Genomic DNA, 266,735 nt, shown 5'->3' on the forward strand with positions numbered 1-266,735 from the left:
ACGATCAACAACAAAACAATCAATTCATCACGAAGACAGTCGAAAGCGCAAAAACAGTACGACTAAAAATCAAGTCCGAGTCATGCCGAGTCAGAAGCCAAAAGAATAGAAATGAGTTTTGAGACGAGTTTTAAAGATGGCCATCGAGGGGGCTTGCTGAATGTTCAGTGTGAGGTCATTCCAAAGGCTCGATCCCCTCTGAGCCTGCGCTTAGTTCTTGGTACCTCTAATAATGTCTGGTCCGCAGACCCGAGGCTCCAAAGTCATGTATTGTTCACGAAAATACCATCATCTCTATAATTTAGGTGCCTGAAGCATTTATTCATTTTGTGTTTGTATAAATCATAAATAAAGGCTTATTCATCCCCTCTGGCAGCTTTATTTTTAATTATCCATGAATTTTCAGTTGGGACTTTTTTTTCTTTATTACGATGTGTCATATTATCGTTGTGTCGTATTGATTCATTTGTCAAGTCTCCAAAAAAAAAAAAATGAAAGAGAAATAATTTAAATCTAAAGAATAATCATGCTTAACAGCCCTGCAACGTGCCGGGATAGTTTCTCCAGATTGGTCTCATCAATTTGTTAAAATGTTTTTTTGCGAAATGGCCACATGATGAACAAAATGTGTACAATCATGTGTTCTTGAGCACAGTTGATGGAAACCGATGATATGTGTTGATATAGCCCTTGCCAATGAATCACCGTTAATTAATAGAAATGAGCCGTCCTCCTTTTTTTTCCCCCCCTGACAGCATTCTTCTTCCCCTCTCTCTCTCTCTCTCTCTCTCTCGATGGTTTCGATAGAACAGAAAGTGCGAGCAATAAATCATGTGTGTCATACAAAAACATAAAAGCCTCACAGCTCAGGGCTACTCAAAATGGAGACGTCGGGAACGCCGCGTGCTGCCCCTTTTAAAATCTTTCAAAAATGATCGATTCCCTTAATCGAGCTGACTTCTTGTTTTGCTCACCTTCCTTCCGTACACATCGTCTACAAAGTCTTTCTTTTTTTCATCCTGACGCAATAAAAAGTCTCCTTCCTCTCTAAACCGACGTCTCGGTTAATAAATAAGACGTCTAATAATGAAGGACACAACAGCATTAGGGGGCGGCACGGTGAGCGACTGGTTAGCATGTCCCTGAGAAAGAATACAGAAGCGTAATACCACCCACTGCCCTTGCACTTGGAATATCGCGCAACCCTACCCCAGTTTGGGATTTCTTGCTCGAGCATTCTTTTAAACTTCCTCGCTTTTGATTTGGAGGGTACACTCGGTGGCTCTTGTTCAGCTTGGATAATAGATTTATAAAACTCCGACAAAACCACTTGGGGTGTTCTTTGAATGGTGGGGGGTGGGGGGGGGACAAGATCAAAGCAGAAGCCGCGTTGGCATCCTTTGACCAGAAGCACTGAGAGCTTCATCTGCCCTCCAAATAATATGACCACAGCAGCCAATTAATGCATCAAAGCAATTCCACTGGATTGCAGCCAACCTCTCTGAAACTGTTTTTCGCTTATATTTACGGGCTCTCCTGGAAGGAAAAAAAAAAAAGTCCTAATTGGGTGAGTCAAGGTACACCAAGAGAGGCAATGTTGTCATTCTAATAAGTCTACTTTTAGCCAGCCACCAATTAAAACTCCCCAAAGAAGCCAACGTGTCTCTGAAGACGGTGCCCACAAGGAAATGATTCAGTCCCTGCTGAGAAGCTTTCGGTGTTCTCGCATGGGGCGAAAATGCATGCTTGTCATTTGTTGGCTTCTTATCGGTTCATAAGGAATGTGGGTTTTTTTTGTTTTTTTCTCCTAATTTTTTAGCATTGAGGAATATGCATGCATGGGATGCCCTGACAATTATCGGGGTCTCTTCTAGCAGCCCCTTATCGCGATCGCATGTCAATCAAAGTACAAATCAGTCAGACTCCATGTTGATCTGGTGATTGTTGGATGGATGCTGGCAGGGCAGTCATCAGATGTGAGCAGCTATCTTTAGCAGAGCTGACATGTTTTTATTTTGTTTTTTGATGATATATCTACTTGGGCGCTCACCTCTTTAACTCATTCAGTACCAGCCAAGTCTAGACCAAGTTTGAAAAGACATTTAAAAACGTCTTTGGGAGTGAATGAGTTAAGCTCCTTGATCTCATCAGCACATTTTGACACTGTCCGCACATGAAGCGACTGTCCTCGCTTTCAGAAAACTACATTGGCGACAACCTATCGCCGTGTCAGCTTTATTTGTAACGTCCGCCATTTTTGTGGCGAGCACTGATATAAGTAGGGGGAAAAGAGGAAAATAATATTCAGCAGAGAGTAGATTGGTGCTGATTTTCACCCAATGCAGATGGGTCTGGGATGTTGCCCTAGCGAACGAGTTTTATATTTCTGTTAAAATTGCAGCCTGAGGAGAATCCGTCAGCCACGAGCGACAGTAAACGCGGTTATTGGGGGGGGCCCTCATCAACGCCTCTTTGGATTGATATTGACACCCTTGGTTACATGAACAGCTGAGGATCAGCAAATGTTCATCTGGCGCAGGCACGGTCACGCCGACCCTGGAGCAGATCCAAGCAGCCGAGGGAAACGCACGTCAATAAGAGTCGGCCAATTAAAATCAGTCTTCATTTAAATCCTGATCTCTATCGATCTGCCTTTCACTCCTCATCTGCTACACTAGTCGACTGCTTCGAAGGCTCCCCGGGATGCGTTGATGTCTGAGTCGCACTCCGGCAGAGGCCTTTCAATAGAAACTGGTGGGCGGTTCCGCTCTCTGTTTTATAGAGTGGGAGAGAAGTAGACTTCATTTGCATAAGGATTATAAATTGTAAGCACGAACCTGCATGATGATGATTTGGCTGCTCGTGTTCGAATTCGGCAGGCAGGCGGGCAGGCACATCTCATTTCAAAGAGACTCCTATCACTAATCCAGCATTAATTTGATCTGGTTTTACTTCCAATGTCATTATTTTGCGGCCAACAAAAACTAATTGAATAAATTATCCTAACCCTAAATTCAATACATCCAAAAAAACCCCCCCACAACTTTGAGATCTGATGTCAATCGTTGTTTTCCATTAAAACAAAAAAGTGACCCTCTCATCAAACCCAAAACCAGCTACTGAATCCAGCTTCAGTGTCTTTGCTTTTCCATCAAAAATGGACCCTTTAGCTCCTAACACACGAACCTGAACCGAAACGCTAACCGTACGCTCAACACCTTTTTAATTTACCTTACCCCCATGCTGATGTTTGAAATTTATTTTTACTTCCAGTCTTATTTTTCCCAATATAAAGTGACCGCAGAGCCTCGCAATTTTGATTGATTTACGATTTGCGACCAAAAGTATTTGTGAAAATAGCTCAAAACAATTCAAATATTAACCTTTGAAACAATTGAGGCATACATAAAAGGTGGAGAGCTATGAAGTTGCGCTGGTCCAAATTAGGATTGTTCAAGCCTTGGGGGAGGTCCGTTTCCCAGACTTTCTTTGCAGCGTGACGGCTCAAACGTGTCCATCGAAATCAAAGAGGCTCCTATCAACGATCTGCACCGTGTGAAGGTCAAACAGGGGAAAGGCATTAGCCCATCGGCACCGTTTTTCTTCTTCTTCTCACAATCTTTCTCTCCCTCCTTTTGCAAAAAGGCAGAGTGGGGGGGGGGGTGGTTGTGACTTGACATGAATTGTAAATGAGCGGATTAAAAAAAAAAGGGTGGACGTGAGCGTCCATCTACGCAACGCTGCTGAAAAGCTCCCATTTTTCTCCCCCGCTTCTTCTGTTTTTTTGCTTACTTTGATTTAATAGTGACTGGTAAGCACGTCTAAATATGAATAATTCCAGCGCTTGCAGATACATTTCTCCAGTCTTGCAGACTCAAAGGCCTTGAACTGACACCATCTTCCCCAGCGAGCGCACGCAGTTAGTGCACCGCTTCAACTTTCTGCTTCAGCAGCTTTGAGAATAATCTGACCTCGCTTGTGCGTCAGTCTTGGGGAAGTTTCGGCGCGGCATCCCAAAGCCTGTGAGCCCCTCCCCACTCACCTCTTGCCTTTAGAAAATAATAAAATAAAATTCTCGCAAAGGTTATTTGGAAACAACAAACCTCCTCCGATGTTATCTTTGACAGGTTCATCCTGGAGTGCAGCCATGTTTTTGTGTTCCGCCGCCCTCCACAAATCCCCTCAGTTCACATTAAAAGCTGGCTCCAGATGCCACCTCTGCTCTCATCATCATCCGCTGATAAAGAGCACCGTGTTAAAAGGTCATTTTGACAAGGTGAAAAGCTGCAAACATGAACACAAACACACACACACACTCACACACAAAAGGGACTCATTCGTCTGATACATCCAAATATACCATCCTCTTTACCTGATATTCATTTGTCTTGCAATATTAATTCTGAGATTGTTGATGTTGCCAGAGTAGGGAGTAAGCTTTATGCTTTCAGGCTACGCGTTCATCTGCACGATAAAAATCCCAAAACACACATTTTATTTATTTATTTTGTTGCGCAGCTGTTTGCTTGTTCATGAATAAAGCGGTGTTTGGGATGGTCCAAACATCAACGGACATCTTTACGTACTCCGAGGGAAGCAAAGTACAGTACTTGCATTCGCTATAAAATAATGCTCTGCTGTTGTGAGGCAAAATGCGAGCATTGGCCTTCAAAAGGTAGACTCTTATACAAGGTTAGTGTGTGACTTGTGTGACGTTTATTACAGGATGAAGAAAAAAAAAAAAGATACGTGAGGTGACTTTTCCAAACACAGGCTAATTATACTTTGCTGTTAGCTTGTTATTGGTTAAAACTGTGCACTGTCGTCAACGTAGTCAGTTCAATCCCTTAAAAATCAACAGGGACACCTTTGTCTGATCCAAGGTTAGCCGACTTGTATTATCACTAAATAACAGTATACTGATTTTGGCTTGCTAATGGATGAAGCTCGGCGGTAATCGCATAAATTCAAGTGACAATACACTTTAGCCAATTGCTTAAAATCAAAAGAGATGATTAGCCACCTTGTTTACTGCCTGGCAAATAAATGTCATTTACTTATTTTGGTTTTTGTTTTACATCTAGTTTGGGATTAAGAGCATTTGGCCTAAATACTTTTTTTTTCCCCGCTGTGCCAGTGATTGAGTCTGGTCGGTTTTCGCATCAAGCGCATTTCTGAAGCGGGACAAATGTGAGCAAAGAGACAGTTTGAAGGAACCAATTAGGGAAGAGCTGAGGTGACTTCATAAAAGGCAAAAAAAAAAAAATCTGTTCATCCTGAACCGTGAATATGCAGGGTTCGCTGTACATCAATACAATTCGGAAACAGTAATGTTGTATTAATACTACAACACCGGCTGTTAGTTCTTAGATGTGTCATTTCGCAAGTGTGTGTACGCTTGACAAATAGATTATCTGTACTCCAAGTCTTAATACCGTATTTTCACGACTATAAGGCGCCATTAAAAGTCTAAAATTTTCTCCAAAATGGACAGGACGCCTTATGATGCGGAGCGTCTTGTCTATGCGCTGAGTTCCAAAACCTGACTGACAGCCGACACGCTGTTTATATAGAGAAAAGGCGGAAGTGACTGTGGACAGGCATGCGGCAAAGAAGTCGGCCAATCAGTGAAGGGTGGGCGTGTATATATACACATATGGAGAGCGAGAGAGAGAAAAGGCAGACGTGAGTGACAGGCATGCGGGGAAGGAGTCCGCCAATGGGTGAAGGGTGGGCGTGTAAGTGGACGCTAAAGGTACGCCCCAAGCAGGTACCAACACCTGTATAGAGTGTGGCTATGTGCATTGTTGCAAAACAACTTCGGTTTTGGTTTCTAAGAACCCCCGAAAATAAATTCTTCAAAGAGACACGCCTACGAAGCTCAGTTCAAACTTCAAGCCATCGGTTATGCTTTTGGCATGCGTGCCCATTTCACAGCAGCGGTGAAAAACCAAGTCAAGCAAATGAACTCTGAGCTTGCCGTTATTCCCGGAGGCTTGACTAAATAACTCCAACCGCTGGACATCGGCATCAACCGGGCGTTCAAAGTAAAGTTGCGAACGGCATGGGAACAATGAATGATCGATGGCAAACACAACTTTACAAAGAGTGAGAGGCTGCGCCGGGCGAGTTACGCCACAATTTGCGAATGGATTGTGGCTGCTTGGACGAACGTGTCTGCTTGCACTGTTGTTCGAGTTTTTGGCAAAGCCGGCATCATTTCTGTGGAGCCACATGGCAATGAGAGTGACTGACAACGAGAGGGAACACGGCGTTTTTGATGGATTACCGGTACTTGCACAATTGTTCAATTCTGATACAGAGGATGAGGACTTTGATGGATTTCTGGGTGATGATTGATCGAAAAACGTGAGTACATTGTACGATGGCTAAATAAAATACAACGGAACTCAGTTTTCTGTTGCCTTTTTAAAAACGTGTTTTTAGCTTGTATCTGTATGTCTTGGCATGCTACCGTATGCTTCAAGCTAACGTGTTTTTAGCGTGCGCGCATGCATGCCGTATGTTTAAGCTGGCGTATGTTTTACCACTTTAAAATTGCGCCCAATAATACAGTGCGTTTTGTCTATGTGTAAAATACAGAAATAGCACCCATTAATGAGACTGCGCCCAACCATATGGTGCGTCGAATGGTCGTGAAAATACGGTACACCTTGTACTTGTTGGCCACATCTGGCTTCCTGTCAGCCCTCATTTCTCTTTACAGGCCCATGTCCCCATCAGGAAGACCAACTGCTCTGACACAATGGTTCAGAGTAAATAGTATTCACTTTCATTCCAAGATGGACCGAAGATGTTCATTCAGACTTGGACAATCCTTAATTAAAGCACTGGTAAGGAATCATCAGGGATATTTGAGCCAGGGCACCCCCTACAGGTGTGGAGTTAAAATGTACTTTCAAGCTACTGTGCCATTTTCTCAATGCTAGCAACAATGCTAGTGCTAACGCAAGATCAGAGGTGTCCAGGAAGGTCTACTGAAATTAGCGACAAGTTATGATACAGGGGCACTTCAGCCATATTAAACAAAGCAGCTGGGACAGAGACACGTGCATGTGACTTCTATTTCAGTTCGATGCTGTTTTTATCTTAGCCAACCTTTCGGTTAATCTGTAGATCTTTGTGTCAAACCTTTGTTCCTGTGAGGAGCCATTTCAGCCGTAATAAAGTCTTCCGGGGGCAAGTCCCCTTTGATGACATTTAAAGTCAGATATCATCAAATATTGACCAAAATGAGAAGGCTGTGCTCACTTTGGAAGGTGGGAATGTAAGATAGAGATCGCAGTGACATGAACGTTGAACCGCCACAGAATGGCGGAACAATGTACATTGCAGCTGAAATGTCAATATCGGAGTCGTTGCCTCACCATGGCAACAGTTTACCCATCACCCCGTGGCATGCGGCAAGTGCCGATGTTCCAGGCGCCACCTTGTTTGGTCAATGATTAATTACCGCACTGATGAGATGCGAAGGCGGTGAAAATGTCACGGGGGGCCCACATCACGTCGAGACGCGCGCCGGGTACCAAGCACCAGCTGCTCGCTGCCTTTTTATGGAGCCAATGTGCCTTGGCAACATGATTCTGCATGTCGCAACGAAGAGCTAACCTGTTTAGCTTAGCTTGCTCGTGCCACAGATAGCGACTACGGCCTAATTATAGTCGAATAAAGTTAGCGTTTTGGTTGATGAGGTCACAACAGCATTAGTGTACGGACATTACCAAGTACAGTCATACCCCGGTTTTTGACCATAATCCGTTCCAGAAGGCTGTTTGAAAAGCAATTTGTTTTATTAGCCCATGATTAAGGGTTATGCAGAAATAACAAAAAGACAGCAATCCGAAAATATGCCTTGGAGTTCAATGGAGCGTTGCGCTGTGACTGGCCAGTAAGACTTTTTGGGGTGTGGCTTAGTAATATTGGTCAGTCAGTACCAGGAAAAAAATATATATATATTCCAGCAAACTCAACAATCGATACGAACTTGCAACGAGTGAGCAGTAAACAACTGTCAATTATCACACAGCCTCATTAACACTGCAAGCGCAAACATCCGCAGCATCCATTTGCAATCATAGAAGACGAGGAAAAGAGAGATATGACTTGATGAAAAACACAAATGACAAACCAAATTCCCCCGATAAATTGCTCCATTTAGTGAAATAAATGGAATTGAGGCAAAGGATGCCCAGTGGGACAGAAAACAGTTAAGCTAAGGATGGAGCTGCGGCTTATTTGAATTAATCGTAAGACGTGCAACGATGTGCTGACAGCCGCCTCATCCTGATTTTATTAGACTAAGTGATGTTTTCTTTCTGGATTCTTTCTCTAATTAGCTTGGGACAAAGACAGGAACAAATGCAATTATTCAAATGAACAAATATGATTTCTCTTTTTGGATATATGTGCCATGTGTGTTGTTTGGGGATATTTTAACACATCTCAGCGTATAAAACTGAGTTGGCCAAATCAACAAGAAGAAAGAGCCCACCAAAATATGGTCATTTAAACTGCAGGCAATTTGATTTTGAATGTGTTTGAATATTTTTGAAACAAAATCGAAGATATTTTGTTCCATTTTAAAATTTATATTGTCTAAAAGCACTTTTTAAAAAAATTCCCACTGTTTTTCGACTTCACCACGTTTTAAAAATTAAGTATTTTAAAAGGTACACGAAGCATAATATATATTTTTGATTCACTTTAATTATACATAAACTCGTGAATGTAATTCTTGTAATCAAATACAAATTTTAAATCTGAATGACATACTATTAAATGTTTTTATTCACTTGTTAATCAAAATATATAATTTTAGTTTTTTATTTTTTTGGGGGGGGGGGGGGGTGGATATCTCAACTGCTTCTAAGTATTAAAATTTAACATTTTGCTCAAAACAAATAGGCTAACTGGCCGCTACGGTAATCTCTCTCTCTCTCTCTGATACCACAGATGCCAATTTGGGGGTCCTCAAAGTGACTTTTAAAGGTTTTCCTTGTGCCATGTTTGGATCATTAGCAGCAGATTGTGCAACACGTTGGCCGCAAATCAACCCAGATTTATCTCTTATGTGACATATGGCTAACCACGTTGGCTGTGTGAGCAAATGTTATTGGCTCATGGCAGGGTTCCCACTATTAAAAGATGAGCGGCAATCAGAGTGTTTCCTTATTGTGTGTTGAATTAATTCACCTTTTTGTGGCCGACGATCTTGCTGGCTTCTAAAACATACATACAGTACAGGAGGTGCATGTTAAAACTCATGACCGATAGTTTCCCTTTTGAAGGAACTATGTAAATATTTTCAGCCATAATGGAATGTGTAACGAAAACCAAAACAACCTGTACAGTATATCATCAGGAAAAGATGAACATCATTGTTTGTCTTGACAGTACAGCCAAGTCTGTTCTTGATCAATTAGCATAGCAGCTATATCGGCTACCATTTGCCCACTCCGCTATTAGGCTTCATGAATTGTTTTTGGTCTAGATTAGAGAATAGCAACATTCATTAGTTTGACAATGTCACCCAAAACAAACTTTCCTTTTGTGAACACACACAGAGTTTGCCACCTGTGAGCTAACATATGGCGGGAATTTTTACCTGGCATCATGCTAATGTACCGTTTTGAGTGTGGTACCACTCAAAGGTCCACAACTAGCCTCCGTTAATAGTCATCGTACCCAAAAAGCATTGAGTAAACGTATTTGAGCCTTGTTGAATGCTCTGTTTATATGGGTTGCCGCTCCTTGTGTGTTAAAGTAGCGCTCATTTCAAGGTTTATAATAACTGTAACATTAACACTAATTATCATTCGGGGTTGGCGTCATATGATAGCATTAAGCTAGCGGAGTTTAGTTCGAGAATGCTGATTGGTTTGGTTGAACATTTTGGTGTTTAAATACTGTATGTGATCCCTAATCCTGTAATTTTTATAGTATGCTTCAAGTGGGAGTGATAAATGAACAGCTTCAAGCTAGCACACTTTGCCTCATATGTCGAGAGCTGCGCGAATGATGACTGAGAACAGTTAGCTGGGAATTCAGTACTTTAGAAAGTGTTTTTATATCGTTTGAAGTTGTGGCTTTCGGCACGTCCCATTAGTGTGTGTTTTAAATGAGAACTATCGGCATTTTTTTAATTGGTTCTCGATATCACGGATTTTTACCTGTCTGGTGGTTGTGAAACGCAATCCATGCTGATCAACGGCGGTTGACTGTATTGCAACTTTTGATGCATAATAATTCACACCAATGCACGCTTGTTGGAAATATGCAAACAACAGCCGCACACTTGGCTGAATAAAGCAAAGCCGGCTGACTTTCCTTGCGGTTCACACTCGGCTAGGGAGACACACACACACACACACACACACACACACACACACACACACACACACACACACACACACACACACACACGCGCACACACGCGCACACACGCACACACGCACACACGCACACACGCACACACACACGCACACACACACACACACACACACACGTGAAATGTAAAGAAGCAGCACAATAAGGATTTAGCTGCTGATTGGGGCTGCAGGGAAGCAAAAGAGGGTTCGCTGCCCCAGTGGCTCGAGCTTACTTGGGGATCACTGGTCATTAATCTTGGCAGAGAGTCTCTGACTGCACTTTTTTGCAAGGAAAAGGATTGCTGATCCAAAAATATAAGATGTCTGTCTGCGAGGAGCAGGGAACTTTGTCAGACTACTTCTCTTCTCGTCGAGAGCTCAAGACAGAGTATTGCAATCGTTGGTAGCCCCTGTGTTGTTTGCATGCACCGATTATAAATTTACAAGTCAGATAGATGATTGTCCAAACAAGATTCAAATGTAACCATTGAACGATTGTTTTGACTGACACTTCTTTTTAAATTGCATCGTAAGTAAACCTTGATATTACATTCAATGTTCTTATTAAGACTTAGTGTATTGTAAATTTTAGTTAAATAAGTCCTTAATGTAATGAAAGGCTGGGCTTTTCCTGCTTAAGCTGCTGCCCGTGTGACCCAGAGAAGTAGCTAAAAGCTGAACAGTTAAACAGATGGAAATGTCTAAATTGTAAACTGAATGAATTTTTTTTTTTTTTTTTACTTGCATGTTTTAGATCTCAGTGTAATTTCTGTGCTCCGTGGAGGTATTGAAATAGCATTGACAATACAGTATGCCAATAATTTTGATAATCGTATGCAGAACTACATCATATTAAAATGTTACCGTGTACATTAGGACACCAATAAACCAAACGTATCATTCCACCAAATCTCATAAAATGTAAAATCCCCCCCAAGACAATTGCCACAAAACCAACTGAGAAGCAAGGAAAGAGACTTCCCCAACTGCTGTGAGCCATGGAGCATAATGACTTCACTGTGTGCAGAGTACGTTTAAGGAATCTGCACATGTAATAATAATAATAATACTAATTATCCTTGTATGTGACACCTACGCGAGAAAACAACAGGAAGAGTTACAGGCCGTATTCGAAACTACATGCCATTCTCACACCAATAGCAGTCAGGCGTAACAAAGACAACTATGAGACACAAAAAGACTACTAATGGTAAGGTGCAGCAAAAATATCCCAGTGGACAAGTGGGAAATGAAAAATTATGATTACAAGCTAATCTTTTTTTATTTCCATCCCTTGGTCAATATTATGAGGAAAGGCCAACAAGCAAATATTTTATACAGTGGACTCATTCATCACCAAGTGTAATTAACGGTAGACTGGAAATAAGGAAAGTGCCTTTTCTGCCTGCAGACATGCAGGGGTTTTTTTTAATACTCAATAACTTTATGTTCATCACTCTTTTTTTATCATGCAAAACAGAACGCTTTATATCTTTGGTGAAAACGGGAACATTAACTTATACAGGAAAATGAGGTGAAAAAAAAAGCTCCTTTAGAAAATACTGCAATAAATTAAATGCATCCTCACAAACAAAATAATGCATACCATAAAATAAGTATGAAATAATAAAGATATATTTTCATTTGAGGAAAATGTAACATAAAAATTTGCGATGAATAGTTTGTCCTCCTATTTTAAGAAAGAGACAGGTACAAAAAAATAAACCAAGATGGCCTTTCTTGGTACTTCGACTCGATCTCAATAACCTGGAAGAAAGTCTCTTTAAATGGAGCTAAAAGTTACATTGGCAATATGCATATTGTGAGAGTGTGACCGAATTGGCTGCATATGCGACTTGTTTTCCCCCCAGCTTGTGCGAGAAAGAATTTCATCTGTTCGCATTTGGGTAAGTGCATACATTTGAAAGTTTCCATCAACACCATATTGGACGTGATTAAAAGTCACCCTCATTTTCAGTCTTTGAGAGTTTCCACATCGTGTGTACACCAACCGCTTTGGAAAAACTGCAAGTGTTCCATTCATAAAACATTTCAGAGCATTGGTATTGCATTCAACGCATGAACACTGGACCATGCTTACTGGTCGAGTTTTTTAGAAAACAAGTATCTGCGCTGTTACTTAACTAACGAGTGTCAGTACTTTTGCCATCATTGGGGAGCAGGTACCCCCCCCCCCCCATACCATGTGAATGAATGGATGGTTTGATAGATGGACATATTCGTGACAGTATCTTGATTCAAAAATAAATGAATGATTTGATGTGGGGTTTGGGGGGAATGCTGTATTATTTTTTCTTTCAGAAAAAAACAAATGCAATCTACACTCGTGCATGCGGACTGGCCAATAAATCACAGCGCTATATTGTCGCCGTTTTCACACATGCAGCAACAACCAACACATCTTGCGCGGCTGCGGGTAAACCTAATTAACCTTAACCATATTGTGTTGTTCCATCATTTAAAACAAAAAACAAAAAATCATCATCCACAATAAAATCCCTCATTCAGTTCGTTTGAATAATTTTCACACAGCGGAGAGAGAAAAAATAATGAAGTGCATATGGATACTCAGTAAGTCATCAGTCTTAAGAGAATTCATTTAAAGTAAATGAACTTTTCAATTAGAGTGTGACACTTTTTCGAAGCACAAATAATCATAAAAAGACAATTAAGGCAGATGGGGAATTTTGGTTATTACAACCACATGACTGTGTGTTTCTTTGAATAATTCAAACCCACGAATGCATCTTAACCCTCAATCCGTGGAGTCTATATTAAGACGTTGCTCACATCTTATGAATGTTTTTAACGTAAGGCCGTTTAAGGAGACCCATCGCGACAGATCTCATCTGTGGACCCATGAAAGACCTCAGCTGGATGTGACTTGAGCGCAACGTGCCAAATCGTCTCATTACTTCCATACATAGTCGCGCTCCAAAATCAGGAGCGCTACAAATGTTCCCGCTAATACTCCGCAAATTGCACACATTCTGTTCTTTATTCTGTGACGTGTCGCGATAATGAATTTTGATAAATACATATCTTGAACTTCGCATGATCCCCCCGCCGCACGGTGCGAATTTGTATCGTGAGCGGGAATTAGCATCTCAGTCTTGCTGTATACAATAGAGGTGATTTATTGTCAGCATTGTGTCGCATGCACATCATTTGCCCCCGTCATTTCAGTCCCTCAGCAGGCCTGGGAATACCATTAAAAAACTTTCAACATCCCTTTTGCGCTAATGTTGACGTGCTCTAAAACTCCAGACAGGCGGTAATTGGGCTCCGGCTGACTTTTTCTTTCTTTTTTGGGTGGAGTGTGTCAAATAGAGGTAGGTGTCAAATAATACGAGAAAATAAACCTGTGGAGAATGTTCCTTATGCCCCCCCATTTCCATAAAATAATGTAAAATGCATGCTTTGTGAGACTGATTTACCACACTAAAGTAGTTGTGGGAGCTAGCTACGGATGTGGATCTAAATGTTTTAAAATACTGACACACATACTCAAATAAATGCTTCACACAGAGTAATTACACGCCTGGATCACAAGAAAATAAATGACAATGAAAGCCAGTCAACAAATGCTATCTGTGGCGGATCGGGAGGGACCAAGCCCGGCCGCAAAGAGCAAAAACCCAAGAGTAATTGTCACTGTCAAAATGGTGTGTTACAGTGTCATGCCTTCAAACGTCTGTTCAGTGAGAATCAAAGGATCGACCCAAGGGTGGGCTACATTTTTGTTACCGTTTCCCTTAGAGGGCCGTTATGACTGAAACCAAATACAAAAAGTCAATAATAACAGTTTATTCAACTATTGTTTAAGTTACTGTAATGAAGGGTTTGGTTACAATAAAATGCTTGCAAGATGTCTCTTAGTTATTACAGATGAGAATTTTGGTAGAGATTTTTAGCAAGCATCATGGAAGTTGATTTGTTTCACGAGCCACATAAAATGATGTGGCGGGCCAGATCTGGCCCCCGAGCCTTGAGTTTCACACCTGCAGGATAGACTCTACAGGTACTTTTTATTTGTATTTTTGCCGAGAGTATATACCTTAAATGGCATGAAGTAAGCGGATAAAAAAAGAATCATTTTCAATGACAACATTCAAACCGATCTGACGTATTGAAAACCACACCATCAATTCAACTTTAATTAATTTTGAACACAATCATTAACCTTTTCTATCCTTTCTGAAAAAGTTCCTGATGGAACTGGATGATTGAGGCCAATGGGAATCCATCCAAACAAATCAAGATGAGCTGCACGCGTTCATTAGCTGACGCTTACCGGTAAACTTCAAGCTCTATTATTGTTACGGTGACATTTGACTCCGCGCTCTGAATATTCATAAGCACTTTGTTTTTGCAAATGATTGGAGGCCACGGTCACATCCACAATCTTAGGAACTGAGTGGAAGAATAAGGTCTAGTTTTCACCAAGAGGGTGTCCCAAGAGACAAACTGTCTGGGAAAACAGAGACGATACGTGACGAAAGAAATCAAACTAAACAATGAATGTCCTTGAGTAAGAAGCTATCCTGTTCGCTCAACAAAATCACCTGATATCATCACATTTCCTTTGTGGGTGAATTGGGCCCGTTGTGATTTGCTGTAACCGCGTTTCTCATTTCTGTGATCGATTTGATCTCACACATGACTAAAATAAGCACACAGAAGCTAAAAAAAACAGAGGCTAATACGCGGATAAGTGCTAGTAGAAGGTGATACCGCTACGAAATGCTAATTGCAAACAGAGGTTAATATACGACTAACAGAGGCTAATAGATTTTTAACACAGTCATAAACATGACTAAAAGAAATAATGAAGCCTTTAACGGGCTAAAACTGATAAACCTCTGAAAGAGGTTAAGAGATGACAATTTAGCACATACTAGAATAAATGGACTAAGGTAAGACTCACAGATTTAACACAAGCTAGCAAAACAGGCTAACCCCCAGTTAAAGTCAGTCAATAAACACCTTTGAAGGGTTATCTAGCCAAAGGCTACATAAGTGTTTTCATGGTTTAGAAATATCAACAGAGCCTAGCTTATGGCCACGTAGCATGTTGCGCAAGTCCAAATAAAAAAATGTCAAATTTTAAAACTTGACGAGGTTGGATTCAGTGCTTCTTCAACCAGGAGAATAGTTAATTAGATTAATATTTATTTGAGAGCCTGGCATCACAAAAGCTTGTGTCAACTTTTTCTTCCTAATCCGAATTGATCGCCCTCAGTATTGTGCCGGCTGACTGCAAAGTCTTACTTTGGGAGATTTCTGTCTGAGCCTCAGTTTACTATACTGTGCTGGGGCTTACATACATAAAGCTCTGTTCAAGGTATGCTAATACCATCGGTGAAGTATTCTCCCTGGGACTATATATATATGTATACACACACACACACACACACACACACACACACACACACACACACACACACACACATTTAAAAAAATAGGTCGTCGTTTAGCGCGATAGTTTCTGGGAAAATATATCATCGAAAAATGTGTTATCGTGGCAGGCCTATCGGTTGGCTTTTCACACTAGCCCCAAGCTAGCATGCTACCCATTCACAGGCCAGCTGCAAAAATAAGCAAATCTTTTCGAGACGAACAGGCTAACACAAAACAAATGTGCCTGGAGAAGCGAACCTAATGTTAACAGAGACTTGGCATAGCTAATAGTGGCTAACATACATCCAAATAATACAAACACTGGAAAAAAAAAACACGGAAAGGTTCATTTTACTTTGAAAATCAACTAAATTGAAGTTTGACCAGGATCACAGAACGGATTGTGTCTGACCTTCAAGGTACCACTGTAGTAGTGTGCATGAAAAGCAAGCTAAAGATGTGATCACGTGAGAAATCCATGCAAGGCTGATGACCAGAATGATCATGGGTAAGCTCAGCAGAAAAAGTTTTTGCTCTTCCACTGCTTTTTATTATTTTTTCCTCTCAATTTGATTTGTACCCAGAGGAGAGCGATGGCTGGGTGCTCCCTGGCCGGATGATTAAGGTGAGGTAGAGTCAAGGGTTTCGGGCGAGGGGGAAAAAGAAAAAAAAAATCCAGCTGACCAGGAGCAAGTTATATTCACTCAGTGCACTTGAATCAGTTCGGCCGCCGATGTTCATGTAAGCTGAATGTGCATTTGCACGTTCCTGCTGTTTGAATCATCTCTGCTACCAACATGCCGCATTATTTTCCAATAGCGTGACACAACCATAAGTCTAGGTTTAGGATGCATTTACATTGCAGGCCTACTGGGTTATACACATCGTGGTTTCAGTGATACAATTCAGATTTTTATTCTTAAATTGCACAATTGGGATATGCATCGTGTCAGTATAAAGACATAAAAAAAATTTGAGTTACTCTCAGGTCGGAATCAAGCCTCTTCTAAGTATGGAGGAAAAAAATCTGGCAATCGTTGACGTATAATGAAGTGTCTTCCCAAACAACCAGGTGCCAAGGAAATAAGTAGAAGTGAGTTGAGGAGATTCATCTAGAAACAAGTAGTCCTTTGTCATCAGCAATTTTTCCACAACAGATGCAGAAGATTTTTTTTCCTTAGTCAAAATTATCAATGTATTGTGCACGAGGGAACCTTGTTGAAAGCTTCGCATACTGTAGTAACAGATGGCTTCCTTAATGAGCCGATCAATACCTGGTTGGCTCCCCATCCCCTATTTGTTGTTGATTAATGGACAACGGGTGGATTATAAATGAATCACAATCAAGTGGCCAATAGCAATTATGCAACACTAATGTACTTCCCTCGTAAAAGATACATCACTGGCAAGCTGATCCCACGGAGGCTTTTCAAAGCGGTCGACTCTTAACAAACAAATACGAAAACACACAACAATGTTGAGTAAGAGGTTAAATTGATCTTTTTTTTTTTTTTTGCACTTGCAAATCAGGGGTGAAAGGGAAATTCTGAGCTTCAACACAGAATGTCATTTTTAGTGTTTTTTAAATTTATTTTTATGCTTGTTAAAAGGGATTACACGACTTTTACCAGAAACGCTGGAGTCACACTTGAATAAGCCCCAAAATCGCCTGGCAGCTTTATTGCTTATAGCTTCGACCGGGCTTCCAGCACCTTCATCTGGCTGGAACAACGAGGTGTGCCATGTGTGTGTGAGGCAGATTCAGGATGTTTTGACAGCCTTTTCGATTTAGGAGAGGAAAGAATGACGAAAGGAGACACACACTGCCCTCTACTGGAAGGTACTGATAGGACAAATCCCGTTACCATTGAAATATGCATTCATTTGTATTTTGGGTGCTGATTTATTCGATCCTATACATTCTATATTCTATATCTGATAACTGATCACTGACTCCCGACACAAATATTTAAGCAGCAGCATGATATTATAGGTTCTGGGGGGTTTTCTCTCTTTGCACCTCTCTTCTATTATTTTATCTTTGTCAGCTGCCGACATCTAGCTGGCACTGAAGCAAGTGCACATTGACACAAGCTTCACTACCTATCCTGGCCACCAACAGATGGAGGCAGTGATTCCTAAAGGGCAAATTAATCATTTCAATGTGTGAACAGAATGGGATTTATGAGCCCGTTTTCAGAGTTTGGAAGTGGAGTCATGCTGTGCTAAAATAGAGGGGAGGCTTGGGGTTGGCGGGGGGGATCTGTCATTTTAAATCTCTGCAGTACCCAAACATTGTCCTCAACAAGTCACTTTTACAATGCCTGGAAAGCATTTTTTTTTTTTTTTTGGAATATGTTATTTTGTTAATTTGAAACACTTTCCTTCATTTTACTGTCAGCAGTTTACAATGTACAGTGAGTACATTGGCAGAAAAATGATGAGGATGGAGCTGCCTATCCTTTATCCTCTTTTTTTAATCCCCATTTGCACACTTTAAAAAAAAATCTAACGTGATGTTTGGTTTCAATCATTTTAATCTAATTATTTGAGATGATTTTATCATGGATTTTTGCAATGTCTTAACAATATTTTGTTTCTCTTTCCCTAATGCTCTTCATGTTTTCTGTAAAGCATTTTGCATCGTCTTGAAATATGAAATGTGCGATGCAAATAAACTTGCCTAGCCCAGTAAAGAGCTCAAGGAAACTCGATAGATGCAGTAAGTGATGACATAAGGGCAGTTGCTGTTGGAGAGGAGGATGCTGAAGACAGGCTTGGATGGAAAACAACAGGTCAACTCCAAAGTCAAAGATGAAGAAGAAGAAGAAGACTATTTACTGAGTCAAAAACATAATAAAATGGTCAAATAAATGTTAAAAAAAGAACTACATCTTAAATTGTCCTTAATGTTAAATACAACTGAAAGGTTCAAATACAAAAGGGCCATTTCTCCCAAATTGTTGCTATTCCCCATGGGGAATTTGGTATTTTGCATATAGCGAGGGTCCACTCCACCACCATGCGACTCACTTCAGTTGTGCAACGCTCGCAATTAACGATGATGAATTATCCGTGGATACAAAGGGAGGCACTACATTAACCGCTCGGCCTGCCATGTTCTCGGCCCAAGTTAATAGAATAATCGTCCCCTCTCATCTCGTCACCGGTGGCAAATGAGCAGAGGCATGAAAATCGCCCACTCCAAAAGGTCGTGTTTCATTTTCTTCTCTTCCCGGGGTGATTATGAGGTCATGATCGTCACCTGAGGCTCATTAAAAAAAAATGGCTCCCATGCTGGTGACACATTGATTGTTTGCACTAATGACAATCTCAATGATACTTGGTGCTCATTAATGCTTGCGAATTCTCATTTAACCTCGCTGTTAACTTGGGAAATGACTTTTTAATGTTGTTTGGACATCGGCACGTTGGTCTCTAGTTTGTTGAACAGATTCATATTCTTCTAGTGCATGTTAGCCGCTGGTATAGCGGGCAAATAAATCCGCATCAGGGCTGTAATGCAAGATACGACATTGTACCAACTCTGCCTTTTACACAGAACTGGTAATGGCGGGATACTTAGGTGACTGTGCACCCTTTCACACAGCAACACAGCAGCAGGGGTGTGTTAAGGGGGTGGGCCAATGGGGCGGAGGCCCGGATGCCCACAGCGCCCTATTGCCGCAGCTTTTTCAGGGCATATTTGATTGTCAATGAAGAGAGTGAGACGATGAGACGAGGCTGTGATCGATGGGCTGTAAGTCAGGAAAAGTTCAGCCCGCGCCCAATACGGGAAAACTGAAAGGGCATCAAAATTGATCGAGGGACTGAAAATAAAGCCTTTGATTCCATTGGATTTACTTAAATCGGTCTGAACATGTTGGATTGATTATTTTTAGTCATCATACATTCGCTTATGCCTGACATGATAAATTGACTATGCCTGCAATGAAGAACGCTTCTGCTTTTAATAAAGATACATTCTTTATTATGTACTCACATTTTATCCATTATATACTCACTTTTATAATCAAGAATGTTTGGTGCACTGTGTGGAAGTTTAGGGACGCAACCACCTTTCCGAGGACGTGGTTGGGACGAGATAAGTGTTAAGACTAAACAGTGAGCAAGGGTGAACAGTGAATGGAGCCATCAACACCAGCTGCGGCGTGATGTTTTTGTGACAATTGCACACATGTACGTAATTTGCACTCACATACACACACATAGTCAAACAAGTTCAGTGTGTGTTCAACAGCCCCCACCCTTTAGGTTGGACACACCTATGTAGTAGCTTTCCCAATAAATGAGGAGGTGAAGGGGGAGATCGTTAGGGTTACGTGCGGAGAACTGAAACCGAATGCTTCTCCTCGTTCCCTCCTGGTACCAGAATCGAGTCTCCTGTCTCCTCCTTTTGTTTATTCCTGAGTGTCAAATTGGATAAACCTGACAGAACATAACCTTGGACATAATTAAAATATGTTAACGGAACGCATGCCATTTGAATAATTTGGATGAAAAGAAAATGATGCCATTTGTCCCCATTTGAACCCTTTCATGCACCCTGTAACCTGATAACATGGTAAGTTGTCCACTGTAGTAACCGCTTAATCATGTGCAATTGAAAGTTTTTTCACTGTGTGTGCATAAGCTTTCCTTGCATTCCTGGACCTAAAAGTGCTTCTTTTTTTTTTAAAAGCAGATTGAAAATGTTTCGTTTACACCACAGCCGCAGACCTGACAAAGCGACAAAAGGGTTTTTTTTTGCTATTTTGGGTGGTGCCCTTAATGGTTGCGTGACAGGTTTCCTGACGCTGCCTGACCTTAAAGTGCTTTATAGAAACTTTGTGAGAACCACAACCCCCTTTCCTGCCTACAAATTCACAACACCGCACATAGAAGCTCAAAAGCAAATTACGTAGCTCACAAAACGTCGGTGAATGTCAGCTCAGGCAGATTTTGGGTCGGCCGGAAACTTGAAGGTACGAGTGTAAACGGGTTTAGCAAAGCCGGGCATGTTCACGCACGCACACAGGTTGGGAAGACGAGTTAACAACGGCGTGCTGGGACACACCAACGCGGGCGCACTCATTCGCCGCCGAGTTTCATGCACGGCTGCAGCCGACATGAGAAATGCATAGCAGATCGCGGGCCCACCGCGATAAAAGCCAGAGTGGCAACACGGGGGCACGCAAGCGACAGCCTCTCTAGCCAGCCGCCTGCATCTTTGTCATATTAAAAATGAAGCCGTTACAGCTTGTCACAAGGCGCACTGCCTCTCCGTTTCCTGTTTTTTTTTTTTTTTTACTGTCTTTGCCACTTAGGAGGAAGCCGAAGGAGGAAAAAAGAAAAACAACAACCTCAAGTTGTGGAACTGGCACACCTCCCTCCCCTCACACAGAGGGTTGATAGCGAGACAAGCGCTAAATTGATGACACTTCATCCGGATTAATAAATGAGAAGACCAACGTTGTACTGGAATACATTTACATTTAGATGAGAATACGGCCCTGACACACAAACTCATTAGCGGATTCCTCTGCCTCCTTGTCCTACTTGGCTCAGATGAAAAACAATACCAGGTGCGTCAGAAAAAATCCAGGACTGGCGTCACTGGAGACCCAACCTCTAGTTTTTCCCCTTGAACGTGGCATAAACAATCAAACCCTGTTTGGTTCGTTCAGTGCGTGAGAAGAGGCAAAGCTGTAATATCACCAGGAATTTTTTTTTTACATATCATATCTTTTAAAAATCTACTATGGCCTTCGCACGTGAAGGTTTGCTCGCCCCGGCTCCAACAGCTACCGAAGACAGCCCGAGACAACAAAAAAAAAACCCAACTGAAAAGGGCAACCGACTCAAGAGCGGGAGCCCATCAACACCTGTCATCTCGCTTCGAACCCTCCAGATGTTCCCCCCCAAATGCCTCATGACGCTCATCCATCACTCAGCCAAAAGTCATAACCTTCTGCTTGGCGCTTCCTCGCACGGCGTCAGCAAGGGGGGGGGGGGGGGGGGCGAAAGTGCACACGGCGGAAGCGAGAGGCGAAAAGGTTAAGCTCTGACAACATGGGAGGGGATGGTGGCTATCGACTAGACGCATAGAAAAGGCAGCGAAATTGAAGCGTATATTTTGCATCGTGTCATGGCTCTGTGCCATAAATGTCTAAATATTGTGTTTTGACAATTACTCAAGCTTCTAAATCAAATGTGACTTTTCGCAAATGACCTTGAGACGGTCGGGAGCTGTTCATCAAGCTTAACAGACACACTCATGCACGCACACGCTCCTCCGGCTAAGTAATAAAATCAAGAAAAATGGACTTGTACTAAAAAACAAACAAAACCCCCCCCCAGCATATTACATCTACTGTTTTGATCTGCTCCGATGAATCAATCACCTGTCGTCCTTGAGCGCAATTTGTGGCCCACCTCAGACCTGGGAGGGCAGCCATTTTGAATTCCTATAGGCCACGAAGGATGCTCATAAGCTTGTTGTTGACGCACACACACACACACGCTTAAGAGTCAAGACACATGGCAACAAAGTCAGCAAAGTGTAAAATGAGAATTATACAGCGGCGCCGAGGCCATTCAGTCAGTCAGTTAGTTTGATTTGGAGAGCGTTGGCAAGCAAAAACAAAACAAAAAGATGTCAGGGAACAACCTCTGTCAGATGGCTGACAGTTTTTGTTGGCTTTTTGGGGAGAAATAACAGCCACACTTTGAGATCATGAACACATCCATTCATCGCCAGTCACCGCTTGGCTTTATTGATGACGGCACAAAAGGCAAAAAGCCCCGCGATATGTTCCACATCAGTAAAAGGTCGCATTGTTGTTGTCGTTCATTTGTCTCGCCGCATTCTGTTCTTGTCCAAATCGCCTTTCTTTTCCTTACGTCCGCAGTGATGGGGCTGTCTGACATAAAAACGCATGCACAGGTAGCTCCAGATTTAGCAAATTATTTGGACATTTTTATTTTAATCCAAGACTTTTTAATTCTGAGTCAGAATCTACGGGATCTGGTCATGAGGTGCATGCAGCTGTAACATCGTCAAAACAAGTTGACTGTGGTGTTACCTCAAGTTGCAGACTTTTTTTCCCAATATCTTTAAATATGGTTTCAGATTTTTTTTGGGGGGGGGGGTCAGTTTATCTGTGTTTTTTGAAGGATTTTTTGGGGGTTAAAATTTATAATTTTTTCTACACATTTCAATGGCCCTCAATGATACGTGAATTTTTGCTCTTGGCAAGCCAGCCTGCTCCCTAACCCGAATAATTGTATAAAATTCACTCAGTATTCATATTACCAAAAAAAAATAAAAAATAAAAAAAAACCTGCTTTGCCGCGGTACATTAGTGTGCCACCAGAACGTATCCAATTTCCCCTAATGGATCTGAAAATAAAGATTTATTTACAGTCACATGTGGTGTACCTGTTCGTCTTTCTTGGGCAGCAACGTAAAAGGCGGAGGCAGAACAATTCAAACATCGTCCACCAAATGGCAGAAGGTCCAATTAATACAACTGTTGTGACTTATATAAAAGAATATGTTTGTATTCAACTAAACTTGAACTAAAAAAGTCAATTTCTGAGTCACCGGATGCAAGATTTTGGCGGTGTGTCGTGAGATTATTTTTTTTTTTCAGGATCTCAATAACGGTTGGGAAAGTGGTCAAGACAATCTCTGCTGTCAATCTGATATCAATAAATTCTTTTGCGGGTTTAAATATTTTTTTTTTTATGATTATTAGCACTTTTGCCTAAAGTCATGCTTAAAATTCATCAGCTTCATTTAATAAGATAAGATATCCTTTATTTGTCCCACACTGGGGAAATTTACAGCCTCCAGCAGCAAGAATGTAGGCAGAAAGAAGAAGAAAAAACAAACAAACACCGTTCAATTAAGTGCAATATAAATACAAAATGGATAAATCGCAGTGCTATTTACAGTTGTTTTCCATATCATTTAATTATTATTAATATTATTGTTGCTATTTTTTATTCAGCAGCCTGACAGCAGTTGGTAGGAGCGTCGTCGAACCAATTACGTCGTCGTAATGCCAGACTGGTGGCGTCCTCACCCCGGGGGAAATCATATGACACAGCAAAAGTCATTTCCTTTTTTTTTTTTTGTGCTTGGCCCTCTTCCCGCAACCTCCGCGCGCTCCGTCCCATTGTAATTTAGGGCCACTCGCTCTTCCAAAATCCGCTCGTATGATCGGCCCCGAGTGGTTTCAGGGTGTGTCTGTCTGTGAGACTCATTCATCTCGCTCTGGGCTCATCCCCGTGTCACCTTCGAAATGGGAGTGACTTTCAGGTGTCCTCTTTGGCACAAGGGTGCAAATATGTCGGCCGGTAATGTATTCAAATTGAAGTGCGCCTAAACAAACTTTTCGAAATGCTCCGGTTGCATTCGCACACCGACGCAGCGTGGAACGCAGCCACGCTGCCAGTGTGTGCCAAAGCTGTAATATCACCAGGAAAAAAAAATGTCTGATGTTAAACCAGTCAGTGTCAAAAACCAGCCTCCAATTTTAATGGGGTCATTCGCATCAATTTATGAATGGTCATTTCTGGTGTCATTACTGCCCTCCTAAAAGCATGTTGTTGTTCTTTTTCTTGTAGTGTGCATATTTGGCTCTCATAAAAGTACCGGTACATCTTGTTCAAAAAAAAAACTAAACAAAAGCATTTTTATCCTTCACAGTGGGAGGCCAATTTGCCTTGTGCTGCCACTGGGGGGACTGGGGGGCCTCAGGGGTCAGCTCCTGGGTTTGGTCATGTGACGATTGCAAGCCGAGCCCGTAAGTTCAAGTTCAAGTCAATTTTATTGTCAAATGTGCTACATGTGCAACATACAGCACAGATGAAATTACTTTCCTCTCAACCCCAGGAGAGCACTGTGATGTCATTTTCAGTTGGAATTTTTTACACGACTTTAAGTGGTACCGGTAGTATTGAAATTGATTTTTTTTTATGGCCCAGACACCCGTAGCGGCTCTTGTTGTATGTTGTCTGTTTAAGAAGAAGGAAATTTCATCTGTGATGTATGTGTAACATACAGCACATTTGACAATTAAGTTGTACTTGACTTGACTTGATATATCTATGTATTTTTATACATATGTATATATATTGTGTCAAACTCAAGGCCCGGGGGCCAAAATCGGTCCACCAGGTCATTTTATGTCGCCCGCGAAAGCAAATCATGTGTGTCAACTTGCTAAAATCTGTACCGAAAGGCCAAATTGTCATGCAATAAATAGCGTTGAGATTTGGCAAGAATGTTGCTATCCTGTTTACACTCACTTGAACAAACCATTATAATTGACTTGACTGATTTCAAAACTAGAAATTTATTAATTTGTTGTATCAAAGAAATAATTTTGTGGTATCACTGTCATAATGCCCTTCCGAGGGAAGACCTAACTCCGAATTGGCCCACGACTAAAATGAGTTTGACTTCCCTGTTTTAATGGATTAAATATATATTTTAGTGTTGGAACAAATGATGTTCTTCATCGCATCATCGAGCTGTCACATGGGGGTAAAATTAGAGTGAACGGCCCTCCATCATAAGGTGAACAATCTTTTGGTGCGATCTTTTTGTTCGATTTCCAAACAGTTAAACCGTACACGCAAGCGCTCCATATTCCTAAAAATAAATATAAGTGCATCAAAGCACACAAATAGCTAGCTCGTGGCCTAATATGCGCCCAGATGACAGAGCACATCAGTCACACTGCAGGCAGTTGAGAGGTTGAGTCCAGGCAGACCGACGAGGTGGCATGACATTATTCCAACTCATTAGCATCAACCTGGAAAATTCCAACATGACAAGATCCCTTATTATTCATCTATTTTTACCGATTGGAGGTGGGTGGGGGGTGTGGGTCTAAATGCTCTGTGGCCACAACAACCCCCAACAACAACAACACCCTCTAAAATGGCTGCAGGAGATGAAGAATACATGTATTGAGTGCAGAACAATGTGGGTGTCACGGATAAGGCATGTTCATGAAATAGAAGGAATGGGAGATTAGTTTTTAAAAACTACACGTAAAGCAGTGAAAGCTGCAATACTGCCCACTCAGCAGAAAAAGCATTAAAAAATGAGAATGAGAAAAGGATCGGAAATGCTGATGTAAACTGGTGCTTCTTCCATCTCGCTAGTAAAACGCAAACTTGCAGAGTCAACATTAATATTTGTACGACTGTTTTTGAGCTTGAAAGTAAATCTTAGGTCATTATTTGTACTCATGTATTTTTAGAATAATGTGAAACAAGGGCACAGGTATACAACAAACGCCCCTGCGTCACAGATTCCCAGTTCGCGGTTCCGCTATTTCACAGATTTTTTTTTTTCCGGTTACAATTCTATTTTGTTGCGGGGTCATTAATTGTGAGTGTAATTCCACTGTTGGCCACTAAATGGTGTCACACAATTGTTTAAAACAGTGTAATATTTGAAAGAATATGATTGATAGCAGAAAGTAGGCCTAAAGGAGTATTTCCTTGTTTGTGATGGGAATTATTCAATGTAAAATCCTCTGTAGTCCTGCTTTTTACACCGACAGAAAGCCACTGGTGTAGATAAATGAATACTGTACATCTTTGGGCATGATAAGAAAGAAAACCTTTATTAGTCTCACAATGGAGAAATTCCCAATTGATGGATATTTTAAAATGGTAAGTGAAGTTTGTTAGTTTGCTATTTATAAACAGATGGAGCAGCACATTGGAACACACTGTTTGTGCAATGTGTTTGCCTTATCAATTGCTCTCTCTTTCAATATGTTCCATCGCTGGTGACACGCTCTGAAATGTCCTGTCAAAATTGGGAAAATGTCATATTTTTTTCCCCCAAATCTATATACTGTTAGACAGTTAAAACTGTAGGTGAAGTCAAGCAAAATTAAATGGCTTCTAAATTTGACGCACCACATAGAGTGTTGTGAAAAACTTTGCTGAATTTAATAATAATAATAAAAATCGGCCCATTTTGAATGCTTAAAAAAATCAAATCAAATCAAGCTTTTCTCTCCATTCTGCCATCTGCTGGCATCTACTGTAGAGGCCATTCAAAACCTTTTTGAGTGTCACTTGTGAATTTTCACTCTTCACGACAAGGTTGGATCCCAATTCCCCTACGAATTGCGGGGCTATAATGCACGTGTGTTAGAGTCGAGCGGTTTCGACGGTTCAATTATTTGACTCGCAGACCCCTTGGGAGTCTGCAACCCACATCATAGCACTTGATACTATAAATGTGAAACTATTTTTGGGAGGCAAAAGTGCTTGGTCTTAAATAAAAAAACAAAAACAAAACGTTGACGGAATCAGGCCATTGCATTCAAATGTTCTGATGTGATTCTGAACTCATTTGCATATTTTCTAGCTGGAAATGCTCAATTTTGCCTGACCTAGACACAGAGGAGAGCGAGCGAGTATGGAGAGAGAGAGAGAGAGACTATTATGTGTCAGGGCGTCTGGCTAGAATCTCCTTCACATCCTCTCGCGCTGGCTCTTGCATCCACATCTCTGCCTCCCTCCGCTGCCTCTCTTCCTCCCTCTTGTTTTTTTTTTTTGCACCCCTCCTCCTCCGCCTCCATCCTCATGCCCATGCGAAACGTGCGACGCCACTTGCGCGAGTACGTGTGGGCGCGCGCTTCCAAACGGGGGAACAGATTAAAAACAAAAGCGGGGGCACATGCTCAATGAGGAGGTGAAGGAGGAGAAGAAGAAGAAGAAGAGGAGGAAAAGGAGGAGGAGGGTGGAAGGCGCGCGCAGTCTTTTTTCATTGAGTGCCTTCGCCCTGAGCCGAGCAACAGCATGGATCTCTCCTTCATGGCCGCGCAGGTGAGTCGTCATATTGTAACTTTTCATCTGAAGAGTGTTCTGATGGCCGTGCGTGAAATATAAAAAGCATTAATCTTCCTAAGCGGCAACTACATTGCATGGCCCAAACTACTTGAAGCCACTTGAACTGTGACGTTCAATACATCCGCCTTTGATGTAGTTTGTTTGCCAGCACAATAGCCGGAGTGAATCAGAAATTGGGGTGACAGTAACCAGTAGAGGGGATTAGAAATGCTGTCTTGAATTTACAATGCACGCTCCAATGGCTTCCCTCCCATATTCCAAAAACATGCAGGTTCGATTCATTGGACACTCTGATTTGTCTATATGTGTTGTGCAGTTGGTTGGCAACCAATCCCTACAACCCCCAAAGTCAGCCGGGCTAGATAATCAATCGATGTGATGTGCTGTAAAATAACACATTTTATGACTATATTGAACATGACAAGGCAGTTTTATTTCTATCGCACATTGAATGCACGAGGCAACTCAATGTGCTTCACAACACCTAAAAGTCTTTACAAACAGCTGTGGACAATCAAAGGCCGAGCAAACAAAACCAAAGTAGCTTACTTATTATTATTAAAAGAACGTACCGTGACAACATTTAAATGCATTGACAAACAAAAGATTTAAATGCATTTCAAAGCAAACGAAAGAATTGAAAAGTCCTTTTCTGAAATGACTGACTGTGAAATTGATTTGAAATGCTTAAAAGTCCTTAATCAAAGGTATTTAATCTGAATTTAAAAACAGTGACATCACATTTGTTGGACGCTTATACGACTTGCGTGCAGCGCAACAGCCAAATGCCACTTCACCGTGTTTGCTTTGAAAGATGGGCTCCACTAAACATCCGAGCCCGCAGACGTCAAAGTCGCTCTGGGTTTATATGCAATTAGCATTTCTTGAATGTATTCGGGGCCCAAACCATTCAGTGATTTACAGATCAGGAGCAGAATTTTTAAAACGTCTTCTTCATAGTGCATGAGGACAAGCGAGATGGACAACAGCAAGGACGTATAGGGCCCATTTGCTAAGCAAAGCAGCAGCCCCTACAAAGTAATGTCGACAATCGTGAAAATATGTCGTCAAACCGTGTTGTAATGTGACAGGGGCGTCGCTAGTCATTTGGGTGCCCGCGGTATCTCACTTATTAATCGCTCCGCCCACATCCATACACTGCACTGGCAAAATTGTTATTTTCAGATCAGCAGAAGATCTTTTGAACTCTGCTACAATAACATGATGGCTTAAGTTACAAGTTTTTAAAATATCTATATTTGATCCATTTTTGTACAACATGTTGAACTCAGTCAAAGTCTGTCGCTCTCCCAAAGAGCAGCACCTCTCAAGACACATAAATGGTCCCTCAGATGAATTAGTGTTGAGTCTTCTAGCATGTTGGAAACGCAGCATGAATAATGATCTTTAATTTGGAAGTAGTAAGACAAGAGCAAAACTTTTCAGTGCTGAAATTTATTTGTCTGTGCAGAGTGGTGATATTTAATTATTTTCCTCCTTTTCCGTATTTTAAACAAAACCAGTCCCTCAACCTGACAAAACGTGCCGACCCCATCTGCAGTTGAGTAAATAAACGTCTCCCAGCCTCTATGAGGATATACAGTCGCAAAACGAGTGACGCTCAATTTCGGTAATTAAATGTGACTTGCCGTCATGTCATCCGTACTGCAGGTCATGTTGTAATAGGTGACGCGCGATTGATTTTACTGTGCGATATCACGGCTGCCGTGTCGGCGCGGCGTCCGAATGCTGACACTTAGTTTCGCCAGTCTTAGAGATGTGATCTCCCAACAAGCGGGACCTCCTACCTTCCCGATATAGAAATGCCTTCCTCACAATATGACGTGACGAGCGCCTTCCATTCGCTAATTGTGCAAACTCTCCGTGAGTGGAAATATCAAAAGCGGTAAATTATTCACCTCATGAAGGCGCGCGCACACACACACACCAAAAATGTCACCGAGCTGCTCGGCTTTTTAAAAAGCAAGAATAGCAAGAGCGGCGGCTGGCAGCGGTCTCGGGAGCAGAATGACCGAGGGGCATTTCTTATAATCATATTCATAACTGGTGGACGGTTGCGCATCACCGTGCGCAGTCGTTGGTCCGGAACCGCGGATCGCTACCTTCTTCATTGCAGGCACACGCACACACTGTTTGGGCCCATGGAGTGTGTTGCTTTCGGAACATTGAGAAACAAATGCGAGGCCTGAAAGTGCTCGCCGCTTAACCCTTTGAGGGACAGCGTTTACTACAGTGGGCAGATTATCATGTTATCAGGTTACAAGGTAATTGAAAGGGTCAAATAGGTCATGGAGTAAAGACGTCCATTGCAAAATTTGCTCCGTCAACTCTTGATTCTTATCAGTGAATCTAACGAACAGATTAAGGGAACACACACACTCCAAAAAAGGGTTGGTGATTGGTCATCCATCACTGTTCCATTTGACGGGGATGATTACATCAGTTTACAACGCTGCGGCGTTTGTGCGCCCCAGTGGTCTGCGCCGTCAAGGAGATAGCGGTAATTGTGGTTTAAAAAGACTTATGCATGTCCTTTGGGGAGTTGGGTGTTGTTAAACGCAAGCCTGTGATACAAGCGCTGGTGCATTTTTTTTTCTTCATGATATCCATTCATCTCATTAGAGCCTATCCCAGCAGACTTCCGGGCGAGAGGTGGGGTGATAGGTGCGGTAAATGCGAATCAAACAACCACTATGGATGATTAAGAGTTTTCCATGAACCAAACGTCCATTTTTTTGGAATGGTGGAGAGAAAATAGAGAACTTATAGATTTGCGTCCAGGACTCTGCAGCAGACATGCTGACCACGAGTTGACCATTTCCATGATGAAAATGGAATTTGCTTTTCGTGCTCGCGGATTCACATATTCCGATTTTTTTTTCCCATTTTATTTTGGAATATTTGAAAGAATTTTTTGGAGTTGAACTTACCTCAGGTGGGGCGACATTGAACCCTCGGATCTCCGACATTGTTTTATCTCTTAAAGATGACAGAATCTGTCATAACTGTCCTCCGCCTTGGACAGATTCAGCCATTGAAGAGCGTCATTTGAGAAGCTGCAAGGAGGAAGTGACCATTAGGACTGCAGACTGTGACAACGCGTGATGTTCATTAGTTAGAGGAAGAAAGTCATCCCTCAAAGGCTAACAAAATAAAAGTCAAGAATACCGCTTCAAGCCGGGAGCGTAATTAGGCCTTGTGTCACCACATTCTTCACTTCCTTGTCACAGTCATATGGTCACACGAACGGGCTCATAAGAAAACAAAAATTTCACACTTGATCATCATGATCATAAAATGGTTCATGACTCGGATTAGAGTACCGTATTTTCCGCGCTATAAGGCGCTTCGAAGTGTAAGGTGCACCTTCAATGAATGGCCAATTTAAAACTACGATTCGATATGGCACAGCTGTTTTCATGTTTACGAATGTGCTTCATCATGTACAACTTGTACAAGTGCTCCAAAAGGACAAACTATTTCAGTCCACGAAATTCAAACAAACAACACGTCATTAACAACGTCAAACCGATTTCTACCCATTCACACGTGGTGCGCATCTCTCATAAAAGACGATTCCATACGTATCTCGATGTACGGCGTATATACGGTACCTCCCCCTTCCGCTTGCCTTCGGTTTAACGTTAGACACGCCTCCTCCCAAATTTTCACTGTTTGCCGTCGACTCAACATTAGACTTGTATGTGTTTTATTGTGCTTACCGTTTTTATGATATTGATTTACTGTTTTAACCGTCTTCGTTTTAATCCAGCATGTCGGATTTTTTAAAGGTTGTTTTTAAAGTGCTCTACAAATAAAGTTGAGTTGAATAGTGACGCACTAACCTTGGGTTGAGACCGCACGTGTGTTTTAGTCAAGTGCGACTTGGTTCCTGGGCAGGCAGCAGGTCGGAGAGTGTCAAACACCTCAGGGCTCTCGGTCAAGTGCACGATAACCCATCAGTGTCAACCTCGTGCTCATTTTTTTCCCCTCCTGTTGCTTTCTTTGGCTTTCCAAACGTGTTCGTTGAGCTTGGCGTCGGAATCGGTTGTGGAAATCGCAACGTTGTGCATTCTGGCCTCAGGTGTTTTGTCTCCGTCGAGTGACAGCATCTCTCATGATATCACCTTCTTTGGAGAAGCAGCCGCGGCCGAGATGTTCTGTCTGACGGGGGTTGCAAACAGATGAGAGAGAGAGAGGATGGATAATAGACTCAGAATAAATCTTTGACCACATTCAGACAGATGACGACTATCTACTCGGATAATGAGACAATCACGATTCCCGCACGCAGATGGAAGTTTGGCGTTTTGGTCACGAGCACAATGGCAGCTGCCACGCGATCCAGACGGAGAGCACCTTGGTTCTCGGGCGGCATCACAATTCGATTCGACGATCATTGTTATGAAAGAGCACAGCCCCCGGTCGCTAAAATTGAAGCTCATTTCAAGGATGTAATAAGGTGTTTAACTGGAGGTGTCTTCCCCTTTTTCCTGCGATTGGTTTTCCGTGAAGCCGCCTGTCTTGTGATAAATAGATAACTGGAGTGGCACTCCATTGCGACCCACGCCAAAACATTCTTGATGGGGTTCAGCACTAACTTAGCCTCTCGCAAACGACATTAAGAATCATACGGCGTTGGCAGAGAAACTGGGAAGGGGGTAAAATTGGGTAAAAAAAACGGATGAGGTTCTTTTAAGCGATTCAATTGCCTTGATGGAGGCTGCAAAGGTAAATTTAATTAAGTTTTCTGTTTCGCTCTCTTCTACACAAATCTTTGTGGAAATCAGATCAGTGGTTTTTGTGTATTTGCAACAAAACATCATTATAAATAAATACTCCCGAAATATCATTTCCTAATAATAAAATTCGCTAAGAAATGGAATAAAATTAAAAAGGTTTTCTGACACATGCTGAAGCCGGCATCCTTGCTAAGCCCTCAGTGGAAGATTTTCATTTTTTTTCTTTTTCTTTATTCATTGATGGGTTGAAGGATAGGTCAGCCTCAGCCTCTTCACAGCTCACTTTCACACGATTCAGTCATCATGTTTCCCGATCGCATTTGAGGATTCCAGAATGCACACCATCCATCTAAAATTTTGTTGACAGAGATAGATAGATGACAACCGCATTTATTTGTTTACTTTGCTAACACGCTCCAACAGATGTGAACTTTCAGCTATAGCCTTTCTGTTCATTTACAGGTTGCAAAAAAAATGTGATTATATTATTCTTTAAGAAGTCAAGACCTGAGTTAAGATTCATAAATTCATGAAAAAGAAAGCCAACAAAATTCACAAACTATTTGCTTCGGTGGCAAAGCTAGCAACTTGACTTCTCGCTGCAGTATTTCTGCTGGCTAAATGACGTGTATCCTAGCTAGTTTCATACAATGTACGATTTTGAAATCACAAATTGGTAAATGAAGACATTATTGTCAACTGTTCGCAGTCTAGCTATAATGAGAGTGACTCTTGATAAACTGCGAAGTATGTGGCAATGACATCTTTCCCTAATAGACTGATCTCTGACTCTATAATGCTTCCTGTTCTCAGAAACGGTGCCTTTGGTAATACTGAAGTATGAATTATGCATCCCTGAATAATTGATCTATGAACACTCATCATGAGATTATTTCCAAAACATTGCCTTGTATTGATATGTCCTGGAATAAACTAGATCTATGATTCGGGACGAAATAATGACAAACATCCTTATAATGCAGCTCCGTACTCATTCATGGGCCATTAAAATGCATCATCAAATGCAAAGATGAAATGAGAGCGCGAGTGGAAAAAGAAACACAAATGAGAGTTTGATAAGTGGGCGGAAAGCGGCGGCTGATTAAAACGAGATTTGACCCAGGCGACACAGATGAAATATGATTGTGGGTAACCGTCAGTCTGGCTGCTTAAAATATTATCATTACACATTTGAGAAGCAGTAGGATGTAAAACACGGATACATAAAAGTTCACCGGCGCAAATGCTTGTTGGAAAGCTTAAAACCGAAAGAACAGAACAGCCTTGTGGACCTTAGGCATACCTGTCAACTCATACGGTTTAGCCATAGTTCATACGGATTTTGTGGTGAATCTTACGTATATGGCCGTATCGCACAAATCATACGGATTCTGAAAATTTCTGCCCCCCCTAACGGGTAGTTCCGTTTGCTTTTGCCCAGAATGGTGCTAGTCTACTCGAATGCTTTCATTTCCGGTAACTTTCCTGTGTTTTCAATATTTGGAGTCGGTGAAAAAAGTAACGCAGGAATACAACTCTGAATACAGTAATGGCACTAAGTAGAATGATGATTAGACATTAACCAGACATTGTATTATGGAGATCTACAATAAATATCATTGAAAATTTCGTGGGTTTTTTTCTGCCGTTATTTTGACATATAAAATGCTTTGGTATGTTATAAGGATTTTTTGCTCTTTATAAGGATTTTTTTGGTAGTTTATACAGGTTGGCGCTCCGAAAAGTTGACAGGTATGCTTAGGGAAGGGATTTTTGTCGAAACTTCTTCAAGTCAACTGAAAAACTGGTAGTTAGTAAAGATGACTATAATTGGTATGTTTGGATCTTCTGTTTCAATGCCAGCATAGTTATGTTGTTTAAACTAGTGGAGACCGAATCAAGAATGTCTCATTTCAAACCAGTTCTTATTGCATTATTGCCAAATGTTCCCATTGTTGCAATTTAAAAATGAAAATTGTCAAAAGTGAAATACTGTGTATCCTTAAATAGCGGCGTCCGTGCATTGTCAAAGAGAGCTCTTTTTTTTCATATTTTGACCTCAAACGAGTTCTGCGCCAGTGCCTCCCAAATAAGTTTATTTTCCCACTTACTCCACAAAATGCAATTTTAGGCAAGCATCAGTGTGAACAAACTGCGCCTGGACGTTTATGTGCTAATTATGGTCATGTCAAGTTTTCGGACCACTTCCGACTTCCTTAACGCGGATCTATACTATTCAGTTATTATTTTACATCACGCCTCATACATTACCTCTCCATTATTTCAGCCCGACAGCTCATTTGTGAGTTACAAATGGTCTCGTTACCCTCCTTCTCAGAAAATGTCAATTATATCCCACGTGTTGCTTTGGAATGAGGAGATTTATACAAGTTATTTTCCATCATGCTCATCAAGCTGCTGGGCCCTTGGCTAATGGTTTATATAAAGCACACATGACGGGGGCCCGTCTCATTTCGGATACATGCAACTTTAATAGCGAGGCGATGAATCAGGCACTTACAGTACAGCGAGTTGTATTACATCCAGACACGATTCTGGATGCACACTGCCGGCATGCTTGAGTGCTGGTGAAGTACACTAACTTTGATTTTCCTGAAAATGTTTAATTTTTCATGGTGACGTTCCCCCTTACTCTCCCCAACCCACCACCTCCCCCCAGTGCTTTCTTGGCCAGGGCTATTTTGCTGAGCTAAAAGTCTGAAATGTGCATTCTTGGGTTTTGGCTTCAAATATGGAGCACTCTAAAGAATAGTACAGTGTCACCGAGTCCTTTTGAGTCTTACGTACCATGCCACTCTGGAAAAGAAAAAAAGATCAGAGCTAAATGATTGTCGATCTGATTTTGAAGAAATTAAAATGTAAAAAAAATCAAGGAGGAAGTCAAACAAGATGAGACACCTGACACTTGAAAAGAGTACGTAGAGGTATGGTATAAGCGGAGCGTGTGTTGCGGTGCGTAGTATACAATGTGTTTCCCAACCGTAATAAAAGGACAAATAAATAAATAGCGCAAAATGAGGAACGCTACTGAAAAAACCCCCCGCAATGACGTTCAAAGCAGCACGCAGCATCTTGCCTTCTCTTTCTTGTTCATTCTACTCTTGATAACTATCCATACATCTATTTTCCGATCCGCTTTATCCTCACAAGGGTCGCTGGCGTCGGAGGTGGGTGATGGAGCCTATCCCAGCTGTCTTCAGGCAATAGGCGGGGGACACCCTGAACCGATCGCCAATCAATTGCGGGGCAGTCAGAGACGAACACTCACACCTAGGGACAATTTAGAGTGTCCAATCATCCTGATCTGCATGTTTTTGGAATGTGGGAGGAAATTGGAGTACCCAGAGAAAACCCACGCAAGCACGGGGAGAAAATACAAACTCCACACGGGATTCAAACCTCTGCAATATGAGGTCGACGTGCTAACCACTGGACCACCTTGCCGCCTCCTGATAACTAAAGAAAGGAAAATGCCGGAAACATTTTGTTGTTCGGGTGACAGAAGAGTCCGGTGTGATATTTTGTCATGACAAAGTATTCTGCGGATTTCGAGAAATCTGTCCTATTGCTGTAAAATGACTGGGGATACGTGGAACTCGCTTTTAAAAACGTCCGTCAGGCAATTCTAAACAGTCAATATAGCGGGGGATAACTGCGAAGCTCAAATGATGGCGCGAGGCTTTTGCTTTGTCTTTATTGACGGTCCATGCAAGGTAATGGATTCTTCATGCCTCGTGCTTGCACTTTACTCACTGCAACATTCATAATCACTCAAGATCGAGGGCATGCCTCTGAAGTGTTGCGCTATGTGAAACACTGTATCTAGGCCAACATGGTGCACATGTGACAAACTCCAAACACATAGCCGCCGCCCCCCCCAACACCCACCACCCGCCCCCACTCTTGCGGCTCATCTACCCGCAGGGAAATATGTGCAGCAATCATTCACAAACGCCGAAGCCCACCTGCCGCAAATACACACGGTGCTATCGCAGCTACGCCCACGCGCTAATTTCATTTTACAGCTGTTGTGTTGGCAGGCTGCCGGCTATTTGCCACGACGGGAACACAAAGTGTCATGTAATATAATGTTTTGAGGAAAAGCCGGTTGACTGGCACAACATTGTGGTGCGACCACATGTTGGATTCTAACGGATTGTGAAATGCCCCAAAAATAAATAAATAAATAAATAAATAAATAAATAAATGTCAGAAAGGACTATTATGGAGAGATGCAAAAGGGAACTGCAAGAGCAGAGTCTGTGGAACTCATAGTGTGAATCCCACCCATTAGTTTTCGTGAACTACAATAACCTTGGTCGCAACCTTACTGGGAAAAAAAAAAAAGTTTTTGATGGATTTACACATATTTCATTTTTGGTCAGTGGTTGCAGAAAATAAATTCAAGTTCATTTTTCCACAATCGTCTCTTTTCATTTAGTTTTAAAATCCAATTTCATTTGACAAAGATAATATTGTACGACAATATTTTTCCCCAAAATGGCTCCTCCCCCTTCATATTCAGCTAACCCGGCTCCTATTTATGGATACAGCTTATGCATCTTTACATATAAATGCATCAAACTATTCAATAATATACACAGTATATGAATAATAAATGCAGTCCTCTGCTCGTGACCGATATTAATGTGACACGTATGACGTTGCAGCCCGATGAGTACAGTTTTCCGTGTCCTTACTCAAGTCTGACACCAGGAAAAAGTGAACAGAACCTCGGCGGCATCATCCATAAGCGCACGTTGGCATGAGTGCAAGTAGGACAATTAAGTGGAGCAATACCTCGTTTTTCATTTTAGAACGAGACCAACTGCAGACCGATTCACAGAGTGACACGTTTGTAATATTTAGTATCAGCCAATGTGGCGTACAGCTCGTGTGTCTGTAAGAATTAGCAAGCTTTCGAAAGTTTGTTCAAGTTTCACTGCGATGGAAAAAAGGCGACCGGGCTGCATAATTTATTCAAATGTAATTCCACCAGAAGGCCGCCTGTTTGCGTCGGGTCTTTTGTCAATGTGTCCAGATCGACGTGTTGAATGACCCTTCTGAAATTATGGGAATAATTATGGGGCAGTTTGACCTTGAAAATGTCAAAGCTTAAAATGTCCATTATTTCCGATGAGGAACGTTTTTTCTAAAAGAATACAAAACCAAACACAAAAATCAACCATCTTGTCGGACCAGCTTGATTCAAATTTTCATCTCCCCCAGTCCCCAAAGTATTTTTGTTGTTTTTCAAGATTTTATTTTTTGAATGGGGGCTCAATGACCACAATATAAGGTGCACTTACAGGCATTCAATGTTCTCAAAAGTCGACAGTGCACCTTATAATCTGCTGCTTTTAAATGTTATGTCAAGCACTTTGTTACAGCTGCAGCAGTTGTGAAAGCTCTATGTAAAAAGAGCTGTTTTGTATTATATTGTATTTCCTTTAGCGTAGCTCCATCTAGTAGATGCATAATGCAACCACAGCCAATATTGTAGCTTCTATTCTATGCGCCTTATAATGCGGTGAGCCCCAAATATAAAATACGACATTCATTGGGGTGCGCCTTATACTCCTTATAGTGCGGAAAATACGGTACGTTTTTTTGCTATTCGCCGTATGGCTCGGTCATCCTCGCGAAATGATAAAGCATGTTAAGGTGGAGTGAGTTCCCGCATGAAGAATGACTTCAGAGCCGAGTTAAATGAGAAACAAGGAGCCGAGCGGCCTGATGACGCTTCGCACGCGACATATTGCGCTCCCGCCGAGTACGATTCACGCAGCCGCAATTTGACGATTTGCAGTGTCGACAGAAAGTGGACGGGCATTTTGTAAATGTCGGGCCAGGCCAATTTTAACATTTATTTGCCGTGATTCCAAGTTCCATGACCTTTATTTAGTTTTGTTGCCATGCAAAAACATGACCTGGAGGCTTGGCGAGATTTGGGTTTACGAGAGGAGGTGCGATCGTTCTTGAGGAGGTGTGTTACCATGGCGCGTGATGAACAGCGAGCGTCGCGCAGCCCTCGGGTGCCGGGCGGGGAAATGATCGCAAAGTAATCATGACAAGGTCGCAGCGGCCGGCTGAAGCTGCGAGTGGGGTTCGTCGCTGAGCGTAACCCGGACGGCTTGTTGGGAAGTTGTTGTTCCGCACCGTGCGAGAGACAATTGACGTGTGTTGAGCGTGAAGAGGTCGAAGTCAAGGCAACCTGCAAAGTCATGTCGATAAATAGAGCACAATGTTCCCTGGCCATTGTGTTGCACAGTCTGGCGGGACCATGTTTTATTTGGAGGTTTTCGCACCAGCGCAGCTCCAAGGCGTTGCTGGCGTCCCTTGAGTCAACGACGTAAATGTGTTATATCCATATTTGTTTTGAACTTCTGCTAGGGAGGTCAGAGAATGATCGCTCATTTACGCAGGAGTTACATTCCAGGAATTATAGAAAGAATATAAAACAGCCCCCCCCCCCAATCACACTTAAACTTGTAAAAACATACTTTTCAAGTGTGGTTGAACACCCAAAAAATTGCAAGCATAAAAAAAAAAACTCCTTATTACCCCTCCACATGTTTTAATCCCATTGAAAAATACCCCCCCCCCAAAAAATATACATATACATAATATTTTGGGGAAAATAATATATGTAAAAAAATTAAATAATTGTCTTAGTTTAATCCCCAGCACACACGCTGTCATCACATTAAGACGTGCACTGTAACAAATTTCTGTACATTTGCAATCATGTCTTTTTGATGTTTGTAAAATGCTGTTAAATATTCACCCCAGTCATACAGTGGTATCATGTTAAAACAACAGGAGATGTGAATTGGAATGAATAAACCGAAAGGATTTTATTTATTTTTTTTAGCATTTGCTGATTTATGGTTAAAAATCTGATCGAGATGGCGTCGCAACATTTTTGATGGCCGTCACATCCCGAACATCATTTATGAATGGCAACGTTCTAAAGGGATGTAAAAGGAAACCAAAAAAAAAAAGGTGATGTTTCTGCATCTCGTCACCCTCTGCTATGCACTTGAAAGTGAATTCGAGTCGCTGTGCCATGTTATTTTAGTGGTAGGGAGTTGAAACCCCCCCCCCCCCCCCACCCACCACCATCAACTCACTCCGGACCGAAGTCTTACATGAGTGGAGATCCAATTAAGGGCCTCCATCTCAATGCCTTGAATGTGTCTGCACTGCAGATGTGGAAGTGCTGGTTGAAGTCTTTTTTTTTTTTTACTTGTGCTAGGACTTGAGGCTTAGTTTTCAACTAATCACATTTTAATCATCACATAAAAATAGTTGACACGATAAACAATGTCAGATATGTTAGACGCAAGAACCGCTGGTACCACTATACGATACTAAAACACAATATATGCATACCGCTAGAATGAATTTGCACGGCTTGGCGGCAGCTGGCTGTGTCTCGCTATCTTAAAATCGGAATTAGATTTCTTTATTTTTGAGTGTGCGAAAGCTCGTGCATTTTGGTTTGCCGTTACATCGGCGACACCGTTCAACAGCGATTACATTAGTTTTGAATCACAGGAAAACCAGTGGCCAACTGTTGACCATTGATGACCACTCGTTGCGAACCGCGTACCCTGCCACGAGCACACTGTTGCCGACTGTCAAAAGAAATCAAGAAACAAAAGGCTTTTCCGGTCTTTTCACTAGGACTGTTAATGCAAAAAAAATAATGCTAACGACAAAATGATGTGCTTTAAATAGACATGAAAAGCGATCAGGGTATCGGGACTGACCAAATTTCTTCAAGTCTTTCACCATGCTCGTTCTGGAGAGGCACGGACGTTAGCTCTGGTGTCTCGGCTCTCTGCAATATATATTTTGCGTAATGATTTTTACATCTTCAAGACACGGCGTCTTTTCTGTAGGTGTGCTGATGTGCTCATATGACAACTTTACTTGTTAACTACTATTAGTTGCCATCTTCCATAAGGAGCAAATGCAAGAACGCTTTTAGCGGAATGCTAGGATGTGCATTGGATGCTAACAAGCAACAGCAGCTGGACCCTTCAAAAAAAAAAAAAAAAAAGAATGAAGAACAAAAGTGCTCAGCGGGAAGGTGCGGCGCAGAAGGGAAGTCTAACACAATCAAGTGACGAGGATTAGAAAGGACTGAACAAAAAATATATAAATAAAATAAACTCAGACGTGACACAGCTGGGTAGAATGTGCAGAAGGGAAAGCAACTTGACGGCCTGACGAGATCGCGCGCATCCCACAACGGAGTCCAGTTGAAAAATTCATCATCGTTTTTCCATTGTGTATGTTCTTAAATGCCACCAAATGTTTGGCCCAAATCCTGTCTAAACTGAAACTCGTGTCAAGAAACTTTGTTGAAATGGTGCATTTTGACGGAGGAACAAGCTTTACATGCGCGTGCAATAAACAGAGTGTGTTGTTCTGCAGAAGAATGCAAAAGCGTCAGTAATTATTGCTGTGCTCGTATTCATGCAAAAGGGAAGAAGCACAAAGCAAACGAGAGAAGAAACATCCTGGACAAAATGCCACGGGGTCAGGATCAAGTGCTTGATCATCATTCTTTTTTTTTTGTCTGACCGTGACTGTCGCCTTTTATTTTGTCCACAAAAAACAGCCAACGTGTGCACAAATCCACATTTTCTCATTCATATTCTCAGGATTATACTGAGTTCCGTTTAAAGTACATAAATGACAATAAAAATAATTTCATGCTCATTATCTTGTAGGTTTTCAAAAAAAGGTTTTGTCATATTTTGTTTTGTTACTTCAGTAAAAGTGAATGATTTTTAATTAATATAAATGAGAGAATAAAGCACCGAGGGCAAAACAATGCTGCCTTAAATTTTCCTATCACAAAAAAAAACCCATTTTATATGACATAAATTATCAATAAGAAATACATGATTCTATTTTCCATTTTGTTAACAGTATTTTAGTTTTTAATTTTAATTAATAGGCAATAAAAAGAAATATTTTAAAATGTATCCCAATAATTTAAAATTATTCTATTAAAATACACATTTTCTGTACTGCGGTAACATTAATTTTATTTGAAAAATAAACAACTCGAAATGTCAAAATAAACAATAAAATGTAATTTATTCACGTTTATTTTATAAACATCACTTTTACTCAAAATAAGTCACTTTTATGTCTAAAAGGGAATCCGTGATTAAATTAAACACATTTGATCATTTCTGGTAAGATGGTGGCTACTTTAGTTTCTGCAGTACTTTCATGGAACTGAATCTTTGTTTAAAAGAAAGAAAGAAAGGAAGAAAGAAAGAAAGGAAATGAGTTGGTAATGTTTAATGCAGCAAGTCCTGCCCCGGGCACTGTCCTCCATCTATATGTAGCAGCAGCCAGCCAGAGAGAGGTGGCATGTGACTTTGCTGTTGAAACAGCATCACAATGCAAGATGCATGAGTGGGCTTTGTGTCTAGATTTTAAAGCGGTGTGCGATATCGCACCGCAAGAAATGCGGTTCCTGCACCATGATATGGTTCTATGGTGTAAAGTGTAGCATAAAACACATTACGCGCATAGCCCGACGGGATGCATATTTAAAATATGTGCTTTGATGAAAGATTCATGGCCTTTGGCTTTGGGGGAGAAAATGTGGGATATGAGTCATGGATACTACTGACATAAATACGTATATTTGCTTCACTTGACATTTTAGCAACAATTTGTAATAATTTGACTTGGAACTCTATAAATTGAATTTACTGCTACAATGGCTTGTTATAAAGAGAATGTTTTTATTACAGCCATAGTGACCCCGATTACTTTTAATAGCGGCTGATAATATAGGTGTAGACTGGACACTCGCTCATGTTTTATGATAGCACTAGCATTAGCGCTAACTTCACTTTTCAGACCGACCAAACTTGTCAGACGCCGTTATAAAGAAAAATAGAGCCAACTGTAGGAGTCCTTGGGCAAAAAAGGCTTTTAACATTAATACACTTTCATATTTATTTAATTTTAGCTCGTACTTTTGTCACACAATAGGTTAGCATTATTTATTGTAGCCTACTTTTATCGGAGTTGCGTGCAGTGTTACAAACTTTCAAGATATGAGGTTATAATATGTGGTTTATTTACCTTAGCTTTATACTTGCGACCTAAAAACCAAGCTAAAAAAAAATATGGATACTGAACCGTAAACATGGTATTATTGCATGTTAAATGATGCCTTCATTTAGATTTCATCGAAGCAAGCTTTCATTGTCCCTAATTACATACACGTTTTTTTGTTGTTGTTGACTAAATTGTGTCTTATTAAGAAAAATAATATCCCAAAGGCATACAGTACATCACACTACTTTGTCAATAAATATGAAAAATGTCCTTTGTAATATTCAGAGTTTTGTGCTTTAGCAATAAGAGGCAATAAATCTAATAGATGATAATGTGTTTTCCTTGCCACACGACCTCCATGAAGGTGAATGTAATAAAATCTTATTCAATAAGCGCTCTTCACACCAGAACATAAAAGAGCCTCTGTATCACAAATATTATTCCGACAGGAGACCGTTCAAATTAAATTTAAGAAAATGACTTTCGTCTAGTTTGAGCCAAGTACTGAGGGAGTCATCGACCCAAATTCTGAAGGAGGAAGCTAAAGACATATTCAGACATGACCATTCCAACCATGCTTGGGCCCACTTGACACTTTGAATCACGTACGATTGGCTCGGGTGGGTGCTCTGATGCGCGCTCAAGTTCCGTACACTTCCCCTCCTCTGGAAAGATTTGCTCTTTGCTCAAAAAAGATTTGCTCGTTTTGCTCTTGGAAAGAGCAAAACGACGACGAGAAATATTTAGAAGTAATACAAAGATATCGTAGTTTCTTGAGTATAAAACACCCCCACGTATAATACGTCACCCCAAAACCACCCTTTTAAAAAAACGGGGGGCGGGGGGGGGTTCTCTTGTGTATCATACGGGCCGCCGACTTGCTGTTATCCTTTCTCATCCGAGTGACTAATATGAATGACAAGGCTGCGAGGCAGACGAGCTCACCACTAGTCCACGGTGTTGCTATCATTGACAGTAACATACTAAATTTCACCTTGATCCAAATAAAATTGTGTGCTGTGTTCCACACAAGGGCAGACAGGCCCACAGTTAACTCGAAATCCAATGCCTCCCACTGGGATTCCCCCAAAGTCATACAATATACATGCTTTCACACATTGCACCGTAGTTCCCATCTGGGGAGAACAAGAAATCAGTTTTTGTTTGTGGGATGTGGCGGGGGGTGATTCTCGAGTTTCATAATTGATGCACTCGGTCGCATCTCATACTTGCAAGTTGTCGTGCGACTGCAAATTAGCGGCGTGTATTAGCGAGCGATGAGCCCAGATGCGAACATGCACCCACTCCCTCCTCTCTCACGTTTCGTAAAAAGCACTTGCTCCTCACACACCATCTTTGTTTTGTTGGTACCGTGCCTCCACCATGCATGGTGATTCAAGAAATTATTTGAGCATTATTCCTTCTGTACAACTAGCTTTCTGCATTCAGAAATAGAGATATCAAGAGGAAGACAGATAGTCCCCCAGCCACTTCATGCAGCTCTTCCGAGGGGATTCAGAGGTTATGCTAGGCTGTCCTGAACACGTAAAATCAGATCACCAGCCTGTCCTGGCTTCCATCCTGTGGGACGTGCCTGGAGAACCTCACTAGGGGTTTGTTCTAACCAGGTGCCTGAGCCGCTTCATTTGGGTTCTCTTGATGCGGAGGAGCAGGAGCTGAACTCTGAGCTCCTCCCTGATGACAGGGCTTCTCACTTCTAAGGGAGATCCCAGACACTGTGGAGGAAAGCCATTTCGGTTTCTTGTATTTGTGATCTTGTCGTTTTGGTTACGGCCCACAACTCGTGGCCAAAGGTAATGGAGGGGGTGCGGGGTAATTGTACCTTGACTGGTAAACTGTGAGCTTCAGCCCAGCGCCTTCTTTACCATGACAGAACAACATTGCACCGGTGTGCCTGACGAGCTTCTGCTCCATTCTTCTTTCACTCGTGAAGAGAAGCACTAACTCCTCCACTACAACCAAGATCTTACCCAGGACTCGGAAAGGGGCACTTCGGCTTTTTTCTGACTGATGATCATGAGCTCAGATTCAGAGATACTGATTCTCATACCAAGCACTTCACACCCGGCCGGCCACGAACCGTTCCAGTAGAAATTGAATAAGGCTCGAGGAAGATTGCAGAGATGTGCATCCCATTTTATAACATCCCATTGTACACTGAAATGCCTGCTTAGTTCCCCATGTAGTACATGTAGTATTCTAACAGTGAAACATGTATCGGCGGCACGAACAACTACAGCGAAATCTGAGAGAGATAAAAGTCCCAACGTTTTGTCAAAGGAAGGTTTAGCATTCCGTGTATCGGTGCCGCCTCTCACGTGTTCACAAACAGGCCCGGGTGTCAAGTGAAGATCACGTCACACTTGTTCGACCGAGTTCCAAGAGTGATGAAAAAAGGGGAGAGACGAACCAGCAGAGGTGGGGTGGGGTGTAAGAAAAATCAATGAGAAGCCATGCTGTAAATCTGAGCAGCAGGGACCAGGCTTGAAAGTCTTAAAACGACTGAGAGGGTGAACAAGCTTCCTTAAAAACCGCCCAACAAATCTCCCGGCAGATTTACGGCCAGACGTATCGGCGATTTACTACAGACCAATGCTGTACAGATTGTACGTGTCCTTTTGTTTCCGTGAAGCATTGGTGGTCTTGAACAAAAAGAGCTGCTGGTCTCTCTATCTAAAACCTATAGCAATGATTTCCAACCAGTGTGCCGGGGCACATTAACCCTTTCGGGGACAGCGGTTACTACAGTGGAAAGCTTATCATGTCATCAGGTTACAGTGTGCCGCGAAGGCTCAAATGGTGTGCCGTGGGAACTTAATTGGCGAGAAAATGATTTATGAATAACAAATAATCAATTTTTGGGTTGTGTGCCATTTTTCAAACTTAAAAAATGTGCCTTGGCTCATTAAAGGTTAGGAATCACCGACCTCCAAGTATGCATGTGTACATTTTAGTGCGGACGCATGTTCATGTCATTTGTACGTGACCCATTTATTAGTTGTAATGTTGTAAAATAAAAATAAAAAAACTTTAAAAAGATTTATGTTGCAGGGTCTTTGCACCGCAGAGCTCGTGTTGGTAGTAACTTCAAAACAAATCTCGCGTGATCCGCCGTGAGAACAAAACTTGTCTTGCAGGTACAAAGAGTAGATGCGGTTCTATCCGACAGCTGCCGCGTGCTGTCATGAACAACAACAGTCTATTCTTCACACCACAAGGGTCCACCCCAGTGGCTGCTTTGCTCGCCCACCTCCTTCCGCCGAACAGCTTGTTTCCTGACGAGGACAGAAGCCTCCCCCCTTTGAGAGTCTTTTCATAAAATCATCGCCGCAGGCAGCAACAAAGTCACACGAGAGAAAGAGTCTCTTGTGGATTTTCGGGTTCCTTCTATCGCGTTACATTTACATACCCGCGTTGTTTACGGCTATATTGTGAAGTCAGTTGAGCAAGGGCTGAACTGGTGGTGGAGGCAATTACAGCTCATTCGAGTTCACATTTACCCGCGCTCATCCATGTGCGTTAATGTTGGAGGGGGGAAAAAAAAAACAGAATGGACAAAAAAATTTTTGGGATGATGGGGACAGAGCCGTCTTGGGCTGTCTATTCTCCAAAAAGACCGTGAAGTAACGTTTTTGTTGAATGACAGCACATTGCTTCTCAGCTACTAGCCAAGTGCGCATGTTTACTCCCATCAAATATGCGCGACTCTAGCCAATCAGAGTCGCCCTTCTAATCGTGCTTTGCAAGTTGAAATTAAACAGTATCCGCCAATAAATAAAAGAAGAAGCGGTAAACAGAAATGAATAGGAGCAAATTGAACACATGGCTAAACGCGCAGCTGACGGGCAAGCCATGACTTCCGAAAAGGAAGCTCTTTTGACAAGTCACCCCCCCCCCCCTGCAGTATCTCCAGAGCGACGTGGAGGAGGAAGCTGTTGTCAAAAACAAGGCGATACTCGAAACCTATTGATCTATTAGTTGAACAAGTAGCACCCAAGTGATCGAGTAGAAAGCATGACAATGCGAGCTTGCACAGCCTGACCACGTTAAAAACTAGCAGTTTAGAGGCTAATAACTAGCCGACAACCGCCGGATGAAAGCAGCAAGTCAAACGTGTCATCTTTTCATCGGTCACATTTTGCAAGTAGCAATGATGCTAATGCCGTAGGACCATAACTTATGAGGCGTAATTATTATTCCCGATCGGTCCATTTCTGAGTAGTGCTCTGTGTGATTAAATGTTATTTGCTGTACAGTCGAATAGCACTGTTTAAAGCAAATGAAAAAAACCCAGTTAATAAAGTGTTTCATGACTCTATAATCATCGTTGTTGTCATTAGCAGTGCTTTATCCCTTTCAGGGACAGCGGTTACGACTGTGGACAGTTTATGTTATCAGGTTACAGGCTGCATGAAAGGTTGGGGACCACTGATATAGATGACCTAAGATGAAATATCTTTTTTTTCCGGTAACAACGAGGACCTACTGAATGTTCATGGGGACATGTCCATTCTGTGGGAATTTGACAGATGGGTTAATTTCACGTTGTAAACGGGGGAGAACATAATGTGACAGTAGCAGCTGCCAGGACTCATTCCCCTCACTGCCGATCACAAATAGTAAACCATCTGGCTGAAGATCACAAGAAACCTACCCAAGGTAGGCATGCAGCTATCGCGCTGAAAACAACAGCGGCCCGATATTTTAGCGAGCCGTGTCCGTCGGTAGGAATTTTAAAAGGTGCGTCACTCCTTTTGGATATCATACGTGGGGGTAACGGGATCTGACAGGAGCGTTTCTCGCTGTCAGCGCGAGTTCCTTCCGCAAGAACGGACAAATTTGGGATATCCGGTTGGAGATTGCAGGACGTTTCAGTTTAAGGGAAACGGACGCAGAGTGTGTATGCCAGCGCTTTTAGCCACTTATCTTGAACACGACCTGACAGCGTTACTCCCAGAATGCATTGCCACTGTGATGACGAGCAATTTTGGGGTGACGCGAAATGCCTATTAGGTTTATGGAATATCGATATGGAGAAATAAACAATCATGCTGTTTTCAAGGACTGCTCTGAAGTCACAAATGTTTCGACTCCACTCTACGCGTGCCAAAACAGATCCCCGACAATATACTTTCTCGTGGCTCCTTTTTAGTATGAAACGGAAATGGCATTTGATGTGAATTGTTTAAAATTCCACTTTCAACTTGCCACTCTGCTTCACAGGTTAAGCTTTATCTTTTGGAGGGCCATCGCCGACACTGCCACCGAGGCCACTGATCCATGAAATGTCAATAAGCACGAGTTCACTGCCAGTAATGCATGGAGGGACGACCTTCTTCGAGCCACTTAAGAGCTAAGATACTTCGGAAATGCCCGAGTCTCGGCTGTAGTTCCCTCTGTTCCATGAGCGATTAGCCTCTTGTTGCATTTATGTCTTGCGTCACATGCTCATGGGATTTCCGACAGTAGGAACGTATAGATACTCATAGATATATTTAGGCCCCGCGGCCATTTAAAAAAAACGTAAACCCCAACAATGAAATATTTAGAAGCGTGCAACGTCGACCGGAATGTCTTCGCGCTTCATTTTATTCAGTGCACTTCCCAATTTATGCAAACAGCTCGCTTCTGTGGACAATGAGTTACTGAATAAAACATCGATATAGAGAATGTAGACAGGGTGGAGAGCTTCCGTTCGCATCAGACCAAATGTTGGAGACGGTCGGCATAACAGACGCTCACTCTAACCAATTCAAATCAACAAAAATGTCAATGTGGCCTGAAACGATTACGATTATTATTTTTGTTTTTTTACACTCAAGAAGACTTTTTTTCCCCCAGTCATTTTTTGTTTGCTTGGGTCAAAAATGTTTTACTGAAGAGTACGGATTCAAAATTATTTTAGAGGGGAAAAAATGTCATTTAGCATATTCTTTAATGTTTCTGTCCATCCGGTGACATTTTACACATCACAGGTGTCAAACTCAAGGCCCGGGGGCCAGATCTGGCCCGTCCCATCATTTTATGTGGCCCGCGAAAGCAATTCAAAGATGGCAACGTTCAGGATGCCTGCTAAAATCTCTATCAAAATGTCAAATTCTCATTTTTAATGAATAAGAGTGACACTGTAAGCATTTCCTTGTTACCAAACTTCTGAACTTAACAATAGGTGAATAAACCGTTATTCTTGACTTCTTTATATGGTTTCACTCATAACGGCCCCGCAAGGAAAACGTTAACTATAATGTGGCCCGTGACAAATATGAGTTTGACACCTCTGTTTTACATGATACTGTATTTCCAAACCAAGAACACAAAGCACTTTGAAACAATACTGTGCATACAATTTGCAGTTCAACCCCAAGTTACAGAAAAACATACAGAATACTGTAAGTCGATTTACACATGCACCCCCCACACCCACACACACACACACACACAATGTGGGGATAATATAAAAAAATATATATATTTTAATGGATGACAGTTACAGAACAGACAAACTAAAGATTGCATTGACTGTCTCTGTGAGCGTGTGAATGTGTGCGCGCGCGCGGGTGTGCATGTCTGTAAGGGAGATTTTGTGGGTGGGGGGGCTAGTGCGCAGGTTTGCTAGACGCTCTGCACGCCTGTCTGCCTCCATCACGCTCATGTTCACAGCGGGCGCTCCACGGGATGTGTCTTGTAATTATTCACCACCAGGGGCCAACGAAGGGAGCGGAAGGAGAGAGCTTTCCAAACAGTGTTCCCCGGCCCGTGTGCCAGGGAAGACCTGAAGCGTGTGAGCGCGCGTGCGTGTGTGTTAGAGAGAGTGAGTGAGAGCGAGAAGGTGAGCAAATGAGGAAGCATGAATTTCTGTGTATGCCAGAGTGCAACATGCCTCCAAGGTATTTTTAGCGTTGTTTTTCAACAGTTTTCCAGATGAACCCGGTTACACAAATGTCTCGATCACACACATACTTACACGCACACACACTCCATCAATGCAGGAAAGCACACTGGACAAATATACACCCACACTCAACAGAAAGTTCCTTCTGCTCAAATGATTGAGTCTACAATTGTCCAAAGCAATGCGCCACTTTCACTTGCCACGTGTGGTAATATTAATTTCATGTTAATCAAGCGCGGCTTGCTAAATGTATGCACATGCCCGCGCCCGTGTGAGAGTGGGAAAGCCTTTCGCAATGTGGTAACGTTGTGTGACTCACCTAACACTTGTGAGCTTCTTCTCAAGATCATCACGACAAAGAGGATTTTAGCTTTCCCCTGCTTTTCACCGCGAGCTGTTGCTGTGGTTGCAAGGCACAAAGATCGTCGTCGCTTCCGAAAATCATTACAAACCAGGGATTTGGCGCCCACCCAGAAGAAAAGCGACCGACAAAGACAACTTTAGCTGTTCACCTTTTTCCTTCGTCAAGACATGGGGTTCTTACTATCAGAAGGCTGCCCATAATACAACGTCTAGCGCAAAGCACAGTCTAACTGTGCACCTGGTGGGGGGGTTTCTCTTTTTTGGTATTTTCTTAGATGAGCGCATGTAGAAGTGGGCATTTGCGCCGCTGTGGGAGAGAACGCAACCAACTCCATGTCATTCCAAGTAGCTCCCAGTATTCCCTTTAAATTCAGCGCCGAGAGAACCACGTGGTCTACATGGCAAAGTACATTTAAAAGGAACTGCAAGATATCCACTTGCGGATGATAAGTTGGGCACGTGGAGACTGCCTTCTCCCTCTTGTCGAATTTGATTAGGTTCAAATTAAAACCAATTTTTCCAATTAAAACCATTTTTTTGTTCCACCCCTACTTGTCAGCGATCAATCAGTTTTTGTTTCAGGGCATTTGACCAGTTTTATTCTTGATGTTCTTGATATTCTTTATGCTTTCAGATCCCAGTTATGACGGGAGCCTTCATGGACTCGTCGCCAAACGACGACTACAGCGGCGAGCACTCGCTCTTCAACTCATCCGCCAGCGTCCACGCCGCTGCCTCGGCGGCCTCGGTGCACGGCCAGCCGGACGAATCGCAGTCCATGTCCAGTGATGCCATCTGGCTTTGGATCGCCATTGTGGCCACTATCGGAAACATTGTGGTGGTGGGCGTGGTCTACGCCTGCACCTTCTGAGGAACCGTCCGCCACCACAGACAAAATTCATTGAGCAATTCAAAATTTTTGGATCCGCCTGCTCTTTCGAGAGTGAGTACGCCCCCGCGACGGAATCGTAAACGTCGACAACATGAGTGCAAAAGACTCCTGCTTTTGTTGGATTCTATGATCTGAGGATAATGCACTGTCGCTAAAAAGAGGAAGCCTGTTCACTCCGCTAAGAATCAGAGGAATGTTGCTCCCTCCTAAGTTTCTTTCCATGTCTCCCCTGAAGAACACGCTCTCACTTGCCATGCGGAGATGCGAATGGAGGTGAAATGGGGCTTGAGATTTGGGTTGATCCGGGGACGTCGTAAGCCTCCGTTCGCCGCAAAGCAATTTAGGGCAACGCTCTTTAATTATGCCCTGGAACACGGATGCCGAATGTTAAAACATTTAGAAAGCAGCGGGATTATTTTCATCCGAAACAGCCCCGAGGCCCGTTGCCATTAGGGCACACATAAGGAGACTCCGTGGAGCAGACCTGGCATGGACGCACCAATGACTTAATCATCAGTGCAATTCACTTACCGCACATTGAAAAAAAAAAGAATCACATGAATATCAAATCGTACTGCATACATTAACAAGGCAATAATTCACTTCAACCCCAAACTTTTTGGCTTTGCAATCTGCTTGCTGTGACATTGAGGTGTTCTTTCTACGGGTTTAGGGCAAGCGTTAGCAGTAGAATCAGTTGTAATCATTTTATTTTGCTTCGTCCAAAAAAGGTACATAAATCGTTGTTTTAGTGGATCATGTCATGGTGAGTACAGTAAAAAGTCTACCTGGACAACAATTCAATGAGATCCAAACACAAGGGCTTTTTTTTTTTATTAACTCAAATACAGTCAAAGCTCGGTTTTCGAATATTTCTGTTCTCAACCAAATCGATTTTCGACCAAAAATTTCCATTTTTTTAAGCCTCGGATTACCAAATCGTTTCTCGACCAAACTGAGCGCACTTGAATGCGCCACTTGACTCCTCTCCACTTCCACGTCTACCCGAGGAAGCGTCACTTCCTCGGGTAGCGTTCCATTGTGAGCAGACATTTTTTTAAAGTGTGTGGTTTCGATTTTCGAACAAATCGGTTTTCGAACAGCCTTCTGGAACGGATTATGGTCGAAAACCGAGGTATGAAAGCAAAATATTGACGGTGGCTCTGGCTAGGATGCAAATGGAGCTTTTTGCATTGGATCACATTAACTTGTTGTGGTGATGCCAAATGTTGTTCGGCAGTCCGTAAAAAAAATTATGGCTGGACATTACACGACATTTTCCTGATTCCGCGACGGGGAAAACGAACGATCGATTAATCGATTGTTACTTTTTACTCTGGATGGCAGATGGTGTGGTATAACCACCCTGATTTATTTATTTGATAAGTTTCCTCTTATAAAACGCAAAGTGGGCATCCCAATGCTTTCATCCGGGAATTCAATTACTAATTCCGTTTTAACTCAATTGCTTCTAGACGTGGTAATTGACAATCCTGCGTAATTGACAACATCCCGGAATAGAATGGGGTAAAAATCAGCAGAACATCAGATGCGTGAATCTGCTACGACGAGAATTGAATTGTGTTAAGTTGTTTAAAAACAACATAGGTAAAAGCTTGTGTGTCACTCTCATCTCCAGGAGGGGGGCGGCGTAGCCAATGCATCCATTTCACGCCTTTGATTGTGACGAAGGGTATTCCGCAATGCCGTAATCTGATTATTGAGATGCGGGATGCTGTGTCGCTGTGTGAAACCGCACACGGTTGGTTCAGTATCCTTTCACTGGGCTGGGTGTAAAAGGCAAAAGGTGGATAAATGTTACTGACCTGCGATTTGTTGGCTTCATTTTCCGTTCGCATCCGACCCCTAATAAAGACGGGATGACGCCCGTGTGCAAGGAGATTTCACTTCCCCCTTTCCAGTTATGTCGAAAGCAATGCTCATGCCACAATGCAGTCATGATCGAATCGGGGGGGGGGGGGGGGGGGGGGGTTGTTTGTTTGTTTTTAGCAATATGCTCCGTCACCGTTGTTCATTCGTGGCTCCGACGCAGCAATTTTGCGGAATCTCCGTGCGAAAAAAAAAAGGCTTTCGATTGCCGCAGACCAAATGTAACCATATATTAATCTCCCAGCCAAAGATGCCGTTTTATTCTTACGTACACTTCACTCACACAAATATGCGAGCTTGTCGCCTTTGCTCGAGTCCACTTATTGATGTTTGCGCTTTTACAGTTTGTCTTTTTCACCGTGTGAACTTGGAAGTGACGACCTCGTTCGAGTTCCGTAAGCCTACTTGGTATTCCTCACCACATGTTACGATGATATGAATATACAATAGCCTACACTGTTCTGATGTTTTGTAGCAACTTATAATGGTGTACTCGCTAAATGCTCCTAAGGGGACTTTTCGGGCCTGCTTTTTAACAACTGGTTGATGTATAGGACTCTTTAGACGTCGTTGTAAACCACAGACACGATACTCCTTTTGTAAAGACGTATGCTTTTAGAATCAATGCAGCATACCGTTTTTTTTTCCCCTCTGCCGACACAAAGCTACAGTGTAATCGATCCAGATGGGATTTCCGAGAAGAGCCGTGGTGAAGTTTTGACGGCGGCTATTTTGACACGGGTTGTTTGAAAGTCGTATTCTTGTGCACCCCACCACATCTGTAACCATCCGAAGACGGACGGGGCACGCAACGTTTTCAGCGGTAAAGCAATGTAACATGATCTTGTGTTCTAGTAAAAAAAACTTGATTTCTGAGCCGTCTGACTCTCTTGATTTGTTTTTCCGATAAATCAGCGGAGGGCCAAGTATGGCACAGACTACACAATCTTTTCTTTGGCCTACAAAGTATATAAAACATATCGCTGTTCATATTGGGGTTGTGGGTGCGCTGGCGCCCGTCCCAGCGGACTTTTGCCGAGCTGCGGCGCACACCCCAGACTGGTTGCCAGCCAATCCCAAGACAAACAAGCATTCTCACATTCACACATATGGGCGATGGAAAATCTTGAACCGAACCAAACACGGGCAGGGAGAACATACAAACTTCACACAGGAAGGCCGCAGCTGAGATTCAAACCAGGAATCGGAAAACTTGTGAGACATGTGTTTTAACCACAAGAGCTGATCGAGAAACTTGTCAAAAGATAAAAAAAAATCCAATTTTAGAAATGCTACCATAGGACAATTTGTAGCCTTGACCACAAAAATGTCACGTTGTTGGTTTTAAAACAAAAAGTTGTATCATTTGTCTTCAAATTATCAGGAAAAACCTTGCCCCTGAAACAAACAGAATCCGAGAAGAGGTAGTACATCTCATGCTGTTAAAACCGCACCACAAAGACAATGAGTCACTCACGCGGGGCTGCAAATCCCTGCGCCCCCCTCGAGGAGGAGGAAGTCATGTCTGAGAGATTTACAGATCGCATTTGTAAATGCACTTGTCAACCGACACGCCACCTTGCAGACTGAACGAGTAGCCGAGCTAGCCCCCCTGTAAACCCCACCACCCCAACCCCCCCTCCACTCCCCAAACTGATACGGCGGCTTGATTCGATCCGCTCCCTCCTCACGTTCACCGCGGGGCCTTTTCCATTCCCTCTCGATTGTTAGAGACGAAGGTTGTTTTGTCGTTACTTTCTGCTGCTTGTTGACTGGAAAAGATGTGACTCCTGGAGGCGGCGTTAGATTAAATGGATGATCGCAGGGTCTCGCGAGCGCTAATGTATGATAATGCATGGAGGGTTATTAGACTCTCGGGTGGGAAATCTATCGCGGCTAACTAAGACTTTGCCCAGACAAGGCCGGCTCTGGACGGTGACTAATAGACACAGATGAAAGTGATTCATTGGTCTGGTGCGGTGATGAAAGGAGAGGAAGAGGCCGCTTTCACGCTGCCTGCAAAACCATCCTATTTTATTTATTTAGTTTTGCTTGTAACTGTATAAACGACATAGAATGAGGAAAGTCAATTCTAAGGATAGTATTGGGTTAATATTTCCTATGAAACCCAGGATGTCAAAGGTTTCGTTATATATTACATGTGCATATATTCTTTATCAGCCTTTCTCTACCTACATTTTTCAAAGTATTTATCCTTGAAAAAAAAAAAACGTTGGAAATGTCACCTCTTCCTCCAAGTAATCCTGCTTATCATCCTAGATCAATACGTCCGCCAACAGCAAGAGCATGCGGCTAGTGCAGGGGTGTCAAACTCATTTTTGTCGCGAATTACGTCTTCCCTCGGAGGGCCGTTACGAGAGTGACACTGAATAAATGTTGAATCAACAAATTGTAATATTACTTGTACACAACAAATTGATGGATTACTAGTTTGTTCAATTTGTTGTTTGTTCAATTATTGTTCAAGTGAATGGGAACGGGGTAACAAATTTCTTGCAAAATCTCAATGTTACTGCACATGACAATTTGCTGACATTTCGCTACAGATTTGAGCAAGGATCATTGAAGTTGACACGCATGATTTGCTTTCGCGGGCCACATAAAACTACGTGGCGGGCCGGATATGGCCCACGAGCCTTGAGTTTGACAAGGCGAGAGTGAACACTGATTAGCGACCGCCATTGGTGGTCTTAGAAAATTAGGCACAAGGTCTTTTGACGATCGCGCCTGCTGCCGTCAAACGTACAGTGGAAAACACGGAGTCACTCCGTGGTCACAACCGGTTGTTGACAATTATTTGGAACATGGCGTTCAAAAATAACATTGAGCAATGAGCCACATCTGCTTCGCTATGTAGGAGTCGATTACGTTTTCATTTGATTGTCACGGTCTAAAAGTGTTTTTCATGCAAATAATTCATTTAATGTAATTCTGATGATGTACAATGCCGCCCGACCCTCCATATGGACGTGAAGTCTGACCTCTGTCTGGTAAAATGCGACAGGCTGGGTCAGGAGTTTGCCGGCTATGCTAATGTTTGCCAAGCTGCTTAGACACGCATCCTGTCAAACTGTCACTCGGAAGACAGCTGAAACGTACGCTACTTTAATCGCTCTCCCGTTTTGTCTGTACGCGTTTTTCAGAATGAAAGCAGGAAACGATTTCTCTTTACCACCATTTGGTTACCAGGAAATGTTTGTTTGCCGATTGCTGAAATCAAACTACTACAGGAGAGAAGAAGGCTAAAATCATCATTCTAGGACGCGCATGTGATGTCATGATTGAAAGGTCGATCATTTTAACTTTAATTTTTCTTCCTCGATTTTCGCATGGTTAACGACAGTGCCACAGCGCCCCCGATGGGAGGCCGGTTCAATCACCACATCGAGCATTGATCAAACTTCTTTTTTTTTTTTTAAATATATAGGGAAAAACGTTCACGTACGAGCGCTCGTATATCCGGCTACCATTTAACAACAGTGAACTCCCCAGAGGACCCCGCATGAGTCTTTTTACACCACAATTACAGATATCTCCTTGACTGCGGTGACCACTGGGGCACACAAACACAGCAGCGTTGTAAACTGATGTAATCATCGCACCAGTGGCAGACTTGCCCCCCCACCCCCAACCCAAAAGGAACAGTGGGATTTGTTCTTGATAACATTAGCGGGAAGAGCAGCTTGGCGAGAAAAGGATTTGAGGTCATCTGCTGCCATGGCAACAGCAGTCGATGAGAATGGATTTGGGTTGCATCTTGGCTCGTGGCTGACATTTCTGGAACTCACTTTTGTTTGTTTCTGGCTCTTTTGTTTTTGACTCACAAAAACAGCCTTTTTTTTTTTTAATAGGGCCTCATTACTGATCCTTGTCAATACAGCTAATTATCTTCTGGGGCGAGACCGACAGCCCAATGTTTCTATTGTATGATGGGATCAGCATTAGCTCTCATTTATGTCGTTTGGATGCATTCTAAGGATGCTACGACAGACGGGGCATGGAGGAGCCCCCCCCCCCCCCACCACCACCACACACACACACAGGTTATTTCTAAAGAAAAAAAAGAAAAGAAAACAATTCCCAGTCTGGGAAACTAAGTCAGCATCAACTATTTCAAAATGGATTTTAAAGACTCTCCAGTGCACAGTAAAGCAACAGGGGGCGCTATTGAACTTGAATAACATTGGGCAAAAAAACAAAAACAAAACCAAAAAACTGTCTTTTTTTTTCTTCTCCGGATTCCACTGGTTAGCCATCATGGGACTTGCCATCAGATTGGACTTATTTAATTTATATCAAATACACGGGAACACTGACCTTAATCAGAATCTGCATGTTATCAAAAGGTCAAAACTGCATATAAGCTATACATTTACAACATTGCCTTACAGTGTCGTGATCGACCTTTTTATGCTTTTGCATAAAGTCGCCTGCAGACATTAAAGATGATAATGAAACATAACTACCACTAGCGCACATACAAATGCGAGCAGAGTTGAACTCAAATAACCTCTCAACATTCTTCCATCATTCTATGAATTTAACTTCAACCCAATCTGCTCTCGTGTCATTACGACGTTTCATCTCGTGCCTGTCACGCGGCGACGTGTAGCCGAGTTAATGGTGATGACTGTGAGCTCAACAAGACGTAATGAGGCAGCAATCAGCATGCGCAACATGTAGCCTGTCACCGCAAAGACTGAGGGGAATCGCCCATCACTCATTGGCAGACGTCAGCCAAACCTCGCTTAAACGTTTGCGATGCAAAATGGAAGTAGAAAAGTACTCTACTCTGGAAGGTCAATGGAAGAAGCAGCAGCAGCAACAACAACAACAACGACGACGAGAATGAACGTTTCCTTTTTAGGAAAATATCAAAAGGACAGTTGCAGTTCTTGGTTTGATAATAGCCTGATAGAGAAAGGAACTTACTGACACATATACAAAAGGGTCTGGATGCTCAGTATAATACAAGCAATGTGATTCATTTTGCAGCGCACTCATGTCAATACAAAAGTGCCTTGAGGTCATGTCAGGGATGTGCCGCCCCCTGCTGGCCGTTTTCGGCAGTCGTGAACGTTACAGCTCGTCACTTATGTTAACATACGCTTGCCACTCATCTGTTTTATCCACCTCTCCAAAAATAACATTTTTGTGACCACAGTTGTCAGTTAATTAATTAATCAACAACTAATTCAATAGAGTATTGAGGGACATTGTTCCAAACGTCCAAATCGTTCCGCTTTTAGCCTCTCATCAGTACCGTAATTATTCACGAACTTCGACATGAAAACCAACCGATTAGCTTTTGTGTCCTGCTTTTACTTTGAAAAAGGGTGGCGAGTACAACATTAGTCTCTTTCCAATTATTAATGTAATTAATCGAATACTTGATCGAAAAATCAATTCAAAAAAATTATGTGACGTCCCAGCCCTATTTGTAACACGCATCAAGAAAAATTTGCAGTTGTATCGTACTTTAACGATGGGAATTTAGTACTCCTTCACAATTTAATAAGTCCAAATAAAAGCTGTATCAACCTATTGATTGCGGTGCTTGTAGTTTTCAGTGGTGTGGAACTCCACTGACTCATACAAGTGCGAGCTGTTTCTCATCCTTGGTTGACCTTATGGCGCTCTTGTGAAGAGTAGTAAAATGTCATCGCATCCAGCATTTTTCCTGCACTCTTATTTTTTGGAGTCGAAGAGACGCTCTAGTGACGACGACGACGAAGACAGCGGCGGCTGCGAGGAGGAGTCCCGTCAAGAGACACTCAGTGGCCCGCTCTCTTCGAGTGTCGCCATGTTGTCAAAAGTCATCCCGTCAGTCGTCAAGAAGTCGGCCGTCTGATGCTGACTATGTCGGCTGTCAGTTCGCATCACACGCAGCAAAACAAAAGCGAAAAACTGACAGTGTTTAATGTAATTGTGTGCTTCAAGTAAAACGTTTCTACCGTAAGATAGACCCCATATTTGGGGTTGACTATTCACAAATTCAGCAATAATTTTTTTAAATTTGGAATGTAGCCTCAACTACTTGCTTAAAAATATAAATAATAAACAACTCTCCTATACAGATTAGTGCGCTTTCTTGGATGCAAGATGCTAAAAAAAATAATTAAAAAGTACATACAGTTTAAAGTGCTCGAGCTCTGTCACAAATAGTACAATTCCTCAAGTAATTGACAACCACCCAAAAAGGTTTAGAAGTGCAGACAGGTGCCACAAGATGGTCGCAAAGCATTACTTTCATTGAACCAAAGCTTCTCAACTCACTGCAACATAGTTCCTGGGCTGTAAATTGCCACAGTTTAGCACTGCCTCAGCTATAACATGCTCACTATGAATTGATGTGATACATGATGACCAAGCGAAACATGTCAGGGAGGAGCTAGATTTAACCTGGGTTGTTAGTGGAAATTACGGAGAGTCGTCGTAGTGTGCAAAAAAATCATTTTAAAGCAATTTATTTTTCAGCATAATGCTGCGAAATGAGTTTTAAATCGTCTAAAATGGTTTTGTAATCGTTGTCTGCGGTATATTTACAGGTCAAATTCATAACATTGGCGATTACAAACATTTTTAGGGGGGGAGCAAGCTGTATTATCTCTCTGAAATGGTCATATTTTCAATCAACTATCTGACTCACGATAAAATGTCAAATGCAATTTCAGCTTGCTACCGGAAGGAAACATAGATAACTGACTCACAGAGGCAAAAACAGAGGAGGAACTGAACAGTGAGCCATTTAAAAAAAAAAAAACATTTAAAAAGTACTTTTTTATAATCCACCACCCACACTGAAATTTCCTGATCCCATTAGTATTGTGATTTGACATCAAAAAAACAGAATGACAAAAAAATGTGGGACTCCCAGATTATAAAGAATTTTTGTATAAGTCATGAAGAGAGTTTGCGTTTGCTGCAAACATTATTTGCATAATTTTAGAACAGTATAACCTTTCTAACCTCATCACGTTTGATTTTTAGATTTTTAGCTCCATTTTGCAAAACCTCAAGTGCATCTATTGTTTTGTGAATCGATCCCCACAATATGACAAATCAAGAAATAATAAATTATATGTAAGGCTTCATGATTGATATTGCTTTCGTTTTGGAAATTGTACATTTTATGTGACAGATATATTGTTTCCATTTTAATCTCTCATCTCCCATCACACCAAGGATTTAAGATTCAAAACTCATTCAATCCTGACATGATGCATTTTTCGCATGATATCCCCACTTTTAATTTTTTCTGATTCCCCAAAAGCTTCAATTTGATTTTCTTGACGTTAAGAGACGATGAATTTAGAATTTCTAATTGCCTACCACACTTATTTTTACCCGAACAAAGAACATTTGTGTCATCCACAAAAAAAGACAAAAAAAAACCCCCAAAAACCTAACACTGCACATTTCATGCATGTGTAGTATAAAAGGTTTTGGACCAATCACAATTGTGAATTTGGCCATTCAGTTCCTTGTTGGAAAACAACAAGCTATGGGGAAATTTATTGAACAGTTTTGATGATTTGCCGTCATCATTGGGCCTGCGCTCAAAGACTGTATCTCCATTCAAGTCAAGCCAAGATGATAGTTTACATCTCACTCTCTAAACTATGAACGCCCTCGGCCAGAAACATCAGCCCTCAGCTTGAGCATAAACACCTTTATTTATCGTTCCAGTCCAAGTTTTTGCGTTTCGTTATGTCCTGTAAGAACGTAGCAGACACCGAAACCCAAGTCGAGGGAAAGTACCCGAATGGAGACAAGTAGCCTATCCAACCGGTTGTATGGATCCCCCTCATTATGGTTTTTATATGGAGCTGTAAATATAAAATGAGCGGGTGGTCTTTGTGGTTTCTGCCACTTTGCTCAGCATCCAAAGCATTCGGGTGAGCCTTACTCAAGAACGTATGCAGGATGTTTCGGTGACAGCCATTAGCGGCATCTCACGCTGTCAAGTTTGCATCGAGGTTGCTTTTCGAGCCCCAAGTTGGCTCGAGCTCTGTCTCGCCTCCAAGGCCCAACCCCTGGCAGACAGTTGTAAAAACAGCCAGGGCAGGCTGCCTGTCTCGAAAGAGAGAGGAGTTATGAAACATGCCGCAGGGACGGGAGCGGCTCCGAGTAATCGAGCCGAGCGCCTGCGAGGCATGTTAAACGACTATACGGGCGAAACGGGCAGAGAGTGTTTTGGAAGAGAAGCGCGGGGCCTGACCGCCCCCTCAGCCACATGTCGTGGTGCTGCATTACGGCCCATTACACACCAGTGAGACATGGCGCTGCAACTGCTTCCATAATTAGTCAAGGAACTTTCAGGTTGTCATAAAACGTATCCAGTATGTACTAAAATCATTATTTCTTGTAATGATTTCTAGGGGAGCAACACATCCGAAGTCTTACATTTGGCACAGCATGGGAACTTAAGTCAACGCCACGGAGAGTCCCCTCTCATTAAAAAAACATGACCCCCCGCCCCCCATTCAAGGACTGCACAAAACTGCTGAACGAGAAACCAATGTGAAATGCAAAAACTCATTTTGTAGATTTTTTTTTTTTTTTAAAACAGAAATCAACTGACTCAAAAATTTGAGGTACTTTGTTTGTCCAGCATATCATTCCAAATCTGCAGAGAAAACGTATTTGGCCTACTCACGTTGTTCTGTAGGAAAGTATAAGACCCTGTGTGAGCGTGACAAAGAAATGTCTCCCATCTAGTGGTGATTGTTGATATTACACCTTAAAATTAAAATCAACCCCTTTTTGCACATTCGCATATTTTTTTCAGATGTTTCATTGCTAGCGTTTTGGAAATAAACATATATTGAATCATCAACAGCATTTTATAAAAGATATTTGGTGGTTTGTTAAAAATAAAAATAAAGTGTCCCTGCGCCCATTATTTTTTTTTTTCCCTAATTAATCAAGGGACCACTCTGAGTGTGGTCACGGGCCTGTTGCCAATCTCTGACTTGGATGGATGACAGACAGGTCTTTAGATCCAGAATCCTTGCTCAACATATTCATGGAAAAAAATAAATCAGCAACAAACCTACACAAAAAAGTTTCATTTCTGTTTCACTGTGCTTTTTAGATATTATTTAAATTAGATTGCCATCGCAAAATGGCGTCGGCCGTCAATGGCAATTGAACACCTTGATTGAATGTTAGCCTGCAAATGCTAATCAGGGCATGACATACAACGTGTGCTTATGGCCAGTGAGATTTGTGTCACCCTGCCCACCCCACTGAAAAATTTACGTCTACGCCCCTGGATGAATCGAATACAAGCCAAGGGAAACTCGCCTCCAACAAGACCAGTCAAGTTTCATCCCGCAACCCTGGGGCAAAAGGAAGCCTAGAAACCAAATAAGCTGATGAAGGAGTTCAGTCCGGGCAGATTTTACGGAAGCAGTAACATCTCACTCAGGATCGAATTAGTTCGAGAAGATACACAAGTTAGCTACACTCTCGAAAGAGCGAAAGGGTTCAAGAAGAGCAAGAAGACATGCTATGGAGGACTTGTTAGTTTGTACCTGTACAGACAACATAACTCTAAATGCATGTTACGAAGGACATATTTGTAAGTACATACGACTTTGACTGATAGCACCACAAACACAATTCAAGTATGTACAGTTGGTTCGGCGTAGCAAAGAAAGTCATGATTAATGAAGCCGATAAAGATACATTACGTCTTGTTTTTCACGTCATGAGATGGCAGGAGTGAGGCTCAAAAGCGAGGCGGGAGTTCAACATGGCAACGCGCGCGAGGAGCATTAAGTAAACAGTGCAAGAGGTTGCTTAGTGGAGGGGAGCTGCGGTGTTCCAAAGACTAATCACAACATTTTCCTTTCCATTTTCCTCTGTCTGACCTGTTTTGTGCCGGGACCCTGTCGCATTTCAGCCGAGCATATTGGAGTAAAGCCTGTATTCGAACCGCTTCTCCTCACAGTGACAGAAAAGTCATCATGTGACTTCATGACATGAAGTTGTGGTTTTACAAGACAAATTTTAATTTTATAGCAGAATTACAAAAAAAAAAAATCAACTTCAAAGAGCTGGAATATTTTCAAAATAAAAGATCCAGTCAAACTTCTATGAGAGTAAAAATGTGTCAATTTAGCTAGCTTACCGAACGACTTTTCTTACTGATGTTTTATTTGACTTTCTTGACTTTTTTCTTTTTCTTTTTTTTTTTTGCAGTGCAGTTTGACTCATAGGAAATGTCAAAATCTACGTGATTTTGTGTTCCTTATCTCGAACGCAAGCAAAGAGGAAACAATTCCGTAACCACCCCGCTAGTCTCAATAAATCGCTCTTTTTCAATTGATCATCCGATCTACTGGGAAGCAAACTGTGGGCGGGAGAACGGCGCCACTACCGTACTTCCAACAACTGAACGGCAACTGTCTGGAGCCACTCTTTGCGTCTCTATCAGCTACTCAATGATTCATCCAAAGTATTAGAGAATTTTTAACAGCATCCATACATGTCAACCGCACTTTCTTGCGGCCGCGGGTATGACCAAGCGGATGTGTTTTCGCACATTATCGACTACTCTCGATCATGGGATCAATACTAATTCGAAAAAACCCCCTCCTTTGGGAGCAAGTGCATTAGCCCAAATGTGCTGCACTGTGACAACTGGACAGCTCACAAATTGCTGTGTTGCTGATGCAAATGCGAACCAAGATTGCTAAAAGGGGGCAAATGCTAATAACAGCACTCATACTCGTGATGATGATTCAAAACTGGAATGGGAGGGGGGGGGGGGGGGGGAAGACTCTTGAGTCGCTAAGTCATGTTCTTAGTGTTTTAAAAAATATAATAAAGATGATGATGATAATAAGGATGCGTTTAATAAATGTATTTCAACAAGGATTCAGAGCGTTTGATTCACTCGTCATATTTACAGATGAAATATGAACATACACGGCACACAGTCTGTCTGCCTGCGTGTCAATCAAATCCACCAAACAACGTCGACCTGTCTCTATCCGGCCCAGAGTTGAGTCTACTTTCCGTCACCAAATTGTCAGGTGCGCCAGGGAACGGGTAAAAGAAAACACCCTTGGTCCGCCGGAACGCCCACCACGGCGCAGCACGGTTTGCCAAACACGCTCACCGAGACTTGCGCTGACACGAAAATGAAGATGCGACCATATTTGCGCCAAGCACCCATGCGCCCGTCTTCCAAAATAGAACCCTCAATGTTTTTTAGACCATCTGCTTATTAGTCATCGGGCTACATGTATTTCCTGGAGAATGATGTGAGACATGACATCAAATCTGTGATTTGAAGTCATCCGATTGAATTGCTCCTTGATGATTTCAACCTTTGCTTGCTCACTAGCAGGATGAAGCTGTTGACAGTCGATAAATTTGATCAATTCATTGTCGAGTACCGATTCTCAGTCTGTGGTACTCGTGTCACTCGTGTTATTTCGGCCCGCACGAATGATAGGTGTTCGAGTTTGACAAACTGCGTAATGTTACCGTGACTTGCAATATTTTTTTTTTCCTAAACACTTAGGCCTATGACACGACTGTATTTCAATAGTTGTTTTTATGGTGGTACTTGGAACGCTCACTATTTTTCAAGGTGGTACTCCGCGCAAAAGGTCTGCTGTAGATTAGTAAAGATCGTTTCAGATTTAAAAAAAAAAAAACTGGCACAATGTGAGCCTCTACGGAAGTCTTACGAGACTCAAGTTGAAATGTTTACCCCGAAATGTTAGATTTTTTTGGGAGGGGAAAAAACGTGAAGCATGTTACGTAATTCCACAAGAGTAAAACCATACAGCTATGAGAATTTGTAATCTTAATTTGATAACAATAAATTTATATCAGGGGAATTGTTTCCAACTATTAAAATAAACAGAGCTGCGCGTCGGTGAGGACGGTTGAGATGTCTTAAGTGAAACACGAGTTCAACTTTCAAAAGCAAAATTTTTGTTTGACTCATGACTCTGCCCGACTTTGATATTCTCCATTTTAAAAAAATCTTTTTCGTTTTGTTTTAAAAGTTTTTACTTGACATAAGTTGTTCTATTACAAATTCAAATAAAGGCCTCCCTTACAATAGACAACTGCCACCCATTTGCAATTGATTGAATTAAAATAAGTACAGTAATTAAATTTACACAGGAAATTCAGCCATTAACCCTGTCATGTCATGCACAAATAATGACAACCCATAACCTGATAACCCGATAAGCTGTCCACTGTAGTAACCGCTGTCCCTGAAAGGGTTAAATGTACTTTCATCGCAAAAATATGAATCCATTGAAACATAAAATAAATGTATGATGAGTAACATACATAAAAAACGCAGACGTGATGTTAACCGAATAAAGAGAAAAACAGAAAGTGAAGTAATGTTTTTTTGGGCAGACATCACTTCAGCTCCAGTTTCTTTCAAAAGAGCAAGTCACAGATGAGCTGGGCGGAGAAGGGGAAGGAGGGAGTCTCGTCCGAGAGCGCAGGCGGGCATCTGCACATTTCACATCTGGATGGACTTTAGGCAGGGGGGGAAATGGCTCTTCAGACGACAAGGTAAGTACTTTCAGATTGAAGTCATATTGCAGCGTGAAGCATATGGCTACTGACCGGGGAGTCTTTGATCTGACCTTTCCTAGACTTAAGCAAACAGTACCTTGCAATCAATACACACCGAAAAAGAAGAAGAAAAAAAAGACATTCTTGGAAAAGTGAACTTTTTCAACACGACTACTGCAGAGTGCATGATTTTATTCTAAAGACTTGTGAAATACGAATTTGGTGTCTACCGCGTTAAGTGTTGTTGTTGTTGGGGTGTTTTTTTTTTCTGTAATATTGCTGGTGTCGGCTTAATGGCCTCGAGTAAAAACAGATTGCCGGACGAGCAGCATCATCTCTCATAATGTGCTGTACCCAATTTAAAGCCCCTCAAGAGAACTAGGGTCGGCAGACCCCGAGCCAGTTGCTCGTTACTGGATCTAATTCCAATCTACTGTATATGGCGTGGGCGTACAGTGTGCACGAGAACGCACTTAGACCGTTAGTACAAAAACACACGGTGTAATTGTGACACCGCAATTGACAGCCCGCAGCCAACGTCATTTTTTTTACACGTGGCGTAAAACTTTCTGCGGCTACATCAGAGCGACTAAAACGGGGCTAGTTTTGCGATAACAGTCGCAAAGATGCCGTCGAAAGCAATGGGCCACGTGATGGACAATTAGGGTTAGGGTGTATAATTTTTAGGTAATTTGCAGATGAATAAAACGTTGGAGTTTAGCGTCAGCCAAACCTATGAAACTTAAAAAAAGGCTGCGTGATGAATCTGATATTATAATGTAGTTTAACTTATTGCTTGTTTGTTAAAAATTACATGGCAGGTGGGCCTTGGAAAAAAAAAAAACGCATATCATCATTGCAATTTTCAAAATCGCCTGACAGAATCCTTTGGCAATTGTCCTATTTTAATACAATTATTTGGCTAATTGCGCCGTTGAGGTTTATTTTCAGCGTTGAGAGTAAGGGAGGGAGGCCCGGTGGTTAGCGCGTCGACGTCACAGTGCAGAGGTACCGGGTTCGATTCCAGCTCCGGCCTCCCCGTGTGGAGTTTTCATGTTCTGCCCATGCCTGTGTGGGTTTTCTCCGGGTACTCCGGTTTCCTCCCACATTCCAAAAACGTGCATGGCAGGCTGATTGGACACTCTAAATTGTCCCTAGGTGTGAGAGCGCGGATGGTTGTTCGTCTCTGTGTGCCCTACGATTGACTAGCCACCGGTTCAGGGTGTCCCCAGCCTACTGCCCGAAGTCAGCTGGTATAGGTTCCAGCACGCCCCGCGACCCCTGTGAAGATAAAGCGGATCAGAAGATGGATGGGTGGCTGGAATAAGGGATCAAGGGCTGCGGCTCAGAGCTAGTGGTTAGGTTTTAGAGTTAGCATTTAAGGTTAGGATTATGGTTTATGCTCAAGATTTAAGGTTGGGGTTGATTTAAGTTTGACAATCATGGTTTGGGGTTGATCGTTTGGGTTAGCGGTTGGGGTAAGGATTTATTACGGCAGTTTGGGATCGCAAATGGTTGAAGATTGTGTCTCCGCTCCCAGATCGTCACTTTCTCGCACGCTCGGCTACTAACAAGCTCCTCTGTTCTAGTCATGTGGGCCAAGCCTCGAGAAGTCTCACAAGCTAACTGTCAGTTTAAATCGGCCTTTGCTTTGCCCCGCAGAATACCGGAGCTGAGCACCGCCTTCCCAAACGGAAGCCAAAATTACACAGTTGAAAAGAGCTGCATCGATCCGAACGTGTGGGATGCGCTCACCAGCAGCCAACCCATCTACATGGGGGTCGTCACCGCGCTCGGAGTGGTGTTGAACGCCTTCGTGCTGCTGGTGTTCTGCCTGCACAAGAAGGCGTGCACCGTGGCCGAAATCTACCTGAGCAACCTGGCGGTTGCCGACCTCATCCTGGTGTCCTGCCTTGCCTTTTGGGCCGTCAACATCGCCAACGATTTCGACTGGCCTTTCGGTCTGGCCATGTGCAAAGTGGTCAACACGGGTATCAAGATGAGTGCCTACGGCAGTATCTACTTCCTGGTTCTGGTGAGCATGGATCGCTACGTGGCGTTGGTTCACCCGATGTCGCACGGGCGAATGCGTCGGCCCAAGTATGCCAAGCTGGGCTGTTTGCTGGTGTGGGGCTTCAGTTTGTTCCTGGGCATCCCCACGTTGGTCTTCAGGGCGGTGAAGTACTTCCCGGAGTACGGCGTGCGCGCCTGCGTCTTGGATTTCCCAAGCCGCACGGTAATGCTGCTCTGCGACGCCATGCTAATTTGCGTTAGCTTCATCATCCCGATTGCCATCATTTCATTCTGCACCGTTAAGATCATCCAGGCGTTGAGCAAGCGCTCGATAGAGAGGTTCAACGGCGAGAAGAGCGAGCAGAAGGCCACCACGCTGGTGTTGGTGGTCCTGGTTGCCTTCCTCATCTGCTGGTTACCATTTCACATCGTCACAATACTGGATGTGCTCATAAAAGCCGGCGTGATGCGAGGGTGTCAGCTGGAAGCAGCCGTAGACATTTGCAGACAGTTTTTTGACTACTTGGCCTTCTTCAACAGTATCGTCAACCCCATCCTCTACGTCATCGTCGGCAAAAACTTTCGGAAAAAGGCTCGGGAAGTGTGCAAGCAGTGGCCAGTCGGTAACGCAACGACAGTGTCCACGCGTTCAAACACTTCTGCAACACTGAGGACGTTGACATAAAAATCTAATTCGTCAGAGGGGAGAACTCTCCTTGTCATAAAAGGAGGGCGATGGCGCCCAAAAACAGATTTTCATCTCAGCCCAGACCATTTTTCATCTGGAAATGCCTTTTTGCTGGCTCTTACTACTTTTAGATAACATACGTACCAGTACTTGACTCTCTCTTCCCTTTTAACTCGCTGGAAAACAAGAATTTCTAATCAATGTCGAGAGGACATAATACAGACGCAGAAAAAGAACAGAGCATGTCAATCCAAAACATTGACATGCAAAGACAAAATAATTCTCCATTGCATGATGGAAACGCTACACGGTGAAAATGTTTTGGTCAAGACGCCGCAAAATCCAACTTTGAGCATGCTCGCGAGCTACTTTTGTGATTGTAAAATCGGTCGGTTTGCCTTGCAGTCAGTTGATGAAGTATAGATTCAAACGTCCGCAGTCATTTCTACACAAACGGTCAGAGGAAGCCCTGGTGAATGCCTTTCAAGGTATCTGAACGTTCGAGCAGGCAAGAATGAATGACTCACTGCCCCGTGACAAAGTTTCCAGTTGTGACGCGCCATCACGTTGCTTTTTTGCTTTTTTTTCCCCCCAAAACACCACAAGCAAGCGACCCACTCAGTGTTGACTCAGAGGTCTGTGGGAGGGTGCACAGGCACTCCCCAAAATAAAGGCTCGGAATACCAAAAAGGCAGTCAGCCTTGAACCACATGCCACTGGAGTAGATGAGGTGACCTCAAAGTCGAAAATATGGCGAACATTTGAGAAGTTTGTCGCATGTATTTTTCCACAATTGTTGCTTGTATAAAATCAAATGTGCTTGTACCAGATCACCTGTTAATATAATAATCTGACTCAAGCAAATTACTTCTCCTATTTATTATGAGAATTGTGATGTAAATGAAATACCGAAAATGCATTAAAGCCGTGTCCGCATGATCCAAAGGTGATTTTGGGTTCCTTTTGTTTCATCCTCATTCAAGCAATACAAAAATAAAACCGATCAAATATTGCTCTTAACAAATGTTATGTTTTTTAAATTAATATAATAAATGATCATCATTCATCTTGCGTTGCGGAGGGATGGTAGTAATGCATTGCAACTGATAATGATCTGTATTGTTTTGTCTATTCCCTCTATCCTCTCTTTTATCTCTGTCCGCTTTCAAACCTCGTTCTGTCTGACTGCATTTTTCCCAAAATATTCATCACAGTTTAAATCACTACAAATGCTGAATATATCAAATCGCCCCGTGGCAGAGATAAAGGTACAATATACCGGTACGCTCTACTCAACGTGCCCGCACAACTAAATCAGACACAAACAAAACCACCCACAGAAATTGGGTGGGTTGTGTCAGGAAGGGCGTCTGGTGTGAAAATTGTGCCAAACACAACATAGGAGTGACTTGCTGTTGGCACCCCTGACAGGGAGTGCTGCCACAGTTACCTTGAAAAAGGAACTTGATTACTCGACGTTACCAATTACCTGATTTTAAGTAACTAAGTGAAATTACAAGATAACCCTTTTTTGGACTTAACATAAGTACTGTAATAATTTTTATTTCTTTTTTTTTTATGCGTCTTTGTGGATTTCACTTCACATGGCAACAACAACAATGTTGTGCGGAAATGGAGGTGCAGTCTGCAGCATTGCCACCAGATGTCGCTCGATTGCACATACTCGACTGGACATTGCATTGGGCCTTCAGACGTTTTAACGCTAACCACCGATTCGGGGAGTGTCACCATCCATTGAAGTGACTGCAGTTATCAAAGTGTCATTTATAATTTCCAAGTGAGAAAATACGGCTACTTTTTTTTTTCTGTAAAATGTAACTGTTCAGTTTTCTGAACGGTTTGATCGACGGTGCAGTTTTGGTAGCGGTGAACATTTCTCCATTTAGGGCCGTGCAGTAATTCAACGTTTGGGGGCTGTTCATAAACAAGCTGCCGGATCGGGGGATGTGCAAGAATGCCGCTCTATATACAAAAACGCTATCTTGTTCCATTGCTCCTTACACTCGGCGTGTGAACACATCAGCAGCTGGATAACTACAGTAAGAAATTTTAATATGATATTATTTTTATTGACCGAGCTACGTCTTCAGTACCAGCGGTGCGGCGAGTATTTATGGCAATCATGTGAAGAGGAAACATCTGTTGATTGAGTCAGCATATTTATCATAAATTCAGTGTATGACTAAATCACATGGTAAATATTTTAAGACTTTGAAAGCAATGCGAAAAAGCTCAGCGTGCATTGACAGCACTTTCGATACCAAAATATTGCGTTGTGAGCGCAAATATTTACAGCGTCCCGCTCCACTGAACCTCGTGCTGGATCAACAAATGGCCTCTTGCCTGGAGGCAACGAGATATTAATAAAGGTACAGTGAATCCCTGCTTCTTGGCGACTCACGAATAAAAAGATTTCACGCATGTAAAAATAAAATAAAATAAGTCTGCTTCAGTGATAGAGCTCATCTGGTCTCAGATTTTTCAATGTTGCGGAGGAGCTAAGTTTAGCCTGGGCTGTTACCACAGTTATAGAGATTCTTGCGTGTGTCCAGTTTTTTCTTCCTGCTTAATAGCGATTAAAAAGCTCAAGCTAGCAAACAACAGAGGTCTCGTTATTGCTGAACAATTAATTTTTTTATGGGTTACAAAGCAGCGACATACATGCCAACATCCTTGCACTCGCCGTGGATTTTTAAAATTTTAAATAATCTTTAAATCATGGGTGTCAAAGTCAAGGCCCGGGGGCCAAATCTGGCCCGCCACATCATTTTACGTGGCCCGCAAAAGCAAATCAAGCATGTCAAGTTCCATGATGCTTGCTGAAGTCTGAACCAAAATTTCAACTTGTCATATGTAATCCACATTAACAGTCATTGTTCTTGACTTCTGTTTTTAAAACTAGTTCTTCATCAATTTGTTGTGCATTCTGTATGTAATATGTGGAGGGGATTAAACATTCATATGGTTTCCCAAAATTCATAACGGCCCTCCAAGGGAAACCGTTACAACAATGTGGCCTGTGACAAAAATGAGTTTGACATCCCTGCTTTAAGTCATTGATGTTTAACATTGATTTGAGTTTTAAATTCTACCAGTGTTTTGGGATCATAGTTTGTAGCATATTTATGGTTTAAACTATTAATATAAGCGGTTGTAAACATTTTTAGGGTACCTTCAGTTACTCGTGTTTTGTTATTTGCGGAAGGGCTCAGTCCGCATCACGGCAAATTACTGTACTGTTCAACAATTGTGTGCGTTTTGTTGTTGTGAAGACTATGGAGTCGGTGACACTTCAGCCGGAGGCAGCTCAGTGGGCTGAAAACAGCAGCCTTTCAAAGTCCCTCACATCTCTGGAGTTCGTCACCGTGGGCACCATCGTCCCTCCTTATATCATCAGCGTGTCCGTGCTGGGCCTCGCCTTGAACGCCTTCGTCCTGTGCGTGTTTTTTGCGCACAAGGATCGCCTGACGGTAGCTGAGGTCTACCTGGGCAACCTGGCTCTGGCCGACTTTGCTCTTTTGTGCGGCCTCCCCTTCTGGGCCGCCAACATCCTCAACAGTTTTGACTGGCCGTACGGCGACGCCTTGTGCAAGCTGGTCAACTGCGTCATGACAGTGAACCTCTATACCAGCGTCTACACCCTTGTCATGATCAGCGCGGACCGCTACCTAGCGATCGTGAGGACCATGAAGGCGAGGTGGCTTCGACGGGCGCGGTACGCCAAGGTCGTATGCGTGTTCCTCTGGATATTCGGGCTCTCACTCAGCACGCCGACCATGCTGCACAGAAAGGTGATGTACTTTGAAGAATTCCAGATGACTGCCTGCATTTTGGACTACAGCCACGGTAGCTCGTGGAAGTTAGCCAACCAAGTTCTGCTGAACGTCATCGGCTTCATCGTCCCGACTCTGGTGATCGTCTCCTGCAGCAGTTCTATCGTCAAGGCTTTGCGACGGAGAAAAGAGAGCGTTGGACTTCAGGATGTTAATGACACAAAGGCCACAGTTCTGTTGTACGCCGTCACGTTGTTGTTCATCCTTTGCTGGGGGCCTTACCAGGTCTTCACCTTCCTCGACACCCTCTGCGACATCCACGTGCTGGACGTCACAGTATGGTCCCATTCTCTGGACGTAGGGGGACAGATCTCGGCTTATCTCGGAGTCCTCAACAGCGCTCTCAACCCTGTGCTCTATGTCCTCTCTGGGCAATACTTCAGGAAGAAATTTAGTTCTATCTATAGACGGGCTCTGCGTAGTCGTCGAGGATCAGACATGACCACCTATCAGCGCTCCGTCGCGTCCACTTACATTCACAGACCTGAGCAGATTAAACCTGTTGTCATTTAGGACGATGAAAAAATATATATTTATATCTGCATCAATTGTTGAATGATGTCATGGCATACTATAATATGCTATGGTATGATTTATGGTACAGTTTAAGGAATTGTATGATATATGTTATGGTACGGTATAGTATGTTATGATGTTATATACAGTCTACTGTATGTTATACAATATGTTGCTTTGTATATGGTACCAAGTGAACATTGCACTACAGTACCATATGGCACGTTGGTAACAGTATATTCAATGTATCTGTTGTGCAGCACTTTGACCACATGGGGCCGCTGTGATCTAAAGCGATAGTGTGAACAGTGACGTGTGGGCATCTTGTCTCTTGACAAAGTCATATCAGAATCGACATCAGCCTAAAAAAAAAATCACGATCAGTCAGCCCACAGTCCAAATTGTTTTTTTTAATCCTTTCCGGATGCGCCGAAATGTGTTTCCGTGTGAATGGGGTCACAGAGTGACTGAAATGCAAATACAGTGAGGCAAAGTGAGGGTTCCACGACAGGGACGAGTGATACAGTATTTCAACAAAAGGAGAGACTATTTGCTCTTCTGAGTGCGAAATCTCAATAAGTGTGTGTGTGTGGGGGGGGGGGGGGGGTTTAAGGAAGCAGGGGGCCATGACATGCAAGGGTTCTGCGCAGGAGGGGAATTACTCTTCCTCTTCATACACACGTGGCAGTAAGTAGATGGCGTGGTGACAGCAACTATCTTTAGAATGTCCTGTCCCAGCTTTTTTGAGAATGTGTTGCAGGCATCACATTCAAAATGAGTGGCTATTTGCACCCAAAAAGAAAAATAAATCAAGTTGATCATGTTTGAACATGAGCTATCATTTTAATCAATTTTATTTTTACTCAACATCCCATCTTCCATGGAATTGGGGTTAGTACAATAACACAGCTAAAACGGTTTATAAAAAGGAAGCAGGGTGGACACAAATGTCCAGCATGGAGCCCTTTAGGGTTATGTTCCTTTTTTTTTCATACCTGGATGTAGTCAACATGATTTATTCCCTCGACAGTACACACGTGACGCTTCCTAATGAGAAATAGCCCGGTGAGAAGCATGTGTTAGGCCATGTGAGCGCTTTCTCTTCTCCTCCCTCCACCACCCTTCCCCTTTTCCATCCTTCCATCCATTGCACACAATGTGCTTCACCTGGATAACAGCAAAATAACCTGCATCAGCACAACCCAATGGCACTTCAGTCTCATTTCTTCTGCACACACTCATCTTGTGGCGATGGAGATAAGTGATGATCAATAGGTATTTGTCATACTGATAAAGTGACCATGATCTGTCTATGGAAATTTAGGGTTTCTAGGGTGGCACTAACATGCAAAAACTACGGCTCAAAGAGAGGAAAAAAAAAAAAAGCAGATGGGCAAATATTGCATGCGAGAGGCATGTGATGAAAAAAATTACATAATAAAAGCTAATAATAGCATCATTCAATTTCATGGACAGCATTGGCGTTTCAAGTGTGCTGGTTGTGTTTAACTATTTCTATGATTTTAAATTACATTCCTTTTAAACTTCATGTACTTCGAAGTTTCATCTAGGCTTAAATAAGCTTTTGTGATTCACAACATTTTGAGGAAAATGCATTAGTAAAAATTATTTTGTATATATTTATGGCTAGATTTTATGTTATTGTTTTATTAATTTCCTGCAAAAGTAAATGACTATTAATATTTTTAGGGAGGGGAGGTTTTTTTTTACCAGCACTGATTGATAACTACATTTTTTAATTTCTTTTTTCCATCACTTTATTGTATCAATGAAACCGAAACTTATGACACCCATTTATTACGCTACATTCTGATGTAGGGCTTTGATTAAGCAAACTAAATCAATAATACACGCTCAGTCTCTTCTTTTGTGATGCGAGGCATGCTGACCTCCTGCAAGCCACACCTCGCCCTCTTCCTCCTGCTGCTGCTGCTTCATCATTTTTTTTCCTTCTGCTGCTGTTCCCAGATGAGAGGCCAAGGAACCTCAATCGCTGCTTGCTTTACTACATTTCGATCTGACATCTTCAAAAGCACTTGTTCAATCTTCACATCCTAGTGTCAGTTGTGCACATCGAAAAAGCATTTTTCTTATTTGGACAAACTTCAAATGCTTTGCTACATCCACGCAAACAGCGGCCATAGCCAGAAATTTTTCATTGGGAGAATCGGTGACTCAAATGATAATAACGTTGGCATCTATTATAAAATTGATTTTTAATCGCGTTAACGTGGCGGACGGCCCGTTTGTAAAATCACAGTGACTGACGGACGGACGGACGGACGGACACACGTAAATGAGTACATTTCCCACAGAGAGACACTACCGGATGTCGGTGTCTGAAACACTTCAAATTTAGGTCAAACACAACAAATCAACCGACCAAGTCAACGTAATCATCAAAACCTACCAGACGTTGCGATCTCCCACTAAAAGTCCAGAAAGCTCTGCTGACCCTTCTCAGGCTCTTCCCGCGGTGGGTTGTATTCGTCCGTCAATGAAATAGGTCCGTAAGGAAACGGCCGTTATTTAAGCAGAACTAATTTTCTGCAATACGCAACATCGAGCCGCGTTTGTAAATTCCCATCACCAAGTAGCTCCAATGCAAATAATTACGTAAAATCCTCTGCTGCTTCCTTCGTGATCAATTGCAAATCTAACGAAAAGAAATGTGCTCATCGCATTACTGCACTGCATGCATAGTTTCCCCTAAAGAGAACGTTCTTTGTTCCATTTCTAGTTTTGTTCTTTTTTTTCCTATGTGCTATGCTGTGCTGTTTTTTTTCCCCTTTCTGTCTCGCAATGAGATGGTTTATCAGCAAACATCCTTCCATCCATCCGTATTCAACACCGCTTTTCCTGAACACTCAACAGCAATGTTGATCACAAGAGTCAATGTAATTTCCGATTAATATTCCTCTTTAAGTTGCTCTGGCTTCCATCCAGCCATCCATTTTCTGATCCACTTATCCTAACAAGGGTCGCAGGGAGTGCTGGAGCCGATCCCAGCTGTCTTTGGGCAGTAGGCAGGGTACACTCTGAACTGGTTGCCAGCCAGGGCACACATAGACGAACAACCATCCGCGCTCACACACACTCACACCTAGGGACAATTTAGACTAGTGTACCCTTCACTATTAACCTCACACGTTTTTGGAACGTGGGAGGAAACCGCAAAGTAGCCGGAGAAAACCCACACAGGCACGGGGAGAACATGCAAAATCCACACAGGAAGGCCGGAGCCGGAATCGAACCCTGCACCTCTGCATTGTGTGGCCAACACGCTAAAACTAGTCGTCCACCGTGCTGCGCTGCCCTGTCCTGTATCAAAAAACGTTCCCCTCACATGGAAAGTGTAAATCGGGAGTGGGCATGAATGGTTTGTTTATATGCCTTTGTTTTTGTTATCGTTTTAAGTTCAGGTAAGTTCCTATTTGTTTACAAACATGAAATGATTTGTTATACTAGCTTGACAGATGTTTCCTGTGATGAAGAATGTTTCCTGTGGGAATTTATTATCTCACTTAATCTGAACAAATGGGAGGTCAAACAGTAAATGTAGCAAAAACAAGTCGTGATGGATTCATGAAGCAGACGCATGCAAAAGTTGGAGCGAGATGTACCAAAATGAAAGAGGTGTCACGTCCACCTTGGAGGAACACACACACACACACACACGTACAATTTATAGCCATGTCACGCCCCCTGATTCATTTGTTTTGTGGTGCTGCCAGCTGGCTACACACATTTGGACGCACGTGACTGCGGGCATGCAAAGGCCTCAGGCTACCTCGCATCACGCTAATTACGTAATGACTTGTTTCTTTTGGAGAGGAAAAAAAAGTGCATCAAATGTGAAAATATTCAATCCATAAGGAAAAAAAATATCTTTATTGAATCCTGCAGAGGTGGCGCCTTAATGACATATGCGAATGAATGACACCTGCCAGTGTCAACTTGTCCTTTATTACGTTATGTTGAAGGGCAAATAAGAATTGGATACTAGATTTAAAAAAAATCCCACATGTGAATACAATGTGTATGGAGGTCACATTTAATTACATTTTCTATGATGTGCTTTCATATGGATCATAACTGTCAAGATACTTACCATAAGGAACCGTACGTCTCAGTAAATGAACACAAACATAAAATATGTATTTTCATAGGATTCGAGGTTTCTTTTTTGGACATCATAATGAATTGTCTAAAAAAAAATGAACAAGAAATCTTTTTTTGTTTTAACTGTTTGCATTAAATCATATTTTTTTGCTCCAGTTTTTCTGTGGAAAAAGATATTACGCTCAACTGATTATATTTGGACTTTTTCTAAAAAAAATGTGTTATGTTACGATACAATATAATTTTTTAACAAAATTACAACTTTTCTCAAAATGTTTATGTCCTGGAAAAAAAATAAAAATGTCCAGGCTAAAAACACTTTTGAGAAATAGTTTAATTATACTGTCACATCAAAACTTTTCCCTCAAATTCTTTTAAATAAATTGCAACAACAAAAATTCCTTCAGACTGTATTTTTTGAATGCTGTTTAAAATGCTTTCTCCTTGAGAAAAATACTACTTTTGCTATTTAAGATTACAACTTTGTCTAATGTTATCATAGAAAACTGGGATTGGGGAGAGTATTTTCTTGTTTTGTCAAAGAAAATCTGACTTTTTTCCCAAAATTATTTAAAGCAAATAATATGACGGATTGATTAATATTCCAACATAAGATATATGAAATATAAAGGTTTAATTTTTTTTTTTTTTACATTTCTTTCCACCAGGTGGACCTATAGAATAGGCGTCATAGTGTAAATGTTATTAACAGCTGACATTTGAGATGCAAATTTAAGGAGAAGGCAACCGCGTTGACATTTCTTTTGCCATATTTATTATCTGGAAGAAAAAAAGGCACTGGATACAATTGACGTGAAATCTTCATTCAACGTTCACAATAAATATTGAATCATCACAGATCATGGTCATGAAGAGGGCATAACCATTAAGACCGTTTGTTTGTAAAATTGCTCTTCACAATGGCACTAATCAAGGATACAGTAGAATACATTTAGATGTGTTCTGTAGTATCAACGGTACCATTTTGTATGGTGTAATTTCTTGACATTTTCAAATATCACATTTCACATGGTCCAGTATTGGAATGGGCTTGTAAACTGTACTCTTGTGATTCAATTAATCACTGAATTTTACATTAACTTTAGGTAGAAAGTACCAAAAGGAGCATACTTGTGACGACAATAATTTAGTGATCAATTCTTGATAATGACACCCATTCCAGATCCGCTATTACACGTATCGGTGAGATAAACTATTAACAACAACAACACATGTGTTCCACTGATGTCGAGAAGAAATTATTCCAGTGATGCAAAAACATGCTTGGTGAGTACAAAAATGTGGTCTTACAAAAAGCAAGTGCCTATCAATCGGGATTTCTTCGCCATCTCAGTCACGAGAGAGGAGCGTTGCATTTGAAAAACACACGGCTCCCCACGCACAATCAATAAGGCTGATTAGCATGATGTGGTTGACAGTCACTTAGTCTGTGTTCATTGATCCAAAGCCTCTCCCACCTTTCACTAGGTCTTCCGCGGCGGTCCAAAAATAGACGAGGCTTTACATGACGACAAAGCGGCAATCGATGACGCAAAGCGAAGATGGACGATGCTGTGGATTTACACGTCCAAGTTTGTTTTTGGAGCATCTTATTGGAGCAAGCTAGCTAGCCAGCTAACACCGCGATGAAAGCCAAAGGAAAAAGAAAATCTGCAATGTGGTATTCAGACGACAGGTCTCCTCGGTTTTGCTTTGTTTTACCGTATTGGCTCGAATATAAGATGGTGGTTTTTTGCATCGAAATAAGACTGAAAAAGTGGGGGTCGTCTTATATTCGGGAACTAGACATTGTACCCATTCACGACGCTAGATGGCGCCAGATATCATTGAAGCAAATACTGAACTTGACTCCCCAGGCCAAAGCGATCCCGTCACGAAGAATAAAAATAAAAATAGCGGTAGCACAAAGAAGAAAAATAAAAAATAGCGGTAAGAAAGAAAAGAGAAGAAAATAATAGGAGATAACAGAAAATGGAGAAACGTAGCGACATTCTGGAGAAAAGTGGGTCGAAGATGGGCCAGGTTAACCGGCAGCTGAGGAGAAGTTACGATGTAATTTACATTTCAAAAACCAGAAGCCATTCATTTACGAATGTGATTGCACTTTAGTTTACATATTTAAATGTTCAGATATTAAGATTTGAATGAGGCAAAATAACATGCTTTTTCTCTCAAATATTTTGTTAAAATCATTTGTTTCAGATGTACTGTAATTATTTTCTGTATAAAAATGTATTTAGTGTTCAAAAAGTTTTTTTTCAAACGTGAGTTTTGAAAAAGGGGGTCGTCTTATAATCAGGGCCGTCTTATATTCGGGCCAATACGGTATTTGGGTTTTTTTTGGGCAACGGGTTTTGCTTCCCCGTGATTTGATGGCACAGTGACAGAAATTCCCAGGAGCGGCTCCAAGCTAACTGAGGGAACAGAAAAGGCACATTTCTTTGACGTATGCCCGTGGACTTCTGCAAAAATGTCGGCGTTGCAAAGTCCTGCCAGTGGGATGAACGCTCAATGCACCGATGACTTTTACCAGACTTTGAGCTCTCCTTGGGAGTATCAAAATGATCGCAGTGAGGTACGATTCTTTTCGATGGTACCTTGAGGGTAGCGCGCGGACTCCTTCTGCAAGTCTATATCCCTCCGTCTGATAAGATTCTCCGGTGAACAGGTCATCAGTCTGGTTTTGGACAGTTGGACTTGTTGAAAGGCTCCTTGAGAAATCCAGAAATGATTTTCATTTCTTCTCCATTTCTATTATTATCGCAGCCCAATAGGGTACGATTGTTTTCAAGGTTGTACTTTGAGGGGCACGCGGGGATACTTTCTGACAGTTTATCTCACTTTGTCTGATGCTTTCCTCGAACAAGCAGCTAAGTGGTCTTTTTTTTTTTCACAGTTGTGCCAGGCAAATGTTCACCGTGGACATCTCTCCTTGGAGTTCAGAAATGATCCCATTGAGGGAGCGGAAGCGGCTCCTTCGGCCGGTCTATGTCCCTCGGTCTGATGATTTTCTCAACAGGACAAGATAACCATTCTGGTTTTGGACAGTCCTCGTCCAGAAATTTCGGGGTACTATAATTTGGACTGAAATGACAGTCTAGACTCCTTTGTCTGATTAAATTCTCCGGCAAAGTGCAAATCACTCTGGCTTTGTAGAGTTCTTGAATGCACCGATTCAGGTACAAATGCTACTTGGAGTCCAGGAAATTCTTTTAGAGTGTACCTCAAGGGGCACGAGCAGACTTCTACTGAGAGTCTCTACCCCTCCATCAGATGAGTTTCTCCAGAGAGCGCCTACCTAGTCATCCTGGTGATTCGGCAGTTCTGGTATGCACCCGTTCAACTTGGAGCGATCCATGGAATACTGTGACAGGTTTGTTAAGCTTGTGTTCCTCTCTTTCCTCTCCTGGCTTTCCTCATCGAGCTCACAATCTTCTTCCCCGCCCTCGCCCCGCTCTTCGTCAAACATGGCGTTCCCGTTGCCAACGCCGACACTGGCCCGTCGAGCGTCGCCGGGTATGTTCCTCCGGATCTCTCGGTTCTTGCTGCGCCTGGCCAGCTTGGTGAGTGTGCCAAAGCGCAGGTTGAAGAGATTCTCCTCCGACGAGGAGGCCGTCTGTGGCATCTGCTCAACGCTGCGGTGCTCGTAGGGCTCGCAGGCGCCTTTCAGCCGCAGGTTGTTTAGCTTGGTGTCGATGCTCTCCTGGGATGAGGTCTTATAGCGGCCGGTGTCCAGACTGGCAAAAACAGCCCTCTTCTCAGGAGACAGCATGTCCAAAGAGTGGGCCCGCTGTTCCAGACCCAGCTGGCGGCGCTCCATGCTGCGGATGGTCGCCGCCCGTTGGAGCTTGTCGTGGATCTCGACGCTCAGGCGCCGCCGCGTCTCCCGGAACTCGGCTCGTACGTTCGCCTTCCATTCGGCCGCATGAGCGGCAACCTGTGAAGACAGTTGCTCTGTAGTGAATTACAGATTTTACAATTACGTCTATGCGAGGAGATCTATCCAGTCAGGGTCACAGAGTCATTGCTAGCTGACGGGAACGAAAACGAAAATTGGAAGAAAAAAAACAATTCCATTAACAACATAAAAACGTAAGCTCAGACAGTGTTGAGAGCATGTCATCGAAAAGAAACCCTACCTCATCTTTGGTCTTCTTGGATAGCACTCGAAGCCAGTCTCCGATCATGCTGAGGACGGCCGCGAAGTAGGCCAAACCCACCAGGATCCAGAACCACACCAGAGGCTTGTACCACTTCATGTAGTCAATCCTGCGGTTTCCGCCTGGAAGAAAAAAAAAAAAAAACAAATCAGCTCAGGCTGAACTTGATGAATGCGAGCACACATCAAGTTGAATACAAACCCGCCACATAGTCGCCGATCCCCACTGTGGTGAGAGTGATGACAACAAAGTAGATGGCCTCCAGCGTGGTCCAGCCCTCGATGTGTTTGAAGATGACAGCGGGAACGGTGACGAAGACGATGCAACCGGCAAAGATAAAGAGGATGGTGGACGTCACCCGGATCTTCGTCTGGCTGATCTGTTTGTGTTTTTGCTGTGGAGGGGAGCAAAAGGGAAGAACGCCGTCAGACTAACCGGCGGCATCACTCAGGCAACGATTTGTCAATACCTGCAACTCACCCTGAAGATCTTCTCCACTCTCAAAATACTTTTGACAAAGATAGTGCCCAGCTGATCGCCGATCCCGGCCAACAGGAAGCCGAAAAGAGGGATGCCAAATATGGCATAAAGAATGCAGAAGATTTTCCCGCCCTCTGTGCTGGGAGCGATATTTCCATAACCTATAGACACATCAGAAATGACAGACTACCATTTTGATATGTTCAAAGAAAGGAAAACATGATTCTACCGTGGCATCATTGAACTTGGCCTGGCTGACAAGCTAATAAAACCCTATTAAGGACATCCCAAGGTGCTCCAAAGGAAGGAAATTAGGAGGTTGGTATGGGGGGGGGGGGCATTAAGATGAAGATGACGTACTTATTCAACATCATCAATAGAAGCTCTTCTGTTACGTTCCTGGAGGAAATGGGAAGGGTGAAGTAAGACCACAGAAAGGCGTTAATTCAGTTGCCCTCAAGGGAAAAGACATTTGTCATTGTCAAAGGGCCAGTGGCGATCTCACGACGTTCGCTAACATTGACTTCAGTCATATCAATAATCGGAAGACCCACAAAAACCTGAGCCACTTCATCATCCAAGCGTGCGATGACCTTACAACGGGACCACATGGAATTGATCTGAGCTGTACTGCTTTGTCGTTCAAGAAATGATCATCTTGTTACATTAAGACGCACACACACACGCACACACACACACAAAACAATTGTTAGAGTGACTATGGAGTTTTTTTTCCTTCAAAAAACAGTAGGATTACAAGAATGAGGATGTAATCTACTGAGGAAAAAATGTGGTGAGAATAAAGTTAAAGACTTATCTGAAAAATGGCAGTGGCATTTTACAAAGTTTAAAAGATTACAAGATTTTTTTTACCAGTTTTATTTTGAGAAAAAGTTTTTTTTTTTGCCAATAAAACTTTTTTTCTGTTTTTGAAGAGAAAAGTTTTTCAATCACACTTTTACTTAGAGAAAATATTTTTATTTTGGTATGTCATATAAATGTCTTTTTTGGTGCCAAAATAAAACATTTTTGTGTCCAAATGGAGCACTTTTGATTTTTGAGTTGTGGACCACAAAGTACGCCACTTTCCAGGGTGGGGTTGTTAATGTACCGATGGTGGTGATGACAGTTCCGGCGAAGAAGAAAGCGCTGCCCAGGTCCCAGTAACTGGAGTTGTACGAAGTGTCGCCTATGGGACTCACCCCGGCACTCACAGCGTCGATGGAATGCTGAAAAACACACGCAAAAAAAAAAAAAAAAACACTTTTATTTGTATTTATTGTGTATGTCATCTCATGCGCATGCTAACTACTAGCGACTCTGAATGGCGCATCGAAACAAACAAAGACATTGCAGCTTTACATTCACTGGGACATTATTCACGCTTGTGCTTCATTGCGGTGCCATAAAATCTCCATCTGCTCTCTTTCTCGCTCACTAATGTTTGATGTGAATTCTTTGTATTCTTGTCTCCATGGCGACATGGACTTTTGCTCTGGCCTCGGATGTGGAAAAAAAAAACAAAGAAAAAAAGACAACTATGTCCAGGAGCAAACGCTCCCGGTGGCATGATAATAATGCAGATTTCATTCAAAAAGTGGTGTTTGTATCATACTTTTTGGGGGGGGGGGGGGGGGGGGAACAAGCGAAATGGTGGTTAGCGCTGTTTTATAACTTCTAAACTATTGTGGTTTTCCCAAAAATACGGTGGTCATATTACTATGGAACACCTTGAATTTTTGCGGCCAAGCTCAATTTTGAGGCAAAATACTGTGTGGTGAACCCCCCAAAAAATTACACCAGGTGTGTGTTGACATTTAAATAGCAACACAATGCAGTGAATGCTTTGCTTTTTTTTATATGAAAGGACACCGCATTTTTGTGCTGGTAAATTGTGATCATTCACTTGAATGTACTTGCGCCGTCATTCAGGGCCGCCCCCACACATTATGTGCAAGCGTTTTGAGAGCAACCGCTTTATGAAATATGCATCTACTCTCGTGACATACATTTCAAAGCAAGCTACGGACCACTTCAGGCCCACAGACTACTATTCATGGTCCTGCACGTTTTCACTTCATGTCAAATTCATCCAACCGTTTTAAAAAATGAATTTAATAAGCCGTAACAAATATCAAATTACATTCAGAACAATCTATTTCTAGAGTGGTGGGACGGCTATAAATAGCCGCGCAATGTCTGAATATTTTATGAGCTGTTCTATTTATAGCCCTCTTCTGTTTGCCAGCCAACGTGGTGCTGCATTGAAGATGTGGAAAATCCTCCATAGTGCACGTGCGCTTTGCAGGCATGAGGACTCCTGAAGGACTCCTTTGTTTTTGTTGACGTTTTGTTTTTTGCATTGCAGCAGAACAATGTGCTATACGGCAAGACATTTCATTTGGCTGGAGTACATTGCCTACTGCGGAACTTTCATGGCAACATTGAGCATTTGTGTGTCAAAACGTTGACCTTCTGAGAAGAGTATTACATTTTGTACCAAACATTTTTTTGCGGCAACATACAATGTTGAACAAGCGATAAACTATTTTTTAGTAAGACCACTGCTTTTTGGTAGCCAAACATTGCGTTCCCAGGATGACAGGAGGGATAAAATGTCTTTCTGGCACACACCAGCAAGAGACGTCGGCGCCTTACCCTTCAACGATTGCCCCCCCCCCCCCAAAAAAAAGCATGACACGGGGGCCAAACAATGCAGCACTTTCAATAACGTCTTTATCGTAATACTGGCCAGCTTGAGCTGCCAAACAAAATTGTCTCCTCCACCAGGAAGGATGCTGTGAGATTGTCAGAAACAAAAGGAAGCTTATACAATATGATCGGGGGGAAACAAGTGGGGTGGCTTAAAAAAACACGACCAAGATTGAACTGAAAGTAATTCAAAAAATTATTTTACCTTTGTCAAATGGCTGTTTCTGCCATTTATAGAGTGTGCTCTGAGAAAAATGAGGCACTTGGCATTTACGGTGAGGTCACACGCAAAAGACACCAGCTCTCCTGCTTACCGTCTATTAGCGCTATTTTGGTGTTTTTGTTTGCAAATACTCCCTTAAAAAAAATCCTGAAACGTGTGTGTGTGTGTGTGAGTGTATCTTTCTATCTATATCTATATATATAAAACAAACCTAAATGTGTGTCTTGTGTCATGGAATGTACGTATTACAACATCCAGAAAAAGATCATTTGCGTGTGGTGACGTAACGCAGCTGCAGGTGTGCTGAATCGTGACTCATCACGAAATGTGCCCTGTAAATAACAGCGCGGCATCACATTGTGCCACAGCATGCATCAGCCCAGAGGCTTTGGCCGAGGTAATTATAAGGATGTGCAATGCGGGGGGGCGCTCACAGTGGGTAGGAGGACGCTGAAAGAGCAAACATGGCCGCACGGGCATTGAGTGTCTGTCAGTGATTATTTGTTTTTTCCCAGCCATTCTTCTTCCTGAGGATTTTGTCTTCCAAACTTCCTCCATAAAAAAGACTGACATGAATGACTCGCCCCCACACTACACTATTGAAAGAACACAAAAACACATTGAGAATGTAACCCTCAATGGAGCAGCAGAACGGCCTTGGATTCGTATTCAGATTTACCTTTATGAAAGAGGCGCATGGCACAGAGGCGTACTGAGGCATAGCAGACAACAAAAAAATGCAAGTTTACTGTAAAACTAAACATCAAACAAAGAGGAATAGGCATGACGTATTTAACCAACCCACTAACTTTTCTGACAAAATTCCACACTCTTAATGGGAACACATATTGTGAAACGCTTTAGATAGCCAAAAAAAAATAGTGTCGATTTCGCAGTAATTGCACATTTCTTTGCGGGATTTTAACAGTATATATGTTTTTAGGCACTATTTGGTGGAACATTTTTGACAGCACAGGCTTCTCGCGTCTCATGTGGGCGGAGCATCGCGTCAGTTTGAGGATCATTCGGAGGATTCGCCAAGAAAAACAAATGGGTGCCAAGGTCTGTTCATCGCCGGTTACGGCTTTGATTATAGTCATCGCCAAAATGTAATCATTCCTTCAGCACTTGAAAGCCGTTAGTTAGCAAATAGCCTGTTAGCTTTCACTTCCAGCTGGTGTTTAGCCTGTTAGCTTTCACTTCTTACTGATGATCTATGCCCTCGCGCGTGTACCGAATGGGCTCATTTTGCCGAGCCGCTGCTTCGGGCACCGCAGGAGGTCTCCCACTCCTGCCTCGCTCGATGAATAATTGATTCCCTCCGGACTCCCCCTTTGCCGAACACAACACGCTAAAGGTTTTGCATTTCCATCCCCAGCTTACACAAGATGCCGTCATTGATTTCTGCCACAAACTACAGCTAGTATCTCTTTGTGTTACCCTGAGGTGAGTAAGGAATGGATCCTTGTGTGGGTGGGTGGGCATGGAGTGTAAAAATAAATATCTGGAAATACAGACCAAAATTCACAAGTGGTGAAAGATGTTCACATCAAACAGGATTGTTCCAGCGAAAAGTAGGCCACTCCAAATTGTATGTGCTGGGTTCCCTCGTCGTCGGGGTTATTCCAAGTTTAAGAGAATGTCATGGGGGCGTCATAATTTTATTAATAGTCTCACAAGTGAGCGCATATTGCAGTCGAAGGCAGACTGAATTTTCTGGAAGAATATGGTTCAAAGACTCGTGAGGAGCACGTCTGCCTCACGGTTTTGAGGTTCTCACATCTTATTCTTCTTACCTTCTTCAGGCATTCTGGTTCACTGAAGATTCCAAGTTGTCCACAGATACAGATACAAATGAGAGTGGGAGTGGGAGTGGGAATGGGTGTTTGTCAAGATATGCCCTGCAGTTGACCGCTGTCAAATCCAGGGTGCAAATGCTAACTCTTGCCCAGTTTGCACAACAACAAAAAAAATTGTGAAAAATAAATAAATACATCAATAAATAAAATCATAAATAAAATGGGGCGGCCCGGTAGTCCAGTGGTTAGCACGTCGGCTTCACAGTGCAGAGGTACCGGGTTCAATTCCAGCTCCGGCCTCCCTGTGTGGAGTTTGCATGTTCTCCCCGGGCCTGCGTGGGTTTTCTCCGGGTGCTCCGGTTTCCTCCCACATTCCAAAAACGTGCATGTCAGGCTGATTGGACGCTCTAAATTGTCCCTAGGTGTGAGTGTGGGCGTGGATGGTTGTTCGTCTCTGTGTGCCCTGCGATTGGCTGGCAACTGATTCAGGGTGTCCCCCGCCTACTGCCCGGAGATGGCTGGGATAGGCTCCAGCACCCACCGCGACCCTAGTGAGGATCAAGCGGTTCGGAAAATGGATGGATGGATGGATAAATAAAATGTAAAAAGTGTGTTTATATCTGTAACTGAAATATTAATAAAACTATCTACAATTTCTCTCTTCATTTTCATATTCGTCAATGAATTTAATAAATGACATTTTGGGTTTTAAAAGTGTTACACATGCAGAAGAATTTGTACTTGACTTTATTGGACCATAGTTAGCGACCTTTTTTTTTTAATTTTTTATTTTTAAATCTTGCACTCCACAAATAGGCCATATAAGAAGTAAACTAAATCCAATAATAAAACCAGTAATTGAATATCAATTAAATAAATGACTTTTATCAGACAACTGCTAATTAGCATGTAGCTGTATGACTGGCATTAAACTCACCAGTGATGTGTGTATTTCCTTTCGCATCCTACCACATCAAACTGTCCGTCGAACCGCGAGGATTTTCACAGTTTTTTTTTTTTACTTTCATTTTTATACTTACTCTTCGCAGTGTGTGGCAGTTTAAAAAGTGAGAATCTGACATCAAACAATTGAATGCTCATTTTCCACTCCAGCCAACCTCTCTCTATTAACCCTGCTTTTGCTCCTTAATTAGCATAATAACATGGTGGGGAGAAGGCAACCAATCGCATTGAGATTTGAGATGGGGGGGGACAATTTGGCTTTTCTCCCTAATCAGCACAAACATGAGAGAGAGAGAGAGAGAGAGAAACAAAGCATAAGGCATACAAGAGACTGCACACTTGTCTGAATCTCCCTGTCATGTTTTTTTTTTATATCCATCTCTTCCGCCTTTCAGGTGTTTTCATTGGATATACGGAATTATTATGATGTCATTTCCTGAACTACTACTTACTTTTTCCATGTTGGCTCAATCATGTCTGAATTAACCGACGTCAATTACCACAAGCGCCTGCTTTGGGTCGTGACCCGTTCCGTGGATATACGGATGGTCTATCCTCAAACTAAACATCTCAATTCTAATCAACACCGGCTCACATTTCTGTGGCTGAGTGAATACGCCAATATGGCATTTCATAAATTGGGGCCTAGAAGGGCAAGGAACTGAGCGGAGAACTTTAAATGCCAGTTGCTCACATCACGCGATACTTCATTAAGGATAGACAGTTACCTAACCTATTCTCCCCACAGACAACTTTTATGTTGGATTATGTAACAATGTTTACCATGAATTGTCAGCACATGTGAAGTGTCACTGAGCATTATGAGATGTGTCGCATTGCCAAAGGTAGCAAGTGAGGCTCCTGCTGGAGGACTGCCTTGCTTCTTACGTTTACCCGTTGAGCAGCACGGGATACTGGATTTATGTTTACCACTTATCAAGTGTACTTCTGTCAGGTGGCGGGCATATATAAGAATCGCTGTCACCAACTCACCTTTATGAGAGCCTCCAGCTCATCGGGTGTGACACATGAGTGTCTTGCCAGAAAGGAAGCCTTCTCCAGAGTGATGCTGGTCTTCTGGTCGCTCTCAAACGGCTGCTCCAGCGCCCTAAATGCCAGACCCCCGCACACGAGGTACAGGACCACCACGATGAACACGGCCAATACGGTCTTCCACTTCATGACCGAGTGCAGCGCTGCCAGCGAGCCGTCGCAGCTGGTGTCCATGCTGGCCACGACACTGGCCGAGCGCGACGAGATGGACAGGCGAGGCAGCGTGCAGTGGCCGTTGGCTTTGGGCTCACAGCCCGTTGGGTTCTGCATGGTAGCCACACTAGCCTGGACCAGGCTGGACTTCACCATGCCGGGCTGGGCCTTCTTGGGAGGGACCAAGTTGGTCTGGACCGCCACTGGAAAACATTGTAGGAAAAGATCAAGTTGGGTCGTGATTCAGTTTCGTACCTAACAACTGGACTGAGACCCTTTAAGCGTTCTAGTGTGAATGCGCGACCAAAACCATGGACGATTGCTAATTATGCCAAAAAGCATCGGAAACTCACAAATATGAACTCACAGTTTGGTTTGGTTACATTGAAGTCTTCAAGTGAATTATGTTGTGGTTAGGTTCACTTCCGTTCAGTTTTGAACAGTGTATTAACCCAGCAACCGAGATGGGCATTCCGTCAGTACTGACGGAAAGTCCGTCAGTCCGTCACTGCCCGACGCCCATTTTGCTGGCAATTGACGACTGATGGAGGACTTAAAAAAAAAAAAAGATCTACAAAAGAACTCCCAGTCCAACACTGACGGACGCCCGTTTTGCTAACGACTGACAGAAACACACCCCGCCTGTCTCATGTGTATGATAGCGCGGTTGAATACAAGTAGGGTTGCTTCCATTGGCTACATATTGAAACGCTTTGCACATCCTGTGCAGTAGGTGGCGGTATGCACCAAAGAGCAGTAATCCACCAATGAACTAAGATGAAGAAAAAGAAGAAGAAGGAGACAACAATGAGGAGCATTCATAGACAGAAGTAGGAGTCCAAGGGACTTGGATTTGATTTTACCCTTGGTCACAGTGCGGAGCGGGATTCAGGTGAAGTTAAGCCATTTTAAACGTTAAATTCAAACTTTTGGGCGTTTTATGAGTTAAAACAGCTGCCGGCAACCACCAGCATGCTCCCGCTGTGCTCTTACTGTTCAATAGATTGTCAAATAAGTGTATGTGAATGTTTGCGAGTGTATGTGTGTGTGTGGAAAGTTCTTCGGGCAGGCAAGTGAAGTCAGGTCCGGTTCGGTTCATTTCAGGTCAAGTATGAACACGCTTGTCGTTCGGTATTCTGTTTTGAATCAAAACTTTTGATACTACTACTATTCAGTTATCTTTTTTACTGCTCTGTTCGTTAGGTTTATATATAAATGCAAATGTGGTCATTCAAACCCTGGCGCTCACAAACAAGGGTTCTGATCAATCCACTTTCAAGTGACTTTTGCTGCGGTGCTGTTTGGTTCAATTCCACTTTAGTTTGAACAGTGCACAGAACAAAGACACAAGAAAATAAGAAATTTATCTTGAAAGGAACTTTTATGTCAATTTTATTACTTTGGTTGTAGCTTACTTAATTTCCTCAGACTTTCAAAACTCTGATAGTGCATGGTTTGTGTGTTTGGATGACACCGATTTCTCAATTGTAATCTGACCCGGAACCACCGATACCAAAGGCAACCTTTAAATCGTCTTGCCATCTGAGGAATGAGTTTTAGACGCTGCACATTAAAGCCATTAGTCACGCGGAAGGCAGCCTCGGAAGCCTGCTGGGCATTGCCTATATCGCTAATGCAGAAGGAAACTGCGTCACCATTTATAGGATTCCATTAGATGAAGAAAACATCCTGATTTTTAATACATTATGTAAATGATTATGGACATGAATATTACATTAATCTACATGCATATAGCATAGCTACAAAGGCTTTGAGGAAATGTATGGCACGGATAGTCCAACAACTAATTGAGTGCTGCGAATATACTTTATGATACTTTCCTTATACTTAGATACAATACAATACAATACAATACATGCTGATTTATATAGCGCTTTCACAACAGCGGCAGCTGTAACAAAGCGCTTAACAAAACAGTTAACATAAAGTAAAATAATAAACACAACACATAACATAAAACACGGACAGTCGTGCAGTCCTAACCACTTTTCCGTCACACGCTTTGTTGTTTGAAGCAGTTTGAGATGAAAGAGGAGAGAATCAAAGTGTCCTTTAACCAGTGGATCAGAGATGTCATGCTCAAAATGTGCACACGTCGGCTACAAGCTAAGTTTCAAAGTCAACAAGAAGCTGTAGCATCCATTGACGTAAAAAGAGATTGGTTCACTTCTCTTGTCCCATGGAAATCCATTTCAATTCCAAGCGGCGACTCTCGGTTCCAAATAGCATCGCCGTTCTGCGCCAACGCTCCTCTCTCCTCATCCTCATCTTCAGCAGCCATCCATCCAGTCGCACCAACATCGACTGTCCAACAGCGCCGACATAGCCACTGAACAAAACGGGGTTGTGAAAAATGCTGGCGCAAAAAACACAAGCACCCCAGGTCTGTCCGGCACCGACAGTCAATGGCGCCGACATTCCTCCCAATCAACATCTGTGCTGGTACAGGCGTGCTGCCGAGAAGGCGCAACCACCAAGCATAGATACTTCTCCTTTGACGAATGTCGTGGCCAAAAAGCGCTGAAAACAGTCCATATCAGGTCCACACGATGAAACAACAAACAACATGTGACAAACAAAAGACAAAAACACCAAAAAAGCAAGGCTCTTGAAGAGCACTTGCCAAAGGCTGCCTACTCGGGCGCCATCTTGGAGGGGAAAAAAAATGGGGCCAGTGAGGTAAGTACTTTTAATTTAGTTTGATTAGGTTTGACCTTTGCTGTGGTTAATTTCCTTTTACACTTGTATGATGGATAAGAATGCTTAACTGCCCCCTCTGTTGTTCCTAATGTGCTATGAAAGGGATGAAGTATATACTGTCACTGCGGTGGAGAGTTGGGGGCATGAAATGTTTTCTCCTTTCGAGGAGGGGTGGGAGGGGGGCATAACAGAATAGCATTGAGAAGCACTGCTCTAATAAAACAAATATGATAAAGGTGCATCGGAGCAGTGGACAGAACCAGGCATCCACAATGATGCGGGATGAGTCAAGGACATCCAGGAAGCATCCCGTACACTTCCACAGCACTTATGAATCTTGTTAGTTCTTCCTTGTTGGATGACTGAATCAATTACGACGATGTGATTTTTCTGTTCTCCCCTATAACACTGCGCAATGACAGCAGCAGGCTATTTTTAGAAGACAAAATAAAAGACAACTTTAAGAATGAAGCAGCAGAAAGACACCAAGCCTGAATCAGTATTCAGGGATACATGCAATGATGTCATCATGACGCAAACTAATCTTACAAAGACATAAATGGTTTTATGTTAAATTAATTAACAGTGTGTTTGATGTCCAAATTAATGCAAAGATTCTTAAATGTCTATTGATGAAAAACAATACAATTGAAATGCACATTTGAGTAATAATAATAATTAAAGCAAATTTTTTTTAGCACCAGCTCTAGCTACAGCTATGCCACTCCAAATGCTATACGCTTGCCTCGCTAACGTGACATTAGCTGTAAGATGTAACATTTCAGTGCAACTGCTAACATTAGCTTCTACAATTTCATTAGCTTTAAGAAAATTAGTACAAGTTGGATAGGGGCTCATGTGGCCCAGACTTGGGCACCCTTGTGCTAGCTGTTGTGACGAGCTGCACAATGACTGACAAGTGTGTCTCTAGCTCTAAACAGCAACAGAATAAGATTTACAAATAATAAAATTGTCAAAATGCCAAGTGTGGATGGAATGGCCAGTTCAATGTCCCGGTAATTAAAAAACACCAAATTCTTTTAAATTTGGATGATCGGTCACGGAGAATTTGAGTTTTGAGGACTGTTTTTGTGCAATATTGGCAAGAGAAAATTTGGTCAGTAACAGCTACAAATTATTGTAAAACATTTTTCAATGTATGAGCCCTTTTGTTTTGTCAGTTACTCGGGGAAAACCTTCTCCGATTGTCTGACAAGTTTCAATTTCTTATACACCAGTAAGCTCAAATGGCCTGAAATTTACATACATAAAACTGCCTGTACTATTGAGAAAGGTGTTATGGGGATAGTTTGACCCAGGAACCAACCAAACACCATTTTCATATTTCCTTTGGGAAAATTTGGTTTGAAAGTCGCTCCACATTCCACAATGGATTGAGTTCGACCTTAGAGCTTCCACTCTAGTGTTTTATAATCAAAATTGCATTAACGTTGCTTGTGACATACATACCCATCTAAAATCCAAGGCACTAACTCAGCCTCCTATTGATTGTGACTAATTGAATAAGGCTTGAATGGAAAGCCATATTTTCCATCCGATAACCACTCTTCATGGGGAGCAAGCCGAGTCCCATAACAACATGAAAATGATGTGACTTAGTGAATTGACGTTTAAGGTGAAATGTAAATTTGTTACACGAATGTCGCCACATTTCTTGTACTTATATTTGAATGAATTCTCAACACGAGCAGTGATTCAGCAGCACTAACTAACCAAATAAAGTGAGTAGGATAAAACAAGGGGTCCCATTTTTATTTTGCTCGAGTTTTTTTTCACGTCATTCCCGAAGAAACGAGACAGGTTGGTGGACACACCATCTGAGCCTCACTGTCCAAAGGGTGTCAAACTCGGACAATGCTGTAATAGCTTAAACTGCCGGTAACAAAACAAGAAAAAAATTACATCGAATCGATTTAACGTCACGTTTAATGTCCAAAAGAGCATTTTACATGTCAATTGGATGCAAGTGTACCCTTTTTCCTTGTCTAAATGCTTTGAGACTTTCGGTTGTTTGTGCTAACTTGCTTTGTCATTAACCTCCCGCGGCTCGTTTTTAAATGCAAAATTTGAAAGAAAGTACACACACCGAGTTTATAAGGCTATATATAGTACTAATTAAGTGTATTTAACAACATGTATTTGTAAAATAGATGACAGAGTAACAAAAAAATAGTAATTTAAAAACAAAAAATACGAAGCACATTACATATATGTCCTCAAGTCTGTTATTTTAATATTATTTTTAAAAGGTACTGTACCTTGTTCGGGGTCCCAGTTAACTTGTTTCCTCGGGGTTTCTATTGGGAATTTCATCTTTTCAAAAATAATTATAATAAATAAATTAATTAATACCGAGGGTAAAAAAACGTAACTGTTTCAGAAAATCAAAATAAACGTAAATACATGATTAAAATAAATATATCTCCCCATCTTCAGACATGTCTTCTTTTAAGGACGTGTCTGCTAATGACAAGGCGAGCAAATAACCGCATTGTCTGCTGTTCGAGAGTCCCCTCCTTTTTTTCTGAATCTCGTCTGGACCAAGTGAGATGCAGTACATCTGTTTTCGAGCGAGGGGCAAACCAAAAGTCACCCCATACAAACATAAATACAATACACGCACACTAGGGACTGGCAAGCCCAGTGGGTGCCCACCCAACTTTACGCACTCGCCTCTCGTAGAACAAGGAGGGCGTTAAAAAACGGATGCTCTGCTTCCTTTAGCTTGCTCCCAATGGTCTTTTAGTATCAAATCAAGCACACTCAAAAATCTCCTCCTGAAATGTACACCAACGTCAAACATGTATTTCCAATACTCACTCTTGTGCTTTTTTCCCCGGCAGGCAAAATGTGGATTTTTATTTATTATTCCCTCATCGTTGCAGGCAGCCCGTGAGTGTGTGTGAGCACATGGTGCAAAGCCGTGGGTCACGCCCAACCATTGGTGGACCTCCACGGTGACATCATTCATATGTATGAGCACCATATGCATTATTGATGAGATTCAGACACTGGGATGGGGGACCTTTAAGGAAAAAAAATCTGATGCAATGCTTCATTACTAGAATCATTTGAGGGAGAAATGTTAATTTCAAGTTTTATTTGATGATGTGCATGGGAGACATGCTACCATACAATATCCATATTATGTTGTTAAAATTATATTGGCACGGTGTGTGTATGTGATTATTATTATTCATGAATGAAAGATGCACCTGAGAGGTATTTGGATTTCATGTTTGTTGTAGGCCAACATATAATATGCGATGTTGTGTCACTGTGTAAAAGCAAGCACGACTGCAGCAATATTTCGCCTCATAAAAAGGTAAAATCGGGAAAGATGATCGTTCTAATGTAAACTTTTCAGGCTTTAGGTAAAAGACAACAAGGAAGATGTTGGTTTTTTTGTACCCATATTTGTGTGAAGGATATTTGATAAGGAGTTTCACCCAAAAAATTTATTAGACAGTTTTGCAATAATATGGCCAAGTAGATTTGCACTATTAACAGCCTTTTCATCTAGCGTTCTCATTTGGCTTGTAGACTCAAGGGATGTGGGAACTGCTGTAAAGGCTCCTATTTAAATTTAGTATTTTTATAAATATATATGTTAAGCTCAGTATCTGACCCTACGTCTGTTGTCGCCGCTATCCAATCTCGCTTTAAAACAAACGTGTTTAAAATCATGGACGCGTTCCAGAATTTGCGTCAGCCGTCACCCGTGTTGAACTTCCGGTTTCTCCGTTATTCAATACGCATGCGTGAGTCACGAAGTGACGTAGACAGTCATAGCAACCGACATGGCGACGGTGAAGCTTTGCAATCCTCCGCTAACTGCCTTAAGAAGCTAGCTTCACATTGTCATTATTCATTGGCTCACCTCGATAAAATGTCAACAATAAACGGCGTTGTACTTTTTGGATGTATTGAGGCTTGGCCGTTGCGGTTTGGGAATAGCTCTGGCGAAAATGGGATACGCTGAGGATAGTATTGACATGGAGTCGAGAAGTACGTAACGTTGCTGAACGTTAGCATTAGGTTTGTGTGTGACTAATATAGTTTTTGGATAATATAGTGTAGTGTAGAGATAATGTTTATAATCCATATGCTTGTTGAATAATATAAAACAAAATATGGGCATGTAAAACTAACAAAATACCCGAAATGCTAATTAATGCATGCTGGCTACCAGTAAGACAAATAAAAACAGACATTGTAGAAAACAGATGCTTAGATAGTTTTAATATTGATCCCTAATCAGGATTAAAATTATTATTTTTCTATTTCAGGGAGTGTATTATGTGGTCCCGGGTCCAGCGTTAACATTAGAAGTCAGGCATTGAAAAGCAGCCGTAAGTATTGCTAATTATTAAAATTTTAAGCTATCATTTGTTGATTTTGAGAACTGTTTCTGACGCCCGTATTTTTTTTCAGCATTTAGTCCTCACTCCTCCAGCAGGTGGGCCCAAGCTCTGATTACAGATCACATGATGTCTCACTACAAAAGGATTTATTCAGCACAATGTAAGTTTTTAAAAATAGTCAAAGAACACAATGGTGAAAGAATGATAGTGTCACTCTCACTGTGAAACAAGTGACATGTTCTTGTGTTTTCTTGCAGCTGTTATCGACACCTCAGTACCCAAAAGCCTTAAGCAGAGTGTGAAGTGTAAGTAACACCATTACAGTTTACCTCAACGCCCACATTCATCGCGTAAAAGCATACACTCACAGGGCACGTTTGACAATTTAAAGGAGCCACATATGTCATTCTGTGTGCGAGAATCTGCTTGCTGATACGATACTCCGAAATGGTTCCATGTGCAAAACAGACAGCGACCGGATGAGACAAGAGCGTCTGAAGAAAGGAGGCCGTCCCCAGTCAGCACATTTGCTCTCGCACAGGAACAGCAGAGCCTCATGTTACTCGGCACACGTAAGCCACTGGAACTTTTTCAGTAGTTACAATTATAATGGAAGACGATTCAACAGATCATCTTTAATTCAATAAAAGTAATGATTATTCGTTACAACATACAACCAAACTCAGCTGTGTTACCCACCAAGCTATCTAAGCCATTAGATATCATTTTAACCATGTTACAAAAACACTTGGGTCTGCTGTTTGACGCCAAACTGGGTGGAGTGATCATTTCCTGAGTTTGTCGTCGTTTGCAGCAGGGCTCAGCCCAATTACGTTTTTTTTTCTTTCTTTTTCAGAGTCGATGTTCCATGCAGTCTGAATACAGGCCCTATCTGTGCTCAAGAAACTCCATGCACTCCACCCCTGGATTTAGCAGCTCCTTTCACGCAAAGGAGGTCCCGTCCCCGACTAAAGCTACCCCAAAGAATCATCATCATCATCGCCCTCATTCCGCCGCAGAACTCAAGTTCCGAAGCCAGGAGCCGACGTCCCACGGGCGGCCAGCGGCTAGTTACCTGTGCGCCTCGAGTGAACCGAACTTCCTCAAGGCATTTCGTGATCCTGTGCAGAAGACTTACAGCGGCGACTTGCTGGAGAAACATTCGCAGCGCTTCACCCAAGATAAGCCTTTCACACCAAAGATGCTAAAGTCGGAAAAGAGCTCATACCTGTCAAGTTATCGCTACTATCGAGCACCGGGGGGCGCCCATCCGGTTCAGGATCTCGAAGACTTGAAATTGGAGAAACGGTACACACCGCAATGTCTCACCTCAATTATGTCGTTAAGAATGATTTATATTGTTTCACCTCCTTCAGAGCCACAACTGTGCAGCACACACTGGAGTTGGATGAGCCTCCTCAGGTAATTTTGCAATTGGAATGTTTGACTATTAATACATACGGTGTAAACACATAATTATAGACTTACAAAGTCTACACACCCCTGTTTAAATGCCAGGTATTTATTTTTTAAAAAGTGACACCAAGTCAATAAAAAAGATCTCACTATTAATGTGTCCTACAACACATGCAACATATTTGGAAATGTATCTATCTTTGAGACGGGAGAAGTAAAAATAAAGGATGTAATGTTGTTGCACAAGTTTGCACACCCTCTTGTAACTGGGGAGTTGGCTGTCTTTATCATTAATCACCTTCAGTCTCATGTTAGGTGTAGGAAAAAATATATAGAAATGAGAAAAAAATCCCACTAGAACATCTAGAACCTTATTTGGGGTTAATCAGGGGCATGTTAAATGTTGGCACGTGTGAGGTGACGCCCATTTAACATGAATTTCAACATGATTGGTGAATACAAAACACAGCCATTTCAGCAACTATGAGAATGTCAACACTTGTGCAAACACATCTCAGTTTGTTTTTATTTCCTCTCTCACCCCAAAAATCCAATTGAGTTTTTACAGATTACATAGACGATATTAATGGGAGGAAAACAATGTCCATTTATCCCGGTGTCATTTTTAATATCACCCAAAAAAAACAAAAACCTGGCATTTACACAAGATTGTGCCGCTGTTTTATAGTAACTGTAAAAATCACAGTAAATAACACAATCTTGAATGTCACTCTTTGTCCCAGGAACTCAACAAAGAGCAGCAGTTGGCTGAGGGCGACCACACCGACACATATTCAATAATGCCGAAACAACAAACAAACAAAAACCGAGACTATGATCCCTTCGACTATTCCACCAGGTAAAATCGTGTACGACATAACACATTACTCTGTATGCTTTCTGAAAGGGATACTTTCATCTAGGTTCTCCTTCGAGGGGGGAAACATGTCTCCAAGTGCAGAGTAAGTTTGTTTCCATAACCCCTCATGCATAAAAATCAATCATAGAATATTTTAAAAGAACAAGAATCTCTTCTTTGACAGGGATGAAGAATTAATGTACCTTGAATTTATTAACGACGTAACGGAAGACATCTTGTCCAGAGGATCAGTCTCTGACAGGTGAGGGGTGTTCTCAGTAAAATTTCAAGTCATTTCCTGTTCTACGGTCAGTGTAGTCATTGTCATATTTCAGTACCTTGTGAGATCTTAGAGTGGGCTCAAAAAGCAGAAATAGTTGGAAATGGATTCCAGATTTTTAAAAAATGGTAAGCAGTACCTTCAAGGCATTTGGGAACTTATAATACAAATCATACCATGCGGACTACTTGTTCCCGTTTTGATTTCAAAAACATTTGAATTATGCTCCCAAGATGGAGGAGTCCTTTGACATGGACAAGAGTGCGGGGTACGCGACATGACGGGGGGGGACCTTGGCTTTGACGTCATGTCTTTTTGGACTGGGGCACTTTTTCATTATTGGGTTAACAACCACTTTAGGTTGGCTCGTGTACGTGATGGTAACAGGCTGCGGGGTATTATATGTCCATGTCTCCTTCAAGGGTCCTTAACCGGGTGATACAGCGACATATTGATATGAATCTGCAACGTCTGGATGAAGTGAGTATGCATGGGGATGCAGAATGGGGAACCTGGTTGTGATATATAGTATTAAACATTGAGGATCGTCTTTTGGGGGGGGGGGGGGGGGAGTAATGTCAAGGATTCATTGTCTGTGTTGTTTTAGGCTAAAATGCGCCACCTTCTGGACATCCTGCGCAACAACCTGGACGAGCCTTCCACTCCGTCCTCCTACAGCGAAGAGCTTGGGAAAAAAGACCTGCTCGAGTCCCTTCTTGTGATGCCCGAATCGGCCCTGGAGCAGGTGAAAACCGAAGTAGACAACAGCTTCTTTGGTCACGTGAGCAAAGGCAACAATTCTCCTGAGCACTCCCCGGAGCCCGTGTTGAGCTCCACGCCGCTTTGGTCTCCTGAACAAAGTTCTCTTCTGACACCGAACGAAAAGACGGAAGAGGGCACAAGCGAGTATGTTAGTAGTAATGAAGAAAAGGATGAAGACTACCAAGCGGTCGTGACAGACGATGATGCCAAACAGGAGGAGCTCCTTCAGGTCCAAGCTGAGTCAGCTGCTCAAGGAAAAGCCAAAGAGCTTCAAGACTTGGAAAGAAGGTTTTCGGAGTCTCTGCGTGTCAATAAAGACCCTAAAGGTGAAAACTTGGACTCTTCCAGTGAGCACCAAATAAATACACTGGCTTCAGTAAGCGACGACGACTTTTGAATGTTGCACACACTGAACTTTAAAGCCTCTTCAAGACCGAGGATGCTTCAACCTTGCTGCATGAGAGCTCTTTTCTTTTCACACTGAACCCAGAAAAAGGCAGGATTTTGTGGCAACTGTGACCTAACACAGCATTCCCGATATCATACACTTGGTTGCAATGAAATCGACCTGACATTTTGAACAGAGCTTATCCTGTTCACGGTCACGGGAGCAGCAGCCTATCCCAGCTGACTTTGGATGACCCTGCAGTGGTCGCCAGTCAGTCACAGGGCACATACAGACACAGATGAGCATTTGTACTCACATTCACATCGCCACTGAGAGGGAAATTAACCCATGCTGCTTGGGCCGAAGTTGGGCGGGTGTACCACGACAGCAATTTTTCATCTTTGAACGTGGTAACGGAGCAGTAACAGAAACGGTACGATGCCTATGTGTCAGGTAATGCCAGAAAGACGAGCCAGGCTGGTAAGATTTAACACCCAAGACACACAAACAAAAACAAGAACTAAATACTGAATATGCCCTGTTCATTAATAATTAATATCACTGGCCAACAACTGTTTCATTTTTTTGTAATCAGAGATGAAAGTAAACTAGATTTATCTCTAGCACCTCCGGTTTTCATCATAATAATGTGAAATATAGGAATATATTTGGTAACGTGAATTCAGATTTAGGTTCAGAAACAGATTTTTTTTTCCTGAAATGTCATGGGTATAAATAACGCATGGTGACGTGCATAGTGTGCACGCTTTTATAGATGATGCTTCAAAACAACGTCAAAAGAAAATATCTAAAAAACCTGAGTTACTAAGGAAAAAAAGGAAAGTTTTATTTAAGCGTCAAAAATACATTTACTGTAGAGACTCATAAAACCATCTGTGATTAAATTTTGCTGTGTATTATTTTTTGGGGGGGGGCATGATCTGTTCAGCTGAGGATGTAAGCTATTTATGCAGAGGCGCCCAGAATCTTGAGGAGACTTTTTTTTTTCTTTTGCCTTAACCTAACAAAGTCAAAAAATGACATACCATTATTTTGGGAAGGTAACAACAATATGAGTGGCCGAGTCTTGTGTAATCCGCTGATGCTGTTAATGTGTGTTGTTCAAGAGATAACGTTTGCTATATTTTACACAGGCTGTTTTTTATGTGTTTTATGTTACGTAAAATGAGTTGTGTTGAGTTTGTTTTTTTCTAGAGATTTAGTGAGTCCCCACAGTGTCTTTTTCAATTTGCAATAAATATTTCTACAGGATTTAATATTTGCAAGACCTATAATTGGGCGGAAAGGGAGCGTGACTGCGGTGGCTATTTTGCAAACAAACGTCGGTACTGTTGCACAATGCGATGTTTAGCGTGCGCGATAAGTTGCTGTCAGCCGAGGTGGAAGGTAAACATGGAGGTCAGCGGCCAGCCGGTCCAGGCAGCTGTCCCATTTGGACAATTCTCACTACTCGGCATTCCAGCTGTCTGAGGTCACGACTCCCCCGAAAATATCCGTGTATCCCTCCGCGACGGTGCCGCTCATACATGTTTTTCAGATCTCGTCGACGAATTTAAGCCATGGTGTCATTTTGTTTTACAACCCAAATTGTTTTAAGTATACTGCATGTTTTTGTTGGACATTTATCGAGTAATAAAACACATACAAAAGTTGTAGATCCGCGGATGAAGACACTTGTTGCGCCTCCAATCCCAGGAAGCAAAACACGGTTGGAACCTGAGTGATGCAGGACGAAGAGGGATACTTTCGCCTTCACCCAGGATCGTACACATTCGCCATTTAATGTAGTTATTTATTATTGTAAAATAAAAATAGCAAGTGTTTTATAGTGGAACTACCGCTTGGACTCAAGCCCTCATCGGATCTTTAAACTCTCTCCCGGCGGCTCAACGGTAACGTCAAGAGGCTGCGGCCAAAATATTTACCGGCGACGTCAGCTACTCCCGGGTGTCGTCTATTTGCTGGGAGTATGTTAGCAAGCTCGAGCCAAACGTGATGTTTCTTCGTGTAAATACTCTGGCAGGCGATTATCGAGACGACATTAAATACCGGGACGGTTGCTTTGATTTCATGATCCTATGCAGCGCTTAATGCTAAAGCATCAGAAGTTGCCTTTCAGAGGGGTTGAAGCGAAGTTTGGCGTAAAGTTCATTCGAAACTCTGCTAAATTGAAGCGGGCAGGGATTTAGTGCTACAGAGTGCTTGGATCCGACTAATGACTGGAGGTTGAACCACTGCTATATTCAGATCCAAATTGTCCAATGGAACCATTTTAAGTCATTTAGACTTTTTATCAAATTATTTGATTTGTCAACCAATATGTCAAACTTTTGGCTAAATTGCATGTACACCTGCGCAGTCTCCCCTTTGCTTTTAGCAATTGTGACTTTACAAAGGTATAAATACAAAATCAGACCAAATAATTACATATTGAGGGGTGTTTCTAATAATCTGACCACGTTGTGCACCTAAATAAGTGAATCAAATAATGGCAGAAGCAATACTTGGATAAAAAGTGATATCTTTGCCGTAAATATATTCTCAGAATCAATATTTGGTTTCCGAGTTTTCCAGAAAAAAAATGAAACCTTCACTTGGATCTTTATTTGAGGACGGTGACGATGTTTGAGAAAGCACTCCGGATGACACTGTGAAGTTTTGCGCCACGATAATCACCCCAAAACACAACACAATGTTTATGTTGCCGAGCAAAGCATTGCTCGCATCGTTATCCATTAATGGTATATCTTTTGTCCCCTTTTCAGGTTTGCCTGACAATGAGCCCCGTGACTTCTACCATTCATCAGGTTTTATTAGAACTGACAACGAGGCCAGTCATTTGCAAGGACTAGTCACGAAGGATCTGCACCGGCGTGAATCATGCCCTTGCCTTTCGGCTTGAAGCTCAAGCGCACGAGAAGGTACACCGTTTCCAGCAAGAGCTGCCTGGTCACTCGCATCCAGCAACTCAATGGCGAGTTTGTGGAGTTCACACTGTCAGTGGAGAGCACGGGCCAGGAATGTTTGGAGGCAGTCGCCCAGAGATTGGAGTTAAGAGAGGTATGTCAGCAATAGTTGGTTGGCTTGTTCGTTGCCCATATTAGGTTTGTTATGCACAAGGAGTATTGTTGCACCTGAACGAGAAGTGAGTGAAACATGTGTCGAATGTCGTACAATTCAGAAACGGTCTAAAATTGTTGTGGGAAAATAAAGCTCTACAATCGTACTTTTAGGAAACCAGCAGACAAAAACTGGTCAAAGTGGTTGCAAAGAATACACTTTTGAGTTTTATCATTTGGAACCAAACATCATTATCAGGAAAAAAAGTCATACAACAAATTTGCTGGTGAACATTAATCTCTGAAGTTGTACGATTCAGAAGCCGCCTGAATTTGTCAGGAAATGTACAATCTGAAGTGGCACAAAAATTGGCCATTGTTTCCAAACCAGAGGTTGAAATAGCTTTCTGTAATGCTCACCTTTTATGTGTCATGTGATATTTGTGCGTTCTCTATGCACTAGATAACGTTCTTCAGTCTATGGTATCTGAACAAGCAGAACCAGCAGAGGTGGATTGACCTGGAGAAGCCACTGAAGAAGCAACTGGACAAGTATGGCGTGGAGCCTACTGTCTATTTCGGAGTGGTGTTCTACATCCCTAGTGTCGCCCAGCTGCAGCAGGAGATCACAAGGTAACAATGTTTTGTTTTCTTTTAGTCCAGAACAGATTTAAAAAAAGATGACTTCGATATTGTCTGAATATTGACAAACCCCACTAGGTAAAGGCCAAGGAAACAACAATATTGCAGCTAGCGGTAGCAGTCAACACCATACCATTGCCTTATATATATATATATATATAGATATTACAAAATATTTGAAATCAAAATAACCATGTCTGTTTTCACAGATATCAGTATTATCTACAGTTGAAGAAGGATGTGCTGGAGGGCCGCATCTCGTGCACTTTAGAACAAGCCATTCGCTTGGCTAGCCTTGCCATACAAGGTAGCGTGAATGTTTTTTGTATGCGTCTGCTATTGTGCAATTGGTTTCATCGCCTGCTGCCTCAGACGAAGGAATTACGAGCACGACAAATCGTGATTATCCATAAGACGCAATGACAACAACGCCCCATGAAAGTAGTTCTCGCATAATAGCCCGAGGTGTTTGTCGGCGCTGTTGCAGAGAAGAGCAGGTATTTAAGAAGACGTCAGTACCTGTACAAGCACATTTAAAGACGTGTTTAATAATGATATGCCATACTTAAAAATATTGGCTATCCCTCTGGTAGACAGACACCTTGCCAGACACTAATTACTTTACTAGTTGTTACATCTGCCACATTAAAAAAATAAATACCGACCCCCAGAAAAGTAATTCACTTCCTGAATACTTAACTCTGTTCATAGATTTCAGTGTTTGCTGTTGGATAATAAAGAAGTTAACGACTGAGCCCATTTGCACTCTTTAGCTAACTAAAACAGCAGCACCAACACACATTCTGTCATCTCTGGACTACAAATGGCATCTGATCAAAAGCCGCATCAGCTAAATTTATCCCCAAAACAAAAACGTCCACAAATTGGCCGCTTTATTTTTAGCCCGAGTCTCCGCGTTATCAAAGAGGACATGAGCAAAGTGAGAGGTCACTCAAATGGATTTTACGTGTCACAGCAATACCGAACCATATTTATAATTTCATATGTACCTGTGGGTGAAATTGCAGGGCTTGGGGTAAAAATTAAACGAGCGGCGTATGCACTAAAGTAAACTGGAGCGTCAGTATATCCCCATTTTTTATCTTTATTCTTGCCCCTGTTCTCTCTTTGTAGCAGCCTGCATCTTCCTTGACTGACACTCTATCTTTTGATGGTTTTGTTTGGGGGGTGTTTTCTTGAAAAAATACTGTTTGCGATTGGGTTTTTTTTTTTCCCAAGAAATTTTGAATTTACTGGTAATATTGTTGTTTGACTTTAAAATCATATTCAACACACACACACAGTGACTTGTAAATGTGTGAATCTGAGTTCAAGTACCCTGAGCCCAAAGCTGTGACATATCCTACCAACCTTTTGGCCAGCCAGAAGAATCTCAAACACTGCTGGCGAAGTTATATTGGTCCCTACTGCTTGTGTGCCTGCAGTTTAGCATAGCAGAGCCTCTGAGATCACTTTTGGACCTCAAAGACCTTCACCATTTCTATATTTTTGTCCGCTTCCACTACTGCGAACTAAATTCATCCAAAAAAAAAAAAAAGTCACATTGTGCCAAAATGAAATGGACAAACTCCCATCTTGGGTCCCCAACAGGGGCACTGGAGTGAAGGGTGTGTTTTAGAGCATTGCTGATGCCGAGGATAGTGAACATAGTTGCAAATGTTGCCAGGAGTCCGCCTGAAGCTTCAGCAGATGCGTTGACGCCGTTTGACACGTTTGCATGTGAAAGGAAAATCAAATGACTGGACACCTTTCTTAAATGCAAGCTTTACGTTTGGCAAATACACATTGTGGACTTTTTCTTGATGGATGTTTCTCTCCGTTTACAAGCTGATTTTGGAGACTTCAATCGCTACGATTCCCAGGAGTTTCTTCAGAAGTTTGCGCTCTTCCCTATCGTAAGCACTTTCCCTAATTCCTGCTGTGCCCACGCGAAGAAAATACATTTTCGGTAATCACTTTGCGCCGTTGGGGCTTTGTCATTGCAGGACTGGATCCAGGATGAGCGAGTGCTGGAGGAGGCCACTCAGAAAGTGGCTCTTCTCTATCAGTCTTATAGGTGAGCCACATTGACGTACGGCCAGTCGTCCCCGTTTTCATCAGTTGATTCATTCAAACAAAGTCAAATGCCTCACAACAAACCACATGTCGCTCTCCTCTCTTATTGGTCTGAAGAATGTAAACAGGAAGATTTGTTCATGGACTAGCGAGTGAAAAAGTCTTGATCAACACAACAGTGACCGTAATCTAGCTCGTAGCCCACTCAACCGTGACAGCGTTCTCTTGCAAACGGGCCAAGACCACCTCTTCAAGCGCTCTTGCTCCAGACTTGACTGAACAAACGTCACCACCACATTTGGCTTTCAAGGAGCCTTACGGTTTTTTTTTCCTCCCCACACTTTAAAACTGTTCCAACATGACCCTAAAGCTTGTCTGTAACGTTCTCTTGCCAAGGAACAAGACTAACATACGTTTCTTGTTTTGTTGACACCGGACAGTTTTTTGGGTTTCATGCAAGTGAGCAACTGTTTACGCCGCCGGCCTTGTGCCGCGGGTTCAATGGCAAGTGCGGCTTTTCGACTGGTGATTTCTACTTGTCGAGTGTGGAGAGAAAAGTAAGCGCGCGAAAAGGCAATAAAATCATTTTCTCTCATGGAGGCATCACTTGATACGGTACAGTCTGCATATGCGCGATGGCCATATCCCCAAACACAAACTCGCCGTGTGTCGAAAACTTAATTGACAATTCAAGGATGCGCCTGCCTACACTTGATGAGAGACCCAACTATTTGCTTACAAGATGGAAATTCACGTTTTCATATTATGGCTCCTTTTAAACTCATTCACTCCCAAAGACGTTTTAAACGTCTTTTCAGACTTGGTCTAGATTTCGCTGGTACTGAATGAGTTAACCATACCAACCCTGTCCAGTGTGAACACAGTGCTGCGCACGCGATATTGAAATTATTGGCTTGTGTCGTTCTCAGGGGTTTGTCGTCCCCAGAGGCCGAGATGTTGTACATGCAAGAAGTGGAGAAAATGGAAGGCTACGGCCACGAGAGTTATCAAGCCAAGGTCGGTTCGAGCTGGCTTCCAATGCGGGCCATAAAATGTCAAATCTGTTGCTTTTCTCACGTTGCGTAAACAGGACAACACGGGCACGGACGTGACTTTGGGCTCCTGCCTCGATGGCATCTTTGTCAAACACAAAAATGGCAGGCCTCTACAGTTGTTCAGGTAATCCATGCGGTTCTCTTACACCTACATTTGGCCTGAAAGGAACCAAGTCACAGAGACCGACTGCTCCGTAAACATTGTCTCACTATTTAGCGACACGAATGCTAGACCCGCTCTCCCTTGCGTGTCGTTGCTATTGAGCATTTTGCTGCGACTGCAATGACATCACGCAATGACTCCTTTCTTTTTGCTTAAATTGGCCGTGTAGGTGGAATGAAATTAACAACATGAGTCACAACAGGTCTTTCTTTGCCTTGGAGTTTCTCAACAGAGAGGAGAGTGTCCAGTTCCAGACCGTAAGTCTCTCTCTCTCAACCCCCCCCCCCCCCCCCTTCTCGACATTGCTCTCTCAGTGGAATTAGGTTCAGCCAGTCAGAACAACATGCTGTTGTTGTCTGGGTTATATAGGCCATTAAAGTCACATAGCATCATCTGAAAGTCTGTTTGTAGGAATGCAAGCTGCAATCTTCTCTCTGTGTCTTGTCTTTTTTTTTCACTTCCCCTTGTTTTGTATCGCAGGAAGACATGGAAACTTCCAAATACGTGTATCGCATGTGTCTGGCCCGACTCAAGTTTTATAAGCTCAACAAGAGCAGCCTGTAAGTTTCACACGTCTCGCCCTCTTCCTGCCTCTTTTTTGTCGCTTGTCTGTTGAGCGCCACTCCTGATTCTTGGAAGACTCACCTCTGACCTCCTCCTACGCCCCCCCCCCCCTCCTCCTCAGGGAGGAGTGTGCCCCCATGCCTCCTGTGGGCTCCCAGAAGTCCCTCCTCACTCTAGCCTTTCCTCGTTTTCCAATGCTCTCTCGTCCCTCTCCGCCTTCAAATAAGGGGTGAGCAGCGCAGTTTGCCAAAAACAAGTACAACCAGCAAACGCAGAAGCTAATTATTCGGACTACAGTACTTTCTTTGCTAAGCTACTCATTTGTCATGCACTGTCAGAGACATTCATTGAACTATCAGTTCAATGTTATTGTGGTTATGGCGCACACAGTATACTGAAAGCTGCTTTAACTAAGGCTGCACTCATCACAATTTTCTGGCCAAGCCCTTATTTTGAAAAAGTCTGACCTGCTGATCCCATTTTTTTTTCTATAACCCAACAGCATACACCTTCAATGTTCCAATTTTGTTTTCTTGTAAAACATTGAACGATACCTGTGAAACTGTACAAACAGGTTGTTTAAAGTGCACAAGATGTCGTTCTATAAATAAAAATGGAAAGACGATTTATGAGTCATCTCGCAGCAGAAGAGGACAGTTGCTGACTTTTTCAGACCTCTGCGAAGGGAGATGAAATCTGAGAAGATCTGGTTTATTTTAAGGGACGGGCCGATGGTCGATTTCCTCCCCACCCACCAAAATTCAGGAAATTGCTGCTGATCCCGACTGATCAATCCATGAACCCCTAGTTTAAATTTTTCTTTGTTTGTTTGTGAGAACTTTTTACCCTCCACACATTGGCAATGATTTATATCATTGAATTAATTATCTCAGATTCAGAGATTGTTATGTCCCTAATTCTTATTAGGTGGCTGCAATGAATCGAATATTTGATTCTTAAAACTCATTCACTGCCATTGACAGCTGTCGGTGATGTCTGTTAAATGCAAGGGCTGGCAGTGAATGAGTTAAGAGTAATTTTCCCTCTTGCTGCGTTATCTTGACAGCTACTACAATCTTCATAAAGGAAATATCACAAAGCTCTGACTTGTGACGAGTCGACTATGATTGTGTTCACTCCTAAAATCGGGACTGCATATAATGTATTCTAGTAAAAATGGATTTCAGGTTTTTCAGTGACCTTTTAAGTACCATGTTTTTTTTTTGTAGTTGACTGGCTTGTTTTCTCACCAGACAAACACAGTCCACAGTCGTCAACCCGGTCAGACGTCGATCGTCAACAAGATTGTCCCTGGTGAGTTCAGTGCGCACTTATTTATTCAACTGTTTATTCCCGCCAAGCAATTTGATTGGATAAGAGTGTTGTGATACAGTACATCAACATTGTGACTTAATCTTGGACATCATTCTGCGCCATGTGTTTTAAACAGTGAACCGAGGCTACATCACTGTTTAGTGTGTGTGTTTTTTTTTTTTGAACAGAACTACATTTGTCACATCAAATCATTTGATCAGCTTTAGTTTGAAAGGTGCCAACAAGCATCCAAAAAGTGACAAAGAAATGTCAATTTCTTGCATCCAAAATGAACACGGCTACTCCTTACATTCCATCTCCGTTTCGCATAGCTGGCGTTTTGGAGGCTTTTATTGAGAATTAAGATAGTCAGCTTCCTCCATAGAGTGGACACTGAGCAACCTAGAGCATGGACTAGTTAACCAAGTTAGTCGCTGTAATGTAAACATCATAATTCATTTTTTTCCCCCCTTCCTGAACAGCAGACAAAGCCTCAGGGCTTCATGATGCCCCCGCCACAAATGCACTACAACGGCCACTTCACGGAGCCCTACACGTCATCGCAAGGTAACTTTAAACTTTGCTGCATCGGCGGTCATCATCGGCGCTCATCCCCCCCGGACATGTTGCTTTGTTATAGACAACCTGTATATGAACAGCCAGAATGGTTACTACTACCACTCCCAGACCAGCCTGGACTGCCCACCTATGGAGTACGGCAGCGGCGGGCGCTTGCGGAACGGCAGCGTGTACAGCGCCCACAGCACCAGCTCCCTGACCAACCCCCAGCACTACCTCCAGCCCTCGCCCATGTCCTCGAACCCCTCAATCACCAGCGACGTCACCCGGCCTGACTACGTGCCCTCTCACCGCCACAGCGCCCTCATCCCGCCTTCCTACCGCGCCACTCCAGACTACGAGACGGTGATGCGGCAGAAGAGCCGAGGCGGCGGGGGGATGCTTTTGTCTCCGGAGCACCGGCAAAGTCACTCAATGAGGAACCTGAACATCGGGAACTCGTACGCTTACAGCAGGCCGGACCCTCTTGTTTACAGTCAGCCCGAGATCCGAGGGGAGCACGGCGGCACCGCCCAGCACCACTACCACCACCACCACTATCCCTTCCACGTGGGCTCCAGCTTCCACAGCCCGTCGCCGTACCACGCTTACCCAATCGAGAGGAGACCCGTGGTGGGAGCCGTCAGCGTCCCAGAGCTCACCAACGTCCAACTCCAACAAGCCCAAGAGTACCCGGCCCCCAACATCATGAGGACGCAGGTGTACAGACCGCCTCCGCCGTACCCGTACGCTCACCCACGGCCCGCCAACAGCACGCCGGACCTGTCGCGTCACCTCTACGTCAGCAGCAGCAACCCGGACCTGATCATCACGCGTCGCGTCCACCACTCGGTGCAGACGTTCCAGGAGGACAGCTTGCCCGTGGCTCATTCTCTGCAAGAGGTCTCCGAGCCTCTTTTGAGCGGACCCGCGCAGAGACCACCTTTCCACGCACAGAAGCGCAACTCCATCGAGATAGCCGGACTGGCGCAGAGCCTCGAAGGGATGCGAGTGAAAGACCGGCACGTGTCACCTTCGGCGGCCGAGGCTGCCTCGCCTCCCCCGGCCCTGCGCGGAGTTTGCTCGCGGGGTTCCCAACTCAATGTGTTTTTGGAGCGTGTCAAGACGGAAGACGGGAGCGACGCCAAGGACGACGTGCAGTACGGACACAAGAAATCCCTCTCTGACGCCACCATGCTGGTGCACAGCAGTGGCGATGAGGAGGAGTTTGAAGAAGACGCAGGGCGCCACACGCCGCTCTCCCACAAAGCGATCGCCGCCATCATTCCAGAGGGGTCTCCGCAGCGCGTCTTCACGGCTCCTCAACAACAGACTCCCATTGAGCCCCCGCCTGCTTATCCCATCGGCTCGTCTCTGGACCCCTCGCTGACCGCCGCCCTCACCTACAAGGCTCATCCTCTGATCCACGAAGCTGTGCCTCTGCACCTGCGCGAGGAGCGACAACGCAGAATCATGCCCTCGGTCTCAGAGGGAGATCTGAGCGGCGAGGCCAAGCACAAGTCCAAGAAGGACTTGAAGAAGAGACCCGTGTCTGATGTGCCTCAGGCCAAGAAGATCATCGAAGGTTTACCTCCTCCGGTGAGTCGTTTCTGACATTACATTTTGAGCCCCTTTCACGCAGCCTATCAAGGCAGGTGTTTTTGAGCCACTGCATCGATGTAATTTGGAGTTTTGGAGTCAACCCATTACTTTGTTGGCTTCAGAGTTTGTATCGTACGTATAAACGTAAGTGAGTTGTCTGCGGGGGTGTAATCAAGTTGAACACCAGACACTTCTCCTGCCCTTGGACAAGTAGTGTTTACGTCATACAGTCAAACCTTGGTTTTCGACTGTATTTGACAGTAGCGGCTAGTGTGGCACCTGTAATGCTCCAATTTTGCAGAAAGTAGCATTGTGAAAATCACTTCAGTCAGACATCTATATGCATCGATGTATTTATTCATTTTTTTTGACCCCACCTCGCTATATTTAATGCTGTGACGTGTACATTTGATCCATTATCATCCATATAACCTCATGCGCCGTCAATTGCCCTTCCTCCCGGGCCCATTAAATCTCAACAAGCCTTCAGCATTGTATCAGCGTGACATCAGCTTACTTCAGCTGCTGTGGTATGACACTCAATTTAGAAGTACGTCAGGAAACCGGCTGGGTGACATTTCACCGCAGATGCTCTCAGCGGGGCGCTGTTGTCTCCACCCTCAGAGCGAACTACCCTTCGTCGGCTGCGGGAATCATACAGAGAATCCGCCTCAACGTAACCCTGCATCTACTCCTTTTGCCACGCCAGGGCATGAAGAAGAGCGTGCGGTCGGATGTGAGGAAGATGGGGGCCCTCAAGGTGGCCCATCTCAACGGCCTGTCGATGTCCAGGCACCCGGTGCAGAGCGAAGCAAAGGACGAGCCTGAACGAGACTCCAATGACGAAAGGGTAAGGATGAATCTGAACACTTTGTGAAACTTAGCAGCCACTTGTTTCGAGTGAAACTGGTTAGCCAAGTTCACCTGGATGAAGCTTAAACAGTACACGTTGTGGGTGAATTCATTCCTGTAAATTGGATTTCACAATAAGGGGGAGTCTGAGTGCTTCTTGTCGAGGCAAGCGGGTTCATTGAAGCGATATGCTCGGAAGTGGATGAACGTGCGCGGCGCGTGAATAGTTAGCTAGCCAATCATCAACACCTCTGTCGTTAGTTTGTTACCGGCCTCTCTCACTCAGTCATGCACGGCAACAAATGAAAGTCGTTGCCCCAGACAGAATGTTCCCCCCGCTAGCTAGATTATCTCTCGACAACTGTAAATGGGAAAAGAATGTGAATTGTTGACACCCTCGCTAAACGGTACCTGTGCATCGATGCCAGAATGGAGAGGATCATCATTGCTACATATGCAATCATGAACCCACGTTGCATGAACAGTTAAAACAGGAGAATACAGGCAATTTGTAACAGCAAATTAGACTCCACCAGCAAAGAAGCAGAAGCATTATTTCAATTTTGCTTTTGATGGTGCGCACTGGATAAGGTACATTCAAGAACCACCAACACCGCAGGACATCTGCTATGGAAGAATCACTGTCAATGAATTACACCTAACAAGCAATAATTTTGTTGCTAAGGCCTGAGCATGAAAAACAGCAAATAGTGGAGGCTGGTGTATACAGAACCTCAAATCTCACAAAATATGTTGTCACAAACGACGATGGCCGTCCCAAATTGTGTTTTCCTTTTGAGTCATATTTTTGTAGAACCTTAAATTGTCTGACTTGACTTTGAAGGTTCCAAAGTACTGTTCTACGTTATATCATCTGTTGTGTTAAGACTATTCAGACTCTGCGTTGATATTCCTTTGATTCATTGTTGTTGACAACTAAAATCCAGTCCACTTTGGATGTGTTTTCAGTCACAATAACTTTTGACACAATACACTGGGAAACAAAACTAAACTAAATTGCCAATCCTGTTTCAGTGCAAATTCCTGGAGCAGCACATGGAGATGGGCGAACTGCTGAAGGAGTACGAGAGCATCCCTAAATGTCGCTCGACGGCCGATTGCACAGTCGCCCAGATGGCCGAGAGCGCCGACAAGAACCGCTTCCAGGACGTGCTGCCCTACGACGACACCCGTGTGGAGCTGGTGCCCACCAAAGAGAACAACACGGGCTACATCAACGCGTCGCACATCAAAGTAAGAGCTCGCGCATTCCACTGAGAGCCAAAGCGAGACAAGACTCAAAGGTTTGATTCACACTGTATCTGTTTGCCTCCAAAATCGTCTTCCCTTGGAATGGTTTTGAAAATCTAGCCCGTGACACCAGTTTATCTATCAGGAGTAGACCCACAAAAACATCTCAACACCCCTTGCTCGAAAAGACAAAGTTTGGAGCGCCCATTTTTGGCTCATTTTGGACCTTTGCAGGTGTTCTTAAACAGGCTAGATAAGAGATTTTGTAGACAAAGCGCTTTTGGACAGTTTTGCTTGGCAGCACAAAATATGGTTGTCATGTCCATCCTTATGCCCATAAAAAATAAAATCTCAAGATGCCCTGCCAGAAAACACACAGGAAGTCAGCCGTTTTAGCTTTGTGGCCACTTTAGAGTTGATGTTGACATTTTTCCATGTGTCCAGTTTGACTTAGCAAAATGACAAACACCCGCATTAAGTGTCTCAAGAATCCGTACACGGAATAACAGTGGAAGTCAGCCATTTTGGTAGTCTTTTATTATGTTTTTGGGTGGGGTTTTTTTGAGGGGGGGGGGGTATGGCAATTTCTAGGGGCTAGTCAAAGATGGACTACTCACCGAGATTTTGGAAATTCAGCCCTGGAAGCCAGGTTCACTTCACATTATGAAATTTGAAAACCCACCAAAAAAAAAAAAAAGTTTGAAGGACTCATGACTAAAAAGGCTGTGAAACTCCTATTTTAAGGCCCTGTTCTTTATTTTCATGAACTTGTCCAAGAGGTTTTATCTGATTGCGACCAAATTTCAGTCACACAAACGAGATCGGTAGGCGATGCTCAATTGTGCAACAATTACATTTGTCATCGTGGGAGGGCGGAGCAGGGCGGTGAAACTTGATGACTTGTCAAAACACTCTTTGGATAGCCGATGAGTGTTTATATGTCAGAACAAGTAACACAACCGTCCAGAAAAATGTGCAGCATCCTGCAACGCGAGTGAGTGTCGGGAGGCTTGTGGTTGAACAGGTTTTCCTGTAACTTGTGTTTTTTTTGCAGTTTTTGTTTTGTTTTGCTTTTGAAAGAGGAAGTGTTTGTCTTTTGTCTCGGCAGATCAACATAGGAGGACACGAGTGGAACTACATCGCCAGCCAGGGGCCTCTTTCCAACACATGCCAGGACTTCTGGCAAATGGTGTGGGAGCAAGGTGTCGCCATCATCGCCATGGTTACCGCCGAAGAGGTGCGTTGTTTGAACAGACCCCTTTCCCACTGTCTTCTGAAGGGCACAAACTTTCTGCCTTCAGAGCTAGTATGAAAGCTCAAAGTGAGGTGGGATGGGCCTTTGCGCCTAAGGGAGTGTGTGTGTGACGTTTCACTCCCGACACTGGCTTTGCCTTCCCGCGGCGCGTTAAAAGCGATCGTCTCCCCTCTTGCGCAGGAGAGCGGGCGAGAGAAGAGCTTCCGCTATTGGCCTCGTCTCGGCTCGCGGCACAACACGGTGACGTACGGCCGCTTCAAGATCACGACGCGCTTCCGCACCGAGTCGGGCTGCTACGCCACGACGGGCCTGAAGATCAAACACCTGCTGTCGGGCCAGGAGCGCACCGTGTGGCACCTGCAGTACACAGACTGGCCAGACCACGGCTGTCCCGATGATTTCAAAGGCTTCCTCAGTGAGTCGTTTTGCTACGGACTTTGGCGATGACTTTTGGAGACCTAACGTGGGTGTCGCGGTGTTTCCAGCCTACCTGGAGGAGATCCAGTCGGTGCGGAGGCACACCAACAGTATCAGCGAGCCAAAAAACAGCAACCTGCCCGTACTGGTGCACTGCAGCGCTGGAGTGGGGCGCAGCGGCGTGGTCATCCTCTCCGAGATCATGATCGCCTGCCTGGAACACAACGAGGTAAACGTATGATAGGAGACGTTCACACTGGGGCCATTTTGAAAAGGAATCCAATTGTGACTTTTTTTTTTTTCTTTGTTCCCCTCAGTATTGCGATGACGCTTATTTACTTTACGTATGCCGTTATTTTTTTGTCAAGGTGCTCAAGAAGTGCTGCTCACATGTTCACGCGCCATTGTTTCATGAAACATGGTCATTTTGCTTGTCTCCCGAAAAAGTTAGCATGTTATTTAGCTTGGGGGGCGTTATTGCTTTGTATTGAGTAGCTCGACCCGTTCCTTACGTCTTCCATCATTTCCATTTCTCACCCCGCAGATGCTGGACATCAAAACTGTTTTGATGAAGCTGCGCCAGCAGAGGATGATGATGGTCCAGACCTTGTCCCAGTACACCTTCATCTACAAGGTGCTCGTCCAGTACCTCCGCAACTCCCGCCTCATCTGAGAACCCCGAAAATATGCCGTGTGCTCCTACAAGGCTGACCCACAACTCTCCTAAACAGTATTATAGTGTTTTGTTTTGTTTTACATTGATTCTTGCTGGGTAAAGCACTTTTTAACAGTACTCTGCTGTAGCGCTCAAGCTGCGTCAAAACTATGACGACCAACGTGACTTCATGACAAAGCGAGCACAAGGTGACAAATGAAGGAAAATGACGCAGCGACACAGGATTCTTTTTAAACTTGAAAGTTGTTTTATTTAAACATTTGATCAAGTGCCTGCAAACTATTTTTTTTCATCATGGACAGTGTGATTGCGGTGAAACAAAATGTTTGTGTGGCTTTTGTGTATGTGTGTGCTGAACTGCAACAAGAAGGTCAGAAGACGCATGCACGACACCGCATGTGACTTAAAATCCTTCTAAATTTCAGGGTTTCAGATTTTTGTTTTTCTAACACTGACCGAGTCTTAGGGGTTTTTTTTGTGGCCGTTTTGTCCATGTTCATGTTTTTGTTGATAATGTACACAATGTAAGATTTGTGTTGTTTACTGTACAAACTGTATAAAGTCTATCTATGATGCACAAACTAAATGGTGTGCCTCTGAAATGTTTAAATAAGAACATTAAAAAAAAGTGACTAGAATAAACATGTTCAGCAATTGTGGCCAGGCGGTGATTATTCACTCAACAACAGACGAGTATGATATTCATTTATGTGAAGACACTGATCATGTGTATGCTTTCTCACAATAATTAGAAAACATAAATACCACACTGAACACTTTTTCTACACATCTACCAATGTTTAAAATTTCAAATGAATACTTCGACAACATTCCGAGGAAATCACAATGTCCAATCCCCGGTCAGTTATTTTTTTAGAACAGGTCAACTTGTGGTCCTTGGGCGGCTACCTGGTACCTGTGGGCACTATGTTGGTGACTCCTGATCTAGAAAACACTCTTAACAAAACGAAACTCCCCCAAAAAATGATGTAAACACGAGCATATGCAACAACGTGGAGTGACCATAACATAGTCTACCACACCGCCAATCATCATTAAAGAACATAAAATCAAATCATTAATACTGCTGTAAAATTTGAATCACGGATGAGCGTCACACATAGAGTTGCCAATCAAAAATGGCAAGTTATTTCACATGCTTATTCATAAATTTAAAAAAATGCTCGCATAAAAAACTATTTGTAATTTCATATTAGGGCTGGGGGGGGGGGGGGGGATTACCAAATTGAACAAGCCGACCACAAAGCCATCTGATAACTACTCGAGAGAATAAGTGCTGTCAATCATCATACCCACATTCAATTCATTAATTCATACCCATTCCCTTTGTATTATAATATACGGTAGCAACAGTTGCCGGAGCAATCCACTTTCTCTTTGACAGTCGAGCAGCGGAATTTGCGGTTCAATAAAATATGATGCGCCATAAAACATTTCTCAATATGAACACCAGGGGTCACCGTTTGTCCGTTGTGTGAGTTGGTGATACAGTATTAGAATCGGATCCAAATCAGAATATGTGCCAGGGTCATTTGGCCTGCCTGGTGAGAGAGTGCAGGGCCACAGACTAATTTGTTCACCGCTCGGTGTGCGGTGGACCCCAAGTGGACGCTGTCCTTGGTGAGCAAGGCGTCTTGGCATTATGGCGTGCCCACTATTTGAGGGGTAGTGTCCTTTTATTTCAAGTTTTGAAAAGGAATAAGATATTCAATCAAAACATGGAAAGTTACTGAGGTTGATGTACAAGAAGTGACTGTTCAGCTGCATAGCTTACGACAGACTGAGCTTTTTTGGTTCAATTTATTGCAACGTTTTGTCGAGTCGTGAGAAAGAATAAAAATCAAATCAATACTGGTACCGTCCGCGCTTTCCACCGTGCCCCCCGTGGTTGTGTCTCCCACCACGCCAACCTCCTCCTTTTCCCCCTCCCCATCCCATTCCTCCACCTCCACCTCCTCCACCTCGCCATCCCCCTCCTCCATCTTGCCTTTTCTGCCAAGGGGGCATCTCAGGGAGCGGGGCTTCTATTTCTGAGGGGCGTCCGCCTCTGTCGGGCACTCGTCCCATTTGAATCTGATGAACACGAGCAAGTGGCAAATGAGAGTGTTGTTTTATTACGTAGACTTTAGTCCTGGTTTTGCTTTATTCTTTTTTTTTTAATTACGTTTTTTTTTTTCTTTAAGTAGATTGAGCACGCCTTGTTCACCAGGCACAGTCTTTTTTTATTCATGATTAATGAAAAAAAAAAACAGCGAAAGATTGAATGCATCTACTCTTTCAAAATAAAAATTAAAGAATAAATTGTAGTTCTTACCGATTTGTATACTCTTGTATTTAGCTGAAGTTTGATCCACTGAATAAGAGGTGGCGGCGTCATGCACGTACCTTGTTGACGGCGCAGGCGGTGTTCTCCCTGCTGGCGCCGCTGCTCGTCTTGACCACGTTGCAGACGTCCTCTCTGGCGGCCAGCAGGGCCGCGGCGTCCACCGTGGCCTCGGCCCTCAGCGCGTGTCTCTTGGGCTGGTATGCCTGAGCCATGCTGTCTACCCTCGCCTGAATACACATCAGAAAAATCACGAAAAATAAGACATTCAAATCATAGACAAAATATGACATTCCAAAATAAATGTATAAAATAAATATAGGTTTCCTCCAATAGGTTTGTGGCAAAGCTTTAAAAAATAATAATAATAAAATTACCACAAACAGAAAAAGTGGCTTATTGTAAAGATTCCTGATGTCAATACTAAGATGAAACATTTTTTTATTCTGTTTTTGAAGATGACTCAAAAAATTTTTATTGGTTAATTAGCCGCAAATGCATAATGAATTTGTCCGTTTCAAGTCATGTGAGCGTTTGAGGGTTTTTTTTCCTATTAACAGAATAATACCAACAATCAAGATGAACCAATTATCTGTCATGAGGACGATTTTTGAGGGGTGCTATCGTGTCGGTTGAACGCTACACTGCAACGTTTTCGGGGGCATTCGGCTTTGGCGGTTGTTCCTGCAGCTAAAAGGATGAAACGTGCCTTGGCCCTGTCGGACCAGCCGAACGATTGAATGGTGACATCCAGCCGCTTGATGAGCATCCTGCGCCGGCACTCGTACTCTGACGACATGAGCGCGTTCATGCTGTGGAGCTTCTCCTGTGGGAGGACACGCAAGCGGAAACCGTCAGTCACGCCGGACATACATCAGTCTGTAAGCCCTTGAAACACATTTAAAATAATTTGAACACATTTAAAAACGACACAAAACGCAGTTAGTGTCGTGTATCCGTTTGTTGACAGTAGGGATGTTTGATACTTTTTCTCAGACCGATGAATAAGCGATACCACGAGGACTTCAGATCCACAAAACTGATGTCACATAATTTTAAAGAAAGAGATTTTTTTTTTGTTGTTGTTGACAAAATCATTAAGAGTACAACAGTCACTCTGTAGTAGAGGATTTAAGTTTAAAAAAAACTAGCAAAAAAAACTAACAAAACAAAAAACTGTCACTCTGCAGTAGAGGATTGAAGTTTAAAAAAAAAAAAAAAAGAGTTTGAGAGAGTTTTAGTGTCCAACAGAGATGAGAGGCGCTCTCCAGCAATTTTCAATACTAGACATTGATTAATAATTTATTTTTAAAAATAAATAAAAGACCACAAGGGCACTGACCAATAGTATCAATTTAAGAAAAAAAAAAGAAATTGTCAAAACTTTGGACATTGGGAACTTTCTGCCTGAATGCTACAATATGGAAACTTCTTCATCATCATCATCATCATGATCCTCATCATCACGTACCCACTGTTCACTGCTGAGAGCTTTCTTCAATGCGGGTTTTCCCACTATGCCATTCGGAAAATTTCCAACAAGTGTATCCACCTGCAGTCACACGTTCCATCTCAGTTGAATGACGTTTTTTGTTTTTTACCATTTCAAACACAGCAAAGAGGAAAATAGTGAGCCTCACCTTCTTTTGGACGAGAGAGAGCACATCGGCGGCATCCTGTCCCTCACGTAGTGAAACGTTCACGATCTGGCATATTTCCCGCAGCTCCAGAGACGCTTCGCCCGCGTTTTGTCCCCGAAGGCCGCCTCGTTTGCTGATGGAAATCTGCGCCGCCTGAAGCTCAGAGCTTAAAAACACTACACGAGAAAAACACAGAACGCATGGTTGGCAATCGGCTTGGTTGAGTATTACATCGAAAACACAGCGGAACTTAAATAATATACAGTATATTATATCATATTACCAGAATAATTTAAGATTATATTGTATAAAATATAACAATCCTTCGAAAAACCACCCCACTCTGGCCTCACCTATATTTTATTTCCCTTATTTTAAAACACACAACAATAACAATAAACTGTGAAATGAGGCTAGATTCAAATCTCGCTAGGAGCTTGAAAACGACAAACTACACCTTCAACCTGTTTTAGGTGAAAAAAAAGATTAATTACTGCAATAAGTATGACAGGAGACTTGGTAACGCAAATGCTTAGTGGGTTGGATTACAGAACGCAGCAAGACGTACGTCATACATTGCCAGCCTCGGGCAAAGCTATATTGTACTGAGCAGGCAAGACAGACCAATGTGACAAAAATCTTCTCATGACCACTTCAGGTTCATTCGATTTTAGGACTTCCAGCTGCGTTTTGAGCTTGTGCGGTGACTTACAGACAAACTTCAGATGGTCTTTAGTGTCTCCCTTCACTATCGCAGACATTTCATACGGGCAGCAAAGCTCCTTCAGCAAGCCCCTTATGTCCACCTCCAGGCTGTCCAAGTCCTCTGTGGGGAGACATGGCTTTCAAATAAACATTTCGATGCAGTGGTGGGAAGTAGAATGCAATTGTGTATATGCATCAATTATCTGACTGAGAGAGGCATTGAAAATTTAGTCACAACATTTTTGTGTCCAAAAATGCATTTTCAGTGCACCACAAAGGCGGGCCGCAAGGAAATGAGCCCATAGATGCGTCGCAGAGGCAGCCAGCCATGGGCGAGAAGATTTGCTTGGCCGCCAAGTACCACTTTTTCAGCAGCCGTGAAAGCATGCGCATTGCTGGGAACCAACCAGATGAATTTAGCAAAGTGCAGTAAGTGACTGCGAAAAACAGGAACAGTGACAAACACGTTTCGCAGGGCTGTAGCGCACTACTGGGGAAAAAGGCCGCCGGCTACTTCCTATATGGTCGCATGGCAACCACAAGCAAATATGGACAAGCTCTTCTGGGAGCCCTGACCCATGGAAAGTGTACAACAAGCCCCGGATTGTTTTGTCATTTTGGGTTCACCTGGACCCGTAGTGATGGTCTCCTCCAGGTCACAGAGTGGCTTCAAACGGGACACCAACCACCGGCACAAGTCCACATACTCAGCCGACGTCAGGCCACCTTGCGCGGCTTGGAGCAACGCCGCCTCCTTCTTCAGGGGACCATCATAGCTGAGAAATATTTTCAACAGACATTAAAGTGTTATAGTCGAAGTTAATATGGCACGAGGCCGACAATGTAAAGCAATTCGTTAAAATGCTATCGAGTGGGTTATCGACTTACCAGAGTTGCTCCAAACAGTCCAAAATGTCAAACTCCATTGCTTACTCTGTGGTTTAACAATCACAAAATGTTTGAGTATGAGTGTGTTTACGAGGGGGAACGTGTACATTTATTCATATTCCATGTACAGTATTTCAAACGACACAGACATCGTTTGTATTAGCATGCTGGTCCGGTAGTGTTTATGGACCGATCAGAAACAAGCTCTTGAGAATTCTTCCGCCTTTACTGAAGACACCACAGCCACTTGTCCATCGTTTTGTTCACTTTGGATTTATCGGTCGATTCTGCAGGAGATGATGTAACTCAGACACACCTTTTTCATCCATCCCTTTTCAACACCGCTTATTCTGAACAAGGTCCCGGGGAGTTGCTGGGGCCTGTCCCAGCTGATTTCGGGCGGACATATTTGTGAAACCTGGTTTCATTATACAGAAGGCATGTCCGGCTCCGGTCCTGGAGTGCCACTGTCCTGTCTGTTTTCCATCTCTCTGGGCTGCAACACACCTGATTCAGATGATCAGCTCATCAGCCAGCTCTGAAGCAGCATTAGAACAATCCTGATTATTTGAAAAATAAATGCGCACATAATACAAGATAAAACGAAATGCTATAACCAAATGTTTGTATCGTTTAGTTTAATTCCTTTCAAATTGATTTCCAGAACGTAAAACGTTTTGTTATATCTTCTAATTCAGTTCAAACCATTGGTGTTGTGGGGATTTTTTAAGTGGGTGTACGCGATTCTTGGATGTTCTATATATACATACAGAACAATCATAGGCTACAACACCAGTTGAACTAACGTTAAATTTAAACACACACCGCTAAGAAAGGATAGCAGCTATACTGTATAAAAAAGACATGTAATCTGAACAGTATAGACAATATAAACAGCATAAACAACAACATAAACAATGGCGCTTGTGGCTATTGTGGGTAGAGTGAGGCAGTGCATTGTATACACGTCATCATCAAATCAGTTTGTTCAGTCTGTCAAGTGGGTTGGCTGCAGAGATTTTGAAGGTCCAGCAGGTGGCAGTGGTCAGCGACACAGTATCAGTACAGTATCAACACAGTGTGTCATTGTGTCGACACGCCTCATGAGGCCTCATGGACCCATCACTAAGCATAACTCGCATTATGACTAAAACTGAAGTACCACGCCCACTACACCCCTGGTTCTAACTACTGTACAAAAAAAGGCCCTTAATATCATACATACAAGTAGTTATATAAATGATAATAGTAATTATATTTAAATGAATGTTAAGCAATTGCCTATGTGGAAGTCTTTTTTATTGCTAAACATGACTGATATGAATGTGTAAAGATATATTGTGCGCACAGTATATGCAACATGTTGGTATTGCTAGCTAGTTATATTAAGGAGAATAAAAGGCTTCACTTCCATTTCTTTTATTATTGGCTCATTTGTGCCTTGACTGAATTAAATACTGTACAATTAAAAAATATGCACAGGATGTGGCGACCCCTGAAGGGAAAAGTCGAAAGGAAAATTAGAAGATAAAAACATGCACAGGCAAGAGTTCAAACTCACAATTTTATTATGATAATGTTATTTGATATGTCAAATTACAAGTGTATGATGTAACATAAAAACAGTTACAAACATATGTATGCCTATTTACATTATATATTTATGAAAAGTAACAAGCTACATCTGTATAAAGAAAATACAACTATGCCGTGGGAGTTATTGGGACTATCAATTTTACATCGTATACTTGGTATTCTCAAATCAACAAAATAATAGGAAACCGATAGAACCAGAACGGACAGATGTTAAACTGATGGGAGACTAAAATGGACATGAGGCACTTCTTTTGTCGTCGTCGTCATTTTTGAGGTCGTCAGGATGGCACTAAGAAAATTAAATTAACATAAGAATATGCACAAGGAAAGAAAGGTGTGGGGGGAATGAACAGGCAGTGTTTACAGAATCGTTAATAGTACCATTTATACTGCAAGTTTTTCCAAAAAACACAAAAATGTCTTCCACTATTTCAGAACTAATCACATAAATGTTACATCAAGCGCTGTAAGATGTCAAAAAAGCAAACATCGAGTAGAATCAGTGCACCGAAGCGTTGTTGGAGAACCCGAACAAAAACACTCCCAAAAAACTGCTGTGAAAAGTTAACCGTTTTACGTTAGTCTTTTTAAAACAATGCGCTGAAAGGAACTTATCTTTTTCTTTTGGTCATTATTTTACACAATGTCAACAATGTACATTTGTATGCATTCCCAACGTTATGCACATTTTTTTTCCGAGACTGAAACCGGATAAAAGACTAGCAGCAAAAGTGGTTAAAACTGAAGTTTATATTTATATATATATATATATATATATATATATATATATATATATATATATACATATATATTTATTTTTTTTGCGGACAGACATGTATGTTGCATATATAATACAGTACATGACAGGAAGTAGCACTGTGCTGGTTAATGCAGAATGACAAAAGTGTTAGGTTTTTTATTTTTTTTTCGTGTCCTTTGTAGAAGAAAAAAAAATGTACATCTTACATTTTGTCAGCCAGCAAGTTTTTAATCAGCTTCATCCAACCTTGGTTCAGCTTGACGACGGGAAACAGACCCAAACGCACACCCAAACAAAACGCACACATGCCGCACAAAAGAAACAAAGACCCAATGCTTAATGCTGTTGGAGAATTAGGGTTTAACAGTCGTTCATAGCTAATTTTCTCTGTCAGCAAAATAAAATTAGTGATTGTATCTAGCAGCCTTAAATTCATGTATTTATATATAGATGTATTTATATTCATATAGAAAATTTTCAAAGCAAGCGGAGTGTAACTCCTGTACCGTGTTAGCGCTATCCTTCCGTCTTCCGTACAAAACTAGCGAGAAACTTATTCGACGCTCAATAGTCATTTTGTTTACCCCCCGACCCGTTGCAAATGCCCTCTACTTTTCAATGTGAAATAATACTACAAAAGGTGGACCTATGTACACAAGTATGCTGTCAATAGAAGCTACCGTAGATAATGCTGACAGCAACGATAAATACAGCTCTATCTTTAAAAAGAAGACAACCTTCAAGACAAAACAAGCCAGTTATTATTATTATTATTGTGATTGGTATTTAAATACAGTGTTACATATTTACAGGTGTTTGGTACCAAAGCGGGAGGAGGCTTATCTACAATACTTCTACCTACAAAGGTCTTAAAAGAAACAAAAATGTCCTGTCAGTCTTAAGAATGTGTCCCATGTCGGAAGTTTGCATAGAAAGATTAAAAATTAAAATGTCTTGGGGGGGGGGGGGGGGGGGAGATGCTCCCCAATTTCAAAGCGGTCATTGCACGCACCTCGAGTCAACCGATGAACGTTATAGGGGTAGAGCGGAGGCGGGTTTTTAGTCAATCAGGCGTCTTACTTCCGGGTTAGAAAACTAGCCGCCAAAATAACTCAGCTCTCATAAGAAATTAGATTGCCTTTGTGCCAAAGGTGATATATAATCATATACACCTATAATTAACTGTGGAAAACTTAAAATCGCATGATACGCCCCCGCCCCCTCAAAAAAATGAAAAAAAGCAAATATTAGCTTATCGTAGTGGCGGCACTGGTCAGTCGTAATTTTTGAGGTCGGAGTTTCCGATTTCCCCGTTGTCTTGAATGCAGCGCAAAACTGAATTTCTCGGGGTCGTCTGTTTACTGCGGCCTTGACATGCATGGTTTCGAGGTTCCAAACGGCGTGCGATGGTCTTATTGACTGGGCAGCCAAAGAATACGTGGTCGCGTTTTACAAATTACCGCCGTACTTATCGGATTGCACTGGATGTGTTCGATGCTTTCATCTGCGCAAGACTTAATACTTCAATTCATACTTCCTGTTACAAGGATTCTTTTGCTGGTGATATAAGCTCCATTAAGAAACCAAAAGCAAAAGCACCGTGCCACAGGAAACTGACATTTTTTTTAAACAATCTCACACTTTTTGTGCGGGTTATTCAGTATACAGTACTTAAAAGTCTAGAATCTGGGAGAGAGCAGATGTTCTTTTCGCGTGGTTGTCGAAAAAGTCGTCAAGTGAGGACGTTACCAGTGTATATGAAGGCCCATGTGCCCGTGCGCGCGCGCACACACACACACTCACACGCCATCTGTATGTATTTAATTGCCGAGATACTCAACATACCTGAAACAATGCGCTCATTCATCCAGGTCTTATTAAAACAAAGACACATGAAGGAGTGGACTGGTGACATGAGGATGGGGCACGAAGGAAAACAATAAAATCAAAGTGTGGAACAAACATGGGAGGGTCTTTTCAGAGGTGGAGGGGTGCTGCAACCAAAAGCTCGGAGAGCAGTGCTTTTTCTTCAGACAAATTTCTTAATCGGAGAATGGCGTCTCAGTAAAAGAAGCCTCATTTTAAGTGCCTGGTTGTTTTCTTGGAAAAATAAAATAAAATCTAATCGAATGAAATCGGAGCACTGTCACCATTCACTCACCGAAACAAAACTTGCTGGTTGAGCAAAATTTTTGCTTTGAATCAGAAGGTGAACAGGGAATATATATATATATTTTTTTTTTTACAACAGCAGTAAATAAGTGGGCTTTCAAATTTGTTAAGATGTCATCTTTCATAACATTTTGGGGAAATCTTGTGGGGAAAGTCGGCATGGTAAAACGTTACCATTTTCCCGTCTTACAAATGGAATGAGTCCCTTTCTTTTGGAATGCGATCAGAAAGCGGCCATGTTCTGCACCACACTGGTGTTTCAAAGGCTAAAATGAGGAAGGGCAGATGTCATGTCGAGTACAGGGTTTTTTTTCTCTGTCTACTAATTACACTGGGATGAAGGGAAGGAAAGGCCACTGTTACCCGACTGCAACGTCACACAAAATAAGCATAAGAACATATGTATCCCTTTTAGCATACTCAAACAGCAAGTTATTTTTTTTTCTGAATAGTTGTGTTTTGTTGTTGTCTCTGTACAAAAAGACTCGTTTCCTTCATAAAGTTGCACGTTTCTTGTAGTAGAGTTCGGCCAAGTGTATGTCGATGTATATGCGTGTCTTCGTGTGCCGTGCGTTTAGTAACATCTCCGAGTCGGTTCATCTCCACGTCCTCGTCTCCTTATCCGGACTTAGCTCGACGCAAAGATGAAGTTTGTCCTCCACTGCAGCTCGTCGGCGACAAACGCAAACTGAAATCTCCAAATGCCCTCAGAGCTGGCGATCAACACCACCACCCTGTCCCAAAGAGTAGGCGGGGGTGGGGAAAAAAAAGGATGCCGGCATCGAATAGATCCGCTTTGATCCGCTTCATGTGTTAGCTAGCTTTGAGGGGTTCCCAGAAGGGCGGCGTGGGGTCACCCGGCCGCCTTGTGCTTGCCCCCGCAGCAGCGGCAGGCCTCGCCGCAGTGGTGGCAGGCGCGCAGCGGCAGGTAGCAGCACATGCAGGGTGCGATGAAGGACAGCGCCACCAGCGCGAGCCAGCGCAGGCAGAACTGCTCGTCGGACGTGTCGCACGAGCACGGGTCCGAGAAGTCGCCCTCCGAGTCGGACATGCAATGGTAGAGCATGCTCTCGGCGCACAGCATGCAGCTGACTTTGTAGATGCACTGCTTGATGGGGTCGGGGGCGTCTTGGCACTGCCCCCGCCAGTTGTCCTCGTGGTTGAACATCTCACGGCAGTAAATGCAGCGCGAGCGCTCGCCGTCCTCCCGTCGCCGCCGCCCCTTCTTGGACTTGAGCAGCGGCGAGGGCTGAGTCTTAATGGCAATGTCCTTGCCCGTGCCGGGGCCCGAGTGGGGATCCCCGCCGGGGCCGTCGGGGAAGAGGTACTCGCACTTCTTACTGTCCAGTTTGTAGAAGGTGGCAGGGAAGTCCAAGTCCTCGCGCTCCGCCTCCTGCTTCCACATGACCGGGTGGCGGTAGTCCTCGTAGCCACGGATGAGCACGTCTTTGCGCGGGTTGATGCGAACGATCTCCTCCTCGTCCATGTGAAAGCTGACATGGCGGGTCGATTTGAATGACACCTTGGGGACCAAAAAGGACGGCAAAACCAGCTCAGATGATTGCACACAGATAATTAAAAGAATCCCTCACTACCTTGAATTAAGATCACAATTTTAACACTCATTTTAAGCACACTGTACTTTCCTTGATTTTGCACTTTGAAATAATACGGTTAAAAGCCCATTGCATTGAATGCTGAGAGATACCTGCACATCAGAAGAGCTCTGGAAATCCATGCTCACATTAAACGTAACGTAACTGAGACAAAGCCTGAATTCTGCAGGGTCACTATTCACAAAAGTACATCTGCATTCTTTTGGCATTGTCCCCCCCCCCCCCCGACGATGCAATTCTCCCCTATCACGCTCAGGCACGTTCTTGCCCGCGTTTCCCGTTTCTCCAATGCTGCTCTCGTGATTGTTTGCAGTTTCCTGTTTACGGTTTTGTTTGACCTCATCTATTGGCCGCTGATTGTGTCAAGTCACTGCGAAGACCGAAAAACGCTTGAAATTGCCCTAAGGCCACGACGACGAAAAGGCTGATCTCGAAGAGCTACTAAGAACACCGCCTTACACAAAATGATCAAGATGACGGGGGCACGCCTTGACTATGTTAGGTGTAAGCCCAGCCTAAATTGGAACAGGATGTTATAGGGCGCACTGAAAACGTAAAAGGGAAAATCAAGTCAAAAATTAGGTTTGATGTGGCCCCACTAGTCTACTGATTGTTATTAGTACTCTGATTATTGTTGCATTTGTGGAATATGAATTAAGCAGCAACATCCAGGCGTTTTTATCCCTCTCATTTGTTCTCGCATTAAGGTCGCGACCAGCTTGCGAATGTCACACGACCCAACTCAGTCAACATAAAACACTGCTGGCATGCCAGGAGGATCAGACCTGTGGCGGCAGGTAACGTCGGTTGCTGGAGGTGAACTCGTCAAAGGGCTGAGCGCGTACGTAGCAGCCCCTGAAGGGCTCGGTGGACACCACGTTGTTCAAGGGCGAGAAGGGCTCCTTCATAGGCGTACAGATGGAGGGAGGCTCCTCACACACCTGCACACACAGAAAAGTGCCAAGATGAGTCATTAAGCCACCATTTTAGTTCGCATAAACCACCAAAGGACCCCCCCCCCCCCCCCCCACCCAGCCCACCTCGGTCAATTCTGTTTGGATTGCTTTGGTTGCTTTCCAAATGTAACCACCAGAGGGTGTGCTGCACCTAACACTGTCAAAGAGTAATGCCGCAATGACTGAAGGCCCTTTGGGTGTGAGAACTCAAGAGTTCCCAACAGCCCTTGTTATAGCATTGACATAAAACTCAAGGGGAGAAAAAAAAAAACAACAGACACGAGGCTAAAAATAGAAAAGGTCCTTTTCCTTTCAAATTAAGTAAAGCGCATTCTTACCGCCTCCTTTCACAACATCTCCGAATGAAACGCATCTCACCATTGACAACAATCAGGCGGAACTTTCTATAAATAGCATCTCGCGAATTCCGCAGACTGCGTCGGGATAGGAACATATGCGCTGCGCAGGGGAATATACAGTACATTTCAGGCCCGTGCACAATAGATCATAAACAGACTCCAGAATTCAGTACTCATGGCAACTAATGTGACGGCTATTTCATGATTCATGAATGCAGAGGTGCGGCAGAAACAGAGAGAGATGGAGGAGGAGGAGGATATTACATCAGGAGCCAACATTATGTCAGCACAAGCATCCGAGCCCCCCCCCCCCCCCCTCCACCACCACCACCCCGGTTCATCCACGCACCAAACCAGCACAGATGCAAAGTCGTGTCAAAGTTGGATTATATTTATCAAGTCGCTAACAGGTGATTCATAAAAATGACTTCCTTTTTTTTTTTTTGTGAAATGAGTGCATTTTTCAAAAGACCAGCCAAATAAAAAATATTTGCTAAAGTCAAATTAAAAAAAAAAAGTATTTTCAAATATATTGTATGCACCCTCACTAGTCTAAACCTGGTCTTCTGATTAAATTGCGTTTGTGGAATATGAATTCAGTCGAAAAATGTGCCTGTTTTTTTTCTCTATGTCAGTGTCAGTAAAAACAACAAAGAAACAAGTCAAGTCAACTATTTGCAGTTTGCTGAAATGAGCTCTGGGGAAATACTTATCCAAGCTCTGTCTAAAATACTTGTGTAACTTCCGAAGCCTTTTATTCATTCCAAAAGTGTGTCACTGTAGGACCAAACTCACAAAAGCGTTTTCAAAGTTGCTCCACTCATGAAAGCCACGCGGCGCACCTTCAAAGTTTAACCCCCAACCAAAACGCCACCCCCTCTCTCCCCCTCCGGCAACCCCACCACCCCAACCTCATCAAGGCTGGGTTAGTACTCTCTCTTCCCCTCAGTGGCATGTGGGGGAGGCTGCTAGCTCTGGTTAGTCAGTGCCGTGTGTAAAGGAGCCCACGCCAGTGCTTTAACGCACAGCGGAAATCTGGTTTGCTCCCAGCTGCTGCAACAGTAATTACTGTCCAGTGGTTGCTAAGAGATGCTTCCTTTTGACTTCTTTTCACCCCCACCTCCTTCAAGTGCCCCCCCCCCCAGGTTTCCCCGTCGAGCTGCACAAAGTATGTACAAAGTACATGCGTGTGTCTGCGCGCACGGGATGCCTGCGAACATACCAAGTGTTTACATGAGGAAGAGACAACAGTGGAAGAAGTGAAGAGGAATAAAAAGAGCAGGAAGAAATGACTTTGCGTTGGATTCGTGTGTGTGCACGTAAAACACAGAAAGCGAGCGAGTGAGGCCAGAGAGTCTGCCGAGAGAATGTCATAAACCAGCTCCAGCTGGAGAAATGCAGCAGAGAATTTAAATAGCCAGATGACAGCTGTATGTGTATGTGAGAGGAAGACAGAAAGGAGCAAAGGATGGGGCGGGGGGGGGTCAAAATGAGAAACAGACTCTGGCTTCCTTTTTGAAGCGCTCGCCTAAGCCCCGCCATTCAAAGGCATGCGTGGGGGCCAATCTGGAGCTGATCTGACCCCAGAGATGTGGCCGGGGGGGAGGAGGAAGGGAGAGAGGAGGACAGAGAATGGGGGGGGGGGGGGCTTAAATGAAGCAACCTGGCCTTGCGCGAGCACCAGGAACACCCCGTGCACTTCCGCCGTCACATGGCTTCGGAACAGAAAGGCCTGAGGTCAGCCTGATTCATCTCATTGGCAAACGATGAGTTAAAACAGTAAACTGCTTTAATTCATGATAAAAGTCCACTTTGTGACCTAAGATGCGCCACGTTATCCTGCCCATCCTGTTCAAAGGAGCTGAACGGCCCGTGAAAACATGTTTAGTTCACGTGGCTGTCAGAACTGTCCTTCCAAACACATTTTGTGTCAACGGGGGTGCGCAGAAGCGGTGCTCATCGCAAATTGAATAATGCGCTCCAGTTCAAGTCTGTCATCGTGCTTTTACGCACCGGAATAATCCCGCTCAGGCCGTCATCTTGACTGCGGTCGGGCTACGCAGCCTTAATTCAAAGTCAAGCCTGCCGCCACAGCGATTTTTGAAGGCAGACTTCAAAATAAAGCTTGGTGAGGCATTGATATCCATGTGCGGTTCAACTTTGTGCACTTTTATTTTGAAGTTGACCCTAGCGTTCTGAACAACCGTTGTTGGACCGGGTGGCTCGACTCAATTGGCACCGTAATGAACAAACGCATCGTCGGAAAGCCATCGCCAAGACTGTCGTCTCTGTGTCGATCCTCAGGGGGCGGAGCTACAGAGTGCCCAGGGGTGTGGCCACCCTAAAGTATTCCGTTTTTTTGATAAAGAACATTCAATTCTTGTAGTCAGTCAATCAACACGATTATTTTTACGCTATAGCAAGCAAGGCTGAGGAAAAAAATTGATTTCTCACACCACCCAGACGTGGTTTCATGAAATAAAAACATACCAATCTCGCACACACATCCGTCATAAAAGCAGGAAGTAAAAAGCAACATCATTGTGGAGAATGAAGGGACTTTTGTGTCATTGTGCTTTTTCAATATGATTTGAATGAGTGGGCCATTGATCCTATGCAAAATGTCGTCGGCTATCTGAGGCAACTCTAAATGGCTCTTAGCGAGTGAATCAGTGCGTGGGATTGAAGTCAACTATGAAGCCAAATAATTCTTGGTTAAAAAAAACGTTACCCGTTACTGTTATGATCAGATTACTCAATAAAATAATCGATTGTCAAAATATTAATATCGTAAAAGCCCTATTTAATACTGCTGTCAGCTCTCTATTGTGGTCCAACAAGAAGTCTTTGTGCCCCGAACGTAAATATGAAAGTGCCCCTTCGCCTTGGCTCAAAGGTGTGTAATGGAGCCGTATTCAGCCACGGCAAAATCAGTCATGGCTATAAAAAGCAAGCAGCCAGCATAACTTCAGTGAACTTAAGCAATAAATTACAACTTCCTGTTCGTTCTAAATTAAAGGCAGAAGTTGGCGGGGTAGGGTCGGGGGGATGGAGGGGTTGTGAATGATTTGGATGTGCCGTGTCACGCATAGCTGAGTTGTTCTTCATGTCTTCGTGGGTAAAAACAAGTCATTTCTGTGGCGTTTCAGCATATGCGTGGACAGGAAGCGGGTTGAGATCACCGTCTTGAACACAAACGTGGGGTCATACCGTTGTGGGGGTACCATTGCGGTTTCCACAAGGCTCATACGTCAATCCTGCACTGCACTTGAGTCCAAACTATCCAATGACGTCATGAGGCCCCGACGCTGTGCTGCTACTCGCTCGGTCTCCACTTGCAGAACTTGCGACCGGCTCACTTCTGTTTCCCTGCAGCCCAGGTCTGCGACCGCAACATTCGGATGCCAAATCACCATGGTGACTCCCTCGGTGGCTCACGCGCTAAACCTTGTGAACACCCCCCCCCCCCCCGACCCTCCCTCCCTTCTCCCCTTGCTGCCTAGCAACAACAGTACCATTGGATTTCCTGTGTGTTCAGCCTGATCCCTTAAAGAGGAACTTTGCCACAGGAACGGGAACGCGTCACCCTCCCTCACCTCCCCCCTACCCCCTTTTTTAAGATACTGAGGAATGGGGGTTGAGTGTGGGGGAGAGGGGGGGGGGGGGTTGGAGAGTGTTGAACCGTAGTGATGAACATGTAGCTGAGCTCTAATGAGTTGTGAGAGGTGCAGCGGGATATCAAACCATATGAGGTGGCATGCCTTGCGCTCAACAGTCGAATTTATGAATCATAACACACCTCAATGTGTACAAGTGGGCCAAGTCACACAATACTCATGCACGACATTGTGTGAGATGTCATCACAGCATGCAAGCGCGGCGTTCTGTATGGCTTTTGCCTTTAAAAAAGGCCACGGCTGCACTCGGGTCTTCGGAAAAACATAAAACAGAAGTTATATGAAGTAAGCGGACTCACTTGAAAGTGACATCGTACGCACCATCACCTTTTCAAGTTAGGTCATCTCTTTTTACACTGGTCTGACTGTCGCCCCCCCCCCCCCCAAAAGTGTGGCAAAACACCTTCACATTACATCACTTTATAAAAGTTTACATGTTAATATTAACAGTATTTCACTTATTACACCTGAAAGGAATGTTTGAAAACAGCATCCATTCCAATCTTGTACAGTTTGTTCTATTGCCATTACTTCAAAAGAGGAGGAAATTCTCAAAAGTCCAAAACAGACGGACGGGAGAGTGCATATCACTCTCTGTATATCGAATTTTTTGAGCTGCTCTTGAACATGAGCGATATGGGAAGAACTGCATCCCTTCATTGTGCCTGCATATGCACCTCAGCAGTGCTCGTCATCATCAAAGCGATGAAGGAATAATGCAAATAATTGTAATTGTGTTGCCACATTACAAAGAAATGTACGCAAATTGTTCCAAGAACGACACTCACTGGTAGTCCGTCCTCTTGAGCATCCCCTTCACCGAATGATCGACAGCCTAAAAGGGAAAAAAACACGATTATTGAAATGAATCTAAAAAAATTAAACACACTTGTGAAAATCAATTTGGGGATTATATGCAGAGTTGAGATACATTTCGCTACTTGACAATGCAGTTTGACTGTTCAAAGCGCGAGTTATTTCACAAGATGAAGCAAACATCTATTCTCCTCAAGTCAAGCCAGAATGAGACGAGACTCTTCTATCCGACCGCAGCCAAAATGGGGAAATGAAAGCTGCTTTGTGTCAGTGGGGCACACGGAAGTTCATGAAATATGCATGCCACGAAGAATGTAACCTGACCTCTGCTAAAACGCCGTGTGCCATTTTCAGAAGAAAAGAAGAAAACACCTGTCTAAAGATGCGGCAGACTGCCATCTTGTGTTTCAGGTATCAGGGTGACCGCATTTCGACTTTTTCGTTGTGGATTATGTGCGCTACACAGAAGTTATTGAACTTTTGACAAAAAAAGGATTTGATTTTTGTTTCATACAGTGAAAGTGTTACATTGACGCCACCACTTGCAATGCATTTATTTTCGATTGTTGATTCTTTCAGCCCATTAGTCAGAGTGAAAAATCAACTTGCCATCCACTTTTTCCCTTTCTTGTACAAATCAATGTATTTTCTCATTTCATGTGACCTACATTCAAGTTGTTGTCACTAGAACTTTTAGCAGGAAAAAAATGTGCGGGTTGCTGTGGGGGAAGGGGGTTCCATCATCCGCAAACCCCCAAAGCAAAACACTAGGACTGCCACACCAAACACCACAAACATGGCGGACAAGCTGCACTGAGAATGACATATTTTGCCCTGCAAAGTTCTCAATGAGAAACACATGAATTACACTATTTAATCCCAACGGAGCAGGACCGGAATATATATCAGTCTCGAGCCTTATGACTCACCAAGCCTCACTGTTGTTTATCTTCCCTGCAGTATTATGCGCAACCAGGAATATGGTCCAACAAAAATCTGGCAATGAGCACATCATATTTCATCAAGACAAAGCCCGTTTTGTGCAACAATCCCACAAAATTGGGGCATCACAGCCATAACCGAAGACCCGGCATTTAACCACCTTTGTTGTTTTTTTTTCTTAAATTCAGAGAGCCAGACAGCGATCGTTGCTTTCAAAATAACAAAACGGAAGAAATGAGTGTCGGGTGTTAAAATTTGACAAAACAAATTCCCGTGACCCGCGGGGAGTATCCTAACTCTTTTACGGCTCTGATACAACCTCATACTTTGGTCGCCTCCGTTTCGCGTTGGTGCGTGGAAAATGGCGGCTTTAGCAGTCACAGTCTTCAAAGCTAGTTGATATTATTGGCACATACACCTTATATAACTGACAACGTGATCTCGCTGGCTTCGGCGAGTGAACACACAGCCCCACTGTGTCTGATAAAAGCAAAGCTAGTGTTCTTTTGACGTGAGAACCATAAAGATCGGAAAATGGTTGCAAGCCGGGGTCATGCACAAAATGGGAATTTAAAACAATTCCTCTGTGGTGACGGGGAGTTATTATTACTTTTCCTATTATTATTATTGTGTGTGTGTGTGTGGGGGGGGGGTGTCAGTCGGTCGCAAAAGATGACAACACAACAGGACATTAGTCCTCAATCACACGCAGAAGGTCTGTGTGCAGTTCTTCAATGCCGGGGAGGAGGCAAGAGAGCGAGAGACAGCGAACGCAGCACGACTCGGCTCTCGGAGCCGCCTTAGCCATGTGCCCGGTGTTGCCATGGTAACAGAGGACTGCAGGACCGCTACACACACGCTCGCGTGTGTGTGTGCGCGCGCGCACACGTACATTCACAGGGGCGCAGCATATTCTCTCGCCTACCAAAACAACACGGGCCACCTCCGCCGCAACCCCCCTCCTCCGCCAACCCTCGCCCGCACGCATTGACGAAGCGAAGCGACCGGCAGCGGAGCGATGGGAATACAGAGCAACCTGTGTGTGTGTGCGCGCGCGCGTGTGTGTACTGAGGACAGCGGCATTACACAACAGTGACAGAATACAGAGGATGCCAGGACACTGAGGACAACAGACGAAGGAGGAAATAGAGAGAGAGAGAGAGAGAGAGAGACACACACACAGAGATGCCGTTGTCTGCTGTAGCTGACATTCATAGAGTTGAAGTGTTTCCTGTGCAGGTGTACTGTACATTTTACACCCTTAAATTGGACTGATTTTTCGTCATCTTTCGCATGTTGGTGATTGGAGACCGAATGAAAATTGACCTTGTGTTTTTGTTTATTTTTGGGGAGTGGGGGGGTGTATTGGGCAGATGGCGCTAACAAGATAACGCAGGAGGGGTCGTGTTTGGCATTCAGAGACATCCTTAATCTCTCATCAGCTCACTGTATCTCAAATGGATTACAGGCTAACATGAACAAAACAGTCCAGAACAGGTGCCCCCACCTTGGCTGATGTCCTCAATGGCCCTGCGTATGCCTCGATCGAAAGCGCGAGCGTCAGCAGGGCTCTGGAAGGTCAGCCCGAACTTTTTGTCATTGATCCTCCAGTGATGAAAGATGGGGTTGATCTTGTTGTACACGAGGCCCTCGTGCAGCACGCACTCCAGCACCACCTAGAAAATAAAACAAATGACACTCAATAGAGCCTCGGGTCGGTTTTGCCTACAGGCCTTGACAAAGCAACAGAAAGATCTCGAACACTTTTTTTTTTTCTCAGTTGCCCAAAACTGCAAAGGTGAAAAGGTAAGCCAGTCAACTTTAGTATTTTCTGGCTCAAGACAGCAAACTAAATTAACAGGGAGACAAAACAATGATTTTATGTATTTTTGAGGCCAATTTGTAAACCATCTTCAGAATGGTGTTCTCTCTTTAATTCCAGATGAGTTGGAAGGCAGCAGTGCGGGAAAGAAGTGGGCTTTGAGTGGGGTTTTTGGAGGCAGACAGTCAAAAGTGTGCGGTGGAGAGACACCGTATTTCCAAAGCCTATTATTAATCAGGGCTACTGAGCCACCTCCTGGCCTTCCTCTAGGGAAGATTATGTGAAATGAGAGACAGCCATTACAGTCTTTGAGGTTTGGACAAACGTGCGGCTTAACGGGGTGCGAATGTGCATGTGCAGACGCGGCGATCTGGGGGTAACAAACGCAAAGCAAATTGGGCTTAGTTTTCCACTGTTTGGTTTGGATCCGGTAAATAATTTGATGGTATCGCTACAGATGTGATCGCTACTTGCCGTCATGCTTTCATTTTTATGTTTCCATTGTAAAGGGTCCCAAAAATTTCATGAAATGCAATCCCACTATGAAGCAGACTTTTGTTGCGGTTTTGGGTACGCTTGTGAAAGGTGCAGTGAGGTAAACTACTCCTATTTGATTGTTTGATAGAATTGTTCATCTTCTACTTTTTTGGTTTAAAGTGACCCCAAACCTTGAGTATCATTGAGTATTCCGCTATGGAACAAATGTTACGCAAACACACAACGCGAAAAAGAGTAAATGTGCAAATGTGGTTTGAAAAACATTTATAGTGTTGAGGCAGAAATGTTTGTGTTGGTTCACTTGTGTGGTCCACTACGTCAGGTTTTTTTTTCCCCCGTTGGTACTGAGTTTGTTTCATTGGGGAATCACACGCTGTCTTGATGACAAGCTATGACATCACACCATTTTTAGTAACTGATGAAAGCTTAAGTAATTCAACACTGCATTTGATCTTAGGGACACTTTAAGATAAGATAAGAAAATCTTTATTAGTCTCGCAAAGGAGAAATTCCCAATTCACAGCAGCAAAGTTATGAAAGGAAGAACTTTAATACATTATTTTATAATAATTCATAAATAAACTAGGAATTCACGATTGCAGTTAGCCACAATTAATTGTGGTGTAAACCGAATGTCTTTCTCTGCCTTCCAAAGAAAAGATGGGCCACGGGTTAAGATGGAGGGAAAAAGAGAGGGATGGAGCCCGAGGAGGACGGTGCGGGATCAGGTGATTAAAGGGGAGGAGGATGGGGTGTCTGTGCCTCCGGGGGCGGATTGTGGAGGGCGAGACTGAAAGGAGCCGCAGCAGGTAAGATGAGCGCCACATGGCGAGGCCCGCACAGAAACGTGAGGAAGTATCGCGTGTTGCGAGGAAGGACAGTACTCAACGTCGTACAGTATTCCACAAACTAGCCTTTTGGAGGGTGACGGTTGGGGGGGGTCAGAGATAGTCGGGGGTGAAATGTGCCGGCAGGCAGACAAAAAGTAAGACAGGGAAGATCTTTGAACTCTTAATTTTGTCAAGCGCTCATAATTAAGTCTTGCGACATAATCCGTCAATGTGATTGAGGATTCTCTTTCATGTGTTCTGTGACCATTTACATCTTCCAGATTTCCAGCCGAGGCAAAGAGCAAACACCACAAAAACAGTACCATCGTCGTTTGTGTTCGCAGAGTCACAAGCTAGTCACACAGGCCACATTATTGGCGCTCAAAATTTACAAGCTGGGTCACACCGATAGTCTCACAGATGATAAACTGGATTTGGCTGGCAAAGCGCAACAAACAAGTACCATGTACGCTTCGAGCGAGAGACATCGCCCAAAAGGAAAGCTAATTTTGATGAGCCGGGAAGGCGCCAGCATCACAGCTGTGAGCAATCCGAGGGACGCTGAGACGAGCAAGGCAGTAAGCTGAACGCAAGATCTGACACAAATCTGTGAGCCGGTGCCGTAAGACCTCGTCAACCAATTAGGTTTTTTTGAGAGTCAGAGTGATGGAGGGGGGAGGGGGGGGAGAAGAAAGAGAGAGAGATTGGTGGCTATATGGAGAGCCAGCTGAGTCATCACTGGGTACACTCTGTGCCGCATCACTGCGCATCACAGTCACATCGCACCACCTTTCCTCATTCTGTCTAGCGCCGCCTATGATGAGCTCGTTTGGACGGAATTGAGCATTTTCCCCTCCCGATACCTCTCATACCGACCAATAGCATCCGCGGGTTTGTGCGGCGTTCTTCTCGAGCTATTTAAGCTTACGATCGGGGATGGGAACGATTCCAGACCTTTCTTTCTAAAGATTAGCCTGTCTTTGTTGAGACATAACAAACAAATTAAAGAGCGATTGTCAGCATTATTTTGAGAACAGGAGAGAACTCAGTCAAAGCTGAAACATGTGTGATCAAATGTTTTTACCAGGACTATCTGTAACTCGCGTATCTTGAGAAATGGTTATCCTAGCTATCATTCCATCGATTGCTTGGGTAATCAACCCCCCTCAGCCCTCTGGCTGCATCGCCCAGAAAATGTCTGACGGTGATAAGCACGCATCTAAAAATAACACCTAAATTTGCCAAACCTCATGTATATTAACACTATACTCACTGGCAGTTAGCCAAATCTTTCCCCCATATTCCATATTTTGCGTTTTTGAGTTACTGACGTTTAAGCATTTTTTTTAAATCCACATATTTATTGACACCGGATGCACTCACGAGGTGAAGTGTCCCTAATTTGTCTGTTCGAAAGGGCTTTCTCTTTCAAAGACCGTCACAGGGAAGTTGCACAGCAGCAAACAAACAGCAACGGGCCCGCAGAAGACGAAAAACGCAACCTCTTCGGTGAAGATAATTACGGTATGTCGATAACTTCTGCAGTCAACTCGCTGATTCAAACAAAACAGATAATGTCACGCCCCGCTGTCTTGCATGACTAACGTTCGTCGTCTGCGGGTTTGTCTGCGGCGCTTGTTTTTCTTGGACTCGTCGCTGTTGTCGAGCCGATGCCCTCAATCAGTCGGCGGAGCCGCGGCCTATCCCAGGCGGCCCGACAGACCTACATATGGCCGCGTGTTTGTTGTGGTGACTGGGGTCGATGCTGGCAGCGAGCGGGGTGTTGTACCGCTTCCTAGAACAGTCGCCGGGGTCTCTGCGCCATGTGTATGCGCCGGCCTGTACGACAGCATTCCCGTCACACCCTTTCCTGTGCCACACACGCGCACACATAGCACACATACGGAGTAACGCACTTGGAGGCCTTGAACACAAAACGCATAAAATGGTCTCAGTCAAAGGCGATTCAGACGCCGGGCAGCCAACGAGCCGCCAATGTCGAAGCATTAAAAGGCCACCAGAGCCCCCGCGTCACTATGTTTGCCACAGCCTTCTGACATCACTTTCATGACCACAGTCTGGATTATCCGAAAGAACCTACTGCATCACTTTTACATCCGGCACACAGCTCTTGGGACAAGGTCACGTCGGCTAAACCCGTAAGGATTAAGATAGCGACGCAATTACATTGATTGGAGGGAAGAAAGAGTGTGACAATGTGCGGGATATGGGGACTTTAAATCTGTGTTGTACGGGTTAATAGTAAGCAAAAAAAAAAAACCAACAAAATCCACTTGTAAAAACTGAGACAAGGAAATTCCAGGCAACATCAGGACGTTATGAACCAAAACGCAACTATAATTTTATTCAAACTTGGCAGAATAGATTGTGCTACTGTAAAAGCCAGCAGTCTTGTCTATGTAGTTTTTATGAAAGGTACGAACGAGGGAGGGGATTTTGAAGTCGTCCGTCTTACAAATTTTCTGGGCGTCAGAGACGTAGGATGGCGCCGGTGTGTGTTATGGTACTCGGCAATGTTGTGTGAAGCTGAAATACCCGACGCTTGCTTACTTACTGTGTGATATTCACAGCCACAGATGTGGTCGTTGTCGAACAGTGGTCAGCAACTTTACTGAAAGTCAGAGCTACTTCTTGGATACTGGTTAATGTTAAGGGCTTGTAGTTTGATACACCCTTCTGAAATATACATGCTCAAATTACCATTCGTTATGTTATTATTAACTCATTCACTGCCAAAGACGTTTTTAAACGTCTTTTCAGACTTGGTCCAGAATTAGCTGGTACTGAATGAGTTAATCAAGGCTATTATGCATGTTAAAGAGGTTACGGATCATCAACAAACACGCCATTTTATTTCTACACATCTCTGCAAGCGTTGGAATTTTCATATGATCACATCTACAAGATTGTTGGGAAATCGCAATGTCCCAACACGCACGAGCTATTGGAAGAGCAGGCCGACGGGCTAATCGTGTCCTGATCGTTCGGCACGACCCGGAAGCGCTGGGTTGCTTGCTCCTGCGGTAGAATCATCAACTCTTAGGCTCAGACTGTGTAGTTCAGTTGGTATTGTTAATTTTAAATCTTTTCTGACAAACAGTTTTTCATGTATTTGTTGTTTTCTGTTCTATTTTAGCTTGTCCAGACTGTGTGGATTCACTGATTAAATAATTAAAACAAAAACATAGTGTAAAAAAAAGTACAGTATTGAAAATAAAAAAAATGATGCGACGAAACGTGACACGTTGCAATACAGAATTAGACATACCGGTAATTGTAATCGAATTGAACTACGAGACGAGTGAAGGCTTCGGCCTTCACGGCGCAGAAATTGTGCACCGTCTCTGCATAGAATACGCTGAAGAGGAATAGGGTGTCATTTAACAAAACCTGAAGGTAGAATGGATGACATCATATAGTGGGAGTGGGAGAAGGCAACTCACTGCCAAAAATAACTTTTTTTGGACTCAGAAAATATTATGAGTAATGAGTGCGACATCAATGAACTGTAGTAGGAATAAGCAGCACATCGTTGTCTTCATAAAGACGAGCGGCCGGAAATAAAAAATAAAAAATAAACGGGAAAGCTCATTTTGGATGCTGATGTGTTACATGTCACACGTCTGTCTCGGAATTTAACACTATCTCAGGCTACAAAGCTCACTAATGAGTGACTGTCGCGTGTTTTTCTGAAAAGATCCGTCGCAGTCTGTACAGGACACACCACAAGTGAGCACATTTTCAGGCATTTTATTTGTTTGGTACTAATTACAAGGTTGAGCATATGTTTCCACGATATATTTCATCCTTTGAGCTAAGTAGGTTTCCCACATCCTTCATCCATCATTCTCTCCTCCTGAGTAATCTGCCCTTCTCCCAGATGATGTAATCATGCATCACAGCATCACGCAGTTTGCTCCTATTTTCAGACACCTGCGCCGCAGAGGCAGGTTGAACAACGCTTCCTGGGCGAGCGCTTTTGAGAGTGACAGAGGCACGGGGGACGGTGGTGACGTCATCCCGAAGAGACGTACCCTTTCCGATTGTTATATTGGAGTGAGCGCGAAAGAAGGTGAATGACTAAACAGGGAGAATGTGTACGTCAAATAATATTCATTCGTGATGCTGGTTGACGCGTTGCAACGTGAATTCATTGATCATAAAACACTTAACTAGACAAGTCACGTTTTGACGCGTGGTGTGCCGATCGATCGACCGATTTTCGTGGAAAAGTATGTGATCGGCATGTTGATCAATGTTTTTCATTGACTGATCACCCACAGAGACAATAATAATCACAATATATGTTTATACATTTTCTGCACGGTCAATTTGAAATAATGACCGGGTGGGGGGGGGGGGGGGGGTTGTATATCAAAGGGGTGGAAATTTGGATAGAATGTCTTTTTTTTTATTAATTTATCAAAAAAGTAATTGACAGATGACTCAATTATTAAAATAATCCTCATTGAGCAGCTCTAAAAATGAAAAAAAGTGCAGCTAATCCATGTGTTTGGTAACAGTTGATCTCGGAATCCTTGCTCGAAACACCCCTCATTTGAAACATTCCAAATTGTCACACAAGTATAAATATAAACCGGCCAGCTTACTAATATATCAAAAATAAAGCAAAACTACTCAGGCTTTCAAGACACGCGGCGTAGTAAAAATGTGATTTGCCGGTAAGCTCCTTTGGTCACGTTTCCGTGAGGTTTTAGTGGAAACTCCAAAGAATTTGGCGTTTCCGCTGTATAAACGGCAATGGCTTATCACATATCCAGCACATCACTGAAGCGATGATCTATTCAGTAAAACTGGGCGGAAAGTTAATGATTAGGTCTCAAACAAGCATCGTCGTGGGTAAAAATGTGACACAAGTAAAGTGAGGTTTACATTCATTTGTCTGAGTATTTCATCAAGGGAGCGGAGGAACAGCTGCTGTCGCGCTATCCTCAGCATCAACAACTACCCACAAGGCCAAAAGCAAAACAGGGCCAATTGTTCTGGAAGTTGAAGGAAAACACTTAAATCGTAACTATAGCTGCCAGAACACAAATGTCCTCCTTCCCTCTAGGACGCTCTCAAACATGAGACGCCTCGAATCCACAAATCCACAGGAGCTGCATGATGGCATCGTGTCAACATGAAGCCAAATCTCAAAAGGAACGATTCCAGCACCCCGTGGAGTCTGCAAAAGGCGGTCGAAGCGGCGACTACTGGATCATGTCTTCCTTACCAGTTTGTCTTTGAGCCGCTCCCCCTTGATGTAGAACTCCACCGCTGCGGGGCTGGGGCTGGGACTTGGACTGGGCGTCGGACTGGCGCTACAAGGGCTGAGGTTGCCTGTGCTGCCCCGGGTGCCGCCGCTGTGGGTGCTGCCACTGTCCTCCGCCGGGGTGACCTTGTAAACGGTAACGCAGCTGAGGCCACCGCCGCCGAGGGGAAGCCACCCACCGCTGGAGTCATCCCGCGTCATGACCACTGCTCTCACACGCGCATAACTGTCACTACAGAAAGAGGGAGCAAGCATGTCAAGGCTTGGGCATGTAACCGACATAAAACTGGAAATCAATTATTTAGTGTGTATATTATAATACTGTTCAACACTGTCAATGTCGGACAAAAAGCCCTGCAGGGTATTGTTTGGAAGTAGCCTAAGCAAAAAAAACAAAAAAAAAACCCCAAAAAGGTTTCACAAAAGCATGTGGCCTATGGTTACAGGCAGAGAAACAAATGGAAAGACGACAAACTTTGAAATGTTCACATCTCAATTATGTTGCGATAAAACCAATATTAAACATAAAACCAATGCTATGTTCAGCATGTAAAAATATTGCGTTGTCTCACGTATGTTCGTGGGGGTGACTACGAGCGGACATGAGGATGGGCTCTCCTCCTCCGACAGGGGTGGGGGAAGTTGGAATGTCAATCTGGTAAACTGTGTGTGTGTGTGTGTGTGTGTGTGTGCCCGCGCGCAAACAATTTGTTTGCGGCCTATGATACAAGGCCTACAGCTATTATTCCTCATACACCAATGCACTACACTGCTGCAAACAAATAGTAATTCAGAGCATGTTTAAAGCCCCCTGGAAAGTGAATGACCATTTGTTCAGGCGCCACAGTTAATTTCCAACTGATGTGTTATCCGCCCCCCCCCCCCCAAAAAAAACCCAAGTCTTTTCTTCGCCACAAAAAAAAAAATTAAGATGGATTTCCTTCCATCTTTAGCACGTCCATGTCACCGCTGTATAGACTGTACAGGTACTGGCATATAATAAAAATAATTCATCATAAATCCGATCTGCACTTCCCCCGCGGCCTCTCGTTACATTTTCAGCTGGCTCACCAGCGCTGTACACTCACTGCGTCTTCACCTGCGGTCAGATCTTGGCTGATTAGATAACGCAAACTGCATTAGGCCACCGGAAATGACAAAGGTCAGCGTGTGCTGAGGGCAATGTTTTGCACGGACTCCTGGTAACATATTAAAGATTTGAGAGGCATACAGAACCGGGCAAAGAATGTGACACATGACTGTTCCACTTCTTTGAAACCGCTTTCCGGAATAGCACACCATCGGTGACAGTGTCAATTTGAGGATCATGAAAGTTACTGTGTGACAAGAGATAAGGCACCTCGGTCTGCTCCCGTTTTAAATGTCCCTCGGGATCTTGTCAATTCAACGTGGGGTAACCTTTGCTCTCCTGCCTTCCACACCCTTGGCAAAGATCATTGCCGGGATTATCAATTACCCATTCGTCTGTTGCATCAGACAGTTTTGTTCCGGAAATCACGCGGATAAACCGCGATACAGCCAGATATCAATCATAACATTTATTGGAAAAAAATTAAGCCTTATTTACATATTGAATGAATCTAATGGCTCCTACCACATACTTCATTTACCCTAGCGACAAACTCTATATCTCAAACAAGAACGTGAACTTACAAGGGTAACTTAGAGACAAGTTGAGGAGTACTTTGTGTATTTTACAAAAGCTAACATGCACCGTATAGCAAGAAAGTACAGTGACAGTCGCTCCATGTTTTAATTTTTTTACTGAACCAAGTTGAGGCAGGGAGAAAATACTGTCGCTTAGCCTTACATCACACCGGCATGAACTGACAAAAGCCCACAATGAACATCATTGGAACGGTCGAGTAAAATAAATAAATAAATAAAATCCCCAAATATTTCCAATAAATGGTATAATTTGTGGTCTTTCCATTACATTCCTGTTTTTGTACAGTGCCGCTGCAGTTAGCACATATTTTAGTTCCCTTTTTCTGATTTAACAATGACTGGTAGAAATGTGTGAACACGAAGTTCATCTCAATCATATTCTTGAAGGTACAACGATTCGGATCATACCATTCAGCTCTCAAACCACAGGATGTTTGCTTTCCAAATATGATTCCTGTCTGTAGAGTTCAATGTGCTTTTCCCTCCTAATGCGGCCCCAAACTTGGACAGCATTGGCCCCGTGGTAAGAGAACAACAACTTCCCTTACAAGTTCCCAGCACCACCTTGTCTGGTCACACCTTTTTACGGCGCGGAAGAAGCTGTGCTCCACTTTACACAAGAAAAATGCATTTTGGAACAATTTACAAGAATTAAGACATGGAAATACAGGGGCCGTTAAAGTCTCGCGCGCGCACGCGCACACACACACACACACACACACGCACACACACGCACGCACACACACGCACACACACGCACACACTTCAATAAAGAACGTGGGTGTGATGGGCTCAGGAGGGACTGTCAGTCAGGCTGGGGGTCCCTGGGGTGAACAGAAGGCAGGCGCTGGTGTCGCTCATCCATGACCAGGGCACAATGACCAGGATCTGACCCTTCAGAAGTACCATCTCACACATGCCAGCACTGGGATACTCACAGGGAGGAGGGGGATAGAGGGGTCTAGACCCCAAGACCAAGTTCATGTGTTTTTACTTAGCACTCATTCTGGTACAAGACGCAAAAGAGGAACATCAGAGTTTTAAAAAATGGTAATGAAAAGGAGAAATGTGGTCTAATCTTTTTTTTTTTTTTTTTTAAAGTCCGGAGTGCCAAACACACACACTTGGAAATTTAGACCAGGATGGTGGGGACAAAGGCTGTCATCTATGCCCCTCGCTGGGAGCAAACAGTCCACTGGACAACACAATCGAGAGCGGAAGCACATCAGCTGGCCTGGGCCCGTGAGTTGCACTGAATGGGGGAAAGAGAGAAAGGGGGGTGGAAGAGAGAAAAGAGCCCCCCCCCATTCCAAATTATTCCGAGTTATTCTGCTGGATGACTGACTTCATTTCCGACGAAAAGCAGGAGAGAAAAACAGAGAGGGAAAAGAGGGAGAGGGAAGGGAGGGTTAGGGGGAGGAAAATGTAATGGAGGACCGTGGGGGAAGAGGTGGTGGCGGATGGGAACAGGGTGGAGACCAAGGTGACGGTCAACAGCTCCCGACTTCATGTGAATGGAGTCTTTTCTATTCACAAAAAGGATGTGCGCAGGCTTTCGCCGCCTCTATAAAACGGGGCGTTTGCATTGAGGGATTTGGCGAGATTTGACTACCGTAGTTCGTCTAATGGATGTCGTGCCTCAATTAGTCACCGGGTGTGTCATCCACTTATAAATACTTGCCCTCCAAATTTGCGCGCCTCCCTTTTCCTCTCCAGGAAAGAACACAGGTTGTAACAGTATACCTCAGTTCATGGACATGATTGTTCACAGCAGGCTCTTGAGGGTCAACCTCTGAGCCCATTTGAACCTCATTGCTAAACAAACCAGCAGCACATCTCTGAAATATATTACAGCCTTAAGATGTTGGAAATGAGTAGCCTGCACACTACGAAACATCATCTTACATTACTTGGAGACAAGACCTTTTACAACAAATCGAGTCGACTGACCGGTATGGTCGCTCCGCAGTAATGATGAAGTCTATTCTCCTTAAAACTCCACTTTTGCTTGACATGATATTGTTTCAAGCTATTTTTCAGAAACGTTTCAGTTCATTTGGATGAAAATGAAGAAGACTTCTCAATCCCTAAATGTAACCACAAGGACTCAAGGTGATATGGACTCAATATCATAATCCAGCCATCTCAAGAAATGTTGCATGAAGATTTTGGAATTGTGGATGTAACGATTAAAGTGTCCTTCAGATAAGGCCTAGAGTAACATGATCCCAAAAATACAAATGGTTTTTTCTGCATTGAAAAGACACCTCTACCTGGAGCTGCAGGTGAATAAACAAGCAGCCTGTGGCTCTTTGAATCAGAACTACAACATCTGCTGTTAGAGAAAGTGAGCGCACGGAACATGAGTTTGATGGTGTTATTTTATATATATATATATTATTTATTTTTATTTTTTTAAAGCAGAAGACAAAGTAGGAGGTTGTGGTGACGAGACGGCGTGATGGTATAGCACGTGCAGACCAGGCAGGCCAAGGCCTCGAGACCGGCTGCTCTAGTGTGTGCCGGAGAAGGGGGATCCTGGGACAAGCATTTCCTAAGTGGACAAAGTGGCCGTTTGTCCGCTCGCTCTGGCCCATGGCTCACTAGGCTCCAGTATGCCATCATGCTTTTTCTTGTGTCTCAGTCTTTGGCTTCCTATCCTGATGGTGGGAGGAGGGTGGATGGCAAGTGGTGGGGTGGGGGGGGGGGGGATACTGAAAGAAAAGACACGAAGAGGAGAAGGAAGAGGAGGAGTGACGAATGAGAGGAGAGAGAAAGGATGTGGCCTGAGCCCTGGGAGCCGGCCAAGTCGCCCTCCCTTTGCTCCGCTCTGTCTCCCTCTGCTACCAAAACCCCTCCCCGCCTGCCTCTCGCTACACAATGGCTGCTTCTCTGCTGAAATTTCACGTTATTGGATGCCGGGCCTGGAGTTTTGTACTCCCACAATGTCCAGGCAGTGGAGCATGCTGTAGGGGAGACACACTCTGCAAGCTAAGAGCTGGAAAACCATTCCTCCTTTCATTAACATCAGAAAAGGGGAGAAAAGTCCCCCACTCCAAACTAATTTTTTCCATCTCGCCATCGCTCCTGCGTGGACCTGTATCAAAACTAGAGAAACGTTGTCTAGCTCCACAAAATAAATTTGGCTTGTAGGACTTTATAAGCGTTTGTGGGGTAAGAAAATAATAATTTTAAAAAAAATAAACAATTGGCAAAATAATCAAGCTACTTATCGCAATCCGATTTTGTAGCTTATCCTCTGTTCGGATCTCGGTAAATGAAAGGGGGGGGGGGGGTTAAAAGCTAAGCTAGGTTTAAAACAAATCAAGTCAGATTTGAACACTGCCAAAAAGAGACAAGAAACCGCAGCATTCAGTTGACCATTGCAGATAAACAACAACATGCGATCCAGGGCGCAACTGTCGATTCCAGCAGTGCCATCGCCAGCTAGCTAATTAGCCACGGTTCAAGCGCTCTAAATAACCAGCCAACTTGAAGGGCAGCACTAAACAAATGACATGACCCAACATGGATGCAGAGCAAATTATGACACAAGTACCACATCGGGGTGCTTTATGTTAGCCATTAACAAAAGCCAAATCCGTAATTGGACAATGCCCACAAAACCGTCTGCGTTTGCGCGCCTGCTTTATTAGCTGCGCTGAAAGCCAATACTTTGCCTGTAGAAGGAGAAGTGAAAGAGAAATGTTGCCGTATTTTCTTGCAACACGTCGAGGCTGCTGGTGACTCATCTCTCTCACAAGAACATTCGGGCAAAGCTACCAACTGACTCAGGGAAAAAGAACACTGCAGCACTAAACAATGAAAACACATTTGAACGTCTTTTTGTTTTTTTTTAACTCAGCCTTGAGTGGACAAAATAGCAAGAACGTGTTGGTAAATTCGCCAACTGTCATCAAGCCACATTTGCCAAGAGCAAACATAAAACATCCTGAATGCTGCTCGTGGTTCGTGACTGAGACAAAAACGAAGCATGTTTTTTTTCTGAATCTGTTTATGGATTTAAATATTATGTTCTGGTTCCATTGGTCAGAATGGCTTTCTCAACATAATGGAAATGTCTGACATGAGGGATGCCCGTTTTCAATCGCGTGCTTTTCACCTGATTGGGGCCAAAAGATTAGCTTGGTTGGTTTTCTGAAAATTTAACAAGGTCACAAAGTGGCCAAATAATAAAAAAAGAGAGAACCTGTTTATTTTGAGAGTGTTACAAGAGGCAATTGGCATGGATTTGGTGAATTGGCACATCATAATAAATATAGATCGATGTATATTAACATTTAATATATACAGGTATGTGCCATATGTACATGTCTGGATGTACATTTATTTCATAATTTAAGACAATTTCTATGCACGCTGATTTTTTTTTTCTTTAACATGTATTGCTAAGGTATCGGATCAAGACTCTGTATCGACAGAGCCTTAAAACTAAAAGGTCGGATCCCCAAAAAGCATGATCAGGACATAAAATCTCAATTTCTGTGTTTACACCTGACCAAAGAGAACCAAACTGCAATCCCATTAAAATGAAGAAAATCCTGCTTGTGAGAAAGGCCCACCGTTTATTTTTGGGTCACCAATGGGTGAAATAAAAATAAAATAAAATAAAAATTCAACCCACCACCACCTAAACATGGAAAACAAAACTTGAATGAGTTGATCTTCATTTCAACCACATGCATTCCGGTAAATTAAAACCTTGTGCATGACATTACTCTGTGTGTGTGTGTGTATCATCAACAGAAGAGGAAGCACAAGTTTTGGCTGCTGCACAGCGTCTACGGTCTTCTTTGATGTTAGAGCAGTCTCAAGAGATCGTGATTCTAATTGTAGTTACTCGATGACTATGGCGGGGGTAAGACGAAAGGCTGGGAAGACGCAGGGATGAGGTATTAAGCATCAGGTCACACCAGAAGGAACGAAACGAGCATCCTGCAGCAAACTTTATTGGAAGAAAATTTGGATGGTCACCATCTCCAGTATGTACACGGCTCACGACATGGGTTCCAACTGCGCTGTTTTCCAGCTATGTTGATGTCACTTTTAGGAAGAGCGGAAAAGCTATTAACCAATGCCACCGAGTTTGCCGTCTAAAGGAGTAGCACATGATTTGTTACGGGAAGCTCAGGTACATCCAGGCTATAAGCGACTCCTCGAGGGAATAGATCGTATACGTCTACATCATTTATCAAGAAAATTTCGTCAAATGCCAAACCCTAGTCACTATAAATATACTGGAGTCGCTGTATAAACAGGATTCAAGTTCTAAGCTATAGCAAGATGCTAGACAAAGACAAAAAAAAATAGAAAAGACATTTGTTCACCAAATGCTTTTCTGTGCCCAAGTGGGATGCTAAGGAAGGCTTGGCTGTCCATTTACAGTAGTGATGTCATGTGTCGCCATTCGGCGAATGATTAAATGAAGTTTAAATGATTTAAGATCGAGGTCTATCGCTTGAGAAACACACCCACCAGCGAAATTACATTTGGCACGCACAGAAACCTCTTCCTGTTCTCAAAGGAGTTTTGGGAACTCCATCAAAGAAACAAGGTTTAGGATTTACATCTGTGCCCTTTTATGTCTGCGGCCTCGCAGGAAAGAGCCATTTCAGGCCAGCTGCAAGCAGGGAGCTCTCAACAAGGCACAGCCTTCATGGTTCCCACATGCCGCACAACTGCAAACAATATCCACGATTGAGAGGCTTATTGCTCCAAGCGTCTTCTCGCAAGGCCCTGAGACAGGGTCTGTGAACATCAGAGGCCCTCCATGACCAAGACAAAAAATAAATATATACAGTATATATATATAGCACGTTCTAATGTTCTGCTGTTGTGGTGCTGACCCCCCCAAAAAGCATCGAGGTGTTTGTCTAAAAAGGTATAGGCCTGAAACGTGCCCTCAACAGTGCTGCCATTTAAAGCACTTAAAATGTTCAAAGAGGAAATGAAAAATGCAAGGGGGAAGTGGCTCGGCTTTTAAAATCTACAGAATCCAGGCCCGACTTCAACCATGGGAATGGAACATGCTCTTCGTTCCGGGCAGTCTGGTTACTCAGAGCACCGCTGCCATTAATCACCCAAACAAATCACACGGCTGCTTCTAGAACAAGCAGACACCGGTTCATAAATATTGCGTCTGCGAAAAGAACTTGAGGAAACCTCTCCCATTGGGAGCAAATCATTCTGCAATACATGAGCTGTGTGGTTGAAGTCAAAATCTATTACCTCAAAAAATATTCAGGAACGTCTCGGGATATGAACGGAAGTGCAGCTGAACAAGGTTGCTGCTGGAGCAAATCTGCCATTGCTGTTTTGCAACAAGAAGACAAGTTCTTTCCTCAAAAGACACTAGTTGAAGAGCACTACACAAAGACAAGTTGATCGTCTTTCCATGCAGATGTCTGGGATTTGAATGGAGATGAGGCACAAAAGGCTGGATGGGAGGTGAACAAATGCATTGGCCTTGGCAGAGCAAAGTCAGGAGGGCGATAACTCGAAAATCAAGATCCAAAAATCGTACAATTTGGACTTTTCGTGCAGAAAAAAAAAATTGGGAGTCCCACAAATCTTTCCGACCCCCCCCCCCCCCCCCATGTCATGCGTGATATCCAGAATTCAGCCGGTTATATAGTCATCATCTTCAACATCATTCCGAGAAAATCCTTATGTCCCATCATTGGTGAGCTATTTTTAGAACAAGCCAACAGGCTAGTACCCACGGGCACCACGTTGGTGCCCCCTTGTACAACACAGAAGCTTTGGACAGGGTGACCAGATATCCCGGTTTTGAGCATTGTCCCTTTTTTTTTTTTGTCCAGTCAACTACTTCCCTTCCCTTTTCCCTGTCTAAGAATCATGGGAAATGTAGTCCTAGCAGCCTAATGCTGAGGTTGCCAGCAAGACGAGCTTTTCTGGCGGCATATTTCCAGTGTTACAATGTGGAAACAGTGCGAAGTAAACGGCATAGCTCGCTTCCAATAGCTGCCGGGATCAAGTTAAAAAGATTGGATCGCGGTGAGTGCATTGACTTGTTTCACACAGTTGAACTGTCAACTAAGATAGCATTTAGCATCGGCTAAAATAATAACAACAACACTACTAATAACACAACCAGTAGTCACCAAATTGACTAGCATTTCTATTTGTTACGATTAGCTCCTGGTGATCATTTATTGTGCATTTGATTTCCATATAAATTGTCATGCCCTGGTTATTAATTTTGAAAATATGGACACCCAAGATCTGTGGGTTACTGCGCCCAAGTAGGATGCTAAGGAAGGCTTAGCTGTCCATTTACAGTAGTGATGTCACGTGTCTCCAGTTTCCAGTACGGGTAATCATAAGCCTGTCACGATAACCATTATTCGACTTATCGCTCAAAATAGAATTTTTTTTTGGAGTCACATTCTAAACTTCAGTCGTACAAGCTAATTTAGAACCTGTTCTATGCACTCTCTATTAAATGAGGCCTGAGCTTACGATGCGCCATGATGAAAACCTTTGGCCAACAGACTTCAATTGCAGTTAAGACCAGAAGCTGGAGCGTGTCGGTGGTGTCAGCTCATGTATGAATGGGCGCACCTCTTTTTGTTTTCTTTTACAGTTTGTTCAATAAACCGATTGAAATGTGCACCGGCAGCTGTGTCTCTCCTTCACCACTTGCAAAGTTATTACAATACGTTCTAACTAGCAGTTGTAGGCTAAACCAAATTAGCTAACATCCATATGTTATGTTTTGTTGGCAGTCGTGGAGGCGCTGTTGTGGTAGACATTTGTACTTTATCTTCCCTGTTAAATGTGAAATCATCCCAATCTTTGGACAATCTCTGTTTTGGTCTCTCTGCTCGCCATCGTTCCACCAACTTAGTTCTCCATCAAAAGATGACGTCAGTAAACAGGCTACGTGGTAAAATGATGAGAGTAAAGCTGTGAGGCAGAGAAACTGCTTTGTCTTTCTTTGTAAGACAGGCATGCCCTGATACACTTCATAGGATGGACTTATAACGTCGCTATTGCGCATATTTGAACAAATTACGCATCGTTCGTAGTTACAAACGGCACTTCCCTAAAAGTTGCAGAAGCAAAACCAGGCATGTGTCCGCTCTCAGCTCAGCAGGCTTTGTGAAAAGGGCAGACACGTCTCGATCGGATCTAGATCGCGAGTAAAACATGTGTGTTCAAGGTCACATCCAGTCGCTGGCAAGGACGCCAAAAACCTATTAAAAAAAAAAATCGGGGAATTTATTTAGCTTAACAGAAGGGCTACAGGATATCAGCAATTACCCAGGCCCGTAAAACATGAGGCCCAGCAGCTGAAGGAGCTGTCTCTCATTGTCGTTTCATGTCTTGATGAGGGCTGTTTGGAAGGAATGCGTTTAGAAAGCGTCGCCACAGGAATGGGAGTGCAAAACAGCCGCAGGTGATAAGATCACAACACCCGCATGGCAGATAAAAATGCTGAGCTGTCAAATCAATCACACAGATAGGAAGAGGACACAGCTAGGGGGGACCGCCGGAGATCACCTGACCGGCAACAAGACAATAGCGCCGCACAGCAGGAGTCTCGAGACAATGGGGGCACCCTAACCTATACATGATCATTTCACTCCAAGCAATACAAGGCCCAACGACCTCTCGCTCATAAAAGAAGAGTGGAACACTTTATTGGCCGCCAATGGCTACAATACAACAGCTTTAGTTCTAATTACCTTTTACAACCCATGGCAAACGAGTCGCATTGCATGAAGAACTTCACAGACTAATCACAAGGACAGATTTGTTCCTAAATATATGAAACAAAGATTTCAAATACTCAGCTGAGTAGTAAAGACTTCTTTGTGAGCAAGGCTTGATGTTAATATAAAAAAAAAAGGGCGGGGGCGATATATAGACATCAGTCGAGCTCCATGTACGTGGGGCCTCTTGGCAAAGTCCAATCTTGTCACCCTCTTGCCACCTTTCCTTAACCTTGATTGGAATACATCATGGATTTAAGGTGAAATGAAAAGGTGTTTACTTTTGAACTGAAGAAAGGACAGCACTGTTTGAAATGAATCATCGTGATCGTGCAATGGCAAGTATTGCTGACCCAAGTTATAGCTTGCGGGCCTCAACCGCAAAATATTTGCTTAACAATAAAATGAAAGATGTATCTTTCCAAATCAGACAGAGATTCTATCCAGGTAAAGTATTTTTTCAAGGATTTAAAAAAAAAAAAAAAAAAAGATACCATTCAGTAACATATCATGAAAACGACATTGTTAATTTTGCTCTGAAAATATATTGTTTGACTTCATGTACGAATGGAAAAGTGCTCATTTGAATTTTTGACAATGAAGTTAAACAATACATGGAGACCATTAGACACTCCGCGAATAAGAAAGGCAACAGCATGGCATCTATTCATGGCTCCATGTTCCCTTTTGTAATTCTGTTTTATGGCACACCCTGGCGATTTGGGTTTGTAGGTTCTGTGTTTTCTGAGTAAGTATAAAACATGAGTCAGAATGCATTCGTCGTCTCTAAATATCTGCATGGAAAAACACTTCCAACCATTGTAGGGTATAAATATAAAACGATCAGTCGAAAAACAGTGAGTACAGTGGCAATTGAGCGTGCCTTTTTGTTCAATGTGACAACATATTGTAGTTGAAGTTCAACACCTGTCACAAACCGAGGAATGGTGACTAGCTACTTGGACGATGAACTATATGCAGCAGAAAGCAAAATCATTGATGCAAAAGGGGACAGAGTGGACCAAAGCCTTTAATAGGGACTCGGTTATCAGCACCAATTAACAAGGTCACACCAGGGTGTCTGTACATTCATTTGGACTAACTCCCATCACCCGGTGGCATGGCACCCATCTTGTGACAAGTTTTAGTGCACAGATCACATTAAATTAAATTGATGCAGGACTTAGGTAATAAGACCTTGTAAAAATAAATACGTAACAGTAAAAAAAAAATATTTAAAAAAAGTACAAAAGAATGGTGACGGCTGCTGCAATGTTCCGTATCCCGCTCCCTTTGCGTTTCTATGAATCATAGCGTAAGACAGGTGGTGGAATCCTAGCAACAATATTTGGATCACTTCGCCATCTTAGCTGCCGCCATTACGCAGAGAGGAACAAACCACAGCACATCACGTAGGCCCAGTCGCAGTGTTTCCCAGCATGCGGGCCCTGTGGCTGCTGCCACTATTGATGACGAGCACATGGGAGAGGGGGGGGGGGGACAGGAAAAGGCTTCGATCCGCATGCCGACGCTCATGTTGATTCAGATCACTTTTCCCAAAAATGTTACACTGCTCAAGAGTTTAAGCGTGACTGAGAGTAACAGTGACCACAAATGATTCTGACAGTTTAAATGCCATTTGGTGGACATTTCAAAAATACATTTCCTATTGAGATCAATTATACTAGAATCAATTGGAGTCCACTGCTGCGGTCCTACGACCTTTATCAACAATAGAGGGGGTGTTTGAACTAACATTTTTCACTACTTGCCATAGCATAAAAACCCTGAAATATGAATATTACAAACAATAAAACACAATTTCGTCTAACAAGTCCAATACAGTAATCACCCGCTGTCATGGGAAAGAAAAAATAAATAAATACACAGAAAGAATACAATATCGGTTGATCCCCAATGACAATCAGATGGCAGCTCGTGCAAAAAAACGAAACAAGCGATCGGCGCATTCGCTTTTTGCTCCTTCTCAAACTGCATGACTCAAATACACACGGCCTTAAAAACTAAATAGCTTCTTCTTGGAAGTCTCACTCACTTTCCCAGCCTTCACGTATTCCTGGGGGGATTCTTTGTTGGTCGATCATGTGACCCCACACTGTATGGGAAACAACTTGCGAATTTGTGTTTGATATATATCTTTTGTGGCATCAGTACTGAAACTTTACTGATGCACCTGGCACGTCCATCGACCTTTGCTTCCAGAGCAAAAGATGGACCCGCACCCACATGCACCAATTCAGGTATGTTACATAAACGCGCAGTTCAAGGACAAAAGCATCTATGCAACGTAGAGCCACCCCGCCTTCTGCGAGGCTTGTAAAGAAGAAATTCAGAACATGGGTGTGTTTGACACATTCAACGTGTGACAGTGTAAATGGCTGGGGGGAATGAAGAGAAATAAAGGCAGGAGCATATGACTTCCTCTGTGACAAATACATTATCAAAAGACACAAAACAGTGTTGATGCATTGCGCACAAGCGCACACAGAGGGAAATGGCGTGAAAAGGAAATGTGATCATTGTGTGACCGTGGCTGCAATGCGAAACAGCGTACAGTTGAATGTGAATGGGGCCTGGCAGGTACTTTATGAATGGAGGGGATCATGTGACCGCAGCACCTCCCGAAGCAGATATTTCTCACTGACTGTCAACAAGCGCGCACAAGGGATCAGCGGTGTAAAACCATACCTCCCCCCCATAATAAAAAAAAAGACAGGAAATTCGGGACACGAAATAATCACCCCTTTATCCGACGTGCTTCGTCGATTTACAGGACGCATTTGTTACGTTCGGGCGTCATTTTAAAGCAATTTTATGAATGGAGATATGTAAATGAGCGTGATTGAAGAAAAAAAAATATCTTCCGCCTTTTGGAAATGAAACATTCACTAGGCGTTTATTGTCATTTCTTTACGACGACGATATCCCGGTTGTTTGTTCATAGGCGTATGAATGCTTTAAAAATGCGTTTGTCGTCCGTGTGCTATCGTCTACATGATTTTAATACACGTTTCCTCGAGGATTTTGAACGAATTTCACGCCATAATGAGCGAGAATTGTTGAGGATTATACTCACGACGACACGCATTCACGCCATTCAAAAACACACATCATACATTCACATATTACCCGTGTCGTTTTTATGAAGCGATTTTACTCGTGTCGTTTTATGAAGCGCCACACGTCACAAACGCGTACCAGAAACATGAAAGGGTAAAAATATATATGGGTACGTTGTTAGTGGTGGGAATTTATACTCACTCGTTTTTTGGATTTGTTGAATCTTCACTCATTTTCTTCCTCACGGGGATCCGAGTCCTAGCACTAGCATCGACGGCGCTGTGACGGCGGGACAAAATAGCACAAAATTCACCATTTTCCTCCACATACGTACAACTGAGCCGTGTTTTCGTTTGGTGTTGCTTAAGGGTGGGGTGCTCGGTAAAAAAAGGGTAAGAATGCTCCCCCTCGATGAAGGAAAAATTGGGGGAAAAAAGAAAAGAAGTGGAGCTAGCGTTAGCCGTTAAATTGCGAGGAGGAAGAGTGACAATTTCTCCTTCTCCTCCCTGGAAGTAAAATCCGACCATGACACAAAATTAGCCATCTTCTTTTCCAAACAAGCTCCGCTTTGGTGGGGAGATAAAACAAAAATGATAAAAAAATAAAATTGCCCCCGCTGCGTGTGTGTATATATCCTCAAAAAAAGCCCGTCACGTTCGGCGTAATAGTTGTGGCTGGCTGTCGAGCATCCATTCGCCAACTTGAGAGCTCTCCGGGACGACACTTGAAGTAGCGCCTTGTTGGAAAGCCAGCCTCACTCCGCCAACGTGTCCGACTAATGTCCGTTTCAAGGCAACCTCGACGCCCGGAAGGGAACTGGAAGGGAGGGAGGGATAAGGGAGTCGAACCACAAAAAGGGTTTTCTCCACAAATGCGCGTTAGAAGGGAGATGAAAAAAAGGTTTTTAATTTCCCCCCTCAGAAGTTGGCGAACAACTGTTGTAATCGAACTCCATTTTCAACACGGGGAGGGGAGGCATCGGAAAACTGGGCGGATGTGTCGACTCGCTCTCCCTGAGAGGGAGGGGCGGGGGGGTGAGAGAGAGAGAGAGAGAGAGAGAGAGAGAGAGAGAGAGAGAGAGAGAGAGAGAGAGAGAAAGAGAGAGAATTAAATCCTCCGCAGTGTGCTAGAAAATGTTGAATTTCAACGCACCGCCCGTCGATGTCGGTTATTTCCGATAAACTGTCTGTCATCCTGACTTTTGAAGCGTCACGTTTTCGACAAACGACACGCGACAAGCGCGTGTTTCCGCAGTTGACGTAAACTAGTCCCGGTGGTGATTTTCCCAAAAATAAGTTTCACTTCAATCACGCATTGCTCCGAGATCGCACGCGCCGTAGACAATAATCCGAACGGAAGGAACTTGATCATTAAATTTGATGTATTTGCTCCATTCTTCCCTTAACATAATCTCTACTTTATTCCACCACTTCCTGGAGAAACATGGAAATCATGTTGGCAGCGAGAGAGCATACAGGCACAACACGTAGAATGACATCAGGTACCATTCATGATTTCTGTAGTCAAAACAAGATACTGTAGCTCCAATCCCGGAATGATGCATGAAAAACGTCATGTACACACTTAGCATTATTATTGAGAGAATACATTACAACAAAAAAGGAGGAATCGCAAAATGTGTTATTTTAATGTTTATGCACATAATGTATTCGAGATGCTTTAGCAATGCTACGATCACCATGTTGAACTACAACGTCACTTGGAAGCAGACCAACAAAAACACAATACAGTATATGAAAGCAAAGAACAGGGTGTCATCTGTGTGCGTAAATTAACCTGTGACTGGTTTATGGAGGATGTCATAATAATGGGCGGTCCCACTATCATTCCGGGGATGGGTGGACTTCTCCATTGATGACCTAAAAGGTGGAAACAAATTCCATGATATCAATAAAACATGCAAACTTGGACACTTCTGCACGGAAATAGGCAAAGTATGGCCCGGGGGTGACATCTGGTTCACCCACAGTTTATGACCAACCCTCACAGTGGCTATGAAGTCAAAGTGAAACCTAAATCATATGGTCTTTTTCTTTTGAAAGCACGATGCCCGGGGCAAACCGGCATTTTTCATGCAATGATACTTTTTTCGCTGAGAGTGAATGATATTATGCTTGCCTTAATACCTTGTTTTGTGGGTCCGATCAAACATCATTGATAGTTTGGCAGAGTATGACATTACAGCCGATCATTGTCATAAAAAGCAAAATATCTGCCAATCCGATCCAGCCGATCAGATTTGTGTGAAGTGTCATTATTACAATACAGCCATCATAGTCAAGTTGCCATCGTTCAATCCTCATTCTATTTCCACACTCTTTGGCAGTCAAACCACACAAGAAGTTCCCAGAAGTACTGTTTTCTAATCGTTTAAAATATCATTTTCAATTATTTTCGCAAAGCCGACTTGTTGGCCCAGGTTACATAATGTTCAAATATTATTGCATTGCTGTGCGGTGTGTGGAATGGCAAGAGATCAAGCTACAGTAAAAGATTCTGGACTGTTGTCATAGCAACAGCATGTTGTGTGAAAACTTTTTCTTTTTTGATACGCACTTGTGCCACATAAAATGTATCACCAAGACTTCATTTTGTATGGTGTGCAGACAGGATCAACTTGATTTTGCATTATCTGCTGGATGTTCATGAAATAGCCAGGACCATTCAGTCATTTATTTTCCTACTTTCAAGCACAATTATATTGTGTATGGTTTTTAGAGTTGTATACAATAATGTTTTCAAAAATGGATAATGGGAGGATGGGAAAATACTGCCCCATCTTAATGTTGGTCATGATGGAAGTGCTTGGAGTGATAAGTATTTTTTGAGGTGGCACTTGGTGTGAAGTTTAAGAACCACTTGTTGAGCCACTTGATGGCTAGCAAGAGAAGGTAACGTAGCAGTCTTTGCCTTCACTCAGTGTTCCTTGTCAACGCAAAGCAAGGCATTTGTCCTCAAAAATTTGGTGAATACCAATCCTAGACAGTGGGGGTATATCTGTACATGAAAGGGAAGTCATCACGCATGAAGCATTTTGAGGTTATGAATGTCGTATGTCAGTGGCAGACGACAGTGTCTTCCAACAGAAGTTTGGATTATATCTCTGCCATAAGAATGAAACTTTGATGAAATTGGGTCTAATGAGGAGGACTTTGGTCAAATCCAAATCTAGGGTGGTTAAACCACATGTTTATAGGGTATATAATGGACCAACAATGCCACTTATTTCCACAGCAAGAAGTGAAGCCACCGGCGGCCATCTTATGTTGCCACTCGCCAAACGTGACTAACTTGAAGACATTGATTTCCCTGCAGTCCGTCAAACTTGCTATCTTAGATAATTAGTATCAGCATAGCAGCGCTGCTAAATTAGTGCCAACGATCTAATTCATATCTGAAAAGATTGCAAAAATGCCTTTGATTACATTTGTAAGAGCCAAGGTTCGCGTTTTCTGGACCCCGATAAGTCAGTGGACTTCTTTCTAGGTGCCAAGAGGTGCGCCTTCAAAAAAAGGTGCTGCTTTTGTTTTTAACGTCCCCGCTGAACTCAACAGCCTTATAGTATACCTATGATTATTGTGCGAGTGCGTGCTTTTCTCACAAGGCTACAATTTTTAGATGTCCTAATTGCAGGGTGGTGAGTCATAAAGGTATCGACACTAAAGGAGGAACCGTGAGGGCCCTTGAGGCGTGTTTGACTGGTTCTCTCTTATGAAATGTGACCACTAAGAACATCACATGTACTCATTCGTGTGTTGTGCTAAATGCCTTTGTTTTTCATGCTGCATTGTATTCCATTTGTAGGCACATGGATGAAGTTTGTCTTGTGATTACGATCAAGGATGTTGGTTCGAGAGGGAAGGTCAATATGGTCGAAAAACCCTTGAGGAAAGCGCATACTTGGAATGGTCTGAGTTCTGTGCATAAATAGCCAAAAAGTAAAATATATTGAGCACCTACATTGGTGCGCGTGATGGGGTTAAACTGATCCTAAATGTACATTTAGATCTCCGTATTGTATTGTAAAAAAATACACACAGTCCCACTGACACATTTGGAAGACTGCACTGCTTTCATCTGATGTCAGCACTGCCCCCCCCCACCCCCTTTACTACTACTTCCTATTGTTTGTACGTTGTGCGTGGGTTTGATTGAAATCCGATCCAGCTGGTGGAAGCTGGTGTTTAGGGTGAGGTGGACGGGCCCTGGTGCTGCCTGAGGGGTGTTTATTTGGGCGGCTTCACTCGGCTTCCCTGTAATCATGGTCCAACCCTACAGGATAGAGGGGATAAATGAATATGTTGGAGGGGAAGTTGCAGATGACTGTTTACCATTCTCGTGGGGACGAGAGGGAACAGCATGTGAGGCTTGTGTGCGTGCGTGTGTGTGTGTGTGTGTGTGTGTGTGTGTGTGTAATGGGGGCCATGTTGAAGCATTTGCAGATGTTTGTGGGATGAACGAAGGGGAACATTCTGACCACCGCAATCTGTTAATGAGCCGGACCCCTGCAAACGAAGCATTTGACCAAGAGGGCATCTTGATTTGAATCCAGATTTCAAGATGATGTCGCTCTGAAACGAGTCAATAGTAGAAGTGGGGAACTCCCCTTACATGATTTTACAATAAAGTGAAATGAAACTCGTTTTGGACTATTAAAAAAAAAGTGAGGAAGACTGATGACTTGCTTAACCCAAGTCATCACTTGACATGCTTAAAGTTGAGTGGACTTAGGCTTTCAGTCCTCTAGCTTAATGCTAATGCTAGTTAGCATCTGTGCACAGCGACAATACAATACACACATTCATAATATTTATATCCTGTGTGTAAAACAACTAATATTAGTGCCGTACTGATGAGCTGGGAGATGACATCCAGCGTTGATGTGAATCTTACTTGAGTTCTAGGCAGGACACGCACCGACCGCTTAAATATGATTGGCTGCTACATCCAGGCAAGATTGCATGCTGCAGCCAATCATTGTGTGAAAGCTGAAGGGTCATTCAATTATATGTTTTATCCCTCACACATTTTGATATGAATCTCCTTCCACATGATTCATCCGATTGACATCATTCCAACTTCCAACATATTCCGAAAATTCACGGCATGGGGGCCGGAATTTATTTGACTGTTTATATCTTAGGTGCTGCTGTTTTGGTTTGCAACACAGGATCTTAACATAACTTTTTTTTGCAACTTTTTCCTGTTTTTTGTCCTCATGCAGATCTGGTCGAGGTGTGTGTGTGTGTGTGTGTGTGTGTGTGTGTGTGTGTGTGTGTGTGTGTGTGTGTGTGTGTGTTTTTTGTCCAAAGTGGGTCAACTGGGGCACGGCGTCTACTGTTTGAGGATATCACGGTGTACATACACATTTCTGAACAATACGCCCCCCCCACACACACACCCCGGACCTCTCCTCAGCTGCTCTCCCCTCATGGGCCTCCTCCACCTAATCCTTTCCCGCTCATCTGGGAACCACCAGCAGCACTCCTCCATGAAGAGATGCATTGTGCTTAGATTATTTGATTGTTTTCAGATGTCGGTGCTTTTCCGACACAAATGCAGGGAAGGGAGCGGGTGGGGGCGAGGTAGGACTTTGGGCCAATAGACACTCTGGGAAGGGTGGGGTCCGGTGTTGAGACGCACGAGTCACGCAGAGAAAGTGACCCCCACTAAGGCTAATGACAAACAACGCGGTCTCACAAACTTCTGCAATCCTCCACAACAGAACGTACCACTCCCCTGCCAGATCTAAAGGGGCGGTGGCACTTGTAGGCGGAAGGGAGGACGACGTTAGTCCTCTCTCTTTCCCCTTAATGTGGCATCCATTCATTGGGTGGCCAGGAAGCCACTTCACTGATGAAAAGTCGCCACATGGGAAGGGGAGTGAAGTGGGCCGAGGTAGGAGCTGGAGGGGAGAAGAGTGGAAGAAAGGCCTGAATTGGATGAAGAAAATGCTCAGAGGTGGAAGTAGGGGAGTAGGGGTGGGGGGTAGAACGGCGACGGGAATGGAGGAATAGGGAATAGAGCGTGACGGTGAAGGAGGAATGGTCTCGTCAAGCGTGGGGTCCCGTGCCTGTCCAATAGCATGAAACCGGCAACTTGCGCGAAGGGGAAGCAGCACATTAACACTGAATGACGCTTTTGTTCTCCAGCCTACAGATTACTTTGAATCAAGGCGAACGTCAACAGGAATTCCCACTCCCATTATTCCCCCACAACTGTTGCCATCTGATTGGCCGCATGGCAAGCCTCCAGGGAACCTGAAGTGCCAGATAAATGAAGAAGAAGCGGAATGTCCGGATTGGAAGCGTGCACGACACCACCCCCGTGCGCTGCGTCACGCGTGACTCACCGCATCAAATTCGTAAGCGCCGTATAAACTTCACAGCGAGGCTAGCTGTACATTCACGCCATGCGCTTTAAATAGATTGCCCTCCTCGCCCAAGCATCGATGACATCCACGCATTGAGAAAATGACTCAATCATACACAAATTAAAGAGACACAGATTTTCGACACCGCATCTGTTTGGATTTAAAATTTTCCCCGTTGGAAATAACACAAATGGCACCGTGTTGAATAAATGGTGAGGAGGTTGCCTCTCTGAAATAAAGTCAAAACTAATCACTGATCAGTTTACGAAAATTGAAAAAAAAAAAAAGTTGCATGTCACTGATGTGTAATTAAATGTATTGCTCGTGGGCAGCATGGTGAGTCGTGGTAAGTAGGGAGATTCTGAGTTCAATTCTTGGCTCGGGCCTTCCTGTGTGAACTCTGGATGTTGTGTGGGTTTTCTCCAGCTGCACGTTTGTCCTCCCACATTCTGTCATGATTCGGTTTGGGACCAACAGGTGGCACTGTAGGGCTCCCCCTGCAGCTGCACACCTGTTGGTCATTAGGTAATTAGCCCGACCACTCATTGTTGCTGTTTGCTCTTGGCTACTGTCATGTTTGTTTGTTGCTCTTTGTTCCTGTCAGGTTTGTTTCGGTCATGTTTCTGTTATTGAGGTTTTAGCTTCTGCCATGGTTTTGTTTGTTACTTTGGATTCGTTTTGTTCTTGCGACTTTGTTTTGGATTTAGTTTTCTGTTTTAATACAATTCATCAAGTACAACCTGCTCCTCCCTCCTGCCTGCTCTTTGGGGTCCACCACCACCTTGCATACGTGACACATTCCAGGTTCACTGAATGCACTAAATTGGACTTTTGAGTGTGAATGGGTGTTTGTGCCCTGTGATTCAATGGCGACTAGTCCTGGTTGTACCCTGTCTATTGCGATAGCTCACCTGTATCCCTGAGTAGCAAGTTTCGAGTGTCAACTCAGATTCCGTTTTCTATTTCATGGTTAGCATCACACATTTCCTTTTTGTCATGAGTGGCTCTCAAACCAAAAGGCCAAAGAACTTAAATATCCGCATACTGGTTAAAAAAAAAACTGTTAACAGAATAAGATCCATCCATCCATTTTCTGATCCGCTTATCCTCACTAGGGTGGCAGGGGGTGCTGGAGCCCATCCCAGCCGTCTTCGGGCAGTAGGCGGGGGACACCCTAAACCAGTTGCCAGCCAATCGCAGCGCACACAGAGACAAACAACCATCCGCGCTCACACTCCCACTGAGGGACAATTTTGAGTGTTCAATTAGCCTGCCATGCATTTTTTTGGAATGTGGGAGGAAACCGGAGTACCCGGAGAAAACCCACACAGGCCCGGGGGAGAAGATGCAAACTCCACACAGGAAGGCCAGAGCCAGGATCGAACCCACGACCTCTGCACTGTGAGGTTGACCTGCTAACCACTCAACTTATGGGCCGCCACATGCTATCCAATCTAACTGCATCCAATACCATACATCTTTATTTATATTGCGCTTTTTACAACAGGTGCAGCTGTAACAAAGTGCTTTACGAAATATTTAACATTAAGTAGCAATAATCCCACAGGACATATAACATGCAACATCGACAATAATAATCGTAACAACTATTCCTACATATGACTTGTTGTCTGGAGCGGTTATAGATAAAAAAGAGGAGAGAATCAAAGTCTCCTTTCAGTGCTGGACCAAAGTTGTCCTGATCACATCGTGTATGATGTCATGCACCTCTGCCACAAGTTAAGTCGGAAAGTCAACAAGCAGCTAGAGTAATATAGCATTGTAATTTGAACAAACTGCAAACTGTACCACTTCTGGGGCATTTGGAAATTCCACTACAGTATACTGTTTAAAACAATGCTCACTAGGTAAGGTCGGATAGACTGTGTGTGCGCGTGTGTGTGTGTGTGCCGGATAGACTGTGTGTGTGCGTATACTCTGGAATGCACCTGGCCTGATATGCAGGCACAGGAATGCTGAATACCTTCTTCACTCGCCCAGGGAGGCAGGGCTGGAATGTGGCCCAGGCCCCATTCTTCCTCTTCTCTCCAGAGTGTATGCACACACACACACACACACACACACACACACACACACACACACACACACACACACACACACACACACACACACACACACACACTCACACACACCTTGTGTGGGCTTTTATGTTCAGGGTTAGGGGACGGCTTGTGGTGGTTGAGGCGTGATTTGGGCGTGGATGCAAACACATGTTGTTTTGATCATCAAACTTGAATAAATAGTATAACTGTAGGTTATTCGGCTGCAAAATGCTTGATTCCCTGAAAAAAATGCCTTCAGAGTGAAAAAATACAAATTTGAACCATCAAGTTGCATGACTTTTGGAAAGGTCTGCCGAGGCTTCCGATCAGTGACCAAATTTAGTAGGGGTGGGCAAAGTTAGGTCCATGTGGCAAACTCGATCCTTTAATCCCAGCTAACATTTACATCATCCGTATTTTTTATAGCGCGTCGACCTCACAGTGCAGAGGCACCGGGTTCAATTCCAGCTCCGGCCTCCCTGTGTGGAGTTTGTATGTTCTCCCCGGGCCTGTGTGGGTTTTCTCCGGGTACTCCGGTTTCCTCCCACATTCCAAAAACATGCACGGCAGGCTGACTGAACACTCAAAAATTTCCCCGAGGTGTGAGTGTGAGCGCGGATGGTTGTTCGTCTCTGTGTGCGCTGTGATTGGCTGGCAACCGATTCAGGGTGTCCTCCGCCTACTGCCCGAAGACAGCTGGGATAGGCTCCAGCACCCCTGCAACCCTTGTGAGGATAAAGCGGATCAGAAAAGGAATGAATGAATACTTATTTTGTTTCCTAAACTTTGACAGTTAAGTGTATTTCTTCATTTAAAAATGATCTCAGGAATTTCCATTATTATTATTGTAAATAATAATGCAAAAACGGTCCAAAAAAAGTACAAAAAACCCCCCATTACAATACATTTACGTATCCTCAACATGAGGATACTATAGTAAGTACAGCAATTGCAGTGTCTAAAACTTTTGTTGTTGTTGTGTTTTGAAATTAGAACTACTGTCGTCTGAAATCAACCTGCGTCACATACTGCAATTTGGCTGTGCCGCGGCACGCGCTATTTTGACATGTGGCGAAGGCAGACACAATTTTGATGGCACTAACACCCCCCCCCCCGCCACACACACACACACACACACACACACACACACACACACACACGCATACACACACACACACACACACACACAGACACACACACTATTATTTACACAACAGCTTCCTAGAAACAATACAAACAAACACATAAATTTTGACAGGGTCATAAATAAGAGCATGTCGACGTCCTTCTCTTTTCCTGCTGCGGTCTGTAAGACACGCTAACCATGCTCGGCTTGGCCAGTGCACCGAGTAAATTACAGAGACTAGAAAGCATGGTCGGGTAGGGTGTTTCCTTTTTTTTTTTTTTGGCAGAAGGTGGGGGGGGGGCAACCTGGGTAATTTGGCCTGCATGGTTTAAGTGTATGTCACCAACCAATACACACACACACACACACACACATATATGAATTGCTTCACCCAGTAACACTTAATATGTTCAGCCATCAGAGCATTTATTCCATATGCTTGATATCCATTTTACCAGTAAAGCAATTCAGCCACAAGGAGAACAACTAGCGCACACTATGTGAATGACTGTGTCTCAATAGTTAGGTTTTTCAACTATGTGCTACAAGCATTACTATTAATCAGTGTTGCCACAGTTATCTTGAAAAAATAATATCATGATTTTATACACGAAATGACGGTATTAACTTATTCTTCATGGACACACCCTCCGGGAGAAGATAACTTCTGTATCTACGGTAATAGGTGAGCTAGGCTAATGCTAGCTCTTTAACATAACATAACTGCGTCACTGTCAATATCGTAATTTATTGCTCTCCAATGTTTCTCTTCTTCGCTCTACAGTGACGTCATTCAAGCTCAAGAACAGACAAACACATGTTACTCATGAGGTAAAACTACTCGGCATGTTGGGTGCTACCGGTATAGTCCCAAATAGTTTTAGTATTGCAGCATAGTCATTTTCAAGTGAGGTTTAATTGCATACTAGTAGGCCATAAAAATCAGACAAGTAGTGGATCACTTGAGGAGTACGCCCTTGTTGTTCTACACTCAAAGACCGTGCTAGTACATGTACCTTAAGATGGATATCAATGATATCGAACAAATGCTCAAACCCCTTTCCATGAAATTGCGTGATGGTCAACATTTCTTTTCAGTCTGTCTCTTAATCTCCAAGCGTGTCAGAGGACGAGATAGCGATAGCGTGCTCACAGTGCCGTCATTCAGCGCCAATTTCCTGCATGGCGGTCTTGAGACTTGCACTGGCAATTGATTTGGACCTTGGCCGTTTGATCTCTTGCGCAAGTACTGGGACGGCAGAGCTGGCTTCTCTAAAAAAAATAAAAAAAAAACTTTTGAAAAATACATCAAAAGACAAACAAAAAGGGTTCTGTGTCCCATTCTGTAAGGATGTGCAATGATGGGCGTAGTTGCTGCTTCCTGGTACGATCAATGTTCTGACTGCTCAGTGTCCCATTGGTTGAGCAATGGTTTCTTTTTCCAGTGTTGAACTCATTTCTTTTCATTAGAATGACTGTTTCAAATGGCAACATGGTGTCGACTGGTTAGCATGTCCACCTCACAGTGGAGAGATCACGTATTCGATCGCGGATGCCGGCTTTCCTGTGTGGAGTTTGCATGTTCTCCCTGTAGCTGAGTGGGTTTTCTTTGGGTACTCCGGTTTCCTCCACATTCCAAAAACATGCACGGTCGATAAATTGATCACTGTAAATTGCCTTTAGGTGTGATTCTGAATGTGAATGGTTGTTGTTTGTCTGCAGGTATATGTGCCCTGCGATTGGTTGGCAACCAGTTCAGGGTGTGCCCTGCGTTCTCTACAAATACAACGTAGATAGTTAGCCTCCAGCACGACTCAGAGAATGGATGGCTGGATGGGCTGTTTAGAATATTTAAAATTGGGGTCATAATGTCATTTATGTATATATTTTTTCAGTGATTCAGCTGCTCAGTTTCTCAGCCATTCTTTGTTGTACTTTTGAGACATTCACTCATCCAATCACATTCAGATACCTCCATGTCGCAACATGTATAAGATCAATTCACATAATACAGCTGCAGATTTGTACTGCATTATATAATAATGGTGTGTGCATGTGTGTGTGTGTGTATGATCTAAGCACTTGTGATTTACTGCTTGTGCCCGTGAAGGATCTCGCGTAATCTTGAATGAACAAGCAAGAGTGATGTTGCTCGGCGAAACATGAACTGCTTTGTCAATCCTTTCTTTTGGTCTGTACTGACACAGTGTGGCTGTAGAAATAACTACAGTTAGAAGAAAAACACCAGCATCATCTTGTGGCCAGTAATGTTTTACATCTGAATTTATTAATACAGTAAATTATTACTGTTACTCCCACTTCTACTAGCAGCAACAACAACAACAAGCACAATCATCATCATCATCATCATAATAATAGTCATCAATTTTCTAATCGTTTATCCTAACGAGGGTCACCGGCGTGCTGGAGCCAATCCAAGATATCTTCGTGCAGTAGGCAGGGGACACCCTGAACTGATTGTCAGCCAATCGCAGGGCACACATAGAACAACCATTCGCAATTACAATCATACCGAGGGACAATTTAGACTAGTGTTCCATCAACCTGCCATGCATGTTTTGGGATGTGGGAGGAGAATCAACCCACGCAGACACTGGGAGAACATGCAAATTCCACACAGGAAGGCCGGAGCCGGAATCGAAACCTACACTTTTGCGCTGTGAGGCAGACGTGCTAACTCATAGGTGTCAAACTCAGGTCCTGGAGGGCCGCTGTCCTGCATGTTTTCCAAGTCTCCCTGTTGCAACACACCTGATTCAAATCAACAAATTCAATGTCAGGCTTCTGCGGTGCTTGCTGATGATCTGATCATTTCAATCAGGTGTGTTGCAACAGGGAGACTTGGAAAACATGCAGAACAGCAGCCCTCCAGGACCTGAGTTTGACACCTATGTGCTAACTGGTCGTTCACAGTGCTGCCACTATAATAATAGTAACAACACTAAATCATAAAGCTGTCCATAAATTGTTCAAATTGTTGTTTTTTCTTCTACGTTTTTCTTTTGTACATTTAATTTGTTTCAATTGTCCATTAAAAAGTAACATTTATCTTTTCCCTGTCAGGGGTCCAATTGTGACATATAATTTAATATATGTTACTGTATGAACTATATAGTCAGACACAATACAAAACAATCCATGACACACTTGTAGTCATGAAGTAACGTTGATAAAAGCCCTCCATAATATTGTGACAGCGCCACCTGTTGGGCCCCCTCGGTAAAGCAAATTGAACGCATCTCCAGCAGGTAGCGAGTTCAAACAAAATGCTGGACCATCGGAGTTTAGTCGATCTTTCGGCAGAAAATTACCAATGGCAGGATTGTTATGCTATCCGAAGTTGCACACGGAAGGACAACGTTTCGGGGAAACTCATTTTTACCTCATTTTCACCATATTTAAAGGAGCTTTTAAGGACCCGACAGTGAAATCCTTCCACCAGGTGAGTGCAACCACCCGTTTCCTTGTGTGTGCTTCATCAATTGACCAAATTAACTATTGTTGGAGCCCAATTGTTGTTAAAACTGGGATTATCTCCCCATATTTACTCAAAGGAGTCAACAATATTGTTTCTTTTCGGTTCGCCCATTTCAGTATAACCAAACTTGTGCTGAACCTGACTTCCCATATTTACTCAAAAGAGTCAACAATATTGTTTCTTTTCGGTTCGCCCATTTGAGTGTAACCAAACTTGTGCTGAACCTGAAAATACCAACACATGTTTCGAGGCGTTCTAATTGTATGTTATGATTACCGGCGTCAAAGGCAGTGCTGAGATTGATTCATATTAGTCGAGTCCATATCTAGGATCTGATCATTAGTTCTTTTCCGCCACTCAAGTGTAAAAATAAGTTCATGACTATAACATGTTAACCCCCCCCCCCCCCCCAAAAAAATCCCTACATTTTTCTGACTTTGTCAACAAGCAATGCTGGATTCCCAGCATCCACTCAGTGATTTAGTGCTGTATGACACAGAGGCTTAACTGACAAAATGGCAGCAAATATGCAAATGAGACAAGTTTATCGTGGATGAACAGATGTTTAAAGACGTCGAGCAAACTTTGCTGTACCCCACCCAAAACATGGCACGCTGACTTGTCTCCTCCGGGCCTGCCCAGTCACCTCCGCTTTGATCAGCGATCAACCTGTCGTCGTGGAGGGATCAGCGTCATTTGTCATTTAACACACCCCGCTGGAAAAATAACCAGCCGCCTCTCCCAGATATTTATACATGTAAATGCAAAAATGTGTGACTCCATCGTCATCATGAGAAACACCAGAGGTTTGAAGCTTCTTGGCCAAACATCAACATCTGGCACCCCGATAATTTAAAAAAAACAACCTCATTTTGTCCTCAAAAGTATCTTTTTTGCGGTTCATGGGTGAGTCACACACAGCACTGTACTGCTGCCACATTTGTCATTGCCTAAAACCTGAACATGGATAATATATCAATGGTTCTCAAACATTTACACCAAAACTTGGACCAGATACATTTTTGAACACAATGGAATGGTGGAATAAATTAAGTACCTCTGTATTGCAACTAGGGCATATGTAAGTGTATACTTTTAATTTGAGAGTCATACACCTCCCCCCACAAGTAGTGGAAGACTTCTAGAATCTGATTGAACCGGCTTATTTTTCCATATGAACCAAAATATTGGAACATGTGACAATCAGGTTCTTTTTGTTGCTCAAGCTCGTAGATTTGGGTTTTACCCGTGAAGATTACAATTGTACAAGTTGGATGTGTAAAAAGCATTAAAAACGAGACAGAAGGCTTTGGATGGAGAAAAAAAATTGTGCAGCTGAAAGAAAATGGAAAATCAATCCTGGGCAGCCAAATGACCATCTGGAATGTGGCGTGATTCTAGTAGAAAGAAACAGTAGAAAGAAACACTGCTGGTGTTTCTAAGCAATTGTCGTCCAACGAGTGGATCATGGAAAACCACAGTTGTTGATGAGATCTGAAAAGAAAGAAAACAGAACAGAAAAAACCCAAACAGTTGGTGACGGTAGAAGGTTCTGAGGATGAGCAAAAGTACAAGTGCTACACTCGAAGATTCAAACCACTGATTAGCAAAAAGAATTGGAAGGCCATCTAGGGATTTGCCAAAATGTACAGAAATGAGCCAAACTACTACTACTTAATCCCAGTAAGTGAAAAGGACTGAGATTGATGTTGCCAACAAAATGGCAGTACCCACGATTGGCATGGCAGCAGTTTGGCAACGCCATCATATCAGCAACAATATTTTTAAACAAAAAAAAAAAAAAAAAAGAAAAAGAAAAAAAATGAAAAGCATTTTGACAATTGATTGTGACTCCCACAGATGGTTTTGTTTACCCCCAAGCTATCGAAGTTACATCCTCTGCTGGTCCACTGAGCATATTTGTGCAAGTGATGCCAAGTGTCCAGTAGAGGGTGCCATTGATATCTATTTAAAGTCAGTCTCGTTTGAATACGCCAGTGTTTGGCTCGTGATAAGAGTTTTAGCAAATAATTCCTTTAAAACAGGGATCGGCAACCTTTTATACTCAAAGAGCCATTTCGACCCGGTTTCCACGGAAAAGACAACACTGGGAGCCGCAAACACTTTTTGACATCTGAAGCGATGACTGGATGAGTCAAAATTTTCTGTGAGCAAACCAAAAGAAAATGGAGGTCATTGTTTTTGGCAATAAAGAAAAGAGCACTGCTGTCAGTTCACACTCGAGGTCATCGTCTGTAAAAACTAAAGACCAAGTCCGAAACATTGGTGTGTCGATTGATTCGGATCTGACGAAAGCAGTCACATCCAATCCATCATGACAACTGCTTTGTCCCAGCTGATAAAAAACATTCAGTCCATGCTCTAAACAGACCAGGAAAAACTTTTCCATACTTTTATCTCCAGTCTTGATTAATGATTAGAACATGTTACTGCTGACCTAAAGAGTTTACACCAGAGTTCAAAATAAACATGGTGCATCAGCATTTAGCTGTGATGCTGCACGTAAATGGAGTCACCTTCCGAACGAACGCAATGTAGCCCCAAGTGCAAATGCTTTTTATTTGAGTAACATATAGTGTAGGTCATGATTAAATAAACTCGGTTACATTTGCACTGCTGTAAGCATGCCACATTTAAATGCACGGCAACAAAGACAGACTCCCAAGTTCCCAAAAGAGCGACTGCGCGGCATCGTCCCGCTTTGTGAACCTTCAACTGCACGAGGGCAGGAAAAGGAGTGGGGATAGGGGTGGTGAGAGGAGGGGGGGATGCGCCACATGAAACGAGGAAGATCATCCTGTGATAAACACATAGCTACACGTCCCACCGGACCCCGTTGTCGGCGTGTTAAATCGCGAGCGAGTCTGCGCCGCGCCACTACAAGGCGAGCAGCCGCGCGGAAACCCGTGTTTTGTCCCTAGGTTGTACGTTTGAGAGCGTCACTTTGCATTCTCCAGACACTCTCTCGCGGTACTCCGCAGCGCCCCTCGCGCGAGACGTACATAATCACAGCGAGCGTGGAGTGCGCTGGAACAAAGACTGGGGAAGTGTAAAGCATCAGATACATCGAGGCCCTTTATATTGTAACCCTTTCAGGTAGTCTTATGGGTGTTTTGGTTTTAAGTTTGATTTGACACACAAGCACGCACACACACACGCATACACTCGCACATACACCCACAAAGGGAAGCGTCTCAGTGCAGTACTTCAAAAAGGGCAACTCCCCCTCGACAGACCACATTTCAGTGGAGCATGCCGCGAGAAAGACAAGAGCTGTTGTGGCTTCTCATTAAAAGAAAAAAAAAAGAAGCACAAAAACCCCAGCAGTCTCCTCCGTAATGGTAGACACCCTTGCAGCCCAAAAGATGTGCCGCCGAGTGATTGGAGATGTCAAATAAAGTACACCGTCGAGAAACCTCTACCAGCACCCCAAAACTATACAAATGATTAAATATCTTGAATAAAAATGATGGATTGGTTGTTGATGGAGAATTCTCAAGTACTGAGGAAAGGGACAAATTCTTTCCTTTCTGTCGAGGTCGTTGCGGGAAATCATTGTCAAGACTTGAACGGAAGTAGACATGACTTGCACACACACGTGCAGATTGTTGACTCTAACATCAGCAGGGAGGTTTTATCGGCCAGATAATTCAGACATTCAAACGTTTCCCCCCCTAGAAAAAATTCCAATGTGTTTTGCCGACTTTTTTTTCTCTTTTGTAAACAAACACCATTCAAATGTTCTGCCTGTAGTTCATATTTTTATTAAACCTCGGATAGGAAGTTATTTTTCATTCTATGCAAAATCAGTGACTAATTGTCATAATTTGTCAATCAATCAATGACATCATTGAAATGGACATTTTGGCTTTTCATGGGCCAGCCCCAATGACCAACAAGTTGTTTCAATAGATCGGTCCATCTTCTGATCAGATTGGTAATAGGTTATTGTTTATTTATTTATTATTATTATTTTTTAAAGAGTTGCTGATCTATGATCGGCTCTAAAATTGTGATTGTGTAAAGCTCAACCTTTATTGTTGTAAGCGTTAAGGGACAATAAAAGTCTTTTTTTTTCATTTTAACGACACAGATTTTTAAAAAATTAATCTGCCGATTAATCAGTTATCGGAATTTTACTCTGCCAAATATTGGAGTCCGTTACAGATGAGATGAGCACACAGCTATGCAAAAAGCAGTTGATCATCATGCATTACTTAGCACGGCCTCTCGATGGCAGTATGAGGCTGCACTATTTCCTTCCAACCATGTCGCCTCTTCCCCATTCGTGAGGTCGCCGAGTGGAGGCCCGCTCCAACATGGCTCATAAATGTCAACACCAATCCAAGCGATGGCCAGCGGGCCACCGTGTAACAAACAAAGACATCATGAAAGTCCACGCTGTCTGTTAAATCAATCAACTGGGCCGTGGTGGCCACAAACTTGCATGTTCACACCTCGCTTGGAAACTACCTGAAAGTAGTGTGTTTGAAGTGTTTGAAGCATCTTCGAGACTGCTTCTAAATACTCATACTTGTGTTTTGATAAAGTTTGACCGCCTGTTGGGGTGCCCGTCCACTTGACACGTAAGACCACCGAGGAAAGGCGTAAACGAGTCACCCACTGGCTCGCTGCCATATGCCTGTCACTTGTGATCAAAAGGTAGTGTGCTATTCATATATATATGTGCGTGTGTGTGTGTGTGTGTGTGTGTGTGTGTTTTGCATTGCAGTTAACCCTCATTTATCACGCTGGTATGTCCCAGACTCACCCCCAATAAGTGAAAATCAGTAATTATAGAGACCACATAAAAAAAAGAAAGTTTTATCTGTCCCACATGCTCACCATTTTCTCTGTATTTAATAAACAGTTTAAAAGTTCAATGGCGACTGTGGCTCGCCTTTGAATTTGCTTGAATGGAATGTGTACAACGGTGGCATGTGATTAATTATATTATTCTATTACTCCTCAGCAGCAGAGACATCAGTTTACGGCATGCAATCATGTGCAACCAATAAATACTTAAAAAAGTAAAATTAGTCTTATTGAGGATGATGATTTTTATTCTCAACTACATTTCCATATCCTGTTGAGAGACAACCTCCCAATTTAGTAAACTCCTGCTTGATTTGCATAAATCTGCATTCATTTGGATGGAAACCTTACAACTTAAAATATTCCCCCTGTTTTGCGCACCTAATTAGGATTGCTGTTAGTGACAGTAACGTTAAAAAAACCTACCGGTGACATTTACATAAGAGGCTCATCAATGAATCGATGACTAATTGATGATCAAAGTAATGGATAATTAATTTGATCATCGATTAATCAGACATTGCAATTAAAAAAAAACCTCTGAATAGTCACCATTCTCATATTTCTGTCATGGTCCACGAAGACTCATCATCTTTGTGTTGAACCAAAACAAGACATTTGTAAACGTCTGCTCTTACATTGATCAACATTTTTCTCTCTTCTGGACCAAACCAGTAATGCAATTATGATCAGTTTGTGTATTTTCCGCACCGTCAATTTGAATGAAAGAATGCTGCTGCATCCATGTGAAAAGAAAATCTTTTCCAAGATGGGGGGTTGGCCAGAGTGACAAGGGGTGGCCATGACCACCACGTAGCTCCGCCCCTGCAAAAAACAAAACAAAACAACAACCTCACCTTCACACTGATGGCTTATGTATGCTGTAACCACTTTGGCACCTTGCTGCCCACTTGTATAACGTTACTTTAAAAAAATAAAAATAAAATAAAAGGTGCAGTTAATGATGCAATATTATGCATAACTTCTTATCGTCTTTCCAAAGTACTATGACTTTGCTTTCTGCCACTATACCTGCCGGCTTCCTTGCCCCTCTCCACTTTCCCCATTCGCCTTCTCATTACCAAGACTACCCTATCCGGTTTTTTCCCCCCTTTTTGTCCCCCCTCCTATTCCCTTCCCAATCGTCCCACAGGAGCAGGTGGATAGGAGATAACTCGCCTTTGCGCTTTTGTTTTCTGCCCGACGTCGTCATTAATCATTGGCCAAGGCCGCACTTGAACATGTAATAATAAGGACCGGCTGCCCGCGGCTTCCATTGCCGCCATGCCAAATTGGAGGTGAGCGGTCATAGGCAGACACTACTCCCCTGTCCCTAGACTGTCTCATCATTTAGGTATTTATCCATCTCGGGGCTTGTCTGCCGAGCGTCTCTTAGCTTCTCCCGAGAGGCCTAAGATTGTTAGGGGTGGGAGGATCAGATTTGTTGCTCCGGCTTTTTTTTTTTTTTTTTGCCTTTGATTCTGTGCCTATAAGTTAGGGATTAGAAGCAAATTTCCCACAGGGCAGCGGTGGATTTGCTGGTGTTTAAGTGTTTAACCTGACTTAGTCCTGTGAGGCAACAGGGAGGTGTGGGGGGGGCGGGGCGTGGGCGGTGACTGGGAGGGAAGAGGAAGTGGGGCTTTTAGGGAAAGGACGTGGTCAGCGGGCCCTGAGAGACCCGGGTGGACGAACGTGAAGTCAGGCCTGCCGTTGACAACAAAGGACAGCTTATCCCGTCCCAACGCACTGCGGTGTTTGTCACGGGTGGCGCAAACTATTGATCTCATTGTTGTCTGTTTTAACATTGACTCGATCCTTCGGCATCATAGATTCAGATGATGCAATCGGATGATAACGGTGTCATGCTACGGCAATTTTGGGCAAGAATAAGAGAAACATGTCAAATTTGCGAGTGCTTTAATCGAGAATTGATTATCAGCCCGTCCTTTTTTCCTCATATTTGGTAGGAATTATTCCATTACACGCGTAAACTCAGAAACGCTCCATTTTAAAATGTCCATAATCTGACAGACGGAAGCAGCCTGTTGCTGGCTTTAGGGTCATGTCTTCAGACAAGACACTTTTTGTTGGCTATACTCTTGTCAAAACGGGCCCCGACCAGCAGGAGGATCCATGTCCTGTCAAACATAATCCAGATGGATTACGCTGATCTGAGGGCAATTTGAGGGCCTTGGGCGTGAAGGTGTGCGCTATGGGCCTTCCTATCTTCTGCAAACAAATACTAAATCCAACGCTGTGCTTGTGCTGGACGGCGCCAGAGAACGCTTTTGCCGGACAGCTTTCAGTCGGGCTGTCGTCTATACTTTGCTCAATGCGCAGGTGTTCGACAACAAAGAACGAGTTGATGCTTCCAATTGCTGTTCCTAACCCTTAGGGCTCATTCTCTTTCACGACCCTTTCAGGTTTTCTTTTCAGGTTTATCAATCGATCCAGTAACACGGAATGACAGCACATAGTTTTCATGGGTTTACACACACACACATATACATATAAATAAACAAGCAAAAAAATAAATACATACATATAAGATGAACTAAATAACAAACAAACAAAAAGTGTATGTGTGTGTATGTATATATATATATATATATATATTAGCGGCCCGGTGGTCCAGTGGTTAGCGCGTCAACCTCACAGTGCAGAGGTACCAGGTTCGATTCCAGCTCCGGCCTTCCCGTATGGAGTTTGCATGTTCTCCCCATGCCTGCATGGGTTTTCTCCGGGTACTCCGGTTTCCTCCCACATTCCAAAAACATGCATGGCAGGCTGATCGAGCAGTTCAAATTGTCCCTAGGTGTAATTGTGAGTGCGAATGGAATGTTTGTCGATGTGTACCCTGCAATTGGGTGGCAGCTGGTTCAGGGTGTCCTCCGCCTGCTGCTCAAAGACGGCTGGAATCGGCTCGAGCACACCGTCGACCCTTGTGAGGAGATCAGTGGATTAGAAAATTGATCCATGGATGGATGTGTGTGTGTGATATATATATATATTTGTATATATATGATTATTTTTGCTAGCTAGCATAGAACCCAGACGGTTGAATGCCATTCCCAGACCATCTTGTACTCATCCCATCTAGTTATATGCACTCTTTCCAGCAAACATAGCAGTTCGGTGGTTGCAAATGGTGTTCATTTTGCACTTTCTACTCTTGATAACTTCTATATCACTGTGACACGCAGACAGTAAAGTGTCCCATGCCTCCTTTGGAGCCGTTGAAATATACGGCAAAACCGTATTGATTTTTAATTAAAGAAGCTCTTAACCTTGGCTCGGCAGCAGGCCTTAGGCCAGCAGGTTAATTAATGCACTAATAGTCATAATATTTGTGCTGTGCACGGGAGGTACATAAAAGATTATCTATTGTATGAGCACTTTATCAGCCCAATGATGCCGGAGCCCCGTGCTGCGCGTATATCACTATTATGGGCCGAAAAAATCCGCCATACGGTCAGAAGGAAAAGCAGGTGTAATACCTCCCCTCGGTTCATGAGCAGTTTAGCAAAGCCCCCCCGTTTTACCTCCTGGGATTTTCCCCCTCGCGTCGTAACCGGGCCCACATTGATGGGCCTTTTTTAAAGGCGCTCACGCTTTGCTACCTTGACAACGCGGCGCCCGCCATAAGCCCTCGAAAAGATCCACTCCTTCTCCAGAGGAGTCGTCCCACTCGAGGGAGGGGGCACTTCTCATCCCTCGATCTAAACCACATACCGCTGACCTTTATGTTGCGGACCCCCTCTAACCAGGAAGGGGAGGGGGAACGTGTGTGCGTGACAGGCCCGACACACTGTGATATCACCCTTTATAGCTTTATTGATTTGCTCTCAGGATGCAACTATTAACATCGAGCCGCCTGCCCTGGTGTTCTCCACAGGTACGCACACTGTCTCGCCCCCCCCCCCCCCCCCCTCGGGTCTTGTGGATTCTATATGAGGTGGGGGACAGCGGGGGTGGGCACATGCTTTTATAATTAAGGTCAGCTGGGATGCATTACGGCATTTGGAGGTGTTAAAACAGGCCCTCCTCAGAGAATATGTTGGCATTGCCCGTGCTCGTAAATTAGCCGCAGTCCCTGCTGATGTAAGAAAAAGGAGATGCTGGAGAGATGGGGGGGGGGCAGAAAAAGGGAGGAGGGGGCTAATGTATTAGCTGGAATAGAAAGAATAGAACCAACAAGCTTGTGTGTGTTTGTGTGTGTGTGTTTTTAACAATTCATTCTACATTTGCTGATTTGATCGTTCACTCCAAACAGTGAATCGTGAATCAATGAGTTTCCAGCAAATACGCACACACACGCACACACACACACGGAAACAGACACACACTCGCACACTCAATAATAGGCAGGTTAGGTCAATGACCAAGGTGTGTTCAAGCTCTCTGCGGACTGAGCGCGGCTCCGACAAGGCGGGGCCAAACAAAAGCCCGGCCCTTCATATGCACAATGGGGACACTGTGGAGTGTGCGCATGGGGTGCGGAGAGGACAGGGTGCAAACACAACACAAGAGTGTCACAAACAACACAGTCACAAGGTATTCAGCGGGACTGGTCGGCCTGGGGCGAGTCGGGTTCAACCGGGGGTCATCAGGCTTTTATTCACGGCCAGGCCTTTGTTGTAAATGTAATTGAATATTGAGACTATTTAAACTGGATGTACACAAACTTGATTTTAAAAAAATATGTTTATACAGTTGATTTCCCATGCACACATACCGTAGTATGCTTCAACTTTGAACTGATCAAAACAAAATTTCCTAGTCATGATTGTCTATGTTAAATTATGAACGACGGATGTAAAACGTGTGTGACATGCCTTTTTTTTTTTTAACTTTGTCGCATTGATTTTTGTTTTTCAATCAAGACTGAGATGCTCCTGAGGCCAAGCGTTGTGGCAGGGCTATAATCTGAGTTTGGGCCTCTTTGAATTACACTTTGGGCATGTACATACATAAAATACCATTAAACTCAAGTTGTACTTTTCTAAAATTATACAAATTGAGATTTGATTTTTATTTCTAAACTTTACTGCGGCCTGGTGGACAAGTGGTTAGCGCGTTCACAGTGCAGAGATTGCGGGTAGTGTGGCGTTTGCTTGTTCTCCCCATGCTTGCGTGGGTTTTCTCCGGGTACTCCGGTTTCCTCCCACATTCCAAAAACATGAACCATAAGTTAATGCAACACTCTTAATTGTCCCTAGCTGTGAGTGTGAGCGCGGATGGTTGTTCGTCTGTGTGTGACCTGTGATTGGCTGGCAACCGGTTCAGGGTGTCCCCTGCCTACTGCCTGAAGACAGCTTGGTTAGGCTCCAGGAACCACCGCGACCTTTGTGAGGATAAAGCGGATTGGAAAATGGATGGATTGATGGATAAACTTTACCCATTTTATTTTACGTGAAAAATATATTGAAATTGTCTCTGTCTCAAACAAGCAAAATCAGGGCGCTTCAATTCCACAAAACGCATTTTTCTTTTTCGACATGGATGATTTTTTTTGCTAGCCTGTTCGGGTCATATATAATAATCAATTGGTAAGAATTGATCTGCTGTGGATATTTAATTAATTGTGTCTTGATACAAAATGACCTGACTTTTAACTAGTTTGCTGTCTAAAGTAGGATCCCATGACATCTGTGCTACATCCTTCAGAAAGCAATAATCAGTGACTCAATTACATTTCCCAATTATAAAAATAACACAGAATAGAATCATGTTCAAATAAGATGTTTGTCAGCGATTATCTGAGTTGGCGTAATGAGAAACCTGTCGTAGCTTCGTCAAGCACTCTGGCTACATTCGGTATTTGAAAGCTTCACTTTTGTGAGATGGACTGAGAGGTTCCCGCGACCCCTCAAGAAAATGGCACAATGAAACTCAACTCACCCCACGACGACAGTAGTTTTTTTTTTTTTTTTTTTTTACTCCGGTATTTATTTGACCATTATGTTCAATCGACGCCATAAAAGACACACTTGGCAGCGGTGTCCTCTGAATGTCTGCGCCAGCCACTTAAGTGTACCACCGGGGGATAGTGTGTTCCCTTTCCAGCTCGATAAATAAAGCCTGTTTGGTCAGGATTTTGAAACGTTTTCAGATTAAACTTGCCCGGGAGAGCACAGGTCTCGGCTTTGGAGTTTCGAACACTTTGCTTTTAAGAGTTTACTTCAATGATTGACCCTATGTCGAATCGACTATAAAATTTCTCTCATTTGATTTTCCAAAATGAAGGCTTTAATTATCTTTAGTTATGACACAAAGTCCTTACATTTTTGCATGTTGTCATTATGGAGAGTGGAATGGGTGTGGTCATTGTTTCTTAAAAAAAATGAAGGAAATGTTGCAAAATTGTCTCGATCCCATTTTTGAGCTCAGTTTAAATGGTGGCATTTTGTGAATGAACGCTCTTAAATTTGATCAAGGTGCGAACTTTGGCTTCCTCAAACCTAGACATCAATGATTGTCAACATTTGGTGGCCGTCGAGCACTCTCCAGTTGTACGAGAAAAAAATGGCTGCATATTATTGTGCTCTGGAAACACCTAAAATGGTGTTTAAACAAAATTAGGAAGGTAGTATATGGTGTCAATTTGCGCAATTAGTCAGCGGCTGATTTGGATCAAATCGGACTTTTTCTGAAAAGATTTTTCAAAGAGATCTCCGAAGACCAGATTGCTCCAAGATAACAGTTTCATTCAAAATGGCCCTAAAATGACCACTCCAAACCAAAATGGCAAAATTAATTGGTCCGCTTTGGCAGGGCCTCTTGAGACTTTTTGGTGGGTCTACCACATTTCATAGATTTTCCTGATTCCTGAGGAACACGACCAAAACATTTTTTTGGGGGGGGGCTTTGACTCCTTTGACACATTTTCAATAGTTTCAACATGTGTGCAAATTTAGATAAGTTTTTGAGTGTAAAAAGAAATTTTCTAATTTTTTCAGACTTTGTCTATTTGTGGCAGAGGTCCTCCCTGGCCTCTGCAAACAATAAGATAAGAAAACCTTTATTTGTCTCACAATGGAGAAATTCTAAATTTACAGCAGCCAAATTATGAAAGGGAAAAGTAGAAGTACAAAAAGTACACAAATAAAAACAAATGATCTAGTATATAGGATATATAATAGCGAAGATTCACTGTAATCAAACCAAAAATTCAAAATAGATTGCAATAAAATTGCAAAAGCTGTTTTAAAAATTCTCCATCCTGCATTAAAAGAGAACAAAAGACAATAGAAAATTAGACATTAACTCTCTCAGGGACAGCGGTTACTACAGTGTACCGCTTATCATGTTATCAGGTTACAGGGTGCACGAAAGGGTTAAATAAACACATTAAGAGAGCATCTGGATGTGCCGAAGACCCAACGAGAAGTAGACTTTGTCGCTAATTACTTTCCCCCGGTTTAGAATAGGGACGGCCGGACACAAAGCGACACTCAGTCCTTCTTTCTGCCCATCAGACAGGGCCTCGGGTTTTTGCTGCATTTCTTCCACACTGAGATTTCCCCCCCACACAGCAATTTACACTTCGACCGTTACAGTGCGACGTTGGCCCCTCCCCCTTGACCTCTGCCCTTTTGGAGAAAGTGCGTTTGATTAACGACCGCCTCGACGTGTACGACTCCAAATGCAGCACCTTGTCCCTCCCGCACCGAGGTGACACTCTCTCAGGCTCTCTATGGAAATGAACGGCACAACATAGGGCCAATTAGAGCCGCATTATTAAGAATAAAAGCAGAACCCGGAAGAAACACCGCAGCAAATGAATGTGAAGTAGAAGCATATTGCAAGTGTCCATATCCTGTTCAATGGAAATGACTTTCCAAATGAGCAGAGCTGAACTTGAAAAAAAAAATGAACATTACGTTGTGATCAATGATGGATAATAGGGATAAATTGTTCCTGCATTTAACCCTTTCATGCACCTTGTAACCTGGTCACATGATCAGCCGTCCACTGTTGTAACCGCTGTCCCTGGAAGGGTTCAAATGTCGCTATCATAAAACATTTTGGTGATGAGTACACTTTAGTATTAAGAATTTGATAGATTTTTTTTCTGAGGCTACTTATGTTAGCTTTTTTTTTGCGAAGTTTTATTGACAGGCAATTTTGCTTAAATTGAGAAACATAGTACTGATTTCCCTAATTTTTTTTTGTACTAGTTTTTGCACTGTGTCTGTGCGTTTCACAGCGTCTATTTTATTTGTTCATTTTAACACCATCGCCTGTTATAGTGATCAGACAGACTGGGGCCTGGTGACAATTTTAACCGTAACACCTTCAAACCAAATTGGCAGACTACTTTTGTATTTTCGTGATTGTTAACACCCGCACCAAAAATTCGCTCAGATCGGACATACTGGTGGCACGTGCTAATATTTTGTAACACTGTATGTTGCACTGCTGAGGGGATTTTACGGAGTTGATGTTACTACGTATATGGATTGTTTCTTTTTCTTTTACTGTCAAGAACTGTCAATCTTTGCTGAGCCTCAAAATGTCCTTTTACTGTCGATAAATAATCACAAAAAAAAAAATCAGAATAAGTCATGACAAATTGATAAATGTCCTTTTTGGAGAAAAAAAAAAAGCCGAAGGTCCATGATGAGGTAAAACTTTGATGCTGAATGTTTTTGTTTACCATTTTGTGAGAGAGGACTGCGTTTTCCCACTTTTTTTTAAAAATCGTCTAAGGAATGTGAAAATGGGGAATTAAGCATCTGCATAAGGTCTTTTCAGATCAGCCTCTTAGCCTGATACGCTGTCTTAATTTCCCCCTTTCTCTGGCCACTGCAGCGAGCATAAAAAACGGACAAGGGGAGGGTCCTTACTTCTACGCACCCGAATACATTGTGGAAGTTGCAAAAGGGCAGAGTCTCTAGGAAATCTACTCTTTCTTTTTTTGGGGGGGGGGGCGTAAAAAATGTCACGGCAGAGATAGGAGATTGGCACCACAAAGAACCCAAAATAGCACCGGCTGCTACGCGTTGTCACACGAAATTTGGGCCGAGACATTGACTTTTGTTCTGCAAAGTACTGGCCTCTGAAAGGGAGACAGGAGGTGTAAAAATTGTGATTTCTCCTCTTCGCCTCCCGAGTTGTAAAGCAATACACCCCCCCCCCCCCTCAAAAAACAATGAGATGCTTTTCCTCTCGGGGACCCAAAATGCACCAACCTGTTGACAACTTGCACCAAAAATGATACCCGCATAAAGATGATGATAATCAGTTTTGCTTCTCCAGTGTACACAGAAAAAAAAAGTAGACTAAACCTCGACTTAAAGATGTATCTGGATCCAAATGATTTTATTTTGGGCAACCACTCGACGAAATGAAATTGAGTATATTCAACAATTTCTTTTTTTTTTTCAGCGTCGTCCAATGCTCGTGGGATGGAAAAGTCACAGTAAAGCGAAATCTTCCAGGTGATCGGACATTGTATTTGTCTCGGTGAAGCAGCATGTGGCTCATCACCCAGGGCTGCTATTGAACTCAAGTAACTGTCAGCCATTATAAGTGCATCTCTGTAAACCAGAACATTGCCAAAGTTGTATTACGTACGTAAGAGATTCTGCAGTCTCAAAAAAATGGAGTTCATCATTTTATACAGATTAACAGATGACAGGTTAGACACATCAGAAGACCAATTCCGACCTCATTTCTCTATTAAAATAATTCTGACTATTTCTCATGGAATATTCCAAATTCTTGAGATGGTGACTATTGAGTTTTTGACAGTGGTAGGCTATAACTAATAAAATATTTTTACATTATACCTTGCATGAACGAATCTTGCAAGAGGGGCAGAAATTGTACAGAGCAAACACACAGAATGCAGCACCACAAGGTCTTAACATGAACATCTGCTGTGTCATTTCGATTTACCAGTGAGCCGCCTCCTGATCAGAACCATGCGATGGTTTATCGGTGACACAGAGAGTGGGGTGTTCTGAAAGAACCTGAGCAGCATGCTGCTCTAGACCAAGCCTATTCTGTCAGGTTCTGGTGTAGAGGTAGACTCATATGGGCACCATTTAATTTAAAGTATTAGATCCAAAGACATTGGACCTTGTTTGAGAGGATTATGCCCAACTTTTCACTCTCTTGTTCCCACAACTCCAGTGAACCCAGTTCCGATCTTGATAACAAAAGCCTCATCTATTTCATGCTGGGGTTACTCCCGCGGCCATATAATAGGATTATGAATAATTTCAGCAAAATTAACCCCCGCACCCTGCCCACCTAAAAAAAAGAAAACAATCACATGGACAGACTTAAGCGTTTGCTAATAATGTCTCCATAGCTGATAGATCAAAGCAAGGTTCAGCGACCGCAGCGCCAGGCGAGTAGTTTGACCTCAGTCAGGATTTTTGAATGAAAGAGTTAATCTTTTGCAAGGTGACCATTCAGGAGCAGGCAGTGTGACCGTGCAAGAATTGTCTACTCCAGAGTGCACTTTGCTTACAGCTAGAAAAGGTGACTCCATTTCTGGAACTGTACCATTCCCTCAAGAAAGTATATGGAACACGTGCCTATCTATGGATAAACTGATAACTACTTTATTCATCCCAAAGGAAATTCTGCAAGTTCTTATTGAGCCAAGATTCTTTAATGCGGTTTACTCGGTCCGATTATTTATCTCCGGTGCCGTAAAAAAAGAGGGCCGGAATCCAATGTCTCAGGCAGTACAGATGGAAACAGGTCAAGCATTTATAATATAGGCTTGGTTCTGAAATTAATGGGAAGGGAGTACGCTCTGCCTCTCTGAACACACACACTCCCACGTTAGTTTCCAAATGCACGGCGTGTTGACGGCATCAAACGAGGACAACATTTCTGCTTACAACTATGGAACATTTTTTCTTTTTAGTTTAAACTGGCTTACTGTAACTAGAATACTGCGTCACATTGGCCAAAAGGTTGAATCCTGGTCGGTTATTGAGACTTTTACTGCTCTAAATAGTAAATCCTTTTTTTTTTTTGGGACTCCATGCTATTGAAGTAGAAGAAGAAGAGGACGCGGGAGAAGAGAATGAAGAGCGGTGTTAGCTCGTCAAGGTGAATGTCCAAATCTACCCTAGGAAACGTGGACTTCGGGTGCCAGTCCAAGCCCTAATTTTAATATATACAAGTTGCACCTAAGTATAAGTCGCAGGACCAGGCAAACTATCAGAAAGTGCGACTTCAAGTCAGAAAATGATGGTACTTGCATTAAATTTCAAATGGTACAGCTCTTGGGCTCAGTGGTTTTGTGTATACTTACAAGTTGTGGACTAAGGCGCAAAGCCCCAAACGCATATTCTTTCCAATTAGCACAAGAAGCTAAATGTTATTTAGCTCGGGTTGTTTAGGCTAAACTAAGTCGTGAAGCACCTCTTATGCTTACTGTAAGCACACATGCCCTCTTGTTAGTCATTTAACATGAATGCCTTGAATACAGCCAAAGAGAGAGAGAGAGAGAGAGAGGCAAAAGAAAAAAAAAAGAGAGACACATTTATAAATACATATAAGCCCTGCCTGGTGAAGTGGCTTTGGGAATCTCATCAAGTCGGCAGCAAAATGGGCCCCCTTTGTAATTAAGAACAAATGAAAATTGCTTATCGCTTACAGAGTTACTTTGCCCGCCGTTTGGCCGCCTTCGGAGGGATTAATCAGTGGGGCTATTGACATTACATTGTTCCACAATTATCATTCATATGCTGTATGATAATTGGTCATATTTCATTAAGGAATTATGGCGCCCACGTAACGCGTGGCAAAATGGAGATAGGCGAAAACAAACATCAATCCTGTGCTGGAAGTAACCGAAAAATATTTCAGCTGCTGATGCAACAGAAAAGCTGTATAAGTCCAGAAACTGATAAATGGGTTACATTATGTGCAAGATGAGAAGAAGTCGAAAGCGCGCCTCAGAAGTCATACTTTCAAAGAAAACCATCAAGGTCTCGTGAGACTTTGGTTCAGTGAGCCGATAAAGGAGATACTCTTTTTCTTTGGCTTTTTTTGGTGATGTCACCGCAGAAAGATATGCCATTAGAAACAAAACTGTAACTTGCCACGCCTTGGAAAAGTTAACCCTTTCAGGGACAGCGGTCACTGCAGTGGAACGCTTATCATGTTATCAGGTTGCGGGTTATCATTATTGGTGCATGAAAAGGGTTCATGCTTTTGCGATGGCAACGCTTTGATGAATTCATGTTATTTCCCAAGGGCGCCATTTATTAGCGAATTTACAGCAATTTGGAAGTCAAGCGGCATCACCGGGCGGATCGTGTGCAGGTTTTGCTGTAGTCTTCAAATCTGATTTTCCACTTGGTCCACCAAAAAGCGCAGAATGTTGACACCAAACAAATAAAACCAATTAAAACCACTTTGTACCGTTTACAGTCTAAACTTAGATTACCGCCCTCCTCCCTTTGCCTCGTTTTCTTTTTCCAATATGCTCACAACCACACGCCTGAAAACACCAAGTCATTGTCCCGTAAGCCCCGGGGTGCTTGATAAAGGAAGAGTTTGCCTAATGCTTCCATAAACACGTTAGGCAAAGTCCAGCAGGTTGTAATTGCCTCTAATATATTTACAGAGGATCGATTTCCATCCCCTCTTGTCCACCCACCACCACGGCGTGACAAGCCGCAGTCAGTTGGCCCGGGTCACCGCGGATGAGTGTCCTCGCCGAGGCCGAGACAATGGAAAGTATTGAAGCGTGGCTTAATGAGGTCATTAGTCAAAAGCCATGACGAATCCTTGGAGGCTAATACCTGTCACTTCCCAATCTTGGGTCCCTGACACATGTGTCATCTGGAGGACAGACGGGGGGGGGGAAGCCAGAAAAATCCAATCTGTAAGAGCGACATTAACTGTATATTGTTAGAAGTGTATTTTTTTTTTTAAAGATAGTGTTCAAAGTGACTTGCCTTTTCCTGGATAATAGTTTGCACAATTGCTTCACAGTCAGGAGCTCTGCTTTGAATCTCCATTAGAACATCTCTGTAGGGAGTTTGCATGTTCTTCCGTGGTGGCCAAAAATGCATCTTAGTCGAAGAAAGAAAATGCAAAGACCAACCCAGCTCAATAAAACCCATATCATCTTCAGCCGGTGATCATCTTGGACGCATACTTTTCCTAGAACTGAATCATACCGAAGCCTCCTCCCTGTTAATTGACAATGCCATAATAATATCTTCAGCTGTTTAGACAAATAAGTTCCGAATAATTGACGGCAGGCAGCACAGGAGCGAGAAGGCAGAAGGCTGATATCCCCCCCACCCCACAGCCCCACAAACCTCCCTCCCAATCCCTTTCTTTTCTTTTTATCAGGTTACTTGACTGGAGGCTTCATTAATCACCACCTTGACAGCCTCCGGTGGGTTTGGGGGGGTGGGGGGGGGTTGGTAACTGCATTTGGCCCAATTAGGCGCCACCGAGACAATAGGAACAGCGAGTTGCGCCTCCGTGTCACGAGCCAAGCATTACCTCCCTGTCATTACCTTAGAGAAAAGGAAAAAATTAACCCCTACCGTCGTTTGCCCGCTTTCCCTGCATTGATCCGAGGCTTTTGAGGTGTCCCTGGAGCGTGGCGCACAATTACAGATATTATTACATCTGCATTGATTTCTTGAAGAGAGCAGAGTGCCGCCGAGCAATTAAAAAAATTACACTTAGGATGTGGGCCAATTAAAAGGCCCCTGGTCGTTGAGGGTGGCGGCTGCGTTGGCGGCGTTGAAAGAGCAGGACCTGACAATTCAAACGTGGAGGCTCTTCTTTCATTTCTGTGCATGACATACATTCCCTGGCGATGGGTCAATTTCAAAACTGAACAAATGTTAGTATGAATCGAATGATACCAGTTTAATGAAATTAAGAGAAAAAAAAACAACAAAATTTACACAGTGTGGAATGGAATGCACTTCTTAGTTGCAACCAGCAGAGGCACTGTTGATCCAGTCACCCCAGAAGAACAACATGATACTTAGTGGAGCTCTATGCGGATGTAGCGCAACTTCCCATAGCTAAATTGCAACTTATTCCGCTCAATAGAGAACCAGCGTGGAAAGAGTAGTTGGGACTATTCACTGAAATTCTACAGTCCCATTTATAAAATGAGGTAACGATTAATCTCCCTCCACAGTGAATTAAATAAATTTTGTCAAAAAGTCCATCCAGTTTACGCAGCTAACAAGTGTTTCATGAACAGCTCTTTGGTGGTTCAACCAAAAAAGGATGTTCATGTAAACTTCAGGCCATCTCGATTTTTGTTTTTTAATGTTGTGCCAACTTCTTATATCAAAAGAAAACAAAAACAGTTGGCCTTAATATTAAATACATAAACCCTGTTGGGTCAACATTTTCGTTGTGTTTGGGCGGAGTTCCTATAATGTATTTTTACCACTCAATCCTATTTCGTGTTCAATTTTGTTTTCATCGTAAATTTTGCAAGGTTTGGTGCAGCAAATTCTGACTGACAAAATAAAGTCTGAAGGTTGTTCGGATCAAAGCACAGAAAATTAAGGAAGCATCAACCTCTTGATTCTTCGGAGAGTTGGCAAGTCTCAGCGGCTGGAAGTTGGCAGAAGGAAAACATTTTTTTTAGGAGGTAAACGACACCTTCAAATCATCTTACAAGCTCAAAAGACAATGTACGTGAAAGAATGGGAGGAGATAAATGAAACGTTGGGTGCTGAGGAAGCAAGGACAATGAAACCTCTCATTCGGTGCTGCAGTTGTTTTATCATACCCAAAATGTGTTTGAAGTAGGAAATTATTGTATATATTTTTTTATTTTATTAATCCATGAAACATTCAAATGCGTTTACCTCTCTCGGATTAAAAACAGTAACAATAGCAGGCGGTTAAAAAGCAAGCCTCCTCCAAACAAACCAAGGTTGAGACGTCTGCCTTTCACGGGGGTCGGGGGGCGGGGGGGGGGGGGTGGTAAGCCCTCCACATACTGTACATCCTGGTCTGTTTCATTAGCGGAAACGTTTTATTATTATTTTTTATCTATTCAGCTCCTGATTAGAGAAAACACGGAACCCTGCTTCCCTTTTTAGGATTACAGAGTTTGTGGAAAGGTTCTTGACTTGGATTGCTTTGTAATCCACAAATTTCAGAAACATCCACCTCCAAAAGTTGTTTAAAAAAACACACAAAAAAAAGGAATTGGTGCTGTCACACTTTAGATTAGAGGGCTTTTTAAATGTCAAATGGTAAAATGGCATTGCGTTTTTGAGGTGCCCACACTGTCATTTAAAAATACTGCCCAAAAATATGAATTCTTTGGTTGTCTCAATATTTATGAACCCCTCCTACCCTCCTGTCTTCAGGTCAGGGTTCAGTTGACAAATATTGGAATATCACCAAAACATTGGTGAAAAATATTCCAAATATGCACGCTAACAATGGGTACACATTGACAATGAGATAAGAAGAAAGTTGCAATTGAACTCAATTGATATCCTTTTTTTTTTTTCTGACAGATTGGGAAGAATTTCTGCCTTTGAGTAGTATGACACTACCTGTATGCACGTGTTTCTACAGCGTTTGCGTGTGAATATTCATTATTTGAAGGAAAATCACCCCCGAAGTTGATGCTAATTTGCCATTAGCATGTCAGTGGGATTTTACACTGACCTTAGCATTAGCGTTTGCAATGTTTTAAAAGTGAAGCATTTCTTGTATTGAAATCTACACTGCGTGTCATTCTTTTTGTTGTGGCTTTAGTTTGACAGTAAACTCCAACTGGGTGTCGTTAAAGCGCTAAAATACGCCAAACTCTTGCTATGCAGGTAACGTGATGCGCATTTAGTCTACTATCGCAGCAATTTCATCGGTTTTCTTCGATGATCACGTTTTAAAGATCGACGGAAGCCAAAAATGAAATCACAATTACATTTCGATTAATTACCCAGCCCGAATTGGAATAAATCTAATAATCAGCCAAGTTAACGCTCAATAGTTTAAGATTAGATAACGAAGAGAAACATGAAAAAAAAAGGCCTCCTAATGGTTTTAGATGAGCACTTATGAAGGCAGATATGTTTCAGGACAAAATAAGCCAACAGGAAGGCCTAACTAAAACCATCCGGAGTCTTGCGTTTTGCTTTCATCCGTAAGCCGTTGTCGCCCACTCACATTTCCACATTGAGCCCCCCCCCCCCCCCCCCCCCGCCCCCAATCATTCCAAACCGGCACCTTTTGAGAAAGCCCTCCCGCTGAACTGAAACCTGAACATTCAAATGAAATCAGCCAGACATGCCTCTCCTGACAGTCAACTGCGATGATACGCCTCAGGATCCCGTTTTGGTGGGTGGAAGGCGGTGAGCAGGCGGGGGGGAGGGGCTTGAAAGGCGCTGACATGTAAATGACTGGACGCAGCAGAGACCCGAATGAGACGCGTGATTCGACATGATTTTAAGATGGGAAGACTATAGAAAGTGAGATAGACGAGAGGGGAGATTCTCAGGCCAAGCATTGAGCGGCGGACACACGGTGCCACTTTCATTATGGGGACTGTCGCCTCAAAGAGGTGATGTAAAGGGGCCCGCTTTTACTTTTGCTGGCAATGCACCCCAGGACTTGAGGTTCACCCCAAAAGAGGAACCGGCTTTACTTAAGCGTGCGCTGCTAACTTTAGTCATGGAATCAAGTATCACATTTGTTCATGCTAAAAAGCATTTTAATTTACAGTGGAACCTCTCGAGTCAAACCTTTTATCGGTATGGAGAATTCTAAATATCATGGATCAAATTTTCAGAGCATTTCGCTAGAGACAGTTACCAGGTAGAAGTGAAGCAAAATAACTTGGGCAGTGACAAAATAGAGATCATAATTTGGTGGTTTTCCACTTCCCGGTTTCCATACCGATTTGCTTGGGTGACGTTTCAGCCACGAAGGACTGTGAGAAAAAGACTTTTAATAATATTTACGAATTTAGGGTTAAGTTCACCAACAGGTGGAATTATTTTCCGAAATAATAAATTGAATTAAAATGCTTGGTAAAATCCATAATGCTTTGATAGGTCAAACTTTAAAAACAAACAAACAAAAAAAGTGAAATCTTCAAAATCTGAAAAAAAAAAGAAAAGACAAGAAAGAGAAGACAATTTTGAGATTAGCGTCAAAAATACATGTAGGGACACATAAAGCCATCATTGTTTCAAATTTGCTTTTGACCGATGTTGTAGAGTCCATTCGCATTTCAAATAATGGCGCTTCTGTTTCCGCATAAATCCTTGCCCTCTTCTCTGTATATACACGTACCCGCGATCACTTTGAATATTCATCGCTGCTTTTAAAATCTCTCAAAGGAACATTGTACATTGATTCTTTGGAGGCACGCTACTGCATACGTATACCGGAGGAAATCGGTGAGCTTTGACATATTCCTTTCTTCCCCGCTTTGAAACGTTCAGGTAGCGCGGCGAGAAAGTTTTCCCCCGCAGCCAGTAAGTGCCAGGCCGTGTCAAAAATGACATGCATCTCCCGATTCCATGTCATGCCATGCGTGTGATGTGATGGGCGAATGATGGCGCACCCTGCAGAGACTAGTGGGGGGTCATTATTAAGCCTCTTAAATTAGCGCCAGCCTACTCCTAAAACCCCGCTCCCTCCCTCATCCTGCAATTGCAAGACTCACAACCACAACCCCCCCACCACCCCCACTCCCTGCACCCCACACACATCAGACCTGACAAAGAAAACCATTTGCAAAGTTTACTTGCCGCAAACTCATTTCATGTGCGACTGAATTGTACCTGTGCGGCACGACCCGTTTAAACTCGTGAGTCGCGGGTGGATGCTTTGCGGAGCCACCCATGCTGTTCGCTCTCTATTACTCTCTGCCAATTGCGTGTGCCGCACGACGCCATTTACATGTCTCGCCGTCATGTGCGCTCGACATATGGTTCAACTCACAAGAGCTACCGAATGGAAGTAAAGCGGAAAGGTGCAGGCTTGGTATTAAAACAGACAAAAAGGGGTTCAGCGTGAAAGCACCCCGACATCGAAAGTTGAGCGAGGACACCGATGCCAAGGTCACCGTTTCAACTCCCTTCGGCTTCTCGTTCCGCGCCTTTTAATGCGTGCGCCGCCGCCGAGCGCTGGCGTTTCCCCTCCTGCTGCCGCGCCGTGCGTATGTATATTTACAGGAGTGCACATCACTGGGTGTCTGGGGGGGGGGGGGAAAGAAGAAGAAGAAGAAGAAGAAGAAGCGGTGTGGAAGGGAAGCCATTAGGGGAATAAAGAGAGGTGCTGCCTCACAGCCGAGCTTCACAGGCCACTGGAGCAAATCAAATTGGTTCTTGTCCTGCGCACACGCACCCACACACACGCCTGCACATGCATACACATTCGTAGACATTATATTCGGTGACAGTGGTGAAAGTGCAGGATGGCCTTTGGGACGTAGCAGGGCCGGCCATATTTAGACCGGCCCCATGAGAGGATGCAGGCTTTGACCTCCGACTCTCCAGAGCCATAGGTGAGCTCATACAGGAAGCGTCAGTTCTAGTCCATTGTGACTGTTGACCTCAGCATACTTGGGGATTGCTGAACTCGGTCCAGGATTGAGACCAGTGTGCCATTATTCCCATAAATGCCCGTCACGGTGGTACCTTGAATTACAGTTGTCACAAATGCAATTTATTGAACAGCACAAACAGTCAAAGACACAAATACAAAATGAAACCTGCAGCTTGGAGCTACAGTAAGCCAAAGCTCACGTCTAGACGCTCACACAAAGACGAACGGGCCATGTTTCTAATGCCACTCAGTTATAGGGATGTTCAATACCACTTTTTTTCAAAGCAGTACAAGCATTTACTTGACTCACCCGTACCGATACCTCGACTACTTATGATCAAATTTCAATTAACGCAGTGACAGATATTGGGGAACCTAAACCTTTGCCTTTCTGACGCACATGAGGATTCATTCATGTGTCAAATTGCCTTAAGTTTCGGTGACTGCTATCGGCATCGTTGATAAAACCCGATACCCAGAAATAAGGCCGGAATTGGCCCCAAACCGATAGCTGGTATCGGTATTCGCCCATCCCTCAGTAAGCCACGCCCCTTAAAGGGAGACCTACAGCTCGACTGCTGCTGTTGTGACTTCTTTCTCTACCCTCTCACATGACCGTGTGTGTGTGTGTGGAGTTTAACAATGTACGCTCATGTTATTAATAGACTTGTGGTTGTTTTACACTGTATATCACACTAGATAAACATTGCTGCGCGAAAGTGTGCATCATCTTACCTTTGCTGGGTTCTGTGTAAAAAGCACGGACAGGTTTTGCACTGATTCTGGAGATGAAAGAGGTCGTAGATGTTGCAAATATTTTTTAATCAATTTGAACAAAATGCCATTTCCTAAATAATTATCATATGTAACGTAAGCTCAGTGATTTGTCTCAAGAAATGTATAGTTGTGACATTCTGACCGTCTTCCATTGTTGATGGCATTCCCTTTTGACAGTTTTAACGCCTTAACGGCCACATCCATCTAGCTTGACTGCTGCTAATAGCTCATTTAGGGTCAAATTTTGTTCAGAGTCTGCTTAATAATGCTCTGAATGCGATTTAACTTCTTAGTAAGATCATAGCAAAGCTGACGAATTGGCAGATTACGGCAGGTAAAAGGGCACTAAAGCTTCTGAAACATGAGGAGGAGGCCCTTGTTAATTCTTTGGTTTCATTAGAAATCCATGCGAACGGCAGCAAAACCCTCGTCAACGTAATGTACACGGCCATCGAGAGCACACCGATGCCTACGGGGCACCATTCTTCCAAAGAATAGAAATGGAAAGATGAAATGCACGCCATGCGAGCCATTCATTCTTCTGCAAAGGATTAGCGCCACCAATCACTTTGGCACAATTCATTAGATGGCCCCGTAGAGAGCGTGCAGATGTGTGATGGATGCGCATCTGCAAATGGACTGGTGCCTAATAGAAAAACGCACACACTTTAATTAAAGAGGGCCGGACAAGTGCATCCGCGCTGGAGTTGTTGGTTGTCTTTCGACATCTGCACAGACAGGCTCATACATCACCGGGTTTGCAAAACACGCTTTACGGAGCATTTGAATTGAAATATTGCGCCGCACCATAATTAACAAATCGGAACGGTTTCATATCAACAAACTCAAATCCAGGACTGAGAAAAGTTGTGGAAGCATTTTAACTTAATACAAGAAAATAATGAAAGAATCACTTGCAAGAATTTGAAATTGTAATTTTAAGGTGGATATATTTATTAGGGTTGTTAAAAAAACGATTCAATGCATACCTCGATACATCAGGTACGATAAGATTCAAGGACGGTTCGATTTTAAAGTGAAGCAGTTCGGTTCGATTCAGTGGGATTACGATTCGGTTCGATCTGGGACGGTTCAGCTCGAGAGCGTATCATGCAATTGGTTCCTTGTTGTCGTTTTACGTACCGATACGTATGAATGAACTTGTCAGAACCGTAATTGTGGTGACACGTTTCTCGCATTTTGTGCCCTTGCTCTGACTGCAGGGCTACATAGAATGATTGACTGCACTCTGTTATTTTGTGGTCTGCGTTTGCACGTTTACTGTGTACGAGTTGTTGGAAATTTGACGAAGCGTCGCACTGGATGTCATAGCCGTAACATCTCACAAACCATCTCCATCTTCCCCCCGCAGCGGCTCGCTCGGACGACACAAAAGCCTCTGCGGCCACTACATTTGTCTGAGGACGGGCCATTAATGAAGAGCTCTTCAGTTAAATACATCTTTATTCTGCGATTAACGACGCTACTCCATGTGAGTGCTGACGTGAGAGGAGGCCAAGGCCCCTTCAGTGAAGTCCGAAGCCTTAACAGCCACTCCGCCATCAATCAGGCCTTGTGTCCGGTAAGTGCTGCCAACATTTATGAAATATTCATCAGCTTTGTACTCGCTTTTGCTTTCCACTCAGCCCTAATCATTATGTGCGGGCGGCATTGTGTCACCTCTTCTCTTAAAAAAAAAAAAAAGAAAGAAAAAAAGCCTACAATCACTCTAGTGAGGGGAAGCAAATTTGGGAATTCCTGCTATTATGCCAGCCAGACACTTTGGTATTATCGTGTCAGTCACAGGTTTCTCCCACCCATTTGGGATGTCTTATTGTATATGCGGAGCTAACTTTGCAGTCTAACCACACGTGTAGAGTTGTGGTTTCCGGCTAAGAATAGCCAAAATAAAAATATATACATTTCGAAAAATGATGTTCATTTTTGTGCAGCAGAGGCTGCAACAAATTCAGCTAATTACAAAATTTTGCAATAAAATTAACCTACACATATTGCCATTTGCTGATGTTTTTTTTTTTTGGCAAGCTATCCTCCACCTCACCTATTCGCTGTTTTTATGCTCGGGTCAAAGTGACTCATCGTATTGTTTGCCGCCATTAAGTGGCAGTTTTGCTGCCACACGTTTAATTTGAAGGGGTTTGAGGAGACAAAAGTGGTCTGTTGAAACCATTTTAGGAGGGGCCTCTATTACTTTTCAATATTCGCCACAGGGCGTGGTCTTTATCCCTCACTGTTATTTCCCGAACTGGCCACAATTGGCTGCAATTTTTCCCCTCTGCCACTAAAAAGCGCCGTGAAGCCTTCAGCAGACATAGACTGGTCACGTGTTTCCCACTTGCACTTCTCTCTGGTCATAGTTAAACAGATTTCGAGTCGACTAGAGCAGGGTAAAAAAACCAAAACAAAACTACAAGTGCGGTGGCCATATTGGCAGAGGCAACTTTTCCCATCAAAAGGAATCCATGTACAGTACATAACGGGCGTGGCTGCCATGTTAGCGGGCATGACTGTGATGGCCGTTAGCTTAGCATTGCCGTAAGCGCGCAGCTCAACAGGAGTGTGTTGTATCAACCTGTTCATATGAATGATTGTCATTTACTCAGGCATTGTTTTTGTATTTCTATGGCATCTCACAGTAATAGAAGTGAAAAAGGAAGCACTAACAGCCTGGCTAATGAACGCGACCTGAAGCATGCTATTATCCTGATCACAAGCACTAACAAGATAAGTTTGTGTAAACTTGAAAACCTTTCAAGCAATTTCAATATTTTTTATTTACTATAGCCTACGAAAAAAAGTAAAATCTAATGAAGTACTGTCTCTATTCAGTGTTTTTAGACCCCGAAAAAACCCCTACTCACACTTAATGGGCAGTCACCTCTTCGCTCAGTTTGTCTGTTAAATCGAGTTTCAACTATAGAGTTTTCCAGCAACTGACGGAGGATTGGTTGTCACACCCCCCAAAAAAACTGTTCATAGGCAAAATATGCCCACTTTAAAACGCCGCCTTTATGGTTAATAAAGGTTTCAACATTACGACGGTTCCACTGTATGCTACGCAAACATCATGTAATACCCACGGTTCTATTTCTCCGCATGACTGCTATTAATGTCATTATGGAACAATGAATATGATGTACTCGTCACTCTCCTCAAGCAATCACCAAAGGTTGGGACATTCATTCATCATCACCCTTCGCTCAGTCCGTAGTCAAACACACGACATTCCGGTTCACAAAAGCGACTGAGGATTCCACCTTTTTTTTTTTCACCCCCCTTCCACACCTCCCCTATTTGCAATTCTTATTGCAGCGAGGAAGTTAATCTATCCGCGGCGATAACTCATTGGATGATACAGCTTAAGAGAACGCGTCCTCAGTCGGCCGTCTTGCATTTTAAGCGCGGGGGGGGGCTCGGTACAAATTTCCCAAACACAACTGAGCTAACACTGATTTCCCGCTCCAGTTTATAGAAGTCATATTAGGAATTCATGGACCTGGCGAAAAGGGATTAGAGCATTTATTTCAGGCAGGGAAGATGATCCTGTCATTAATGGTCGATACTTTCATCATCATTTAAAAACCGGAGGAATTTGCCCGCCGACGAATCATGGGCGGATGCGGCTATCTGGCTGGCGCAGCCGGCTCGGCGTTATCTTGCCGCCGACCCGCTCGACTCGAGCAAAAGCGGGGACCGGCGCCCGTCAAACTCTCTGGATTAGGCTGTCAATCAGCGACACGTTACAATTTCTCCCAAATGTCACCGAGATCAGAGTCATTTCTTGGCTAATTGTGTCTCGTCTCCGCTTTTAATGTCGCTGCCGTTGAATGGTTTTTGTGACAAGATGGCGTCCGGGGGGAAGAAGGGCTGTGCTTTTTGTTTAGCGACGGAAATGAGCGAGTAAATGACTGCTCAAAGTTCAGAGGGCGTATCGCTGAAATGGCAGCAAACAAAAGGGGAGGAAACAGAGAAATGATCCCAATCTCGCTGCGCCGCGACATCAATTACAGCAAATTCTCATTAGAAAGGGGTCGGCGTGCATGTTGCCTGTGCCGTTTTTATTCCGAAGATTGTTTCAGAGCTGAGCAATTTGGAGGATTTTCTCCCCCTAGTGACACCTTAGTGTTCCTTTTAGCTGCCGTCGCTTTAGTGTAACGTGACAAATGCAGTGTGAGGCACTCTGTCCTCTGCAGTAGCCACAATGCACCCATTAATTTTCTCTGCTCTCAAACGTGCTTAAGGGAAGTATTATTAGCCATGTTAAATAAGCCAGGGAAACGCTAATTCCGCTGCATGTCAAAGGCGGGGATTACATTTACATGACATGCAAAGATATCTTAAAAGGGACGACATGCCCATAATGACTAAAAAGCAAAATCCAAACATAGGCAAAGGGTCCCAATTCGACACATGGCTAAGTCACAGCCCAGAAATGCAGACTGGCCAAACTCGGCGCAGCGCGCAACACGCATCGAGCACTCACGATATCTATTTTCCTCTTTCAAACGATAATTATGGTTTTAAAACAACAAAACAACAGGCACGCTTTTGTCTTGCTTGAAAGTAAGCAACAGACTTCTGTTATTCACACAATAATGCAACTGCAATGCGAGTCCGATACCAGTGTGCACGTTTTAGTGTTTAAATAACTTTAATTTCTCATAAATGATCAAAACGTACTTTACGCCCGCGGAAAGTTTCACGAGAGACACTTAACATTACGCACGAGCATCGTTTGCTTTGCATAAAAGAGCAACCGTTAAAACATCTCCCATCCCCCTTCCCATTGGCGAATCCAAACTCTGAATATAGAAGAGAAAAGAAATAATGGGGGGCACAATTACAAACACTTAGCCGCCTTCCATTAGTGCACTTAACCTCCTCTTCATGGTGAGCAATCCCACTTTACATTTCCTTTTGGCTAAATGCGTGTCTCTAATTCACAAATGAAGGGGACGCTTGGAGTGGCCCTCCGTCTCCAATGTTGCCAATTAACTTTCCCTCCTCATTCCTTGCAGCTTAAGGTGTTGGAAAGTCATTAGCTTCTCCGCAACAGCGTCTTCGGGCCAAATTTAAGCAGGCGCCCTGTCTGTGTCGTTTAGAATGAGGGTTGGAAGATAAAAGCGCGCTGATGGTATGTTAGTCAAAAGCTGAATTCATGGACGAATCTATTTTTTATTAATATCATGTCATGAAAATATCGTAATAATCTATAGTGTGTACACATTTTTGAGAAAAAAAATGGTGTCACTGTGGATTTATTGCTTCATTTAGTTTTACAGGCTAAATTATCTGAGAGATTTCACTGTGTACTGTGGCGGTGCTGAGCCAACATTTGTGAAACAATAGTTCGTATTACAAATATATGAAAAAGAAAATCAAAACACTACACCTGACAAGGAATGTTGAAATTTGTAATTTCTTAATTTTGAGAAGTATGACATTTTTGAAAAAAAACTAATCTTGAGAAGGAATGTTGTTTAAAAAAGCCCTTACTTTCTGTTATAAATAATAATAAAAAATAATGTAAAAAATACAAAATCTGTAGTTCATTTTTAAAAAGTTAACATGTAAAATGCATGTGACATATTTAACTTTTGAGCAAAGAAAATAGCCTCTACAAGAATGTTTTCTTTAAAAATTAAATAATCATTAAGAATAACAAAAACGAACCTTGAAATAAAATGCAGAATTATTATTTTTTTTATCATTTGAAAATTTTAAAAAACGTTTGTTTGTCCCAAAAAATGGATTCATTGATCATTGCAGTCTGAATTGCATTCTACTTCGAGTTAACAATCATCACAGTTTTTCCAAGACAACAAATTCAATCGTGCCGGGGTGACGTTTGCATGGCAGTGTGTTTACAAAGTACGGTACTCCGTTTTGTGTATTGTAATAAATCGAGTACCAAAAGTGAGGACCTTGAAAAGTCTCAGGAAGAAAAAAAAAAGCAGTACAGCACTGTAATAAGCAGCATCATGCGTTATTTGTATTTGTGCTGACACGGTAGTGGTGGTAAATAATCAGCACATGTCAGGGATAAACTTGAATTAGGCGCGTAATGATGTCACCGCCACCCCGCGCGCATCTTGCACTCGGCTGCCTGCGTGTCATTGCAACAGCAGCCGGCTGCATCCATAAGCAAAAAGGCTGCATAATTGGTGACACGCCTGACACTGTGCGCTCTCTGTTGGCACTTTTTCCTCCCCCCCGCTTCCCGTCTGCATGTTGCCCAAACTCCCTAATTACTGGGCTTTTCAGCAGGGAGGCAATGGCGAGAAGGAAGGCGTCAGATTCTGTCAACCGCTGCCTTGTTTCAGCCCGGAATCCCTGGAGTGAGTTTGGGGAGAGACCCACAAAGAGTGGTCATATCAACAATTCCTAATCAAAAGCTCCAAATTGTCAGCTGTCACACACTTTCTGTGATCCTTGATACCGGGCGCCTCAGCTGACCCCGACTGCCAAATAATAGTGAACAAATAGACAAGAACCTGCACGGATAGTACAGCAAGCTCTCATTCACGTTTCGGCTTACCTGTGCAAGTTTTGCCCTAAATATACTGGTCGTTTTTGGAATCAATAGGAAACCACAATTTTTGTTAGTTCTTTGCCTATTTTTGAAAACGTGTCCATGAGCCAGCCTTTCCACACTTTGCCCCGTGAAAGTGGTGCTAATTTACAAAATAACCGCTCTCTCGCCGTGCATTGATGACCATAAGATGATGAGCTAGACTGGGCGACGATCCAGCAAGGAGAAGCCAAACTACTGTCGTCGTAAGGCTCATAGTTTGGATTTGTCATTGGCGCAGCATTATATGGGCTGGCGTATAAAGTCACTGGCCCGCATAAAAATGCCCCCATTTTACTATGACAAGAAAAAAAGGTATGTAAAGTGTGCTCGTATTTTGATGACGTGGACATAACACACGAATAGAAGGAAAGCTACAAAGATATAGATAGAAATAAATTTGTGCATCACGATTTCATGCTTCAGTCCGCATGGATCTGTTCCTGATGGCGTGTGTGCCTTGGCCACCAAAGGCTGTACATCATTACAATCATACATAATAGATGAAGAAGATGGTCACAACTAAGTGACTCCATAATATTATTATTATTTTTTTTTTTTGCTGAGAATAAAGAATACATAGCTTTAAGTATTGTTATATTGTCAGTGTACATGTGTTGCTGCACCATTTGTATTAGAATATCTGTTGCTTATTTATTATTATTATTATTGTACATATTTTGAACAAGTACTGCAGTATCCATGCTCGTAGCCCATCTAGGTGGTTTGCTTTGTGTGTTAGCATTAGGCTTGTGGACTTTCATCACTTAAGCTTGCAAACTCAAGACAAAAAAATTGTCCTTGCTTGTGGATTGATATGTCATGATATTTTAGTTTGAAATGCTTATTTTTACATGATCATTTTTGACAATAGAACAGATTTTCTTTTTTAATAATCGAAAATACCATGTTTTTTTTTCCCATTCAACACTTCCACGCTCACACCGAGCTTGGTGGCAAACAATGCCATTTCAGTTCCCCCCCAGCCAACTCCCAACCTCTCCCCACTTTCTTTTCGATGATCCCAAACTTGTGCTTCAGTTCAAGGGAGGATGGAAAGGCCGCGGTGGCTTTGATCGGCCGACTGTTACTAAGAAGCTTTCGGGGGGCTTTGAGGGGACCGAAAATGTTTTTTAAAAAAATGCACAGATCAAGAGCGAGCTGAAATTTGACGGTTCAGAGGCAGGTTAAAAAGAGTCGGCGCATTCCCATCATATGTAACCAGTTAGTGCGCATAAGGCGATGCAAGATGACATAAATGAAATCTAAGAGCCAATTAGCGCCAAAGTTAAATCTTCACACTTCAAACTACTTTGTTCCTGCATAACACGAAGGCCTATTTGTAATGCCTTAAACACAAACAGCATTAAGATTAGGGTCCCACCAATATGAATATTTTGAGGCCGATACACAATCCGATAATTGGCAGAATAAATTGTAATTACTGATTAACGGTTGATTCACAAAAAAAAAAAAAAGATTAAAATGAGTCCTTTAGCATTTGTTAAAATCTGTTTTTATTTTTTCGGTGGGGGGGTTCAGTTGTGATTTTATATTTTTGTTGTATTGCGAGCCACTCGTTCGAAACACATTTGTCTTTGTTTTGCCGTGTTGCCATCTTCCCAGCGCAAGGTCGTGGTCACGATCGCGTCATATCTCAGACGGATGCCTGATTAATTTATTCTTTCAATAGTTGGTGGGGGGGAAATGAAAAGAATGTTATTAGCGTTGTTCCAAAATATCATCGGTTAATTGCCATTTCATTTAATAAATTGCCGGAAAACATTTCTCTTTCGGTTAATAAGGAAACACGACCTCGTTAATGAAACAGGCTGGACCCGTTCGTGATAACTGTTATTTATTCGAATGCCACGCCAGGTTTATCTGTGTGCCGCCGCCGTGAACCCCATTCGCTTTGCCAATTAAGCGTGTTGATACTGCAGGATGCTCACCTGCAATTATGACATTTTAATGAGCCACAGCGGATGGAACAAGGGCACAGCGAGGTCAGCCGCAGGCAGCAAGGCATTGGGGTTTTAATAGACACTTAAATGCTGTTAATTTAGCTCCCGCTAATGGGGGGCGGGGGTGGGGGGGGGGGGGGTAGAGGCAAGCATGCAGAACGCCATCTATGCATCGAGGTGGGGTACGAAGGCAAGATGAACACCCAATTGAGTGACTTCTCGACTTGTTATGGCAGGTGGATGTAGAATTTTCTTTTTTCGTCCCTCAAGCCTGTTGATGGACTTGGGCAAAGGTTTGGCATCTGGAAAAAAAAAAGGGTCACAGTGGAAGGTGAGTCCTGATGACATGGCGTTGGGTAGCGAGGCAGAAGGCCATTTCTATGAAAAAATACACCTAGTCCTGCTAATTTTGCCAGGAATTTCTGGCGAGTACTGCCTGTGTCCTATACATGACCATTTTCCAGATTCAGAGTTTCTTTTCCCCCCTCAAATTCAGGTTCCCATCGCAGGAGCTTAGCCCGGGGTTGTTTTATTTTCTCCCCCCCCCACCCCCCCCGATGTTTTTTTTTTTTTTTTGTCCATTTGCGAAAACTGGGTCCTGTAAAAGGCTATGCGGCTGACTCATGTTCTGTATCCCACTGTTGGTCATTGTTCCCCCCCAAAATCTCCTGAACAGGTTGTGTCTGTCCCATTTCATTGTGCACTGTTGTACAATGACAATGAAGCTATTGTGATTCTTCTGACAGCATGTACGGGTTAGCATGGCAAGAGAGAGGCCGTTTCTTACTCTGCTACCTTTGCAGGAATTTCTGGCAAATCTGCCTGCGTTCCACATGGCAACAATCTTCCATATTCTTTGTACGTACAGTATGTTTTCTAAGGTAGTGTGGCAAGAGGGAAGTCTTTTCTTCCACAGAAAAACATCCTGGCCCAGCTGAATTAGCAGGAATTTCTGGCAAATATTGCTAGTGCTGCACATGACAACAATCGGCTCTCTTCTTCATATGCCTTGCCGACCAGATTAGGACACACGATGGCAATACTGAAGCCTTTTCCTATGAAGACAAACATCCAATCAATTGGCAGCACTAAAGCAGCTGCAGGGATTTCTGGCGACTGTGACGACATCCCGCAGTGTTCTTTATGAACCTTGAATGATGTCGTAATGGTCTCTGTTACATTTTTTAGGTATTTTAAATCCATTCACGGGCCATTGATGTGTATCATCTACATCAACGAATATGAGCTCCATGTCTTGACTGTGTTCATGGTAACGTTGTAAAATGCAGAGACGGGACCACATTTATGCACCTTGCGTGCCGGCGTGTTTCAAATGCCACACCTTATGCAGAGGGCCATATTATTCTCAACAACCGATGCTGACTGACACTATCGCAAAGTATCAATGTCTTTTGGTTTTACCTATGCATAATTTCAGGTGCTTAAGCACGAAGGGTTAAGTCCCGGCCGGCCAAGAGTGGAGTTTTTTCTTTCTTTTTTTTTTTTTTTAATGGGAAGGCGACGTTCACCGCTTTTAATGTCCCGCAAGAATGTGTTATGGCGCTGTAGCTCCCTTTCAGCCGCGACTCTCCTGAATTCAAGCCGATTATGGATAACAACCACATTACAGAGCGATACATCAAAGTCCTAGCTTACTGCTCAGCGGGGAGCCACTCTAGCACATTTCAAAAATCGTCCGCTCAAAAGCGCTCAGTGTTCTGCATTCATTGTGTCACACAGGAAAGTTTTCTCTCGTTGTCGACCTCATTGCTGCCGCCATGTAGTTCAGCTGATTATGATGCAATAAATAAATAAACAACAATAATAGAACGAGGCAGGGAAAAGAACAAAGAGGCATAAACAAAGACTTGGAAATGGCAGTATTCTAACACAGTTTGAATAGGAAATGTATTGAGCTACATTTTTTAATGCAAGGATAATTGCAAAATGACATACAATTAGCTACACTGAAAAGGGGAAAAAAATGTATTTTGCTACTTTTCCTGTAGCTCCTGAAACTGCAATAGATATATTTTCTTCATCACTGTAGCCAAAAACTGGGTTCTTTTGTGTCATATTCATTTTGTGGGATAAATAAATAACCCCAAAAGTTGGGTCAATCCCTTTTGACCCAATTTGGGATATTATTGATCGAAGTGTTTGTCGAGTGCTATTTGGTCATTTTCTTGCACTTATACGGTGTTGTGTCATGGGGGCAGTAGCTTTAGAAGGGAAGCTCATATTTCCCTCTCCCAAGCCGCTTCATCCAGCTCTTCTGGGGGGGTTCCTGATTTGTTCCCAAGCCGGCCGAGACACTTAGTATCTCCAGCTTGTCCTGTGGACATGGCCGGAACACCTCGTCCAGAAGACATACTAATCAGATGCCCAAGCCACCTCATCTGGCTCCTCTCAATGTGGAGGAGGAGCAGCTCGACTCTTCGCTCTTTCCAGTTGACCGAGCTTCTAACCCTAACTCTATTTTCAAGGAGGAGACCGAACACCCTGCAGAGGCAACTAATTTTGTCCATTTATATATGGGATCGACACACAGCTTGTGAGGAACACAGTTCGACCGGTAAATTGAGAGCATCGCCTTTTGACTCGGCTCCTTTGTCACCACAACAGACCGATACAGAGCACACAGCACTGCAGACTCCTCACTCAAGATAATTGATCTGACTGAAAACCTTGGTCTCATATTTGGAAGTCCTGATTCTCATCCCAACCGCTTCACACTCAGCTATGAATCGCTCCAGTCAGAGTTGGACATCATGCCTTGATGAAATAGAGATGCAGTTCTGAGGCCACTAAACCAAACCGGCAGGGTTTTAATGCTTTGAGAGGTCAGCCAGTCAGTCCGCCAATATTGTAGATCTACGCATCGTTTAGTACAGTGTTGTGTTTCTACATATGTAGTTGTCACTCCTCGACTGAATTCATTCTCAACTACATTGTTTTGCTGCATACACTGCTGCTGTTCAAAGTAGTTCATGTAGAATATGACAATTCCACTGCTGTTGTTACCCAGCTCACTCCCATTGCCTGTGCAGAGATATTTTTGTATTCTTTGATGGTGAATGGCCATTAACCGGAATTATTGTCATGAGGCATATTTTTGTTGACTTATGTATTGTGGATCGAGTTTTGTTTCACGCTGTGTCTTGTTTTCATGTGTCTCTAGTCTTATCTTTTAGCTAGATAGCGAGAGATACAAAATGATTACTCTCTCGCCTTTGTGCTCATGGTTTTAATGTAGCGGTGATAATTTGCTGATGCAGGCCGCAGCTGATTAGAGCGCCGGGTTACTTTTTTTTTTTTTTTTTTTAAATATTGCATGAAAGACCCACTGTGTTTGTTTAAAGCACTCAAAAATTCAAAAGATGGAGACCGGCAGACAAACAGTGGGGACGTGGATGAGATGGTGGGCGTGGTTGACAGGGAGGCTGTGTGTTTGGAAAGCGGGTGTCATCAAAATAAACACAAAATGATGAAAATCGAACGTTTGAAAGCAGCTGACTCTCTGACATTAGCACCGCGCTAATCGTTAGGTTGCTACTCCTTCGTCATTGAGCTTCTCTGGAGGTGACTGGAGGCGCGCTCGATGGGGCCCATCATTACAACGGGGAATGGCTGTCCACTTCCCGCTGGGAAGAGGTGCCCTTTGCTTTCACACTTAAGAGCTAGTTGTTCACAAAATAGCAGCATCGCCAGTGCTTGTCCCTCCCCAAACCCATCCAGAGGCTCTCTGGATAAAGGATACGCCTCCATTTTAACTTAAAAGCAGACGCACGACGCTCCGCTAACAAGGGAAGTCATAATAGCGCCAAGGAAAAGGGTGCCATCATACATCTGAATGCGCAATTACGTCTGTAAAGCATTCAATTTGATATTTTTCCCTCACAAAAACAAACTGGTGTTACACTTAGCGACGTAAAAGAGAATCACTGAAATATAACCGCCCCTAAAATCATAAGACAAGCAATCATTGTGCTTTCACGGAAATACAGAAATCTGAGAAAATTTGAGAGCCTGAATGTCCGCAGATTTGGACAATTTTACATTTATCAAGGTCTCTAAGTGAATAATTGATGATCAAAACTATTTGTTGATTCATTTGATAATGGACTAGATGTCATTGAATGGATTAATCCTTGCACCTGTAATGTATATACCATATATCACGTTATTTAGTGTTAACTAATGCCCTTCGAGCCTGTTCTCTTATTGGTTGTTGGCAAGCAGTTTGGATCCGACCTCTGAGGTTTCACAACAAGCAAACCAAGGCGCTTCTGTGACTTAACGTGAGGCCTCCCTGTGTATCATCAATCTGTATTGCGAATAGCTCCAGAGGTGTTTTTCTTTTCTTTTTTCCCCCTCTTCTCTCCCCATCATGGTCTTATTCACTCGAGAGCTTCAGCAGATTAGCGCTCCGCTGGTGTGCAATGGCTTGTCGGCGCGCCGCTTCACGTCCAATTTGAAGTGTCTAAGAGCGTTGTTGTCGTTAGCGTTTACTCCAGACTGTTTTTCACACTGAGCGAGTGTGACGTTAAAGACAAATAAAACCACATCAGCCCGTTTTGATCTTCTCCAACGCATTCTGTCTTGGCGGACAACAGTTTTCAGGGGGTTATGGATAGGCCAGCTTGCTAACGCTATTATTTACAAATGGCCCAAATGTCAACGCTCCTTTTGTACCTCTCGGCTTTTCTCGTTGAATGGTTTGCTGGCGTGAAAAGGCTGCACTTTAAGAGAGAGGTGAGCAGCCGAGAGAAAAAAAATGTTTCTATCGCTCCGCCATCGGATCAATAGAGATGTGTTTACCCGTCCCGCCGGCGCAATGTTCACTCCATAATGGTGATTATTAAACAGCCTGTTGACTGAGCGCTTTTGTCCGCCCGCTTGTCAGCCCTCTCGCCCGGCGGAGGGTCACGCACACTCCTGCTGTCAGGTTAGCGCGCGCGCACCTCGGGCAAACGGCAGCTGTCAAAAGAGCAGGCTGAGCTGAACTGAGCTGATCGGGTAACCCCTTTGTGGGACAAAAAGCAACTCGCCGGGTCAATGAGATAATTAAAACGGAGAGGGCTCATTTTCACAGCAAAACTCAAGAAGTCCCGTTGGTTGAAGAGCTAAATTGGAGCCATTTGGTCTCTGGAGCACTAGAGAAACTTGATATCCATGGAAGAAGACGTTCTACGCGCCACATTTAGCTTTTTAGCAAAATGGACCATCCTGATTGGCAGTAACCGACATAGGCGTGGTCGAATCCACTGCACGTCGCTTTGCTTTTGAAATACGGCAATCTAAAGTACGATCTAATCACTTGGTTTTAGACAGTCATCCCGAATAAAACAGGTTAATAACACAATAGCGGAATTCAGGTTGAATGAAGGTGAGATGCTAGTTCTGCATTTTTGACAGAAACTGTCCAAGGGATGGTGGTGGTGCTGGGGGGGTTGTTGGGGGAAGCCCATTTGGAAGTTGTGTGCGTCTCAAATCCCCACAAACCACTGGTGTATATTTTGCCATTCTTTCAGGTGAATGAACAGCGGCCTTTTGGTTTAATGGATTTCTCGGCGCTGAGTGACAGCGTTTGAATGGGCTGCAGCAAAATGGGGAGGTAAAAGGGACATTAGGAGTCGCCAAAGAGATGGGGGAGTTTGGGGGCGGTTGGCCAAAGACTTCTGCTGCGTGTGACAGACGCGCTACCCGTGCGAACATTTTCAATGCGGGGGCGACGCTCGTTTCGATATTTCCATGCAGTGTTTGCTTTTGTCTTTTTTTTTTGTGTGCGCGTATATTTTCAAGAAAAACCTTTTCGCTCTTTGTTTTGAGTCTGCAATATGTTACGATCTCTTTGTTGTGGTCAGAACCCGAGGTGCAGCGTTGTGAAGGAGCTGCCGCTGTTTGATGCTCTTTCGAAAATCGAACGACTTTGCAAGCAACCGGTGTCACTGGACTCATTATGTTCCACTTTGGGAGTTTCCATGTCGTAGTTCCAGTCGCAGTGCACTCATGGATACAGTAATTGTTTGTCAGGGTAAACTCTCGCAGCGCTGTTTACCTTTTATAAAACGCTGCTTTATCACGCTCAATGCTATTTACTTTATATGGTGATGATGATGTCTCCTTGAGGAGGGGGCGGGGCCGACAACAATAAGAGTTAAAAGCCTTATACTTGAAATAAACCATTTTAGGAACAAGCCTGCTCTTGGATGGAGCTGTAAACTATGTCTTGATCTAAAATAAACATGTCACACCATATGCGCCGGTGTTTAGCACCGCCAGACGTCTGGCTAACCCCCCCCCCTCCCACCCCCTTTGCAACGGTAAACAGAAAGCGTGCGACGATAAGCAAAAGACATCCATTGTTATTAATTTGTTATTTTATTTTGTGTTTGGTCGCTGGCGGGATTATCACGCTGAACACACAGTCCAAATTCCAGGGCAAACATTTGCAGTTAATCTGCTCGCCGGGCCTCACCCAAACCCTGCAAAGTGCCTCCTTTACATAAAGCTGATCAAATTAAGATGCTCACGCTCACCAAATTCTGTTGTCACCACGTGAATTGTACCGAGGGAGACGAATGCCGTGCTGTTACAGGAACGAACCGTCATCACCGTGCGGGGGTAATATTTAATCCCCCGCGCCTCGTATGTCTCGACATTCTCAGTCGGGGCTCGGAACCGGAATGGCCGGCCGGGCACAACAGCAAATACATTCAGCGTGCTTATGTGCGAGCGTAATCCTTTAATTGCGCCGCTGTGAAACCCTCTAAACCATATTAAAAACTATTCAGTGCAGCTAGTTAATGGAAAGGCAGAAGCGGTATCATGTTTTGCATAAAACCTTTCAAGCCAATGCTTTGCAAATGCGCTCTGCCCCCTTTTCCCCCCCGCCCCATCCGTTTTGATCTCAGTGACATATTCACATCTCGAGTAATCCCCTACCTTTTTTCTTCTGGGTTCATGAGGATTTCTGGACTAGTGCTTGTTACTTTAAAGAAAATATATCATTTCGAAAATGGAAAACGCCAATTTTGTCATGGTTTTTAGGTCATCTGGACAAATCCAATAATTCCCGATCAAAATGACAATAAATATCTAACTCGGTGTGAGACTTCGACCAAGGTAGGAAAAAAACAAAAAAACGTTATTCTTGGCACAAAGTTTGTAGATCCGCTCCATATAAAGTGGTTCTCAAATTCTCTACACCAAAGACCAACGTTAAAATGTAATAGCTGAGTCGGAGAGGGTTTATTCCTGAAAAGTGTTGAATATTATTGTAAACCATTGCAACATTACGCACATTAACACCGTGCTTAAATGTAGGAAAATGAAAAAAAAAATACCCCTCTACTTAAATCAGAATTTAATTAAAATATTTTGCACACAAAACGTAAAGATTTCCCCGAAAGAAATGTGGAAACACAAAAAATGCAAATATGTCATCTATAAATATAAAATCAAAAAATAAATACAACTGAACTGTGCTTCGGCAGTGATTCTTTCGCATACCTTTAGATGGAGCCCACAGACCACTAGTCCGACATACGCTACACTCATCTGTGCTGTATACAGCACATTTGACAATAAAGTTGTATCCAATCCAAACTTGGACAATCACGATATCGGACCGTCTATGAAAAAAAAAAAATGGAGAGAACAACCAGCAACTTGAAATACTTCAAAGCTGCTGCGTTCCATTTCAGTGAGGTTTTGACATTTCACCCCTGTGAGCGGCAATGAGGGGGTTATTGACGTAGTGGCTGCAAGTAAATGAATGTTAATGCACCGATACCAAAAATGTTTTCGTTCAGGGGGGGGGGGGGGGGGTGGGTGTCGTTAATATTTCTCAAGTCTGGCTTTGTGAAGCCCTTTGAGACTCTTGTGATGAAGGGCTATCCAAATTAACTTGCCCGAATGAACATTACTTTTTGTTTTTGTACGCTTTCAAGTCGCATTTCCAATCGTTTGTAATGACTGACATTTAGATGTAATTTTTCCTCTAGTCTGACAGTCCTGTCTTCTTCTTTTTTTTTAACTTTACTTTGCCTCCCTGATATCTCTGTGGACGTCCGCCAGACAGGCTACGGCAGGTCCCTTGCGATAGCCTGCCCAAGGGACATTGTCAATTTACTGTAGGAGCCCAGTTGGCAGATGCCTTCCACCAAAGCTGTTTTATTGTTGAGTATGACAGACAAAAACAAAGAATCTACTGTATGGGTGGCGATGGGGGAGTGTCTATAAAAAACACCTGACCTGCATCTGCATAGCTGTCATAATGAGAGATTTGACAACATCCAAAGAGGACATGATGGAAAGCGCGAAACTGCGGCTGGCGTTTGAAGATGCCACGCTGCTCTCCCGGGAGGAGGCTGTCGCAGCGGCCGACCTTCCTTTTTTATTTTGAGAACATCATTCACAGGCTACTAAATTGACTGGAATGTTTTCGGAATCAATTTCCTGATGTATGCCCACGTGGCGCATAATGAGCTCCAATTAAAAAGTGGGCCTCCCTTTTATGAAACATCAGGAAAATGCAGCGTGTTAGTCATGAGGGTGGCAGAGAGGACTTTAATTGTTAAGGAATATGTGGGTATAATAAACCAAATGTATACGAAAGTGAATTTTGAAGCCCGCAGCTAAGGCACAGCCGCAGCCTACTGAAAACAATGTTTGTGATCGAGAGGCGGCGCAACATTTTTTTGTTTTTACAAGCGTGACAGCTGCTGCCACATTCGTCGGAAAACCTTGCCTTTGCCAGAATATAATCACTCCTCTATATGTAAAAAAAACCAAACAAACAAAAAAAACTTGAGAATGAGCATTTGACTGTTGCCACATAGTCGCCATTGTCAAGGCCAACATGCGGCTGCGTTGATCCCCATGTGAACTGAGCTTAGCAACGGTCAGCTCGAAGCATTCAGGTCCATTCTCTGCTGGGCTTGGGGCTCTGCGGGGTCACGTCTATGGGCAAAGTGGTCCAAAAGCAAGGGTCAAGAGGTCTCCACTTGGCTTTTTCTACTCTTTATAAAAGGTTCAAACTGTGACATGGAGATGGGATTGTTCACCGAAAAGCTCTCCCTTCAGTTTGTTTAAGCGGATTGATCGTGATCGCTGCGATTGGCTGGCAAGCTGTTCAGGGTGTCCCCCGCCTAACTGCCCAAAGACGGCAACTAATATGGTATTTTGGATGGAATTGAACATGATTCTAGCTCCATGCTAAGATGCGATGGTACAAGACCATTATTAGGCTCAACATTTCTAATATTTCTAACGTCGTCTAGATTTGTCGCGGATTTTACAAAGACAGATATAAATATGCCTCAATTTTCACTGCACAAAAAAACCAAACCAAACAAACAAGCGCGGTAGCTATCAAACTGCGATTTTCTTTCCTCACCCCGGGAACGAAAATGAAAAAGTATTTCCCATAGTCCATCAAGGACGTGGTCTAATTATGCCAGCTTGCAACTCGATACGCGTCATCCTCTTACAACTTTTTGATGTCAACTTCAAAAGAGCGATCTGTCGATATTCCGCATGTCAGCGCACTTTTTGTTGCTTTCAAGTCAAGATGGTAATGTGAACAAGGCGGGGTAGGCCGCGAGGACAATGGATTCCGGCTTCGGGGACAGGGGGATCTCGTGGTAGACAATAAATAAGATTCATTGGGTCATTTTTTTTACTTGTGTCTGCCAAGACTGGGAATGAAATGTTCAATGTTTCATGGGCTACGAAAAGGGCAGAATTTGTCTTTGTGTTTGCCGCCGTAGAGGGAGCGCAGGAGTTTGATCGTCGGAAAGACTCAAAACAAGGACAATTAGGAACGACGGGGAAAGCACTGCGAGCGAGAAGGGAAAGGCAATGGGAAAGGGTGAGCGAGGCTGTTTTGGGCGGTCTGATGGATGACGCTGTAGTCGGCTCGGTGGGGGCGGCGTCTGCTGAATGATGATGGCCTAATATCATCATCCCCCTGTCAGGCCTAATAGGCTTTCCTTGGTGGAAATCACTCACACGGAGCCGCCATCATGCCCGGGACCCCCTGACAGCATCATCCATCCCCTCAAGCCAAGCCAACGTCTCCAAACTAATAAGGAAATACATGCTTCAAGGAGATCTGAAAAATTAAACGGGTAGCTCGCCGACAATTTTCTTTCAGCGGGGATGTTGTCGTGGCGGGTAAGGCTCGGGCAAAATATCGATATTGCCAACAAGTGGAGTTTCTCAAGATGCGGTATTGATACACCCTCCGTTACGTCTTGATATTTGGTCTTTTTGGGTGAAGTCAGTCGTTGGTTTTCTCGACATATACTCCAGTAATGTACTTTGTAGTATCAGCGGGGTCTGAGCCCTGCCGCGAAGAGCTGTGAGTAATTGATACTCCCCCAAATGCTTTATAATTGCCCGGAGATGCCGCTAGATGTTGAAAGTACTACTTCTGTCTACATGAAACTCTTCAACTCACTTTGACAAAGTTCTTGGGCATCAAAATGCCGCAAGGTGATGGCCATGGGCTCCCTTTGGCAAAATGAAGCTCCTCAACTTATATCAACATAGTGCCTTGGAACCAAAAGCGGCACCTACGTCCTACGTTTATTGCTTTTTACAAAAATAGAGACTTAATTTTTCAGCGTATGTTCGAGGACAGGGTGTAATGTTGTTTTCCTCAATATTGCGATTGCAATTATTTTTTGTCAAGGTCCTCTTCACATGTATTATTTAACAAACAGGAGATTTTGGGCCAACGTTCTTTGGACAGATGAGACAGCAAGGCAGTGTCTTTGACAAGTCACGTCAGCTCAGTGTTTACGGACGTGACGATGAAGCATTCACAGGAAAGAACGAACGCTGTACCCGCTGTGAAGCGCAGCGGGGGCTCGGTTCAATTCTGGGGCTGCTTCGCTTCTCCTGGCACTGAGTGTCTTGAAACCTCAGTCTGGAGCTTTGTGCTTGGGGTTTTCATAGATTGATCATTCACTTTTCAAACTGCTTCTTGTGTCTGCGTTGTTAACTTCTAAAAAGAAGCAAAAACTAGTGATGAAGCTTATATACTATATTTTGTTTCCTTCATCTGGTCCCGGACCTTTATCATCTCTTCCCTTCATTTAGGCAAACCAAAATATTTTTTTCGTGCCACTGTTGAATTAGCAGCATATGCAAGCAGAGGGTCATTATCAGGGATGATAAAAATAACCCTTTGAATCCTTGTCGCCGCCGATGCACCAGACGCATCTTCTGAGGTATTCTAATTTTAGCCCGGCCGCCTTTAGAGGAGTTGCCCCCGCCGCTGTTTTCCTCGCCGCGATACACCTGTCACTGCTTTCCCGAGCGCAATGGCTGATCACAGCACACTTTAAACATGCTTACTCTCCTCTTATCTCTTCCCGTAGCCTGCCGATCCCGCTATCTCCGATCACCACTTTAATCATGTGACACCTTCCAGCAAACCACCGCCTCCTCCCTCCCTCCCTGCCTCCCTGCCACCAACCAAACACACACACACGCACGCACACAAACTGCCGCCGTCAATAACGCTGACAACTTTTTTTCAAAGTCTGCTTCTGAAAGCATCTGTCGCGTCAAAATTGTCGGATTTCATTACGGACAGTGTACTATAAAAAAATAAAATAATAAAACACCGAAAGTGCATTAGGTAATCATTGTTTTGCTTTTAAAAGCTATGCCTACATGCATATACCCCCCCCCCCCCCCCTCCCACTACCCCCCCAGTATGACTGCCATACATTTTCATCAAGTCCAAATCGCTCTTTCTGATGCATCGAAACTAATTACCGGACTACTCACCAGTCAAATTTTCTGACAGCCCATATTTGAAGTCGGACGGGTGTCACATGCATTTCTTCGACCACACTTTGCATATGAGGACACTTTGTAGTGGCGCGGTTCACCAAAAATAACAGTTTTTAAAAAAAAATGTACGTATTTTATGTATCTATGCAAGTATGTCATCATCAATTAACTGATCATTGTGTGGAATCAATGGTTGAGTCGTCAGGCCCGAAGCTATTGAAAAAAAAAGTGTTTCAAAAAGCAATTGAAAATGTTGTTTCAGCTGCATTTCCCGTCCGCTTTCGAACAGACACGCACCCGCACCCCACAGTAAGTGTAGCGATGTTGGTATTATGCGCGTGCTTAATAAGAGAGGTGTGTTTCCAGCCCATTGTGGTCTTCACGCCGGCTGCCTCTCTTTGAGCTACGAAAGGCCGATGCCATACAGTAACAGCCAGAGGCAGAAAGGAGCTGTCTGTCATCAGGACGGCTGCTGACACCCGCCTCACCCTGGGGGGGCGGGCGTGGAGAATAGAGGGGAGGCAGCTGCTATAGTCCGGACAGGAAGCACACTGGGAACCGTATCAACAGCTGACCCTCCCACCCCCCTCCTCCCCGAGCCCAACATTGCCACGCAAGTCGGCAACAAGTCAAATGAAAAGCAAAATGTTTGCTTTAGCCGATGGGGAGCTTGACTTCATACTGTATCCCCCGCGTACGCCTTTTTGTGTGCGCTCTCGTTAGGGCTTGACGCGCGGCCCGGCTTTGTCATTTCACAGGTGACGACGACGTGGCCGCCTGTGAATGTTGACTCAACAAGGCAGAGACAAAAAGATCAACCGGCTCAGCTGCCTTGTGTACACGAACTGCTCCACTGTAAGCTTTTTAAATCCAGAACAATCATTGTTTACTCTGGAAGGGCTACAGTTACCATCCAGTGGATAAACATATTGGAAGTGAAATGATATTACACATTTATTTTCATTGGGCGATGGCATGACGCTGCTGCTCCCCCCCTCGCCCCCAAAAATCTGTTTTAGCAATCAAAGTTTTTGTAGGTCGGTTTCGTGCTAAGGATTTTTACTTGATCTGTTGTGCGCTGCTTTAAAACCTTAAATTTTCCCTGCGGATATCATCAAAGGAACATTTTTGATATGAAACACAACATTTAAGCTTGTTGAGTTGATGAAAGCTCACCAATTCCAAATTGTTCCGATTTTTCAGATGAATTCCATTCATCACCTCATTTTAAAACAACCGCAAAGCCCACTAAATCAAAGCGTGTCTCTATTTTTGCTGCTGATGTGTGCAATTGAGCACAAATATTGAGTATTTTTGTAGATTATTGAAAGATGCCCATTAAAGCTCACTGACATGTCGTGATAGAAAGTTTTTTTTTTCTTTCCCCCCCCCAAATGTAATTTTTGTTTGTTTCGACATTTCTACATTGGGGACGCTCAAGAAAGATTAAGCCAACCAAATTTTCCACTACCTACGGCCATTATAGTGACCTCAAGACCAGGTCAAGAAGACCACCCCTTCCCTCCAGCAGTCAATAAATCATGATGTCACCTCAGCTGCCTCCCCCCCCCCCCCCCCTTTCGTGCTATCGCTAACTTCGAGTGTCCTCCGCATTCTTTCACTTCCTCCTGCTCCTCGCCTGACCTCTCCGTCCAAACAAACCGCCTGTCAGCGCCGCACCGACAGGTACGACAGCTCCGGCTAATGTGAGGAGTGATCTCTCCCCGGAAAAAGTAACACTCTTCCTCCTCCCCCACCCCACCCTCACCACCGCCCTCGGCTTTGTGTCTCCAGCACCCTCCTTCCCCTTCCACCTTTTTTTTTTTTTCCTCCGAGATTATAGACGATCTGAGAAAATATGTAATTACCAGACGTACCGCTAAGCCGTTTGAAGATGGAATGCCTTTTTAGTCCCGAGCCAACTTCCGCACGAGGGTTCTCGAACGGGGGACTAAAGGGCGCGGCTGCAGCGTCGTCGACACTATCTTAACTTAAGTCTTGGTTACATCCAATTTGCTTGAAGCTTTAATTTGCCCTTACACGGATCATTGTTGGACATCCATTTTGTGAATCTGGCGGTATTATCTACCATTTGCTAACTTTAATACCTCGCCGTGGATTAGGGCTCATTGCGCGTCTGGTTTTGAGGCGGGAGGGGGGGCAATTCGGCACCTCGATTCATTGGGGTCATCTTTGCGCCACCCTAGTTTACATTCGTAGTCATCATTAGATGAATAAATATCAATGAGATTACCTTGTAAGCCTTTTGGGAACTCGCCCCTTGGTCCATATCTTCCCAGACATGAAGAAAGTATTAAACGGCTATTTCTGTGAGCATGTAAAATCCCTTTTTTACTTTCGAGGTTAGCTGAATGATCCCACTTTTTTTTTTTTTCATGTTCTTGTTGCCAAGCCCCAAAAATGTGCTAAAGCAAAAGCTTTCAGTGACCTTATCTGTACCTTTGAAGCCAAGGTGAGGTGATTGACAGGTCAATTTGTGATCGTATCGCTCGATTTACTTGCCGGCCTTAATGCTCTTATTTTTTTTTTCCATACCAGATAAATCTGCCCTAATATGAAAACTGTCATAATTCATCCCCGTGTACGACCCCCCCCCCCCCCCCCCCTTCCCGTAATCATCAATCTGGTCACCTGTCAAGAAAGACATGTCCCATTCCGCCAACGTCCGCCCTTGTGTGATTTCACTTTATGGAGATTATCCCTCACTACGAAGCAGTTAGGATTATTATATGTTTGAATCAAAGTTTAGTTCTCCCCCCGGCATGCCGGCGACAGTGAGGTGCGCAGCGTGGTCGTTTTTGCTTGGCTTTTCGTCCGCCGCCCCTTTTCAAATAGGCATCGCTGCTGCCGTCCGCTCGGCTCAGTCGGCAGTTTCCTGGGCAAATTAACAGTCTCAGTGGTGAATGAGATTTCCAATTTCGAAGGCAAAGTCGACCGGCGCGCAGCGTAAATGAGCTCACGGGTGGCGTTGTTTCCGGCTGGGACAGGTGCAAATGTGATCTCTGAGGGGGGAAGCGCCATCGTGTCCGTACTCCAGCCGAGCCCCATCTTTGGCCTAATGAGTCCTCAGCTTGAAAAACAGGCGGCACTTTGGTGCTTGCTGGTTTTTGGGCGGTTTTGGCAGATTTTCCAAATGTATTATTTGGAAGATTTCCAGTGAGTGTTGATTGTTTGCGGTTATGGTCACCGTGGGTTTTCGCAAGAATTTCATAGGATCTTGATAGCGCATGATAGTGCCCAAGTAGAGTATGCTCATAGTTAACTTGTCTGCCTCACAGATGGATAGCTGGTGGTGGGCGGATCGATCCGATAACATCGAGAACAAGTCAGTATCAACATCGGATCTATATGGGTGTGACAAAATCTTTACAGTAGTTTCAGTTTAGCGGTTGTGTGCAATGCTGTGATTTCTTTCAATTTACACGTATTTTTTTTTTTTGTGAGTTGCTATCGTTTTCCAGAAGAAAGTGTTGTTTACCAACAAACTGTGCCCTTGAGTAATAAAAAAAAAGAAACATCATAAAGAAAGAAAGTCACGATTAATAGATTAATTGAGATTTGATGATGCATCTGCCTTTGTTACAGAAAAGTATCTGTATCAGTATCATTACAGCTTTATTTACTTGGTATCGGATCGGTACCATGCAGTATCGCACACCACGATGAACGACACTGCGAGGTTTTAAAAAATTTTTTTTTTTATAGTGAGTGGTCGGTGTTTGATAAGTTTTAAGAGTCACCCTGAAACACAAAATGCCACCCAGTATTAGAAAACCAACAACCAGTGTAATCCGAATAACATGAAACTCATCACAATTGTTCATGATGACAGAACGTATGACAACCCATCCATCCATCCATTTTCCGATCCATTTTATCCTCACAAGGGTCGCGGGAGGTGCTGGAGCCTATCCCAGCCATCTTCGGGCAGTAGGTGAGGGACACCCTGAACCGGTTGCTGCCAATCGCAGGGCACACAGAGACGAACAACCATCCGTGCTCACACTCACACCTAGGGACAATTTAGAGTGTTCACTCAGCCTGCCATGCAAGTTTTTGGAATGTGGGAGGAAACCGGAGTACCCGGAGAAAACCCACGCAGGCCCGGGGAGAACATGCAAATTCCACACAGGCAGGTCGGAGCCGGGATTGAAACCACGACCTCTGTACTGTGAGGTCGACGCGCTAACCACTCGACCACCGGGCTGCCTCGTACGAAAACCAGTTTAAAAAAATATTCCGAAAAGTCCGCCATTTCGGTTTGAATGTGACTTTTTCTGGATGTGGGCCATTTCCATTGGTCATACACAAATGTATTCATCCCACAAATTGCTGAGTCCACCATGAAATAAACCTTCAAGACTTTCTTTAACAAGCTGCTGATCTTGACCCAAATCACTGTCCATGAAAAACGGTCGCACCTTCCGGTATTTGTCACGACTCCACTGAGCATTTAAGACCTGCTTGATGACCCCAAAAGCAGTCAAGGGCCAAAACGAATCAATATTTTACCTACTCTGCGTTGTCTGTGTGCTCATCATAAAAGAATGGACATTTGAAATGGAGCCTTAATTGTGAAAATTCTCTTTTACGGCGACTGAGTCAATTGCATCCCGTCTTTGGCATCCTGGGTGAGGGCTTCAACGAGACCGAGAACAGTCACAGATAATGAGCTGCCTTTAATCACGCCAGACAGTACTTTGAGTCGTATTTGCAGAGCAGAAAAAGGGTGGGGGGTCTAATTAACCGACGACAGGAAAAAAAAAAAATCACACGGCTTCGCGTGTCCGTTGGAACTGACGCTGAGGCCTAACCAACCTTGACAGGAAGTGACAACAAAGGCTCTCGCTCTGTTCTCGAACTGTAACGCGCCAAAACAAAGACAACAAAACTGGAGGCATTTTATGATTGCCAAGGTTGAAATTAATGACATCTTTTGTGTACTTTCGCTTGGGAATCAGACAGTCGGTAAGATGCAGTGTGTTGTTGACAGCACATTTTCATTGACTTGTTCAAAAATCGCAATCCATGACAATCAAATAGCAACGTGCAATGTTATTTCAGCAACGCTTCCCTTTCCCACTGACAGACCAAAGATGAAACGGTGCACTTCAAAACGAGAACGTAACAAAATGGAAGCTCGAGTCGACTAACCAGGCTGGAATTGGCAGGCTAGCAATGTTGTCAAAACATGCTTGTAGTGAATTTCAGTGTCTTGGATTGACAGCGGATGGCTCAAAAGACAGAATTCCGATGTTTTGTACTAATTGCGACATACCGTATATATATATATATATGTGTGTGTGTGTGTGTGTGTGTGTGTGTGTGTGTGTGTGCATATATATATATATATATATATATATATATACAGTTCAGTGGTGCCTCTACTTACGAACGTCTCTTCATACGAAATTTTCAAGTTACGAAACGCCTCAACAGTGAAATATTGCCTCTTGTTACGAAAGAAATTTCAAGACAGGAAAGGTAAAACTACAGTATGATCTGCTACTCGCAGCAGCTCCGAGTTTCCTGAACGCAACATACTTATAGCTGCTCTGCCATTGGCTATTACCCGGCATCTTCCTGGCATCCCATTGGCTAAGAGGGACTTCGACCGTTTGAGTGTGTGTGTCGATAGATCGAGAGATGGATATGTGTCTATGAAGTGTCCTCGTCATTCGACCCTCGGGCCATGAGGCGTTCCGATAGTTTTACGTAAATGTGAATCGCCCAGAAAAAAGCGTTCGCCAGTCGGGTGATCGCTCACTATGCTGATGTTTGCCTTGGATATTTTCGAAGGATTGTTAAAAGCCGACAAAAGCAAACGTCCTTGAATCAGTTCTTTACAAAACGCCAGGCAAAAACCACTTCCGAGCATGAACTAAAGAGGACAAAAAACGAGGAGGACGGAGTTAAAAGTTAAATGACCATCATTTTTATTCTTTATTCTTTGTTTTTTACATTATGCACAACTCTCACTTATTGTGCAATAATCTCATTGTAACACATATATATATATATATATATTTTTTTACATATTTCTATATATTTTTTTACTTTAGGAAACATTTATGTCTGAATTTTGGGGGGCCTTGGAACGGATTAGGGCATTTACATTGGAAAACGTGTCTCTGATTACAAAGCTTTCTAGTTATGAAATTTCTTCCAGAACTAATTAATTTCATAAGTAGAGGTGCCACAATATATACAGTATATTATGATATCTGATGGGGGTTTTTTCCGCATTTATTGAACCCGACACCAACCTTAAACAAAACATCCGTGATGTCATGTTTCAAATAAGAGCGAACCGACTTTGATCATTCCAGGAATCAGATTCCAATAATACCGTATATACATTTGTTTCACGCGATAATCTGGATCCTTCCTCACCGCCACGTACATTCCATTATACGAACGTAGCTGACTGAGATAAGTCGTCCGCTATTTTACGCTCGTCCATATCCATAAGCGGCCCAAAAGATTTGTATTGTAACGCCGAGTGAGCATTTGCATCTAAAACGATATTGGACGTTTGTTATCCCCATCAATCAATACCATCTTTCCCACTTTATTCTATGCATAATCTCAGAAGCCGCATGCAAAACGCTCAACAATAACGCGTGTGTTATACAAAACGCCATATATCATCCCTGGACGCATTTACATGGTGTTAACAATTTCTCCGGGCGGATTAGAGGGCGCTGAGGCAGCAGCTCAGATCCCATGAGAGATGGGCTTTGGGAGCTGATAAGGCCATTGCCATAGCCGGGCAGGATTAATACGTAGGACCAGGACACATGGCGGCCCCCTATGATCACAGCAGCGGAAAAACAGCCCTCTCCCATCGGGCCCGGCGTGATTAAACACGGCCCGAGTGCGGACACGGAGGCAGCGGGTTGCGGAGATAACCGCTTTTTAGATATGCGAGCAGGGTTGCCGGTCAGATGAGGAGTCGGGATTGTTCACACTATGGCGGGTGGGGGGGGGGATCGCACAGGGGAGGCTCACCCCTGATCTCACGCATGTACATACACACACTTTGCCAGCTCGCTGAGTTTGTTCTGCAAAATTTAGATCACAGGTGTCAAAGTCAAGGCCCCAGGGCCAGATCTGGCCCGCCACATCATTTTAGGTAGCCCGCGAAAGCAAATCAAGCATGTCAGGTTCCATGATGCTTGCTAAAGTCTGAACCAAAATTTCAAATTGTCATATGTAATCCACAAAATGAGTTTGAAACCCCTGATATAGATCAAGTGCTCCGACAATGATTCATGGCAAGAGTTTCAACATGACTAATATTTGAAGATTCATCAAAAAATCTTAATTCAGCATTTATAAGAAAGCAAAACATGAGTTTGGGCAAAACTTTAAAAAAATTCAAAAATTAAGTTGTTTTTTTTGTAACGAATTGGACAAGTTGACATTTTTTGGGCATTTAAAAACAAAAAGATTTTTTGCTGTTATTTCGTACTTGACCAATACAAAGATTGTAATGGTTGTGATTGTAAACTGTCAATATTCATCCCGTTGTATTTTTACAACAAAAAATATATAATATGTTTTGCATTTTAGCCTAGCACAGATCATAATGGGCAGAATCAACAATAATTTCCATTTTGCTGCTGTCAAAAATTCAACAAGTGTATGAATTCTGTTCTGCGTTTTAGCGACAAAGCTTGGAATGGCCGGAACATCAATAAATCTTTGATTTTTAGATTTTCTATTTGAAAAAATATTTATGCTGTCACCACATTGCACACATTTTGAAATTGTTTTGGATTTTCAAAATACAACGACCATCACGGGCCTTGAAAAGTTTCGATTGAAGTGTAGATTCTTTTTTGACTTTGACAATCCCGATTTCTTTTCCCAGCGACCCGTAATGAGAAGTTCCGACAGTTTTTCACAGTAATTTCACAGTATATTCTTGTACGCAGATTACCTAATTAAGTCCCTCAAAAACATCTCGTTATGGATTGGAATTCCTTTTGGTAGTGAGGGGAATCTTAATTAATTGTGCTAATGACCTATTAATGGCGCTGCAACAAGAATTCTAATGAGACGCCTGAATTAAATATTATCTCAATGTTTAAGCGTTGGGTTTTAATTATTCACATTATATATTCTGCGGAAGCAATGGGGGGGGGGCATGTGTATTTCCATCGCTGACTCAGTTCAGAAACACTCTTGAAAAAAATACGCCATGTTTATGGGAATGCTTGGATGAATTTGAATTGACCCAGGTACTTTGTACTGATTATTTTCCTCTGTCAACGCTCAAGTCAAATGCATGTTTAACAAAAAAAATCCTTGGCGCCGAGCAGCTTTGTCGAAGTGAGGTGAGGAGCTTCATTTAGTCAGGCCATCGTTTTGTCGAAAAGAAGCAAAAGTGCTTTGCCGTTTGTCAATAGACAGTGAGCAGCAACGAAACGTATTTTGCCTAAAATTGGATTAATTTGCCAAATTTTGGTCCATGCTTGGAATCTGAATTCCTCTCGTCTGCCTCCTACCTTGCTTCTCCAGGAGGACAAACTGGAAGAGCTCAGTCATCATCCTCATTTTAGCTCAAATTTGGTGGGATCAAAGGTGGCCAGCTGGGCGGGGGTGGGGAGCAGATGGTTGCGTGCTCATGGGGGGCAGAGGGGAGGAGGGCCGGAGGGCGGGGGGGCTTCAGGCAAAGGCCCTTCAGGTTTTAACACCTCCTCTCCCCTGGGTGCTTGCTTGGTTTTGAGCGTGGGGAGTTGCTAAGGGGGTGATCCGGTTATGAGGAACTTACCTGAGCTCAGTGGCAAGACTTCCAGGGGGAGCACCCCCTGTTAGGCTCACATATGGCACAACCACAGGGGCGCCTGACCCGAAGACAATAAATCGTGGAAGAAACGATAAGCTTCGCTCATTAAAATGAGTGCATGATAGCGAAGCTTTTTATGCGCAAACTCAACTTTTATTTCACTTTAAAACTTCATTCACATCCACTGCCAAATATCTTGGGTGTGCCCCAGACATTTGCGTCGATCTCAATTTTCATGAAAAATTTGTCCCTTAAATTCAAACAATTTTCGGAGTTCAAACCGTGAGCTGTGAAGTCAGTGTGCCTCGCTAGACAGTCTTTGAGTACAGTATGGGCAACATACTTTGCCATTGGCTATTACCTAGCATCTTCCGGGCATTCCATTAGCCAAGAGAGACCTCTACCGTATGTGTCTATATGTATAGATGGATAGATAAATAGATATAATATGTCTATGCAGCGTCCTCGTCATTCCCCCCTCGGGCCATGAGGTGTTCCGATAGTTTTACGTAAATGTGAATCACCCCAAAAAAGTGTTCACCAGTCGGACAATTGCTCACTATGCTGATGTTTGCCATGGACATTTTTGAAAGATTGTTAAAAGTCCTTGGAGCAATTGCCAATAATCTAATTGTAACATGTATTTGTTACATATTTTTATGCTTTAGAAAACATTTTTTATGCATTTTTGGGGGGTTTGGAACGGATTAGGACATTTACATGGAAAACCCGTCTACTTACAAATTTTGCAGTTAAGAAATTTCTTCCAGAACCAGTTAATTTCGTAAGAAGAGATTCCACTGTCCTACAGTACAAACACCTTGAAAACCCAGAATTACACCTTGAAAAACCATTTATGTTTTGCTTTATATTCTCTTTTTTGATGATTTTGCTCATCTTTTTGGTTTTCAATCGATAAAGATATATTTTTCTTTTATAAAAAAAACAAAAAACAAAATGTAGTACCTCAGCTAACCTGAAAGTTGACGGTGAGTAGAGGCCAGCTCTGGCTGGCAAGTAATGTCGACTCCAGGTGCTCGGAAAGATTAATCCTTGTCTAAATCAGCTCCGCCTCAGCAATCTCAAAGTTCCCAGAAAAGGAGCTTGCTGGGAACGTCAAGTGGTACTTGTGGGCCAGGATTATGACTTTCAGATTTGCTGTCCTTGAGAACCCAAATGCAGCCCCTTGAATCGTATCCACAAGGGGCAGTAGGTTTTTGCGTGGAATTGTCCTGGCCGGCGATTTGTTTTTTTTGCGGGGAACTGTTTTTCCCAGAAATCCTTCTTAAGAAGTCACATTCACCCTGTGGCTAATAGGATCATGATGGGAATAATCTTTGCAAATCTGACAGGAAAAAAAAAAAAAAGAATATCATGGCCTTCGACTTCTTCCTTTCGGTAAATGAACAAATTCAAGCATTTTTCCTTTGGGACCAGGTCGGGAAAGAGGAAAAAGACTTTGGCAACCTCCCCGCAAAGACTTTTCAAAACGTTTTGCGCAAACATTTTTCACATTGCGACTTCACATAGAAATGTAGCATTTTTTTCTGGAGTAGAATAAAAACGTAATTCTAAAAAGTAAAAGTGTAAAGCTGATACGGTGGCAGCGAAGACGGTCACCTGCGGTCTTCCATCAGCCACCACTTTCTAATTCAGAAGGAATTCAAATGAAAATGACAAAAGAGTTCCATCAGAACCAAATTAATTCATCAAGAAAACTTGGTTTCTTCCTCCTTTCGCAACTTCATCCTTTCTTATTTGTGATGTCACACCTGCTATCGTTCAAGCGCCGCACGGTCTGTCAGGGCAGATTAGAAGCTGGTGGGGGGGGGGGGTTGTGCCTCGACAGCCATCGTACAGTATCAATATTGTGACGGCTGAGGAAGCGCTCTGTCCTCACATCTCCTCCGAGTGCAAAGACAATCGAAAAGCCGACGCGTCACGGAAACTGACACCCGAGTCACTTCAAGGAAAACCCTTTCAAGACGAACACAAAAACCTCACCTGACAATGCCGAGCCAGGCCAGGATGAGAGGAAGTCGCATCAAACGGCAACGGGCGCTTCCACTTTAACAAAGGAAAATATTCAGTTGTGACTTTCTTTCAGAAAAGTGAAAGGAATTGCAAAAATGACCAAGAAGTGACACTTACTCTGCTCTGGAGGAATGCAGAACGATATCGGTAGAGAAATTTGATTGGGTTTCTTGTTCGTCCAAGGACTCCTAAACTGAAGCACGTTGACAAAAAGCGTGTTAGGGCCCCTTGCTTTACGATTGAGCTCCTTCCTAAATTGATGACGAAATCCAAATTTTACGTGGGTCCGAATTCTGCTGTAGTCTACCGCTAACCAATGCTAATGTACTCGTGTTGTCATGATTATATGATAAATCATCTAGGCCATAAATATGAATAAATCGAGTGAAAAAGAGTAAGGCCCGATACACACCAAACAGCGCGGTCGAACGCAACTGAAGTGGACGGTTTTGATGCACCCACATAACATTTGGTCTACTCTACTAGTTTTCATGGCAGCATGGTGGCGACTGGTTAGCACATCCGCCACACAGTGCAGAGGTGCATGGTTCGAGTCCAGCTCCTGCCTTCCCGTGCGGAGTTTGCATGTTCTCCCTGTGGCTGTGTGGCTTTTCTCCGGGTACTCCGGTTTCCTCCGGCGTTCCAAAAGCATGCATGGCAGGTTGATCGAGCACTCCAAATTGTCCCTACGTGTAATTGTGAGTATGAATGGTTGTTTGTCTCTGTGTGCCCTGCTATTGATTGGCAACCGGTTCAGGGTCTATCCTGCCTACTTCGCGAAGAAAATGGATGGATGGATTAATTTTGAACCACAAAAACATGGTGAGGTTGTCCACCCCCCCAAATTATATATATATATGTAGACTAGAAATTCAGTTTTGAAAACTCTAAACTAAAGACTTTGGCATTAATTGCAAAAATCATGTGGTTGTGTGCAAATGGCGCAACGTTGTGCGCCTGCCATGAAAATCGTGAACTGGAAAAAAAATACAATCAAATAAAAATCGGAATAATCCCAGGGTGATTACAAGATCAGCCCGCCACGGTACAATGACCATCACTTTGAATTTGAAATGGCCATTTAAAGGGCAGCGGAGCATCCTCGAAAATTAAAGCGAAGATAATTAGAGCACTCCAACCTGACAACTCTGCGCAGCTTTCAGCCTGGCTGAGCAATGCGGTCAAGCGACAGGGAGGAAGTTACCGAGCGACGGACCTGACCGAGGCTTGGCCCTCCCGGTTTCGACGCCATATGCAAAAAATCAGGAACTTATCACTCCATTTCTGACACTTCCTTTCCACATTTCATCCTTATTTACCACGATGCAGCTCCAGAATGTCTTCCATCCCTCAAGGCCCGTGACCCCTGAACCCCTCACTGTTAAATTAACTCCCCCCCACTCGGGTGTCATGTCAAATGTCAAAAGCGACCCTCCTAATCCTGTCTGGCTGTCAGCTCAGCCACTCAGCGCCCAACCAAACCAACCCTACCGGTGTACAAAAGTGCCCCTTGGCTGCACAAGCAAACGGCGAGCTCATCGAGGAGCGGCTACCGTCTACCGCGCCCGAATCACTTCGTTTTTCATCCGCCCCGACAAAATGACGGCGCGGACGAGTTTGAGGAGTTTCCGGCTGAAACTTTGACTGTCAAAGTGAGCCAAAAGTGGAATTGCAAAATCCCGCCTGAGGGATGTAAAAGTGCTGAGGGGAGGTGAAACTAGACACTGTCAAGACAGCTCGCTGTGTGTGTGTGTGTGTGTGCGTGTGTGTGCGTGTGTGTGTTTCTCTGAGCCCTAAGGTCTTTATTTCAGTGTAGTCAAAGAAAGCGAGAGCCCCCATGGCTAAATCTGTCACAGACCACAACAGGTCGACTGTAACTTTGCCAGAAAACTTCGCCCAGTAAGTTTGGTAGTCGGGCCTTGCATGCTGATCGACATGTTTTTTTTTTTTTTTCCCAAAATGGGTCCAAACATGAGATGATTCCCAAGGAATGTCGAAACACTTTGATCATCTTTGTTGTTTGGGTTTGTGGAGCACACGTCAACAGCCTCCTTGGCTATTTTACACTGCTTAGAAGTTTTGTGAGGATTACAGTTGGGGTAAAAAAAAAAAAAAAAAAAAAAAATCAATTGACATTATTGTTAGTTTTGGGCACGGACTGCTGAAATTCTTTTTAAAAATTTTCTGTTATTAGTTAAAAAAAAAAGAATAAATGAATGAATATAGATATAGATCTCGATATATAGAGGCATTTGTGAAATTCCAAGTCAACAAATATTTTAAAAAGTGGTTTGTTACAGCAAATCATCACTGGTGACTTTTATCATCACTGTCTTAACATCAAATTGAAAATTTTTTTTTGCTCGAACAAACAAATTTTTATTTTTTTTGCCTCCCTGCCTGCAGGAGCTACATTCCACCTATAGCACGTAGCAGAAGTTAGCTAATTAGTTTAAAAAAAACGGCTCTATCTGTCACAAAGTAGCCCGTGCTAATGTCTCACGCAAGGTTCAATACTTTTTGACTAAATTTCTGTACGGTACAATTGTTGGGGGGAAGTCACATAAAAAAAGGCAGAAAAATGCAATCGATCAACTTGAAATCACAATGACATCAACCACCGTTACTTTTTTTTCCCCGCTCTTGTTTGACATTCCTCTTTTCTTAATGCCTCTCTCTCAATTGGAGTGACGTGATCTTTTTTTTCCCCGCGCTGAACCTGACAGCGGCTTGGCTGCGCTTTTCCAAAGTGTATTGAGCTGCCGTCCCGGCGAAGAACACAAATTTGCAATCCGCACATGTCCGTGGCCGCACACACACACACACACACACACACACACACACACACACACCAAATTCTGCCAATTATCCGAAGCCCCCGTTAAGTGATAACTCTGCGGCCACTCGAGCGTGAAACAAGGAGATGAAGATGAATCTTCCTCTTCCCCATCATTCCGTCCCATTTAATTGACAAGCGCTCGCTCGCTGTGAATTTTTTTTATTTTTTTTGAAGATTACAAAATATGAGCGGAATCTCGAGCACCCTATCCAGCCCTACTCTAATCGCACACCGTAGCGGTTGCAAATTCATCTACATAGTTTAATAAGGTGTCAGTGGCGGAGGAAGGTGTTTGCAGACGTTTAACGCTGTCCCCTCCCGCAGTTGAGAAATTGAATAAATATCTTTGCTCAAATGCATCGCCGGTAACCGCGGTGGGACCGTCGGCAAGCCCCGAGCTCTTTTCTCCAGTTTCCAGCCCTCAACCTGATCACGGTGCCGATTTGTTGCGTTAATTGCATTGATGTTTTCAAATGCTTTCAAGCCTTTGAAAATCTGCAAAGTCATTCAAAAAGTCAAGCATTTTCAAGAATTTCGAGCACCCGTGAGAACGCGCACCAGTGTTGACCTCGGGAAATGCTTCACAAGAATTTATTTTATGATCGTGGGAGTCCTCTAAGGCAGCGGTCCCCAATCCCCGGGCTGCGGACCTGTACCAGTCCGTGGGTCATTTGGTACCGGGCCACACAGATAGAATCAAGAACTGAGATTACTTGTTTTATTTTGAAAAATGACCGGATTCTCGGTTACATACCCATCTCCAGTATGTGACTTTTGACGCAGGTCAAGGCGCGCTTCTCGTCACATGATTGGTTACCGCTGAAATGAAACCCAGGAGCTGGCAAAATGAGTAAAAAAACAAACATCTTTGGAAAGTTACTTTGGGAAGTGGAAAAGGCCCAGCCAGGAGACAGAAGAGGAGCCAACGACTTTCGAGAAAAAGTAGGCTACCTTTAATAGATAGTATCAGGAGCCCTACTTAAAATATCCCAATGGGAGTTTCCCACGCAGCAAGTCCACTTTGCATAATATGCGGCGATGGTGAGTCGTATTTTTCATGCATGTTGTATTTGCGTTGCATCTTATTTTGAAAGCAGGTTTAAACGTTACCCTAGCGACCAGAGAGTGTTGAGGCCAGATAGGACGTTCCTCGTGTCATGATTTGTGTTTGTTATTATGTTTTTGAAAATACCACGGTTTTCGTACAGGTCATATCATATTATTTTGTCGTATTTATCCATCACACCCTAAAGGCCAGCCCCTGAAAATATTGTCTGACATTTTTCATATGGTTCTGTGGGTCACTTTCAGCAGTTGAAGGTTTCGCAGACTTTGCGTGAATCTTCATAGTTGGCTGTTTCAGGACGATTAAAAAGTGGTCACTTACCACCACTTAACTGAAACTGAAACGTATCCCCATTTTTTTAAAAATTTATTCCTCGCATTTGATGATGACATATCAATCTCCTCTTGGATTCGGAAACCCATCGCACTGTATCCTAATTTTAACGCTTTCTGATGAAGTTCTTGCACCGGATTTCACGTACGGCAGCCAACACAAATCTATCCGCCGCCACCGCTCGCGCGCCAAAAATGTTCAGTCCGTCGTCAGGAGACGTACGCGAGTGCTGAGACAACAAGGTGACGAATCGGCGCCGTGACAGGGATCGCGTTGTTTCCGAGCGATTTGTCTGCTGCTGGCCCGAGTGAAGATGTCACGAGTCAGCCGTGATTGACAGCTCCCACTCCATTCGGTTAGCTGCGGGGGAGCTGCAGGGAACGATAAGGACATCTATCCGCGTTGTCCCTAAAGACAGATCTGGGGCTTCGGGGGAGGGGGGATGGGGGGGTCACATGAAGGTTCCCTTTCCCTCTCCTGGATCTCATAGGCCTAGTTCATGTCTCCCCCAACACCTGTCTCCTGCTGACCTTTCACCTCGTGACATTTGACTATCTACCAGGATATTTCTCGTTGGAGTCAAACCGATTCAAAATAGAACTTTTCACCAGGATACTTCCAGGTGGGATAAAATGGTTGACTACTGCTGACTTGAATTTAAAATGGGTGCTTCACCCCTCTAGTTTGCGCGTAATCCGGTAACTAGCTAACAAACAAACGACCACTGAATACGTAACCCCCCCTTAATTAGCATTAAGTAGCTGAACAAAACGAAGATCTTAACACACAAGTAGCAGGGCCAGACGACACAATACCATAAGTGTGTTAGTGGATTGAAGTGCCCTTTTCTTTTTATCTCTTCAAATCTCCTTATTTGGCTTTATACAAAAGCAAATAAATCAAGCTTTGCAGGAGTGCTGTGAGGGTAAGGGGGTATGTGGGGGGGGGGGGCGCCATGGGGGTTTGCAATGCCACTTAACCCTAAGGTACCTTGTATTTAAATCCTGCAGCATATGTAGTCTGGGCTCAACGTCCATGTCGGTTTGTTGAAATGTTGCTAATGGCTCCTTTGTAATATTCTCAACTCAACTCAACTCAACTCAGCTGTATTTATGGAGCACTTTAAAACAACCACCGCTGTTTAAAAAGTGCTGTACGTGGAGCAAATATCATATATACAACAATAAACACAAAAAACAGGAAATTAATAACAAAGACAATAGAAAGCACAAAAACAGTCAAACTAAAAATGAAGTCTGAGTCATACCGAGTCAAAAGCCAACAAAGAGAAATGGTTTTTGAGATGAGTTTTAAAGATGGACAGCGAGGGGGGCTTGCCGAGTGTTCAGTGGGAGGTCGTTCCAAAGAGAGGGACCGGCAACGGAAAAGGCTCGGTCCCCTCTGAGCCTCCGCTTAGTTCTTGGTACCTCTAATAATGTCTGGTCCGCAAACCTGAGGCATCGGGCAGGTGTGTTGGGGCGGAGGAGCTCAGAGAGGTAAGGTGGAGAGAGGCCATTGAAAGATTTGAAAACAAATAAGATCTTAAATATGAACTCTAAAATGATAGGGAGCAAGTGTGAAGGGATTCCAGAATCGGAGTGATGTGCTCCCTATTACGAGTACCAGTCAAGAGGGTAGCAGCAGTATTGTGGACCAACTGGAGACGCTTAATGGAGGATTGGCTGACTTCAAAGTAAAGTGCGTTACAATAATCCAGCCGGGATGTGACGAAGGCGTGAATTACTGTTTCAAAGTACTCATGAGAAAGGAGAGGTTTTACTTTAGCTAGCTTCTTAAGATAGAAGATTCAGATTATTATTATTTTTTGATGTTTTCCGATGTTCTTGGGTGCATTTGGAGCTCCTGCTTCCCCAAGAGGCCAAATGCCTTTCAAACACATGATGATTTACAGGAACACCCGCTTTAAAGATGGGATATGTTCAAAGTGAGCCACGGGGCAATACGTCACGAGGAAAGCAACGTGCGCACGTCATGTTTAAATTTAACAATGTCGCGTTCGCTCGTAAACGCTCCTCCTGTCATCGTGAAAGCAGAATTCACCAAGCCTTGGATTAATCACCAGCTCGCGATCCATCTTTGATGCATTTTTCGATTGAGCGGCGCTTCCGATGTGACCCACGGGCCGTAGGTTGTGCCCCCCCCCTCCCCTTCTACTGAAGAAGTGGCCTCAAATCCATAAATGACCTCGTTTGAAAGAAAGCAAAGGATAAATGCAAATAGAAAACACAGGGAGTGACAAGTGGAACAACGGGACATTTTAAGGAGAGGGGAAAGTGTCGGGGGGTAGCGGGCGGAAAGGCCAGAAAGAGAAAGCCTGGCTTATTATCTCAATCAGCGAGCGGAATAATAGCACAACAAAAAGCGCGAGCGAGTGTTGCCAAAACCTCAGCGCTGCCTGCCAGTTCCGACCTTGCTAAAGAGAGTTCGACAAATCACGAGCAACCCCGGTGACCCGGGAAGAGCCGTCTTGGTAGTTTACTGCGAGACCCCCACCGAGCAAAACACAGCAGGCACATTTTGGGAGTATTAGTCCAAATGGCAAGAACTGTTCTTTTTCCGTCTGTGAGGTTTGGGCCATTGGATAAATTCCAGTGACAATCCATCACTACTAAGGTGGAACGAGTGAGGGTACAAGAAGCAGGGAGTCATCATTAAAAAACAAAAACAAATATCCATTTCATTTTGAGCCCTCAATTTTTGTCGTCTTTTACTGAATATTTGTGGGCTGTATTCTTGTCTGTCCACCTGTTGTCATTTCAATAACTTTGCCCCTTTTGCCTTTTCCTTCATTATGATGCATCTAAAACTCGAAGTCTAACTTGTATCCTGCACTGCACTTATCGGACCTGAGTCTGCGAACTGTTTGCTGCATTTGGTTTGTGCATGGTTGTTTTGACAATCTTTTTCAAACGCAAAACGTTTTAAATTTCTACTATTATTTGTATTATTATTATTATTTTATTAATGTTAATATTTACTGTGGTGGTGGGTGGGGGGGGGGGGTTGCACAGAAGAAATGCACCAAATTAAAACTAAAACTAATCAAAACTAATACAATTTCAAAAAACCCCTCAAAATGAGATAATTAATTACAACGCTGCAGGGTGGTCGAGTGGTTAGCGCGTCGGCCTCATAGGGAAAAGAACAGTTGACCTCAATCATTATTTGACCCAATTGAATCCATTCCTGCCAGTGACGCGTGCATGTAAACTTCACAGCGCAAGGAGCTGATTCAGATTCCACTCATTGCCATCCCTTTGGCAAGAATTCCTCCATGAGGAGCAGCAGACAGCAAAGCTCCGCACGGCTTGGTTCCATGATCGCATTGGAATGGAAGCGTGTTATTGTATAAATACCGCTGCACTTTTGACTCCAGGAAGCGACTTCCTGAGGTACAACCCTGAGTCATACGGCAGGGTCGCTGATTTACAGTAAGCGGACGAGGGTGGACGCGCCTCCCCCAACACCTCTTTTCTTCTGCCCTCCCCTCACTCTTCACAGCCACGTTTCCCCCATCTAATTTTAGGCCCGCGAGTCTCACCCTTTTTGACATGTCCTAGGGTTGATTTTCACCTCGACCACCAGCGCAGCTGTCCATCCGCGTGACGTCCTGAGGCGTCCTGCTTTATTAAAAAGTGTGAATACTAAAAAAAAAAAAAAAATCGTGGAGGGAAAAAGCAAGTGAGACATGCTAATAGAAAGCGTGTTGCCAATTAGAGCTCTGGTTGAAGCAGTGATGATGATGCTAGTTTTGCAGCATACCAATGACGAAACGAACCGCTGTTAATTACGATAACAACTGTGCACCTGAACCGTGTGCCGTTTTGACACAGTTCAGGCGCACAGTCGACTCCCAACTTGTCCCAGCGTCAGTCATTTTGTTTCTTTCTTTAATGTTCAGAAGGCTAACGTATTAGCCTACTTCCAAAGTGTTTGAGATGACCACACGGGCCCAAACGGGAAATGAGTTGGATTTTGTTTAAAAAGTATTGCAATGTAACACAAAAAAAAAAAAGTACTAATTTTTTCTTCTTCTTCGAATGTCATTAACTCACTTGTACGACATGTTAGGGAGGGTTAAATTACAGTCCATAACATGGCTATTATAAAAAAAATTTTTTGTCATATTATTGTTGACCTGAATGGCAAAATAACTGCAAGGAGAAATTTGCTGACTTTTGGGTCCGGTTTCATTTCCTGATGCTTTCAATTTTTCGTGCCAGATGAGCATGCCGATGCCGATTAATTCGTCTGACAAACTTCTCGGGCAACTTGAGGTAAAACACAATAACAATTTACATGACACAGCGAGCGAGTGAGCGAGGGTGGAAGAAGAAGGGGAAAGAAAAGATGCAAACTCCACCGCCAATCAAACTTGCTTTTGTGTTCAACACAGCAGATAAAAAAAGAACCTGACTTCCAAATCAAAAGATCCAAACAAAAGCTCTCTTGTCAAGTGTCTGTAATGGCACCAGCTCTATCCGGCTAGTGATTATATAGAAAACAACTGCAATTACATTCGTGGCTTTACTCGAGAGATAGAGAGAGAGGGAAGAAGGCCCAGGAGAGGTGATTAATATTCTTATTCTCATTCGGATGGAGCCATCCTGTTGACAGCCACACCGTCTCACCGCTTCTCTCATCAGCCAAATGCAAAGCGTGGCCACCAGGAACCCCACCCCCCCCCCAAAAAAAAAACAGTCTCACATTTGATGAGAGCCGCGTTGTAATTTAAATGTGAAAATCCCAGTTCTCTGAAGACGAATGGTGTCGTTTCTCCCTCTCCCCTGTGACTCCCTCACATCCACACTTAGCCCATTTATTTAGGGTGGTCAAGTGGTTAGTGCGTCGACTTCAGTGCAAAGGTCGTGGGTTCGATCCTGGCTCCGGCTTTCCTGTGTGGAGTTTGCATGTTCTCCCCCTGCCTGCGTGGGTTTTCTCCGGGTACTCCGGTTCCCTCCCACATTCCAAAAACATGCATGGCAAGCTGATTGAACACTTGAAATTGTCCCTAGGTGTGAGTGTGAGTGCGAATGGTTGTTCATCTATGTGTGCCGTGCGATTGGCTGGCAACCGGTGCAGGGTGTCCCCCGCGTAATGCCTGAAGACAGCTGGGATGGGCTCCAGCACCCCCCGCGACCCTTGTGAAGATAAAGCGAATTTGAAAATGGATGGATAGTAGTGTTTTATTGATATTAATGTCATCAAGTACAGCAAATGGTGGTTATGGTGGTACTTGTCAATTATTTCTTTATTTTTAGGTGGTACTTGATGCGAAAAGTTTGAGAGACTGTTGAGTGAAAATGAAAGTTACGTATGGTGAGCAAGCTTACACAGCGCGTTCCACTTACAAAGACATAAAATCTATGAGTTGAAGTGACACTTTAATTTTTTTTTCTTTTTTTCTGTTTAACGACCTGACCTCATCCGCCCTGAACGAGCATGAACTTTAAGCGACAAAAGTGAAGAAGTTCACGCTTTTATTTTAAAACGATTTAAGGTTGACGTATGTGGCTCTCAATCTCAACACGAATATCCGTTCCCGCTCGTGAAGAATCGCTACATTTGTCTCGTGCCCGTCACGGAACCCAACTTAATGCTGAGTGATGGGGTGGCCTGTCGTTTCCATTCACATTTCTGACGCTCGTTTGAGTCATCTCATTTCACCCACCAATTTCGGAGTGCTTTGAGTTTCATCTTTGTGGCTCCTTTGATGAAGCGTTCTCTTCAGTGTCAGATCTGCAGCAATAGAATTGATCCGTCCGTCAATTTTTCAGAGGGACTTTATAAGACGCGGTGATGTTGGAAACGGAATAATACGATTAGGAAAACGACATATATTTTTTAGCTTTTAATAGATTTTTTCTTGACATACATTTTAAATGTTATTTGAGGCGATATACAGTGGTACCTCTACTTACGAAATGTATTGGTTCTGGAAGAAATTTCTTAACTAGAACATTTTGTAAGTAGAGACGCATTTTCCATGTAAATGCCCTAATCCGTTCCAGGCCCCCCATAATTCAGATCTAAATGTTTTCTAAAGCATAAAAATGCATCAAAATATGTGACAAATACATATTACAATTAGATTATTGCACAATGGTGTATTTGAAAAAAATAAAAACACTACTTCAGGGATATAAATTTTTCTGGTTTTGGTTCTGAATGTCGAGATGTGATTTGGCTGCTGCTCAGTGCAGGGGCGAAACGATTTTAGATGGTTGCCCCCAAAATTCTGAAAAACTATTTGCCTGTCAAAATGGCTTTTCAAAATAGCTAAAGTTCTAAGAAGAATAAACATCATAAATGCTCGGATTGATTTGAGCATATTTCAGAAATTTAATTTGAAGAATATCGAAGTGGCTCATTTCTTCCAAAGTTTGGACACCTCCTCATTTAGCCTTCAAAGAACCTATCGTGTATTATTATATATATTTTTGGAATGTAGGAGGAAGCTGGAGTCCCAGAAGGACACCAACATAAGCACGGGGAGAACATAAAAACTCCACAGGACGGTTAAACCGAAATTCCGACCCTGAACTTCCGAACTGTGAGATGGACGATGTCTAAATATGTCAGTTTGTCAATAGCAGCCAGATCCTTCTCCTACTCCAGCCCTTCCTGGAGCCTGACAGATAAGCCCGTCCATTTGTCGTGACAACTGTGTGTATGCCTGTGTCTTACAGTGGCCTGAGTGGTTGCTGACAGGCAGGTGAACCCTCAACACCGCCCCCGCCCTCCCACTCCCTTTCTTCCTCTTCCTCCCATCTTTCTTCATCTTCTCTTCTTTCCCGACACCCTCAATTCGCTTGTACTGTCACTGCGGATGAAAACGTCCCCCTCGTTATCTTTGCCCGTGTAATTGCTGTCTTGTTTGCGTAGGAGATTAGCGGGGCCTGAAACTCTTTGTGTGGTCTCCCGCCGATTGAACAAACACGCAGTGGCAGAAAGGAATCCCCGCCCTCCGAAAACCACGGTGCGGCCGCCAGCCAGATGGAGTGGCGCGGGTGATAAGTGCGGTCGTCATGAGTGAAGTTGTGACACAACACTTGTGAATACACTTGTTAAAAAAAAATAATAATAATAAAGCGCTAGGTTTGTGCATGCTCGAGAAACTCTTCAGCCATGAGCGCCGTGGTTCTGCCAGTTGTTTTTGCTTTATTTTAATTTTGGATGCGGTTTATGGTTTTGTTGTATCCGCACCATACTAGGAACTAAAAAAAAAACATTTGTTATGTTTATGCTCAGCAGTCTTTAAGTACAGCATTTTCTTATAACTGTGGTTGCTTTATAAATGTAAGAGTTATAAAGTTGATTTGAGAGGTGAGTGACTTAAAGATTTTCCCAAACAAGTCTAAAAACTGTGCTGTGAATCTGAGATTGGCTCATCAGATCAGATATCGATTCCTTGATATCCTGACACTCATTAAGTCTTCTTTGAATACTGGTTTGGCTAGCGTGCCATTCGCAGTAACTTTCCCAGCAGACGGCGGGTAAACGTTGGAACGGTTGACGCTGTCACTGTTGTCACGATGTCGGACTGCCGACTGTAAGTTAACCTGCCACCTCACACCAAATGCAGAAGTGCCGCGTGCTTTGGCCACCTATGGCTAGCTACAGTTGCGGCTAGCGCTATGTTTTTGGCGGTGCATCAAACTTTCAGCCGGCGGCCATTTTCGAGGTATTGATGGAGAAATGTAGCGTTTGATACATATCTGGTGTTCCCATTTTTGTGTCTAGTTTTGTATTTGGAAAATAATATCCCTGATTTATTTTCACGCGCGCCGCCATGTTGGCAACGGATGTGACGTCAGGTCGTTGAGTGCACGATATGCTAGATCGCTTGCAAAAACAGTAAATCAGTCTATTCTTTGTTTTTTTTTTTCCTCACGCGGTGACCCAAATCATAAAAGCTATTGTAGAATTAAAAAAAAAAAAAATCCACTGCCAGGCAGGCTTCGAGCGAGCACGTCAGTGGTGCCTGCTACTTCATCCAACAACAAGACTTCCTGTGATATACCGGTTGTGATGTACCCGAGTATCCAGAACGTGGCATCCAGACTTGGATATGTGTGTACGTGTATTTATAGTGTCACAGGACCAGCGTGTAGAAGTTCCAATCAGAAAGTTGTATCAATCGTTAATGCAATTCTCTGATCCCAAAAATCCGACCCGTGGTTTCTATGAACCCAAACGACACGTTTTAAAAATATTTCAGAAAAACCCGTTCTCTGTGGAAAGCGCTCGGCGCAAATGTCCCGTTAGTTTCAAGCGTACACCACAAGCGCCTTTTCAGCAAACCGTGCACGAGCGCTGCACCTCAAGTGTGAAAGTTGGGCCTTTTGTGCGCGCCAGCCTGCACTTTTACTCCCCGTCTCCGAGGGTGGCATCCCGTCAACGGCCTTCACTCGTGTACAATGCCACACTCCTCACTCTTAATGGCAAATTTCCATCCCAAGCCCTCCTTCTCGCCTGTGGACTCCCCTTCGCTTTTCTTCCCCCTCCGCTTCGCTTCTCTTCCCGTCGGTCTCCTCTCGTCACGGTGGGCGAAGCTCGCGTCTGATACCGTCAGATGGCCCGGAAAATTAAAAACCCAATTAAAGTGGCGGTCCGGGAGGTCAGCTCTTCTGCATATCAAAAAGCGGCCCCTCCTCTGGCTATTCGCCGCAAATTATGTCTTAACGGTTCGCATTTGCTGAGGCTGCAACAACGCGCCACCGGGGCAGTAATATGCGCTCTCCTGTCTTAACAGTTCCAGAAAAAAAAAAGTCTGCTGAGCTGGAAGGGGTAACCACCAACAAACCATGTCCAAAATCTTCTGTTACACGTTTGAGACAAAGGTTTCGCAACCCCCGAGCATGATACCTCAAAGGTGTTTGTTAATATTCGGTACCCATGGCTAAAAAGTGAAGCGTGGAGAGTCTGTGTCGCACAAATGGACAAGACAATGAATGTAGCAATCATGGCGAAAGGCCTCTCAAATAAACGCACTTTCCACTTATTTTTATCCGTTTCCTCTCTTTCTATGCGATTATGATAAAGCTACAGCAGTCAGGGCAATCCCCTTCTTCCCTGACAATTGCAACATGTTGTTTATGGTTCTCTTGAGCCAAGACGTTTCTTCAAAAAGAACACCAGCAGCCGGTTGGTACAAATGCCAAGTTGGAATTTGTTGGTGATTGTCTCATCCAATTGTTTTCGGCCACTTCGCTCGATGTCAGGCCTTATTTTTAGAATAAAATCAATTCAATGTATTCATCGCAGTCTTATTTTCATCAGATAGAAATGTGGAAATCAACATTTGTGTGGTTTTTGGTCTCACACCGCCAAATTCTCTTCTTTGAGCCAGAAAAAAAGCTTTGCTCGTGCTAATAAGTTTTACGATAATGTTGGCTGCCCGACAGATGAATCAGCTTTTTGCAAGGGCGTGTAGCCTAGTTGACAAAACCTTTCAAAAATAGGTCAGTCACGCCCAAGAAACTTGGAAAAATTAACCCGCTACTCTATTTTTCACCAGTTGACAAAATTGTGTGGAAACGTCTTTCATAACAGGATGCGAAAAAGACATCGTAAAGACCCACAAATTAAGTCAAACGGAGCCATTTTGTTTTGAAGCAGCCATATTGGGAAAAGTCCTATATGTTCCAATCATGCTACCTGGTAATTGGCACAATTGAGCCATTCTGAAGTGTGTATTCTTGACAAATGGATGATGCTACACTGTGATTGCTTACTTTTTTACGGGGGTTTTTGCCAGAGCATGGCGCCAAAAGTGGTCAGCATGAAACGGGGGAGCAACTGCCCCTTCATCACGCCTTTCTTCTTCAATTCTAGTTATTCTTTGTCCCCATGTGACAAACTACACCTCTGCTGAAGTTCCTGCCTCCATTTTTGAAAAATAACTACCCAAGCTCAGCACCCAATTTCTCTCTTCCTCTGTCTCTCCATCTCCCCTCGGTTCTTTTGTGTTAACTGTTTTACCCACGATTCATTAACTCCTGTACAGTGGTTGGAAAAGGGCAGAGAGAAATGGCCAACCGAACTTAATGGCGTACGTCTCGGACTGGCACATTAATATTCAGCGTAATGTTTCTTAGAAGTGTAAGGAGGTGGGTGGGTGTGGGGGGGGGGGATGCTTGCTCGTCCAGACGGTCTTATTAAGCAGCTGGAGTGGAATGATGCTGGCTGGGCAATGCACACGCACACACACACACACACACACACACACACACAGGACAATTCAGAAAGCATCGGGACCACTCCCACCATCCAGCTGCATCCTGAATGCTTTTTGCTAACTTGCACGATCTGTTGGCACTTTTTTTTTCTTTACCAGCCACCATACTTAGTGTTTACATTGCTATAAATGAACAAAGCATTGACTTTTTTTTTCTTTAGATCCATGTTTTTATTTCAACCTCACCGCCCCCCCCCCCTTTTTTTTAACCCTCCAGTAAGTCACAAGTCGTCCACGTCGGGCCTTTTAGCTCCATCTCATTTACATTTAATGGCATGATAATACACATTATCAGACTATTTCCGATAATTACAGTCTTTCAGTAGCTTTTCACCCTCACCCTCCGAATGCTCCCTGACAGCCTTTTCTCCCCCCACCCCTTCTGAATTTTCACATTTCTAATTGCAATCATTGTAGATAATTTGCCCTTAGGAATCACAGGAAATGATAATAATGTCACATGTACTCGCACAAAAAAAAAAAAAAAAAAAAGAGAAATTTTCAAAATTGGTACAGTGAATGGGATACTCTGGTCTTTGCAGTTTCGGCCATGAATGGTAAAATTGGCGGCGTATATGCAGACGACAAGGGGACAGGTTCTCTTTCAGGTCAACCGGGGAGAAATTAATTCTCTCGAAAGAATTACCATGCTTGGATAAAAGATATTCTTTGTTTATTTAAACCCTGCTAAAATACAATGCTGAAATAAAATCGTCATATATTTCATCCTCCGCACCTCAAATAAACCAGGTAGTGTCATGATATTTACCAATGTGGTTTTTTCCCAGTTCCTTGTGTTAAGCTCTCGTGTCTCATCCGGGTTGCGAGAGTTGTTTTTTTTTTTTTTATTAACCCTTTCAGGCACATTCTTTTTCCAGATCCCCCAATTGTGCTTTAGTGTGTACCTAAATGGTTTGGGCAGTGATTGTTGGAAAAATATAATTTCCCTGTGTATCATTGTGTTATGAAAAGCTATTTTACGGTTGTATTTATATTTTCCATGATGTGTCTTTGCAGGGTTTGGTCAAGAGCAAGCAGGGGCCTGCCTGCCAGCGCCCGAATGAATCAACTTCTCACATTTGGTTGGGACCAGACCAATGAGATTCACACGCAAATATGTAAGTCAGTTGACGTAAATTACATTCTTAATGTCGATGACGGCGGCGGTTGTTTCCGGTGTGCCAAGAACAGTCGACAGTGTTCCCTCGTTCTGCTCTCGGTGTGTTCGAAAAGTCTTTAATACGTCCAAGCTAGCTGCAGGCTATTGGGGGAGACCCTGCTTAAGATGCGCAAGACGATCGACGTCACCGCAAATACGGCAACATCAAAAAGGGAAGCGACGAGTGGGATGTCAGCCATTACGGTACAGAGGCTGTTGGCTAGTAAATATTCCGCGTGATGAATTGGCTTGTTTGCACACTGTTCCCAGTCGCTGCTTAATAAGCTTTTTGCACTTTGATGGAATTCGCCTACGCTCAACTGTACTCTCTTAAGGCCTGATAGAGGGCAGGATTTACAGTGGCCTTTTTTTTTATTTTGTTACCAAACGCATCCTTGCATTTCATTAAATCCCGCCTAATGAGATGAGCATCTCTCCCCAAAGAGCAGATGATGAAGTACCTTATGCCAGGGCGCATAAATTAGTATGGCGAGGTTAAATGCTGGAACTGGCTCATGTTTCACAAGAGGACCCTATCCGGCAGTTAAAACAACGCTCGTAAATACTGCCGGCGACCGACCCGATTGCCTTGAGCCGCCGTCGAAAATGAACACGTCATTTCATGGATATGACGTGATATTGTAAATAACGTAGTCACAAGACTTTTTTGCACAATGTAATACATTTGTCCAAAAATCTACGATATGCCTTTGTCAAAATATCCAAAGGATTAAACATTTCCAGTACACTTTACACACTCTGATTTGGGTCTTGCTGAAATGAGCCTATTTTGAGATGATGGTCTTGTCTCATGCAAATTAGCCACTGTTCCCCGCCCCTGTAATGCAGATTTAGCTGATACAGTTTGTCCAAAGAATGTCTGTGTCGATTCTCAGTAATTCAGGTCATGGTAATCTGCAATTTCTAAATCAGTTTCCCGATGCCCCCGCAACCCTAGTGAGGATAAAAGCGGTTCGGAAAATGAATGAATGAATGAGTTTCCCGATGCCTGTCTGGTGGGCACCTCTATTTTCTGGCTGAAGTGTAGTGGACCTTCTTCCTCTGGTGGATTCGTCAAAGGCCCAGTTGGGCAAGGCAAAGCAGCTTTAGTTATATAGCACATACACATTGTAACTGAATGTGTTTTCCGATAGTTACAAAACAACATTGAAAGGTAACATTTCAAGGCAAAATAATTTAGTCGAGAAATAAACAGTTGTTACTGAAAGAAGAGATGGTGTAAGAGCATGATTTTGGAAAATTTGATTTTAGAAATGCTCAAAAAGACCGTAATCATCGGTCTGCAAAAGCATATTTTTAACCTGGTTTTATAAGCATTCACAAATTTGGCTAACTTCAATTCTGCCGGCGGCTTATTCCATTTGCGTGCAGCAGAACAGCTAAATGCTGAGCCGCCATGTTTGCTTTGAACCCTGCGCTCCACTTTTTGCTTTAAACTCTGAGTCTGCAGACCTCAGAATCCTAATAGGTTTATATTTCAGGAGCATTTCTTTCATTTTTTGAGGACCGAAGCCATTCAGTGATTTACCGGCCAGTCGCATCATTTTAAAATCCATTGACCAAGATACGAACGGTGGTCAAGACCCTTTGCTGTCCACGCGTCACCATCCCAAACCAGAAATGCATTCTCTTTGTAATAAGCATGACCAACGATGACAAAATCCATCAACCACTTTTTCATTTTTATTTTATTTATTTTTTTGCCCTGACAATAATCTCGCTCATCTTATGCCACACCCAGACACTCAACCCAGAAATCATCAAGCGCTAACTTGTGGAGTTCACAGACGATTTGATCATCGCTAATTGAAAGATAATTTTCACAAAGCCTTTTTTAATCGCTGACATTGTCTGCCCTCCATTTCTTATACCGTATTAGCTAATTTGTAAAAATGGGGAAGGGCTAAAAATGCCCTCAGCAGAGCAGGAAATGATTGGATGCTGGTTGTTCAAAGATATTCCAGGTAGTTGCAGCTTTTGGGTCCTCGTGGGTGTAATGGACTTATTTTCAAGTACTCCTTGTCTCTCTAATTAGTGCCACCCCATGCCAACCCCTCGGCCTGAGCCGCAACAAGAGCATTGATGAGATCGAGAGAAAAGGCTTTCTCCAAATGATAATGTGAATGGATACCTGCAGGGGCGGATTTCTGCACTGTTCCTCATCCTGTCAGCCACTCAGGCTAACACTGGGGCTTAATGAACCCGAAAACAAGACACTTTGTGTGGTGCGGGCGGATGAGTGAGTGTGTGTGTGTGTGTGTGTGTGTGTGTGTGTGTGTGTGTGTGTGTGTGTGTGTGTGTGTGTGTGTGTGTGTGTGTGCGCGCCTGTCTGGATAAGTGTGCATATGAGTGTGTCTCTGTGTAAATCCGGAAATCTCATTCTCGCCAGTCGTAAATTCCGAAGTCCAATCTCAGATGAGCACACAATATAAAGTATGCACATACATCACATACAGTGCAGTACATCCATGCAATTGTTAATTGACATCGTACCTCTGCACTGCGAGGTTGATGCGCGAACCACTGGACCACCGGGCAACCCCTCACCTCAAATAATGTCCTTTTTTTTTAACCTTCAAAATAAAATACGGGTTGTGGCACTAAAGTGGGACTTAATGATAATATCTGACAGAATTACAAGGTAGATGCACCAGAGCAGAGGTTGGCATCTGTAAAGCTGATTCAAAGCTAATTTTCAGATTCTTTTTTTTTTTTTTTTTTGGTGCCTGCAATTACTTTTTTTGATTTTCTACGTTCTCCTTTTCATAATTTTTGCTGCTGTAAATTGCAAATGTTTCCATTATGAGACAAAGTCTTTTTCTTCTTCTTAAAAAACAAGTGACATATGGAGCGGCAAATTGATTTTCAAATTCAACTGAATGTTAAAATGTACGAATCCCAATGAAGTTGGGACAACGTAAATAAAAACAGTATCAAATTATTTTTCCTTGGAGGGCTATATCCAACCAGCATATTTCCAGTAGTAAAATTTGGATGATCAAATGTATGTAAAATTACAACAAAAAAGTCACCGCATCATCCCCTCGAGAACTGAACTATACTATGTCGAATCAAAATTGCACCGAGTCAAACCGAATCGAATCCATCGACTTTCAAATTGAATCCTCAAATCGTTTCGCAACCCACATAGCGAAAACCATATCAAATCTCACACACACATATATATATATATATATATATATATATATATATATATATATATATATATATATATATATATATGGTGAGAGCATGGACGCCCCCCCTGGGGTGCGCGCTTCACAGTTTGTAAATGCTGTCCCCAAGACTTTGCAAAGCAAACCCTACATTATGATTTTATTGTATCTGTGCCGTGGAACAAGCCGAGGGAAGCACCTATGCAAGAGCGAAGGTGCGCACGAGAAAATGTGAAAGTAGTGCGTAAAAGAGAGAGTAAAGAAGACGGTGAGTCGGCGATGGAAAAAGGGCGAACACAGATGTGTCACGGCCTGGGGCGATACAAGTCATTATGGTGTAAAGTGCTCCAGTGGTGATGTTGTCAGGGAGAACCGAGAGGTCACCAGCTCGGGGAGGAGGGGGCGGGGGGCTTTGTCCCTTTCTGGATGTACAACCTTCCTGCAAGTGTGCGCCACTGGGAGATGTTGGTGGACGCGGTGCCGAGCGAGCAGTGTGCAAACCAGATGACATACTTGACGGGCCGTGCTGGAGCCTATCCCAGCCGTCTTTGGGCAGTAGGAGGAGGACACCCTGAACTGATTGTCAGCCAATCGCAGGGCACACATAGACAAACAACCATTTGCAATCACAATCACACCTAGGGACGATTTAGAGTTTTCAATCATGCTGCCATGCATGTTTTTTGGAATGTGGGAGGAAACCGGACAACCCGGAGAAAAGCCACGCAGGCACGGGGAGAACATGCAAACTCCACACAGGAAGGCCAGAGCCGGAATCGAACCCTACACCTCTGCACTGTGAGGCCGACGCGCTATATTGAACTCTGAAAATATTTATAATCAAGATGTAACCTTCTCCCTTACCATGTCACATACAGCACCACAATGCTGTAAGAGTCATACCCTCAACCCAGATATGAACCAAGTGTAAACTCGTGTAGGGCGCTCGGACTTCCATTCCTTCGAATGAAACACTGACCAAATTTGTACGTAACTCGAAATCCACGATAGTCATTGACTAGCCTAAAAGTCCCATTTGGCGTTAATATTTGTATGAATGACATTTAAATAAAAACAGTTGAAAAGAATCTCGGACATGTTCTTCCACCGTTTACATCCCCACTATTGGGGGACTCTCATTCCCCTCCACTGCTGTTTGCTCGTGTGTGAACGGATACATTCACCGCCGCATGGGGTTCGCCGTGTCCCGCAATACAACCAAGGTGAGAAGAGTCATGCGAGTACCTGCAGTGGAAAAGCTGCAAAATGAGAAACCTGGTGCCCATCTGGCTGCAGCCCAAGTAAGCATGGCACATCATAATTGCATTCATTAGGGTTAATTAATCATGTTGTGTAAGCAGGAAAGCGCCTCATAAAAACCTTCCGCACTGGGAAAACCTTTGGGGTACAAACGCCATCCCGCTCCGTGTTGAAATAAACGCGGCAAATAGAAGAGCGGGATTGCTCGGGCAAGTGAAAGAAGGAGCCAAAGGAGAAAGAAAAGGATGTGGATGTCGGGCGGGCGGGGGTCAGTGAGCAAGGGGAAAACAGAGGCACGTGACTCAATATATTCTGATAACTGAACAGCAGATGTCTCGCGTGGAGTTCCTTTGTTGCCCAAACAGCAGGACCCTACACTTCAGTGGGCTCACTTTGCACCACATTCATTTGCCTGCCAGCTGCCAATTTGAGGGAAGAACAGGTGGAAAAGAAGGCGAGAGCGAGGGTCCATCCCGATTTCCCTCCTCCCTCGGCGCGTCTTGCGGAGAGGCCGACACTCGGTGGCCTGCGCCATTAGTGATGTGAAGAACCACCCTCACCTTCGCACGCGGCGGAGGGATGCGCGCCGCCTTTGTCTTTCGGCTGCTGCGCAGCGAATCCCTTTTGGACTCGGGTCGAAATCCAGTAACGGCGACACAAAAACTCTGTTCTTGAAAGCCAAAGATCAGTGTCTCTTTGGCATCTTCAGGATCGGGAAGGAGAGACGGCGCCTCCTAAAGAGTTATGGAAATCACAAGCACATCGCATGTTATTTTCACTCTCATTAGGCCCACGCAAGCCCCCACAGTTCATTAACACCTTGGCGATAACAAATTTGCACCCCTCCGCTAAGTGACGAGAGGCGAGGCGTGACGGCATGGAGTCTTGCTGTTCAAGGCTCAGGTGACTGCAAGCGCCGCACTTGAGCTCACCTGATGACTGTGAGCGCACCGAGAGCCGAATCACATCTCACTTTGCCCCGCCCACCCAAGATAAGAGAAGACAGTCAGATGGCGCAAATTAGTGGTCCAACTTTCTTACCAGCGCGTCTTTTCTTGGTCTCTCTTTCGAACTTTCTTCCCCCCCGAGTGTTCCACAGGGGCCTTTATTTTCTCTGCATCTCTTCAAAACCCTTTACCTTGTTCACGTTATGTTCCGTAGTTTCCAAAATCTCGGAGCAATGGTCCTGCCATCTACCAATCCGTTCCCTGGGTCTTGGAGGGAATCGGTCAAAGTTGAGCAGACCAGATGTTCCACCGCGGCATGTCAAGGCCATCTGTAAGACATACTCCCTCCAGCGCGTCCTAACTGCCCTGAGGCCTCCTCTACAGATTAGACACACCGGGACAACCTCCCCAGATGCCAGAGTGCCACTCATTGTGGAGCGGTGGTTCTACTTCAAGTCTCTCCGGTATCCCATGGCACCGAAACCGATCGCCAACGTCAGGGTGAGCACCCACGTCCTGCGATTGCCACTTGTGCCTGCAAGCTTGTTTGACGAGTGACTACCCGCAGCTTTGGTCCCCACGCAGAGTTCGTTAATATCGGTGAGGTTGAGGAGGTAGATCTGTCAGATTGAATCCTTTTTGGCACATAATTCGATCATGACTTGCGCTAGACTGTTTTATCGCTCTGACTTTCCCGAGCTGGATACTGCGTATGTTTTCCTCTCTATTTGCAGTCTTTGTGCACTTAGACCACTTAAAAAACTGTGGTGACGGTAGGGTCACCCATAAGAAAATTCTTCCATATTGCTGAGGTTATGCCATGCCCCTGCGTGGGCGTGGCTAAGACAGTATCTTAACAGGGAATTACTTTGGACACATTAGACTTTCTTCCGCCTCAGTGTGTGGTTACTTAAGGCTCCAGTGCTGTGTGTCGATCTTCCCGGAGCATTAAAGCCTAAAGAACCGTCAGTCCTTTAGGCTTCGGACGGAAGTTTTCCGATCGACCGATGTAGGGAGAACGTTTCTGGGGGCACCACATCCATTCTTTCTTCACCGAGCACAGTTGAGTGGTCAACTCCGGTAGGAATTGACTGGCGAGTTGGGAAATGACCTCATCACTTTATCCAACCAAGTTAGTGGTTCTTTCGATTTGACTTTCGTTGTGGCCAAACTTCTCACTCGGAGAAGCTCGCGGGAAAACTGCTCCGTCAATCAGTGGGGCCTAATAATCAAAGTTCAAAAGGAGATTAAGGGCAAAAGAAAATGGACCGCTGCAGCACATTGTTACCAGAAATAGGAACGTGTCTTGCCAGTGGGGAAAAACGTCAGCAACAAGACTTATGTAGGTAGCGCGGGTGTTGTTGTTGGACACCGAGAAGCTCAGTCCAATTGTGCTCACTTGTTTGAGTCCAATGATTCCTCTCGTTGCCCTCCCCAGTGTCAACTCACGGGACAAACAAACCAAACACGCATTATCCCGACGTCCTCTGCTGGAGGAGGAGAGATGATAGGAACTTTTTTGATGAAGGGAATCGTCTATTTCGAATTCGAGCAGCCGCAGAAATAGCGGCTGGGTGGGGGGTTGGGGGGGTGGATTAATCTTAAGGCGGTCCTTTTTATGCCTGTCCCCACTCCTATCTCGCAGTTGAGGAAGCGGCACTGAATAATGGGGTGTCCATCAGCGGTGGGCTCAAGAGCAGATTGGGATTTTCTCTCGGGGATGATACAAAGCAGGCTGACAATTGATGATTGGTAATGTACAGTTTTAGCCCACATGGCCGATAGCGCTCGCCATTGTGGGGGGCTCAGGCTTTTGTGTCGCGTCTGTGACGAGGTGACAGGAATTCCTTTGAAGGGCGCTTCTGCTGAGGAAGGGAAACATCCAGATTTTTTTTTTATTATAAATATGGATTTAGCACGTCATTTCGTCTGTAATTCCTGTGATACGTCATGTGACACATGGCACTTTGAAGCCATATGGGGTGGGGGCGGGGGGAGTGCATACAAACGGTCCACAGTTATGTTCGCTCGCCTTGACTCTCATTTCTTACATGCGTGAACTGAGAACCGTCCCTCTAATAAAGTTGTCTGGCTCTCCAGTCATGTGAGGAGCACCTGTCGTTTCAGGCAGTGGGTGGGCGGGGCTGCGGGGGGGTTTTGGTGGGGACGCTATCCGTCAGTGCTTCCATTTGATATTTAATTTTGACTTTTATGAGCTTTAAAGGATAGGCCATGTCATCTTTCTCTCACAGGCTTCTCTCTACAGAGATGGGGGATAAATTCCTCCCATCCGTAGAACAGCCCCGGTAAGGTTGCTGCTGATTTATAACGATTGAACGTGTGGGCGAGAGTCGACGGGCGACTGGCCTACATTAGGCTCTTGATTGTATACTCTGGAAGATGTTCGGGCAAAAGTCCTGAAAAACTTGCAGAAATTCTATATAAGCAGCGGTTGCGGCTATCTTGAATCATTTCTACGACTTATGGCTATTCCCACAAGTATTTAGGCGACTTTCAGACTAAAACATTGACGATCGTTTCAAAGGTTGTATAACTTGACTGACTTTCAAGAATAACAAAATGTTGACTTAGTTGACAAAAGTTTCTCATTTATGAGCAGTTAATTATTTTATTTAATTTCGTGGGGTTTTTTTTGGACAACCTCACCATGTTTTTGTGGTTCAAAAATAATCCATCCATCCATTCATTTTCTGGCCCGCTTATCCTTAGGGTCACACCTAGGGACAATTTTGAGTGTTCCATTGACCCGCCATGCATCTTTTTGGAAAGAAAAGCTACACAGGCACGGGGAGAACATACTGGTGTCATATTGAGTAGCACAAAAGAAAAATTATAATATCGTTTTTCCCTGAATGTTTTGAACTCAGATTGGCTGTTGCGTGGATGCTGCTCCAACTGCCCATGGCGGCTAAATCAAAACATATTCTTTTATTCAAATATTTTTTTGTTTGTTCCAATCATAGTGTACATCCTTATAAAATTCAAGCCTGTCCCTTTTGGTCAGTTTTTCGCCCATCGAAAAACATGCCATTTTTTTCAACGTCTACTTGTTGGTGAATGACGACGTACAGTAAATATTAGTATTAATTGACAACGCTAACTGGTGTGTTTTTAGATTCCACAAATTATGGATGTTGGAACCCAGTCGGGGTAATTCTAAGCAGCGGCAAAGCGTTTTATAAACTAATCCCCTTCTCATGCTCTGTTGTAGTGTAACGTATCGCCTAATTCATTACCCGCCTTTTTGTACGAGTAATTATTTCTAAAATACCAAAGAGCTATCTTTTCTTCTCCACCTCTGATTTATCGCCTCAGCTCTGGCCTGACGCCGTCTTCCCGAGGTGTGACATTTCCAAATATTTATAGCTCTGGCACATTAAAACGAGGCCTTCCTTTGAAGGTGACCCACTGCTCTTCCACACCGGCGTAATTAATAGAACCGCCGCTTGTTCGCCGTGTGTTATCTCGCCGTTGCATTCTTTTCAAACTGCATCTGGAGCTCATAAACATTGTTTTTTTTTTTGGTTACACCCTGGATGGACTGCTTCTCATGCGAGGAGACCCAAACGTTTAATATTTTATTGATTAGATCTAAACCTGCTGTCCAAAGTGGCAATTAAAATTCAATTAAATTGACTGAAAGCATCATATTAAATTTTTATCTGTTTTTGAACCCCAGATAATGTCGCAGGAAAAGACTTGAATATCATCACACCTTTTTTTTTTAATTTTTTTTTTTACATGATATCATCCTGCTCATTGACGATAAAAATGACACTGTGGGGTATACTTTCGATATTTCTTAACTATAACTTTGTAATGAACACAATTTATGGATATTAAATCTGCTGTTATTGGATTTTGGGAATAACGAGGCACAGCACTCCAGAAAAGATAAGTGGGGGAGATCATGTTTATAACTGGACGCTTATTCAGCGACGTGCCAAACGGTTTGGGGAGTCCTGCTGCGACGTAACGTCCGCAAGGCAAACATGAAACACAACAGTTTGCCTCAAAATTGCTTTGGAAATGTGGCATTTCATTTTCTTTCATATCGAGGTGGAGGAACTTTGTTTATGAGGGCGGTCTTATGGAAAATAGCCACACTGCCTGCACTGAGTGATAGTGGACAGGTTAGCTTCTTGTGCTAGTTGTTAGCTAGTTTTTACCTTAAGATTTTGTGTTTGTTTGTTCAGAATTACTGTTTTGGTTCACAAAGCATATCTTCCTTGATACCACTGATGACAATTTTAAGGGTCTGATGTGGTGGAGGTTGCACTTACCCTCTCACCTCTCCTCTCCAGTGCATCTTCAAAGCATCCAATGAGATGCAGTCGTAAGATAGCTACTTCCTGTCATCATGTAGCAGCCTATCTGGCTTTATTTTGTTTGAGTATATGGCTTACTCATCCCAGATTTTAATGTTTTCTTCTTGAGGCGGAGGGGGAGCGGCGGCGCTAGCGGGATCCCCCCCCACCCCCCCTTCTCCCCCAGTATAACACAAGTTCGTGACTCGGCACTCGGTAATTTAAAGCCGTTATGGAATTGCAATTTCAGGGCTCACTGCTTGTTTTTCTAAAAATGTACTCAAGGAATTAGCCACTCCAGCCACAAATCAGCCAAATTTATGCACAGTTGTAATACACTTTATGGGCTCATGGTACATTGCTTCAAAAACAGCAGATGTGAAATGATGATAAATATAAGGAGGACCCCCCCCTCACCTCCTCACCAGCCTCCTTCGCGGAGCGTGTTTACTTACCCCGTACAATGCATTTAATGTCTTAGTAAGGGCCGCCGACAAAACCTGATTAATGTCCTCATCTCTTTTATTAAAGATAAGCGTGCCACTGCAGTCGCGAGATAGAGGCAGCGCCATAAATCTCAGGGCAAAATGAGCAGTCAAATAATCACTCATCAGAAATGAAATCTACATACATTAACGCGCTCGCGTGAATGTAAACACTGGCCGTCGTCTCCATTTAGCCTGCTATTCCTGCTTAGTGGCGGGGGTGACGGGAGGGGGGGGGGTGAAAGCGTCTGGAGACGGGGTGTTGTGCGGGACTCGCGTCCACCATTAGGGCGGTGGATGACAGAGGCAATTAAGCATCCCCCTGAATGGGACGTAATGTTGCTCCATGCCTTGGATTAATCAAGGCAAGCATTAGACAGTGATGGGTGACCCCGTGCTTCGGCGACAAAGTCATTCCTCATGCCGTGTTTGGGGGATTGGGATCCTGAGGTTCCCCTAATGCGACCACCCCCCGCCCCCTCCCTCCCGCCCGCACGCCCTCCCTCCTCACCCCATCCCATCATTCATTTCCTTTGACAGCTATCCACTTGTCTTCTCCGAGCTAAGGAACATTATCTGAACTCCCAAGGCGCTCAGCGACAGGGACGGACAACCCTGAGTGGTGGTTGCACACCAGCAGATATGTCGAGTAACTCTGCTGCCTGCCCTTGGAGCCGTGGCAGACATCGTCTCGTGTAAATGACGTGCAGACACATGGATAGATATCAAGATTTGTTGTATGGGGCGGGGGGGAGGAGCTTGATAGAATAGAGAACCCTCATAATGGTGCCTATACAAGCTCAAGCTCCCTGGGTAACTAGAGATCACAACTCGAACGAGTCATTCATATTCTGATATTTAACCCTGTAACCTGATAACATGATTAGCTGTCCACCGTAGTGGCCGCTGTCCCTCAAAGGGTAGTCTGCAGGGCTCCAGCTTGCCCTGAAATGTAGTGGCATTTTGTTCCTAAAATGTGAGACGTAAAAGTACATTGTTCAAACCTCTCACATCTGTTTGACCAAAAATCAGGTGTCCATACTTGGGACATCTCGTTAGCGTAAAGATTTTTGTAAAAAAAAAATACAAAACATGGATGTATGTGTTTTTCACAGAACAGCGACCATATGCAACATTATAGCCAACATCGCTTTCTATATATCTTTAAAAAAAAATTAATCTAAAAACCAAACTACTCGGTCTACTTTTTATGCATGTAATTGAAAGTGTGCGGTCGTTCTGTTGTGGCTGTATTTCCCCTCCCGTCCATCCGGTCACCTGCTCCGCCAGGTCATTAGAACGTCATTAACTCAGTCGTTGAGCACGCGACGAGGGCCCGTTAGCATGGCCGCCAAGCCGAGGCCCCGGTGCCGATGCTACAATATGCTCCTTGTTATTCCAGGCTCATTGGCGCTAAACTCTGGCAATCAAGATCGTTTTGCCCGAGCTCATTGGCCCGGTGGGCTCTCTCGTCTGGCTCTGGGTTTGGGTCGTTAGGTAGAACTTGTCGGAATAATGGCACATTAGAGCCTTGCAAATGAAAGCGAAAGAGTTTCGGAGCATGTGCGATGTCATTTGCGGAGAACGGAGAGCCGCGGCGTATAAAGACCGATCATTTTTGGCTCGTTAAAACTCATCACTGACTGCCTAGGCACCTTGGCTATTAAATGGCCTGGTAGGAGCAATACTGAAAATCCTCCAAAAATCGTTTGAAAACAATTACCCAAACATTGCAAGTAGCTTAATTGACAGCCACGTAGGGTCATTGAATCAGGATTTTAATTCAAATTGATCCTCTCCGCCATTGAGATTAGCAAACACATATTTACGGTGTAACATCAGATGAACCGCTCATTTGTTTGAATTTTAATTTCTTTTTCCAAAGGGAAATTGATTTAAAAAATGTCCTGTATGAAATAAAAATGAGAGCATATTATAACATTGATAATGAAGTTAAAAACCCTAACCCTCAATCAGAATGCGTTTTTCAAAAATAACCACCATCAGTAAACATTTAACTGGAGAGAGAGGAACATTTCATACAAGTGTAAAAAGAGGCTAACAGCCATTAAAAAAACAACAAAATACAGCAATAAAAAATACTGCTACTGTTTCCGAAACCCCAAATTACAGCAATTAAACACAGGCTCACAACAAAGCTATGCGGTCGTCCAGATTTCGCTCAAAAATTAGCGGAATATGTTGAAAATTGGAATGATGCAAACCGGATTCATGAAATGGAAGAAGATGCATGTCCAAATAATGGGTGGAAGAAAAATAGGAGTAACATAGCACCTGTTAGCTTGTGAATGGACAGGGACGGTTCAGTCTCTCTCTCTGTCAGATTGTGAACCAAACAGCTAACATTATGGTCGTGCTAGCGAGCTTAGCCAGCTATGGCAACGAGGCGAGCAACATACTATATGTAGCTATAGCAACATTGTTGGTTGGCTTTTGAAAGCTTGTAATTGTAAATAAGGAGCTAGCCAGCTTTCCAAGCGTCTTTATGTTATTGTCAATTGCCCTGTGATTTGTTAGAGTTAGCTTAGCATCACTTTGAAATCGGGTGTGGAACCGTCATAAGCATCTTGCAGAATCGGGTTAATTTTATGAGATTCGTCCTTTATTTCCCGGCATTTTCTGACATGAAGCTGAGCAATCTTATGCTAACCTTGATTGCTGTGCTTTGGCTGCTGTATAACCAGTTTGGATTGGATTTAGTGTGTTTATTAAGTCGAAGAATGTCCAAGTGGCCCTTACCGGCCTGTGTTCTGCCCAAAATTGTCCATAGACGTTAATGTGTATTGTTGTTTGTCACTAAGTTGATTAGTGACCAGTCCAAAGTCAGCTTTAAAAAAAGCTTTAAAGTCAGACTTGAGCTCATCCGCAATCCTCATCAAGGACTGTAGAAAATGGTTCGGTTTGTATTTTTAAAAAAAAACTCAAGTTTGTTCATCGGATTCGTGGAAGCATCTTTAGATTACCCTTCTCCCTGCGGGGTGTCGACTTCTAAGAGGTGGGAGGTTGAAGTGGGGGAGCGCGGGCTGCCACCGCAAAGCTCCTCCAGGAGAAGACATGTTGTCAGTGGGCATTAATCATCAGAAACACATTTCCCTCATCAGCAATTCCACTCATTAGAATCAGAGAGGTGCTGTGCTGGTTTCGCAGGGGGTGTCGGGGATTCGCGTGTGCATTGTCACCGTCACGTAAACGGAATACATCAATATACAATACAGGTAGGGGGAGGCGGGGTGGGAGGTGCTCATTTGCAAATCAAGAGTCCATTTTAGTTTGGGAAAAACACCGAGGACCCTCAGAGCCGAAACACGAGCTTGCCACAGAGGCAGTCAAAAAAAATTTTTTCTTAAAAAGCACATGGCGTGGATGTTTTCCGAGCACTTCCCCACCGTTGTGCCATAGACAAAACATTTGAGATGTCCAGCCACTTCAGTCTGTCTTTCCGGCGTGATGGATTGCCTTCCTGGTAGGTCAGCTTTTAAAAGCATGCTCTCAGTTACCCGGCAAACTCACGCCATTCAAGCGGCGCTATGAAAGGATAAGTGATGCATCGTGATAACTGCCACCTTTCCTTTCTTCATATTCCACTCCCCTGTTGACATGAATAAACCCTCTGCTGTTTGCGTCGACGGAGGCCACCAAATCAGCAATTGATAGATGTTTACATGTCTCAGAGTGGTGGCTAATAATCGTATTTCCATGACCAGATCCAGTTTTTTTTTCGTGGCAACGAGGCGAATGGGGATTTTGGGGGTGATGACTTTAATGATCACCCCCCCCCCCCCAAAGAAAAAAATGTTTTTGACTGGTCTGACTTAGAAGGATAAAAAATCGCAAGAAAATCGGTGAACTAGCGAACCGCGAAGTAGCTAAGGACCACTGTTACACTACGTTTTCACCAGGATAAACTTCATCAGTGAGTTTTCTGTATTTTGAGGTCCCCCCAAAAAGTGATTCACTCATCAGATGTATTGATCTGGTGCTTGGGTTCAAATAATATTCTCTGCCTTCTCACTTGATGTTTTTGTGTATTTAACAGCGTGACTATTCACTAGCCTTGATTAGACCTTATTCTGTTGGCTGCGTCTTCTTAACTCTCGATCCCTCGGACTGCTTCTCTCAGCTCCTTTTTTTTTTTTTTCACTTAACTCGGTGGTTTTGCAGATTCCTCCGTTTAGCCCGGCAGCCCTGGAGAAGTCGTTTTACAGTTCAATCAGGAATTCTAATAAACTGACCTGCGCTTTAATGACTAATTCATTGTCTCCTTTACTACCTTCATGGGTATAAAGCGGATTAATGACTTGAGCAAGGTTAAAAACAGTACCGCTGCGCTTTGCCGCCGTCCACCGTTCATCACCCTTTAGATTCTTCAGAGAGCAGTGGAAATTGAAGGAAAAATTAGTTATGCTTTTGATGGATGATGGCATAGGTGGGTGAAAATTTAAGTGGGGGATATATAGCACTGATGGGCGAGGGCGCTTGCTTTGCGAGCATCCATGGGATGATTTCCGTTTGGTGCCTCCACACTCCATAACTACTTGGAAGTCCCATCCAGTGTTGGTTATACAATGGTTATCGATGATGTTGTCATATCAGTGCTCAGTCGATCTAGGTTGTGTGTAGTACACCATTTTTATTTTATTTTTTTAATGTCTGCTGAAACTTTGATAGTCAAGCAAGACGATCCAAAATAAATACACACTTTGGTGACTTTTTTTAAACTTTGTTTTAGACCATCTATGGCCTCTGTTGTGCATTTTGGTCAGTCGTTTGTGTTGCTCGACAAGGAGGAGGACAGAGAGACAATGATTACTGCTATATTTGCTATGTGTGCTAGCTCCCGACTGGCGTGCTGCTATCCGCTTGTCACCCAGTATTGACCAACTTTTTTGGAACATATAACTTTCATTTGCATCATATACTGTATATGTGACTAGTTTGTGCCTTTGAGTCCATCTGTTTTGTGCTGTTTGACAAGAAGGAACAATGAGCAAGGATGTAGGTTGCTACATTAGCTTTACCATGCTAGGCGGTAGGCTGCGGCGCAAGCACAGTCACATGGAATAAATCTTGATGTCTTACTTAAAACTTCAGTTCTACAATGAAATTCTGGTGATTGTTTGGACTCTTGGGGGAATTATTATTATCCACCCGCCCCTCTAAGCAGAGACCAAATCTGAGATCCACCAGCATCGTGGAGCGGTTACACGTTGTATTAGACTGTTCCTGTACCATTAGACTCATTGATGCCACTGACTGAAATGTCCCAGAAACACATTGCAAAATATAGTTGAAAAAAAAATAAATCCGGTGACTTGTTCAACTTTTTTGACAGTTTATTTACCTTTCCCCACTTCTTCCTTGTCGCTCGGAAATCCCGAGGAGGAGGCGATGAAAACACAAAGGGGTAGCAGGTTCAAGGCTGCGTCTCTTTTGTTTACCATCCGTTCCCGTCGCACGTGCCTCTACCGCCTGGTGGGAGCGGTGCGGGGGGGGGGCGGTGTTGGCTCACTTCTTCCCAGTCATTTCTGACAATGTTAATGATTTAGTGGCGAGGCCTTCACGCCGGATGATTCGTGACACGTCGGAAGGCTGCAAAACACTGGAGCGCGAGGCAGGCAGAGAGTGTTGGGGATCCAGGGGATGCCTCGCAGAGAGCGATTCATTATATTTAAGACGAGTGTGACATCCCACTTCAAAAAGCCGGCGCACATATATGTACGGGGGGGGGGGGATTTTTTGGGTTGGTCAAAGCGGGTGGGGGCTGGCCGAGTACAAAGGAATGCCTTGGTGTTTTTTGGATATGACATCGGAACAGTAGGCAGGCATATGGAGACAGCACACTGGAAAATAATGGCTAATGGAGGGATTTAGCCCGGGGCTATATGCCTGCTTTGCCTACGTCTGTATAACTAGTATATTTATAATTCAAATACATACCTTTAATAATTAACAAGCTGTGAAAATTAGAGCAGAATGCAGGATATATTTTCTCGCGAATGGAGGCAGGTGGAAATTTTTTGACAGCTGCTCGGAAACAAAAGGAGGAGGCAAAATTTGGATTTTCAAACTCCTGCGGGCAACTAAAGCTCGTCGTTGTGAGTGTGTGACTTTTCCTCCATCCCCACTGGACAGTACGAGCGCCCGTGTGTGTGTGTCTGCGTGCGTTTGTGAGGGTAGGCGATTAAAAGTGACAAATATTAGCGTTGCGGCGAGGCACACTGAGCCCATTGTGTCTCGCTTCTCTTCGAGAGTTGCGGCCACCAGCTGGGAACGACTCCCTGGAAACGTACACAAGCGAGCGCCTCGTGGGGACCCGCTTTTATTGATTGTTGTCTGCATGAGGGATACCCTTTTTTTTTTTTTTTTTTACTGTATTTCCTTTATTACTCTGGGTTCAAGGCAACGGTGATGCCACTAGTGATGGAGGCACCTGGGGGCAGTAACCCCCAAGGTGGATGGAAGGTTCCAGTAGATACCAGGAACAACAGCCGACATCTCCATGCAGCAGAGCGCATGGGCCTCTGGTAGAGAACTCGAGCTTGAAGGAGGCAACGTCTCACGAGAGACTTTAATGACGGCCAATAAGGACGAATGGAAACACCTGTGCAATCATTTTCCAGGTTAAAATAAAATAATGTGCAATTACCGTGTTTCAGTGAGGCCCCCCTCTATCTTTTTCTTGACAACTAAATAATTCGAATATGTTAAAATCCACTCTGCATAAATTCCGATGCCGTTACCCTGCTGCAATTTGTCGTCAAAACGCGTTGAAATGCAACCCATTTATGAACCTCTCGTGTTCCTGTTTCAAATATCAAACATCCCAGAGGACAGTGTGTTTCCTAGGCTGTGCATTAAGTCCCATGATAACGGTTACAAAAAAAAAAAAAAAAATGTAGCGCAAACACTAGAACTCAACGATAACCACCTTATTTGCATATTCTGGATCGGAAACTGCATTCAATGCCATCCCCGTTGTTGTCCCCCCCCCCCCCCCCCCACATCTCCGCTCTTTGATGTGTCCTCATACATATTGACGAGCCACTGTTTGAGACACAAACGCACTAGCTCATTTCAAGCATCCTTTTGTATTAAATTAAAAAAAAATGGAGCATTAGTTTGTCCCATTTATATTTCCGAGGATAATTAGCAAATGAGAGATTGGACAATCAGCTCATGCGTGCTAATTGATTGCAATATTACAACGGCGGCCATGATAAGACGAGTGTGAGATTCCTTGTTCCACATTCCTCTGAGGGATTGCTAATATATACAATGCTTGTGTGTAATGAGGGTTTTAAAAGGGCCAAATCAGCTGGGGAAATTGTTAATTCTATTCTGCTCAAGACTCAAAATGAATTGTGTGTGTGTGGCGGGTTGGGGGGGGGGTCGAATCTTACGGAATGACAAATGCTCCGTTTGATTTGGGCCGACGTCAGCGCAAAATGATGAACATCAGACCTCGGCCGAGTTTGTTTCCCCACAAGGGTTTAGTTGGATTTTGTACAAAAAGGCTCGCCCTGCCATTAGAACGAAACGGCTTACTTGAAAAAGCTGATCTCCTGGGCAAGTCCTTCTGCCATGTAGACTGTGCGCCTCTCCTGTGCTGAATTTAAAGGGAATGAGGGGAGTCGCTTCCATTGGCCGAGAAGCTGGTTGACTGTGTTCACGCCCACAACTGCACAAACACCCCTTTCTACCAGTACCTGTCTCCAAAGATACCGAAAGAAAGTAACCTAGGGGACAAGGAGTGCCATACGGGCATTTTTTGACATTCTTTTTCTTTATATTTGAAATGTTTTTAATATACGGTATGTTTTAGTATTCTATAACTATGTTATATATTGGCTTTGAACATTTTTTAAGGGTGCATGTTTGGGAGAGGGTGTACAGTCAAGATCTTGAAGGGCCTTTTGAAAATTTATTTTTTTATGTGTATGATCTCATTTGCATGAATACTAACCGTAAACTGGCTTTTTTTAAACGTATTTTGGGATGTTTAAGGGAGAGGGTGTGCGCCAACCTGTCAAGGTAGTAAATGTGAATAAAGTCCTTTTTTTTTGATTGGTCTTCTCACATGGTTTGATCACAGTGACTGATCGTTGATTTTGTGAGATTATTGGCTATAAATTAGTTTTGTTTTGTATTTTTAGGGTGTGTACATGGCAGAAGGGGTGTGCCAACTCTGTGTGACATCACCGGCGATGAAATAACAGACGCAGAGGACGCTCATTACGCTTTCATCAAAAAGCGTGACGAGACTATACGCACTGTATTTGAAACCTCCGCGATGCAATTTGCTCTCCGTTTTTTTGCCGTTGACTTCTTTTTACACTTGCGTGGCAGCTTGCTCATGCAGCTGGAAGCCATCAAACCGGATGCATCAACATGAGTTGCCTCCGTGTGTTGGACAGATTTACCACACAACAGTGTTCATACAGTGCCTTGAGATGCACTCTTTCACCATTTACCACTCACACAGGCCCACTTCTCTGCCGACTTGTCAAATAGTGTGTGTGTGTGTGTGTGTGTGTGTGTGTAGGTGGGCCCCTCTCCACTTCCACGGGGACGGGGGGAGCCCGTGACAGTCTGTCAGGGACCACTAACCACGGGAAAGTGCGGCGGGAATGTGACGTTCACCTGAAAAGTTGGGTGTGGGAGTCGATGCGTGTGCGGGTGTGTGTGTACAGGAAATAACTTCTAAAGATTTACATTGGGGTGTGGAGATGTTGAGGCCCCGGGAGAATGAATGATATGGACCCTGTCGAGAATTTAATGTATTTCCGGCACCCATGGAAAGGTGAAGCTTATATATATCTTTAAAAAAATAAAATAAAATGATGAAGAATGGTGTGTCTTGGCTGCGCTTAATAATTAATAGCAGCCCATTCTGCCTCTCTATGAATATTTACAGGGAGCGCGCGTGCCAGAGGGAGGGAAGCTTGTGTGTTTATAGCATTAAACGCTCCAACATCGTCGTCGCCATTTCGCCTCGGAGCGCGCAAAGACTCCTGGCGGAATGCATTTTATTTGTTGCGGAGCACATTGTTGCCTTTTCAACTTTCATTGACAGGTGTTACGCAAGTCTCATGACAGGTGCACCAAACCCATGACGTCGCGGCAAACGGAATGAACGTCCCCGGGTATCAAAGCAAACCACTTTTTATTGCCAACGATCAGGTAAACTTGATTAAAAACACACCACCAAATTATTTGGAAAAATGCCTTTTGGCATTCCGACAGATATGGCGCACCCCCTCGACCTTCTACGCATTTTGACAAAGCAATTTTCTTCAAAATCTGATGAAGCGGATCAAATCCTTTGTCCGCACAATGAGAAACCCCACAGAATCTCAATTGACTTCCTATTCATTAATTCGACCGTCAAACCTTTTTTCACCAAATACCACCCAAAAAAAATGGAGTGCTCCTAGAACCACCATATCGATCGACGTTTAAGTACAGTTGCGTCATAGGCCTGTTCATGAAAATCATATTTTTGCAAGCCACTGTCACATTATGGAGTTTAAACACCGAGTACAATATTTTATTTATTCTTTTTTTGGGCATAGGGAGTGTGTGTTTAAGAAGCTCTGCCTTACACTGAATGTACTGTGGTTTCGAATGCATCAGATTCATGCGCTACTGACCTTTGACCTGGACCGGGACTGCAACAAAACGCCGCTTGTTATAAAATAACTCTGCGGAGACTCCAGACACTTCGAAATAATGGCCAAGCGGGCAGCGTGTAGCACAAATAAATATTGTGTTCCTCCTCGCCCCCGCCATGTTTGGCTTCGCCACTGATGCCGCGGTAGCCCGTCGGCGATATTTATCCAAGGGAGGAAAAAGCGGAACGTTGTTGTTTCCTCCCGGCGGGTCCCTGAGTCCCTCAGATCTTCTTCTTTGGTGACTGAGAGCCGGCTCCAAAAGGCAGCGCTTTGCTGATGACACTCCATTCTCTGTTTGACAAGGCCAGATAATTACCTGGCGAACCTCAACACTTGATCATGACCGATGCATTTAAAAAAATAAAAAATAGATCATCATACTCCCCCATCTTTTTTTTTAACTTTCATTATTGTTCTCTGCAAGTATTTGATGACTTCACTGACTTAAGCATGAGATCATATGGTTGCCATGGAGATGCATTCACAAGAGTGTGCCATTAATTACAAGGTATCCATGTGTGTACAGAAAGGAGCCAGCCGCAATTATACTTTCAAATCATTTTATTCCAATCAAGAACCAACCAGGAAGTCGAAAACAGCGTGTCATAGATACGCAAATATACTTTTGTTTAAACAACACCGTTGAATTGCAAGAGATGAGTTTTCCGTTGTTTGTTTACACACAATTTGTGTGTTTAGGCTCATGCGCGAATATATGGACTCTTGTCAATGACGGTTATTGAATAGGAGAGCAGTGTTTACTCGGCTGTGTGACTCGAATATCAAAATGTGTCACAGCGTGCATGCTGGTGTGCGTGCGTATGTGTGTGTGTGTGTGCGCAGCTGCGTTCAAACTAGCTGGCTGCAAGCTCACAACCTGCGACTATAACACAAAATGGCCTCACGGACAGCAAATTAGACTAACGTGAAGTCTGTTGGGTGGAAACTAGAACAGCAAGAAATGCATTGGTTTGGTTGGTTTGTTTGTTTATTGAACATAAAACATATATACAGTAATAATTTGACAGAAAATAAGGTAGATAAAAAAAAGAAAGAAATCAATCTTCATACAACACAGTTATTATGTTCAAGGGAGTAGGATTCAGGTCGAATACAAGACAATAACAGAGCTACTCAAAGTCATGCAATAGCATTTGTCAAATTAAAATGTATTCATTCTAGTAAAGTCACCCCCCACCCTCCATGGGAAAAAAAAAACAAAAATTGGAGAAAAAAAAATCATGAATATTTGACTCCCCTGGGGTATGCAGCGGTCCACTGTGTATTAAATTTTGTTTTTTTTAAAAAATATGATAATTGTGTCAATAAAGGAAAAAAAAAAAATACACAAAAAAAATCTAAAAAATATTCAAATACATTAAAATAAAGGAAAAAAAATACAAAAGCTGGCCAGTAAGGCAAGTAAAGACGCTATGAAAATCAAGGAAAAAAAAGCCCTCCCAAAAAATTAATGTAAATTAAATAAATAACATCTAAATCAAGTAACATAAAAAATACATCAAATGAGAAATAGAATACTGTAATCGTGCAAAATGTACAAATAACTACATTTGGAATACAATTAACAAGTACTGGAAAATGATCTGAAATATAATACCTACAGTTTTAAATTATAACAGGCTAAAGTTTAACTTAACGTGGTTGCCTTATGTGCCACAATTCAACATTCCACTGAAAAGAAAGCAAATAACGCAAACCATAAAGTTCCATAAAGTGGAGGCAATGTGACCCATTGTCAAAATCAACACATCGGAAGAAGAGAAAGTCAAGCTAAAAATGGAGTTCAAGTCTTTCTTTTGAGGGGTGTACGCAACATATTTACAGGTGAACATATTTCAAGATGCACTTTTATAACTCTTTAGGCACCGATAGCCTACCCCCGAACCCCACCCATCCCCCACAAGATGTACATGCATGAATGGCGACAAGTGTTGCTTTTTTTTTTTTTTTGCCAAAAGCCGCATTCACCCTCCGGTCCTCTCTCTTTTGTTTTTATTAGACATGTTTCTATTTCCAAACCGGCATTAACAACAGTCAGCCATGCATGCAAGCACACTTCCCATAATGTAGATAAGGCAAGAGAGGCCGAGGGGTGGGGGGGGCGACTAAGGATTTGGGGGGTGATATGTAATAAAAGGTGGGCCTTTGCTGCCTGTTTAAGCCCTTTAAGCTTGATAAATGATGAGCGACAGAGGCGCAGCGAGAGGGTGACCGCTATTAACTCCTCAACCCACCCCACCCCACCTTCCAGCCACCCCTACAACTTTTGCTCCCCAGCTGCACGCACCGCCCCTCTGATAACACGCCGATTGATATTTTGCGGTCGTATACGTGCGCTGTTTGGATCGGGTGATTATGCTGGGATTAGGTCACCCGCGCTGTAAGGGCCATCGGGTATTCTGGGACCCACTCAAGCGCATTAAATCAGCATTTGGCGTACACATAGCCGAGACGTGCACACACAGGCGTTAACCACGACCTCTAATCTGATGACCTGCTCTTAACTCCACGCACGCACACACACACACACACACACTAAATACTTTCTAGGGCGAAATGTATTTATACAGTATACTCTAAAAACTGTTGGGTCAGAAATAACCCAATTATGGGTCAAAAAGGGACCAACTGCTACCTTGGTGAAAACATGACAAACAACGCAAAACACTGTTTTTGTGTCATCAGAATATTAGAAATGGCACTGCAGTCCACGTTTGTAAACATAATGCTAAACATGTTATGCATGTGATTAGAACGCTATATATTGTAGTTAAATCTTGCAAAAAATAAATTACATTTTTGAAAAATGGAGCTTTGATTTAAATTGTAAGGTTCAGTGCAGTGGAAGAAACTTAAATGAACTGTTGAAATGATGTGTTGAAGTTACTCAAATTTATTACATCAAGTGGTTGCCTGAAATGAAATCATCTGGATCCAGATACATTTTTTTTTAAGTAGACGATACACCCAAAAATATGCATCTAAATCAAGATGATTCGATTGTGTGCAGCCACTTGACAGAATGAAATTAACCAAACTCAACACACCATTTTTTTCTAGTGTAGGCGGTGTAATGTATTTGTTCAATTAAACGAAACATGATTAACACTCAAATTCTAATAGAATGGAAGCCTAATGCATCAAATTATGTTTTTCATGTGATTTTGAACATCCAATTCAAAATTTTAAAAAAAACCTACTGATGTAGTACATACCGTTTGTGTATAAATCAAGAACGCGCTGCATCAAGAATTAACACTGGCCAATATGAGTTATTTCATTTCATTTTTTTTAAAAGGGTAATTCCAGGGGGGGTTTTTGTGGGGTAATTCCAGGGGGGGTTTTTGTGGGAGTGTAAAAAATATGAGACATTTGTCATGTTTGACATAAATTCGAATTTTAAAAATGATTATTTTTCTGCATCTTTACATCAATATGAACGAACACACCGGTTGTTGTTTTATTTATGTTTTGTGGTTATTGTTTGGCAGGCGTTTGTTTATTTCAATTTATTTTCAACAAAACAAATTATCCTTAGTATGTTTTGGTTGTTTCGTCACGTTAATTTGAATTTTACCATGAATCCACTTTTGAATTCGTCTCTTGATGATCCATATGGTTGCGTTTCCCCACATGTATTTCATTTATTTTATTTTCGAAGGCCTCGCCTCGTTGCCAAGCAGCGCCGGAACGGTGAACGGATTCGCCGCTAGGTGTCGCCAAAGGGCCGCCGAACTGTGCTCAACCGGCAGCGCTTCCTCCTGCTGCTGCAATCCCCCCCTCCGCAAGAAAGTATGGAGAGGGGGGGGGGGCAAACCGTGGCTTTTGGCGTCGAGAGAATGGACAGTGAGTCGCGAAAGTTTTACAAGTATTTGCCTTTTTTGAAACCACGTCGTCACATTGCACCGGCGGGGGTCGTCTGGAGTTCAGGTGCACTGCTAAATACTCGCAGCGAGGCGGGGGGGGGGGGGGGGGGGGCTCAACATGTATTATTAACTAGACGATGCAATTCATGTCGAAAAGCGACAGGATTAATTGGAATGGAAGAATGTGAGACTGAAAAGGGGGAGATGAATGAGAGGACGGGGCCGATTGATTCGTTAATTTGGGGGAGATGTGGACATTTGGAAAATGTGGAATTCTTTTTAGAGAGGAGATACCTCATGACATTTTTTGTTCAATTCGTTTGTTAAATTTGATACAAAATGTGAGCTCCTTTAAAATATTTTTTGAAAAGTTGGAATTTGTGGGAATATTGAACATTTTAAAGTTAGTTTGACTTGTTTGGAAAAAGAGTGTAATTGAGATCATTTTTTGGTACCGTTTTTCCAACTTGTGGAAAAGTGAAAAAAGACCTAAAAAATATTACACGGCAATTCCAAATGAGGTGAACATTTTGCCGATGGAACAGTTTGAAGTGTTTGAAAATCTGAAGTGAATAGGTTCCATTTCTCCATGAACTTTCTGATGAGCGTTTAATTTTGTGGAAAATTTGGAATTGCGGAAGATTGTGGAACGTGGGGGAAAAAAAGATTTGAACAGTTTGAATCCGCGGAGAACTCATAAGATTGACTTGGTCTCTTTATTCAAATATGGAATGACGTAAAACGCTGAAATTTGAATCGGAAATATGCTGACATTAAAATGATTTTTTTTCATCTTCCCCCGCAGCCCCCCCCCCCCGAATACTTACAAACATTAACATTTGTGGAACGTGCAAAAAATATAGCCCGGAAGTTCCAAACGACCTGAAGGTGCATGGAGTGGGAGTCGAACGGGTTTAGAAACGTGGGAGTTTTTGGACCGTCAAAAAAAAAAAAGAAAAAAAAAGAGCACAAATATACTTCAAATGAAATCAAGTTTGTTTGTGGAAGAGGATTTAAAAGCAACAATGCTCACCATGTGTAGCTGTTGCCTGGGGTGGGTTGGGGTACCGTCTCTTCGGGATGTCTTGGGGGGGTCATTCAGCCTGCTGATTGTCCCACTCGTGTTTTCCTTGAAATGGACCACCCCCCCCCCCCCCCACACACACACACATAGCCCTCTCCTCGTCCACGTGCACGCACCTCCACGCACACTCTTGCGATGAGTCCAAAAAACGCAGCTGGCCACGTCCCCAACACGGACACGGAAAGCTTCAACCCGCCGCTGACCTCCATTTGACACCAACAGATGAAATGTTACCGGTCCGTTCATGGCGTCGGATGCTTCCGTCCACTATTTATAAACGGCGGACTGGACAAGAAAATACTCTTCCAAACAGTCCCACGCACGCTCTCGATGGTGCCGCTTTGAAAATCGCATTAACAAGTCGTTCGACGTGGGGCGGGGGGGGGGGGGGGGGGGGGGATAGAATGCGTGGACAAATTGAGTGATGATTAAGATTGAATGCGAAAAGCTCATTGTTGAACCTGTTACTTAATGTGTCGAATCGTACAATGCACATTAAGACAGGAGGGGGGAAAAATCGGATGAATTGTCTGATTACCAGATGGTAAAAAAAAAAAAACTTTTATGAATCAAAATAGTGCGAATTTGTTTGACGCTTAGTGTGCATTTTATTTTTAAAGGCCAAGAAATGACAGATGTTTAGATGATGCCGTATAGAATAATCACGTGATGCTTTTATTATACAGCGAAGAACGCAAATATCCCCAATGTGCCCCCCACCCGGCCCTAGTTTTTAACTAGTCAATTGAATCGCCACATTTGCATGCCGTAAATGTCTTCAATGCGTTTCATTGTCGAAACGTTGAACACAGAAGTGAGTCAATGTGGTTCATCTTCGGTCAAAAAGCCACATTTGCGCAGCCGTTTACAACATAAAAACGTTTTAAAAAAAAAGACATTTTGTGGAATAACATTTTAAATGAAAACACATGATTCAAACTGATTTTGTTGTCTTTCATTAGGAGTCCCCCCCTCTCTTTTTTTCCCTCTGCTTTTTTTTTTTCCATGCAAACGGTGTCGAGGGCGCTTGTGTGTGTGCGTGGAAGAGCCTTACATTGGACACGCGTAATTAAGCTCCACTGTTTTCACACGCTCTTTTGCCTGCTCACATCACTCTGCTTAGGGGGGCGGGGGGCTACGAAAAAAAATCACACACCTATTCCCACCTTTAAATCCACGCGAGGGGAAAGAAACACACGACGTGTTATACAATTTCAATATTTTATTTTCTATCAACTTATGCGTTTCTTTTTTTTTTACATAATGAAAGAATGCAAAAAATATGGCAATGAAGCACGCGCTTGACTTACCGGAGTAATCCAATATTAGTGGTGATTTTAGTGGGGGGGGGGGGGGGACCAATTCTCAGAGTGGAGTGGCGCTCATCCACGCTGCTTGTGATTTTCTCTCCCTCTCTTCTCTCTTTTCTCCTTTTCTCTCACTCGCTCTCTCGGCGTGTGCGTGCTCCTTCCCGGGGAATTGCTGCTTGAAATGTCCACGCAGCCGTTTGTCAAAGCCTTGCTTGCGATCCTTTGCACTTCCCACACCCGCCCCAGCGATCCCCCACCCCCACCCCACCCCACCCCTCACTCCACCACACACTACCCTCCTGTATGCCAACGTAACTGTTGTCACCTTGCATTTATTAACCCCCTTTTTTTGTTTGTTTCACGTCGGCCTCCCTACAGCTCCTGGTAACCCCCCCCCTCTTTTTTTCTTTGCAACTTCTTCATCATCCTCATCCTCGTCCAATATTAAAAGTCAGGCAAATAGCGACGTGGCCCCGTGCCGAAAGAGCTCCTGGAGGGTCTTCACATGCAAACGATGCCCTCCTTGCTCCTCCTCCTCGCCCCCCCCTCGTCCGCCTCCTCCTCTTCTTCAGTTTCAATCTCCCCTCATGATTGATGATGCCCGCATGGCCATGCTTTGATAAGTGACCAAATACACCCAGGCACTGATTCTTATCAAGAGAGGAGCATGAACACACATAGAAAAAAAAAAGAGTCTTGCAATGCATTTCATTTGCATGAGTTAGAAACAAATTGAAAAAAAGAAAAATCGACGGTATACGCTGAGAAACATTAGATGATTAACGTTGGCGGCACAGACCGTCTGTAGTGTGAATAAGATTGTGTTTGTTGTGTTTTGTGGATCCGATCAACTAGCACAATGATGATGTGACAAACAATCACCAATTGTGCATATATATATATATATATATATAAATCTGGATTACAAATTGTCCTTTACATTTCAAAACTGTTCGCAAGATGTGAACGTCACCTCACTAAACTAATGTAATAATGGAGGGTTACTTCTGAACCATCTAATCAGCCTGCGGCCCCCCTCCACCTTCAAAAGGCAACTCCTGTGTTCACCCTTGATTGTATCGGTTTGCGTTCACTTCCTTCTTTTTGTTGCTAACAGAGGGTGGATATGCCGCGATAGTTTCAGCAAAGTTCCTCAACCCCAGAAAACAAGTCTGCGTTAGGCTGCACAGTAAATTATTGCCATGTTCAGTCTATGAATGGTTGCGGGGGTTTTTTTGGGGGGGGGGGGACATGTCGTTTCTAAAGATAAATAAATAAATTGAATTTGAGGTTCAAAACGGAGCCGTGAGGGATACTTTTTTTTCTCCGACAGATCACTTTTGTACTACTGTCCGATTTATTCTGGCATTTCATACCAACTTTATTAAAAATATAAAAGTCCCTCTTTCGTAAAAAAAACAAAACAAAAAACACCATGAAGAAGTGACATTTCCAAGCACCTTCCAACTATTTCAGATTTGATTTAGAAGCACATCAAGGCACTACAATCGTAAACAAATGAGATTGGCGTACTTAAATGTTCATTGTTGGCGTGAAAAAGAACTAACTCCAATCAGAATGAAGATAAAGCCAACCTGATTTGTGTTGTTTTAGCATTCAATTTGGATGAAGTAACATTTTTAAAGTGTAAAAAGAAGTCACCA

At 43.4% G+C, this 266,735-nt stretch overlaps 8 protein-coding genes across 12 annotated transcripts; 5 read left to right on the forward strand and 3 right to left on the reverse strand.

Annotated features, from left to right (window-relative positions):
- Nucleotides 1–27,353: 27,353 nt before the first annotated feature.
- On the forward strand, nt 27,354–51,594 carry LOC147196427 (uncharacterized protein C14orf132). The gene is made up of 2 exons (XM_086127977.1): nt 27,354–27,677; nt 50,497–51,594. The coding sequence occupies exons 1-2, from the start codon at nt 27,651–27,653 to the stop codon at nt 50,731–50,733; spliced, it is 264 nt and encodes an 87-aa protein (XP_085984103.1). The 5' UTR covers nt 27,354–27,650; the 3' UTR covers nt 50,734–51,594.
- A 10,481-nt stretch (nt 51,595–62,075) lies between these two features.
- Nucleotides 62,076–68,852, forward strand: bdkrb2 (bradykinin receptor B2). 2 transcript variants are annotated; one of them, XM_086127520.1, is made up of 4 exons: nt 62,076–62,251; nt 65,065–65,226; nt 66,892–67,465; nt 67,547–68,852. In XM_086127520.1, exons 2-4 carry the CDS (start codon nt 65,207–65,209, stop codon nt 67,925–67,927), a joined length of 975 nt encoding a protein of 324 aa, XP_085983646.1. In that variant the 5' UTR covers nt 62,076–62,251; nt 65,065–65,206; the 3' UTR covers nt 67,928–68,852. The 2 variants fall into 2 exon arrangements, with proteins under 2 accessions (XP_085983646.1, XP_085983645.1); XM_086127519.1 differs by having other exon boundaries at nt 66,892–68,852.
- A 2,374-nt stretch (nt 68,853–71,226) lies between these two features.
- bdkrb1 (bradykinin receptor B1) lies at nt 71,227–72,297 on the forward strand. Its single transcript, XM_086128016.1, has one exon. It carries the CDS (start codon nt 71,227–71,229, stop codon nt 72,295–72,297), a length of 1,071 nt encoding a protein of 356 aa, XP_085984142.1.
- Nucleotides 72,298–77,195: 4,898 nt separating this feature from the next.
- Nucleotides 77,196–90,352, reverse strand: kcnk10b (potassium channel, subfamily K, member 10b). The gene is made up of 7 exons (XM_086127805.1): nt 90,328–90,352; nt 87,795–88,210; nt 82,216–82,333; nt 81,105–81,265; nt 80,826–81,018; nt 80,604–80,746; nt 77,196–80,401 (listed from the first exon to the last, which is right to left on the reverse strand). Exons 1-7 carry the CDS (start codon nt 90,350–90,352, stop codon nt 79,763–79,765), a joined length of 1,695 nt encoding a protein of 564 aa, XP_085983931.1. The 3' UTR covers nt 77,196–79,762.
- Nucleotides 90,353–94,517: 4,165 nt separating this feature from the next.
- spata7 (spermatogenesis associated 7) lies at nt 94,518–100,090 on the forward strand. Its single transcript, XM_086126852.1, has 12 exons — nt 94,518–94,757; nt 95,039–95,101; nt 95,184–95,273; nt 95,371–95,418; nt 95,582–95,685; nt 95,970–96,421; nt 96,490–96,535; nt 97,273–97,388; nt 97,453–97,491; nt 97,573–97,650; nt 98,091–98,148; nt 98,276–100,090. The coding sequence occupies exons 1-12, from the start codon at nt 94,718–94,720 to the stop codon at nt 98,825–98,827; spliced, it is 1,686 nt and encodes a 561-aa protein (XP_085982978.1). The 5' UTR covers nt 94,518–94,717; the 3' UTR covers nt 98,828–100,090.
- A 197-nt stretch (nt 100,091–100,287) lies between these two features.
- On the forward strand, nt 100,288–114,982 carry ptpn21 (protein tyrosine phosphatase non-receptor type 21). 4 transcript variants are annotated; one of them, XM_086126849.1, is made up of 20 exons: nt 100,288–100,731; nt 101,605–101,899; nt 102,362–102,531; nt 102,750–102,847; nt 104,389–104,456; nt 104,547–104,617; nt 105,546–105,633; nt 105,707–105,795; nt 106,004–106,091; nt 106,315–106,394; nt 106,520–106,627; nt 107,652–107,712; nt 108,198–108,279; nt 108,353–109,869; nt 110,582–110,722; nt 111,760–111,978; nt 113,084–113,212; nt 113,411–113,645; nt 113,716–113,876; nt 114,192–114,982. In XM_086126849.1, exons 2-20 carry the CDS (start codon nt 101,720–101,722, stop codon nt 114,318–114,320), a joined length of 3,714 nt encoding a protein of 1,237 aa, XP_085982975.1. In that variant the 5' UTR covers nt 100,288–100,731; nt 101,605–101,719; the 3' UTR covers nt 114,321–114,982. The 4 variants fall into 4 exon arrangements, with proteins under 4 accessions (XP_085982975.1, XP_085982974.1, XP_085982977.1 ...); XM_086126848.1 differs by having other exon boundaries at nt 100,289–100,731; nt 108,195–108,279; XM_086126851.1 differs by lacking the exon at nt 106,520–106,627 and having other exon boundaries at nt 100,291–100,731.
- A 32-nt stretch (nt 114,983–115,014) lies between these two features.
- Nucleotides 115,015–120,074, reverse strand: tslig3b (tRNA splicing ligase complex subunit 3B). The gene is made up of 8 exons (XM_086126854.1): nt 119,901–120,074; nt 119,640–119,788; nt 119,020–119,133; nt 118,308–118,483; nt 118,139–118,219; nt 117,377–117,493; nt 116,730–116,897; nt 115,015–116,417 (listed from the first exon to the last, which is right to left on the reverse strand). The coding sequence occupies exons 1-8, from the start codon at nt 119,936–119,938 to the stop codon at nt 116,190–116,192; spliced, it is 1,071 nt and encodes a 356-aa protein (XP_085982980.1). The 5' UTR covers nt 119,939–120,074; the 3' UTR covers nt 115,015–116,189.
- Nucleotides 120,075–121,450: 1,376 nt separating this feature from the next.
- On the reverse strand, nt 121,451–155,765 carry spred1 (sprouty related EVH1 domain containing 1). Its single transcript, XM_086127587.1, has 6 exons — nt 154,971–155,765; nt 141,202–141,472; nt 134,302–134,470; nt 131,825–131,871; nt 126,830–126,985; nt 121,451–125,950 (listed from the first exon to the last, which is right to left on the reverse strand). The coding sequence occupies exons 1-6, from the start codon at nt 155,294–155,296 to the stop codon at nt 125,282–125,284; spliced, it is 1,638 nt and encodes a 545-aa protein (XP_085983713.1). The 5' UTR covers nt 155,297–155,765; the 3' UTR covers nt 121,451–125,281.
- Nucleotides 155,766–266,735: the final 110,970 nt, after the last annotated feature.

This window comes from Hippocampus guttulatus, chromosome 13 (genome assembly GCF_054856545.1).
Source record: "Hippocampus guttulatus isolate MCC_2025c chromosome 13, RoL_Hgut_1.0, whole genome shotgun sequence".
Classification (NCBI taxonomy): Eukaryota; Metazoa; Chordata; class Actinopteri; order Syngnathiformes; family Syngnathidae; genus Hippocampus; species Hippocampus guttulatus.

What these genes read in the sequence shown, in the direction of transcription:
- kcnk10b (XM_086127805.1), bottom strand. Translation starts at nt 90,352, where the DNA reads ATGTCGGCGCTGTTGGACAGTCGAT. An exon ending in AACTGTCATCACCACCATCG is followed by an intron (nt 81,266 to 82,215) that starts GTACATTAACAA and finishes ATGTGTCTATAG; the next exon opens with GTTATGGAAATATCGCTCCC. An exon ending in GAGTGGAGAAGATCTTCAGG is followed by an intron (nt 81,019 to 81,104) that starts GTGAGTTGCAGG and finishes TCCCCTCCACAG; the next exon opens with CAAAAACACAAACAGATCAG.
- spred1 (XM_086127587.1), bottom strand. Translation starts at nt 155,296, where the DNA reads ATGGTCGGATTTTACTTCCAGGGAGGAGAAGGAGAAATTGTCACTCTT. An exon ending in CATTGAGGACATCAGCCAAG is followed by an intron (nt 131,872 to 134,301) that starts GTGGGGGCACCT and finishes TTTCCCTTTTAG; the next exon opens with GCTGTCGATCATTCGGTGAA. An exon ending in GACGTTACCTGCCGCCACAG is followed by an intron (nt 125,951 to 126,829) that starts GTCTGATCCTCC and finishes TTGGTCCCCAAG; the next exon opens with GTGTCATTCAAATCGACCCG.
- ptpn21 (XM_086126848.1), top strand. Translation starts at nt 101,720, where the DNA reads ATGCCCTTGCCTTTCGGCTTGAAGCTCAAGCGCACGAGAAGGTACACC. An exon ending in TCGAAGGTTTACCTCCTCCG is followed by an intron (nt 109,870 to 110,581) that starts GTGAGTCGTTTC and finishes TTGCCACGCCAG; the next exon opens with GGCATGAAGAAGAGCGTGCG. An exon ending in CCATGGTTACCGCCGAAGAG is followed by an intron (nt 113,213 to 113,410) that starts GTGCGTTGTTTG and finishes CCTCTTGCGCAG; the next exon opens with GAGAGCGGGCGAGAGAAGAG.
- bdkrb2 (XM_086127519.1), top strand. Translation starts at nt 65,207, where the DNA reads ATGGCTCTTCAGACGACAAG. An exon ending in ATGGCTCTTCAGACGACAAG is followed by an intron (nt 65,227 to 66,891) that starts GTAAGTACTTTC and finishes TTTGCCCCGCAG; the next exon opens with AATACCGGAGCTGAGCACCG.
- tslig3b (XM_086126854.1), bottom strand. Translation starts at nt 119,938, where the DNA reads ATGGAGTTTGACATTTTGGACTGTTTGGAGCAACTCTG. An exon ending in AGACCATCTGAAGTTTGTCT is followed by an intron (nt 118,484 to 119,019) that starts GTAAGTCACCGC and finishes TTTCTCGTGTAG; the next exon opens with TGTTTTTAAGCTCTGAGCTT. An exon ending in CCGCCTGCGCCGTCAACAAG is followed by an intron (nt 116,418 to 116,729) that starts GTACGTGCATGA and finishes CGTGTTCATCAG; the next exon opens with ATTCAAATGGGACGAGTGCC.
- spata7 (XM_086126852.1), top strand. Translation starts at nt 94,718, where the DNA reads ATGGGATACGCTGAGGATAGTATTGACATGGAGTCGAGAA. An exon ending in TATTGACATGGAGTCGAGAA is followed by an intron (nt 94,758 to 95,038) that starts GTACGTAACGTT and finishes TTTCTATTTCAG; the next exon opens with GGAGTGTATTATGTGGTCCC. An exon ending in CCTTAAGCAGAGTGTGAAGT is followed by an intron (nt 95,419 to 95,581) that starts GTAAGTAACACC and finishes TGTGCAAAACAG; the next exon opens with ACAGCGACCGGATGAGACAA.
- bdkrb1 (XM_086128016.1), top strand. Translation starts at nt 71,227, where the DNA reads ATGGAGTCGGTGACACTTCAGCCGGAGGCAGCTCAGTGGGCTGAAAAC.
- LOC147196427 (XM_086127977.1), top strand. Translation starts at nt 27,651, where the DNA reads ATGGATCTCTCCTTCATGGCCGCGCAG. An exon ending in TCTCCTTCATGGCCGCGCAG is followed by an intron (nt 27,678 to 50,496) that starts GTGAGTCGTCAT and finishes TTATGCTTTCAG; the next exon opens with ATCCCAGTTATGACGGGAGC.